The sequence below is a fragment of the Schistocerca nitens genome, chromosome 8, assembly GCF_023898315.1.
Source record: "Schistocerca nitens isolate TAMUIC-IGC-003100 chromosome 8, iqSchNite1.1, whole genome shotgun sequence".
NCBI classification, from domain to species: Eukaryota; Metazoa; Arthropoda; class Insecta; order Orthoptera; family Acrididae; genus Schistocerca; species Schistocerca nitens.
Window position 1 is genome coordinate 443,063 of NC_064621.1, and position 288,358 is coordinate 731,420.

The window sequence follows — 288,358 nt, forward strand, 5'->3', positions numbered from 1 at the left end:
AACCTGCAGAGGTGCATCGGAAGGTAAAACTGGTGACACAGGAAACGCTCAAAACATAGACAGTAGGAAGACTCAGCCTTCCTGTTCTTAAGTCGGCATTGTGTCTCTTATATTTAATTCCGATGCAGTTTCTGTGTTTCATCGTCAATGGGAAGGTCCAAGGGATACAGTAAACCTGCAGAGGTGCATCGGAATGTAAAATTGGTGACGCAGGAAAGGCTCAAAACATACACAGTAGGAAAACTTAATCTTCCTGTACCTAAGTCGGCATTGTGTCTCTTATATTTAATTCCGATGCAATTCCTGTGTTTCATCGTCAATGGGAAAATCCAAGGGATACAGTAAACCTGCAGAGGTGCATCGGAATGTAAAACTGGTGACAGTGGAAACGCTCAAAGCATAGACCGTAAGAAGACTCAGTTTTCTTGTACTTAACTCAACGTTGTGTCTCTTATATTTAATTCCGAAGTAATTTCTGTGCTTCATCGTCAATGGGAAGGTCCAATGGATACAGTAAACCTGCAGAGGTGCATCGGAATGTAAAACTGGTGACGCAGGAAACGCTCAAAACATAGACAGTAGGAAGACTCAATGTTCCTGTACATAAGTCGGCATTGTGTCTCTAATATATAATTCCGGTGCAATTTCTGTGTTTCATCGTCAATGGGAAGATCCAAGGGATACAGTAAAACTGCAGAGGTGCATCGGAATGTAAAACTGGTGACACAGGAAACGCCCAAAACATAGACAGTAGGAAGACTCAGCCTTCCTGTACTTAAGTCGGAATTGTGTCTCTTATATTTAAATCCGATGCAATTTCAGTGTTTCATCGTCAATGGGAAGGTCCTATGGATACAGTAAACCTGCAGAGGTGGATCGGAATGTAAAACTGGTGACACAGGAAACGCTCAAAGCATAGACAGTAGGAAGACTCAGTCTTCCTGTACTTAAGTCGGCATTGTGTCTCTTATATTTAATTCCGATGCATTTTCTGTGTTTCATCGTCAATGGGAAGGTCCAATGGATACAGTAAACCTGCAGAGGTACATCGGAATGTAAAACTGTTGACACATTAAACGCTCAAACATTGACAGTCGGAAGACTCAGTCTTCCTGTACTTAAGTCGGCATTGTGTCTCTTTTATTTAATTCCGATGCAATTTCTGTGTTTCATCGTCAATGGTAAAGTCCAAGGGATACAGCAAACCTGCAGAGGTGCATCGGAATGTAAAACTGGTGACACAGGAAACGCTCAAATCATAGACAGTAGGAAGACTCAGTCTTCCTGTACTAAAGTCGGCATTGTGTCTGTTATATTTAAGTCCGATGTAATTTCTGTGCTTCATTGTCAATGGGAAGGTGCAAGGGATACAGTAAACCTGCAGAGGTGCATCGGAATGTAAAACTGGTGACACAGGAAACGCTCAAAACATAGACAGTAGGAACACTCAGTCTTTCTGTACTTAAGTCGGCATTGTGTCTCTTATATTTAATTCGGATGCAATTTCTGTGTTTTAATTGTCAAAGGGAAGGTCCAAGGGATACACTAACACTGCAGAGGTGCATCGGAATGTAAAACTGGTGACACAGGAAACGCTCAAAGCATAGACAGTAGGAAGACTCAGCCTTCCTGTTCTAAAGTCGGCATTGTGTCTCTTATATTTAATTCCGATGCAATTTCTGTGTTTCATCGTCAATGGGAACGTCAAAGGGATACAGTAACCCTGCAAAGGTGCATCGGAATGTAAAACTGGTGACACAGGAAACGCTCAAAACATAGACAGTAGGAATACTGATTCTACCTGTACTTAAGTCGGCATTGTGTCTCTTATATTTAATTCCTTTGCATTTTTTGCGTTTCATCGTCAATGGGAAGGTCCAATAGATAAAGTAAACCTCCAGAGGTGCATCGGAATGTAAAACTGGTGACGCAGGAAACGCTCAAAACATAGACAGTAGGAAGACTCAATGTTCCTGTGCTTAAGTCAGCATTGTGTCTCATATATTCAATTCCGATGCAATTTCTGTGTTTCATTGTCAATGGGTAGGTGCAAGGGATACAGTAAACCTGCAGAGGTGCATCGGAATGTAAAACTGGGGACACAGGAAACGCTCAAAACGTAGACAGTAGGAAGACTCAGTCTTTCTGTACTTATGTCGGCATTGTGTCTCTTATATTTAATTCCGATGCAATGTCTGTGTTTCATCGTCAATGGGAAGGTCCAAGAGATACAGTAACCCTGCAGAGGTGCATCGGAATGTGAAACTGGTGACACATGAAGCGCTCATAACATAGACCCTAAGAAGACTCAGTTCTCATGTACTTAAGTCGGCATTGTGTATTTTATATTTAATTCCCATGCAATTTCTGTGTTTCTTCGTCTCTGTGAAGGTCCAAGGGTTACAGTAAACCTGCAGAGGTGCATCAGAATGCAAAACTGGTGACACAGGACACGCTCAAATCATAGACAGTAGGAAGACTCAGTCTTCCTGTACCTAAGTCGGAATTGTGTCTCTTATATTTAATTCCGATGCAATTTCTGTGCTTCATCGTCAATGGTAAAGTCCAAGGGATACAGTAAACCTGCAGAGGTGCATCGGAATGTAAAACTGGTGACACAGGAAACGCTCAAAACATAGACAGTAGGAAGACTCAGTCTTTCTGTACTTAAGTCGGCATTGTGTCTCTTATATTTAATTCCGATGCAATTTCTGTGTTTTAATCGTCAATGGGAAGGTCCAAGGGATACACTAACACTGCAGAGGTGCATCGGAATGTAAAACTGGTGACACAGGAAACGCTCAAAACATAGACGGTAGGAAGACTCAGCCTTCCTGTTCTAAAGTCGGCATTGTGTCTCTTATATTTAATTCCGATGCAATTTCTGTGTTTCATCGTCAATGGGAACGTCCAAGGGATACAGTAACCCTGCAAAGGTTCATCGGAATGTAAAACTGGTGACACAGGAAGCATTCAAAACATAGACCCTAAGAAGACTCAGTTTTCTTGTACTTAAGTCGGCGTTGTGTCTCTTATATTTAATTCCGATGCAATTTCTGTGTTTCTTCGTCAATGGGAAGATCCAATGGATACAGTAACACTGCAGAGGTGGATCGGAATGTAAAACTGGTGACACAGGAAACGCTCAAAACATAGACAGTAGGAATACTCATTCTACCTGTACTTAAGTCGGCATTGTGTCTCTTATATTTAATTCCTATGCATTTTTTGCGTTTCATCGTCAATGGGAAGGTCCAATGGATAAAGTAAACCTCCAGAGGTGCATCGCAATGTAAAACTGGTGACACTGGAAACGCTCAAAACATAGACCGCAAGAAGACTCAGTTTTCTTGTACCTAAGTCAACGTAGTGTCTCTTATATTTAATTCCGATGTAATTTCTGTGTTTCATCGTCAATGGGAAGGTCCAATGGATACAGTAAACCTGCAGAGGTGCATCGGAATGTAAAACTGGTGACGCAGGAAACGCTCAAAACATAGACAGTAGGAAGACTCAATGTTCCTGTGCTTAAGTCAGCATTGTGTCTCATATATTCAATTCCGATGCAATTTCTGTGTTTCATCGTCAATGGGAAGATCCAAGGGATACAGTAAACCTGCAGAGGTGCATCGGAAGGTAAAACTGGTGACACAGGAAACGCTCAAAACATAGACAGTAGGAAGACTCAGCCTTCCTCTTCTTAAGTCGGCATTGGGTCTCTTATATTTAATTCCGATGCAATTTCTGGGTTTCATCGTCAATGGGAAGGTCCAATGGATACAGTAAACCTGCAGAGGTGCATCGGAATGTAAAATTGGTGACGCAGGAAACGCTCCAAACATACACAGTAGGAAGACTCAATCTTATGTACTTAAGTCTGCATTTTGTCCCTTATATTTCATTCCGATGCAATTTCTGTGTTTCATCGTCAATGGGAAAATCCAAGGGATACAGTAAACCTGCAGAGGTGCATCGGAATGTAAAACTGGTGACACAGGAAACGCTCAAAACATAGACAGTAGGAAGACTCAGTCTTTTTGTACTTAAGTCGGCATTGTGTCTCTTATATTTAATTCCGATGCAATTTCTGTGTTTCATCGTCAATGGGAAGGTCCAAGGGATACAGTAAACCTGCAGAGGTGCATCGGAATGTAAAACTGGTGACACAGGAAACGCTCAAAACGTAGACAGTAGGAAGACTCAGTCTTTCTGTACTTAACTCGGCATTGTGTCTCTTATATTTAATTCCGATGCAATGTCTGTGTTTCATCGTCAATGGGAAGGTCCAATGGATACAGTAAACCTGCAGAGGTACATCGGAATGTAAAACTGTTGACACAGGAAACGCTCAAACATTGACAGTCGGAAGACTCAGTCTTCCTGTACTTAAGTCGGCATTGTGTCTCTTTTATTTAATTCCGATGCAATTTCTGTGTTTCATCGTCAATGGTAAAGTCCAAGGGATACAGCAAACCTGCAGAGGTGCATCGGAATGTAAAACTGGTGACACAGGAAACGCTCAAATCATAGACAGTAGGAAGACTCAGTCTTCCTGTACTAAAGTCGGCATTGTGTCTGTTATATTTAAGTCCGATGTAATTTCTGTGCTTCATTGTCAATGGGAAGGTGCAAGGGATACAGTAAACCTGCAGAGGTGCATCGGAATGTAAAACTGGTGACACAGGAAACGCTCAAAACATAGACAGTAGGAACACTCAGTCTTTCTGTACTTAAGTCGGCATTGTGTCTCTTATATTTAATTCGGATGCAATTTCTGTGTTTTAATTGTCAATGGGAAGGTCCAAGGGATACACTAACACTGCAGAGGTGCATCGGAATGTAAAACTGGTGACACAGGAAACGCTCAAAGCATAGACAGTAGGAAGACTCAGCCTTCCTGTTCTAAAGTCGGCATTGTGTCTCTTATATTTAATTCCGATGCAATTTCTGTGTTTCATCGTCAATGGGAACGTCAAAGGGATACAGTAACCCTGCAAAGGTGCATCGGAATGTAAAACTGGTGACACAGGAAACGCTCAAAACATAGACAGTAGGAATACTGATTCTACCTGTACTTAAGTCGGCATTGTGTCTCTTATATTTAATTCCTTTGCATTTTTTGCGTTTCATCTTCAATGGGAAGGTCCAATAGATAAAGTAAACCTCCAGAGGTGCATCGGAATGTAAAACTGGTGACGCAGGAAACGCTCAAACATAGACAGTAGGAAGACTCAATGTTCCTGTGCTTAAGTCAGCATTGTGTCTCATATATTCAATTCCGATGCAATTTCTGTGTTTCATCGTCAATGGGAAAATCCAAGGGATACAGTAAACCTGCAGAGGTGCATCGGAATGTAAAACTGGTGACACATGAAGCGCTCATAACATAGACCCTAAGGAGACTCAGTTCTCATGTACTTAAGTCGGCATTGTGTATTTTATATTTAATTCCCATGCAATTTCTGTGTTTCTTCGTCTCTGTGAAGGTCCAAGGGTTACAGTAAACCTGCAGAGGTGCATCAGAATGCAAAACTGGTGACACAGGACACGCTCAAATCATAGACAGTAGGAAGACTCAGTCTTCCTGTACCTAAGTCGGAATTGTGTCTCTTATATTTAATTCCGATGCAATTTCTGTGCTTCATCGTCAATGGTAAAGTCCAAGGGATACAGTAAACCTGCAGAGGTGCATCGGAATGTAAAACTGGTGACACAGGAAACGCTCAAAACATAGACAGTAGGAAGACTCAGTCTTTCTGTACTTAAGTCGGCATTGTGTCTCTTATATTTAATTCCGATGCAATTTCTGTGTTTTAATCGTCAATGGGAAGGTCCAAGGGATACACTAACACTGCAGAGGTGCATCGGAATGTAAAACTGGTGACACAGGAAACGCTCAAAACATAGACGGTAGGAAGACTCAGCCTTCCTGTTCTAAAGTCGGCATTGTGTCTCTTATATTTAATTCCGATGCAATATCTGTGTTTCATCGTCAATGGGAACGTCCAAGGGATACAGTAACCCTGCAAAGGTTCATCGGAATGTAAAACTGGTGACACAGGAAGCATTCAAAACATAGACCCTAAGAAGACTCAGTTTTCTTGTACTTAAGTCGGCGTTGTGTCTCTTATATTTAATTCCGATGCAATTTCTGTGTTTCTTCGTCAATGGGAAGATCCAATGGATACAGTAACACTGCAGAGGTGGATCGGAATGTAAAACTGGTGACACAGGAAACGCTCAAAACATAGACAGTAGGAATACTCATTCTACCTGTACTTAAGTCGGCATTGTGTCTCTTATATTTAATTCCTATGCATTTTTTGCGTTTCATCGTCAATGGGAAGGTCCAATGGATAAAGTAAACCTCCAGAGGTGCATCGGAATGTAAAACTGGTGACACTGGAAACGCTCAAAACATAGACCGCAAGAAGACTCAGTTTTCTTGTACCTAAGTCAACGTAGTGTCTCTTATATTTAATTCCGATGTAATTTCTGTGTTTCATCGTCAATGGGAAGGTCCAATGGATACAGTAAACCTGCAGAGGTGCATCGGAATGTAAAACTGGTGACGCAGGAAACGCTCAAAACATAGACAGTAGGAAGACTCAATGTTCCTGTGCTTAAGTCAGCATTGTGTCTCATATATTCAATTCCGATGCAATTTCTGTGTTTCATCGTCAATGGGAAGATCCAAGGGATACAGTAAACCTGCAGAGGTGCATCGGAAGGTAAAACTGGTGACACAGGAAACGCTCAAAACATAGACAGTAGGAAGACTCAGCCTTCCTCTTCTTAAGTCGGCATTGGGTCTCTTATATTTAATTCCGATGCAATTTCTGGGTTTCATCGTCAATGGGAAGGTCCAATGGATACAGTAAACCTGCAGAGGTGCATCGGAATGTAAAATTGGTGACGCAGGAAACGCTCCAAACATACACAGTAGGAAGACTCAATCTTATGTACTTAAGTCTGCATTTTGTCCCTTATATTTCATTCCGATGCAATTTCTGTGTTTCATCGTCAATGGGAAAATCCAAGGGATACAGTAAACCTGCAGAGGTGCATCGGAATGTAAAACTGGTGACACAGGAAACGCTCAAAACATAGGCAGTAGGAAGACTCAGTCTTTTTGTACTTAAGTCGGCATTGTGTCTCTTATATTTAATTCCGATGCAATTTCTGTGTTTCATCGTCAATGGGAAGGTCCAAGGGATACAGTAAACCTGCAGAGGTGCATCGGAATGTAAAACTGGTGACACAGGAAACGCTCAAAACGTAGACAGTAGGAAGACTCAGTCTTTCTGTACTTAACTCGGCATTGTGTCTCTTATATTTAATTCCGATGCAATGTCTGTGTTTCATCGTCAATGGGAAGGTCCAATGGATACAGTAAACCTGCAGAGGTGCATCGGAATGTGAAACTGGTGACGCAGGAAACGCTCAAAGCATAGACAGTAGGAAGACTCAATGTTCCTGTACATAAGTCGGCATTGTGTCTCTAATATATAATTCCGGTGCAATTTCTGTGTTTCATCGTCAATGGGAAGATCCAAGGGATACAGTAAAACTGCAGAGGTGCATCGGAATGTAAAACTGGTGACACAGGAAACGCCCAAAACATAGACAGTAGGAAGACTCAGCCTTCCTGTACTTAAGTCGGAATTGTGTCTCTTATATTTAAATCCGATGCAATTTCAGTGTTTCATCGTCAATGGGAAGGTCCTATGGATACAGTAAACCTGCAGAGGTGGATCGGAATGTAAAACTGGTGACACAGGAAACGCTCAAAGCATAGACAGTAGGAAGACTCAGTCTTCCTGTACTTAAGTCGGCATTGTGTCTCTTATATTTAATTCCGATGCATTTTCTGTGTTTCATCGTCAATGGGAAGGTCCAATGGATACAGTAAACCTGCAGAGGTACATCGGAATGTAAAACTGTTGACACAGGAAACGCTCAAACATTGACAGTCGGAAGACTCAGTCTTCCTGTACTTAAGTCGGCATTGTTTCTCTTTTATTTAATTCCGATGCAATTTCTGTGTTTCATCGTCAATGGTAAAGTCCAAGGGATACAGCAAACCTGCAGAGGTGCATCGGAATGTAAAACTGGTGACACAGGAAACGCTCAAATCATAGACAGTAGGAAGACTCAGTCTTCCTGTACTAAAGTCGGCATTGTGTCTGTTATATTTAAGTCCGATGTAATTTCTGTGCTTCATTGTCAATGGGAAGGTGCAAGGGATACAGTAAACCTGCAGAGGTGCATCGGAATGTAAAACTGGTGACACAGGAAACGCTCAAAACATAGACAGTAGGAACACTCAGTCTTTCTGTACTTAAGTCGGCATTGTGTCTCTTATATTTAATTCGGATGCAATTTCTGTGTTTTAATTGTCAATGGGAAGGTCCAAGGGATACACTAACACTGCAGAGGTGCATCGGAATGTAAAACTGGTGACACAGGAAACGCTCAAAGCATAGACAGTAGGAAGACTCAGCCTTCCTGTTCTAAAGTCGGCATTGTGTCTCTTATATTTAATTCCGATGCAATTTCTGTGTTTCATCGTCAATGGGAACGTCAAAGGGATACAGTAACCCTGCAAAGGTGCATCGGAATGTAAAACTGGTGACACAGGAAACGCTCAAAACATAGACAGTAGGAATACTGATTCTACATGTACTTAAGGCGGCATTGTGTCTCTTATATTTAATTCCTTTGCATTTTTTGCGTTTCATCTTCAATGGGAAGGTCCAATAGATAAAGTAAACCTCCAGAGGTGCATCGGAATGTAAAACTGGTGACGCAGGAAACGCTCAAACATAGACAGTAGGAAGACTCAATGTTCCTGTGCTTAAGTCAGCATTGTGTCTCATATATTCAATTCCGATGCAATTTCTGTGTTTCATCGTCAATGGGAAGATCCAAGGGATACAGTAAACCTGCAGAGGTGCATCGGAAGGTAAAACTGGTGACACAGGAAACGCTCAAATCATAGACAGTAGGAAGACTCAGCCTTCCTGTCCTTAAGTCGGCATTGGGTCTCTTATATTTAATTCTGATGCAATTTCTGTGTTTCATCGTCAATGGGAAGGTCCAATGGATACAGTAAACCTGCAGAGGTGCATCGGAATGTAAAATTGGTGACGCAGGAAACGCTCAAAACATACACAGTAGGAAGACTCAATCTTCCTGTACTTAAGTCGGCATTTTGTCCCTTATATTTCATTCCGATGCAATTTCTGTGTTTCATCGACAATGGGAAGGTCCAAGGGATACAGTAAAGCTGCAGAGGAGCATCGGAATGTAAAACTGGTGACACAGGAAACGCTCAAAACATAGACAGTAGGGAGACTCAGTCTTCCTGTACTTAAGTCGGCCTTGTGTCTGTTATATTTAAGTCCGATGTAATTTCTGTATTTCATTGTCAATGGGTAGGTGCAAGGGATACAGTAAACCTGCAGAGGTGCATCGGAATGTAAAACTGGTGACATAGGAAACGCTCAAAACGTAGACAGTAGGAAGACTCAGTCTTTCTGTACTTATGTCGGCATTGTGTCTCTTATATTTAATTCCGATGCAATGTCTGTGTTTCATCGTCAATGGGAAGGTCCAAGAGATACAGTAACCCTGCAGAGGTGCATCGGAATGTGAATCTGGTGACACATGAAGCAATCATAACATAGACCCTAAGAAGACTCAGTTCTCATGTACTTAAGTCGGCATTGTGTATTTTATATTTAATTCCCATGCAATTTCTGTGTTTCTTCGTCTCTGTGAAGGTCCAAGGGTTACAGTAAACCTGCAGAGGTGCATCAGAATGCAAAACTGGTGACACAGGACACGCTCAAATCATAGACAGTAGGATGACTCAGTCTTCCTGTACCTAAGTCGGAATTGTGTCTCTTATATTTAATTCCGATGCAATTTCTGTGCTTCATCGTCAATGGTAAAGTCCAAGGGATACAGTAAACCTGCAGAGGTGCATCGGAATGTAAAACTGGTGACACAGGAAACGCTCGAAACATAGACAGTAGGAAGACTCAGTCTTTCTGTACTTAAGTCGGCATTGTGTCTCTTATATTTAATTCCGATGCAATTTCTGTGTTTTAATCGTCAATGGGAAGGTCCAAGGGATACACTAACACTGCAGAGGTGCATCGGAATGTAAAACTGGTGACACAGGAAACGCTCAAAACATAGACGGTAGGAAGACTCAGCCTTCCTGTTCTAAAGTCGGCATTGTGTCTCTTATATTTAATTCCGATTCAATTTCTGTGTTTCATCGTCAATGGGAACGTCCAAGGGATACAGTAACCCTGCAAAGGTTCATCGGAATGTAAAACTGGTGACACAGGAAGCATTCAAAACATAGACCCTAAGAAGACTCAGTTTTCTTGTACTTAAGTCGGCGTTGTGTCTCTTATATTTAATTCCGATGCAATTTCTGTGTTTCTTCGTCAATGGGAAGATCCAATGGATACAGTAACACTGCAGAGGTGGATCGGAATGTAAAACTGGTGACACAGGAAACGCTCAAAACATAGACAGTAGGAATACTCATTCTACCTGTACTTAAGTCGGCATTGTGTCTCTTATATTTAATTCCTATGCATTTTTTGCGTTTCATCGTCAATGGGAAGGTCCAATGGATAAAGTAAACCTCCAGAGGTGCATCGGAATGTAAAACTGGTGACACTGGAAACGCTCAAAATATAGACCGCAAGAAGACTCAGTTTTCTTGTACCTAAGTCAACGTAGTGTCTCTTATATTTAATTCCGATGTAATTTCTGTGTTTCATCGTCAATGGGAGGGTCCAATGGATACAGTAAACCTGCAGAGGTGCATCGGAATGTAAAACTGGTGACGCAGGAAACCCTCAAAACATAGACAGTAGGAAGACTCAATGTTCCTGTGCTTAAGTCAGCATTGTGTCTCATATATTCAATTCCGATGCAATTTCTGTGTTTCATCGTCAATGGGAAGGTCCAAAGGATACAGTAAACCTGCAGAGGTGCATCGGAATGTAAAACTGGTGACACAGGAAACGCTCGAAACATAGTCAGTAGGAAGACTCAATGTTCCTGTACTTAAGTCGGCATTGTGTCTCTTATATTTAATTCCGATGCAATTTCTGTGTTTCATCGTCAATGGGAAGATCCAAGGGATACAGTAAACCTGCAGAGGTGTGTCGGAATGTAAAACTGCTGACACAGGAAACGCTCAAAACATAGACAGTAGGAAGACTCATCCTTCGTGTACTTAAGTCGGCATTGTGTCTCTTATATTTAATTCCAATGCTATTTCTGTGTTTCATCGTCAATGGGAAGGTCCAATGGATACAGTAAACCTGCAGAGGTGGATCGGAATGTAAAACTGGTGACACAGGAAACGCTCAAAACATAGACAGTAGGAAGACTCAGTCTTCCTGTACTTAAGTCGGCATTGTGTCTCTAATATTTAATTCCGATGCATTTTCTGTGTTTCATCGTCAATGGGAAGGTCCAATGGATACAGAAAACCTGCAGAGGTGCATCGGAATGTAAAACTGTTGACACAGGAAACGCTCAAACATTGACAGTAGGAAGACTCAGTCTTCTTGTTCTTAAGTCGGCATTGTGTCTCTTATATTTAATTCCGATGCAATATCTGTGTTTCATCGTCAATGGTAAAGTCCAAGGGATACAGTAAACCTGCAGAGGTGCATCGGAATGTAAAACTGGTGACACAGGAAACGCTCAAAACATAGACAGTAGGAAGACTCAGTATTCCTGTACTTAAGTCGGCATTGTGTCTGTTATATTTAATTCCGATGTAATTTCTGAGTTTCATTGTCAATGGGAAGGTGCAAGGGATACAGTAGACCTGCAGAGGTGCATCGGAATGTAAAACTGATGACACAGGAAACGCTCAAAACATAGACAGTAGGAAGACTCAGTCTTTCTGTACTTAAGTCGGCATTGTGTCTCTTATATTTAATTCCGATGCAATTTCTGTGTTTCATCGTCAATGGTAAAGTCCAAGGGATACAGTAAACCTGCAGAGGTGCATCGGAATGTAAAACTGGTGACACAGGAAACGCTCAAAAGATAGACAGTAGGAAGACTCTGTCTTCCTGTACTTAAGTCGGCATTGTGTCTCTTATATTTAATTCCGATGCAATTTCTGTGTTTCATCGTCCATGGGAAGGTCCAATTGATACAGTAAACCTGCAGAGGTGCATCGGAATGTAAAACTGGTGACGCAGGAAACGCTCAAAACATAGATAGTAGGAAGACTCAATGTTCCTGTACTTAAGTCGGCATTGTATCTCTTATATTTAATTCCGATGCAATTTCTGTGTTTCATCGTCAATGGGAAGATCCAAGGGATACAGTAAAACCTGCAGAGGTGCATCGGAATGTAAAACTGGTGACACAGGAAACGCTCAAAACATAGACAGTAGGAAGACTCAGCCTTCCTGTTCTTAAGTCGGCATTGTGTCTCTTATATTTAATTCCAATGCAATTTCTGTGTTTCATCGTCAATGGGAAGGTCCAATGGATACAGTAAACCTGCAGAGGTGCATCGGAATGTAAAATTGGTGACGCAGGAAACTCTCAAAAGCATACATATAGGAAGACTCAATCTTCCTGTACCTAAGTCGGCATTGTGTCTCTTATATTTAATTCCGATGCAATTTCTGTGTTTCATCGTCAATGGGAAAATCCAAGTGTTACACTAAACCTGCAGAGGTGCATCGGAATGTAAAACTGGTGACACTGGAAACGCTCAAAGCATAGACCGTAAGAAGACTCAGTTTTCTTGTACTTAACTCAACGTTGTGTCTCTTATATTTAATTCCGAAGTAATTTCTGTGATTCATCGTCAATGGGAAGGTCCAATGGATACAGTAAACCTGCAGAGGTGCATCGGAATGTGAAACTTATGACGCAGGAAACGCTCAAAGCATAGACAGTAGGATGACTCAATGTTCCTGTACATAAGTCGGCATTGTGTCTATTATATTTAATTCCGGTGCAATTTCTGTGTTTCATCGTCAATGGGAAGATCCAAGAGATACAGTAAACCTGCAGAGGTGGATCGGAATGTAAAACTGGTGACACAGGAAACGATCAAAACATAGACAGTAGGAAGACTCAGTCTTCCTGTACTTAAGTCGGCATTGTGTCTCTTATATTTAATTCCGATGCATTTTCTGTGTTTCATCGTCAATGGGAAGGTCCAATGGATACAGTAAACCTGCAGAGGTGCATCGGAATGTAAAACTGTTGACACAGGAAACGATCAAACATTGACAGTCGGAAGACTCAGTCTTCCTGTACTTAAGTCGGCATTGTGTCTCTTATATTTAATTCCGATGCAATTTCTGTGTTTCATCGTCAATGGGATCGTCCAAGGGATACAGTAAACCTGCAGAGGTGCATCGGAATGTAAAACTGGTGACACAGGAAACGCTCAAAACATAGACAGTAGGAAGACTCAGTCTTTTTGTACTTAAGTCGGCATTGTGTCTCTTATATTTAATTCCGATGCAATTTCTGTGTTTCATCGTCAATGGGAAGGTCCAAGGGATACAGTAAACCTGCAGAGGTGCATCGGAATGTAAAACTGGTGACACAGGAAACGCTCAAAACGTAGACAGTAGGAAGACTCAGTCTTTCTGTACTTAAGTCGGCATTGTGTCTCTTATATTCAATTCCGATGCAATGTCTGTGTTTCATCGTCAATGGGAACGTCCAAGGGATACAGTAACCCTGCAAAGGTTCATCGGAATGTAAAACTGGTGACACAGGAAGCATTCAAAACATAGACCCTAAGAAGACTCAGTTTTCTTGTACTTAAGTCGGCGTTGTGTCTCTTATATTTAATTCCGATGCAATTTCTGTGTTTCATCGTCAATGGGAAGATCCAAGGGATACACTAAACCTGCAGAGGTGCATCGGAAGGTAAAATTGGTGACACAGGAAACGCTCAAAACATAGACAGTAGGAAGACTCAGCCTTCCTGTACCTAAGTCGGAATTGTGTCTCTTATATTTAATTGCGATGCAATTTAAGTGTTTCATCGTCCATGGGAAGGTCCAATGGATACAGTAAACCTGCAGAGGTGCATCGGAATGTAAAACTGGTGACACTGGAAACGCTGAAAACATAGACCGTGAGAAGTCTCAGTTTTCTTGTACTTAACTCAACGTTGTGTCTCTTCTATTTAATTCCGATGTAATTTCTGTCTTTCATCGTCAATGGGAAGGTCGAATGGATACAGTAAACCAGCAGAGGTGCATCGGAATGTAAAACTGGTGACACTAAAAACGCTGAAAACATAGACCGTAAGAAGACTCAGTTTTCTTGTACTTAACTCAACGTTGTGTCTCTTATATTTAATTCCGATGTAATTTCTGTGTTTCATCGTCAATGGGAAGGTCCAAAGGATACAGTAAACCTGCAGAGGTGCATCGGAATGTAAAACTGGTGACACAGGAAACGCTCGAAACATAGTCAGTAGGAAGACTCAATGTTCCTGTACTTAAGTCGGCATTGTGTCTCTTATATTTAATTCCGATGCAATTTCTGTGTTTCATCGTCAATGGGAAGATCCAAGGGATACAGTAAACCTGCAGAGGTGTATCGGAATGTAAAACTGCTGACACAGGAAACGCTCAAAACATAGACAGTAGGAAGACTCATCCTTCGTGTACTTAAGTCGGCATTGTGTCTCTTATATTTAATTCCAATGCTATTTCTGTGTTTCATCGTCAATGGGAAGGTCCAATGGATACAGTAAACCTGCAGAGGTGGATCGGAAGGTAAAACTGGTGACACAGGAAACGCTCAAAACATAGACAGTAGGAAGACTCAGTCTTCCTGTACTTGAGTCGGCATTGTGTCTCTAATATTTAATTCCGATGCATTTTCTGTGTTTCATCGTCAATGGGAAGGTCCAATGGATACAGAAAACCTGCAGAGGTGCATCGGAATGTAAAACTGTTGACACAGGAAACGCTCAAACATTGACAGTAGGAAGACTCAGTCTTCCTGTTCTTAAGTCGGCATTGTGTCTCTTATATTTAATTCCGATGCAATATCTGTGTTTCATCGTCAATGGTAAAGTCCAAGGGATACAGTAAACCTGCAGAGGTGCATCGGAATGTAAAACTGGTGACACAGGAAACGCTCAAAACATAGACAGTAGGAAGACTCAGTATTCCTGTACTTAAGTCGGCATTGTGTCTGTTATATTTAATTCCGATGTAATTTCTGAGTTTCATTGTCAATGGGAAGGTGCAAGGGATACAGTAGACCTGCAGAGGTGCATCGGAATGTAAAACTGATGACACAGGAAACGCTCAAAACATAGACAGTAGGAAGACTCAGTCTTTCTGTACTTAAGTCGGCATTGTGTCTCTTATATTTAATTCCGATGCAATTTCTGTGTTTCATCGTCAATGGTAAAGTCCAAGGGATACAGTAAACCTGCAGAGGTGCATCGGAATGTAAAACTGGTGACACAGGAAACGCTCAAAACATAGACAGTAGGAAGACTCAGTCTTCCTGTACTTAAGTCGGCATTGTGTCTCTTATATTTAATTCCGATGCAATTTCTGTGTTTCATCGTCCATGGGAAGGTCCAATTGATAGAGTAAACCTGCAGAGGTGCATCGGAATGTAAAACTGGTGACGCAGGAAACGCTCAAAACATAGATAGTAGGAAGACTCAATGTTCCTGTACTTAAGTCGGCATTGTATCTCTTATATTTAATTCCGATGCAATTTCTGTGTTTCATCGTCAATGGGAAGATCCAAGGGATACAGTAAACCTGCAGAGGTGCATCGGAATGTAAAACTGGTGACACAGGAAACGCTCAAAACATAGACAGTAGGAAGACTCAGCCTTCCTGTTCTTAAGTCGGCATTGTGTCTCTTATATTTAATTCCAATGCAATTTCTGTGTTTCATCGTCAATGGGAAGGTCCAATGGATACAGTAAACCTGCAGAGGTGCATCGGAATGTAAAATTGGTGACGCAGGAAACTCTCAAAAGCATACACATAGGAAGACTCAATCTTCCTGTACCTAAGTCGGCATTGTGTCTCTTATATTTAATTCCGATGCAATTTCTGTGTTTCATCGTCAATGGGAAAATCCAAGGGTTACACTAAACCTGCAGAGGTGCATCGGAATGTAAAACTGGTGACACTGGAAACGCTCAAAGCATAGACCGTAAGAAGACTCAGTTTTCTTGTACTTAACTCAACGTTGTGTCTCTTATATTTAATTCCGAAGTAATTTCTGTGTTTCATCGTCAATGGGAAGGTCCAATGGATACAGTAAACCTGCAGAGGTGCATCGGAATGTGAAACTTATGACGCAGGAAACGATCAAAGCATAGACAGTAGGATGACTCAATGTTCCTGTACATAAGTCGGCATTGTGTCTATTATATTTAATTCCGGTGCAATTTCTGTGTTTCATCGTCAATGGGAAGATCCAAGAGATACAGTAAACCTGCAGAGGTGCATCGGAATGTAAAACTGGTGACACAGGAAACGCTCAAAACATAGACAGTAGGAAGACTCAGCTTTCCTGTACTTAAGTCGGAATTGTGTCCCTTATATTTAAATCCGATGCAATTTCTGTGTTTTATCGTCAATGGGAAGGTCCAATGGATACAGTAAACCTGCAGAGGTGGATCGGAATGTAAAACTGGTGACACAGGAAACGATCAAAACATAGACAGTAGGAAGACTCAGTCTTCCTGTACTTAAGTCGGCATTGTGTCTCTTATATTTAATTCCGATGCATTTTCTGTGTTTCATCGTCAATGGGAAGGTCCAATGGATACAGTAAACCTGCAGAGGTTCATCGGAATGTAAAACTGTTGACACAGGAAACGATCAAACATTGACAGTCGGAAGACTCAGTCTTCCTGTACTTAAGTCGGCATTGTGTCTCTTATATTTAATTCCGATGCAATATCTGTGTTTCATCGTCAATGGGATCGTCCAAGGGATACAGTAAACCTGCAGAGGTGCATCGGAATATAAAACTGGTGACACAGGAAACGCTCAAAACATAGACAGTGGGAAGACTCAGTCTTCCTGTACTAAAGTCGGCATTGTGTCTGTTATATTTAAGTCCGATGTAATTTCTGTGCTTGATTGTCAATGGGAAGGTGCAAGGGATACAGTAAACCTGCAGAGGTGCATCGGAATGTAAAACTGGTGACACAGGAAACGCTCAAAACATAGACAGTAGGAAGACTCAGTCTTTCTGTACTTAAGTCGGCATTGTGTCTCTTATATTTAATTCCGATGCAATATCTGTGTTTCATCGTCAATGGGATCGTCCAAGGGATACAGTAAACCTGCAGAGGTGCATCGGAATATAAAACTGGTGACACAGGAAACGCTCAAAACATAGACAGTGGGAAGACTCAGTCTTCCTGTACTAAAGTCGGCATTGTGTCTGTTATATTTACGTCCGATGTAATTTCTGTGCTTGATTGTCAATGGGAAGGTGCAAGGGATACAGTAAACCTGCAGAGGTGCATCGGAATGTAAAACTGTTGACACAGGAAACGATCAAACATTGACAGTCGGAAGACTCAGTCTTCCTGTACTTAAGTCGGCATTGTGTCTCTTATATTTAATTCCGATGTAATTTCTGTGTTTCTTCGTCAATGGGGAGATCCAATGGATACAGTAAACCAGCAGAGGTGGATCGGAATGTAAAACTGGTGACACAGGAAACGCTCAAATCATAGACAGTAGGAATACTCATTCTACCTGTACTTAAGTCGGCATTGTGTCTCTTATATTTAATTCCTATGCATTTTCTGCGTTTCATCGTCAATGGGAAGGTCCAATGGATAAAGTAAACCTCCAGAGGTGCATCGGAATGTAAAACCGGTGACACTGGAAACGCTCAAAACATAGACCGTAAGAAGACTCAGTCTTCCTGCACTTAAGTCGGCATTTTGTCCCTTATTTTTCATTCCGATGCAATTTCTGTGTTTCATCGTCAATGGGAAAATCCAAGGGATACAGTAAACCTGCAGAGGTGCATCGGAATGAAAAACTGGTGACACAGGAAACGCTCAAAACATAGACAGTAGGAAGACTCAGTCTTTCTGTACTTAAGTCGGCATTGTGTCTCTTATATTTAATTCCGATGCAATTTCTGTGTTTCATCGTCAATGGGAAGGTCCAATGGATACAGTAAACCTGCAGAGGTGCATCGGAATGTAAAACTGGAGACACTGGAAACGCTCAAAACATAGACCGTAAGAAGACTAAGTTTTCTTGTACCTAAGTCAACGTTGTGTCTCTTATATTTAACTCCGATGTAATTTCTGTGTTTCATCGTCAATGGGAAGGTCCAATGGATACAGTAAACCTGCAGAGGTGCATCGGAATGTAATACTGGTGACGCAGGAAACGCTCAATACATAGACAGTAGAAAGACTCCATGTTCCTGTACTTAAGTCGGCATTGTGTCTCTTATATTTAATTCCGATGCAATTTCTGTGTTTCATCGTCAATGGGAAGGTCCAATGGATACAGAAAACCTGCAGAGGTGCATCGGAATGTAAAACTGTTGACACAGGAAACGTTCAAACATTGACAGTATTAAGACTCAGTCTTCCTGTTCTTAAGTCGGCATTGTGTCCCTTATATTTAATTCCGATGCAATTTCTGTGTTTCATCGTCAATGGTAAAGTCCAAGGGATACAGTAAACCTGCAGAGGTGCATCGGAATGTAAAACTGGTGACACAGGAAACGCTCAAAACATAGACAGTAGGAAGACTCAGTCTTCCTGTACCTAAGTCGGAATTGTGTCTCTTATATTTAATTCCGATGCAATTTCTGTGTTTCATCGTCCATGGGAAGGTCCAATGGATACAGTAAACCTGCAGAGGTGCATCGGAATGTAAAACTGGTGACAGTGGAAACGCTGAAAACATAGACCGTAAGAAGTCTCAGTTTTCTTGTACTTAACTCAACGTTGTGTCTCTTATATTTAATTCCGATGTAATTTCTGTGTTTCATCGTCAATGGGAAGGTCGAATGGATACAGTAAACCAGCAGAGGTGCATCGGAATGTAAAACTGGTGACACTGGGAACGCTGAAAACATAGACCGTAAGAAGACTCAGTTTTCTTGTACTTAACTCAACGTTGTGTCTCTTATATTTAATTCCGATGTAATTTCTGTGTTTCATCGTCAATGGGAAGGTCCAAAGGATACAGTAAACCTCCAGAGGTGCATCGGAATGTAAAACTAGTGACACAGGAAACGCTCGAAACATAGTCAGTAGGAAGACTCAATGTTCCTGTACTTAAGTCGGCATTGTGTCTCTTATATTTAATTCCGATGCAATTTCTGTGTTTCATCGTCAATGGGAAGATCCAATGGATACAGTAAACCTGCAGAGGTGTATCGGAATGTAAAACTGCTGACACAGGAAACGCTCAAAACATAGACAGTAGGAAGACTCATCCTTCCTGTACTTAAGTCGGCATTGTGTCTCTTATATTTAATTCCAATGCTATTTCGGTGTTTCATCGTCAATGAGAAGGTCCAATGGATACAGTAAACCTGCAGAGGTGGATCGGAATGTAAAACTGGTGACACAGAAAACGCTCAAAACATAGACAGTAGAAAGACTCAGCCTTCCTGTTCTTAACTCGGCATTGTGTCTCTTAAATTTAATTCCGATGCAATTTCTGTGTTTCATCGTCAATGGGAAGGTCCAATGGATTCAGTAACCCTGCAGAGGCGCATCGGAATGTAAAATTGGTGACGCAGGAAACGCTCACAACATACACAGTAGGAAGACTCAATCTTCCTGTACCTAAGTCGGCATTGTGTCTCTTATATTTAATTCCGATGCAATTTCTGTGTTTCATCGTCAATGGGAAAATCCAAGGGATACAGTAAACCTGCAGAGGTGCATCGGAATGTAAAACTGGTGACACTGGAAACGCTCAAAGCATAGACCGTAAGAAGACTCAGTTTTCTTGTACTTAACTTAACGTTGTGTCTCTTATATTTAATTCCGAAGTAATTTCTGTGTTTCATCGTCAATGGGAAGGTCCAATGGATACAGTAAACCTGCAGAGGTGCATCGTAATGTAAAACTGGTGACACAGGAAACGCTCAAAACATAGACAGTAGGAAGACTCAGCTTTCCTGTACTTAAGTCGGAATTGTGTCTCTTATATTTAAATCCGATGCAATTTCTGTGTTTCATCGTCAATGGGAAGGTCCAATGGATACAGCAAACCTGCAGAGGTGGATCGGAATGTAAAACTGGTGACACAGGAAACGCTCAAAACATAGACAGTAGGAAGACTCAGTCTTCCTCTACTTAAGTCGGCATTGTGTCTCTTATATTTAATTCCGATGCATTTTCTGTGTTTCATCGTCAATGGTAAAGTCCAAGGGATACGGTAAACCTGCAGAGGTGCATCGGAATGTAAAACTGGTGACACAGGAAACGCTCAAATCATAGACAGTAGGAAGACTCAGTCTTCCTGTACTAAAGTCGGCATTGTGTCTGTTATATTTAAGTACGATGTAATTTCTGTGCTTGATTGTCAATGGGAAGGTGCAAGGGATACAGTAAACCTGCAGAGGTGCATCGGAATGTAAAACTGGTGACACAGGAAACGCTCAAAACATAGACAGTAGGAAGACTCAGTCTTTCTGTACTTAAGTCGGCATTGTGTCTCTTATATTTAATTCCGATGCAATTTCTGTGCTTTAATCGTCAATGGGAAGGTCCAAGGGATACAGTAACACTGCAGAGGTGCATCGGAATGTAAAACTGGTGACACAGGAAGCGCTCATAACACAGACCCTAAGAAGCCTCGGTTTTCTTGTACTTAAGTCAGCGTTGTGTCTCTTATATTTAATTCTGATGCAATTTCTGTGTTTCTTCGTCAATGGGAAGACCGAATGGATACAGTAACACTGCAGAGGTGGATCGGAATGTAAAACTGGTGACACAGGAAACGCTCCAATCATAGACAGTAGGAATACTCATTCTACCTGTACTTAAGTCGGCATTGTGTCTCTTATATTTAATTCCTATGCATTTTCTGCGTTTCATCGTCAATGGGAAGGTCCAATGGATAAAGTAAACCTCCAGAGGTGCATCGGAATGTAAAACTGGTGACACTGGAAACGCTCAAAACATAGACCGTAAGAAGACTCAGTCTTCCTGCACTTAAGTCGGCATTTTGTCCCTTATTTTTCATTCCGATGCAATTTCTGTGTTTCATCGTCAATGGGAAAATCCAAGGGATACAGTAAACCTGCAGAGGTGCATCGGAATGAAAAACTGGTGACACAGGAAACGCTCAAAACATAGACAGTAGGAAGACTCAGTCTTTCTGTACTTAAGTCGGCATTGTGTCTCTTATATTTAATTCCGATGCAATTTCTGTGTTTCATCGTCAATGGGAAGGTCCAATGGATACAGTAAACCTGCAGTGGTGCATCGGAATGTAAAACTGGAGACACTGGAAACGCTCAAAACATAGACCGTAAGAAGACTAAGTTTTCTTGTACTTAAGTCAACGTTGTGTCTCTTATATTTAACTCTGATGTAATTTCTGTGTTTCATCGTCAATGGGAAGGTCCAATGGATACAGTAAACCTGCAGAGGTGCATCGGAATGTAAAACTGGTGACGCAGGAAACGCTCAATACATAGACAGTAGAAAGACTCCATGTTCCTGTACTTAAGTCGGCATTGTGTCTCTTATATTTAATTCCGATGCAATTTCTGTGTTTCATCGTCAATGGGAAGGTCCAATGGATACAGAAAACCTGCAGAGGTGCATCGGAATGTAAAACTGTTGACACAGGAAACGTTCAAACATTGACAGTATTAAGACTCAGTCTTCCTGTTCTTAAGTCGGCATTGTGTCCCTTATATTTAATTCCGATGCAATTTCTGTGTTTCATCGTCAATGGTAAAGTCCAAGGGATACAGTAAACCTGCAGAGGTGCATCGGAATGTAAAACTGGTGACACAGGAAACGCTCAAAACATAGACAGTAGGAAGACTCAGTCTTCCTGTACCTAAGTCGGAATTGTGTCTCTTATATTTAATTCCGATGCAATTTCTGTGTTTCATCGTCCATGGGAAGGTCCAATGGATACAGTAAACCTGCAGAGGTGCATCGGAATGTAAAACTGGTGACAGTGGAAACGCTGAAAACATAGACCGTAAGAAGTCTCAGTTTTCTTGTACTTAACTCAACGTTGTGTCTCTTATATTTAATTCCGATGTAATTTCTGTGTTTCATCGTCAATGGGAAGGTCGAATGGATACAGTAAACCAGCAGAGGTGCATCGGAATGTAAAACTGGTGACACTGGGAACGCTGAAAACATAGACCGTAAGAAGACTCAGTTTTCTTGTACTTAACTCAACGTTGTGTCTCTTATATTTAATTCCGATGTAATTTCTGTGTTTCATCGTCAATGGGAAGGTCCAAAGGATACAGTAAACCTACAGAGGTGCATCGGAATGTAAAACTAGTGACACAGGAAACGCTCGAAACATAGTCAGTAGGAAGACTCAATGTTCCTGTACTTAAGTCGGCATTGTGTCTCTTATATTTAATTCCGATGCAATTTCTGTGTTTCATCGTCAATGGGAAGATCCAATGGATACAGTAAACCTGCAGAGGTGTATCGGAATGTAAAACTGCTGACACAGGAAACGCTCAAAACATAGACAGTAGGAAGACTCATCCTTCCTGTACTTAAGTCGGCATTGTGTCTCTTATATTTAATTCCAATGCTATTTCGGTGTTTCATCGTCAATGAGAAGGTCCAATGGATACAGTAAACCTGCAGAGGTGGATCGGATGTAAAACTGGTGACACAGAAAACGCTCAATACATAGACAGTAGGAAGACTCAGCCTTCCTGTTCTTAACTCGGCATTGTGTCTCTTAAATTTAATTCCGATGCAATTTCTGTGTTTCATCGTCAATGGGAAGGTCCAATGGATACAGTAACCCTGCAGAGGCGCATCGGAATGTAAAATTGGTGACGCAGGAAACGCTCACAACATACACAGTAGGAAGACTCAATCTTCCTGTACCTAAGTCGGCATTGTGTCTCTTATATTTAATTCCGATGCAATTTCTGTGTTTCATCGTCAATGGGAAAATCCAAGGGATACAGTAAACCTGCAGAGGTGCATCGGAATGTAAAACTGGTGACACTGGAAACGCTCAAAGCATAGACCGTAAGAAGACTCAGTTTTCTTGTACTTAACTTAACGTTGTGTCTCTTATATTTAATTCCGAAGTAATTTCTGTGTTTCATCGTCAATGGGAAGGTCCAATGGATACAGTAAACCAGCAGAGGTGCATCGTAATGTAAAACTGGTGACACAGGAAACGCTCAAAACATAGACAGTAGGAAGACTCAGCTTTCCTGTACTTAAGTCGGAATTGTGTCTCTTATATTTAAATCCGATGCAATTTCTGTGTTTCATCGTCAATGGGAAGGTCCAATGGATACAGCAAACCTGCAGAGGTGGATCGGAATGTAAAACTGGTGACACAGGAAACGCTCAAAACATAGACAGTAGGAAGACTCAGTCTTCCTCTACTTAAGTCGGCATTGTGTCTCTTATATTTAATTCCGATGCATCTTCTGTGTTTCATCGTCAATGGTAAAGTCCAAGGGATACGGTAAACCTGCAGAGGTGCATCGGAATGTAAAACTGGTGACACAGGAAACGCTCAAATCATAGACAGTAGGAAGACTCAGTCTTCCTGTACTAAAGTCGGCATTGTGTCTGTTATATTTAAGTACGATGTAATTTCTGTGCTTGATTGTCAATGGGAAGGTGCAAGGGATACAGTAAACCTGCAGAGGTGCATCGGAATGTAAAACTGGTGACACAGGAAACGCTCAAAACATAGACAGTAGGAAGACTCAGTCTTTCTGTACTTAAGTCGGCATTGTGTCTCTTATATTTAATTCCGATGCAATTTCTGTGCTTTAATCGTCAATGGGAAGGTCCAAGGGATACAGTAACACTGCAGAGGTGCATCGGAATGTAAAACTGGTGACACAGGAAGCGCTCATAACATAGACCCTAAGAAGCCTCGGTTTTCTTGTACTTAAGTCAGCGTTGTGTCTCTTATATTTAATTCTGATGCAATTTCTGTGTTTCTTCGTCAATGGGAAGACCCAATGGATACAGTAACACTGCAGAGGTGGATCGGAATGTAAAACTGGTGACACAGGAAACGCTCCAATCATAGACAGTAGGAATACTCATTCTACCTGTACTTATGTCGGCATTGTGTCTCTTATATTTAATTCCTATGCATTTTCTGCGTTTCATCGTCAATGGGAAGGTCCAATGGATACAGTAAACCTGCAGAGGTGCATCGGAATGTAAAATTGGTGACGCAGGAAACGCTCAAAACATACACAGTAGGAAGACTCAGTCTTCCTGTGCTTAAGTCGGCATTGTGTCTGTTATATTTAATTCCGATGTAATTTCTGTGTTTCATTGTCAATGGGAAGGTGCAAGGGATGCAGTAAACCTGCAGAGGTGCATCGGAATGTAAAACTGGTGACACAGGAAACGCTCAAAACATAGACAGTAGGAAGACTCAGCCTTCCTGTACTTAAGTCGGCATTGTGTCTCTTATATTTATTTCCGATGCAATTTCTATGTTTCATCGTCAATGGGAAGGTCCAATGGATACAGTAAACCTGCAGTGGTGCATCGGAATCTAAAACTGGTGACGCAGGAAGCGCTCAAAGCATAGACAGTAGGAAGACTCAAAGTTCCTGTACTTAAGTCAGCATTGTGTCTCTTATATTTAATTCCGATGAAATTTCTGTGTTTCATCGCCAATGGGAAGATCCAAGGGATACAGTAAACCTGCAGAGGTGCATCGGAAGGTAAAACTGGTGACACAGGAAACGCTCAAAACATAGACAGTAGGAAGACTCAGCCTTCCTGTACTTAAGTCGGCATTGTGTCTCTTATATTTATTTCCGATGCAATTTCTATGTTTCATCGTCAATGGGAAGGTCCAATGGATACAGTAAACCTGCAGAGGTGCATCGGAATGTAAAATTGGTGACGCAGGAAACGCTCAAAACATACACAGTAGGAAGACTCAATCTTCCTGTACTTAAGTCGGCATTGTGTCCCTTATATTTCATTCCGATGCAATTTCTGTGTTTCATCGTCAATCGGAAAATCCAAGGGACACAGTAAACCTGCAGAGGTGCATCGGAATGTGAAACTGGTGACACAGGAAGCGCTCATAACATAGACAGTAGGAAGACTCTGTCTTTCTGTACTTAAGTCGGCATTGTGTCTTTTATATTTAATTCCCATGCAATTTCTGTGTTTCATCGCCACTGTGAAGGTCCAATGGTTACAGTAAACCTGCAGAGGTGCATCAGAATGCAAAACTGGTGACACAGGACACGCTCAAATCATAGACAGTAGGAAGACTCAGTCTTCCTGTACCTAAGTCGGAATTGTGTCTCTTATATTTAATTCCGATGCAATTGCTGTGTTCCATCGTCAATGGGAAGGTCCAATGGATACAGTAAACCTGCAGAGGTGCATCGGAATGTAAAATTGGTGACGCAGGAAACGCTCAAAACATACACAGTAGGAAGACTCAGTCTTCCTGTGCTTAAGTCGGCATTGTGTCTGTTATATTTAATTCCGATGTAATTTCTGTGTTTCATTGTCAATGGGAAGGTGCAAGGGATGCAGTAAACCTGCAGAGGTGCATCGGAATGTAAAACTGGTGACACAGGAAACGCTCAAAACATAGACAGTAGGAAGACTCTGTCTTTCTGTACTTAAGTCGGCATTGTGTCTCTTATATTTAATTCCGATGCAATTTCTGTGTTTCATTGTCAATGGGAACGTCCAAGGGATACAGTATCCCTACAGAGGTGCATCGGAATGTAAAACTGGTGACACAGGACACGCTCAAAACATAGACAGTAGGAAGACTTAGTCTTCCTGTACCTAAGTCGGCATTGTGTCTCTTATATTTAATTCCGATGCAATTTCTGTGTTTCACCGTCACTTTGAGGTCCAAGGGATACAGTAAACCTGCAGAGGTGCGTCGGAATGTAAAACTGGTTACGCAGGAAACGCTCAAAACATAGATAGTAGGAAGACTCAATGTTCCTGTACTTAAGTCGGCATTGTGTCTCTTATATTTAATTCCGATGCAATTTCTGTGTTTCATCGTCAATGGGAAGGTCCGATGGATACAGTAAACCTGCAGAGGTGCATCGGAATGTATAATTGGTGACGCAGGAAACGCTCAAAACATACACAGTAGGAAGACTCAATCTTCCTGTACCTAAGTCGGCATTGTGTCTCTTATATTTAATTCCGATGCAATTTTTGTGTTTCATCGTAAATGGGAAAATCCAAGGGATACAGTAAACCTGCAGAGGTGCATCGGAATGTAAAACTGGTGACACTGGAAACGCTCAAATCATAGACCGTAAGAAGACTCAGTTTTCTTGTACTTAACTCAACGTTGTGTCTCTTATATTTAATTCCGAAGTTATTTCTGTGTTTCATCGTCAATGGGAAGGTCCAATGGATACAGTAAACCTGCAGAGGTGCATCGGAATGTAAAACTGGTGACGCAGGAAACGCTCAAAACATAGACAGTAGGAAGACTCTATGTTCCTGTACATAAGTCGGCATTGTGTCTCTTACATTTAATTCCGGTGCAATTTCTGTGTTTCATCGTCAATGGGAAGATCCAAGGGATACAGTAAACCTGCAGAGGTGAATCGGAATGTAAAACTGGTGACACAGGAAACGCTCAAAACATAGTCAGTAGGAAAGCTCAGCCTTCCTGTACTTAAGTCGGAATTGTGTCTCTTAATCTTAAATCCGATGCAATTTCTGTGTTTCATCGTCAATGGGAAGGTCCAATGGATACAGTAAACCTGCAGAGGTGGATCGGAATGTAAAACTGCTGACACAGGAAACGCTCTAAACATAGGCGGTAGCAAGACTCAGTCTTCCTGTACTTATGTCGGCATTGTGTCTCTTATATTTAATTCCGATGCATTTTCTGTGTTTCATCGTCAATGTAAAGGTCCAATGGATGCAGTAAACCTGCAGAGGTGCATCGGAATGTAAAACTGGTGACACAGGAAACGCTCAAAACATAGACAGTAGGAAGACTCTGTCTTTCTGTACTTAAGTCGGCATTGTGTCTCTTATATTTAATTCAGATGCAATTTCTGTGTTTAATCGTCAATGGTAAAGTCCAAGGGATACAGTAAACCTGCAGAGGTGCATCGGAATGTAAAACTGGTGACACAGGAAACGCTCAAATCATAGGATGTAGGAAGACTCAGTCTTCCTGTACTAAAGTCGGCATTGTGTCTGTTATATTTAAGTCCGATGTAATTTCTGTGCTTCATTGTCAATGGGAAGGTGCAAGGGATACAGTAAGCCTGCAGAGGTGCATCGGAATGTAAAACTGGTGACACAGGAAACGCTCAAAACATAGACAGTAGGAAGACTCAGTCTTTCTGTACTTAAGTCGACATTGTGTCTTTTATATTTAATTCCGATGCAATTTCTGTGTTTGAATCGTCAATGGGAAGGTCCAAGGGATACAGTAACACTGCAGAGGTGCATCGGAATGTAAAACTGGTGACACAGTAAGCGCTCATAACACAGACCCTAAGAAGCCTCTATTTTCTTGTACTTAAGTCAACGTTGTGTCTCTTATATTTAATTCCGATGTAATTTCTGTGTTTCATCGTCATATGTAAGGTCCAATGAATACAGTAAACATGCAGAGGTGCATCGGAATGTAAAACTGGTGACGCAGGAAACGTTCAAAACATAGACAGTAGGAATACTCATTCTACCTGTTCTTAAGTCGGCATTGTGTCTCTTATATTTAATTCCTATGCATTTTCTGCGTTTCATCGTCAATGGGAAGGTCCAATGGATAAAGTAAACCTCCAAAGGTGCATCGGAATGTAAAACTGGTGACACTGGAGACGCTCAAAACATAGACCGTAAGAAGACTCAGTTTTCTTGTACCTAAGTCAACGTTGTGTCTCTTATATTTAAGTCCGATGTAATTTCTGTGCTTCATTGTCAATGGGAAGGTGCAAGGGATACAGTAAGCCTGCAGGGGTGCATCGGAATGTAAAACTGGTGACACAGGAAACGCTCAAAACATAGACAGTAGGAAGACTCAGTCTTTCTGTACTTAAGTCGCCATTGTGTCTCTTATATTTAATTCCGATGCAATTTCTGTGTTTCATCGTCAATGGGAAGGTCCAATGGATACATTAAATTTGCAGAGGTGCATCGGAATGTAAAACTGGTGACGCAGGAAACGCCCAAAACATAGACAGTAGGAAGACTTAATGTTCCTGTACTTAAGTCGGCATTGTGTCTCTTATATTTAATTCCGATGCAATTTCTGTGTTTCATCGTCAATGGGAAGGTCCAAGGGATACAGTAACCCTGCAGAGGTGCATCGGAATGTAAAACTGGTGACACAGGAATCACTCATAACATAGACCCTAAGAAGACTCAGTTTTCTTGTACTTAGGTCGGCATTGTGTCTTTTATATTTAATTCCGGTGCAATTTCTGTGTTTCATCGTCACTGTGAAGGTCCAAGGGTTACAGTAAACCTGCAGAGGCGCATTGGAATGTAAAACTGGTGACACAGGACACGCTCAAAACATAGACAGTAGGAAGACTGATCCTTCCTGTACTTAAGTCGGCATTGTGTCTCTTATATTTTATTCCGATGCTATATCTGTAATTCATAGTCAATGGGAAGGTCCAATGGATACAGTAAACCTGCAGAGGAGGATCGTAATGTAAAACTGGTGACACAGGAAACGCTCAAAACATAGACAGTAGGAAGACTCAGTCTTCCTGTACTTAAGTCGGCATTGTGTCTCTTATATTTATTTCCGATGCATTTTCTGTGTTTCATCGTCAATGGGAAGGTCCAATGGATACAGTAAACCTGCAGAGGTGCATCGGAATGTAAAACTGTTGACACAGGAAACGCTCAAACATTGACAGTAGGAAGACTCAGTCTTCCTGTTCTTAAGTCGGCATTGTGCCTCTTATATTTAATTCCGATGCAATTTCTGTGTTTCAATGTCAATGGGAATGTCCAAGGGATACAGTAACCCTACAGAGGTGCATCGGAATGTAAAACTGGTGACACAGGACACGCTCAAAACATAGACAGTAGGAAGACTCAGTCTTCCTGTACCTAAGTCGGCATTGTGTCTCTTATATTTAATTTCGATGCAATTTATGTGTTTCATCGACCATGGGAAGGTCCTATGGGTAAAGTAAACCTCCAGAGGTGCATCGGAATATAAAACTGGTGACACTGGAAACGCTCAAAACATAGACCGTAAGAAGACTCAGTTTTCTTGTACTTAAGTCAACGTTGTGTCTCTTATATTTAATTCCGATGTTATTTCTGTGTTTCATCGTCAATGGGAAGGTCCAAGGGATACAGTAACCCTACAGAGGTGCATCGAAATGTAAAACTGTTGACACAGGAAACGCTCAAACATTGACAGTAGGAAGACTCAGTCTTTCTGTACTTAAGTCGGCATTGTGTCTCTTGTATTTAATTCCAATGCAATTTCTGTGTTTCATCGTCAATGGTAAAGTCCAAGGGATACAGTAAACCTGCAGAGGTGCATCGGAATGTAAAACTGGTGACACAGGAAACGCTCAAAACATAGACAGTAGGAAGACTCAGTTTCCTGTACTTAAGTCGGCATTGTGTCTGTTATATTTAAGTCCGATGTAATTTCTGTATTTCATTGTCAATGGGAGGGTGCAAGGGATACAGTAAACATGCAGACTTGCATCGGAATGTAAAACTGGTCACACAGGAAACGCTCAAAACGTAGACAGTAGGAAGACTCAGTCTCTCTGTACTTAAGTCGGCATTGTGTCTCTTATATTTAATTAAAATGCAATTTCTGTGTTTCATCGTCAATGGGAAGGTCCAAGGGATACAGTAACCCTGCAGAGTTGCATCGGAATGTAAAACTGGTGACACAGGACACGCTCAAAACTTAGACAGTAGGAAGACTCAGTCTTCCTGTACTTAAGTCGGTATTATGTCTCTTACATTTAATTCCGATCCAATTTCTGCGTTTCATCGTCAATGGGAAGGTCCAAGAGATACAGTAACCCTGCAGAGGTGCATCGGAATGTAAAACTGGTGACACAGGAAGCGCTCATAACATAGACCCTAAGAAGACTCAGTTCTCTTGTACTTAAGTCGGCATTGTGTCTTTTATATTTAATTCCCATGCAATTTCTGTGTTTCATCGTCACTGTGAAGGTCCAAGGGTTACAGTAAGCCTGCAGAGGTGCATCAGAATGTAAAACTGGTGACACAGGAAGCGCTCATAACATAGACCTTAAGAAGACTCAGTCTTCCTGTACCTAAGTCGGAATTGTGTCTCTTATATTTAATTCCGATGCAATCTCTGTGTTTCATCGTCCATGGGAAGGTCCAATGGATACAGTAAACCTGCAGAGGTGCATCGGAATGTAAAACTGGTGACACTGGAAACGCTGAAAACATAGACCGTAAGAAGACTCAGTTTTCTTGTAGTTAACTGAACGTTGTGTCTCTTATATTTAATTCCGTTGTAATTTCTGTGTTTCGTCGTCAATGGGAAGGTCCAATGGATACAGTAAACCTGCAGAGATGCATCGGAATGTAAAACTGGTGACGCAGGAAACGCTCAAAACATAGTCAGTAGGATGTCTCAATGTTCCTGTACTTAAGTCGGCATTGTGTCTCTTATATTTAATTCCGATGCTATTTCTGTGTTTCATCGTCAATGGGAAGATCCAAGGGATACAGTAAACCTGCAGAGGTGCATTGGAATGTAATACTTGTGACACAGGAAACGCTCAAATTATAGACAGTAGCCTGACTCATCTTTCCTGTACTTAAGTCGGCATTGTGTCTCTTATATTTAATTCCGATGTAATTTCTGTGCTTCATCGACAATGGGAAGACCCAAGGGATACAGTAACCCTACAGAGGTGCATCGGAATGTAAAACTGGTGACACAGGAAACGCTCAAACATTGACAGTAGGAAGACTCAGTCTTTCTGTACTTAAGTCGGCATTGTGTCTCTTATATTTAATTCCGATGTAATTTCTGTATTTCATTGTCAATGGGAAGGTGCAAGGGACACAGTAAACCTGCAGAGGTGCATCGGAATGTTAAACTGGTGACACAGGAAACGCTCAAAACGTAGACAGTAGGAAGACTCAGTCTTTCTGTTTTTAAGTCGGCATTGTGTCACTTATATTTAATTCCGATGCAATTTCTGTGTTTCTTCGTCAATGAGAAGGTCCAAGGGATACAGTAACCCTGCAGAGGTGCATCGGAATGTAAAACTGGTGACACAGGACACGCTCAAAACTTAGACAGTAGGAAGACTCAGTCTTCCTGTACCTAAGTCGGCATTGTGTCTCTTATATTTAATTCCGATGCAATTTCTGTGTTTCAACGTCCATGGGAAGGTCCAATGGATACAGTAAACCTGCAGAGGTGCATCGGAATGTAAAACTGGTGACACAGGAAACGCTCAATACATAGACAGTAGAAAGACTCCATGTTCCTGTACTTAAGTCGGCATTGTGTCTCTTATATTTAATTCCGATGCAATTTCTGTGTTTCATCGTCAATGGGAAGGTCCAATGGATACAGAAAACCTGCAGAGGTGCATCGGAATGTAAAACTGTTGACACAGGAAACGTTCAAACATTGACAGTATTAAGACTCAGTCTTCCTGTTCTTAAGTCGGCATTGTGTCCCTTATATTTAATTCCGAAGCAATTTCTGTGTTTCATCGTCAATGGTAAAGTTCAAGGGATACAGTAACCTGCAGAGGTGCATCGGAATGTAAAACTGGTGACACAGGAAACGCTCAAATTATAGACAGTAGGAAGACTCAGTCTTCCTGTACTTAAGTCGGCATTGTGTCTGTTATGTTTAATTCCGATGTAATTTCTGTGTTTCATTGTCAATGGGAAGGTGCAAGGGATACAGTAAACCTGCAGAGGTGCATCGGAATGTAAAACTGGTGACGCAGGAAACGCTCAAACATAGAGAGTAGGAAGACTCAATGTTCCTGTACATAAATCGGCTTTGTGTCACTTATATTTAATTCCGATGTAATTTCTGTGTTTCATCAACAATGGGAAGATCCAAGGGATACAGTAAACCTGCAGAGGTGCATCGGAATGTAAAACTGGTGACACAGGAAACGCTCAAAACATAGACAGTAGGAAGACTCAGCCTTCCTGTTCTTAAGTCGGCATTGTGTCTCTTATATTTAATTCCGATGCAATTTCTGTGTTTCATCGTCAATGGGAAGGTCCAATGGATACAGTAAACCTGCAGAGGTGCATCGGAATGTAAAATTGGTGACGCAGGAAACGCTCAAAACATACACAGTAGGAAGACTCAATCTTCCTCTACCTAAGTCGGCATTGTGTCTCTTATATTTAATTCCGATGCAATTTCTGTGTTTCATCGTCAATGGGAAAATCCAAGGGATACAGTAAACCTGCAGAGGTGCATCGGAATGTAAAACTGGTGACACTGGAAACGCTCAAAGCATAGACAGTAGGATGATTCAGATTTCCTGTACTTAAGTCGGCATTGTGTCTGTTATATTTAATTCCGAAGCAATTTCTGTGTTTCATCGTCAATGGGAAGATCCAAGGGATACAGTAAACCTGCAGAGGTGCATCGGAATGTAAAACTGGTGACACAGTAAACGCTCAAATCATAGACAGTAGGAAGACTCAATGTTCCTGTACCTAAGTCGGCATTGTGTCTCTTATATTTAATTCCGATGCTATTTCTGTGTTTCATCGTCAATGGGAAAATCCAAGGGATACAGTAAACCTGCAGAGGTGCATCGGAATGTAAAACTGGTGACACTGGAAACGATGAAAACATAGACCGTAAGAAGACTCAGTTTTCTTGTACTTAACACAACGTTGTGTCTCTTATATTTAATTCCGATGTAATTTCTGTGTTTCATCGTCAATGGGAAGGTCCAATGGATACAGTAAACCTGCAGAGATGCATCGGAATGTAAAACTGGTGACGCAGGAAACGCTCAAAACATAGTCAGCAGGAAGTCTCAATGTTCCTGTACTTAAGTCGGCATTGTGTCTCTTATATTTAATTCCGATGCTATTTCTGTGTTTCATCGTCAATGGGAAGATCCAAGGGATATAGTAAACCTGCAGAGGTGCATCGGAATGTAAAACTGGTGACACAGGAAACGCTCAAATCATAGACAGTAGGAAGACTCATCCTTCCTGTACTTAAGTCGGCATTGTGTCTCCTACATTTAATTCCGATGCTATTTCTGTGTTTCATCGTCAATGGGAAGGTCCAATGGATACAGTAAACCTGCAGAGGTGGATCGGAATGTAAAACTTGTGACGCAGGAAACGCTCAAATCGTAGACAGTAGGAAGACTCAGTGTTCCTGTACTTAAGTCGGCATTGTGTCTCTTATATTTAATTCCGATGCAATTTCTGTGTTTCATCGTCAGTGGGAAGACCCAAGGGATACAGTAAACCTGCAGAGGTGCATCGGAATGTAAAACTGGTGACACAGGACACGCTCAAATCTTAGACAGTAGGAAGATTCAGTCTTTCTGTTTTTAAGTCGGCATTGTGTCTCTTATATTTAATTCCGATGCAATTTCTGTGTTTCTTCGTCAATGGGAAGGTCCAAGGGATACAGTAACCCTGCAGAGGTGCATCGGAATGTAAAACTGGTGACACAGGACACGCTCAAAACTTAGACAGTAGGAAGACTCAGTCTTCCTGTACCTAAGTCGGCATTGTGTCTCTTATATTTAATTCCGATGCAATTTATGTGTTTCATCGTCCATGGGAAGGTCCAATGGATACAGTAAACCTGCAGAGGTGCATCGGAATGTAAAACTGGAGACACTGGAATCGCTCAAAACATAGACCGTAAGAAGACTAAGTTTTCTTGTACTAAAGTCAACGTTGTGTCTCTTATATTTAACTCCGATGTAATTTCTGTGTTTCATCGTCAATCGGAAGGTCCAATGGATACAGTAAACCTGCAGAGGTGCATCGGAATGTAAAACTGGTGACGCAGGAAACGCTCAATACATAGACAGTAGAAAGACTCCATGTTCCTGTACTTAAGTCGGCATTGTGTCTCTTATATTTAATTCCGATGCTATTTCTGTGTTTCATCGTCAATGGGAAGGTCCAATGGATACAGTAAACCTGCAGAGGTGGATCGGAATGTAAAACTGGTGACACAGGAAACGCTCAAATCATAGACAGTAGGAAGACTCAGTCTTCCTGTACTTAAGTCGGCATTGTGTCTCTTATATTCAATTCCGATGCATTTTCTGTGTTTCATCGTCAATGGGAAGGTCCAATGGATACAGAAAAACTGGAGAGGTGCATCGGAATGTAAAACTGTTGACACAGGAAACGTTCAAACATTGACAGTAGGAAGACTCAGTCTTCCTGTTCTTAAGTCGGCATTGTGTCCCTTATATTTAATTCCGATGCAATTTCTGTGTTTCATCGTCAATGGGAAAATCCAAGGGATACAGTAAACCTGCAGAGGTGCATCGGAATGTAAAACTGCCGACACTGGAAACGCTCAATGCATAGACTGTAAGAAGACTCAGTTTTCTTGTACTTAACTCAACGTTGTGTCTCTTGTATTTAATTCCGGTGCAATTTCTGTGTTTCATCGTCAATGGGAAAATCCAAGGGATACAGTAAACCTGCAGAGGTGCATCGGAATGTAAAACTGGTGACACAGGACACGCTCAAATCTTAGACAGTAGGAAGATTCAGTCTTTCTGTTTTTAAGTCGGCATTGTGTCTCTTATATTTAATTCCGATGCAATTTCTGTGTTTCATCGTCAATGGGAAGGTCCAAGGGATACAGTAACCCTGCAGAGGTGCATCGGAATGTAAAACTGGTGACACAGGAAGCGCTCATAACATAGACCCTAAGAAGACTCAGTTTTCTTGTACTTAGGTCGGCATTGTGTCTTTTATATTTAATTCCGGTGCAATTGCTGTGTATCATCGTCACTGTGAAGGTCCAAGGGTTACAGTAAACCTGCAGAGGTGCATCGGAATGTTAAACTGGTGACACAGGAAACGCTCAAAACATAGACAGTAGGAAGACTCAGCCTTCCTGTTCTTAAGTCGGCATTGTGTCTCTTATATTTAATTCCGATGCAATTTCTGTGTTTCATCGTCAATGGGAAGGTCCAATGGATACAGTAAACCTGCAGAGGTGCATCGGAATGTAAAATTGGAGACGCAGGAAACGCTCAAAGCATACACAGTAGGAAGACTCAATCTTCCTGTACCTAAGTCGGCATTGTGTCTCTTATATTTAATTCCGATGCAATTTCTGTGTTTCATCGCCAATGGGAAAATCCAAGGGATACACTAAACCTGCAGAGGTGCATCGGAATATAAAACTGGTGACACTGGAAACGCTCAAAGCATAGACAGTAGGATGATTCAGTTTTCCTGTACGTAAGTCGGCATTGTGTCTGTTATATTTAATTCCGAAGCAATTTCTGTGTTTCATCGTCAATGGGAAGATCCAAGGGATACAGTAAACCTGCAGAGGTGCATCGGAATGTAAAACTGGTGAGACTGGAAACGCTCAAAGCATAGACCGTAAGAAGACTCAGTTTTCTTGTACTTAACTCAACGTTGTGTCTCTTATATTTAATTCCGAAGTAATTTCTGTGTTTCATCGTCAATGGGAAGGTCCAAGGGATACAGTTAACCGGCAGAGGTGCATCGGAATGTAAAACTGGTGACACTGGAAACGCTGAAAACATAGACCGTAAGAAGACTCAGTTTTCTTGTACTTAACTCAACGTTGTGTCTCTTATATTTAATACCGATGTAATTTCTGTGTTTCATCGTCAATGGGAAGGTCCAATGGATTCAGTAAACCTGCAGAGGTGCATCGGAATGTAAAACTGGTGACACTGGAAACGCTGAAAACATAGACCGTAAGAAGACTCAGTTTTCTTGTACTTAACACAACGTTGTGTCTCTTATATTTAATTCCGATGTAATTTCTGTGTTTCATCGTCAAGGGGAAGGTCCAATGGATACAGTAAACCTGCAGAGATGCATCGGAATGTAAAACTGGTGACGCAGGAAACGCTCAAAACATAGTCAGCAGGAAGTCTCAATGTTCCTGTACTTAAGTCGGCATTGTGTCTCTTATATTTAATTCCGATGCTATTTCTGTATTTCATTGTCAATGGGAAGGTGCAAGGGATACAGTAAACCTGCAGAGGTGCTTCGGAATGTTAAACTGGTGACACAGGAAACGCTCAAAACGTAGACAGTAGGAAGACTCAGTCTTTCTGTTTTTAAGTCGGCATTGTGTCACTTATATTTAATTCCGATGCAATTTCTGTGTTTCTTCGTCAATGGGAAGGTCCAAGGGATACAGTAACCCTGCAGAGGTGCATCGGAATGTAAAACTGGTGACACAGGACACGCTCAAAACTTAGACAGTAGGAAGACTCAGTCTTCCTGTACCTAAGTCGGCATTGTGTCTCTTATATTTAATTCCGATGCAATTTCTGTGTTTCATCGTCCATGGGAAGGTCCAATGGATACAGTAAACCTGCAGAGGTGCATCGGAATGTAAAACTGGTGACGCAGGAAAAGCTCAATACATAGACAGTAGAAAGACTCCATGTTCCTGTACTTAAGTCGGCATTGTGTCCCTTATATTTAATTCCGATGCAATTTCTATGTTTCATCGTCAATGGGAAGGTCCAATGGATACAGAAAGCCTGCAGAGGTGCATCGGAATGTAAAACTGTTGACACAGGAAACGTTCAAACATTGACAGTATTAAGACTCAGTCTTCCTGTTCTTAAGTCGGCATTGTGTCCCTTATATTTAATTCCGAAGCAATTTCTGTGTTTCATCGTCAATGGTAAAGTCCAAGGGATACAGTAACCTGCAGAGGTGCATCGGAATGTAAAACTGGTGACACAGGAAACGCTCAAATTATAGACAGTAGGAAGACTCAGTCTTATTGTACTTAAGTCGGCATTGTGTCTGTTATGTTTAATTCCGATGTAATTTCTGTGTTTCATTGTCAATGGGAAGGTGCAAGGGATACAGTAAACCTGCAGAGGTGCATCGGAATGTAAAACTGGTGACGCAGGAAACGCTCAAACATAGAGAGTAGGAAGACTCAATGTTCCTGTACATAAATCGGCTTTGTGTCACTTATATTTAATTCCGATGTAATTTCTGTGTTTCATCAACAATGGGAAGATCCAAGGGATACAGTAAACCTGCAGAGGTGCATCGGAATGTAAAACTGGTGACACAGGAAACGCTCAAAACATAGACAGTAGGAAGACTCAGCCTTCCTGTTCTTAAGTCGGCATTGTGTCTCCTATATTTAATTCCGATGCAATTTCTGTGTTTCATCGTCAATGGGAAGGTCCAATGGATACAGTAAACCTGCAGAGGTGCATCGGAATGTAAAATTGGTGACGCAGGAAACGCTCAAAACATACACAGTAGGAAGACTCAATCTTCCTCTACCTAAGTCGGCATTGTGTCTCTTATATTTAATTCCGATTGAATTTCTGTGTTTCATCGTCAATGGGAAAATCCAAGGGATACAGTAAACCTGCAGAGGTGCATCGGAATGTAAAACTGGTGACACTGGAAACGCTCAAAGCATAGACAGTAGGATGATTCAGATTTCCTGTACTTAAGTCGGCATTGTGTCTGTTATATTTAATTCCGAAGCAATTTCTGTGTTTCATCGTCAATGGGAAGATCCAAGGGATACAGTAAACCTGCAGAGGTGCATCGGAATGTAAAACTGGTGACACAGGAAACGCTCAAAACATAGACAGTAGGAAGACTCAATGTTCCTGTACCTAAGTCGGCATTGTGTCTCTTATATTTAATTCCGATGCTATTTCTGTGTTTCATCGTCAATGGGAAAATCCAAGGGATACAGTAAACCTGCAGAGGTGCATCGGAATGTAAAACTGGTGACACTGGAAACGCTCAAAGCATAGACCGTAAGAAGACTCAGTTTTCTTGTACTCAACTCAACGTTGTGTCTCTTATATTTAATACCGATGTAATTTCTGTGTTTCATCGTCAATGGGAAGGTCCAATGGATACAGTAAAACTGCAGAGGTGCATCGGAATGTAAAACTGGTGACACTGGAAACGCTGAAAACATAGACCGTAAGAAGACTCAGTTTTCTTGTACTTAACACAACGTTGTGTCTCTTATATTTAATTCCGATGTAATTTCTGTGTTTCATCGTCAATGGGAAGGTCCAATGGATACAGTAAACCTGCTGAGATGCATCGGAATGTAAAACTGGTGACACAGGACACGCTCAAATCATAGACAGTAGGAAGACTCATCCTTCCTGTACTTAAGTCGGCATTGTGTCTCTTACATTTAATTCCGATGCTATTTCTGTGTTTCATCGTCAATGGGAAGGTCCAATGGATACAGTAAACCTGCAGAGGTGGATCGGATGGTAAAACTGGTGACGCAGGAAACGCTCAAATCGTAGACAGTAGGAAGACTCAGTGTTCCTGTACTTAAGTCGGCATTGTGTCTCTTATATTTAATTCCGATGCAATTTCTGTGTTTCATCGTCAGTGGGAAGACCCAAGGGATACAGTAAACCTGCAGAGGTGCATCGGAATGTAAAACTGGTGACGCAGGAAACGCTCAATACATAGACAGTAGAAAGACTCCATGTTCCTGTACTTAAGTCGGCATTGTGTCTCTTATATTTAATTCCGATGCTATTTCTGTGTTTCATCGTCAATGGGAAGGTCCAATGGATACAGTAAACCTGCAGAGGTGGATCGGAATGTAAAACTGGTGACACAGGAAACGCTCAAATCATAGACAGTAGGAAGACTCAGTCTTCCTGTACTTAAGTCGGCATTGTGTCTCCTATATTTAATTCCGATGCATTTTCTGTGTTTCATCGTCAATGGGAAGGTCCAATGGATACAGAAAAACTGCAGAGGTGCATCGGAATGTAAAACTGTTGACACAGGAAACGTTCAAACATTGACAGTAGGAAGACTCAGTCTTCCTGTCCTTAAGTCGGCATTGTGTCCCTTATATTTAATTCCGATGCAATTTCTGTGTTTCATCGTCAATGGGAAAATCCAAGGGATACAGTAAACCTGCAGAGGTGCATCGGAATGTAAAACTGGTGACACTGGAAACGCTCAATGCATAGACTGTAAGAAGACTCAGTTTTCTTGTACTTAACTCAACGTTGTGTCTCTTGTATTTAATTCCGGTGCAATATCTGTGTTTCATCGTCAATGGGAAAATCCAAGGGATACAGTAAACCTGCAGAGGTGCATCGGAATGTAAAACTGGTGACACAGGAAACGCTCAAAACATAGACAGTAGGAAGACTCAGTCTTTCTGTACTTAAGTCGGCATTGTGTCTCTTATATTTAATTCCGATGCAATTTCTGTGTTTCATCGTCAATGGGAAGGTCCAAGGGATACAGTAACCCTGCACAGGTGCATCGGAATGTAAAACTGGTGACACAGGAAGCGCTCATAACATAGACTCTAAGAAGACTCAGTTTTCTTGTACTTAGGTCGGCATTGTGTCTTTTATATTTAATTCCGGTGCAATTGCTGTGTTTCATCGTCACTGTGAAGGTCCAAGGGTTACAGTAAACCTGCAGAGACGCATTGGAATGTAAAACTGGTGACACAGGACACGCTCAAAACATAGACAGTAGGAAGACTGATTCTTCCTGTACTTAAGTCGGCATTGTGTCTCTTATATTTAATTCCGATGCAATTTCTGTGTTTCATCGTCAATGGTAAAGTCCAAGGGATACAGTAAACCTACAGAGGTGCATCGGAATGTAAAACTGGTGACACAGGAAACGCTCAAAACTTAGACAGTAGGAAGACTCAGTCTTCCTGTACCTAAGTCGGCATTGTGTCTCTTATATTTAATTCCGATGCAATTTCTGTGTTTCTTCGTCAATGGGAAGGTCCAAGGGATACAGTAACCCTGCAGAGGTGCATCGGAATGTAAAACTGGTGACACAGGACACGCTCAAAACTTAGACAGTAGGAAGACTCAGTCTTCCTGTACCTAAGTCGGCATTGTGTCTCTTATATTTAATTCCGATGCAATTTCTGTGTTTCATCGTCCATGGGAAGGTCCAATGGATACAGTAAACCTGCAGAGGTGCATCGGAATGTAAAACTGGTGACGCAGGAAAAGCTCAATACATAGACAGTAGAAAGACTCCATGTTCCTGTACTTAAGTCGGCATTGTGTCCCTTATATTTAATTCCGATGCAATTTCTATGTTTCATCGTCAATGGGAAGGTCCAATGGATACAGAAAGCCTGCAGAGGTGCATCGGAATGTAAAACTGTTGACACAGGAAACGTTCAAACATTGACAGTATTAAGACTCAGTCTTCCTGTTCTTAAGTCGGCATTGTGTCCCTTATATTTAATTCCGAAGCAATTTCTGTGTTTCATCGTCAATGGTAAAGTCCAAGGGATACAGTAACCTGCAGAGGTGCATCGGAATGTAAAACTGGTGACACAGGAAACGCTCAAATTATAGACAGTAGGAAGACTCAGTCTTATTGTACTTAAGTCGGCATTGTGTCTGTTATGTTTAATTCCGATGTAATTTCTGTGTTTCATTGTCAATGGGAAGGTGCAAGGGATACAGTAAACCTGCAGAGGTGCATCGGAATGTAAAACTGGTGACGCAGGAAACGCTCAAACATAGAGAGTAGGAAGACTCAATGTTCCTGTACATAAATCGGCTTTGTGTCACTTATATTTAATTCCGATGTAATTTCTGTGTTTCATCAACAATGGGAAGATCCAAGGGATACAGTAAACCTGCAGAGGTGCATCGGAATGTAAAACTGGTGACACAGGAAACGCTCAAAACATAGACAGTAGGAAGACTCAGCCTTCCTGTTCTTAAGTCGGCATTGTGTCTCCTATATTTAATTCCGATGCAATTTCTGTGTTTCATCGTCAATGGGAAGGTCCAATGGATACAGTAAACCTGCAGAGGTGCATCGGAATGTAAAATTGGTGACGCAGGAAACGCTCAAAACATACACAGTAGGAAGACTCAATCTTCCTCTACCTAAGTCGGCATTGTGTCTCTTATATTTAATTCCGATTGAATTTCTGTGTTTCATCGTCAATGGGAAAATCCAAGGGATTCAGTAAACCTGCAGAGGTGCATCGGAATGTAAAACTGGTGACACTGGAAACGCTCAAAGCATAGACAGTAGGATGATTCAGATTTCCTGTACTTAAGTCGGCATTGTGTCTGTTATATTTAATTCCGAAGCAATTTCTGTGTTTCATCGTCAATGGGAAGATCCAAGGGATACAGTAAACCTGCAGAGGTGCATCGGAATGTAAAACTGGTGACACAGGAAACGCTCAAAACATAGACAGTAGGAAGACTCAATGTTCCTGTACCTAAGTCGGCATTGTGTCTCTTATATTTAATTCCGATGCTATTTCTGTGTTTCATCGTCAATGGGAAAATCCAAGGGATACAGTAAACCTGCAGAGGTGCATCGGAATGTAAAACTGGTGACACTGGAAACGCTCAAAGCATAGACCGTAAGAAGACTCAGTTTTCTTGTACTTAACTCAACGTTGTGTCTCTTATATTTAATACCGATGTAATTTCTGTGTTTCATCGTCAATGGGAAGGTCCAATGGATACAGTAAAACTGCAGAGGTGCATCGGAATGTAAAACTGGTGACACTGGAAACGCTGAAAACATAGACCGTAAGAAGACTCAGTTTTCTTGTACTTAACACAACGTTGTGTCTCTTATATTTAATTCCGATGTAATTTCTGTGTTTCATCGTCAATGGGAAGGTCCAATGGATACAGTAAACCTGCTGAGATGCATCGGAATGTAAAACTGGTGACACAGGAAACGCTCAAATCATAGACAGTAGGAAGACTCATCCTTCCTGTACTTAAGTCGGCATTGTGTCTCTTACATTTAATTCCGATGCTATTTCTGTGTTTCATCGTCAATGGGAAGGTCCAATGGATACAGTAAACCTGCAGAGGTGGATCGGATGGTAAAACTGGTGACGCAGGAAACGCTCAAATCGTAGACAGTAGGAAGACTCAGTGTTCCTGTACTTAAGTCGGCATTGTGTCTCTTATATTTAATTCCGATGCAATTTCTGTGTTTCATCGTCAGTGGGAAGACCCAAGGGATACAGTAAACCTGCAGAGGTGCATCGGAATGTAAAACTGGTGACGCAGGAAACGCTCAATACATAGACAGTAGAAAGACTCCATGTTCCTGTACTTAAGTCGGCATTGTGTCTCTTATATTTAATTCCGATGCTATTTCTGTGTTTCATCGTCAATGGGAAGGTCCAATGGATACAGTAAACCTGCAGAGGTGGATCGGAATGTAAAACTGGTGACACAGGAAACGCTCAAATCATAGACAGTAGGAAGACTCAGTCTTCCTGTTCTTAAGTCGGCATTGTGTCTCCTATATTTAATTCCGATGCATTTTCTGTGTTTCATCGTCAATGGGAAGGTCCAATGGATACAGAAAAACTGCAGAGGTGCATCGGAATGTAAAACTGTTGACACAGGAAACGTTCAAACATTGACAGTAGGAAGACTCAGTCTTCCTGTCCTTAAGTCGGCATTGTGTCCCTTATATTTAATTCCGATGCAATTTCTGTGTTTCATCGTCAATGGGAAAATCCAAGGGATACAGTAAACCTGCAGAGGTGCATCGGAATGTAAAACTGGTGACACTGGAAACGCTCAATGCATAGACTGTAAGAAGACTCAGTTTTCTTGTACTTAACTCAACGTTGTGTCTCTTGTATTTAATTCCGGTGCAATATCTGTGTTTCATCGTCAATGGGAATATCCAAGGGATACAGTAAACCTGCAGAGGTGCATCGGAATGTAAAACTGGTGACACAGGAAACGCTCAAAACATAGACAGTAGGAAGACTCAGTCTTTCTGTACTTAAGTCGGCATTGTGTCTCTTATATTTAATTCCGATGCAATTTCTGTGTTTCATCGTCAATGGGAAGGTCCAAGGGATACAGTAACCCTGCACAGGTGCATCGGAATGTAAAACTGGTGACACAGGAAGCGCTCATAACATAGACTCTAAGAAGACTCAGTTTTCTTGTACTTAGGTCGGCATTGTGTCTTTTATATTTAATTCCGGTGCAATTGCTGTGTTTCATCGTCACTGTGAAGGTCCAAGGGTTACAGTAAACCTGCAGAGACGCATTGGAATGTAAAACTGGTGACACAGGACACGCTCAAAACATAGACAGTAGGAAGACTGATTCTTCCTGTACTTAAGTCGGCATTGTGTCTCTTATATTTAATTCCGATGCAATTTCTGTGTTTCATCGTCAATGGTAAAGTCCAAGGGATACAGTAAACCTACAGAGGTGCATCGGAATGTACAACTGGTGACACAGGAAACGCTCAAAACATAGACAGTAGGAAGACTCAGTCTTTCTGTACTTAAGTCGGCATTGTGTTTCTTATATTTAATTCCGATGCAATTTCTGTGTTTCATCGTCAATGGGAAGATCCAAGGGATACAGTAAACCTGCAGAGGTGCATCGGAATGTTAAACTGGTGACACAGGAAACGCTCAAAACATAGACAGTAGGAAGACTCAGCCTTCCTGTTCTTAAGTCGGCATTGTGTCTCTTATATTTAATTCCGATGCAATTTCTGTGTTTCATCGTCAATGGGAAGGTCCAATGGATACAGTAAACCTGCAGAGGTGCATCGGAATGTAAAATTGGAGACGCAGGAAACGCTCAAAGCATACACAGTAGGAAGACTCAATCTTCCTGTACCTAAGTCGGCATTGTGTCTCTTATATTTAATTCCGATGCAATTTCTGTGTTTCATCGTCAATGGGAAAATCCAAGGGATACAGTAAACCTGCAGAGGTGCATCGGAATGTAAAACTGGTGACACTGGAAACGCTCAAAGCATAGACAGTAGGATGATTCAGTTTTCCTGTACGTAAGTCGGCATTGTGTCTGTTATATTTAATTCCGCTGCAATTTCTGTGTTTCATCGTCAATGGGAAGATCCAAGGGATACAGTAAACCTGCAGAGGTGCATCGGAATGTAAAACTGGTGACACTGGAAACGCTCAAAGCATAGACCGTAAGAAGACTCAGTTTTCTTGTACTTAACTCAACGTTGTGTCTCTTATATTTAATTCCGAAGTAATTTCTGTGTTTCATCGTCAATGGGAAGGTCCAAGGGATACAGTAAACCGGCAGAGGTGCATCGGAATGTAAAACTGGTGGCACTGGAAACGCTGAAAACATAGACCGTAAGAAGACTCAGTTTTCTTGTACTTAACTCAACGTTGTGTCTCTTATATTTAATACCGATGTAATTTCTGTGTTTCATCGTCAATGGGAAGGTCCAATGGATTCAGTAAACCTGCAGAGGTGCATCGGAATGTAAAACTGGTGACACTGGAAACGCTGAAAACATAGACCGTAAGAAGACTCAGTTTTCTTGTACTTAACACAACGTTGTGTCTCTTATATTTAATTCCGATGTAATTTCTGTGTTTCATCGTCAATGGGAAGGTCCAATGGATACAGTAAACCTGCAGAGATGCATCGGAATGTAAAACTGGTGACGCAGGAAACGCTCAAAACATAGTCAGCAGGAAGTCTCAATGTTCCTGTACTTAAGTCGGCATTGTGTCTCTTATATTTAATTCCGATGCTATTTCTGTGTTTCATCGTCAATGGGAAGATCCAAGGGATATAGTAAACCTGCAGAGGTGCATCGGAATGTAAAACTGGTGACACAGGAAACGCTCAAATCATAGACAGTACGAAGACTCATCCTTCCTGTACTTAAGTCGGCATTGTGTCTCTTACATTTAATTCCGATGCTATTTCTGTGTTTCATCGTCAATGGGAAGGTCCAATGGATACAGTAAACCTGCAGAGGTGGATCGGAATGTAAAACTGGTGACGCAGGAAACGATCAAATCGTAGACAGTAGGAAGACTCAGTGTTCCTGTACTTAAGTCGTCATTGTGTCTCTTATATTTAATTCCGATGCAATTTCTGTGTTTCATCGTAAATGGGAACGTCCAAGGGATACAGTAACCCTACAGAGGTGCATCGGAATGTAAAACTGGTGACACAGGACACGCTCAAAACTTAGACAGTAGGAAGACTCAGTCTTTCTGTTTTTAAGTCGGCATTGTGTCTCTTATATTTAATTCCGATGCAATTTCTGTGTTTCTTCGCCAATGGGAAGGTCCAAGGGATACAGTAACCCTGCAGAGGTGCATCGGAATGTAAAACTGGTGACACAGGACACGCTCAAAACTTAGACAGTAGGAAGACTCAGTCTTCCTGTACCTAAGTCGGCATTGTGTCTCTTATATTTAATTCCGATGCAATTTATGTGTTTCATCGTCCATGGGAAGGTCCAATGGATACAGTAAACCTGCAGAGGTGGATCGGAATGTAAAAGTGCTGACACAGGAAACGCTCAAATCATAGACAGTTGAAGACTCAGTCTTCCTGTACTTAAGTCGGCATTGTGTCTCTTATATTCAATTCCGATGCATTTTCTGTGTTTCATCGTCAATGGTAAAGTCCAAGGGATACAGCAAACCTGCAGAGGTGCATCGGAATGTAAAACTGGTGACACAGGAAACGCTCAAATCATAGACAGTAGGAAGACTCAGTCTTCCTGTACTTAAGTCAGCATTGTGTCTGTTATATTTAATTCCGATGCAATTTCTGTGTTTCATCGTCAATGGGAAAATCCAAGGGATACAGTAAACCTGCAGAGGTGCATCGGAATGTAAAACTGGTGACACTGGAAACGCTCAATGCATAGACTGTAAGAAGACTCAGTTTTCTTGTACTTAACTCATCGTTGTGTCTCTTGTATTTAATTCCGGTGCAATTTCTGTGTTTCATCGTCAATGGGAAAATCCAAGGGATACAGTAAACCTGCAGAGGTGCATCGGAATGTAAAACTGGTGACACTGGAAACGCTCAATGCATAGACTGTAAGAAGACTCAGTTTTCTTGTACTTAACTCAACGTTGTGTCTCTTGTATTTAATTCCGGTGCAATTTCTGTGTTTCATCGTCAATGGGAAAATCCATGGGATACAGTAAACCTGCAGAGGTGCATCGGAATGTAAAACTGTTGACACAGGAAACGCTCAAAACATAGACAGTAGGAAGACTCAGTCTTTCTGTACTTAAGTCGGCATTGTGTCTCTTATATTTAATTCCGATGCAATTTCTGTGTTTCATCGTCAATGGGAAGGTCCAAGGGATACAGTAACCCTGCAGAGGTGCATCGGAATGTAAAACTGGTGACACAGGAAGCGCTCATAACATAGACCCTAAGAAGACTCAGTTTTCTTGTACTTAGGTCGGCATTGTGTCTTTTATATTTAATTCCGGTGCAATTGCTGTGTTTCATCGTCACTGTGAAGGTCCAAGGGTTACAGTAAACCTGCAGAGGCGCATTGGAATGTAATACTGGTGACACAGGACACGCTCAAAACATAGACAGTAGGAAGACTGATTCTTCCTGTACTTAAGTCGGCATTGTGTCTCTTATATTTAATTCCGATGCAATTTCTGTGTTTCATCGTCAATGGTAAAGTCCAAGGGATACAGTAAACCTACAGAGGTGCATCGGAATGTAAAACTGGTGACACAGGAAACGCTCAAAACATAGACAGTAGGAAGACTCAGTCTTTCTGTACTTAAGTCGGCATTGTGTTTCTTATATTTAATTCCGATGCAATTTCTGTGTTTCATCGTCAATGGGAAGATCCAAGGGATACAGTAAACCTGCAGAGGTGCATCGGAATGTAAAACTGGTGACACAGGAAACGCTCAAAACATAGACAGTAGGAAGACTCAGCCTTCCTGTTCTTAAGTCGGGATTGTGTCTCTTATATTTAATTCCGATGCAATTTCTGTGTTTCATCGTCAATGGGAAGGTCCAATGGATCCAGTAAACCTGCAGAGGTGCATCGGAATGTAAAATTGGAGACTCAGGAAACGATCAAAACATACACAGTAGGAAGACTCAATCTTCCTGTACCTAAGTCGGCATTGTGTCTCTTATATTTAATTCCGATGCAATTTCTGTGTTTCATCGTCAATGGGAAAATCCAAGGGATACAGTAAACCTGCAGAGGTGCATCGGAATGTAAAACTGGTGACACTGGAAACGCTCAAAGCATAGACAGTAGGATGATTCAGTTTTCCTGTACGTAAGTCGGCATTGTGTCTGTTATATTTTATTCCGAAGCAATTTCTGTGTTTCATCGTCAATGGGAAGATCCAAGGGATACAGTAAACCTGCAGAGGTGCATCGGAATGTAAAACTGGTGACACAGGAGACGTTCAAAACATAGACAGTAGGAAGACTCATCCTTCCTGTACTTAAGACGGCATTGTGTCTCTTATATTTAATTCCGATGCTATTTCTGTGTTTCATCGTCAATGGGAAGGTCCAATGGAAACAGTAAACGTGCAGATGTGGATCGGAATGTAAAACTGGTGACACAGGAAACGCTCAAATCATAGACAGTAGGAAGACTCAGTCTTCCTGTACTGAAGTCGGCATTGTGTCTCTTATATTCAATTCCGATGCATTTTCTGTGTTTCATCGTCAATGGGAAGGTCCAATGGATACAGAAAACCTGCAGAGGTGCATCGGAATGTAAAACTGTTGACACAGGAAACGTTCAAACATTGACAGTAGGAAGACAAACTTCCTGTTCTTAAGTCGGCTTTGTGTCACTTATATTTAATTCCGAAGCAATTTCTGTGTTTCATCGTCAATGGGAAAATCCAAGGGATACAGTAAACCTGCAGAGGTGCATCGGAATGTAAAACTGGTGACACTGGAAACGCTCAAAGCATAGACAGTAGGAAGACTCAGTTTTCTTGTACTTAACTCAACGTTGTGTCTCTTATATTTAATTCCGATGTAATTTCTGTGTTTCATCGTTAATGGGAAGGTCCAATGGATACAGTGAACCTGCAGAGGTGCATCGGAATGTAAAACTGGTGACACAGGAAGCGCTCATAACATAGACCCTAAGAAGACTCAGTTTTCTTGTACTTAGGTCGGCATTGTGTCTTTTATATTTAATTCCGGTGCAATTTCTGTATTTCATCGTCACTGTGAAGGTCCAAGGGTTACAGTAAACCTGCAGAGGCGCATTGGAATGTAAAACTGGTGACACAGGAAACGCTCAATACATAGACAGTAGGAATACTCAGTCTTTCTGTACTTAAGTCGGCATTGTGTCTCTTATATTTAATTCCGATGCAATTTCTGTGTTTCATCGTAAATGGGAACGTCCAAGGGATACAGTAACCCTACAGAGGTGCATCGGAATGTAAAACTGGTGACACAGGACACGTTCAAAACATAGACAGTAGGAAGACTCAGTCTTCCTGTACCTAAGTCGGCATTGAGTCTCTTATATTTAATTCCGATGCAATTTCTGTGTTTCATCGTCCATGGGAAGGTCCAATGGGTAAAGTAAACCTCCAGAGGTGCATCGGAGTGTAAAACTGGTGACACTGGAAACGCTCAAAACATAGACCGTAAGAAGACTCAGTTTTCTTGTACTTAAGTCAACGTTGTGTCTCTTATATTTGATTCCGATGTAATTTCTGTGTTTCATCGTTAATGGGAAGGTCCAATGGATACAGTGAACCTGCAGAGGTGCATCGGAATGTAAAACTGGTGAAACAGGACACGCTCAAAACTTAGACAGTAGGAAGACTCAGTCTTCCTGTACCTAAGTCGGCATTGTGTCTATTATATTTAATTCCGATGCAATTTATGTGTTTCATCGTCCATGGGAAGGTCCAATGGATACAGTAAACCTGCAGAGGTGCATCGGAATGTAAAACTGGAGACACTGGAATCGCTCAAAACATAGACCGTAAGAAGACTAAGTTTTCTTGTACTTAAGTCAACGTTGTGTCTCTTATATTTAACTCCGATGTAATTTCTGTGTTTCATCGTCAATCGGAAGGTCCAATGGATACAGTAAACCTGCAGAGGTGCATCGGAATGTAAAACTGGTGACGCAGGAAACGCTCAATACATAGACAGTAGAAAGACTCCATGTTCCTGTACTTAAGTCGGCATTGTGTCTCTTATATTTAATTCCGATGCTATTTCTGTGTTTCATCGTCAATGGGAAGGTCCAATGGATACAGTAAACCTGCAGAGGTGGATCGGAATGTAAAACTGGTGACACAGGAAACGCTCAAATCATAGACAGTAGGAAGACTCAGACTTCCTGTACTTAAGTCGGCATTGTGTCTCTTATATTCAATTCCGATGCATTTTCTGTGTTTCATCGTCAATGGGAAGGTCCAATGGATACAGAAAAACTGCAGAGGTGCATCGGAATGTAAAACTGTTGACACAGGAAACGTTCAAACATTGACAGTAGGAAGACTCAGTCTTCCTGTTCTTAAGTCGGCATTGTGTCCCTTATATTTAATTCCGATGCAATTTCTGTGTTTCATCGTCAATGGGAAAATACAAGGGATACAGTAAACCTGCAGAGGTGCATCGGAATGTAAAACTGGTGACACTGGAAACGCTCAATGCATAGACTGTAAGAAGACTCAGTTTTCTTGTACTTAACTCAACGTTGTGTCTCTTGTATTTAATTCCGGTGCAATTTCTGTGTTTCATCGTCAATGGGAAAATCCAAGGGATACAGTAAACCTGCAGAGGTGCATCGGAATGTAAAACTGGTGACACAGGAAACGCTGAAAACATAGACAGTAGGAAGACTCAGTCTTTCTGTAGTTAAGTCGGCATTGTGTCTCTTATATTTAATTCCGATGCAATTTCTGTGTTTCATCGTCAATGGGAAGGTCCAAGGGATACAGTAACCCTGCAGAGGTGCATCGGAATGTAAAACTGGTGACACAGGAAGCGCTCATAACATAGACCCTAAGAAGACTCAGTTTTCTTGTACTTAGGTCGGCATTGTGTCTTTTATATTTAATTCCGGTGCAATTGCTGTGTTTCATCGTCACTGTGAAGGTCCAAGGGTTACAGTAAACCTGCAGAGACGCATTGGAATGTAAAACTGGTGACACAGGACACGCTCAAAACATAGACAGTAGGAAGACTGATTTTTCCTGTACTTAAGTCGGCATTGTGTCTCTTATATTTAATTCCGATGCAATTTCTGTGTTTCATCGTCAATGGTAAAGTCCAAGGGATACAGTAAACCTACAGAGGTGCATCGGAATGTAAAACTGGTGACACAGGAAACGCTCAAAACATAGACAGTAGGAAGACTCAGTCTTTCTGTACTTAAGTCGGCATTGTGTTTCTTATATTTAATTCCGATGCAATTTCTGTGTTTCATCGTCAATGGGAAGATCCAAGGGATACAGTAAACCTGCAGAGGTGCATCGGAATGTTAAACTGGTGACACAGGAAACGCTCAAAACATAGACAGTAGGAAGACTCAGCCTTCCTGTTCTTAAGTCGGCATTGTGTCTCTTATATTTAATTCCGATGCAATTTCTGTGTTTCATCGTCAATGGGAAGGTCCAATGGATACAGTAAACCTGCAGAGGTGCATCGGAATGTAAAATTGGAGACGCAGGAAACGCTCAAAGCATACACAGTAGGAAGACTCAATCTTCCTGTACCTAAGTCGGCATTGTGTCTCTTATATTTAATTCCGATGCAATTTCTGTGTTTCATCGTCAATGGGAAAATCCAAGGGATACAGTAAACCTGCAGAGGTGCATCGGAATGTAAAACTGGTGACACTGGAAACGCTCAAAGCATAGACAGTAGGATGATTCAGTTTTCCTGTACGTATGTCGGCATTGTGTCTGTTATATTTAATTCCGAAGCAATTTCTGTGTTTCATCGTCAATGGGAAGATCCAAGGGATACAGTAAACCTGCAGAGGTGCATCGGAATGTAAAACTGGTGACACTGGAAACGCTCAAAGCATAGACCGTAAGAAGACTCAGTTTTCTTGTACTTAACTCAACGTTGTGTCTCTTATATTTAATTCCGAAGTAATTTCTGTGTTTCATCGTCAATGGGAAGGTCCAAGGGATACAGTAAACCGGCAGAGGTGCATCGGAATGTAAAACTGGTGACACTGGAACGCTGTAAACATAGACCGTAAGAAGACTCAGTTTTCTTGTACTTAACTCAACGTTGTGTCTCTTATATTTAATACCGATGTAATTTCTGTGTTTCATCGTCAATGGGAAGGTCCAATGGATACAGTAAACCTGCAGAGGTGCATCGGAATGTAAAACTGGTGACACTGGAAACGCTGAAAACATAGACCGTAAGAAGACTCAGTTTTCTTGTACTTAACACAACGTTGTGTCTCTTATATTTAATTCCGATGTAATTTCTGTGTTTCATCGTCAATGGGAAGGTCCAATGGATACAGTAAACCTGCAGAGATGCATCGGAATGTAAAACTGGTGACGCAGGAAACGCTCAAAACATAGTCAGCAGGAAGTCTCAATGTTCCTGTACTTAAGTCGGCATTGTGTCTCTTATATTTAATTCCGATGCTATTTCTGTGTTTCATCGTCAATGGGAAGATCCAAGGGATATAGTAAACCTGCAGAGGTGCATCGGAATGTAAAACTGGTGACACAGGAAACGCTCAAATCATAGACAGTAGGAAGACTCATCCTTCCTGTACTTAAGTCGGCATTGTGTCTCTTACATTTAATTCCGATGCTATTTCTGTGTTTCATCGTCAATGGGAAGGTCCAATGGATACAGTAAACCTGCAGAGGTAGATCGGAATGTAAAACTGGTGACGCAGGAAACGCTCAAATCGTAGACAGTAGGAAGACTCAGTGTTCCTGTACTTAAGTCGTCATTGTGTCTCTGATATTTAATGCCGATGCAATTTCTGTGTTTCATCGTAAATGGGAACGTCCAAGGGATACAGTAACCCTACAGAGGTGCATCGGAATGTAAAACTGGTGACACAGGACACGCTCAAACTTAGACAGTAGGAAGACTCAGTCTTTCTGTTTTTAAGTCGGCATTGTGTCTCTTATATTCAATTCCGATGCATTTTCTGTGTTTCATCGTCAATGGGAAGGTCCAATGGATACAGAAAACCTGCAGAGGTGCATCGGAATGTAAAACTGTTGACACAGGAAACGTTCAAACATTGACAGTAGGAAGACTCAGTCTTCCTGTTCTTAAGTCGGCATTGTGTCCCTTATATTTAATTCCGATGCAATTTCTGTGTTTCATCGTCAATGGGAAAATCCAAGGGATACAGTAAACCTGCAGAGGTGCATCGGAATGTAAAACTGGTGACATTGGAAACGCTCAATGCAGAGACTGTAAGAAGACTCAGTTTTCTTGTACTTAACTCAACGTTGTGTCTCTTGTATTTAATTCCGGTGCAATTTCTGTGTTTCATCGTCAATGGGAAAATCCAAGGGATACAGTAAACCTGCAGAGGTGCATCGGAATGTAAAACTGGTGACACAGGAAACGCTCAAAACATAGACAGTAGGAAGACTCAGTCTTTCTGTACTTAAGTCGGCATTGTGTCTCTTATATTTAATTCCGATGCAATTTCTGTGTTTCATCGTCAATGGGAAGATCCAAGGGATACAGTAACCCTGCAGAGGTGCATCGGAATGTAAAGCTGGTGACACAGGAAGCGCTCATAACATAGACCCTAAGAAGACTCAGTTTTCTTGTACTTAGGTCGGCATTGTGTCTTTTATATTTAATTCCGGTGCAATTGCTGTGTTTCATCGTCACTGTGAAGGTCCAAGGGTTACAGTAAACCTGCAGAGGCGCATTGGAATGTAAAACTGGTGACACAGGACACGCTCAAAACATAGACAGTAGGAAGACTGATTCTTCCTGTACTTAAGTCGGCATTGTGTCTCTTATATTTAATTCCGATGCAATTTCTGTGTTTCATCGTCAATGGTAAAGTCCAAGGGATACAGTAAACCTACAGAGGTGCATCGGAATGTAAAACTGGTGACACAGGAAACGCTCAAAACATAGACAGTAGGAAGACTCAGTCTTTCTGTACTTAAGTCGGCATTGTGTTTCTTATATTTAATTCCGATGCAATTTCTGTGTTTCATCGTCAATGGGAAGATCCAAGGGATACAGTAAACCTGCAGAGGTGCATCGGAATGTAAAACTGGTGACACAGGAAACGCTCAAAACATAGACAGTAGGAAGACTCAGCCTTCCTGTTCTTAAGTCGGGATTGTGTCTCTTATATTTAATTCCGATGCAATTTCTGTGTTTCATCGTCAATGGGAAGGTCCAATGGATCCAGTAAACCTGCAGAGGTGCATCGGAATGTAAAATTGGAGACGCAGGAAACGATCAAAACATACACAGTAGGAAGACTCAATCTTCCTGTACCTAAGTCGGCATTGTGTCTCTTATATTTAATTCCGATGCAATTTCTGTGTTTCATCGTCAATGGGAAAATCCAAGGGATACAGTAAACCTGCAGAGGTGCATCGGAATGTAAAACTGGTGACACTGGAAACGCTCAAAGCATAGACAGTAGGATGATTCAGTTTTCCTGTACGTAAGTCGGCATTGTGTCTGTTATATTTTATTCCGAAGCAATTTCTGTGTTTCATCGTCAATGGGAAGATCCAAGGGATACAGTAAACCTGCAGAGGTGCATCGGAATGTAAAACTGGTGACACAGGAGACGTTCAAAACATAGACAGTAGGAAGACTCATCCTTCCTGTACTTAAGACGGCATTGTGTCTCTTATACTTAATTCCAATGCTATTTCTGTGTTTCATCGTCAATGGGAAGGTCCAATGGATACAGTAAACGTGCAGATGTGGATCGGAATGTAAAACTGGTGACACAGGAAACGCTCAAATCATAGACAGTATGAAGACTCAGTCTTCCTGTACTGATGTCGGCATTGTGTCTCTTATAATCAATTCCGATGCATTTTCTGTGTTTCATCGTCAATGGGAAGGTCCAATGGATACAGAAAACCTGCAGAGGTGCATCGGAATGTAAAACTGGTGACACTGGAAACGCTCAAAGCATAGACCGTAAGAAGACTCAGTTTTCTTGTACTTAACTCAACGTTGTGTCTCTTATATTTAATTCCGAAGTAATTTCTGTGTTTCATCGTCAATGGGAAGGTCCAAGGGATACAGTAAACCGGCAGAGGTGCATCGGAATGTAAAACTGGTGACACTGGAACGCTGTAAACATAGACCGTAAGAAGACTCAGTTTTCTTGTACTTAACTCAACGTTGTGTCTCTTATATTTAATACCGATGTAATTTCTGTGTTTCATCGTCAATGGGAAGGTCCAATGGATACAGTAAACCTGCAGAGGTGCATCGGAATGTAAAACTGGTGACACTGGAAACGCTGAAAACATAGACCGTAAGAAGACTCAGTTTTCTTGTACTTAACACAACGTTGTGTCTCTTATATTTAATTCCGATGTAATTTCTGTGTTTCATCGTCAATGGGAAGGTCCAATGGATACAGTAAACCTGCAGAGATGCATCGGAATGTAAAACTGGTGACGCAGGAAACGCTCAAAACATAGTCAGCAGGAAGTCTCAATGTTCCTGTACTTAAGTCGGCATTGTGTCTCTTATATTTAATTCCGATGCTATTTCTGTGTTTCATCGTCAATGGGAAGATCCAAGGGATATAGTAAACCTGCAGAGGTGCATCGGAATGTAAAACTGGTGACACAGGAAACGCTCAAATCATAGACAGTAGGAAGACTCATCCTTCCTGTACTTAAGTCGGCATTGTGTCTCTTACATTTAATTCCGATGCTATTTCTGTGTTTCATCGTCAATGGGAAGGTCCAATGGATACAGTAAACCTGCAGAGGTAGATCGGAATGTAAAACTGGTGACGCAGGAAACGCTCAAATCGTAGACAGTAGGAAGACTCAGTGTTCCTGTACTTAAGTCGTCATTGTGTCTCTTATATTTAATGCCGATGCAATTTCTGTGTTTCATCGTAAATGGGAACGTCCAAGGGATACAGTAACCCTACAGAGGTGCATCGGAATGTAAAACTGGTGACACAGGACACGCTCAAACTTAGACAGTAGGAAGACTCAGTCTTTCTGTTTTTAAGTCGGCATTGTGTCTCTTATATTCAATTCCGATGCATTTTCTGTGTTTCATCGTCAATGGGAAGGTCCAATGGATACAGAAAACCTGCAGAGGTGCATCGGAATGTAAAACTGTTGACACAGGAAACGTTCAAACATTGACAGTAGGAAGACTCAGTCTTCCTGTTCTTAAGTCGGCATTGTGTCCCTTATATTTAATTCCGATGCAATTTCTGTGTTTCATCGTCAATGGGAAAATCCAAGGGATACAGTAAACCTGCAGAGGTGCATCGGAATGTAAAACTGGTGACATTGGAAACGCTCAATGCAGAGACTGTAAGAAGACTCAGTTTTCTTGTACTTAACTCAACGTTGTGTCTCTTGTATTTAATTCCGGTGCAATTTCTGTGTTTCATCGTCAATGGGAAAATCCAAGGGATACAGTAAACCTGCAGAGGTGCATCGGAATGTAAAACTGGTGACACAGGAAACGCTCAAAACATAGACAGTAGGAAGACTCAGTCTTTCTGTACTTAAGTCGGCATTGTGTCTCTTATATTTAATTCCGATGCAATTTCTGTGTTTCATCGTCAATGGGAAGATCCAAGGGATACAGTAACCCTGCAGAGGTGCATCGGAATGTAAAACTGGTGACACAGGAAGCGCTCATAACATAGACCCTAAGAAGACTCAGTTTTCTTGTACTTAGGTCGGCATTGTGTCTTTTATATTTAATTCCGGTGCAATTGCTGTGTTTCATCGTCACTGTGAAGGTCCAAGGGTTACAGTAAACCTGCAGAGGCGCATTGGAATGTAAAACTGGTGACACAGGACACGCTCAAAACATAGACAGTAGGAAGACTGATTCTTCCTGTACTTAAGTCGGCATTGTGTCTCTTATATTTAATTCCGATGCAATTTCTGTGTTTCATCGTCAATGGTAAAGTCCAAGGGATACAGTAAACCTACAGAGGTGCATCGGAATGTAAAACTGGTGACACAGGAAACGCTCAAAACATAGACAGTAGGAAGACTCAGTCTTTCTGTACTTAAGTCGGCATTGTGTTTCTTATATTTAATTCCGATGCAATTTCTGTGTTTCATCGTCAATGGGAAGATCCAAGGGATACAGTAAACCTGCAGAGGTGCATCGGAATGTAAAACTGGTGACACAGGAAACGCTCAAAACATAGACAGTAGGAAGACTCAGCCTTCCTGTTCTTAAGTCGGGATTGTGTCTCTTATATTTAATTCCGATGCAATTTCTGTGTTTCATCGTCAATGGGAAGGTCCAATGGATCCAGTAAACCTGCAGAGGTGCATCGGAATGTAAAATTGGAGACGCAGGAAACGATCAAAACATACACAGTAGGAAGACTCAATCTTCCTGTACCTAAGTCGGCATTGTGTCTCTTATATTTAATTCCGATGCAATTTCTGTGTTTCATCGTCAATGGGAAAATCCAAGGGATACAGTAAACCTGCAGAGGTGCATCGGAATGTAAAACTGGTGACACTGGAAACGCTCAAAGCATAGACAGTAGGATGATTCAGTTTTCCTGTACGTAAGTCGGCATTGTGTCTGTTATATTTTATTCCGAAGCAATTTCTGTGTTTCATCGTCAATGGGAAGATCCAAGGGATACAGTAAACCTGCAGAGGTGCATCGGAATGTAAAACTGGTGACACAGGAGACGTTCAAAACATAGACAGTAGGAAGACTCATCCTTCCTGTACTTAAGACGGCATTGTGTCTCTTATACTTAATTCCGATGCTATTTCTGTGTTTCATCGTCAATGGGAAGGTCCAATGGATACAGTAAACGTGCAGATGTGGATCGGAATGTAAAACTGGTGACACAGGAAACGCTCAAATCATAGACAGTAGGAAGACTCAGTCTTCCTGTACTGATGTCGGCATTGTGTCTCTTATAATCAATTCCGATGCATTTTCTGTGTTTCATCGTCAATGGGAAGGTCCAATGGATACAGAAAACCTGCAGAGGTGCATCGGAATGTAAAACTGTTGACACAGGAAACGTTCAAACATTGACAGTAGGAAGACAGACTTCCTGTTCTTAAGTCGGCTTTGTGTCACTTATATTTAATTCCGATGCAATTTCTGTGTTTCATCGTCAATGGGAAAATCCAAAGGATACAGTAAACCTGCAGAGGTGCATCGGAATGTAAAACTGGTGACACTGGAAACGCTCAAAGCATAGACAGTAGGAAGACTCAGTTTTCTTGTACTTAACTCAACGTTGCGTCTCTTATATTTAATTCCGATGTAATTTCTGTGTTTCATCGTTAATGGGAAGGTCCAATGGATACAGTGAACCTGCAGAGGTGCATCGGAATGTAAAACTGGTGACACAGGAAGCGCTCATAACATAGACCCTAAGAAGACTCAGTTTTCTTGTACTTAGGTCGGCATTGTGTCTTTTATATTTAATTCCGGTGCAATTTCTGTATTTCATCGTCACTGTGAAGGTCCAAGGGTTACAGTAAACCTGCAGAGGCGCATTGGAATGTAAAACTGGTGACACAGGAAACGCTCAATACATAGACAGTAGGAATACTCAGTCTTTCTGTACTTAAGTCGGCATTGTGTCTCTTATATTTAATTCCGATGCAATTTCTGTGTTTCATCGTAAATGGGAACGTCCAAGGGATACAGTAACCCTACAGAGGTGCATCGGAATGTAAAACTGGTGACACAGGACACGCTCAAAACATAGACAGTAGGAAGACTCAGTCTTCCTGTACCTAAGTCGGCATTGTGTCTCTTATATTTAATTCCGATGCAATTTCTGTGTTTCATCGTCCATGGGAAGGTCCAATGGGTAAAGTAAACCTCCAGAGGTGCATCGGAGTGTAAAACTGGTGACACTGGAAACGCTCAAAACATAGACCGTAAGAAGACTCAGTTTTCTTGTACTTAAGTCAACGTTGTGTCTCTTATATTTGATTCCGATGTAATTTCTGTGTTTCATCGTTAATGGGAAGGTCCAATGGATACAGTGAACCTGCAGAGGTGCATCGGAATGTAAAACTGGTGACGCAGGAAACGCTCAAAATATAGTCAGTAGGAAGTCCCCATGATCCAGTACTTAAGTCGGCATTGTGTCCCTTATATTTAATTCCGATGCAATTTCTGTGTTTCATTGTCAATGGGTAGATCCAAGGGATACAGTAAACCTGCAGAGGTGCATCGGAATGTGAAACTGGTGACACAGGAAACGCTCAAAATATAGACAGTAGGAAGACTCAGCCTTCCTGTTCTTAAGTCTGCATTGTGTCTCTTATATTCAATTCCGATGCAATTTCTGTGTTTCATCGTCAATGGGAAGGTCCAATGGATACAGTAAACCTGCAGAGGTGCATCGGAATGTAAAACTGGTGACACAGGAAACGCTCAAAACATAGACAGTAGGAAGACTCAGTCTTCCTGTACTTAAGTCGGCATTGTGTCTGTTATATTTAATTCCGATGTAATTTCTGTGTTTCATTGTCAATGGGATGGTGCAAGGTATACAGTAAACCTGCAGAGGTGCATCGGAATGTAAAACTGGTGACACGGGAAACGCTCAAAACATAGACAGTAGGAAGACTCATCTTTCTGCACTTAAGTCGGCATTGTGTCTCTTATATTTAATTCCGATGCAATTTCTGTGTTTCATCGTCAATGGGAACGTCCAAGGGATAACGTAACCCTACAGAGGTGCATCGGAATGTAAAACTGGTGACACAGGACACGCTCAAATCATAGACAGTAGGAAGACTCAGTTTTCCTGTACCTATTCGGCATTGTGTCTCTTATATTTAATTCCGATGCAATTTCTGTGTTTCATCGTCCATGGGAAGCTCCAATGGATACAGTAAACCTGCAGAGGTGCATCGGAATGTAAAACTGGTGACACTGGAAACGCTGAAAACATAGACCGTAAGAAGACTCAGTTTTGTTGTACTTCACACAACGTTGTGTTTCTTATATTTAATTCCGATGTAACTTCTGTGTTTCATCGTCAATGGGAAGGTCCAATGGATACAGTAAACCTGCAGAGGTGCATCGGAATGTAAGACTGGTGACACTGGAAACGCTGAAAACATAGACCATAAGAAGACTCAGTTTTCTTGTACTTAACTCAACGTTGTGTCTCTTATATTTAATTCCGATGTAATTTCTGTGTTTCATCGTCAATGGGAAGGTCCAATGGATATAGTAAACCTGCAGAGGTGCATCGGAATGTAAAACTGGTGACGCAGGAAACGCTCAAAACATAGTCAGTAGGAAGACTCAATGTTCCTGTACTTAAGTCGGCATTGTGTCTCTTATATTTTATTCCGATGCAATTTCTGTGTTTCATCGTCAATGGGAAGATCCAAGGGATACAGAAAATCTGCAGAGGTGCATCGGAATGTAAAACTTGTGACACAGGAAACGCTCAAAACATAGACAGTAGGAAGACTCATCTTTCTGTACTTAAGTCGGCATTGTGTCTCTTATATGTAATTCCGATGCAATTTCTGTGTTTCATCGTCAATGGGAACGTCCAAGGGATAACGTAACCCTACAGAGGTGCATCGGAATGTAAAACTGGTGACACAGGACACTCTCAAATCATAGACAGTAGGAAGACTCAGTTCTCCTGTACCTAAGTCGGCATTGTGTCTCTTATATTTAATTCCGATGTAATTTCTGTGTTTCATCGTCAATGGGAAGGTCCAATGGATACAGTAAACCTGCAGAGGTGCATCGGAATGTAAAACTGGTGACGCAGGAAACGCTCAAATCATAGACAGTAGGAAGACTCAGCCTTCCTGTCCTTAAGTCGGCATTGTGTCTCTTATATTTAATTCCGATGCAATTTCTGTGTTTCATCGCCAATGGGAAGGCCAATGGATACAGTAAATCTGCAGAGGTGCATCGGAATGTAAAATTGGTGACGCAGGAAACGCTCAAAACATACTCAGTAGGAAGAGTCAATCTTCCTGTACCTAAGTCGGCATTGTGTCTCTTATATTTAATTCCGATGCAATTTCTGTGTTTCATCGTCAATGGGAAAATCCAAGGGATACAGTAAACCTGCAGAGGTGCATCGGAATGTAAAACTGGTGACACAGGTAACGCTCAAAGCATAGACAGTAGGAAGACTCAGCCTTCCTGTCCTTAAGCCGGCATTGTGTCTCTTATATTTAATTCCGATGCAATTTCTGTGTTTCATCGTCAATGGGAAGGCCAATGGATACAGTAAATCTGCAGAGGTGCATCGGAATGTAAAATTGGTGACGCAAGAAACGCTCAAAACATACACAGTAGAAAGACTCAATCTTCCTGTACCTAAGTCGGCATTGTGTCTCTTATATTTAATTCCGATGCAATTTCTGTGTTTCATCGTCAATGGGAAAATCCAAGGGATACAGTAACCCTGCAGAGGTGCATCGGAATGTAAAACTGGTGACACAGGACACGCTCAAAACTTAGACAGTAGGAAGACTCAGTCTTCCTGTACCTAAGTCGGCATTGTGTCTCTTATATTTAATTCCGATGCAATCTCTGTGTTTCATCGTCAATGGGAAGGTCCAAGAGATACAGTAACCCTGCAGAGGTGCATCGGAATGTAAAACTGGTGACACAGGAAACGCTCAAAACATAGACAGTAGGAAGACTCATCCTTCCTGTACTTAAGTCGGCATTGTGTCTCTTATATTTAATTCCGAGGCTATTTCTGTGTTTCATCGTCAATGGGAAGGTCCAATGGATACAGCAAACTTGCAGAGGTGGATCGGAATGTAAAACTGGTGACACAGGAAACGCTCAAATAATAGACAGTAGGAGGACTCAATGTTCCTGTACTTAAGTCGGCATTGTGTCTCTTATATTTAATTCCGATGCACTTTCTGTGTTTCATCGTCAATGGAAAGATCCAAGGGATACAGTAACCCTACAGAGGTGCATCGGAATGTAAAACTGTTGACACAGGAAACGCTCAAACATTGACAGTAGGAAGACTCAGTCTTTCTGTACTTAAGACGGCATTGTGTCTCTTCTATTTATTTCCGATGCAATTTCTGTGTTTCATCGTCAATGGTAAAGTGCAAGGGATACAGAAAACCTGCAGAGGTGCATCGGAATGTAAAACTGGTGACACAGGAAACGCTCAAAACATAGACAGTAGGAAGACTCCATGTTCCTGTACTTAAGTCGGCATTGTGTCTCTTATATTTAATTCCGATGCAATTTCTGTGTTTCATTGTCAATGGGTAGATCCAAGGGATACAGTAAACCTGCAGAGGTGCATCGGAATGTGAAACTGGTGACACAGGAAACGCTCAAAACATAGAAAGTAGGGAGACTCAGCCTTCCTGTTCTTAAGTCGGCATTGTGTCTCTTATATTTAACTCCGATGCAATTTCTGTGTTTCATCGTCAATGGGAAAGTCCAAGAGATACAGTAACCCTGCAGAGGTGCATCGGAATGTAAAACTGGTGACACAGGAAGCGCTCATAACATAGACCCTAAGAAGACTCAGTTCTCTTGTACTTAAGTCGGCATTGTGTCTTTTATATTTAATTCCCATGCAATTTCTGTGTTTCATCGTCAATGGGAAGAGCCAAGGAATACAGTAAACCTGCAGAGGTGCATCGGAATGTAAAACTGTTGACACAGGAAACGCTCAAACATTGACAGTAGGAAGACTCAGTCTTTCTGTACTTAAGACGGCATTGTGTCTCTTCTATTTATTTCCGATGCAATTTCTGTGTTTCATCGTCAATGGTAAAGTGCAAGGGATACAGTAAACCTGCAGAGGTGCATCGGAATGTAAAACTGGTGACACAGGAAACGCTCAAAACATAGACAGTAGGAAGACTCAGTCTTCCTGTACTTAAGTCGGCATTGTGTCTGTTATATTTAATTCCGATGCAATTTCTGTGTTTCATCGTCAATGGGAAGATCCAATGGATACAGTAAACCTGCAGAGGTGCATCGGAATGTAAAACTGGTGACGCAGGAAACGCTCAAAACATACACAGTAGGAAGACTCAGTCTTCCTGTACCTAAGTCAGCATGGTGTCTCTTATATTTAATTCCGATGCAATTTCTGTGTTTCATCGTCATTGGGAAAATTCGAGGGATACAGCAAACCTGCAGAGGTGCATCGGAATGTAAAACTGACGACACAGGAAACGCTCAAAACATAGACAGTAGGAAGACTCAGCCTTCCTGTTCTTAAGTCGGCATTGTGTCTCTTATATTTAATTCCGATGCAATCTCTGTGTTTCATCGTCAATGGGAAGGTCCAATGGATACAGTAAACCTGCAGAGGTGCATCGGAATGAAAAATTGGTTACGCAGGAAACGCTCAAAACATACACAGTAGGAAGACTCAATCTTCCTGTACCTAAGTCGGCATTGTGTCTCTTATATTTAATTCCGATGCAATTTCTGTGTTTCATCGTCAATGGGAAAATCCAAGGGATACAGTAAACCTGCAGAGGTGCATCGGAATGAAAACTGGTGACACTGGAAACGCTCAAAGCATAGACAGTAGGAAGATTCAGTCTTCCTGTACTTATGTCGGCATTGTGTGTCTTATATTTAATTCCGATGCAATTTCTGTGTTTCATCGTCAATGGGAAGATCCAATGGATACAGAAAACCTGCAGAGGTGCATCGGAATGTAAAACTGTTGACACAGGAAACGTTCAACATTGACAGTAGGAAGACTCTGTCATCCTGTTCTTAAGTCGGCATTGTGTCCCTTATATTTAATTCCGATGCTATTTCTGTGTTTCATCGTCAATGGGAAAATCCATGGGATACAGTAAACCTGCAGTGGTGCATCGGAATGTAAAACTGGTGACACTGGAAACGCTCAAAGCATAGACCGTAAGAAGACTCAGTTTTCTTGTACTTAACTCAACGTTGTGTCTCTTATATTTAATTCCGAAGTAATTTCTGTGTTTCATCGTCAATGGGAAGGTCCAATGGATACAGGAAACCTGCAGAGGTGCATCGGAATGTAAAACTGTTGACACATGAAACGCTCAAACATTGACAGTCGGAAGACAGTCTTCCTGTACTTAATTCGGCATTGTGTCTCTTATATTTAATTCCGATGCAATTTCTGTGTTTCATCGTCAATGGTAAAGTCCAAGGGATACAGTAAACCTGCAGAGGTGCATCGGAATGTCAAACTGGTGACACAGGAAACGCCCAAATCATAGACAGTAGGAAGACTCACTCTTCCTGTACTAAAGTCGGCATTGTGTCTGTTATATTTAAGTCCGATGTAATTTCTTTGCTTCATTGTCAATGGGAATGTGCAAGGGATACAGTAAACCTGCAGAGGTGCATCGGAATGTAAAACTGGTGACACAGAAACGCTCAAAACATAGACAGTAGGAATACTCATTCTACCTGTACTTAAGTCGGCATTGTGTCTCTTATATTTAATTCCTATGCATTTTCTGTGTTTCATCGTCAATGGGAAGGTCCAATGGATAAAGCAAACCTCCAGAGGTGCATCGGAATGTAAAACTGGTGACACTGCAAACGCTCAAAACATAGACCGTAAGAAGACTCAGTTTTCTTGTACCTAAGTCAACCTTGTGTCTCTTATATTTAATTCTTATGTAATTTCAGTGTTTCATCGTCAATGGGAAGATCCAATGGATACAGTAAACCTGCAGAGGTGCATCGGAATGTAAAACTGGTGACGCAGGAAACGCTCAAAACATAGACAGTAGGAAGACTCAATGTTCCTGTACTTAAGTCAGCATTGTGTCTCTTATATTTAATTCCGTTGCAATGTCTGTGTTTCATCGTCAATGGGATGATCCAAGGGATACAGTAAACCTGCAGAGGTGCATCGGAAGGTCAAACTGGTGACACAGGAAACGCTCAAAACATTGACAGTAGGAAGACTCAGCCTTCCTGTTCTTAAGTCGGCATTGTGTCTCTTATATTTAATTCCGATGCAATTTCTGTGTTTCATCGTCAATGGGAAGGTCCAATGGATACAGTAAACCTGCAGAGGTGCATCGGAATGTAAAATTGGTGACGCAGGAAACGCTCAAAACATACACAGTAGGAAGACTCAATCTTCCTGTACTTAAGTCGGCATTTTGTCTCTTATATTTAATTCCGATGCAATTTCTGTGTTTCATCGTCAATGGGAAAATCCAAGGGATACAGTAAACCTGCAGAGGTGCATCGGAATGTAAAACTGGTGACACAGGAAACGCTCAAAACATAGACAGTAGGAAGACTCAGTCTTTCTGTACTTAAGTCGGCATTGTGTCACTTATATTTAATTCCGATGCAATTTCTGTGTTTCATCGTCAATGGGAAGGTCCAACGGATACAGTAACCCTGCAGAGGTGCATCGGAATGTAAAACTGGTGACACAGGAAGCGCTCATAACACAGACCCTAAGAAGACTCAGTTTTCTTGTACTTAGGTCGGCATTGTGTCTTTTATATTTAATTCCGGTGCAATTTCTGTGTTTCATCGTCACTGTGAAGGTCCAAGGGTTACAGTAAACCTGCAGAGGCGCATTGGAATGTAAAACTGGTGACACAGGACACGCTCAAAACATAGACAGTAGGAAGACTGATCCTTCCTGTACTTAAGTCGGCATTGTGTCTCTTATATTTAATTCCGATGCTATTTCTGTGTTTCATCGTCAATGGGAAGGTCCAATGGATACAGTAAACCTGCAGAGGTGGATCGGAATGTAAAACTGGTGTCACAGGAAACGCTCAAAACATAGACAGTAGGAAGACTTAGTCTTCCTGTACTTAAGTCGGCATTGTGTCTCTTATATTTAATTCCGATGCATTTTCTGTGTTTCATCGTCAATGGGAAGGTCCAATGGATACAGTAAACCTGCAGAAGTGCATCGGAATGTAAAACTGTTGACACAGGCAACGCTCAAACATTGACAGTAGGAAGACTCAGTCTTCCTGTTCTTAAGTCGGCATTGTGTCTCTTATATTTAATTCCGATGCAATTTCTGTGTTTCATCGTCAATGGTAAAGTCCAAGGGAAACAGTAAACCTACAGAGGTGCATCGGTAGGTAAAACTGGTGACACAGGAAACGCTCAAAACATAGACAGTAGGAAGACTCAGTCTTCCTGTACTTAAGTCGGCATTGTGTCTGTTATATTTAATTCCGATGTAATTTCTGTGTTTCATTGTCAATGGGAAGGTGCAAGGGATACAGTAAACCTGCAGAGGTGCATCGGAATGTAAAACTGGTGACACAGGAAACGCTCAAAACATAGACAGAAGGAAGACTCAGTCTTTCTGTACTTAAGTCGGCATTGTGTCTCTTATATTTAATTCCGATGCAATTTCTGTGTTACATCCTAAATGGGAACGTCCAAGGGATACAGTAACCCTACAGAGGTGCATCGGAATGTAAAACTGGTGACACAGGACACGCTCAAAACATAGCAAGTAGGAAGACTCAGTCTTCCTGTACCTAAGTCGGCATTGTGTCTCTTATATTTAATTCCGATGCAATTTCTGTGTTTCATCGTCCATGGGAAGGTCCAATGGGTAAAGTAAACCTCCAGAGGTGCATCGGAGTGTAAAACTGGTGACACTGGAAACGCTCAGAACATAGACCGTAAGAAGACTCAGTTTTCTTGTACTTAAGTCAACGTTGTGTCTCTTATATTTAATTCCGATGTAATTTCTGTGTTTCATGGTCAATGGGAAGGTCCAATGGATACAGTAAACCTACAGAGGTGCATCGGAATGTAAAACTGGTGACACAGGAAACGCTCAAAACATAGACAGTAGGAAGACTCAGTCTTTCTGTACTTAAGTCGGCATTGTGTCTCTTATATTTAATTCCGATGCAATTTCTGTGTTTCATCGTCAATGGGAAGGTCCAAGGGATACAGTAACCTTGCAGAGGTGCATCGGAATGTAAAACTGGTGACACAGGACACGCTCAAACATTGACAGTCGGAAGACTCAGTCTTCCTGTACTTAATTCGGCATTGTGTCCCTTATATTTAATTCCGATGCAATTCTGTGTTTCATCGTCAATGGTAAAGTCCAAGGGATACAGCAACCCTGCAGTGGTGCATCGGAATGTCAAACTGGTGACACAGGAAACGCTCAAATCATAGACAGTAGGAAGACTCAGTCTTCCTGTACTAAAGTCGGCATTGTGTCTGTTATATTTAAGTCCGATGTAATTTCTTTGCTTGATTGTCAATGGGAAGGTGCAAGGGATACAGTAAACCTGCAGAGGTGCATCGGAATGTAAAACTGGTGACACAGAAACGCTCAAAACATAGACAGTAGGAATACTCATTCTACCTGTACTTAAGTCGGCATTGTGTCTCTTATATTTAATTCCTATGCATTTTCTGTGTTTCATCGTCAATGGGAAGGTCCAATGGATAAAGTAAACCTCCAGAGGTGCAACGGAATGTAAAACTGGTGACACAGGTAACGCTCAAAACATAGACCGTAAGAAGACTCAGTTTTCTTGTACCTAAGTCAACGTTGTGTCTCTTATATTTAATTCTTATGTAATTTCTGTGTTTCATCGTCAATGGGAAGGTCCAATGGATACAGTAAACCTGCAGAGGTGCATCGAAATGTAAAATTGGTGACGGAGGAAACGCTCAAAACATACACAGTAGGAAGACTCAATCTTCCTGTACTTAAGTCGGCATTGTGTCTCTTATATTTAATTCCGATGCAATTTCTGTGTTTCATCGTCAATGGGAAAACCCAAGGGATACAGTAAACCTGCAGAGGTGCATCGGAATGTAAAACTGGTGACACAGGAACCGCTCAAAACATAGACAGTAGGAAGACTCAGTCTTTCTGTACTTAAGTCGGCATTGTGTCTCTTATATTTAATTCCGATGCAATTTCTGTGTTTCATCGTCAATGGGAAGGTCCAAGGGATACAGTAACCCTGCGGAGGTGCATCGGAATGTAAAACTGGTGACACAGGAAGCGCTCATAAGATAGACCCTAAGAAGACTCAGTTTTCTTGTACTTAGGTCGGCATTGTGTCTTTTATATTTAATTCCGGTGCAATTTCTGTGTTTCATCGTCACTGTGAAGGTCCAAGGGTTACAGTAAACCTGCAGAGGCGCATTGGAATGTAAAACTGGTGACACAGGACACGCTCAAAACATAGACAGTAGGAAGACTGATCCTTCCTGTTCTTAAGTCGGCATTGTGTCTCTTATATTTAATTCCGATGCTATTTCTGTGTTTCATCGTCAATGGGAAGGTCCAATGGATACAGTAAACCTGCAGAGGTGGATCGGAATGTAAAACTGGTGACACAGGAAACGCTCAAAACATAGACAGTAGGAAGACTTAGTCTTCCTGTACTTAAGTCGGCATTGTGTCTCTTATATTTAATTCCGATGCATTTTCTGTGTTTGATCGTCAATGGGAAGGTCCAATGGATACAGTAAACCTGCAGAGGTGCATCGGAATGTAAAACTGGTGACACAGGAAACGCTCAAAACATAGACAGTAGGAAGACTCAGTCAATCTGTACTTAAGTCGGCATTGTGTCTCTTATATTTAATTCCGATGCAATTTCTGCGTTACATCGTAAATGGGAACGTCCAAGGGATACAGTAACCCTACAGAGGTGCATCGGAATGTAAAACTGGTGACACAGGACACGCTCAAAACATAGACAGTAGGAAGACTCAGTCTTCCTGTACCTAAGTCGGCATTGTGTCTCTTATATTCAATTCCGATGCAATTTCTGTGTTTCATCGTCCATGGGAAGGTCCAATGGGTAAAGTAAACATCCAGAGGTGCATCGGAGTGTAAAACTGGTGACACTGGAAACGCTGAAAACATAGACTGTAAGAAGACTCAGTTTTCTTGTACTTAAGTCAACGTTGTGTCTCTTATATTTAATTCCGATGTAATTTCTTTGTTTCATCGTCAATGGGAAGGTCCAATGGATACAGTAAACCTGCAGAGGTTCATCGGAATGTAAAACTGGTGACACAGGAAACGCTCAAAACATAGACAGCAGGAAGACTCAGTCTTTCTGTACTTAAGTCGGCATTGTGTCTCTTATATTTAATTCCGATGCAATTTCTGTGTTTCATCGTCAATGGGAAGGTCCAAGGGATACAGTAACCCTGCAGAGGTGCATCGGAATATAAAACTGGTGACACAGGACACGCTAAAAACTTAGACAGTAGGAAGACTCAGTCTTCCTGTACCTAAGTCGGAATTGTGTCTCTTATATATAATTCCAGTGCAATTTCTGTGTTTCATCGTCAATGGGATGATCCAAGGGATACAGTAAACCTGCAGAGGCCCATCGGAATGTAAAACTGGTGACCCAAGGAACGCTCAAAACATAGACAGTAGCAAGACTCAGTCTTCCTGTACCTAAGTCGGAATTGTGTCTCTTATATTTAATTCCGATGCAATTTCTGTGTTTCATCGTCCATGGGAAGGTCCAATGGATACAGTAAACCTGCAGAGGTGCATCGGAATGTAAAACTGGTGACGCAGGAAACGCTCAAAACATAGTCAGTAGGAAGTCTCCATGTTCCTGTACTTAAGTTGGCAATGCTTCTCTTATATTTAATTCCGATGCAATTTCTGTGTTTCATTGTCAATGGGTAGATCGAAGGGATACAGGAAACCTGCAGAGGTGCATCGGAATGTGAAACTGGTGACACAGGAAACGCTCAAAACATAGACAGTAGGAAGACTCAGCCTTCCTGTTCTTAAGTCGGCATTGTGTCTCTTATATTTAATTCCGATACAATTTCTGTGTTTCATCGTCACTGTGAAGGACCAAGGGTTACAGTAAACCTGCAGAGGTGCATCAGAATGTAAAACTGGTGACACAGGACACGCTCAAATCATAGACAGTAGGAAGACTCAGTCTTCCTGTACTTAAGTCGGCATTGTGTCTGTTATATTTAAGTCCGATGTAATTTCTTTGCTTCATTGTCAATGGGAAGGTGCAAGGGATACAGTAAACCTGCAGAGGTGCATCGGAATGTAAAACTGGTGACACAGAAACGCTCAAAACATAGACAGTAGGAAGACTCAGCCTTCGTGTTCTTAAGTCGGCATTGTGTCTCTTATATTTAATTCCGATAAAATTTCTGTGTTTCATCGTCAATGGGAAGGTCCAATGGATACAGTTAAGCTGCAGAGGTGCATCGGAATGTAAAATTGGTTACGCAGGAAACGCTCAAAACATACACAGTAGGAAGACTCAATCTTCCTGTACCTAAGTCGGCATTGTGTCTCTTATATTTTATTCCGATGCAATTTCTGTGTTTCATCGTCAATGGGAAAATCCAAGGGATACAGTAAACCTGCAGAGGTGCATCGGAATGAAAACTGGTGACACTGGAAACGCTCAAAGCATAGACAGTAGGAAGATTCAGTCTTCCTGTACTTATGTCGGCATTGTGTCTCTTATATTTAATTCCGATGCAATTTCTGTGTTTCATCGTCAATGGGAAGATCCAATGGATACAGAAAACCTGCAGAGGTGCATCGGAATGTAAAACTGTTGACACAGGAAACGTTCAACATTGACAGTAGGAAGACTCTGTCATCCTGTTCTTAAGTCGGCATTGTGTCCCTTATATTTAATTCCGATGCTATTTCTGTGTTTCATCGTCAATGGGAAAATCCATGGGATACAGTAAACCTGCAGAGGTGCATCGGAATGTAAAACTGGTGACACTGGAAACGCTCAAAGCATAGACCGTAAGAAGACTCAGTTTTCTTGTACTTAACTCAACGTTGTGTCTCTTATATTTAATTCCGAAGTAATTTCTGTGTTTCATCGTCAATGGGAAGGTCCAATGGATACAGTAAACCTGCAGAGGTGCATCGGAATGTAAAACTGTTGACACATGAAACGCTCAAAGATTGACAGTCGGAAGACAGTCTTCCTGTACTTAATTCGGCATTGTGTCTCTTATATTTAATTCCGATGCAATTTCTGTGTTTCATCGTCAATGGTAAAGTCCAAGGGATACAGTAAACCTGCAGAGGTGCATCGGAATGTCAAACTGGTGACACAGGAAACGCTCAAATCATAGACAGTTGGAAGACTCACTCTTCCTGTACTAAAGTCGGCATTGTGTCTGTTATATTTAAGTCCGATGTAATTTCTTTGCTTCATTGTCAATGGGAATGTGCAAGGGATACAATAAACCTGCAGAGGTGCATCGGAATGTAAAACTGGTGACACAGAAACGCTCAAAACATAGACAGTAGGAATACTCATTCTACCTGTACTTAAGTCGGCATTGTGTCTCTTATATTTAATTCCTATGCATTTTCTGTGTTTCATCGTCAATGGGAAGGTCCAATGGATAAAGCAAACCTCCAGAGGTGCATCGGAATGTAAAACTGGTGACACTGCAAACGCTCAAAACATAGACCGTAAGAAGACTCAGTTTTCTTGTACCTAAGTCAACGTTGTGTCTCTTATATTTAATTCTTATGTAATTTCAGTGTTTCATCGTCAATGGGAAGGTCCAATGGATACAGTAAACCTGCAGAGGTGCATCGGAATGTAAAACTGGTGACGCAGGAAACGCTCAAAACATAGACAGTAGGAAGACTCAATGTTCCTGTATTTAAGTCAGCATTGTGTCTCTTATATTTAATTCCGTTGCAATTTCTGTGTTTCATCGTCAATGGGACGATCCAAGGGATACAGTAAACCTGCAGAGGTGCATCGGAAGGTCAAACTGGTGACACAGGAAACGCTCAAAACATAGACAGTAGGAAGACTCAGCCTTCCTGTTCTTAAGTCGGCATTGTGTCTCTTATATTTAATTCCGATGCAATTTCTGTGTTTCACCGTCAATGGGAAGGTCCAATGGATACAGTAAACCTGCAGAGGTGCATCGGAATGTAAAATTGGTGACGCAGGAAACGCTCAAAACATACACAGTAGGAAGACTCAATCTTCCTGTACTTAAGTCGGCATTGTGTCTCTTATATTTAATTCCGATGCAATTTCTGTGTTTCATCGTCAATGGGAAAATCCAAGGGATACAGTAAACCTGCAGAGGTGCATCGGAATGTAAAACTGGTGACACAGGAAACGCTTAAAACATAGACAGTAGGAAGACTCAGTCTTTCTGTACTTAAGTCGGCATTGTGTCACTTATATTTAATTCCGATCCAATTTCTGTGTTTCATCGTCAATGGGAAGGTCCAACGGATACAGTAACCCTGCAGAGGTGCATCGGAATATAAAACTGGTGACACAGGACACGCTCAAAACTTAGACAGTAGGAAGACTCAGTCTTCCTGTACCTAAGTCGGAATTGTGTCACTTATATTTAATTCCAGTGCAATTTCTGTGTTTCATCGTCAATGGGATGATCCAAGGGATACAGTAAACCTGCAGAGGCCCATCGGAATGTAAAACTGGTGACCCAAGGAACGCTCAAAACATAGACAGTAGCAAGACTCAGTCTTCCTGTACCTAAGTCGGAATTGTGTCTCTTATATTTAATTCCGATGCAATTTCTGTGTTTCATCGTCCATGGGAAGGTCCAATGGATACAGTAAACCTGCAGAGGTGCATCGGAATGTAAAACTGGTGACGCAGGAAACGCTCAAAACATAGTCAGTAGAAAGTCTCCATGTTCCTGTACTTAAGTTGGCAATGCTTCTCTTATATTTAATTCCGATGCAATTTCTGTGTTTCATTGTCAATGGGTAGATCGAAGGGATACAGGAAACCTGCAGAGGTGCATCGGAATGTGAAACTGGTGACACAGGAAACGCTCAAAACATAGACAGTAGGAAGACTCAGCCTTCCTGTTCTTAAGTCGGCATTGTGTCTCTTATATTTAATTCCGATGCAATTTCTGTGTTTCATCGTCACTGTGAAGGACCAAGGGTTACAGTAAACCTGCAGAGGTGCATCAGAATGTAAAACTGGTGACACAGGACACGCTCAAATCATAGACAGTAGGAAGACTCAGTCTTCCTGTACTAAAGTCGGCATTGTGTCTGTTATATTTAAGTCCGATGTAATTTCTTTGCTTCATTGTCAATGGGAAGGTGCAAGGGATACAGTAAACCTGCAGAGGTGCATCGGAATGTAAAACTGGTGACACAGAAACGCTCAAAACATAGACAGTAGGAAGACTCAGCCTTCCTGTTCTTAAGTCGGCATTGTGTCTCTTATATTTAATTCCGATGCAATTTCTGTGTTTCATCGTCAATGGGAAGGTCCAATGGATACAGTAAACCTGCAGAGGTGCATCGGAATGTAAAATTGTTTACGCAGGAAAAGCTCAATACATAGACAGTAGAAAGACTCCATGTTCCTGTACTTAAGTCGGCATTGTGTCCCTTATATTTAATTCCGATGCAATTTCTATGTTTCATCGTCAATGGGAAGATCCAATGGATACAGAAAACCTGCAGAGGTGCATCGGAATGTAAAACTGTTGACACAGGAAACGTTCAACATTGACAGTAGGAAGACTCTGTCATCCTGTTCTTAAGTCGGCATTGTGTCCCTTATATTTAATTCCGATGCTATTTCTGTGTTTCATCGTCAATGGGAAAATCCATGGGATACAGTAAACCTGCAGAGGTGCATCGGAATGTAAATCTGGTGACACTGGAAACGCTCAAAGCATAGACCGTAAGAAGACTCAGTTTTCTTGTACTTAACTCAACGTTGTGTCTCTTATATTTAATTCCGAAGTAATTTCTGTGTTTCATCGTCAATGGGAAGGTCCAATGGATACAGTAAACCTGCAGAGGTGCATCGGAATGTAAAACTGTTGACACATGAAACGCTCAAACATTGACAGTCGGAAGACAGTCTTCCTGTACTTAATTCGGCATTGTGTCTCTTATATTTAATTCCGATGCAATTTCTGTGTTTCATCGTCAATGGTAAAGTCCAAGGGATACAGTAAACCTGCAGAGGTGCATCGGAATGTCAAACTGGTGACACAGGAAACGCTCAAATCATAGACAGTAGGAAGACTCACTCTTCCTGTACTAAAGTCGGCATTATGTCAGTTATATTTAAGTCCGATGTAATTTCTTTGCTTCACTGTCAATGGGAATGTGCAAGGGATACAATAAACCTGCAGAGGTGCATCGGAATGTAAAACTGGTGACACAGAAACGCTCAAAACATAGACAGTAGGAATACTCATTCTACCTGTACTTAAGTCGGCATTGTGTCTCTTATATTTAATTCCTATGCATTTTCTGTGTTTCATCGTCAATGGGAAGGTCCAATGGATAAAGCAAACCTCCAGAGGTGCATCGGAATGTAAAACTGGTGACACTGCAAACGCTCAAAACATAGACCGTAAGAAGACTCAGTTTTCTTGTACCTAAGTCAACGTTGTGTCTCTTATATTTAATTCTTATGTAATTTCAGTGTTTCATCGTCAATGGGAAGGTCCAATGGATACAGTAAACCTGCAGAGGTGCATCGGAATGTAAAACTGGTGACGCAGGAAACGCTCAAAACATAGACAGTAGGAAGACTCAATGATCCTGTACTTAAGTCAGCATTGTGTCTCTTATATTTAATTCCGTTGCAATTTGTTGTGTTTCATCGTCAATGGGACGATCCAAGGGATACAGTAAACCTGCAGAGGTGCATCGGAAGGTCAAACTGGTGACACAGGAAACGCTCAAAACATAGACAGTAGGAAGACACAGCCTTCCTGTTCTTAAGTCGGCATTGTGTCTCTTATATTTAATTCCGATGCAATTTCTGTGTTTCATCGTCAATGGGAAGGTCCAATGGATACAGTAACCCGCAGAGGTGCATCGGAATGTAAAATTGGTGACGCAGGAAACGCTCAAAGCATACACAGTAGGAAGACTCAATCTTCCTGTACTTAAGTCGGCATTGTGTCTCTTATATTTAATTCCGATGCAATTTCTGTGTTTCATCGTCAATGGGAAAATCCAAGGGATACAGTATACCTGCAGAGATGCATCGGAATGTAAAACTGGTGACACAGGAAACGCTCAAAACATAGACAGTAGGAAGACTCAGTCTTTCTGTACTTAAGTCGGCATTGTGTCACTTATATTTAATTCCGATGCAATTTCTGTGTTTCATCGTCAATGGGAAGTTCCAACGGATACAGTAACCCTGCAGAGGTGCATCGGAATGTAAAACTGGTGACACAGGAAGCGCTCATAACACAGACCCTAAGAAGACTCAGTTTTCTTGTACTTAGGTCGGCATTGTGTCTTTTATATTTAATTCCGGTGCAATTTCTGTGTTTCATCGTCACTGTGAAGGTCCAAGGGTTACAGTAAACTTGCAGAGGCGCATTGGAATGTAAAACTGGTGACACAGGACACGCTCAAAACATAGACAGTAGGAAGACTGATCCTTCCTGTACTTAAGTCGGCATTGTGTCTCTTATATTTAATTCCGATGCTATTTCTGTGTTTCATCGTCAATGGGAAGGTCCAATGGATACAGTAAACCTGCAGAGGTGCATCGGAATGTAAAACTGTTGACACAGGCAACGCTCAAACATTGACAGTAGGAAGACTCAGTCTTCCTGTTCTTAAGTCGGCATTGTGTCTCTTATATTTAATTCCGATGCAATTTCTGTGTTTCATCGTCAATGGTAAAGTCCAAGGGATACAGTAAACCTACAGAGGTGCATCGGTAGGTAAAACTGGTGACACAGGAAACGCTCAAAACATACACAGTAGGAAGACTCAGTCTTCCTGTACTTAAGTCGGCATTGTGTCTGTTATATTTAATTCCGATGTAATTTCTGTGTTTCATTGTCAATGGGAAGGTGCAAGGGATACAGTAAACCTGCAGAGGTGCATCGGAATGTAAAACTGGTGACACAGGAAACGCTCAAATATAGACAGAAGGAAGACTCAGTCTTTCTGTACTTAAGTCGGCATTGTGTCTCTTATATTTAATTCCGATGCAATTTCTGTGTTACATCGTAATTGGGAACGTCCAAGGGATACAGTAACCCTACAGAGGTGCATCGGAATGTAAAACTGGTGACACAGGACACGCTCAAAACATAGCAAGTAGGAAGACTCAGTCTTCCTGTACCTAAGACGGCATTGTGTCTCTTATATTTAATTCCGATGCAATTTCTGTGTTTCATCGTCCATGGGAAGGTCCAATGGGTAAAGTAAACCTCCAGAGGTGCATCGGAGTGTAAAACTGGTGACACTGGAATCGCTCAAAACATAGACCGTAAGAAGACTCAGTTTTCTTGTACTTAAGTCAACGTTGTGTCTCTTATATTTAATTCCGATGTAATTTCTGTGTTTCATGGTCAATGGGAAGGTCCAATGGATACAGTAAACCTGCAGAGGTGCATCGGAATGTAAAACTGGTGACACAGGAAACCTTCAAAACATAGACAGTAGGAAGACTCAGTCTTTCTGTACTTAAGTCGGCATTGTGTCTCTTATATTTAATTCCGATGCAATTTCTGTGTTTCATCGTCAATGGGAAGGTCCAAGGGATACAGTAACCTTGCAGAGGTGCATCGGAATGTAAAACTGGTGACACAGGACACGCTCAAACATTGACAGTCGGAAGACTCAGTCTTCCTGTACTTAATTCGGCATTGTGTCTCTTATATTTAATTCCGATGCAATTCTGTGTTTCATCGTCAATGGTAAAGTCCAAGGGATACAGCAACCCTGCAGAGGTGCATCGGAATGTCAAACTGGTGACACAGGAAACGCTCAAATCATAGACAGTAGGAAGACTCAGTCTTCCTGTACTAAAGTCGGCATTGTGTCTGTTATATTTAAGTCCGGTGTAATTTCTTTGCTTCATTGTCAATGGGAAGGTGCAAGGGATACAGTAAACCTGCAGAGGTGCATCGGAATGTAAAACTGGTGACACAGAAACGCTCAAAACATAGACAGTAGGAATACTCATTCTACCTGTACTTAAGTCGGCATTGTGTCTCTTATATTTAATTCCTATGCATTTTCTGTGTTTCATCGTCAATGGGAAGGTCCAATGGATAAAGTAAACCTCCAGAGGTGCATCGGAATGTAAAACTGGTGACACAGGAAACGCTCAAAACATAGACCGTAAGAAGACTCAGTTTTCTTGTACCTAAGTCAACGTTGTGTCTCTTATATTTAATTCTTATGTAATTTCTGTGTTTCATCGTCAATGGGAAGGTCCAATGGATACAGTAAACTTGCAGAGGTGCATCGGAATGTAAAACTGGTGACACAGGAAACGCTCAAATCATAGACAGTAGGAAGACTCAATGTTCCTGTACTTAAGTCAGCATTGTGTCTCTTATATTTATTTCCGATGCAATTTCTGTGTTTCATCGTCAATGGGAAGATCCAAGGGATACAGTAAACCTGCAGAGGTGCATTGGAAGGTCAAACTGGTGACACAGGAAACGCTCAAAACATAGACAGTAGGAAGACACAGCCTTCCTGCTCTTAAGTCGGCATTGTGTCTCTTATATTTAATTCCGATGCAATTTCTGTGTTTCATCGTCAATGGGAAGGTCCAATGGATACAGTAAACGTGCAGAGGTGCATCGAAATGTAAAATTGGTGACGGAGGAAACGCTCAAAACATACACAGTAGGAAGACTCAATCTTCCTGTACTTAAGTCGGCATTGTGTCTCTTATATTTAATTCCGATGCAATTTCTGTGTTTCATCGTCAATGGGAAAACCCAAGGGATACAGTAAACCTGCAGAGGTGCATCGGAATGTAAAACTGGTGACACAGGAACCGCTCAAAACATAGACAGTAGGAAGATTCAGTCTTTCTGTACTTAAGTCGGCATTGTGTCTCTTATATTTAATTCCGATGCAATTTCTGTGTTTCATCGTCAATGGGAAGGTCCAAGGGATTCAGTAACCCTGCGGAGGTGCATCGGAATGTAAAACTGGTGACACAGGAAGCGCTCATAAGATAGACCCTAAGAAGACTCAGTTTTCTTGTACTTAGGTCGGCATTGTGTCTTTTATATTTAATTCCGGTGCAAATTCTGTGTTTCATCGTCACTGTGAAGGTCCAAGGGTTACAGTAAACCTGCAGAGGCGCATTGGAATGTAAAACTGGTGATACAGGACACGCTCAAAACATAGACAGTAGGAAGACTGATCCTTCCTGTTCTTAAGTCGGCATTGTGTCCCTTATATTTAATTCCGATGCTATTTCTGTGTATCATCGTCAATGGAAAAATCCATGGGATACAGTAAACCTGCAGAGGTGCATCGGAATGTAAAACTGGTGACACTGGAAACGCTCAAAGCATAGACCGTAAGAAGACTCAGTTTTCTTGTACTTAACTCAACGTTGTGTCTCTTATATTTAATTCCGAAGTAATTTCTGTGTTTCATCGTCAATGGGAAGGTCCAATGGATACAGTAAACCTGCAGAGGTGCATCGGAATGTAAAACTGTTGACACATGAAACGCTCAAACATTGACATTCGGAAGACAGTCTTCCTGTACTTAATTCGGCATTGTGTCTCTTATATTTAATTCCGATGCAATTTCTGTGTTTCATCGTCAATGGTAAAGTCCAAGGGATACAGTAAACCTGCAGAGGTGCATCGGAATGTCAAACTGGTGACACAGGAAACGCTCAAATCATAGACAGTAGGAAGACTCACTCTTCCTGTACTAAAGTCGGCATTGTGTCTGTTATATTTAAGTCCGATGTAATTTCTTTGCTTCATTGTCAATGGGAATGTGCAAGGGATACAGTAAACCTGCAGAGGTGCATCGGAATGTAAAACTGGTGACACAGGAAGCGCTCATAACACAGACCCTAAGAAGACTCAGTTTTCTTGTACTTAGGTCGGCATTGTGTCTTTTATATTTACTTCCGGTGCAATTTCTGTGTTTCATCGTCACTGTGAAGGTCCAAGGTTACAGTAAACCTGCGGAGGCGCATTGGAATGTAAAACTGGTGACACAGGAAACGCTCAAAACATAGACAGTAGGAAGACTCAGCCTTCCTGCTCTTAAGTCGGCATTGTGTCTCTTATATTTAATTCCGATGCAATTTCTGTGTTTCATCGTCAATGGGAAGGTCCAATGGATACAGTGAACCTGCAGAGGTGCATCGAAATGTAAAATTGGTGACGGAGGAAACGCTCAAAACATACACAGTAGGAAGACTCAATCTTCCTGTACTTAAGTCGGCATTGTGTCTCTTATATTTAATTCCGATGCAATTTCTGTGTTTCATCGTCAATGGGAAAACCCAAGGGATACAGTAAACCTGCAGAGGTGCATCGGAATGTAAAACTGGTGACACAGGAACCGCTCAAAACATAGACAGTAGGAAGATTCAGTCTTTCTGTACTTAAGTCGGCATTGTGTCTCTCATATTTAATTCCGATGCAATTTCTGTGTTTCATCGTCAATGGGAAGGTCCAAGGGATTCAGTAACCCTGCGGAGGTGCATCGGAATGTAAAACTGGTGACACAGGAAGCGCTCATAAGATAGACCCTAAGAAGACTCAGTTTTCTTGTACTTAGGTCGGCATTGTGTCTTTTATATGTAATTCCGGTGCAATTTCTGTGTTTCATCGTCACTGTGAAGGTCCAAGGGTTACAGTAAACCTGCAGAGGCGCATTGGAATGTAAAACTGGTGACACAGGACACACTCCAAACATAGACAGTGGGAAGACTGATCCTTCCTGTTCTTAAGTCGGCATTGTGTCCCTTATATTTAATTCCGATGCTATTTCTGTGTTTCATCGTCAATGGAAAAATCCATGGGATACAGTAAACCTGCAGAGGTGCATCGGAATGTAAAACTGGTGACACTGGAAACGCTCAAAGCATAGACCGTAAGAAGACTCAGTTTTCTTGTACTTAACTCAACGTTGTGTCTCTTATATTTAATTCCGAAGTAATTTCTGTGTTTCATCGTCAATGGGAAGGTCCAATGGATACAGTAAACCTGCAGAGGTGCATCGGAATGTAAAACTGTTGACACATGAAACGCTCAAACATTGACAGTCGGAAGACAGTCTTCCTGTACTTAATTCGGCATTGTGTCTCTTATATTTAATTCCGATGCAATTTCTGTGTTTCATCGTCAATGGTAAAGTCCAAGGGATACAGTAAACCTGCAGAGGTGCATCGGAATGTCAAACTGGTGACACAGGAAACGCTCAAATCATAGACAGTAGGAAGACTCACTCTTCCTGTACTAAAGTCGGCATTGTGTCTGTTATATTTAAGTCCGATGTAATTTCTTTGCTTCATTGTCAATGGGAATGTGCAAAGGATACAGTAAACCTGCAGAGGTGCATCGGAATGTAAAACTGGTGACACAGAAACGCTCAAAACATAGACAGTAGGAATACTCATTCTACCTGTACTTAAGTCGGCATTGTGTCTCTTATATTTAATTCCTATGCATTTTCTGTGTTTCATCGTCAATGGGAAGGTCCAATGGATAAAGCAAACCTCCAGAGGTGCATCGGAATGTAAAACTGGTGACACTGCAAACGCTCAAAACATAGACCGTAAGAAGACTCAGTTTTCTTGTACCTAAGTCAACGTTGTGTCTCTTATATTTAATTCTTATGTAATTTCAGTGTTTCATCGTCAATGGGAAGGTCCAATGGATACAGTAAACCTGCAGAGGTGCATCGGAAGGTCAAACTGGTGACACAGGAAACGCTCAAAACATAGACAGTAGGAAGACTCAGCCTTCCTGTTCTTAAGTCGGCATTGTGTCTCTTATATTTAATTCCGATGCAATTTCTGTGTTTCATCGTCAATGGGAAGGTCCAATGGATACAGTAAACCTGCAGAGGTGCATCGGAATGTAAAATTGGTGACGCAGGAAACGCTCGAAACATACACAGTAGGAAGACTCAGTCTTCCTGTACTTAAGTCGGCATTGTGTCTCTTATATTTAATTCCGATGTAATTTCTGTGTTTCATCGTCAATGGGAAAATCCAAGGGATACAGTAAACCTGCAGAGGTGCATCGGAATGTAAAACTGGTGACACAGGAAACGCTCAAAACATAGACAGTAGGAAGACTCAGTCTTCCTGTACTTAAGTCGGCATTGTGTCTGTTATATTTAATTCCGATGTAATTTCTGTGTTTCATTGTCAATGGGAAGGTGCAAGGGATACAGTAAACCTGCAGAGGTGCATCGGAATGTAAAACTGGTGACACAGGAAACGCTCAAAACATAGACAGAAGGAAGACTCAGTCTTTCTGTACTTAAGTCGGCATTGTGTCTCTTATATTTAATTCCGATGCAATTTCTGTGTTACATCGTAAATGGGAACGTCCAAGGGATACAGTAACCCTACAGAGGTGCATCGGAATGTAAAACTGGTGACACAGGACACGCTCAAAACATAGCAAGTAGGAAGACTCAGTCTTCCTGTACCTAAGTCGGCATTGTGTCTCTTATATTTAATTCCGATGCAATTTCTGTGTTTCATCGTCCATGGGAAGGTCCAATGGGTAACGTAAACCTCCAGAGGTGCATCGGAGTGTAAAACTGGTGACACTGGAAACGCTCAAAACATAGACCGTAAGAAGACTCAGTTTTCTTGCACTTAAGTCAACGTTGTGTCTCTTATATTTAATTCCGATGTAATTTCTGTGTTTCATGGTCAATGGGAAGGTCCAATGGATACAGTAAACCTGCAGAGGTGCATCGGAATGTAAAACTGGTGACACAGGAAACGCTCAAAACATAGACAGTAGGAAGACTCAGTCTTTCTGTACTTAAGTCGGCATTGTGTCTCTTATATTTAATTCCGATGCAATTTCTGTGTTTCATCGTCAATGGGAAGGTCCAAGGGATACAGTAACCTTGCAGAGGTGCATCGGAATGTAAAACTGGTGACACAGGACACGCTCAAACATTGACAGTCGCAAGACTCAGTCTTCCTGTACTTAATTCGGCATTGTGTCTCTTATATTTAATTCCGATGCAATTCTGTGTTTCATCGTCAATGGTAAAGTCCAAGGGATACAGCAACCCTGCAGAGGTGCATCGGAATGTCAAACTGGTGACACAGGAAACGCTCAAATCATAGACAGTAGGAAGACTCAGTCTTCCTGTACTAAAGTCGGCATTGTGTTTGTTATATTTAAGTCCGATGTAATTTCTTTGCTTCATTGTCAATGGGAAGGTGCAAGGGATACAGTAAACCTGCAGAGGTGCATCGGAATGTAACACTGGTGACACAGAAACGCTCAAAACATAGACAGTAGGAATACTCATTCTACCTGTACTTAAGTCGGCATTGTGCCTCTTATATTTAATTCCTATGCATTTTCTGTGTTTCATCGTCAATGGGAAGGTCCAGTGGATAAAGTAAACCCCCAGAGGTGCATCGGAATGTAAAACTGGTGACACAGGAAACGCTCAAAACATAGACCGTAAGAAGACTCAGTTTTCTTGTACCTAAGTCAACGTTGTGTCTCTTATATTTAATTCTTATGTAATTTCAGTGTTTCATCGTCAATGGGAAGGTCCAATGGATACAGTAAACCTGCAGAGGTGCATCGGAATGTAAAACTGGTGACACAGGACACGCTCAAAACATAGCAAGTAGGAAGACTCAGTCTTCCTGTACCTAAGTCGGCATTGTGTCTCTTATATTTAATTCCGATGCAATTTCTGTGTTTCATCGTCCATGGGAAGGTCCAATGGGTAAAGTAAACCTGCAGAGGTGCATCGGAGTGTAAAACTGGTGACACTGGAAACGCTCAAAACATAGACCGTAAGAAGACTCAGTTTTCTTGTACTTAAGTCAACGTTGTGTCTCTTATATTTAATTCCGATGTAATTTCTGTGTTTCATGGTCAATGGGAAGGTCCAATGGATACAGTAAACCTGCAGAGGTGCATCGGAATGTAAAACTGGTGACACAGGAAACGCTCAAAACATAGACAGTAGGAAGACTCAGTCTTTCTGTACTTAAGTCGGCATTGTGTCTCTTATATTTAATTCCGATGCAATTTCTGTGTTTCATCGTCAATGGGAAGGTCCAAGGGATACAGTAACCTTGCAGAGGTGCATCGGAATGTAAAACTGGTGACACAGGACACGCTCAAACATTGACAGTCGCAAGACTCAGTCTTCCTGTACTTAATTCGGCATTGTGTCTCTTATATTTAATTCCGATGCAATTCTGTGTTTCATCGTCAATGGTAAAGTCCAAGGGATACAGCAACCCTGCAGAGGTGCATCGGAATGTCAAACTGGTGACACAGGAAACGCTCAAATCATAGACAGTAGGAAGACTCAGTCTTCCTGTACTAAAGTCGGCATTGTGTTTGTTATATTTAAGTCCGATGTAATTTCTTTGCTTCATTGTCAATGGGAAGGTGCAAGGGATACAGTAAACCTGCAGAGGTGCATCGGAATGTAACACTGGTGACACAGAAACGCTCAAAACATAGACAGTAGGAATACTAATTCTACCTGTACTTAAGTCGGCATTGTGCCTCTTATATTTAATTCCTATGCATTTTCTGTGTTTCATCGTCAATGGGAAGGTCCAATGGATAAAGTAAACCCCCAGAGGTGCATCGGAATGTAAAACTGGTGACACAGGAAACGCTCAAAACATAGACCGTAAGAAGACTCAGTTTTCTTGTACCTAAGTCAACGTTGTGTCTCTTATATTTAATTCTTATGTAATTTCTGTGTTTCATCGTCAATGGGAAGGTCCAATGGATACAGTAAACCTGCAGAGGTGCATCGGAATGTAAAACTGGTGACACAGGAAACGCTCAAATCATCGACAGTAGGAAGACTCAATGTTCCTGTACTTAAGTCAGCATTGTGTCTCTTATATTTATTTCCGATGCAATTTCTGTGTTTCATCGTCAATGGGAAGATCCAAGGGATACAGTAAACCTGCAGAGGTGCATCGGAAGGTCAAACTGGTGACACAGGAAACGCTCAAAACATAGACAGTAGGAAGACTCAGCCTTCCTGTTCTTAAGTCGGCATTGTGTCTCTTATATTTAATTCCGATGCTATTTCTGTGTTTAATCGTCAATGGGAAGGTCCAATGGATACAGTAAACCTGCAGAGGTGGATCGGAATGTAAAACTGGTGACACAGAAACGCTCAAAACATAGACAGTAGGAATACTCATTCTACCTGTACTTAAGTCGGCATTGTGTCTCATATATTTAATTCCTATGCATTTTCTGTGTTTCATCGTCAATGGGAAGGTCCAATGGATAAAGCAAACCTCCAGAGGTGCATCGGAATGTAAAACTGGTGACACTGCAAACGCTCAAAACATAGACCGTAAGAAGACTCAGTTTTCTTGTACCTAAGTCAACGTTGTGTCTCTTATATTTAATTCTTATGTAATTTCAGTGTTTCATCGTCAATGGGAAGGTCCAATGGATACAGTAAACCTGCAGAGGTGCATCGGAATGTAAAACTGGTGACGCAGGAAACGCTCAAAACATAGACAGTAGGAAGACTCAATGTTCCTGTACTTAAGTCAGCATTGTGTCTCTTATATTTAATTCCGTTGCAATTTCTGTGTTTCATCGTCAATGGGACGATCCAAGGGATACTGTAAACCTGCAGAGGTGCATCGGAAGGTCAAACTGGTGACACAGGAAACGCTCAAAACATAGACAGTAGGAAGACTCAGCCTTCCTGTTCTTAAGTCGGCATTGTGTCTCTTATATTTAATTCCGATGCAATTTCTGTGTTTCATCGTCAATGGGAAGGTCCAATGGATACAGTAAACCTGCAGAGGTGCATCGGAATGTAAAATTGGTGACGCAGGAAACGCTCAAAACATACACAGTAGGAAGACTCAATCTTCCTGTACTTAAGTCGGCATTGTGTCTCTTATATTTAATTCCGATGCAATTTCTGTGTTTCATCGTCAATGGGAAAATCCAAGGGATACAGTAAACCTGCAGAGGTGCATCGGAATGTAAAACTGGTGACACAGGAAACGCTCAAAACATAGACAGTAGGAAGACTCAGTCTTTCTGTACTTAAGTCGGCATTGTGTCACTTATATTTAATTCCGATGCAATTTCTGTGTTTCATCGTCAATGGGAAGGTCCAACGGATACAGTAACCCTGCAGAGGTGCATCGGAATGTAAAACTGGTGACACAGGAAGCGCTCATAACACAGACCCTAAGAAGACTCAGTTTTCTTGTACTTACGTCGGCATTGTGTCTTTTATATTTACTTCCGGTGCAATTTCTGTGTTTCATCGTCACTGTGAAGGTCCAAGGGTTACAGTAAACCTGCAGAGGCGCATTGGAATGTAAAACTGGTGACACAGGACACGCTCAAAACATAGACAGTAGGAAGACTGATCCTTCCTGTACTTAAGTCGGCATTGTGTCTCTTATATTTAATTCCGATGCTATTTCTGTGTTTCATCGTCAATGGGAAGGTCCAATGGATACAGTAAACCTGCAGAGGTGGATCGGAATGTAAAACTGGTGTCACAGGAAACGCTCAAAACATAGACAGTAGGAAGACTCAGTCTTCCTGTACTTAAGTCGGCATTGTGTCTCTTGTATTTAATTCCGATGCATTTTCTGTGTTTCATCGTCAATGGGAAGGTCCAATGGATACAGTAAACCTGCAGAGGTGCATCGGAATGTAAAACTGTTGACACAGGCAACGCTCAAACATTGACAGTAGGAAGACTCCGTCTTCTTGTTCTTAAGTCGGCATTGTGTCTCTTATATTTAATTCCGATGCAATTTCTGTGTTTCATCGTCAATGGTAAAGTCCAAGGGATACAGTAAACCTACAGAGGTGCATCGGTAGGTAAAACTGGTGACACAGGAAACGCTCAAAACATAGACAGTAGGAAGACTCAGTCTTCCTGTACCTAAGTCGGCATTGTGTCTCTTATATTTAATTCCGATGCAATTTCTGTGTTTCATCGTCAATGGGAAGGTCCAATGGATAAAGCAAACCTCCAGAGGTGCATCGGAATGTAAAACTGGTGACACTGCAAACGCTCAAAACATAGACCGTAAGAAGACTCAGTTTTCTTGTACCTAAGTCAACGTTGTGTCTCTTATATTTAATTCTTATGTAATTTCAGTGTTTCATCGTCAATGGGAAGGTCCAATGGATACAGTAAACCTGCAGAGGTGCATCGGAAGGTCAAACTGGTGACACAGGAAACGCTCAAAACATAGACAGTAGGAAGACTCAGCCTTCCTGTTCTTAAGTCGGCATTGTGTCTCTTATATTTAATTCCGATGCAATTTCTGTGTTTCATCGTCAATGGGAAGGTCCAATGGATACAGTAAACCTGCAGAGGTGCATCGGAATGTAAAATTGGTGACGCAGGAAACGCTCAAAACATACACAGTAGGAAGACTCAGTCTTCCTGTACTTAAGTCGGCATTGTGTCTCTTATATTTAATTCCGATGTAATTTCTGTGTTTCATCGTCAATGGGAAAATCCAAGGGATACAGTAAACCTGCAGAGGTGCATCGGAATGTAAAACTGGTGACACAGGAAACGCTCAAAACATAGACAGTAGGAAGACACAGTCTTCCTGTACTTAAGTCGGCATTGTGTCTGTTATATTTAATTCCGATGTAATTTCTGTGTTTCATTGTCAATGGGAAGGTGCAAGGGATACAGTAAACCTGCAGAGGTGCATCGGAATGTAAAACTGGTGACACAGGAAACGCTCAAAACATAGACAGAAGGAAGACTCAGTCTTTCTGTACTTAAGTCGGCATTGTGTCTCTTATATTTAATTCCGATGCAATTTCTGTGTTACATCGTAAATGGGAACGTCCAAGGGATACAGTAACCCTACAGAGGTGCATCGGAATGTAAAACTGGTGACACAGGACACGCTCAAAACATAGCAAGTAGGAAGACTCAGTCTTCCTGTACCTAAGTCGGCATTGTGTCTCTTATATTTAATTCCGATGCAATTTCTGTGTTTCATCGTCCATGGGAAGGTCCAATGGGTAACGTAAACCTCCAGAGGTGCATCGGAGTGTAAAACTGGTGACACTGGAAACGCTCAAAACATAGACCGTAAGAAGACTCAGTTTTCTTGTACTTAAGTCAACGTTGTGTCTCTTATATTTAATTCCGATGTAATTTCTGTGTTTCATGGTCAATGGGAAGGTCCAATGGATACAGTAAACCTGCAGAGGTGCATCGGAATGTAAAACTGGTGACACAGGAAACGCTCAAAACATAGACAGTAGGAAGACTCAGTCTTTCTGTACTTAAGTCGGCATTGTGTCTCTTATATTTAATTCCGATGCAATTTCTGTGTTTCATCGTCAATGGGAAGGTCCAAGGGATACAGTAACCTTGCAGAGGTGCATCGGAATGTAAAACTGGTGACACAGGACACGCTCAAACATTGACAGTCGCAAGACTCAGTCTTCCTGTACTTAATTCGGCATTGTGTCTCTTATATTTAATTCCGATGCAATTCTGTGTTTCATCGTCAATGGTAAAGTCCAAGGGATACAGCAACCCTGCAGAGGTGCATCGGAATGTCAAACTGGTGACACAGGAAACGCTCAAATCATAGACAGTAGGAAGACTCAGTCTTCCTGTACTAAAGTCGGCATTGTGTTTGTTATATTTAAGTCCGATGTAATTTCTTTGCTTCATTGTCAATGGGAAGGTGCAAGGGATACAGTAAACCTGCAGAGGTGCATCGGAATGTAACACTGGTGACACAGAAACGCTCAAAACATAGACAGTAGGAATACTCATTCTACCTGTACTTAAGTCGGCATTGTGCCTCTTATATTTAATTCCTATGCATTTTCTGTGTTTCATCGTCAATGGGAAGGTCCAGTGGATAAAGTAAACCCCCAGAGGTGCATCGGAATGTAAAACTGGTGACACAGGAAACGCTCAAAACATAGACCGTAAGAAGACTCAGTTTTCTTGTACCTAAGTCAACGTTGTGTCTCTTATATTTAATTCTTATGTAATTTCAGTGTTTCATCGTCAATGGGAAGGTCCAATGGATACAGTAAACCTGCAGAGGTGCATCGGAATGTAAAACTGGTGACACAGGACACGCTCAAAACATAGCAAGTAGGAAGACTCAGTCTTCCTGTACCTAAGTCGGCATTGTGTCTCTTATATTTAATTCCGATGCAATTTCTGTGTTTCATCGTCCATGGGAAGGTCCAATGGGTAAAGTAAACCTGCAGAGGTGCATCGGAGTGTAAAACTGGTGACACTGGAAACGCTCAAAACATAGACCGTAAGAAGACTCAGTTTTCTTGTACTTAAGTCAACGTTGTGTCTCTTATATTTAATTCCGATGTAATTTCTGTGTTTCATGGTCAATGGGAAGGTCCAATGGATACAGTAAACCTGCAGAGGTGCATCGGAATGTAAAACTGGTGACACAAAAAACGCTCAAAACATAGACAGTAGGAAGACTCAGTCTTTCTGTACTTAAGTCGGCATTGTGTCTCTTATATTTAATTCCGATGCAATTTCTGTGTTTCATCGTCAATGGGAAGGTCCAAGGGATACAGTAACCTTGCAGAGGTGCATCGGAATGTAAAACTGGTGACACAGGACACGCTCAAACATTGACAGTCGCAAGACTCAGTCTTCCTGTACTTAATTCGGCATTGTGTCTCTTATATTTAATTCCGATGCAATTCTGTGTTTCATCGTCAATGGTAAAGTCCAAGGGATACAGCAACCCTGCAGAGGTGCATCGGAATGTCAAACTGGTGACACAGGAAACGCTCAAATCATAGACAGTAGGAAGACTCAGTCTTCCTGTACTAAAGTCGGCATTGTGTTTGTTATATTTAAGTCCGATGTAATTTCTTTGCTTCATTGTCAATGGGAAGGTGCAAGGGATACAGTAAACCTGCAGAGGTGCATCGGAATGTAACACTGGTGACACAGAAACGCTCAAAACATAGACAGTAGGAATACTCATTCTACCTGTACTTAAGTCGGCATTGTGCCTCTTATATTTAATTCCTATGCATTTTCTGTGTTTCATCGTCAATGGGAAGGTCCAATGGATAAAGTAAACCCCCAGAGGTGCATCGGAATGTAAAACTGGTGACACAGGAAACGCTCAAAACATAGACCGTAAGAAGACTCAGTTTTCTTGTACCTAAGTCAACGTTGTGTCTCTTATATTTAATTCTTATGTAATTTCTGTGTTTCATCGTCAATGGGAAGGTCCAATGGATAAAGTAAACCTGCAGAGGTGCATCGGAATGTAAAACTGGTGACACAGGAAACGCTCAAATCATCGACAGTAGGAAGACTCAATGTTCCTGTACTTAAGTCAGCATTGTGTCTCTTATATTTATTTCCGATGCAATTTCTGTGTTTCATCGTCAATGGGAAGATCCAAGGGATACAGTAAACCTGCAGAGGTGCATCGGAAGGTCAAACTGGTGACACAGGAAACGCTCAAAACATAGACAGTAGGAAGACTCAGCCTTCCTGTTCTTAAGTCGGCATTGTGTCTCTTATATTTAATTCCGATGCTATTTCTGTGTTTAATCGTCAATGGGAAGGTCCAATGGATACAGTAAACCTGCAGAGGTGGATCGGAATGTAAAACTGGTGACACAGAAACGCTCAAAACATAGACAGTAGGAATACTCATTCTACCTGTACTTAAGTCGGCATTGTGTCTCATATATTTAATTCCTATGCATTTTCTGTGTTTCATCGTCAATGGGAAGGTCCAATGGATAAAGCAAACCTCCAGAGGTGCATCGGAATGTAAAACTGGTGACACTGCAAACGCTCAAAACATAGACCGTAAGAAGACTCAGTTTTCTTGTACCTAAGTCAACGTTGTGTCTCTTATATTTAATTCTTATGTAATTTCAGTGTTTCATCGTCAATGGGAAGGTCCAATGGATACAGTAAACCTGCAGAGGTGCATCGGAATCTAAAACTGGTGACGCAGGAAACGCTCAAAACATAGACAGTAGGAAGACTCAATGTTCCTGTACTTAAGTCAGCATTGTGTCTCTTATATTTAATTCCGTTGCAATTTCTGTGTTTCATCGTCAATGGGACGATCCAAGGGATACAGTAAACCTGCAGAGGTGCATCGGAAGGTCAAACTGGTGACACAGGAAACGCTCAAAACATAGACAGTAGGAAGACTCAGCCTTCCTGTTCTTAAGTCGGCATTGTGTCTCTTATATTTAATTCCGATGCAATTTCTGTGTTTCATCGTCAATGGGAAGGTCCAATGGATACAGTAAACCTGCAGAGGTGCATCGGAATGTAAAATTGGTGACGCAGGAAACGCTCAAAACATACACAGTAGGAAGACTCAATCTTCCTGTACTTAAGTCGGCATTGTGTCTCTTATATTTAATTCCGATGCAATTTCTGTGTTTCATCGTCAATGGGAAAATCCAAGGGATACAGTAAACCTGCAGAGGTGCATCGGAATGTAAAACTGGTGACACAGGAAACGCTCAAAACATAGACAGTAGGAAGACTCAGTCTTTCTGTACTTAAGTCGGCATTGTGTCACTTATATTTAATTCCGATGCAATTTCTGTGTTTCATCGTCAATGGGAAGGTCCAACGGATACAGTAACCCTGCAGAGGTGCATCGGAATGTAAAACTGGTGACACAGGAAGCGCTCATAACACAGACCCTAAGAAGACTCAGTTTTCTTGTACTTACGTCGGCATTGTGTCTTTTATATTTACTTCCGGTGCAATTTCTGTGTTTCATCGTCACTGTGAAGGTCCAAGGGTTACAGTAAACCTGCAGAGGCGCATTGGAATGTAAAACTGGTGACACAGGACACGCTCAAAACATAGACAGTAGGAAGACTGATCCTTCCTGTACTTAAGTCGGCATTGTGTCTCTTATATTTAATTCCGATGCTATTTCTGTGTTTCATCGTCAATGGGAAGGTCCAATGGATACAGTAAACCTGCAGAGGTGGATCGGAATGTAAAACTGGTGTCACAGGAAACGCTCAAAACATAGACAGTAGGAAGACTCAGTCTTCCTGTACTTAAGTCGGCATTGTGTCTCTTGTATTTAATTCCGATGCATTTTCTGTGTTTCATCGTCAATGGGAAGGTCCAATGGATACAGTAAACCTGCAGAGGTGCATCGGAATGTAAAACTGTTGACACAGGCAACGCTCAAACATTGACAGTAGGAAGACTCCGTCTTCTTGTTCTTAAGTCGGCATTGTGTCTCTTATATTTAATTCCGATGCAATTTCTGTGTTTCATCGTCAATGGTAAAGTCCAAGGGATACAGTAAACCTACAGAGGTGCATCGGTAGGTAAAACTGGTGACACAGGAAACGCTCAAAACATAGACAGTAGGAAGACTCAGTCTTCCTGTACCTAAGTCGGCATTGTGTCTCTTATATTTAATTCCGATGCAATTTCTGTGTTTCATCGTCCATGGGAAGGTCCAATGGGTAAAGTAAACCTCCAGAGGTGCATCGGAGTGTAAAACTGGTGACACTGGAAACGCTCAAAACATAGACCGTAAGAAGACTCAGTTTTCTTGTACTTAAGTCAACGTTGTGTCTCTTATATTTAATTCCGATGTAATTTCTGTGTTTCATGGTCAATGGGAAGGTCCAATGGATACAGTAAACCTGCAGAGGTGCATCGGAATGTAAAACTGGTGACACAGGAAACGCTCAAAACATAGACAGTAGGAAGACTCAGTCTTTCTGTACTTAAGTCGGCATTGTGTCTCTTATATTTAATTCCGATGCAATTTCTGTGTTTCATCGTCAATGGGAAGGTCCAAGGGATACAGTAACCTTGCAGAGGTGCATCGGAATGTAAAACTGGTGACACAGGACACGCTCAAACATTGACAGTCGCAAGACCCAGTCTTCCTGTACTTAATTCGGCATTGTGTCTCTTATATTTAATTCCGATGCAATTCTGTGTTTCATCGTCAATGGTAAAGTCCAAGGGATACAGCAACCCTGCAGAGGTGCATCGGAATGTCAAACTGGTGACACAGGAAACGCTCAAATCATAGACAGTAGGAAGACTCAGTCTTCCTGTACTAAAGTCGGCATTGTGTTAGTTATATTTCAGTCCGATGTAAATCCTTTGCTTCATTGTCAATGGGAAGGTGCAAGGGATACAGTAAACCGGCAGAGGTGCATCGGAATGTAAAACTGGTGACACAGAAACGCTCAAAACATAGACAGTAGGAATACTCATTCTACCTGTACTTAAGTCGGCATTGTGCCTCTTATATTTAATTCCTATGCATTTTCTGTGTTTCATCGTCAATGGGAAGGTCCAATGGATAAAGTAAACCCCAAGAGGTGCATCGGAATGTAAAACTGGTGACACAGGAAACGCTCAAAACATAGACCGTAAGAAGACTCAGTTTTCTTGTACCTAAGTCAACGTTGTGTCTCTTATATTTAATTCTTATGTAATTTCTGTGTTTCATCGTCAATGGGAAGGTCCAATGGATACAGTAAACCTGCAGAGGTGCATCGGAATGTAAAACTGGTGACACAGGAAACGCTCAAATCATAGACAGTAGGAAGACTCAATGTTCCTGTACTTAAGTCAGCATTGTGTCTCTTATATTTATTTCCGATGCAATTTCTGTGTTTCATCGTCAATGGGAAGATCCAAGGGATACAGTAAACCTGCAGAGGTGCATCGGAAGGTCAAACTGGTGACACAGGAAACGCTCAAAACATAGACAGTAGGAAGACTCAGCCTTCCTGTTCTTAAGTCGGCATTGTGTCTCTTATATTTAATTCCGATGCAATTTCTGTGTTTCATCGTCAATGGGAAGGTCCAATGGATACAGTAAACCTGCAGAGGTGCATCGAAATGTAAAATTGGTGACGGAGGAAACGCTCAAAACATACACAGTAGGAAGACTCAATCTTCCTGTACTTAAGTCGGCATTGTGTCTCTTATATTTAATTCCGATGCAATTTCTGTGTTTCATCGTCAATGGGAAAACCCAAGGGATACAGTAAACCTGCAGAGGTGCATCGGAATGTAAAACTGGTGACACAGGAACCGGTCAAAACATAGACTGTAGGAAGACTCAGTCTTTCTGTACTTAAGTCGGCATTGTGTCTCTTATATTTAATTCCGATGCAATTTCTGTGTTTCATCGTCAATGGGAAGGTCCAAGGGATTCAGTAACCCTGCGGAGGTGCATCGGAATGTAAAACTGGTGACACAGGAAGCGCTCATAAGATAGACCCTAAGAAGACTCAGTTTTCTTGTACTTAGGTCGGCATTGTGTCTTTTATATTTAATTCCGGTGCAATTTCTGTGTTTCATCGTCACTGTGAAGGTCCAATGGGTAAAGGGAAGGTCCAATGGATAAAGCAAACCTCCAGAGGTGCATCGGAATGTAAAACTGGTGACACTGCAAACGCTCAAAACATAGACCGTAAGAAGACTCAGTTTTCTTGTACCTAAGTCAACGTTGTGTCTCTTATATTTAATTCTTATGTAATTTCAGTGTTTCATCGTCAATGGGAAGGTCCAATGGATACAGTAAACCTGCAGAGGTGCATCGGAATGTAAAACTGGTGACACAGGACACGCTCAAAACATAGCAAGTAGGAAGACTCAGTCTTCCTGTACCTAAGTCGGCATTGTGTCTCTTATATTTAATTCCGATGCAATTTCTGTGTTTCATCGTCCATGGGAAGGTCCAATGGGTAAAGTAAACCCCCAGAGGTGCATCGGAGTGTAAAACTGGTGACACCGGAAACGCTCAAAACATAGACCGTAAGAAGACTCAGTTTTCTTGTACTTAAGTCAACGTTGTGTCTGTTATATTTAATTCCGATGTAATTTCTGTGTTTCATGGTCAATGGGAAGGTCCAATGGATACAGTAAACCTGCAGAGGTGCATCGGAATGTAAAACTGGTGACACAGGAAACGCTCAAAACATAGACAGTAGGAAGACTCAGTCTTTCTGTACTTAAGTCGGCATTGTGTCTCTTATATTTAATTCCGATGCAATTTCTGTGTTTCATCGTCAATGGGAAGGTCCAAGGGATACAGTAACCTTGCAGAGGTGCATCGGAATGTAAAACTGGTGACACAGGACACGCTCAAACATTGACAGTCGCAAGACTCAGTCTTCCTGTACTTAATTCGGCATTGTGTCTCTTATATTTAATTCCGATGCAATTCTGTGTTTCATCGTCAATGGTAAAGTCCAAGGGATACAGCAACCCTGCAGAGGTGCATCGGAATGTCAAACTGGTGACACAGGAAACGCTCAAATCATAGACAGTAGGAAGACTCAGTCTTCCTGTACTAAAGTCGGCATTGTGTTTGTTATATTTAAGTCCGATGTAATTTCTTTGCTTCATTGTCAATGGGAAGGTGCAAGGGATACAGTAAACCTGCAGAGGTGCATCGGAATGTAAAACTGGTGACACAGAAACGCTCAAAACATAGACAGTAGGAATACTCATTCTACCTGTACTTAAGTCGGCATTGTGCCTCTTATATTTAATTCCTATGCATTATCTGTGTTTCATCGTCAATGGGAAGGTCCAATGGATAAAGTAAACCCCCAGAGGTGCATCGGAATGTAAAACTGGTGACACAGGAAACGCTCAAAACATAGACCGTAAGAAGACTCAGTTTTCTTGTACCTAAGTCAACGTTGTGTCTCTTATATTTAATTCTTATGTAATTTCTGTGTTTCATCGTCAATGGGAAGGTCCAATGGATACAGTAAACCTGCAGAGGTGCATCGGAATGTAAAACTGGTGACACAGGAAACGCTCAAATCATAGACAGTAGGAAGACTCAATGTTCCTGTACTTAAGTCAGCATTGTGTCTCTTATATTTATTTCCGATGCAATTTCTGTGTTTCATCGTCAATGGGAAGATCCAAGGGATACAGTAAACCTGCAGAGGTGCATCGGAAGGTCAAACTGGTGACACAGGAAACGCTCAAAACATAGACAGTAGGAAGACTCAGCCTTCCTGTTCTTAAGTCGGCATTGTGTCTCTTATATTTAATTCCGATGCAATTTCTGTGTTTCATCGTCAATGGGAAGGTCCAATGGATACAGTAAACCTGCAGAGGTGCATCGAAATGTAAAATTGGTGACGGAGGAAACGCTCAAAACATACACAGTAGGAAGACTCAATCTTCCTGTACTTAAGTCGGCATTGTGTCTCTTATATTTAATTCCGATGCAATTTCTGTGTTTCATCGTCAATGGGAAAACCCAAGGGATACAGTAAACCTGCAGAGGTGCATCGGAATGTAAAACTGGTGACACAGGAACCGCTCAAAACTTAGACAGTAGGAAGACTCAGTCTTTCTTTACTTAAGTCGGCATTGTGTCTCTTATATTTAATTCCGATGCAATTTCTGTGTTTCATCGTCAATGGGAAGGTCCAAGGGATTCAGTAACCCTGCGGAGGTGCATCGGAATGTAAAACTGGTGACACAGGATGCGCTCATATGATAGACCCTAAGAAGACTCAGTTTTCTTGTACTTAGGTCGGCATTGTGTCTTTTATATTTAATTCCGGTGCAATTTCTGTGTTTCAACGTCACTGTGAAGGTCCAATGGGTAAAGGGAAGGTCCAATGGATAAAGCAAACCTCCAGAGATGCATCGGAATGTAAAACTGGTGACACTGCAAACGCTCAAAACATAGACAGTAGGAAGACTCAGTCATTCTGTACTTAAGTCGGCATTGTGTCTCTTATATTTAATTCCGATGCAATTTCTGTGTTTCATCGTCAATGGGAAGGTCCAATGGATACAGTAAACCTGCAGAGGTGCATCGGAATGTAAAACTGGTGACACAGGACACGCTCAAAACATAGCAAGTAGGAAGACTCAGTCTTCCTGTACCTAAGTCGGCATTGTGTCTCTTATATTTAATTCCGATGCAATTTCTGTGTTTCATCGTCCATGGGAAGGTCCAATGAGTAAAGTAAACCTCCAGAGGTGCATCGGAGTGTAAAACTGGTGACACTGGAAACGCTCAAAACATAGACCGTAAGAAGACTCAGTTTTCTTGTACTTAAGTCAACGTTGTGTCTCTTATATTTAATTCCGATGTAATTTCTGTGTTTCATGGTCAATGGGAAGGTCCAATGGATACAGTAAACCTGCAGAGGTGCATCGGAATGTAAAACTGGTGACACAGGAAACGCTCAAAACATAGACAGTAGGAAGACTCAGTCTTTCTGTACTTAAGTCGGCATTGTGTCTCTTATATTTAATTCCGATGCAATTTCTGTGTTTCATCGTCAATGGGAAGGTCCAAGGGATACAGTAACCTTGCAGAGGTGCATCGGAATGTAAAACTGGTGACACAGGACACGCTCAAACATTGACAGTCGCAAGACTCAGTCTTCCTGTACTTAATTCGGCATTGTGTCTCTTATATTTAATTCCGATGCAATTCTGTGTTTCATCGTCAATGGTAAAGTCCAAGGGATACAGCAACCCTGCAGAGGTGCATCGGAATGTCAAACTGGTGACACAGGAAACGCTCAAATCATAGACAGTAGGAAGACTCAGTCTTCCTGTACTAAAGTCGGCATTGTGTTTATTATATTTAAGTCCGATGTAATTTCTTTGCTTCATTGTCAATGGGAAGGTGCAAGGGATACAGTAAACCTGCAGAGGTGCATCGGAATGTAACACTGGTGACACAGAAACGCTCAAAACATAGACAGTAGGAATACTCATTCTACCTGTACTTAAGTCGGCATTGTGCCTCTTATATTTAATTCCTATGCATTTTCTGTGTTTCATCGTCAATGGGAAGGTCCAATGGATAAAGTAAACCCCCAGAGGTGCATCGGAATGTAAAACTGGTGACACAGGAAACGCTCAAAACATAGACCGTAAGAAGACTCAGTTTTCTTGTACCTAAGTCAACGTTGTGTCTCTTATATTTAATTCTTATGTAATTTCTGTGTTTCATCGTCAATGGGAAGGTCCAATGGATACAGTAAACCTGCAGAGGTGCATCGGAATGTAAAACTGGTGACACAGGAAACGCTCAAATCATAGACAGTAGGAAGACTCAATGTTCCTGTACTTAAGTCAGCATTGTGTCTCTTATATTTATTTCCGATGCAATTTCTGTGTTTCATCGTCAATGGGAAGATCCAAGGGATACAGTAAACCTGCAGAGGTGCATCGGAAGGTCAAACTGGTGACACAGGAAACGCTCAAAACATAGACAGTAGGAAGACTCAGCCTTCCTGTTCTTAAGTCGGCATTGTGTCTCTTATATTTAATTCCGATGCAATTTCTGTGTTTCATCGTCAATGGGAAGGTCCAATGGATACAGTAAACCTGCAGAGGTGCATCGAAATGTAAAATTGGTGACGGAGGAAACGCTCAAAACATACACAGTAGGAAGACTCAATCTTCCTGTACTTAAGTCGGCATTGTGTCTCTTATATTTAATTCCGATGCAATTTCTGTGTTTCATCGTCAATGGGAAAACCCAAGGGATACAGTAAACCTGCAGAGGTGCATCGGAATGTAAAACTGGTGACACAGGAACCGCTCAAAACATAGACAGTAGGAAGACTCAGTCTTTCTTTACTTAAGTCGGCATTGTGTCTCTTATATTTAATTCCGATGCAATTTCTGTGTTTCATCGTCAATGGGAAGGTCCAATAGATACAGTAAACCTACAGAGGTGGATCGGAATGTAAAACTGGTGACACAGGAAACGCTCAAAACATAGACAGTAGGAAGACTTAGTCTTCCTGTACTTAAGTCGGCATTGTGTCTCTTATATTTAATTCCGATGCATTTTCTGTGTTTCATCGTCAATGGGAAGGTCCAATGGATACAGTAAACCTGCAGAGGTGCATCGGAATGTAAAACTGGTGACACAGGAAACGCTCAAAACATAGACAGTAGGAAGACTCAGTCTTTCTGTACTTAAGTCGGCATTGTGTCTCTTATATTTAATTCCGATGCAATTTCTGTGTTACATCGTAAATGGGAACGTCCAAGGGATACAGTAACCCTACAGAGGTGCATCGGAATGTAAAACTGGTGACACAGGACACGCTCAAAACATAGACAGTAGGAAGACTCAGTCTTCCTGTACCTAAGTCGGCATTGTGTCTCTTATATTCAATTCCGATGCAATTTCTGTGTTTCATCGTCCATGGGAAGGTCCAATGGGTAAAGTAAACCTCCAGAGGTGCATCGGAGTGTAAAACTGGTGACACTGGAAACGCTGAAAACATAGACTGTAAGAAGACTCAGTTTTCTTGTACTTAAGTCAACGTTGTGTCTCTTGTATTTAATTCCGATGTAATTTCTTTGTTTCATCGTCAATGGGAAGGTCCAATGGATACAGTAAACCTGCAGAGGTGCATCGGAATGTAAAACTGGTGACACAGGAAACGCTCAAAACATAGACAGCAGGAAGACTCAGTCTTTCTGTACTTAAGTCGGCATTGTGTCTCTTATATTTAATTCCGATGCAATTTCTGTGTTTCATCGTCAATGGGAAGGTCCAAGGGATACAGTAACCCTGCAGAGGTGCATCGGAATATAAAACTGGTGACACAGGACACGCTCAAAACTTAGACAGTAGGAAGACTCAGTCTTCCTGTACCTAAGTCGGAATTGTGTCTCTTATATTTAATTCCAGTGCAATTTCTGTGTTTCATCGTCAATGGGATGATCCAAGGGATACAGTAAACCTGCAGAGGCCCATCGGAATGTAAAACTGGTGACCCAAGGAACGCTCAAAACATAGACAGTAGCAAGACTCAGTCTTCCTGTACCTAAGTCGGAATTGTGTCTCTTATATTTAATTCCGATGCAATTTCTGTGTTTCATCGTCCATGGGAAGGTCCAATGGATACAGTAAACCTGCAGAGGTGCATCGGGATGTAAAACTGGTGACGCAGGAAACGCTCAAAACATAGTCAGTAGGAGGTCTCCATGTTCCTGTACTTAAGTTGGCAATGCTTCTCTTATATTTAATTCCGATGCAATTTCTGTGTTTCATTGTCAATGGGTAGATCGAAGGGATACAGGAAACCTGCAGAGGTGCATCGGAATGTGAAACTGGTGACACAGGAAACGCTCAAAACATAGACAGTAGGAAGACTCAGCCTTCCTGTTCTTAAGTCGGCATTGTGTCTCTTATATTTAATTCCGATGCAATTTCTGTGTTTCATCGTCACTGTGAAGGACCAAGGGTTACAGTAAACCTGCAGAGGTGCATCAGAATGTAAAACTGGTGACACAGGACACGCTCAAATCATAGACAGTAGGAAGACTCAGTCTTCCTTACTAAAGTCGGCATTGTGTCTGTTATATTTAAGTCCGATGTAATTTCTTTGCTTCATTGTCAATGGGAAGGTGCAAGGGATACAGTAACCTGCAGAGGTGCATCGGAATGTAAAACTGGTGACACAGAAACGCTCAAAACATAGACAGTAGGAATACTCATTCTACCTGCACTTAAGTCGGCATTGTGTCTCTTATATTTAATTCCTATGCATTTTCTGTGTTTCATCGTCAATGGGAAGGTCCAATGGATAAAGTAAACCTCCAGAGGTGCATCGGAATGTAAAACTGGTGACACAGGAAACGCTCAAAACATAGACCGTAAGAAGACTCAGTTTTCTTGTACCTAAGTCAACGTTGTGTCTCTTATATTTAATTCTTATGTAATTTCTGTGTTTCATCGTCAATGGGAAGGTCCAATGGATACAGTAAACCTGCAGAGGTGCATCGGAATGTAAAACTGGTGACACAGGAAACGCTCAAATCATAGACAGTAGGAAGACTCAATGTTGCTGTACTTAAGTCAGCATTGTGTCTCTTATATTTATTTCCGATGCAATTTCTGTGTTTCATCGTCAATGGGAAGATCCAAGGGATACAGTAAACCTGCAGAGGTGCATCGGAAGGTCAAACTGGTGACACAGGAAACGCTCAAAACATAGACAGTAGGAAGACTCAGCCTTCCTGCTCTTAAGTCGGCATTGTGTCTCTTATATTTAATTCCGATGCAATTTCTGTGTTTCATCGTCAATGGGAAGGTCCAATGGATACAGTAAACCTGCAGAGGAGCATCGAAATGTAAAATTGGTGACGGAGGAAACGCTCAAAACATACACAGTAGGAAGACTCAATCTTCCTGTACTTAAGTCGGCATTGTGTCTCTTATATTTAATTCCGATGCAATTTCTGTGTTTCATCGTCAATGGGAAAACCCAAGGGATACAGTAAACCTGCAGAGGTGCATCGGAATGTAAAACTGGTGACACAGGAACCGCTCAAAACATAGACTGTAGGAAGACTCAGTCTTTCTGTACTTAAGTCGGCATTGTGTCTCTTATATTTAATTCCGATGCAATTTCTGTGTTTCATCGTCAATGGGAAGGTCCAAGGGATACAGTAACCCTGCGGAGGTGCATCGGAATGTAAAACTGGTGACACAGGAAGCGCTCATAAGATAGACCCTAAGAAGACTCAGTTTTCTTGTACTTAGGTCGGCATTGTGTCTTTTATATTTAATTCCGGTGCAATTTCTGTGTTTCATCGTCACTGTGAAGGTCCAAGGGTTACAGTAAACCTGCAGAGGCGCATTGGAATGTAAAACTGGTGACACAGGACACACTCAAAACATAGACAGTAGGAAGACTGATCCTTCCTGTTCTTAAGTCGGCATTGTGTCTCTTATATTTAATTCCGATGCTATTTCTGTGTTTCATCGTCAATGGGAAGGTCCAATGGATACAGTAAACCTGCAGAGGTGCATCGGAATGTAAAACTGGTGACACAGGAAACGCTCAAAACATAGACAGTAGGAAGACTCAGTCTTTCTGTACTTAAGTCGGCATTGTGTCTCTTATATTTAATTCCGATGCAATTTCTGTGTTACATCGTAAATGGAAACGTCCAAGGGATACAGTAACCCTACAGAGGTGCATCGGAATGTAAAACTGGTGACACAGGACACGCTCAAAACATAGACAGTAGGAAGACTCAGTCTTCCTGTACCTAAGTCGGCATTGTGTCTCTTATATTCAATTCCGATGCAATTTCTGTGTTTCATCGTCCATGGGAAGGTCCAATGGATTCAGTAAACCTCCAGAGGTGCATCGGAGTGTAAAACTGGTGACACTGGAAACGCTGAAAACATAGACTGTAAGAAGACTCAGTTTTCTTGTACTTAAGTCAACGTTGTGTCTCTTATATTTAATTCCGATGTAATTTCTTTGTTTCATCGTCAATGGGAAGGTCCAATGGATACAGTAAACCTGCAGAGGTGCATCGGAATGTAAAACTGGTGACACAGGAAACGCTCAAAACATAGACAGTAGGAAGACTCAGTCTTCCTGTACCTAAGTCGGAATTGTGTCTCTTATATTTAATTCCAGTGCAATTTCTGTGTTTCATCGTCAATGGGATGATCCAAGGGATACAGTAAACCTGCAGAGGCCCATCGGAATGTAAAACTGGTGACCCAAGGAACGCTCAAAACATAGACAGTAGCAAGACTCAGTCTTCCTGTACCTAAGTCGGAATTGTGTCTCTTATATTTAATTCCGACGCAATTTCTGTGTTTCATCGTCAATGGAAAAATCCAAGGGATACAGTAAACCTGCAGAGGTGCATCGGAATGAAAACTGGTGACACTGGAAACGCTCAAAGCATAGACAGTAGGAAGATTCAGTCTTCCTGTACTTATGTCGGCATTGTGTGTCTTATATTTAATTCCGATGCAATTTCTGTGTTTCATCGTCAATGGGATGATCCAAGGGATACAGTAAACCTGCAGAGGCCCATCGGAATGTAAAACTGGTGACCCAAGGAACGCTGAAAACATAGACAGTAGCAAGACTCAGTCTTCCTCTTCTTAAGTCGGCATTGTGCCCCTTATATTTAATTCCGATGCTATTTCTGTGTTTCATCGTCAATGGGAAAATCCATGGGATACAGTAAACCTGCAGAGGTGCATCGGAATGTAAAACTGGTGACACTGGAAACGCTCAAAGCATAGACCGTAAGAAGACTCCGTTTTCTTGTACTTAACTCAAAGTTGTGTCTCTTATATTTAATTCCGAATTAATTTCTGTGTTTCATCGTCAATTGGAAGGTCCAATGGATACAGTAAACCTGCAGAGGTGCATCGGAATGTAAAACTGTTGACACATGAAACGCTCAAACATTGACAGTCGGAAGACAGTCTTGCTGTACTTAATTCGGCATTGTGTCTCTTATATTTAATTCCGATGTAATTTCTTTGTTTCATCGTCAATAGGAAGGTCCAATGGATACAGTAAACCTGCAGAGGTGCATCGGAATGTAAAACTGGTGACGCAGGAAACGCTCAAATCATAGACAGTAGGACGACTCAATGTCCCTGTACTTAAGTCAGAATTGTGTCTCTTATATTTAATTCCGTTGCAATTTCTGTGTTTCATCGTCAATGGGACGATCCAAGGGATACAGTAAACCTGCAGAGGTGCATCGGAAGGTCAAACTGGTGACACAGGGAACGCTCAAAACATAGACAGTAGGAAGACTCAGTCTTTCTGTACTTAAGTCGGCATTCTGTCACTTATATTTAATTCCGATGCAATTTCTGTGTTTTATCGTCAATGGGAAGGTCCAACGGATACAGTAACCCTGCAGAGGTGCATCGGAATGTAAAACTGGTGACACAGGAAGCGCTCATAACACAGACCCTAAGAAGACTCAGTTTTCTTGTACTTAGGTCGGCATTGTGTCTTTTATATTTAATTCCGGTGCAATTTCTGTGTTTCATCGTCACTGTGAAGGTCCAAGGGTTACAGTAAACCTGCAGAGGCGCATTGGAATGTAAAACTGGTGACACAGGACACGCTCAAAACATAGACAGTAGGAAGACTGATCCTTCCTGTACTTAAGTCGGCATTGTGTCTCTTATATTTAATTCCGATGCCATTTCTGTGTGTCATCGTCAATGGGAAGGTCCAATGGATACAGTAAACCTGCAGAGGTGGATCGGAATGTAAAACTGGTGTCACAGGAAACGCTCAAAACATAGACAGTAGGAAGACTCAGTCTTCCTGTACTTAAGTCGGCATTGTGTCTGTTATATTTAATTCCGATGTAATTTCTGTGTTTCATTGTCAATGGGAAGGTGCAAGGGATACAGTAAACCTGCAGAGGTGCATCGGAATGTAAAACTGGTGACACAGGAAACGCTCAAAACATAGACAGAAGGAAGACTCAGTCTTTCTGTACTTAAGTCGGCATTGTGTCTCTTATATTTAATTCCGATGCAATTTCTGTGTTTCATCGTCAATGGTAAAGTCCAAGGGATACAGTAAACCTACAGAGGTGCATCGGTAGGTAAAACTGGTGACACAGGAAACGCTCAAAACATAGACAGTAGGAAGACTCAGTCTTCCTGTACTTAAGTCGGCATTGTGTCGGTTATATTTAATTCCGATGTAATTTCTGTGTTTCATTGTCAATGGGAAGGTGCAAGGGATACAGTAAACCTGCAGAGGTGCATCGGAATGTAAAACTGGTGACACAGGAAACGCTCAAAACATAGACAGAAGGAAGACTCAGTCTTTCTGTACTTAAGTCGGCATTGTGTCTCTTATATTTAATTCCGATGCAATTTCTGTGTTACATCGTAAATGGGAACGTCCAAGGGATACAGTAACCCTACAGAGGTGCATCGGAATGTAAAACTGGTGACACAGGACACGCTCAAAACATAGCAAGTAGGAAGACTCAGTCTTCCTGTACCTAAGTCGGCAATGTGTCTCTTATATTTAATTCCGATGCAATTTCTGTGCTTCATCGTCCATGGGAAGGTCCAATGCGTAAAGAAACCTCCAGAGGTGCATCGGAGTGTAAAACTGGTGACACTGGAAACGCTCAAAACATAGACCGTAAGAAGACTCAGTTTTCTTGTACTTAAGTCAACGTTGTGTCTCTTATATTTAATTCCGATGTAATTTCTGTGTTTCATGGTCAATGGGAAGGTCCAATGGATACAGTAAACCTGCAGAGGTGCATCGGAATGTAAAACTGGTGACACAGGAAACGCTCAAAACATAGACAGTAGGAAGACTCAGTCTTTATGTACTTAAGTCGGCATTGTGTCTCTTATATTTAATTCCGATGCAATTTCTGTGTTTCATCGTCAATGGGAAGGTCCAAGGGATACAGTAACCTTGCAGAGGTGCATCGGAATGTAAAACTGGTGACACAGGACACGCTCAAACATCGACAGTCGGAAGACTCAGTCTTCCTGTACTTAATTCGGCATTGTGTCTCTTATATTTAATTCCGATGCAATTCTGTGTTTCATCGTCAATGGTAAAGTCCAAGGGATACAGTAACCCTGCAGAGGTGCATCGGAAGGTCAAACTTGTGACACAGGAAACGCTCAAAACATAGACAGTAGGAAGACTCAGCCTTCCTGTTCTTAAGTCGGCATTGTGTCTCTTATATTTAATTCCTATGCATTTTCTGTGTTTCATCGTCAATGGGAAGGTCCAATGGATAAAGTAAACCTCCAGAGGTGCATCGGAATGTAAAACTGGTGACACAGGAAACGCTCAAAACATAGACCGTAAGAAGACTCAGTTTTCTTGTATCTAAGTCAACGTTGTGTCTTTTATATTTAATTCTTATGTAATTTCTGTGTTTCATCGTCAATGGGAGGGTCCAATGGATATAGTAAACCTGCAGAGGTGCATCGGAATGTAAAACTAGTGACACAGGAAACGCTCAAATCATAGACAGTAGGAAGACTAAATGTTCCTGTACTTAAGTCAGCATTGTGTCTCTTATATTTATTTCCGATGCAATTTCTGTGTTTCATCGTCAATGGGAAGATCCAAGGGATACAGTAAACCTGCAGAGGTGCATCGGAAGGTCAAACTTGTGACACAGGAAACGCTCAAAACATAGACAGTAGGAAGACTCAGCCTTCCTGTTCTTAAGTCGGCATTGTGTCTCTTATATTTAATTCCGATGCAATTTCTGTGTTTCATCGTCAATGGGAAGGTCCAATGGATACAGTAAACCTGCAGAGGTGCATCGAAATGTAAAATTGGTGACGGAGGAAACGCTCAAAACATACACAGTAGGAAGACTCAATCTTCCTGTACTTAAGTCGGCATTGTGTCTCTTATATTTAATTCCGATGCAATTTCTGTGTTTCATCGTCAATGGGAAATCCCAAGGGATACAGTAAACCTGCAGAGGTGCATCGGAATGTAAAACTGGTGACACAGGAACCGCTCAAAACATAGACAGTAGGAAGACTCAGTCTTTCTGTACTTAAGTCGGCATTGTGTCTCTTATATTTAATTCCGATGCAAATTCTGTGTTTCATCGTCAATGGGAAGGTCCAAGGGATACAGTAACCCTGCGGAGGTGCATCGGAATGTAAAACTGGTGACACAGGAAGCGCTCATAAGATAGACCCTAAGAAGACTCAGTTTTCCTGTACTTAGGTCGGCATTGTGTCTTTTATATTTAATTCCGGTGCAATTTCTGTGTTTCATCGTCACTGTGAACGTCCAAGGGTTACAGTAAACCTGCAGAGGCGCATTGGAATGTAAAACTGGTGACACAGGACACGCTCAAAACATAGACAGTAGGAAGACTGATCCTTCCTGTTCTTAAGTCGGCATTGTGTCTCTTATATTTAATTCCGATGCTATTTCTGTGTTTCATCGTCAATGGGAAGGTCCAATGGATACAGTAAACCTGCAGAGGTGGATCGGAATGTAAAACTGGTGACACAGGAAACGCTCAAAACAAAGACAGTAGGAAGACTTAGTCTTCCTGTACTTAAGTCGGCATTGTGTCTCTTATATTTAATTCCGATGCATTTTCTGTGTTTCATCGTCAATGGGAAGGTCCAATGGATACAGTAAACCTGCAGAGGTGCATCGGAATGTAAAACTGGTGACACAGGAAACGCTCAAAACATAGACAGTAGGAAGACTCAGTCTTTCTGTACTTAAGTCGGCATTGTGTCTCTTATATTTAATTCCGATGCAATCTCTGTGTTACATCGTAAATGGGAACGTCCAAGGGATACAGTAACCCTACAGAGGTGCATCGGAATGTAAAACTGGTGACACAGGACACGCTCAAAACATAGACAGTAGGAAGACTCAGTCTTCCTGTACCTAAGTCGGCATTGTGTCTCTTATATTCAATTCCGATGCAATTTCTGTGTTTCATCGTCCATGGGAAGGTCCAATGGGTAAAGTAAACCTCCAGAGGTGCATCGAGTGTAAAACTAGTGACACTGGAAACGCTGAAAACATAGACTGTAAGAAGACTCAGTTTTCTTGTACTTAAGTCAACGTTGTGTCTCTTATATTTAATTCCGATGTAATTTCTTTGTTTCATCGTCAATGGGAAGGTCCAATGGATACAGTAAACCTGCAGAGGTGCATCGGAATGTAAAACTGGTGACACAGGAAACGCTCAAAACATAGACAGCAGGAAGACTCAGTCTTTCTGTACTTAAGTCGGCATTGTGTATCTTATATTTAATTCCGATGCAATTTCTGTGTTTCATCGTCAATGGGAAGGTCCAAGGGATACAGTAACCCTGCAGAGGTGCATCGGAATATAAAACTGGTGACACAGGACACGCCCAAAACTTAGACAGTAGGAAGACTCAGTCTTCCTGTACCTAAGTCGGAATTGTGTCTCTTATATTTAATTCCAGTGCAATTTCTGTGTTTCATCGTCAATGGGATGATCCAGGGGATACAGTAAACCTGCAGAGGCCCATCGGAATGTAAAACTGGTGACCCGAGGAACGCTCAAAACATAGACAGTAGCAAGAATCAGTCTTCCTGTACCTAAGTCGGAATTGTGTCTCTTATATTTAATTCCGATGCAATTTCTGTGTTTCATCGTCCATGGGAAGGTCCAATGGATACAGTAAACCTGCAGAGGTGCATCGGAATGTAAAACTGGTGACGCAGGAAACGCTCAAAACATAGTCAGTAGGAAGTCTCCATGTTCCTGTACTTAAGTTGGCAATGCTTCTCTTATATTTAATTCCGATGCAATTTCTGTGTTTCATTGTCAATGGGTAGATCGAAGGGATACAGGAAACCTGCAGAGGTGCATCGGAATGTGAAACTGGTGACACAGGAAACGCTCAAAACATAGACAGTAGGAAGACTCAGCCTTCCTGTTCTTAAGTCGGCATTGTGTCTCTTATATTTAATTTCGATGCAATTTCTGTGTTTCATCGTCACTGTGAAGGACCAAGAGTTACAGTAAACCTGCAGAGGTGCATCAGAATGTAAAACTGGTGACACAGGACACGCTCAAATCATAGACAGTAGGAAGACTCAGTCTTCCTGTACTAAAGTCGGCATTGTGTCTGTTATATTTAAGTCCGATGTAATTTCTTTGCTTCATTGTCAATGGGAAGTTGCAAGGGATACAGTAAACCTGCAGAGGTGCATCGGAATGTAAAACTGGTGACACAGAAACGCTCAAAACATAGACAGTAGGAATACTCATTCTACCTGTACTTAAGTCGGCATTGTGTCTCTTATATTTAATTCCTATGCATTTTCTGTGTTTCATCGTCAATGGGAAGGTCCAATGGTTAAAGTAAACTTCCAGAGGTGCATCGGAATGTAAAACTGGTGACACAGGAAACGCTCAAAACATAGACCGTAAGAAGACTCAGTTTTCTTGTACCTAAGTCAACGTTGTGTCTCTTATATTTAATTCTTATGTAATTTCTGTGTTTCATCGTCAATGTGAAGGTCCAATGGATACAGTAAACCTGCAGAGGTGCATCGGAATGTAAAACTGGTGACACAGGAAACGCTCAAATCATAGACAGTTGGAAGACTCAATGTTCCTGTACTTAAGTCAGTATTGTGTCTCTTATATTTATTTCCGATGCAATTTCTGTGTTTCATCGCCAATGGGAAGATCCAAGGGATACAGTAAACCTGCAGAGGTGCATCGGAAGGTCAAACTGGTGACACAGGAAACGCTCAAAACATAGACAGTAGGAAGACTCAGCCTTCCTGTTCTTAAGTCGGCATTGTGTCTCTTATATTTAATTCCGATGCAATTTCTGTGTTTCATCGTCAATGGAAAAACCCAAGGGATACAGTAAACCTGCAGAGGTGCATCGGAATGTAAAACTGGTGACACAGGAACCGCTCAAAACATAGACAGTAGGAAGACTCAGTCTTTCTGTACTTAAGTCGGCATTGTGTTTCTTATATTTAATTCCGATGCAATTTCTGTGTTTCATCGCCCATGGGAAGGTCCAATGGGTAAAGTAAACCTCCAGAGGTGCATCGGAGTGTAAAACTGGTGACACTGGAAACGCTGAAAACATAGACTGTAAGAAGACTCAGTTTTCTTGTACTTAAGTAACGTTGTGTCTCTTATATTTAATTCCGATGTAATTTCTTTGTTTCATCGTCAATGGGAAGGTCCAATGGATACAGTAAACCTGCAGAGGTGCATCGGAATGTAAAACTGGTGACATAGGAAACGCTCAAAACATAGACAGCAGGAAGACTCAGTCTTTCTGTACTTAAGTCGGCATTGTGTCTCTTATATTTAATTCCGATGCAATTTCTGTGTTTCATCGTCAATGGGAAGGTCCAAGGGATACAGTAACCCTGCAGAGGTGCATCGGAATATAAAACTGGTGACACAGGACACGCTCAAAACTTAGACAGTAGGAAGACTCAGTCTTCCTGTACCTAAGTCGGAATTGTGTCTCTTATATTTAATTCCAGTGCAATTTCTGTGTTTCATCGTCAATGGGATGATCCAAGGGATACAGTAAACCTGCAGAGGCCCATCGGAATGTAAAACTGGTGACCCAAGGAACGCTCAAAACATAGACAGTAGCAAGACTCAGTCTTCCTGTACCTAAGTCGGAATTGTGTCTCTTATATTTAATTCCGATGCAATTTCTGTGTTTCATCGTCCATGGGAAGGTCCAATGGATACAGAAAACCTGCAAAGGTGCATCGGAATGTAAAACTGGTGACGCAGGAAACGCTCAAAACATATTCAGTAGGAAGTCTCCATGTTCCTGTACTCAAGTTGGCAATGCTTCTCTTATATTTAATTCCGATGCAATTTCTGTGTTTCATTGTCAATGGGTAGATCGAAGGGATACAGGAAACCTGCAGAGGTGCATCGGAATGTGAAACTGGTGACACAGGAAACGCTCAAAACATAGACAGTAGGAAGACTCAGCCTTCCTGTTCTTAAGTCGGCATTGTGTCTCTTATATTTAATTCCGATGCAATTTCTGTGTTTCATCGTCACTGTGAAGGACCAAGGGCTACAGTAAACCTGCAGAGGTGCATCAGAATGTAAAACTGGTGACACAGGACACGCTCAAATCATAGACAGTAGGAAGACTCAGTCTTCCTGTACCTAAGTCGGAATTGTGTCTCTTATATTTAATTCCGATGCAATTTCTGTGTTTCATCGTCCATGGGAAGGTCCAATGGATACAGTAAACCTGCAGATGTGCATCGGAATGTAAAACTGGTGACACTGGAAACGCTGAAAACATAGACCGTAAGAAGACTCAGTTTTCTTGTACTTAACTCAACGTTGTGTTTCTTATATTTAATTCCGATGTAATTTCTGTGTTTCATCGTCAATGGGAAGGTCCAATGGATACAGTAAACCTGCAGAGGTGCATCGGAATGTAAAACTGGTGACACTGGAAACGCTGAAAACATAGACTGTAAGAAGACTCAGTTTTCTTGTACTTAACTCAACGTTGTGTCTCTTATATTTAATTCCGATGTAATTTCTGTGTTTCATCGTCAATGGGAACGTCCAAGGGATAACGTAACCCTACAGAGGTGCATCGGAATGTAAAACTGGTGACACAGGACACGCTCAAATCATAGACAGTAGGAAGACTCAGTCTTCCTGTACCTAAGTCGGCATTGTGTCTCTTATATTTAATTCCGAAATAATTTCTGTGTTTCATCGTCAATGGGAAGGTCCAATGGATACAGTAAAGCTGCAGAGGTGCATCGGAGTGTAAAACTGGTGACACTGGAAACGCTGAAAACATAGACTGTAAGAAGACTCAGTTTTCTTGTACTTAACTCAACGTTGTGTCTCTTATATTTAATTTCGATGTAATTTCTGTATTTCATTGTCAATGGGAAGATCCAAGGGATACAGAAACACTGCAGAGGTGCATCGGAATGTAAAACTGTTGACACAGGAAACGTTCAAACATTGACAGTAGGAAGACTCTGTCTTCCTGTTCTTAAGTCGGCATTGTGTCCCTTATATTTAATTCCGATGCAATTTCTGTGTTTCATCGTCAATGGTAAAGTCCAAGGGATACAGTAAACCTGCAGAGGTGCATCGGAATGTAAAACTGGTGACACAGGAAACGCTCAAATCATAGACAGTAGGAAGACTCAGTCTTCCTGTACTTAAGTCAGCGTTGTGTCTGTTATATTTAATTCCGATGTAATTTCTGTGTTTCATTGTCAATGGGAAGGTGCAAGGGATACAGTAAACCTGCAGAGGTGCATCGGAATATAAAACTGGTGACACAGGAAACGCTCAAAACATAGACAGTAGGAAGACTCATCTTTCTGTACTTAAGTTGGCATTGTGTCTCTTATATTTAATTCCGATGCAATTTCTGTGTTTCTTCGTCAATGGGAACGTCCAAGGGATAACGTAACCCTACAGAGGTGCATCGGAATGTAAAACTGGTGACACAGGACACGCTCAAATCATAGACAGTAGGAAGACTCAGTCTTCCTGTACCTAAGTCGGCATTGTGTCTCTTATATTTAATTCCGAAATAATTTCTGTGTTTCATCGTCAATGGGAAGGTCCAATGGATACAGTAAAGCTGCAGAGGTGCATCGGAGTGTAAAACTGGTGACGCAGGAAACGCTCAAATCATAGACAGTAGGAAGACTCATCTTTCTGTACTTAAGTTGGCATTGTGTCTCTTATATTTAATTCCGATGCAATTTCTGTGTTTCATCGTCAATGGTAAAGTCCAAGGGATACAGTAAACCTGCAGAGGTGCATCGGAATGTAAAACTGGTGACACAGGAAACGCTCAAATCATAGACAGTAGGAAGACTCAGTCTTCCTGTACTTAAGTCAGCGTTGTGTCTCTTATATTTAATTCCAGTGCAATTTCTGTGTTTCATCGTCAATGGGATGATCCAAGGGATACAGTAAACCTGCAGAGGTGCATCGGAATGTAAAACTGGTGACCCAAGGAACGCTCAAAACATAGACAGTAGCAAGACTCAGCCTTCCTGTACTTAAGTCGGCATTGTGTCTCTTATATTTAAATCCGATGCAATTTCTGTGTTTCGTCGTCAATGGGAAGGTCCAATGGATACAGTAAACCTGCAGAGGTGGATCGGAATGTAAAACTGGTGACACAGGAAACGCTCAAAACATAGACAGTAGGAAGACTCAGTCTTCCTGTACCTAAGTCGGAATTGTGTCTCTTATATTTAATTCCGATGCATTTTCTGTGTTTCATCGTCAATGGGAAGATCCAAGGGATACAGTAAACCTGCAGAGGTGTATCGGAATGTAAAACTGCTGACACAGGAAACGCTCAAAACATAGACAGTAGGAAGACTCATCCTTCCTGTACTTAAGTCGGCATTGTGTCTCTTATATTTAATTCCAATGCTATTTCTGTGTTTCATCGTCAATCGTAAAGTCCAAGGGATACAGTAAACCTGCAGAGGTGCATCGGAATGTAAAACTGGTGACACAGGGAACGCTCAAAACATAGACAGTAGGAAGACTCACTCTTCCTGTACTTAAGTCGGCATTGTGTCTGTTATATTTAATTCCGATGTAATTCCTGTGTTTCACTGTCAATGGGAAGGTGCAAGTGATACAGTAAACCTGCAGAGGTGCATCGGTATGTAAAACTGGTGACACAGGAAACGCTCAAAAAATAGACAGTAGGAAGACTCATCTTTGTGTACTTAAGTCGGCATTGTGTCTATTATATTTAATTCCGATGCAATTTCTGAGTTTCATCGTCAATGGGAAAGTCCAACGAATAACGTATCCCTACAGAGGTGAATCGGAATGTAAAACTTGTGACACAGGACACGCTCAATTCATAGACAGTAGGAAGACTCAGTCTTCCTGTACCTAAGTCGGCATTGTGTCTCTTATATTTAATTGCGATGCAATTTCTGTGTTTCATCGTCCATGGGCAGGTCCAATGGATAAAGTAAACCTACAGAGGTGCATTGGAATGTAAAACTGGTGACACTGGAAACGCTCTAAATATAGACCGTAAGAAGACTCAGTTTTCTTGTACTTAAGTCAACGTTGTGTCTCTTTTATTTAATTCCGATGTAATTTCTGTGTTTCATCGTCAATGGGAAGGTCCAATGGATACAGTAAACCTGCAGAGGTGCATCGGAATGTAAAACTGGTGACGCAGGAAACGCTCAAAACATAGACAGTAGGAAGACTCAATGTTCCTGTACCAAGTCGGCATTGTGTCTCTTATATTTAATTCCGATGCAATTTCTGTGTTTCATCGTCAATGGGAAGATCCAAGGGATACAGTAAACCTGCAGAGGTGCATCAGAATGTGAAACTGGTGACACAGGAAACGCTCAAAACATAGACAGTAGGAAGACTCAGCCTTCCTGTCCTTTAGTCGGCATTGTGTCTCTTACATTTAATTCCGATGCAATTTCTGTGTTTCATCGTCAATGGGAAGGTCCAATGGATACAGTAAACCTGCAGAGGTGCACCGGAATGTAAAATTGGTGACGCAGGAAACGCTCAAAACATACACAGTAGGAAGACTCAATCTTCCTGTACCTAAGTCGGCATTGTGTTTCTTATATTTAACTCCGATGCAATTTCTGTGTTTCATCGTCAATGGGAAAATCCAAGGGATACAGTAAACCTGCAGAGGTTCATCAGAATGTAAAACTGGTGACACAGGAAACGCTCGAAACATAGACAGTAGGAAGACTCAGTCTTTGTGTACTTAAGTCGGCATTGTGTCTCTTATATTTAATTCCGATGCAATTTCTGTGTTTCATCGTCAATGGGAAGGTCCAAGGGATACAGTAACCCTGCAGAGGTGCATCGGAATGTAAAACTGGTGACAGAGGAAGCGCTCATAACATAGACCCTAAGAACACTCAGTTTTCTTGTACTTAAGTCGGCATTGTATCTTTTATATTTAATTCCGATGCAATTTCTGTGTTTCATCATCACTGTGAAGGTACAAGTGTTACAGTAAACCTGCAGAGGCGCATCGGAATGTAAAACTGGTGACACAGGACACGCTCAAAAGATAGACAGTAGGAAGACTCAGTCTTCCTGTACTTAAGTCGGCATTGTTTATCTTATATTTAATTCCGATGCATTTTCTGTGTTTCATCGTCAATGGGAAGGTCCAATGGATACAGTAAACCTGCAGAGGTGCATCGGAATGTAAAACTGGTGACACAGGACACGCTCAAAACATAGACAGTAGGAAGACTCAGTCTTCCTGTACTTAAGTCGGCATTGTGTCTCTTATATTTAAATCCGATGCAATTTCTGTGTTTCGTCGTCAATGGGAAGGTCCAATGGATACAGTAAACCTGCAGAGGTGCATCGGAATGTAAAACTGGTGACACAGGAAACGCTCAAAACATAGACAGTAGGAAGACTCAGTCTTTCTGTACTTACGTCGGCATCGTGTCTCTTATATTGAATTCCGATGCAATTTCTGTGTTTCATCGTCAATGGGAAGGTCCAAGGGATGCAGTAACCCTTCAGAGGTGCATGGGAATGTAAAACTGGTGACACAGGACACGCTCAAAACTTAGACAGTAGGAAGACTCAGCCTTCCTGTACCTAAGTCGGAATTGTGTCTCTTATATTTAATTCCGATGCAATTTCTGTGTTTCATCGTCCATGGGAAGGTCCAATGGATACAGTAAACCTGCAGAGGTGGATCGGAATGTAAAACTGGTGACGCAGGAAACGCTCAAAACATAGTCAGTAGGAAGTCTCCATGTTCCTGTACTTAAGTTGGCAATGTGTCTCTTCTATTTAATTCCGATGCAATTTCTGTGTTTCATTGTCAATGGGTAGATCGAAGGGATACAGGAAACCTGCAGAGGTGCATCGGAATGTGAAACTGGTGACACAGGAAACGCTCAAAACATAGACAGTAGGAAGACTCAGCCTTCCTGTTCTTAAGTCGGCGTTGTGTCTCTTATATTTAATTCCGATGCAATTTCTGTGTTTCATCGTCAATGGGAAGGTCCAAGAGATACAGTAACCCTGCAGAGGTGCATCGGAATGTAAAACTGGTGACACAGTAAGCGCTCATAACATAGACCCTAAAAAGACTCAGTTCTCTTGTACTTAAGTCGGCATTGTGTCTTTTCTATTTAATTCCCATGCAATTTCTGTGTTTCATCGTCACTGTGAAGGACCAAGGGTTACAGTAAACCTGCAGAGGTGCATCGGAATGTAAAACTGGTGACACTGGAAACGCTGAAAACATAGACCGTAAGAAGACTAATTTTTCTTGTACTTAACTCAACGTTGTGTTTCTTATATTTAATTCCGATGTAATTTCTGTGTTTCATCGTCAATGGGAAGGTCCAATGGATACAGTAAACCTGCAGAGGTGCATCGGAATGTAAAACTGGTGACACTGGAAACGCTGAAAACATAGACCGTAAGAAGACTCAGTTTTCTTGTACTTAACTCAACGTTGTGTCTCTTATATTTAATTCCGATGTAATTTCTGTGTTTCATCGTCAATGGGAAGGTCCAATGGATACAGTAAACCTGCAGAGGTGCATCGGAATGTAAAACTGGTGACGCAGGAAACGCTCAAAACATAGACAGTAGGAAGACTCAGTCTTCCTGTACTTAAGTCGGCATTGTGTCTGTTATATTTAAGTCCGATGTAATTTCTGTATTTCATTGTCAATGGGAAGATCCAAGGGATACAGAAACCCTGCAGAGGTGCATCGGAATGTAAAACTGTTGACACAGGAAACGTTCAAACATTGACAGTAGGAAGACTCAGTCTTCCTGTACTTAATTCGGCATTGTGTCTCTTATATTTAATTCCGATGCAATTCTGTGTTTCATCGTCAATGGTAAAGTCCAAGGGATACAGTAACCCTGCAGAGGTGCATCGGAATGTCAAACTGGTGACACAGGAAACGATCAAATAATAGACAGTAGGAAGACTCAGTCTTCCTGTACTAAAGTCGGCATTGTGTCTGTTATATTTAAGTCCGATGTAATTTCTTTGCTTCATTGTCAATGGGAAGGTGCAAGGGATACAGTAAACCTGCAGAGGTGCATCGGAATGTAAAACTGGTGACACAGAAACGCTCAAAACATAGACAGTAGGAATACTCATTCTACCTGTACTTAAGTCGGCATTGTGTCTCTTATATTTAATTCCTATGCATTTTCTGTGTTTCGTCGTCAATGGGAAGGTCCAATGGATAAAGTAAACCTCCAGAGGTGCATCGGAATGTAAAACTGGTGACACAGGAAACGCTCAAAACATAGACCGTAAGAAGACTCAGTTTTCTTGTACCTAAGTCAACGTTGTGTCTCTTATATTTAATACTTATGTAATTTCTGTGTTTCATCGTCAATGGGAAGGTAAGATGGATACAGTAAACCTGCAGAGGTGCATCGGATTGTAAAACTGGTGACACAGGAAACGCTCAAATCATAGACAGTAGGAAGACTCAATGTTCCTGTACTTAAGTCAGCATTGTGTCTCTTATATTTATTTCCGATGCAATTTCTGTGTTTCATCGTCAATGGGAAGATCCAAGGGATACAGTAAACCTGCAGAGGTGCATCGGAAGGTCAAACTGGTGACACAGGAAACGCTCAAAACATAGACAGTAGGAAGACTCAGCCTTCCTGTTCTTAAGTCAGCATTGTGTCTCTTATATTTAATTCCGATGCAATTTCTGTGTTTCATCGTCAATGGGAAGGTCCAATGGATACAGTAAACCTGCAGAGGTGCATCGAAATGTAAAATTGGTGACAGAGGAAACGCTCAAAACATACACAGTAGGAAGACTCAATCTTCCTGTACTTAAGTCGGCATTGTGTCTCTTATATTTAATTCCGATGCAATTTCTGTGTCTCATCGTCAATGGGAATACCCAAGGGGTACAGTAAACCTGCAGAGGTGCATCGGAATGTAAAACTGGTGACACAGAAACGCTCAAAACATAGACAGTAGGAATACTCATTCTACCTGTACTTAAGTCGGCATTGTGTCTCTTATATTTAATTCCTATGCATTTTCTGTGTTTCGTCGTCAATGGGAAGGTCCAATGGATAAAGTAAACCTCCAGAGGTGCATCGGAATGTAAAACTGGTGACACAGGAAACGCTCAAAACATAGACCGTAAGAAGACTCAGTTTTCTTGTACCTAAGTCAACGTTGTGTCTCTTATATTTAATACTTATGTAATTTCTGTGTTTCATCGTCAATGGGAAGGTCCAATGGATACAGTAAACCTGCAGAGGTGCATCGGAATGTAAAACTGGTGACACAGGAAACGCTCAAATCATAGACAGTAGGAAGACTCAATGTTCCTGTACTTAAGTCAGCATTGTGTCTCTTATATTTATTTCCGATGCAATTTCTGTGTTTCATCGTCAATGGGAAGATCCAAGGGATACAGTAAACCTGCAGAGGTGCATCGGAAGGTCAAACTGGTGACACAGGAACCGCTCAAAACATAGACTGTAGGAAGACTCAGTCTTTCTGTACTTAAGTCGGCATTGTGTCTCTTATATTTAATTCCGATGCAATTTCTGTGTTTCATCGTCAATGGGAAGGTCCAAGGGATACAGTAACCCTGCGGAGGTGCATCGGAATGTAAAACTGGTGACACAGGAAGCGCTCATAAGATAGACTCTAAGAAGACTCAGTTTTCTTGTACTTAGGTCGGCATTGCGTCTTTTATATTTAATTCCGGTGCAATTTCTGTGTTTCATCGTCACTGTGAAGGTCCAAGGGTTACAGTAAACCTGCAGAGGCGCATTGGAATGTAAAACTGGTGACACAGGACACGCTCAAAGCATAGACAGTAGGAAGACTGATCCTTCCTGTTCTTAAGTCGGCATTGTGTCTCTTATATTTAATTCCGATGCTATTTCTGTGTTTCATCGTCAATGGGAAGGTCCAATGGATACAGTAAACCTGCAGAGGTGCATCGGAATGTAAAACTGGTGACACAGGAAACGCTCAAAACATAGACAGCAGGAAGACTCAGTCTTTCTGTACTTAAGTCGGCATTGTGTCTCTTATATTTAATTCCGATGCAATTTCTGTGTTTCATCGTCAATGGGAAGGTCCAAGGGATACAGTAACCCTGCAGAGGTGCATCGGAATACAAAACTGGTGACACAGGACACGCTCAAAACTTAGACAGTAGGAAGACTCAGTCTTCCTGTACCTAAGTCGGAATTGTGTCTCTTATATTTAATTCCAGTGCAATTTCTGTGTTTCATCGTCAATGGGATGATCCAAGGGATACAGTAAACCTGCAGAGGCCCATCGGAATGTAAAACTGGTGACCCAAGGAACGCTCAAAACATAGACAGTAGCAAGACTCAGTCTTCCTGTACCTAAGTCGGAATTGTGTCTCTTATATTTAATTCCGATGCAACTTCTGTGTTTCATCGTCCATGGGAAGGTCCAATGGATACAGTAAACCTGCAGAGGTGCATCGGAATGTAAAACTGGTGACGCAGGAAACGCTCAAAACATAGTCAGTAGGAAGTCTCCATGTTCCTGTACTTAAGTTGGCAATGCTTCTCTTATATTTAATTCCGATGCAATTTCTGTGTTTCATTGTCAATGGGTAGATCGAAGGGATACAGGAAACCTGCAGAGGTGCATCGGAATGTGAAACTGGTGACACAGGAAACGCTCAAAACATAGACAGTAGGAAGACTCAGCCTTCCTGTTCTTAAGTCGGCATTGTGTCTCTTATATTTAATTCCGATGCAATTTCTGTGTTTCATCGTCACTGTGAAGGACCAAGGGTTACAGTAAACTTGCAGAGGTGCTTCAGAATGTAAAACTGGTGACACAGGACACGCTCAAATCATAGACAGTAGGAAGACTCAGTCTTCCTGTACCTAAGTCGGAATTGTGTCTCTTATATTTAATTCAGATGCAATTTCTGTGTTTCAACTTCCATGGGGAGGTCCAATGGATACAGTAAACCTGCAGAGGTGCATCGGAAAGTAAAACTGGTGACACTGGAAACGCTGAAAACATAGACCGTAAGAAGACTCAGTTTTCTTGTACTTAACTCAACGTTGTGTTTCTTATATTTAATTCCGATGTAATTTCTGTGTTTCATCGTCAATGGGAAGGTCCAATGGATACAGTAAACCTGCAGAGGTGCATCGGAATGTAAAACTGGTGACACTGGAAACGCTGAAAATATAGACTGTAAGAAGACTCAGTTTTCTTGTACTTAACTCAACGTTGTGTCTCTTATATTTAATTCCGATGTAATATCTGTGTTTCATCGTCAATGGGAAGGTCCAATGGATACAGTAAACCTGCAGAGGTGCATCGGAATGTGAAACTGGTGACGCAGGAAACGCTCAAAACATAGACAGTAGGAAGACTCAGTCTTCCTGTACTTAAGTCGGCATTGTGTCTGTTATATTTAAGTCCAATGTAATTTCTATATTTCATTGTCAATGGGAAAATCCAAGGGATACAGAAACCCTGCAGCGGTGCATCGGAATGTAAAACTGTTGACACAGGAAACGTTCAAACATTGACAGTAGGAAGACTCAGTCTTCCTGTTCTTAAGTCGGCATTGTGTCCCTTATATTTAATTCCGATGCAATTTCTGTGTTTCATCGTCAATGGTAAAGTCCAAGGGATACAGCAAACCTGCAGAGGTGCATCGGAATGTAAAACTGGTGACACAGGAAACGCTCAAATCATAGACAGTAGGAAGACTCAGTCTTCCTGTACTTAAGTCAGCATTGTGTCTGTTATATTTAATTCCGATGTAATTTCTGTGTTTCATTGTCAATGGGAAGGTGCAAGGGATACAGTAAACCTGCAGAGGTGGATCGGAATATAAAACTGGTGACACAGGAAACGCTCAAAACATAGACAGTAGGAAGACTCATCTTTCTGTACTTAAGTTGGCATTGTGTCTCTTATATTTAATTCCGATGCAATGTCTGTGTTTCATCGTCAATGGGAACGTCCAAGGGATAACGTAACCCTACAGAGGTGCATCGGAATGTAAAACTGGTGACACAGGACACGCTCAAATCATAGACAGTAGGAAGACTCAGTCTTCCTGTACCTAAGTCGGCATTGTGTCTCTTATATTTGATTCCGAAATAATTTCTGTGTTTCATCGTCAATGGGAAGGTCCAATGGATACAGTAAACCTGCAGAGGTGCATCGGAGTGTAAAACTGGTAACGCAGGAAACGCTCAAAACATAGACAGTAGGAAGACTCAATGTTCCTGTACTTATGTCGGCATTGTGTCTCTTATATTTAATTCCAGTGCAATTTCTGTGTTTCATCGTCAATGGGATGATCCAAGGGATACAGTAACACTGCAGAGGTGCATCGGAATGTAAAACTGGTGACCCAAGGAACGCTCAAAACATAGACAGTAGCAAGACTCAGCCTTCCTGTACTTAAGTCGGCATTGTGTCTCTTACATTTAAATCCGATGCAATTTCTGTGTTTCCTCGTCAATGGGAAGGTCCAATGGATACAGTAAACCTGCAGAGGTGGATCGGAATGTAAAACTGGTGACACAGGAAACGCTCAAAACATAGACAGTAGGAAGACTCAGTCTTCCTGTACCTAAGTCGGAATTGTGTCTCTTATATTTAATTCCGATGCATTTTCTGTGTTTCATCGTCAATGGGAAGGTCCAATGGATACAGTAAACCTGCAGAGGTGCATCGGAATGTAAAACTGGTGACGCAGGAAACGCTCAAAACATAGACAGTAGGAAGACTCAGTCTTCCTGTACTTAAGTCGGCATTGTTTATCTTATATTTAATTCCGATGCATTTTCTGTGTTTCATCGTCAATGGGAAGGTCCAATGGATACAGTAAACCTGCAGAGGTGCATCGGAATGTAAAACTGGTGGCGCAGGAAACGCTCAAAACATAGACAGTAGGAATACTCATTCTACCTGTACTTAAGTCGGCATTGTGACTCTTATATTTAATTCCTATGCTTTTTCTGTGTTTCATAGTCGATGGGTAGGACCAATGGATAAATTAAACCTCCAGAGGTGCATCGGAATGTAAAATTGTTGACACTGGAAACGTTCAAACATTGACAGTAGGAAAACCCAGTCTTCCTGTTCTTAAGTCGGCATTGTGTACCTTATATTTAATTCCGATGCAATTTCTGTGTTTCATCGTCAATGGGAAGGTCCAATGGATACAGTAAACCTGCAGATGTGCATCGGAATGTAAAATTGGTGACGCAGGAAACGCTCAAAACATACACAATAGGAAGACTCAATCTTCCTGTACCTAGGTCGGCATTGTGTCTCTTATATTTAATTCCGATGCAATTTCTGTGTTTCATCGTCAATGGGAAAATCCAAGGGATACAGTAAACCTGCAGAGGTGCATCGGAATGTAAAAGTGGTGACACAGGACACGCTCAAAACATAGACAGTAGGAAGACTCAGTCTTTCTGTACTTAAGTCGGCATTGTGTCTCTTATATTTAATTCCGATGCAATTTCTGTGTTACATCGTAAATGGGAACGTCGAAGGGATACAGTAACCCTACAGAGGTGCATCGGAATGTAAAACTGGTGACACAGGACACGCTCGAAACATAGACAGTAGGAAGACTCAGTCTTCCTGTACTTAAGTCGGCATTGTGTCTCTTATATTTAAATCCGATGCAATTTCTGTGTTTCGTCGTCAATGGGAAGGTCCAATGGATACAGTAAACCTACAGAGGTGCATCGGAATGTAAAACTGGTGACACAGGAAACGCTCAAAACATAGACAGTAGGAAGACTCAGTCTTTCTGTACTTACGTCGGCATTGTGTCTCTTATATTTAATTCCGATGCAATTTCTGTGTTTCATCGTCAATGGGAGGGTCCAAGGGATACAGTAACCCTGCAGAGGTGCATGGGAATGTAAAACTGGTGACACAGGACACGCTCAAAACTTAGACAGTAGGAAGACTCAGTCTTCCTGTACCTAAGTCGGAATTGTGTCTCTTATATTTAATTCCGATGCAATTTCTGTGTTTCATCGTCCATGGGAAGGTCCAATGGATACAGTAAACCTGCAGAGGTGCATCGGAATGTAAAACTGGTGACGCAGGAAACGCTCAAAACATAGTCAGTAGGAAGTCTCCATGTTCCTGTACTTAAGTCGGCATTGTGTCTCTTATATTTAATTCCGATGCAATTTCTGTGTTTCATTGTCAATGGGTAGATCGAAGGGATACAGGAAACCTGCAGAGGTGCATCGGAATGTGAAACTGGTGACACAGGAAACGCTCAAAACATAGACAGTAGGAAGACTCAGCCTTCCTGTTCTTAAGTCGGCATTGTGTCTCTTATATTTAATTCCGATGCAATTTCTGTGTTTCATCGTCAATGGGAAGGTCCAAGAGATACAGTAACCCTGCAGAGGTGCATCGGAATGTAAAACTGGTGACACAGGAAACGCTCAAAACATAGACCGTAAGAAGACTCAGTTTTCTTGTACCTAAGTCAACGTTATGTCTCTTATATTTAATACTTATGTAATTTCTGTGTTTCATCGTCAATGGGAAGGACAGGTGGATACAGTAAACCTGCAGAGGTGCATCGGAATGTAAAACTGGTGACACAGGAAACGCACAAAACATAGACAGTAGGAAGACTCAATGTTCCTGTACTTAAGTCAGCATTGTGTCTCTTATATTTATTTCCGATGCAATTTCTGTGTTTCATCGTCCATGGGAAGGTCGAATGGATACAGTAAACCTGCAGAGGTGCATCGGAATGTAAAACTGGTGACACTGGAAACGCTGAAAACATAGACCGTAAGAAGACTCAGTTTTCTGCTACTTAACTCAACGTTGTGTCTCTTATATTTAATTCCGAAATAATTTCTGTGTTTCATCGTCAATGGGAAGGTCCAATGGATACAGTAAACCTGCAGAGGTGCATCGGAATGTAAAACTGGTGACGCAGGAAACGCTCAAAGCATAGACAGTAGGAAGACTCAGTCTTCCTGTACTTAAGTCGGCATTGTGTCTCTTATATTTAATTCCGATGCATTTTCTGTGTTTCATCGTCAATGGGAAGGTCCAATGGATACAGTAAACCTGCAGAGGTGCATCGGAATGTAAAACTGGTGGCGCAGGAAACGCTCAAAACATAGACAGTAGGAATACTCATTCTACCTGTACTTATGTAGGCATTGTGACTCTTATATTTAATTCCTATGCATTTTCTGTGTTTCATAGTCGATGGGTAGGACCAATTGGTAAAGTAAACCTCCAGAGGTGCATCGGAATGTAAAATTGTTGACACTGGAAACGTTCAAACATTGACAGTAGGAAAACCCAGTCTTCCTGTTCTTAAGTCGGCATTGTGTCCCTTATATTTAATTCCGATGCAATTTCTGTGTTTCATCGTCAATGGGAAGGTCCAATGGATACAGTAAACCTGCAGAGGTGCATCGGAATGTAAAATTGGTGACGCAGGAAACGCTCAAAACATACACAGTAGGAAGACTCAATCTTCCTGTACCTAGGTCGGCATTGTGTCTCTTATATTTAATTCCGATGCAATTTCTGTGTTTCATCGTCAATGGGAAAATCCAAGGGATACAGTAAACCTGCAGAGGTGCATCGGAATGTAAAAGTGGTGACACAGGACACGCTCAAAACATAGACAGTAGGAAGACTCAGTCTTTCTGTACTTAAGTCGGCATTGTGTCTCTTATATTTAATTCCGATGCAATTTCTGTGTTACATCGTAAATGGGAACGTCGAAGGGATACAGTAACCCTACAGAGGTGCATCGGAATGTAAAACTGGTGACACAGGACACGCTCAAAACATAGACAGTAGGAAGACTCAGTCTTCCTGTACTTAAGTCGGCATTGTGTCTCTTATATTTAAATCCGATGCAATTTCTGTGTTTCGTCGTCAATGGGAAGGTCCAATGGATACAGTAAACCTGCAGAGGTGCATCGGAATGTAAAAGTGGTGACACAGGAAACGCTCAAAACATAGACAGTAGGAAGACTCAGTCTTTCTGTACTTACGTCGGCATTGTGTCTCTTATATTTAATTCCGATGCAATTTCTGTGTTTCATCGTCAATGGGAAGGTCCAAGGGATACAGTAACCCTGCAGAGGTGCATGGGAATGTAAAACTGGTGACACAGGACACGCTCAAAACTTAGACAGTAGGAAGACTCAGTCTTCCTGTACCTAAGTCGGAATTGTGTCTCTTATATTTAATTCCGATGCAATTTCTGTGTTTCATCGTCAATGGGAAGGTCCAAGGGATACAGTAACCCTGCAGAGGTGCATCGGAATGTGAAACTGGTGACGCAGGAAACGCTCAAAACATAGACAGTAGGAAGACTCAGCCTTCCTGTTCTTAAGTCGGCATTGTGTCTCTTATATTTAATTCCGATGCAATTTCTGTGTTTCATCGTCAATGGGAAGGTCCAATGGATACAGTAAACCTGCAGATGTGCATCGGAATGTAAAACTGGTGACACAGGAAACGCTCAAAACATAGACAGTAGGAAGACTCAGTCTTTCTGTACTTACGTCGGCATTGTGTCTCTTATATTTAATTCCGATGCAATTTCTGTGTTTCATCGTCAATGGGAAGGTCCAAGGGATACAGTAACCCTGCAGAGGTGCATGGGAATGTAAAACTGGTGACACAGGACACGCTCAAAACTTAGACAGTAGGAAGACCCAGTCTTCCTGTACCTAAGTCGGAATTGTGTCTCTTATATTTAATTCCGATGCAATTTCTGTGTTTCATCGTCCATGGGAAGGTCCAATGGATACAGTAAACCTGCAGAGGTGCATCGGAATGTAAAACTGGTGACGCAGGAAACGCTCAAAACATAGTCAGTAGGAAGTCTCCATGTTCCTGTACTTAAGTCGGCATTGTGTCTCTTATATTTAATTCCGATGCAATTTCTGTGTTTCATTGTCAATGGGTAGATCGAAGGGATACAGGAAACCTGCAGAGGTGCATCGGAATGTGAAACTGGTGACACAGGAAACGCTCAAAACATAGACAGTAGGAAGACTCAGCCTTCCTGTCCTTAAGTCGGCATTGTGTCTCTTATATTTAATTCCGATGCAATTTCTGTGTTTCATCGTCAATGGGAAGGTCCAAGAGATTCAGTAACCCTGCAGAGGTGCATCGGAATGTAAAACTGGTGACACAGGAATTGCTCAAAGCATAGACCGTAAGAAGACTCAGTTTTCTTGTACCTAAGTCAACGTTGTGTCTCTTATATTTAATACTTATGTAATTTCTGTGTTTCATCGTCAATGGGAAGGTCAGATGGATACAGTAAACCTGCAGAGGTGCATCGGAATGTAAAACTGGTGACACAGGAAACGCACAAATCATAGACAGTAGGAAGACTCTATGTTCCTGTACTTAAGTCAGCATTGTGTCTCTTATATTAATTTCCGATGCAATTTCTGTGTTTCATCGTCAATGGGAAGATCCAAGGGATACAGTAAACCTGCAGAGGTGCATCGGAAGGTCAAACTGGTGACACAGGAAACGCTCAAAACATAGACAGTAGGAAGACTCAGCCTTCCTGTTCTTAAGTCAGCATTGTGTCTCTTATATTTAATTCCGATGCAATTTCTGTGTTTCATCGTCAATGGCAAGGTCCAATGGATACAGTAAACCTACAGAGGTGCATCGGAATGTAAAACTGGTGACACAGGACACGCTCAAAACATAGACAGTAGGAAGACTCAGTCTTCCTGTACCTAAGTCGGTGTTGTGTCTGTTATATTTAATTCCTATGCAATTTCTGTGTTTCATCGTCCATGGGAAGGTCCAATGGATACAGTAAACCTGCAGAGGTGCATCGGAATGTAAAACTGGTGACACTGGAAACGCTGAAAACATAGACCGTAAGAAGACTCAGTTTTCTTCTACTTAACTCAACGTTGTGTCCCTTATATTTAATTCCGAAATAATTTCTGTGTTTCATCGTCAATGGGAAGGTCCAATGGATACAGTAAACCTGCAGAGGTGCATCAGAATGTAAAACTGGTGACGCAGGAAACGCTCAAAACATAGACAGTAGGAAGACTCAGTCTTCCTGTACTTAAGTCGGCATTGTTTATCTTATATTTAATTCCGATGCATTTTCTGTGTTTCATCGTCAATGGGAAGGTCCAATGGATACAGTAAACTTGCAGAGGTGCATCGGAATGTAAAACTGGTGGCGCAGGAAACGCTCAAAACATAGACAGTAGGAATACTCATTCTACCTGTACTTAAGTCGGCATTGTGACTCTTATATTTAATTCCTATGCATTTTCTGTGTTTCATAGTCGATGGGTAGGACCAATTGGTAAAGTAAACCTCCAGAGGTGCATCGGAATGTAAAATTGTTGACACTGGAAACGTTCAAACATTGACAGTAGGAAAACCCAGTCTTCCTGTTCTTAAGTCGGCATTGTGTCCCTTATATTTAATTCCGATGCAATTTCTGTGTTTCATCGTCAATGGGAAGGTCCAATGGATACAGTAAACCTGCAGAGGTGCATCGGAATGTAAAATTGGTGACGCAGGAAACGCTCAAAACATACACAGTAGGAAGACTCAATCTTCCTGTACCTAGGTCGGCATTGTGTCTCTTATATTTAATTCCGATGCAATTTCTGTGTTTCATCGTCAATGGGAAAATCCAAGGGATACAGTAAACCTGCAGAGGTGCATCGGAATGTAAAAGTGGTGACACAGGACACGCTCAAAACATAGACAGTAGGAAGACTCAGTCTTTCTGTACTTAAGTCGGCATTGTGTCTCTTATATTTAATTCCGATGCAATTTCTGTGTTACATCGTAAATGGGAACGTCGAAGGGATACAGTAACCCTACAGAGGTGCATCGGAATGTAAAACTGGTGACACAGGACACGCTCAAAACATAGACAGTAGGAAGACTCAGTCTTCCTGTACTTAAGTCGGCATTGTGTCTCTTATATTTAAATGCGATGCAATTTCTGTGTTTCGTCGTCAATGGGAAGGTCCAATGGATACAGTAAACCTGCAGAGGTGCATCGGAATGTAAAACTGGTGACACAGGAAACGCTCAAAACATAGACAGTAGGAAGACTCAGTCTTTCTGTACTTACGTCGGCATTGTGTCTCTTATATTTAATTCCGATGCAATTTCTGTGTTTCATCGTCAATGGGAAGGTCCAATGGATACAGTAACCCTGCAGAGGTGCATGGGAATGTAAAACTGGTGACACAGGACACGCTCAAAACTTAGACAGTAGGAAGACTCAGTCTTCCTGTACCTAAGTCGGAATTGTGTCTCTTATATTTAATTCCGATGCAATTTCTGTGTTTCATCGTCCATGGGAAGGTCCAATGGATACAGTAAACCTGCAGAGGTGCATCGGAATGTAAAACTGGTGACGCAGGAAACGCTCAAAACATAGTCAGTAGGAAGTCTCCATGTTCCTGTACTTAAGTCGGCATTGTGTCTCTTATATTTAATTCCGATGCAATTTCTGTGTTTCATTGTCAATGGGTAGATCGAAGGGATACAGGAAACCTGCAGAGGTGCATCGGAATGTGAAACTGGTGACACAGGAAACGCTCAAAACATAGACAGTAGGAAGACTCAGCCTTCCTGTTCTTAAGTCGGCATTGTGTCTCTTATATTTAATTCCGATGCAATTTCTGTGTTTCATCGTCAATGGGAAGGTCCAAGAGATACAGTAACCCTGCAGAGGTGCATCGGAATGTAAAACTGGTGACACAGGAAACGCTAAAAACATAGACCGTAAGAAGACTCAGTTTTCTTGTACCTAAGTCAACGTTGTGTCTCTTATATTTAATACTTATGTAATTTCTGTGTTTCATCGTCAATGGGAAGGTCAGATGGATACAGTAAACCTGCAGAGGTGCATCGGAATGTAAAACTGGTGACACAGGAAACGCAAAAATCATAGACAGTAGGAAGACTCAATGTTCCTGTACTTAAGTCAGCATTGTGTCTCTTATATTTATTTCCGATGCAATTTCTGTGTTTCATCGTCAATGGGAAGATCCAAGGGATACAGTAAACCTGCAGAGGTGCATCGGAAGGTCAAACTGGTGACACAGGAAACGCTCAAAACATAGACAGTAGGAAGACTCAGCCTTCCTGTTCTTAAGTCAGCATTGTGTCTCTTATATTTAATTCCGATGCAATTTCTGTGTTTCATCGTCAATGGGAAGGTCCAATGGATACAGTAAACCTGGAGAGGTGCATCGAAATGTAAAATTGGTGACGGAGGAAACGCTCAAAACATACACAGTAGGAAGACTCAATCTTCCTGTACTTAAGTCGGCATTGTGTCTCTTATATTTAATTCCGATGCAATTTCTGTGTTTCATCGTCAATGGGAAAACCCAAGGGATACAGTAAACCTGCAGAGGTGCATCGGAATGTAAAACTGGTGACACAGGAACCGCTCAAAACATAGACAGCAGGAAGACTCAGTCTTTCTGTACTTAAGTCGGCATTGTGTCTCTTATATTTAATTCCGATGCAATTTCTGTGTTTCATCGTCAATGGGAAGGTCCAAGGGATACAGTAACCCTGCGGAGGTGCATCGGAATGTAAAACTGGTGACACAGGAAGCGCTCATAAGATAGACCCTAAGAAGACTCAGTTTTCTTGTACTTAGGTCGGTATTGTGTCTTTTATATTTAATTCCGGTGCAATTTCTGTGTTTCATCGTCACTGTGAAGGTCCAAGGGTTACAGTAAACCTGCAGAGGCGCATTGGAATGTAAAACTGGTGACACAGGACACGCTCAAAACATAGGCAGTAGGAAGACTGATCCTTCCTGTTCTTAAGTCGGCATTGTGTCTCTTATATTTAATTCCGATGCTATTTCTGATTTTCATCGTCAATGGGAAGGTCCAATGGATACAGTAAACCTGCAGAGGTGCATCGGAATGTAAAACTGGTGACACAGGAAACGCTCAAAACGTAGACAGTAGGAAGACTCAGTCTTTCTGTACTTAAGTCGGCATTGTGTCTCTTATATTTAATTCTGATGCAATTTCTGTGTTACATCGTAAATGGGAACGTCCAAGGGATACAGTAACCCTACAGAGGTGCATCGGAATGTAAAACTGGTGACACAGGACACGCTCAAAACATAGACAGTAGGAAGACTCAGTCTTCCTGTACCTAAGTCGGCATTGTGTCTCTTATATTCAATTCCGATGCAATTTCTGTGTTTCATCGTCCATGGGAAGGTCCAATTGATACAGTAAACCTGCAGAGGTGCATCGGAATGTAAAACTGGTGACACAGGAAACGCTCAAAACATAGACAGCAGGAAGACTCAGTCTTTCTGTACTTAAGTCGGCATTGTGTCTCTTATATTTAATTCCGATGCAATTTCTGTGTTTCATCGTCAATGGGAAGGTCCAAGGGATACAGTAACCCTGCAGAGGTGCATCGGAATACAAAACTGGTGACACAGGACACGCTCAAAACTTAGACAGTAGGAAGACTCAGTCTTCCTGTACCTAAGTCGGAATTGTGTCTCTTATATTTAATTCCGATGCAATTTCTGTGTTTCATCTTCCATGGGAAGGTCCAATGGATACAGTAAACCTGCAGAGGTGCATCGGAATGTAAAACTGGTGACACTGGAAACGCTGAAAACATAGACCGTAAGAAGACTCAGTTTTCTTGTACTTAACTCAACGTTGTGTTTCTTATATTTAATTCCGATGTAATTTCTGTGTTTCATCGTCAATGGGAAGGTTCAATGGATACAGTAAACCTGCAGAGGTGCATCGGAATGTAAAACTGGTGACACTGGAAACGCTGAAAATATAGACTGTAAGAAGACTCAGTTTTCTTGTACTTAACTCAACGTTGTGTCTCTTATATTTAATTCCGATGTAATTTCTGTGTTTCATCGTCAATGGGAAGGTGCAATGGATACAGTAAACCTGCAGAGGTGCATCGGAATGTGAAACTGGTAACGCAGGAAACGCTCAAAACATAGACAGTAGGAAGACTCAGTCTTCCTGTACTTAAGTCGGCATTGTGTCTGTTATATTTAAGTCCGATGTAATTTCTGTATTTCATTGTCAATGGGAAGATCCAAGGGATACAGAAACCCTGCAGAGGTGCATCGGAATGTAAAACTGTTGACACAGGAAACGTTCAAACATTGACAGTAGGAAGACTCAGTCTTCCTGTTCTTAAGTCGGCATTGTGCCCCTTATATTTAATTCCGATGCAATTTCTGTGTTTCATCGTCAATGGTAAAGTCCAAGGGATACAGCAAACCTGCAGAGGTGCATCGGAATGTAAAACTGGTGACACAGGAAACGCTCAAATCATAGACAGTAGGAAGACTCAGTCTTCCTGTACTTAAGTCAGCATTGTGTCTGTTATATTTAATTCCGATGTAATTTCTGTGTTTCATTGTCAATGGGAAGGTGCAAGGGATACAGTAAACCTGCAGAGGTGCATCGGAATATAAAACTGATGACACAGGAAACGCTCAAAACATAGACAGTAGGAAGACTCATCTTTCTGTACTTAAGTTGGCATTGTGTCTCTTATATTTAATTCCGATGCAATTTCTGTGTTTCATCGTCAATGGGAACGTCCAAGGGATAACGTAACCCTACAGAGGTGCATCGGAATGTAAAACTGGTGACACAGGACACGCTCAAATCATAGACAGTAGGAAGACTCAGTCTTCCTGTACCTAAGTCGGCATTGTGTCTGTTATATTTAATTCCGAAATAATTTCTGTGTTTCATCGTCAATGGGAAGGTCCAATGGATACAGTAAACCTGCAGAGGTGGATCGGAATTTAAAACTGGTGACACAGGAAACGTTCAAACATTGACAGTAGGAAGACTCAGTCTTCCTGTTCTTAAGTCGGCATTGTGTCCCTTATATTTAATTCCGATGCAATTTCTGTGTTTCATCGTCAATGGTAAAGTCCAAGGGATACAGTAAACCTGCAGAGGTGCAGCGGAATGTAAAACTGGTGACACAGGGAACGCTCAAAACATAGACAGTAGGAAGACTCACTCTTCCTGTACTTAAGTCGGCATTGTGTCTGTTATATTTAATTCCGATGTAATTCCTGTGTTTCATTGCCAATGGGAAGGTGCAAGTGATACAGTAAACCTGCAGAGGTGCATCGGTATGTAAAACTGGTGACACAGGAAACGCTCAAAAAATAGACAGTAGGAAGACTCATCTTTCTGTACTTAAGTCGGCATTGTGTCTATTATATTTAATTCCGATGCAATTTCTGAGTTTCATCGTCAATGGGAACGTCCAAGGGATAACGTAACCCTACAGAGGTGAATCGGAATGTAAAACCGGTGACACAGGACACGTTCAATTCATAGACAGTAGGAAGACTCAGTCTTCCTGTACCTAAGTCGGCATTGTGTCTCTTATATTTGATTCCGATGCAATTTCTGTGTTTCATCGTCAATGGGAATGTCCAATGGATAAAGTAAACCTACAGAGGTGCATCGGAATGTAAAACTGGTGACACTGGAAACGCTCAAAACATAGACCGTAAGAAGACTCAGTTTTCTTGTACTTAAGTCAACGTTGTGTCTCTTTTATTTAATTCCGATGTAATTTCTGTGTTTCATCGTCAATGGGAAGGTCCAATGGATACAGTAAACCTGCAGAGGTGCATCGGAATGTAAAACTGGTGACGCAGGAAACGCTCAAAACATAGACAGTAAGAAGACACAATGTTCCTGTACTAAGTCGGCATTGTGTCTCTTATATTTAATTCCGATGCAATTTCTGTGCTTCATCGTCAACGGGAAGATCCAAGGGATACAGTAAACCTGCAGAGGTGCATCAGAATGTGAAACTGGTGACACAGGAAACGCTCAAAACATAGACAGTAGTAAGACTCAGCCTTCCTGTCCTTTAGTCGGCATTGTGTCCCTTACATTTAATTCCGATGCAATTTCTGTGTTTCATCGTCAATGGGAAGGTCCAATGGATACAGTAAACCTGCAGAGGTGCATCGGAATGTAAAATTGGTGACGCAGGAAACGCTCAAAACATACACAGTAGGAAGACTCAATCTTCCTGTACCTAAGTCGGCATTGTGTCTCTTATATTTAATTCCGATGCAATTTGTGTGTTTCATCGTCAATGGGAAAATCCAAGGGATACAGTAAACCTGCAGAGGTTCATCGGAATGTAAAACTGGTGACACAGGAAACGCTCGAAACATAGACAGTAGGAAGACTCAGTCTTTCTGTACTTAAGTCGGCATTGTGTCTCTTATATTTAATTCCGATGCAATTTCTGTGTTTCATCGTCAATGGGACGGTCCAAGGGATACAGTAACCCTGCAGAGGTGCATCGGAATGTAAAACTGGTGACAGAGGAAGCGCTCATAACATAGACCCTAAGAAGACTCAGTTTTCTTGTACTTAAGTCGGCATTGTCTCATTTATATTTAATTCCGATGCAATTTCTGTGTTTCGTCGTCACTGTGAAGGTACAAGTGTTACAGTAAACCTGCAGAGGCGCATCGGAATGTAAAACTGGTGACACAGGACACGCTCAAAACATAGACAGTAGGAAGACTCAGTCTTCCTGTACCTAAGTCGGTGTTGTGTCTGTTATATTTAATTCCTATGCAATTTCTGTGTTTCATCGTCCATGGGAAGGTCCAATGGATACAGTAAACCTTCAGAGGTGCATCGGAATGTAAAACTGGTGACACTGGAAACGCTGAAAACATAGACCGTAAGAAGACTCAGTTTTCTTCTACTTAACTCAACGTTGTGTCTCTTATATTTAATTCCGAAATAATTTCTGTGTTTCATCGTCAATGGGAAGGTCCAATGGATACAGTAAACCTGCAGAGGTGCATCGGAATGTAAAACTGGTGACGCAGGAAACGCTCAAAACATAGACAGTAGGAAGACTCAGTCTTCCTGTACTTAAGTCGGCATTGTTTATCTTATATTTAATTCCGATGCATTTTCTGTGTTCCATCGTCAATGGGAAGGTCCAATGGATACAGTAAACCTGCAGAGGTGCATCGGAATGTAAAACTGGTGGCGCAGGAAACGCTCAAAACATAGACAGTAGGAATACTCATTCTACCTGTACTTAAGTCGGCATTGTGACTCTTATATTTAATTCCTATGCATTTTCTGTGTTTCATAGTCGATGGGTAGGACCAATGGATAAATTAAACCTCCAGAGGTGCATCGGAATGTAAAATTGTTGACACTGGAAACGTTCAAACATTGACAGTAGGAAAACCCAGTCTTCCTGTTCTTAATTCTTCATTGTGTACCTTATATTTAATTCCGATGCAATTTCTGTGTTTCGTCGTCAATGGGAAGGTCCAATGGATACAGTAAACCTGCAGAGGTGCATCGGAATGTAAAATTGGTGACGCAGGAAACGCTCAAAACATACACAGTAGGAAGACTCAATCTTCCTGTACCAAGGTCGGCATTGTGTCTCTTATATTTAATTCCGATGCAATTTCTGTGTTTCATCGTCAATGGGAAAATCCAAGGGATACAGTAAACCTGCAGAGGTGCATCGGAATGTAAAAGTGGTGACACAGGACACGCTCAAAACATAGACAGTAGGAAGACTCAGTCTTTCTGTACTTAAGTCGGCATTGTGTCTCTTATATTTAATTCCGATGCAATTTCTGTGTTACATCGTAAATGGGAACGTCGAAGGGATACAGTAACCCTACAGAGGTGCATCGGAATGTAAAACTGGTGACACAGGACACGCTCGAAACATAGACAGTAGGAAGACTCAGTCTTCCTGTACTTAAGTCGGCATTGTGTCTCTTATATTTAAATCCGATGCAATTTCTGTGTTTCGTCGTCAATGGGAAGGTCCAATGGATACAGTAAACCTACAGAGGTGCATCGGAATGTAAAACTGGTGACACAGGAAACGCTCAAAACATAGACAGTAGGAAGACTCAGTCTTTCTGTACTTACGTCGGCATTGTGTCTCTTATATTTAATTCCGATGCAATTTCTGTGTTTCATCGTCAATGGGAGGGTCCAAGGGATACAGTAACCCTGCAGAGGTGCATGGGAATGTAAAACTGGTGACACAGGACACGCTCAAAACTTAGACAGTAGGAAGACTCAGTCTTCCTGTACCTAAGTCGGAATTGTGTCTCTTATATTTAATTCCGATGCAATTTCTGTGTTTCATCGTCCATGGGAAGGTCCAATGGATACAGTAAACCTGCAGAGGTGCATCGGAATGTAAAACTGGTGACGCAGGAAACGCTCAAAACATAGTCAGTAGGAAGTCTCCATGTTCCTGTATATAAGTCGGCATTGTGTCTCTTATATTTAATTCCGATGCAATTTCTGTGTTTCATTGTCAATGGGTAGATCGAAGGGATACAGGAAACCTGCAGAGGTGCATCGGAATGTGAAACTGGTGACACAGGAAACGCTCAAAACATAGACAGTAGGAAGACTCAGCCTTCCTGTTCTTAAGTCGGCATTGTGTCTCTTATATTTAATTCCGATGCAATTTCTGTGTTTCATCGTCAATGGGAAGGTTCAAGAGATACAGTAACCCTGCAGAGGTGCATCGGAATGTAAAACTGGTGACACAGGAAACGCTCAAAACATAGACAGTAGGAAGACTCAGTCTTTCTGTACTTACGTCGGCATTGTGTCTCTTATATTTAATTCCGAAGCAATTTCTGTGTTTCATCGTCAATGGGAAAGTCCAAGGGATACAGTAACCCTGCAGAGGTGCATCGGAATGTGAAACTGGTGACACAGGAAACGCTCAAAACATAGACAGTAGGAAGACTCAGCCTTCCTGTTCTTAAGTCGGCATTGTGTCTCTTATATTTAATTCCGATGCAATTTCTGTGTTTCATCGTCAATGGGAAGGTCCAATGGATACAGTAAACCTGCAGAGGTGCATCGGAATGTAAAACTGGTGACACAGGAAACGCTCAAAACATAGACAGTAGGAAGACTCAGTCTTTCTGTACTTACGTCGGCATTGTGTCTCTTATATTTAATTCCGATGCAATTTCTGTGTTTCATCGTCAATGGGAAGGTCCAAGGGATACAGTAACCCTGCAGAGGTGCATGGGAATGTAAAACTGGTGACACAGGACACGCTCAAAACTTAGACAGTAGGAAGACGCAGTCTTCCTGTACCTAAGTCGGAATTGTGTCTCTTATATTTAATTCCGATGCAATTTCTGTGTTTCATCGTCCATGGGAAGGTCAAATGGATACAGTAAACCTGCAGAGGTGCATCGGAATGTAAAACTGGTGACGCAGGAAACGCTCAAAACATAGTCAGTAGGAAGTCTCCATGTTCCTGTACTTAAGTCGGCATTGTGTCTCTTATATTTAATTCCGATGCAATTTCTGTGTTTCATTGTCAATGGGTAGATCGAAGGGATACAGGAAACCTGCAGAGGTGCATCGGAATGTGAAACTGGTGACACAGGAAACGCTCAAAACATAGACAGTAGGAAGACTCAGCCTTCCTGTTCTTAAGTCGGCATTGTGTCTCTTATATTTAATTCCGATGCAATTTCTGTGTTTCATCGTCAATGGGAAGGTCCAAGAGATTCAGTAACCCTGCAGAGGTGCATCGGAATGTAAAACTGGTGACACAGGAAACGCTCAAAACATAGACCGTAAGAAGACTCAGTTTTCTTGTACCTAAGTCAACGTTGTGTCTCTTATATTTTATACTTATGTAATTTCTGTGTTTCATCGTCAATGGGAAGGTCAGATGGATACAGTAAACCTGCAGAGGTGCATCGGAATGTAAAACTGGTGACACAGGAAACGCACAAACCATAGACAGTAGGAAGACTCAATGTTCCTGTACTTAAGTCAGCATTGTGTCTCCTATATTAATTTCCGATGCAATTTCTGTGTTTCATCGTCAATGGGAAGATCCAAGGGATACAGTAAACCTGCAGAGGTGCATCGGAAGGTCAAACTGGTGACACAGGAAACGCTCAAAACATAGACAGTAGGAAGACTCAGCCTTCCTGTTCTTAAGTCAGCATTGTGTCTCTTATATTTAATTCCGATGCAATTTCTGTGTTTCATCGTCAATGGGAAGGTCCAATGGATACAGTAAACCTACAGAGGTGCATCGGAATGTAAAACTGGTGACACAGGACACGCTCAAAACATAGACAGTAGGAAGACTCAGTCTTCCTGTACCTAAGTCGGTGTTGTGTCTGTTATATTTAATTCCTATGCAATTTCTGTGTTTCATCGTCCATGGGAAGGTCCAATGGATACAGTAAACCTGCAGAGGTGCATCGGAATGTAAAACTGGTGACACTGGAAACGCTGAAAACATAGACCGTAAGAAGACTCAGTTTTCTTCTACTTAACTCAACGTTGTGTCCCTTATATTTAATTCCGAAATAATTTCTGTGTTTCATCGTCAATGGGAAGGTCCAATGGATACAGTAAACCTGCAGAGGTGCATCAGAATGTAAAACTGGTGACGCAGGAAACGCTCAAAACATAGACAGTAGGAAGACTCAGTCTTCCTGTACTTAAGTCGGCATTGTTTATCTTATATTTAATTCCGATGCATTTTCTGTGTTTCATCGTCAATGGGAAGGTCCAATGGATACAGTAAACTTGCAGAGGTGCATCGGAATGTAAAACTGGTGGCGCAGGAAACGCTCAAAACATAGACAGTAGGAATACTCATTCTACCTGTACTTAAGTCGGCATTGTGACTCTTATATTTAATTCCTATGCATTTTCTGTGTTTCATAGTCGATGGGTAGGACCAATTGGTAAAGTAAACCTCCAGAGGTGCATCGGAATGTAAAATTGTTGACACTGGAAACGTTCAAACATTGACAGTAGGAAAACCCAGTCTTCCTGTTCTTAAGTCGGCATTGTGTCCCTTATATTTAATTCCGATGCAATTTCTGTGTTTCATCGTCAATGGGAAGGTCCAATGGATACAGTAAACCTGCAGAGGTGCATCGGAATGTAAAATTGGTGACGCAGGAAACGCTCAAAACATACACAGTAGGAAGACTCAATCTTCCTGTACCTAGGTCGGCATTGTGTCTCTTATATTTAATTCCGATGCAATTTCTGTGTTTCATCGTCAATGGGAAAATCCAAGGGATACAGTAAACCTGCAGAGGTGCATCGGAATGTAAAAGTGGTGACACAGGACACGCTCAAAACATAGACAGTAGGAAGACTCAGTCTTTCTGTACTTAAGTCGGCATTGTGTCTCTTATATTTAATTCCGATGCAATTTCTGTGTTACATCGTAAATGGGAACGTCGAAGGGATACAGTAACCCTACAGAGGTGCATCGGAATGTAAAACTGGTGACACAGGACACGCTCAAAACATAGACAGTAGGAAGACTCAGTCTTCCTGTACTTAAGTCGGCATTGTGTCTCTTATATTTAAATCCGATGCAATTTCTGTGTTTCGTCGTCAATGGGAAGGTCCAATGGATACAGTAAACCTGCAGAGGTGCATCGGAATGTAAAACTGGTGACACAGGAAACGCTCAAAACATAGACAGTAGGAAGACTCAGTCTTTTGTACTTACGTCGGCATTGTGTCTCTTATATTTAATTCCGATGCAATTTCTGTGTTTCATCGTCAATGGGAAGGTCCAATGGATACAGTAAACCTGCAGAGGTGCATCGGAATGTAAAACTGGTGACACAGGACACGCTCAAAACTTAGACAGTAGGAAGACTCAGTCTTCCTGTACCTAAGTCGGAATTGTGTCTCTTATATTTAATTCCGATGCAATTTCTGTGTTTCGTCGTCAATGGGAAGGTCCAATGGATACAGTAAACCTACAGAGGTGCATCGGAATGTAAAACTGGTGACACAGGAAACGCTCAAAACATAGACAGTAGGAAGACTCAGTCTTTCTGTACTTACGTCGGCATTGTGTCTCTTATATTTAATTCCGATGCAATTTCTGTGTTTCATCGTCAATGGGAGGGTCCAAGGGATACAGTAACCCTGCAGAGGTGCATGGGAATGTAAAACTGGTGACACAGGACACGCTCAAAACTTAGACAGTAGGAAGACTCAGTCTTCCTGTACCTAAGTCGGAATTGTGTCTCTTATATTTAATTCCGATGCAATTTCTGTGTTTCATCGTCCATGGGAAGGTCCAATGGATACAGTAAACCTGCAGAGGTGCATCGGAATGTAAAACTGGTGACGCAGGAAACGCTCAAAACATAGTCAGTAGGAAGTCTCCATGTTCCTGTATATAAGTCGGCATTGTGTCTCTTATATTTAATTCCGATGCAATTTCTGTGTTTCATTGTCAATGGGTAGATCGAAGGGATACAGGAAACCTGCAGAGGTGCATCGGAATGTGAAACTGGTGACACAGGAAACGCTCAAAACATAGACAGTAGGAAGACTCAGCCTTCCTGTTCTTAAGTCGGCATTGTGTCTCTTATATTTAATTCCGATGCAATTTCTGTGTTTCATCGTCAATGGGAAGGTTCAAGAGATACAGTAACCCTGCAGAGGTGCATCGGAATGTAAAACTGGTGACACAGGAAACGCTCAAAACATAGACAGTAGGAAGACTCAGTCTTTCTGTACTTACGTCGGCATTGTGTCTCTTATATTTAATTCCGAAGCAATTTCTGTGTTTCATCGTCAATGGGAAAGTCCAAGGGATACAGTAACCCTGCAGAGGTGCATCGGAATGTGAAACTGGTGACACAGGAAACGCTCAAAACATAGACAGTAGGAAGACTCAGCCTTCCTGTTCTTAAGTCGGCATTGTGTCTCTTATATTTAATTCCGATGCAATTTCTGTGTTTCATCGTCAATGGGAAGGTCCAATGGATACAGTAAACCTGCAGAGGTGCATCGGAATGTAAAACTGGTGACACAGGAAACGCTCAAAACATAGACAGTAGGAAGACTCAGTCTTTCTGTACTTACGTCGGCATTGTGTCTCTTATATTTAATTCCGATGCAATTTCTGTGTTTCATCGTCAATGGGAAGGTCCAAGGGATACAGTAACCCTGCAGAGGTGCATGGGAATGTAAAACTGGTGACACAGGACACGCTCAAAACTTAGACAGTAGGAAGACGCAGTCTTCCTGTACCTAAGTCGGAATTGTGTCTCTTATATTTAATTCCGATGCAATTTCTGTGTTTCATCGTCCATGGGAAGGTCAAATGGATACAGTAAACCTGCAGAGGTGCATCGGAATGTAAAACTGGTGACGCAGGAAACGCTCAAAACATAGTCAGTAGGAAGTCTCCATGTTCCTGTACTTAAGTCGGCATTGTGTCTCTTATATTTAATTCCGATGCAATTTCTGTGTTTCATTGTCAATGGGTAGATCGAAGGGATACAGGAAACCTGCAGAGGTGCATCGGAATGTGAAACTGGTGACACAGGAAACGCTCAAAACATAGACAGTAGGAAGACTCAGCCTTCCTGTTCTTAAGTCGGCATTGTGTCTCTTATATTTAATTCCGATGCAATTTCTGTGTTTCATCGTCAATGGGAAGGTCCAAGAGATTCAGTAACCCTGCAGAGGTGCATCGGAATGTAAAACTGGTGACACAGGAAACGCTCAAAACATAGACCGTAAGAAGACTCAGTTTTCTTGTACCTAAGTCAACGTTGTGTCTCTTATATTTTATACTTATGTAATTTCTGTGTTTCATCGTCAATGGGAAGGTCAGATGGATACAGTAAACCTGCAGAGGTGCATCGGAATGTAAAACTGGTGACACAGGAAACGCACAAACCATAGACAGTAGGAAGACTCAATGTTCCTGTACTTAAGTCAGCATTGTGTCTCCTATATTAATTTCCGATGCAATTTCTGTGTTTCATCGTCAATGGGAAGATCCAAGGGATACAGTAAACCTGCAGAGGTGCATCGGAAGGTCAAACTGGTGACACAGGAAACGCTCAAAACATAGACAGTAGGAAGACTCAGCCTTCCTGTTCTTAAGTCAGCATTGTGTCTCTTATATTTAATTCCGATGCAATTTCTGTGTTTCATCGTCAATGGGAAGGTCCAATGGATACAGTAAACCTACAGAGGTGCATCGGAATGTAAAACTGGTGACACAGGACACGCTCAAAACATAGACAGTAGGAAGACTCAGTCTTCCTGTACCTAAGTCGGTGTTGTGTCTGTTATATTTAATTCCTATGCAATTTCTGTGTTTCATCGTCCATGGGAAGGTCCAATGGATACAGTAAACCTGCAGAGGTGCATCGGAATGTAAAACTGGTGACACTGGAAACGCTGAAAACATAGACCGTAAGAAGACTCAGTTTTCTTCTACTTAACTCAACGTTGTGTCCCTTATATTTAATTCCGAAATAATTTCTGTGTTTCATCGTCAATGGGAAGGTCCAATGGATACAGTAAACCTGCAGAGGTGCATCAGAATGTAAAACTGGTGACGCAGGAAACGCTCAAAACATAGACAGTAGGAAGACTCAGTCTTCCTGTACTTAAGTCGGCATTGTTTATCTTATATTTAATTCCGATGCATTTTCTGTGTTTCATCGTCAATGGGAAGGTCCAATGGATACAGTAAACTTGCAGAGGTGCATCGGAATGTAAAACTGGTGGCGCAGGAAACGCTCAAAACATAGACAGTAGGAATACTCATTCTACCTGTACTTAAGTCGGCATTGTGACTCTTATATTTAATTCCTATGCATTTTCTGTGTTTCATAGTCGATGGGTAGGACCAATTGGTAAAGTAAACCTCCAGAGGTGCATCGGAATGTAAAATTGTTGACACTGGAAACGTTCAAACATTGACAGTAGGAAAACCCAGTCTTCCTGTTCTTAAGTCGGCATTGTGTCCCTTATATTTAATTCCGATGCAATTTCTGTGTTTCATCGTCAATGGGAAGGTCCAATGGATACAGTAAACCTGCAGAGGTGCATCGGAATGTAAAATTGGTGACGCAGGAAACGCTCAAAACATACACAGTAGGAAGACTCAATCTTCCTGTACCTAGGTCGGCATTGTGTCTCTTATATTTAATTCCGATGCAATTTCTGTGTTTCATCGTCAATGGGAAAATCCAAGGGATACAGTAAACCTGCAGAGGTGCATCGGAATGTAAAAGTGGTGACACAGGACACGCTCAAAACATAGACAGTAGGAAGACTCAGTCTTTCTGTACTTAAGTCGGCATTGTGTCTCTTATATTTAATTCCGATGCAATTTCTGTGTTACATCGTAAATGGGAACGTCGAAGGGATACAGTAACCCTACAGAGGTGCATCGGAATGTAAAACTGGTGACACAGGACACGCTCAAAACATAGACAGTAGGAAGACTCAGTCTTCCTGTACTTAAGTCGGCATTGTGTCTCTTATATTTAAATCCGATGCAATTTCTGTGTTTCGTCGTCAATGGGAAGGTCCAATGGATACAGTAAACCTGCAGAGGTGCATCGGAATGTAAAACTGGTGACACAGGAAACGCTCAAAACATAGACAGTAGGAAGACTCAGTCTTTTGTACTTACGTCGGCATTGTGTCTCTTATATTTAATTCCGATGCAATTTCTGTGTTTCATCGTCAATGGGAAGGTCCAATGGATACAGTAAACCTGCAGAGGTGCATCGGAATGTAAAACTGGTGACACAGGACACGCTCAAAACTTAGACAGTAGGAAGACTCAGTCTTCCTGTACCTAAGTCGGAATTGTGTCTCTTATATTTAATTCCGATGCAATTTCTGTGTTTCATCGTCCATGGGAAGGTCCAATGGATACAGTAAACCTGCAGAGGTGCATCGGAATGTAAAACTGGTGACGCAGGAAACGCTCAAAACATAGTCAGTAGGAAGTCTCCATGTTCCTGTACTTAAGTCGGCATTGTGTCTCTTATATTTAATTCCGATGCAATTTCTGTGTTTCATTGTCAATGGGTAGATCGAAGGGATACAGGAAACCTGCAGAGGTGCATCGGAATGTGAAACTGGTGACACAGGAAACGCTCAAAACATAGACAGTAGGAAGACTCAGCCTTCCTGTTCTTAAGTCGGCATTGTGTCTCTTATATTTAATTCCGATGCAATTTCTGTGTTTCATCGTCAATGGGAAGGTCCAAGAGATACAGTAACCCTGCAGAGGTGCATCGGAATGTAAAACTGGTGACACAGGAAACGCTAAAAACATAGACCGTAAGAAGACTCAGTTTTCTTGTACCTAAGTCAACGTTGTGTCTCTTATATTTAATACTTATGTAATTTCTGTGTTTCATCGTCAAAGGGAAGGTCAGATGGATACAGTAAACCTGCAGAGGTGCATCGGAATGTAAAACTGGTGACACAGGAAACGCAAAAATCATAGACAGTAGGAAGACTCAATGTTCCTGTACTTAAGTCAGCATTGTGTCTCTTATATTTATTTCCGATGCAATTTCTGTGTTTCATCGTCAATGGGAAGATCCAAGGGATACAGTAAACCTGCAGAGGTGCATCGGAAGGCCAAACTGGTGACACAGGAAACGCTCAAAACATAGACAGTAGGAAGACTCAGCCTTCCTGTTCTTAAGTCAGCATTGTGTCTCTTATATTTAATTCCGATGCAATTTCTGTGTTTCATCGTCAATGGGAAGGTCCAATGGATACAGTAAACCTGGAGAGGTGCATCGAAATGTAAAATTGGTGACGGAGGAAACGCTCAAAACATACACAGTAGGAAGACTCAATCTTCCTGTACTTAAGTCGGCATTGTGTCTCTTATATTTAATTCCGATGCAATTTCTGTGTTTCATCGTCAATGGGAAAACCCAAGGGATACAGTAAACCTGCAGAGGTGCATCGGAATGTAAAACTGGTGACACAGGAACCGCTCAAAACATAGACAGCAGGAAGACTCAGTCTTTCTGTACTTAAGTCGGCATTGTGTCTCTTATACTTAATTCCGATGCAATTTCTGTGTTTCATCGTCAATGGGAAGGTCCAAGGGATACAGTAACCCTGCGGAGGTGCATCGGAATGTAAAACTGGTGACACAGGAAGCGCTCATAAGATAGACCCTAAGAAGACTCAGTTTTCTTGTACTTAGGTCGGTATTGTGTCTTTTATATTTAATTCCGGTGCAATTTCTGTGTTTCATCGTCACTGTGAAGGTCCAAGGGTTACAGTAAACCTGCAGAGGCGCATTGGAATGTAAAACTGGTGACACAGGACACGCTCAAAACATAGGCAGTAGGAAGACTGATCCTTCCTGTTCTTAAGTCGGCATTGTGTCTCTTATATTTAATTCCGATGCTATTTCTGATTTTCATCGTCAATGGGAAGGTCCAATGGATACAGTAAACCTGCAGAGGTGCATCGGAATGTAAAACTGGTGACACAGGAAACGCTCAAAACGTAGACAGTAGGAAGACTCAGTCTTTCTGTACTTAAGTCGGCATTGTGTCTCTTATATTTAATTCTGATGCAATTTCTGTGTTACATCGTAAATGGGAACGTCCAAGGGATACAGTAACCCTACAGAGGTGCATCGGAATGTAAAACTGGTGACACAGGACACGCTCAAAACATAGACAGTAGGAAGACTCAGTCTTCCTGTACCTAAGTCGGCATTGTGTCTCTTATATTCAATTCCGATGCAATTTCTGTGTTTCATCGTCCATGGGAAGGTCCAATGGATACAGTAAACCTGCAGAGGTGCATCGGAATGTAAAACTGGTGACACAGGAAACGCTCAAAACATAGACAGCAGGAAGACTCAGTCTTTCTGTACTTAAGTCGGCATTGTGTCTCTTATATTTAATTCCGATGCAATTTCTGTGTTTCATCGTCAATGGGAAGGTCCAAGGGATACAGTAACCCTGCAGAGGTGCATCGGAATACAAAACTGGTGACACAGGACACGCTCAAAACTTAGACAGTAGGAAGACTCAGTCTTCCTGTACCTAAGTCGGAATTGTGTCTCTTATATTTAATTCCGATGCAATTTCTGTGTTTCATCTTCCATGGGAAGGTCCAATGGATACAGTAAACCTGCAGAGGTGCATCGGAATGTAAAACTGGTGACACTGGAAACGCTGAAAACATAGACCGTAAGAAGACTCAGTTTTCTTGTACTTAACTCAACGTTGTGTTTCTTATATTTAATTCCGATGTAATTTCTGTGTTTCATCGTCAATGGGAAGGTTCAATGGATACAGTAAACCTGCAGAGGTGCATCGGAATGTAAAACTGGTGACACTGGAAACGCTGAAAATATAGACTGTAAGAAGACTCAGTTTTCTTGTACTTAACTCAACGTTGTGTCTCTTATATTTAATTCCGATGTAATTTCTGTGTTTCATCGTCAATGGGAAGGTGCAATGGATACAGTAAACCTGCAGAGGTGCATCGGAATGTGAAACTGGTAACGCAGGAAACGCTCAAAACATAGACAGTAGGAAGACTCAGTCTTCCTGTACATAAGTCGGCATTGTGTCTGTTATATTTAAGTCCGATGTAATTTCTGTATTTCATTGTCAATGGGAAGATCCAAGGGATACAGAAACCCTGCAGAGGTGCATCGGAATGTAAAACTGTTGACACAGGAAACGTTCAAACATTGACAGTAGGAAGACTCAGTCTTCCTGTTCTTAAGTCGGCATTGTGCCCCTTATATTAAATTCCGATGCAATTTCTGTGTTTCATCGTCAATGGTAAAGTCCAAGGGATACAGCAAACCTGCAGAGGTGCATCGGAATGTAAAACTGGTGACACAGGAAACGCTCAAATCATAGACAGTAGGAAGACTCAGTCTTCCTGTACTTAAGTCAGCATTGTGTCTGTTATATTTAATTCCGATGTAATTTCTGTGTTTCATTGTCAATGGGAAGGTGCAAGGGATACAGTAAACCTGCAGAGGTGCATCGGAATATAAAACTGATGACACAGGAAACGCTCAAAACATAGACAGTAGGAAGACTCATCTTTCTGTACTTAAGTTGGCATTGTGTCTCTTATATTTAATTCCGATGCAATTTCTGTGTTTCATCGTCAATGGGAACGTCCAAGGGATAACGTAACCCTACAGAGGTGCATCGGAATGTAAAACTGGTGACACAGGACACGCTCAAATCATAGACAGTAGGAAGACTCAGTCTTCCTGTACCTAAGTCGGCATTGTGTCTCTGATATTTAATTCCGAAATAATTTCTGTGTTTCATCGTCAATGGGAAGGTCCAATGGATACAGTAAACCTGCAGAGGTGGATCGGAATTTAAAACTGGTGACACAGGAAACGTTCAAACATTGACAGTAGGAAGACTCTGTCTTCCTGTTCTTAAGTCGGCATTGTGTCCCTTATATTTAATTCCGATGCAATTTCTGTGTTTCATCGTCAATGGTAAAGTCCAAGGGATACAGTAAACCTGCAGAGGTGCAGCGGAATGTAAAACTGGTGACACAGGGAACGCTCAAAACATAGACAGTAGGAAGACTCACTCTTCCTGTACTTAAGTCGGCATTGTGTCTGTTATATCTAATTCCGATGTAATTCCTGTGTTTCATTGTCAATGGGAAGGTGCAAGTGATACAGTAAACCTGCAGAGGTGCATCGGTATGTAAAACTGGTGACACAGGAAACGCTAAAAAATAGACAGTAGGAAGACTCATCTTTCTGTACTTAAGTCGGCATTGTGTCTATTATATTTAATTCCGATGCAATTTCTGAGTTTCATCGTCAATGGGAACGTCCAAGGGATAACGTAACCCTACAGAGGTGAATCGGAATGTATAACTGGTGACACAGGACACGTTCAATTCATAGACAGTAGGAAGACTCAGTCTTCCTGTACCTAAGTCGGCATTGTGTCTCTTATATTTGATTCCGATGCAATTTCTGTGTTTCATCGTCAATGGGAATGTCCAATGGATAAAGTAAACCTACAGAGGTGCATCGGAATGTAAAACTGGTGACACTGGAAACGCTCAAAACATAGACCGTAAGAAGACTCAGTTTTCTTGTACTTAAGTCAACGTTGTGTCTCTTTTATTTAATTCCGATGTAATTTCTGTGTTTCATCGTCAATGGGAAGGTCCAATGGATACAGTAAACCTGCAGAGGTGCATCGGAATGTAAAACTGGTGACGCAGGAAACGCTCAAAACATAGACAGTAAGAAGACTCAATGTTCCTGTACTAAGTCGGCATTGTGTCTCTTATATTTAATTCCGATGCAATTTCTGTGCTTCATCGTCAACGGGAAGATCCAAGGGATACAGTAAACCTGCAGAGGTGCATCAGAATGTGAAACTGGTGACACAGGAAACGCTCAAAACATAGACGGTAGTAAGACTCAGCCTTCCTGTCCTTTAGTCGGCATTGTGTCCCTTACATTTAATTCCGATGCAATTTCTGTGTTTCATCGTCAATGGGAAGGTCCAATGGATACAGTAAACCTGCAGAGGTGCATCGGAATGTAAAATTGGTGACGCAGGAAACGCTCAAAACATACACAGTAGGAAGACTCAATCTTCCTGTACCTAAGTCGGCATTGTGTCTCTTATATTTAATTCCGATGCAATTTGTGTGTTTCATCGTCAATGGGAAAATCCAAGGGATACAGTAAACCTGCAGAGGTTCATCAGAATGTAAAACTGGTGACACAGGAAACGCTCGAAACATAGACAGTAGGAAGACTCAGTCTTTCTGTACTTAAGTCGGCATTGTGTCTCTTATATTTAATTCCGATGCAATTTCTGTGTTTCATCGTCAATGGGAAGGTCCAAGGGATACAGTAACCCTGCAGAGGTGCATCGGAATGTAAAACTGGTGACAGAGGAAGCGCTCATAACATAGACCCTAAGAAGACTCAGTTTTCTTGTACTTAAGTCGGCATTGTCTCTTTTATATTTAATTCCGATGCAATTTCTGTGTTTCGTCGTCACTGTGAAGGTACAAGTGTTACAGTAAACCTGCAGAGGCGCATCGGAATGTAAAACTGGTGACACAGGACACGCTCAAAACATAGACAGTAGGAAGACTCAGTCTTCCTGTACCTAAGTCGGTGTTGTGTCTGTTATATTTAATTCCTATGCAATTTCTGTGTTTCATCGTCCATGGGAAGGTCCAATGGATACAGTAAACCTTCAGAGGTGCATCGGAATGTAAAACTGGTGACACTGGAAACGCTGAAAACATAGACCGTAAGAAGACTCAGTTTTCTTCTACTTAACTCAACGTTGTGTCTCTTATATTTAATTCCGAAATAATTTCTGTGTTTCATCGTCAATGGGAAGGTCCAATGGATACAGTAAACCTGCAGAGGTGCATCGGAATGTAAAACTGGTGACGCAGGAAACGCTCAAAACATAGACAGTAGGAAGACTCAGTCTTCCTGTACTTAAGTCGGCATTGTTTATCTTATATTTAATTCCGATGCATTTTCTGTGTTTCATCGTCAATGGGAAGGTCCAATGGATACAGTAACCCTGCAGAGGTGCATGGGAATGTAAAACTGGTGACACAGGACACGCTCAAAACTTAGACAGTAGGAAGACTCAGTCTTCCTGTACCTAAGTCGGAATTGTGTCTCTTATATTTAATTCCGATGCAATTTGTGTGTTTCATCGTCCATGGGAAGGTCCAATGGATACAGTAAACCTGCAGAGGTGCATAGGAATGTAAAACTGGTGACGCAGGAAACGCTCAAAACATAGTCAGTAGGAAGTCTCCATGTTCCTGTACTTAAGTCGGCATTGTGTCTCTTATATTTAATTCCGATGCAATTTCTGTGTTTCATTGTCAATGGGTAGATCGAAGGGATACAGGAAACCTGCAGAGGTGCATCGGAATGTGAAACTGGTGACACAGGAAACGCTCAAAACATAGACAGTAGGAAGACTCAGCCTTCCTGTTCTTAAGTCGGCATTGTGTCTCTTATATTTAATTCCGATGCAATTTCTGTGTTTCATCGTCAATGGGAAGGTCCAAGCGATACAGTAACCCTGCAGAGGTGCATCGGAATGTAAAACTGGTGACACAGTAAGCGCTCATAACATAGACCCTAAAAAGACTCAGTTCTCTTGTACTTAAGTCGGCATTGTGTCTTTTATATTTAATTCCCATGCAATTTCTGTGTTTCATCGTCACTGTGAAGGACCAAGGGTTACAGTAAACCTGCAGAGGTGCATCAGAATGTGAAACTGGTGACACAGGAAACGCTCAAAACATAGACGGTAGTAAGACTCAGCCTTCCTGTCCTTTAGTCGGCATTGTGTCCCTTACATTTAATTCCGATGCAATTTCTGTGTTTCATCGTCAATGGGAAGGTCCAATGGATACAGTAAACCTGCAGAGGTGCATCGGAATGTAAAATTGGTGACGCAGGAAACGCTCAAAACATACACAGTAGGAAGACTCAATCTTCCTGTACCTAAGTCGGCATTGTGTCTCTTATATTTAATTCCGATGCAATTTGTGTGTTTCATCGTCAATGGGAAAATCCAAGGGATACAGTAAACCTGCAGAGGTTCATCAGAATGTAAAACTGGTGACACAGGAAACGCTCGAAACATAGACAGTAGGAAGACTCAGTCTTTCTGTACTTAAGTCGGCATTGTGTCTCTTATATTTAATTCCGATGCAATTTCTGTGTTTCATCGTCAATGGGAAGGTCCAAGGGATACAGTAACCCTGCAGAGGTGCATCGGAATGTAAAACTGGTGACAGAGGAAGCGCTCATAACATAGACCCTAAGAAGACTCAGTTTTCTTGTACTTAAGTCGGCATTGTCTCTTTTATATTTAATTCCGATGCAATTTCTGTGTTTCGTCGTCACTGTGAAGGTACAAGTGTTACAGTAAACCTGCAGAGGCGCATCGGAATGTAAAACTGGTGACACAGGACACGCTCAAAACATAGACAGTAGGAAGACTCAGTCTTCCTGTACCTAAGTCGGTGTTGTGTCTGTTATATTTAATTCCTATGCAATTTCTGTGTTTCATCGTCCATGGGAAGGTCCAATGGATACAGTAAACCTTCAGAGGTGCATCGGAATGTAAAACTGGTGACACTGGAAACGCTGAAAACATAGACCGTAAGAAGACTCAGTTTTCTTCTACTTAACTCAACGTTGTGTCTCTTATATTTAATTCCGAAATAATTTCTGTGTTTCATCGTCAATGGGAAGGTCCAATGGATACAGTAAACCTGCAGAGGTGCATCGGAATGTAAAACTGGTGACGCAGGAAACGCTCAAAACATAGACAGTAGGAAGACTCAGTCTTCCTGTACTTAAGTCGGCATTGTTTATCTTATATTTAATTCCGATGCATTTTCTGTGTTTCATCGTCAATGGGAAGGTCCAATGGATACAGTAACCCTGCAGAGGTGCATGGGAATGTAAAACTGGTGACACAGGACACGCTCAAAACTTAGACAGTAGGAAGACTCAGTCTTCCTGTACCTAAGTCGGAATTGTGTCTCTTATATTTAATTCCGATGCAATTTGTGTGTTTCATCGTCCATGGGAAGGTCCAATGGATACAGTAAACCTGCAGAGGTGCATAGGAATGTAAAACTGGTGACGCAGGAAACGCTCAAAACATAGTCAGTAGGAAGTCTCCATGTTCCTGTACTTAAGTCGGCATTGTGTCTCTTATATTTAATTCCGATGCAATTTCTGTGTTTCATTGTCAATGGGTAGATCGAAGGGATACAGGAAACCTGCAGAGGTGCATCGGAATGTGAAACTGGTGACACAGGAAACGCTCAAAACATAGACAGTAGGAAGACTCAGCCTTCCTGTTCTTAAGTCGGCATTGTGTCTCTTATATTTAATTCCGATGCAATTTCTGTGTTTCATCGTCAATGGGAAGGTCCAAGCGATACAGTAACCCTGCAGAGGTGCATCGGAATGTAAAACTGGTGACACAGTAAGCGCTCATAACATAGACCCTAAAAAGACTCAGTTCTCTTGTACTTAAGTCGGCATTGTGTCTTTTATATTTAATTCCCATGCAATTTCTGTGTTTCATCGTCACTGTGAAGGACCAAGGGTTACAGTAAACCTGCAGAGGTGCATCGGAATGTAAAACTGGTGACACTGGAAACGCTGAAAACATAGACCGTAAGAAGACTCAGTTTTCTTGTACTTAACTCAACGTTGTGTTTCTTATATTTAATTCCGATGTAATTTCTGTGTTTCATCGTCAATGGGAAGGTCCAATGGATACAGTAAACCTGCAGAGGTGCATCGGAATGTAAAACTGGTGACACTGGAAACGCTGAAAACATAGACCGTAAGAAGACTCAGTTTTCTTGTACTTAACTCAACGTTGTGTCTCTTATATTTAATTCCGATGTAATTTCTGTGTTTCATCGTCAATGGGAAGGTCCAATGGATACAGTAAACCTGCAGAGGTGCATCGGAATGAAAAACTGGTGACGCAGGAAACGCTCAAAACATAGACAGTAGGAAGACTCAGTCTTCCTGTACTTAAGTCGGCATTGTGTCTGTTATATTTAAGTCCGATGAAATTTCTGTATTTCATTGTCAATGGGAAGATCCAAGGGATACAGAAACCCTGCAGAGGTGCATCGGAATGTAAAACTGTTGACACAGGAAACGTTCAAACATTGACAGTAGGAAGACTGAGTCTTCCTGTTCTTAAGTCGGCATTGTGTCCCTTATATTTAATTCCGATGCAATTTCTGTGTTTCATCGTCAATGGTAAAGTCCAAGGGATACAGTAAACCTGCAGAGGTGCATCGGAATGTAAAACTGGTGACACAGGAAACGCTCAAATCATAGACAGTAGGAAGACTCAGTCTTCCTGTACTTAAGTCAGCATTGTGTCTGTTATATCAAATTCCGATGTAATTTCTGTGTTTCATGGTCGATGGGAAGGTGCAAGGGATACAGTAAACCTGCAGAGGTGCATCGGAATGTAAAACTGGTGACACAGGAAACGCTCAAAGCATAGATAGTAGGAAGACTCATCTTTCTGTACTTAAGTTGGCTTTGTGTCTCTTATATTTAATTGCGATGCAATTTCTGTGTTTCATCGTCAATGGGAACGTCCAAGGGATAACGTAACCCTACAGAGGTGCATCGGAATGTAAAACTGGTGACACAGGACACGCTCAAATCATAGACAGAAGGAAGACTCAGTCTTCCTGTACCTAAGTCTGCATTGTGTCTCTTATATTTAATTCCGAAATAATTTCTGTGTTTCATCGTCAATGGGAAGGTCCAATGGATACAGTAAACCTGCAGAGGTGCATCGGAGTGTAAAACTGGTGACGCAGGAAACGCTCAAAGCATAGACAGTAGGAAGACTCAATGTTCCTGTACTTATGTCGGCATTGTGTCTCTTATATTTAATTCCAGTGCAATTTCTGTGTTTCATCGTCAATGGGATGATCCAAGGGATACAGTAAACCTGCAGAGGTGCATCGGAATGTAAAACTGGTGACCCAAGGAACGCTCAAAACATAGACAGTAGCAAGACTCAGCCTTCCTCTACTTAAGTCGGCATTGTGTCTCTTATATTTAAATCCGATGCAATTTCTGTGTTTCGTCGTCAATGGGAAGGTCAAATGGATACAGTAAACCTGCAGAGGTGGATCGGAATGTAAAACAGGTGACACAGGAAACGCTCAAAACATAGACAGTAGGAAGACTCAGTCTTCCTGTACTTGTTGTGTCTCTTATATTTAATTCCGATGCAATTTCTGTGTTTCATCGTCACTGTGAAGGTACAAGTGTTACAGTAAACCTGCAGAGGCGCATCGGAATGTAAAACTGGTGACACAGGACACGCTCAAAACATAGACAGTAGGAAGACTCAGTCTTCCTGTACCTAAGTCGGAGTTGTGTCTGTTATATTTAATTCCTATGCAATTTCTGTGTTTCATCGTCCATGGGAAGGTCCAATGGATATAGTAAACCTGCAGAGGTGCATCGGAATGTAAAACTGGTGACACTGGAAACGCTGAAAACATAGACCGTAAGAAGACTCAGTTTTCTTCTACTTAACTCAACGTTGTGTCTCTTATATTTAATTCCGAAATAATTTCTGTGTTTCATCGTCAATGGGAAGGTCCAATGGATACAGTAAACCTGCAGAGGTGCATCGGAATGTAAAACTGTTGACACAGGAAACGCTCAAACATTGACAGTCGGAAGACTCCGTCTTCCTGTACTTAAGTCGGCATTGTGTCTCTTATATTTAATTCCGATGCAATTTCTGTGTTTCATCGTCAATGGTAAAGTCCAAGGGAAACAGTAAACCTGCAGAGGTGCATCGGTATGTAAAACTGGTGACACAGGACACGCTCAAAACATAGACAGTAGGAAGACTGATCCTTCCTGTACTTAAGTCGGCATTGTGTCTCTTATATTTAATTCCGATGCATTTTCTGTGTTTCATCGTCAATGGGAAGGTCCAATGGATACAGTAAACCTGCAGAGGTGCATCGGAATGTAAAACTGGTGACAGAGGAAACGCTCAAAACATAGACAGCAGGAAGACTCAGTCTTTCTGTACTTAAGTCGGCATTGTGTCTCTTATATTTAATTCCAGTGCAATTTCTGTGTTTCATCGTCAATGGGATGATCCAAGGGATACAGTAAACCTGCAGAGGTGCATCGGAATGTAAAACTGGGGACCCAAGGAACGCTCAAAACATAGACAGTAGCAAGACTCAGCCTTCCTGTACTTAAGTCGGCATTGTGTCTCTTATATTTAAATCCGATGCAATTTCTGTGTTTCGTCGTCAATCGGTAGGTCCAATGGATACAGTAAACCTGCAAAGGTGCATCGGAATGTAAAACTGGTGACACAGGAAACGCTCAAAACATAGACAGTAGGAAGACTCAGTCTTTCTGTACTTAAGTCGGCATTGTGTCTCTTATATTTAATTCCGATGCAATTTCTGTGTTTCATCGTCAATGGGAAGGTCCAATGGATACAGTAAACCTGCAGAGGTGCATCGGAATGTAAAACTGGTGACACTGGAAACGCTGAAAACATAGACCGTAAGAAGACTCAGTTTTCTTGTACTTAACTCAACGTTGTGTCTCTTATATTTAATTCCGATGTAATTTCTGTGTTACATCGTCAATGGGAAGGTCCAATGGATACAGTAAACCATCAGAGGTGCATCGGAATGTAAAACTGGTGACGCAGGAAACGCTCAAAACATAGACAGTAGGAAGACTCAGTCTTCCTGTACTTAAGTCGGCATTGTGTCTGTTATATTTAAGTCCGATGTAATTTCTGTATTTCATTGTCAATGGGAAGATCCAAGGGATACAGAAACCCTGCAGAGGTGAATCGGAATGTAAAACTGGTGACACAGGAAACGCTCAAAACATAGACAGTAGGAAGACTCAGTCTTCCTGTACTTAAGTCAGCATTGTGTCTGTTATATTTAATTCCGATGTAATTTCTGTGTTTCATTGTCAATGGGAAGGTGCAAGGGATACAGTAAACCTGCAGAGGTGCATCGGAATGTAAAACTGGTGACACAGGACACGCTCAAAACATAGACAGTAGGAAGACTCAGTCTTCCTGTACCTAAGTCGGCATTGTGTCTCTTAAATTCAATTCCGATGCAATTTCTGTGTTTCATCGTCCATGGGAAGGTCCAATGGGTAAAGTAAACCTCCAGAGGTGCATCGGAGTGTAAAACTGGTGACACTGGAAACGCTCAAAACATAGACTGTAAGAAGACTCAGTTTTCTTGTACTTAAGTCAACGTTGTGTCTCTTATATTTAATTCCGATGTAATTTCTTTGTTTCATCGTCAATGGGAAGGTCCAATGGATACAGTAAACCTGCAGAGGTGCATCGGAATGTAAAACTGGTGACACAGGAAACGCTCAAAACATAGACAGCAGGAAGACTCAGTCTTTCTGTACTTAAGTCGGCATTGTGTCTCTTATATTTAATTCCGATGCAATTTCTTTGTTTCATCGTCAATGGGAAGGTCCAATGGATACAGTAACCCTGCAGAGTTGCATCGAAATGTAAAACTGGTGACACAGGACACGCTCAAAACTTAGAGAGTAGGAAGACTCAGTCTTCCTGTACCTAAGTCGGAATTGTGTCTCTTATATTTAATTCCAGTGCAATTTCTGTGTTTCATCGTCAGTGGGATGATCCAAGGGATACAGTAAACCTGCAGAGGTGCATCGGAATGTAAAACTGGGGACCCAAGGAACGCTCAAAACATAGACAGTAGCAAGACTCAGCCTTCCTGTACTTAAGTCGGCATTGTGTCTCTTATATTTAAATCCGATGCAATTTCTGTGTTTCGTCGTCAATGGGTAGGTCCAATGGATACAGTAAACCTGCAAAGGTGCATCGGAATGTAAAACTGGTGACACAGGAAACGCTTAAAACATAGACAGTAGGAAGACTCAGTCTTTCTGTACTTAAGTCGGCATTGTGCCTCTTATATTTAATTCCGATGCAATTTCTGTGTTTCATCGTCAATGGGAAGGTCCAAGGGGTACAGTAACCCTGCAGAGGTGCATGGGAATGTAAAACTGGTGACACAGGACACGCTCAAACATAGACAGTAGGAAGACTCAGTCTTCCTGTACCTAAGTCGGAATTGTGTCTCTTATATTTAATTCCGATGCAATTTCTGTGTTTCATCGTCCATGGGAAGGTCCAATGGATACAGTAAACCTGCAGAGGTGCATCGGAATGTAAAACTGGTGACGCAGGAAACGCTCAAAGCATTGTCAGTAGGAAGTCTCCATGTTCCTGTACTTAAGTCGGCATTGTGTCTCTTATGTTTAATTCCGATGCAATTTCTATGTTTCATTGTCAATGGGTAGATCGAAAGGGATACAGGAAACCTGCAGAGGTGCATCGGAATGTGAAACTGGTGACACAGGAAACGCTCAAAACATAGACAGTAGGAAGACCCAGCCTTCCTGTTCTTAAGTCGGCATTGTGTCTCTTATATTTAATTCCGATGCAATTTCTGTGTTTCATCGTCAATGGGAAGGTCCAAGAGATACAGTAACCCTGCAGAGGTGCATCGGAATGTAAAACTGGTGACACAGTAAGCGCTCATAACATAGACCCTACAAAGACTCAGTTCTCTTGTACTTAAGTCGGCATTGTGTCTTTTATATTTAATTCCCATGCAATTTCTGTGTTTCATCGTCACTGTGAAGGACCAAGGGTTACAGTAAACCTGCAGAGGTGCATCAGAATGTAAAACTGGTGACACAGCACACGCTCAAATCATAGACTGTAGGAAGACTCAGTCTTCCTGTACCTAAGTCGGAATTGGGTCTCTTATATTTAATTCCGATGCAATTTCTGTGTTTCATCGTCCATGGGAAGGTCCAATGGATACAGTAAACCTGCAGAGGTGCATCGGAATGTAAAACTGGTGACACTGGAAACGCTGAAAACATAGACCGTAAGAAGACTCAGTTTTCTTGTACTTTACTCAACGTTGTGTTTCTTATATTTAATTCCGATGTAATTTCTGTGTTTCATCGTCAATGGGAAGGTCCAATGGATACAGTAAACCTGCAGAGGTGCATCGGAATGTAAAACTGGTGACACTGGAAACGCTGAAAACATAGACCGTAGGAAGACTCAGTTTTCTTGTACTTAACTCAACGTTGTGTCTCTTATATTTAATTCCGATGTAATTTCTGTGTTACATCGTCAATGGGAAGGTCCAATGGATACAGTAAACCTGCAGAGGTGCATCGGAATGTAAAACTGGTGACGCAGGAAACGCTCAAAACATAGACAGTAGGAAGACTCAGTCTTCCTGTACTTAAGTCGGCATTGTGTCTGTTATATTTAAGTCCGATGTAATTTCTGTATTTCATTGTCAATGGGAAGATCCAAGGGATACAGAAACCCTGCAGAGGTGAATCGGAATGTAAAACTGGTGACACAGGAAACGCTCAAAACATAGACAGTAGGAAGACTCAGTCTTCCTGTACTTAAGTCAGCATTGTGTCTGTTATATTTAATTCCGATGTAATTTCTGTGTTTCAATGTCAATGGGAAGGTGCAAGGGATACAGTAAACCTGCAGAGGTGAATCGGAATGTAAAACTGGTGACACAGGAAACGCTCAAAACATAGACAGTACGAAGACTCATCCTTCAGTACTTAAGTCGGCATTGTGTCTCTTATATTTCATTCCGATGCAATTTCTGTGTTTCATCGTCAATGGGAACGTCCAAGGGATAACGTAACCCTACAGAGGTGCATCGGAATGTAAAACTGGTGACACAGGACACGCTCAAATCATAGACAGTAGTAAGACTCAGTCTTCCTGTACCTAAGTCGGCATTGTGTCTCTTATATTTAATTCCGAAATAATTTCTGTGTTTCATCGTCAATGGGAAGGTCCAATGGATAAAGTAAACCTGCAGAGGTGCATCGGAGTGTAAAACTGGTGACGCAGGAAACGCTCAAAACATAGACAGTAGGAAGACTCAATGTTCCTGTACTTATGTCGGCATTGTGTCTCTAATATTTAATTCCAGTGCAATTTTTGGGTTTCATCGTCAATGGGATGATCCAAGGGATACAGTAAACCTGCAGAGGTGCATCGGAATGTAAAACTGGTGACCCAAGGAACGCTCAAATCATAGACAGTAGCAAGACTCAGCCTTCCTGTACTTAAGTCGGCATTGTGTCTCTTATATTTAAATCCGATGCAATTTCTGTGTTTCGTCGTCAATGGGAAGGTCCAATGGATACAGTGAACCTGCAGAGGTGCATCGGAATGTAAAACTGGTGACACAGGAAACGCTCAAAACATAGACAGTAGGAAGACTCAGTCTTCCTGTACTTAAGTCGGCATTGTGTCTCTTATATTTAATTCCGATGCATTTTCTGTGTTTCATCGTCAATGGGAAGGTCCAATGGATACAGTAAACCTGCAGAGGTGCATCGGAATGTAAATCTGTTGACACAGGAAACGTTCAAACATTGACAGTAGGAAGACTCAGTCTTCCTGTTCTTAAGTCGGCATTGTTTCCCTTATATTTAATTCCGATGCAATTTCTGTGTTTCATCGTCAATGGTAAAGTCCAAAGGATACAGTAAACCTGCCGAGGTGCATCGGAATTTAAAACTGGTGACACAGGAAACGCTCAAAACATAGACAGTAGGAAGACTCACTCTTCCTGTACTTAAGTCGGCATTGTGTCTGTTATATTTAATTCCGATGTAATTCCTGTGTTTCATTGTCAATGGGAAGGTGCAAGTGATACAGTAAACCTGCAGAGGTGCATCGGAATGTAAAACTGGTGACGCAGGAAACGCTCAAAACATAGACAGCAGGAAGACTCAGTCTTTCTGTACTTAAGTCGGCATTGTGTCTCTTATATTTAATTCCGATGCAATTTCTTTGTTTCATCGTCAATGGGAAGGTCCAATGGATACAGTAACCCTGCAGAGTTGCATCGAAATGTAAAACTGGTGACACAGGACACGCTCAAAACTTAGAGAGTAGGAAGACTCAGTCTTCCTGTACCTAAGTCGGAATTGTGTCTCTTATATTTAATTCCAGTGCAATTTCTGTGTTTCATCGTCAGTGGGATGATCCAAGGGATACAGTAAACCTGCAGAGGTGCATCGGAATGTAAAACTGGTGACCCAAGGAACGCTCAAAACATAGACAGTAGCAAGACTCAGCCTTCCTCTACTTAAGTCGGCATTGTGTCTCTTATATTTAAATCCGATGCAATTTCTGTGTTTCGTCGTCAATGGGAAGGTCAAATGGATACAGTAAACCTGCAGAGGTGGATCGGAATGTAAAACAGGTGACACAGGAAACGCTCAAAACATAGACAGTAGGAAGACTCAGTCTTCCTGTACTTGTTGTGTCTCTTATATTTAATTCCGATGCAATTTCTGTGTTTCATCGTCACTGTGAAGGTACAAGTGTTACAGTAAACCTGCAGAGGCGCATCGGAATGTAAAACTGGTGACACAGGACACGCTCAAAACATAGACAGTAGGAAGACTCAGTCTTCCTGTACCTAAGTCGGAGTTGTGTCTGTTATATTTAATTCCTATGCAATTTCTGTGTTTCATCGTCCATGGGAAGGTCCAATGGATATAGTAAACCTGCAGAGGTGCATCGGAATGTAAAACTGGTGACACTGGAAACGCTGAAAACATAGACCGTAAGAAGACTCAGTTTTCTTCTACTTAACTCAACGTTGTGTCTCTTATATTTAATTCCGAAATAATTTCTGTGTTTCATCGTCAATGGGAAGGTCCAATGGATACAGTAAACCTGCAGAGGTGCATCGGAATGTAAAACTGTTGACACAGGAAACGCTCAAACATTGACAGTCGGAAGACTCCGTCTTCCTGTACTTAAGTCGGCATTGTGTCTCTTATATTTAATTCCGATGCAATTTCTGTGTTTCATCGTCAATGGTAAAGTCCAAGGGAAACAGTAAACCTGCAGAGGTGCATCGGTATGTAAAACTGGTGACACAGGACACGCTCAAAACATAGACAGTAGGAAGACTGATCCTTCCTGTACTTAAGTCGGCATTGTGTCTCTTATATTTAATTCCGATGCATTTTCTGTGTTTCATCGTCAATGGGAAGGTCCAATGGATACAGTAAACCTGCAGAGGTGCATCGGAATGTAAAACTGGTGACAGAGGAAACGCTCAAAACATAGACAGCAGGAAGACTCAGTCTTTCTGTACTTAAGTCGGCATTGTGTCTCTTATATTTAATTCCAGTGCAATTTCTGTGTTTCATCGTCAATGGGATGATCCAAGGGATACAGTAAACCTGCAGAGGTGCATCGGAATGTAAAACTGGGGACCCAAGGAACGCTCAAAACATAGACAGTAGCAAGACTCAGCCTTCCTGTACTTAAGTCGGCATTGTGTCTCTTATATTTAAATCCGATGCAATTTCTGTGTTTCGTCGTCAATCGGTAGGTCCAATGGATACAGTAAACCTGCAAAGGTGCATCGGAATGTAAAACTGGTGACACAGGAAACGCTCAAAACATAGACAGTAGGAAGACTCAGTCTTTCTGTACTTAAGTCGGCATTGTGTCTCTTATATTTAATTCCGATGCAATTTCTGTGTTTCATCGTCAATGGGAAGGTCCAATGGATACAGTAAACCTGCAGAGGTGCATCGGAATGTAAAACTGGTGACACTGGAAACGCTGAAAACATAGACCGTAAGAAGACTCAGTTTTCTTGTACTTAACTCAACGTTGTGTCTCTTATATTTAATTCCGATGTAATTTCTGTGTTACATCGTCAATGGGAAGGTCCAATGGATACAGTAAACCATCAGAGGTGCATCGGAATGTAAAACTGGTGACGCAGGAAACGCTCAAAACATAGACAGTAGGAAGACTCAGTCTTCCTGTACTTAAGTCGGCATTGTGTCTGTTATATTTAAGTCCGATGTAATTTCTGTATTTCATTGTCAATGGGAAGATCCAAGGGATACAGAAACCCTGCAGAGGTGAATCGGAATGTAAAACTGGTGACACAGGAAACGCTCAAAACATAGACAGTAGGAAGACTCAGTCTTCCTGTACTTAAGTCAGCATTGTGTCTGTTATATTTAATTCCGATGTAATTTCTGTGTTTCATTGTCAATGGGAAGGTGCAAGGGATACAGTAAACCTGCAGAGGTGCATCGGAATGTAAAACTGGTGACACAGGACACGCTCAAAACATAGACAGTAGGAAGACTCAGTCTTCCTGTACCTAAGTCGGCATTGTGTCTCTTAAATTCAATTCCGATGCAATTTCTGTGTTTCATCGTCCATGGGAAGGTCCAATGGGTAAAGTAAACCTCCAGAGGTGCATCGGAGTGTAAAACTGGTGACACTGGAAACGCTCAAAACATAGACTGTAAGAAGACTCAGTTTTCTTGTACTTAAGTCAACGTTGTGTCTCTTATATTTAATTCCGATGTAATTTCTTTGTTTCATCGTCAATGGGAAGGTCCAATGGATACAGTAAACCTGCAGAGGTGCATCGGAATGTAAAACTGGTGACACAGGAAACGCTCAAAACATAGACAGCAGGAAGACTCAGTCTTTCTGTACTTAAGTCGGCATTGTGTCTCTTATATTTAATTCCGATGCAATTTCTTTGTTTCATCGTCAATGGGAAGGTCCAATGGATACAGTAACCCTGCAGAGTTGCATCGAAATGTAAAACTGGTGACACAGGACACGCTCAAAACTTAGAGAGTAGGAAGACTCAGTCTTCCTGTACCTAAGTCGGAATTGTGTCTCTTATATTTAATTCCAGTGCAATTTCTGTGTTTCATCGTCAGTGGGATGATCCAAGGGATACAGTAAACCTGCAGAGGTGCATCGGAATGTAAAACTGGGGACCCAAGGAACGCTCAAAACATAGACAGTAGCAAGACTCAGCCTTCCTGTACTTAAGTCGGCATTGTGTCTCTTATATTTAAATCCGATGCAATTTCTGTGTTTCGTCGTCAATGGGTAGGTCCAATGGATACAGTAAACCTGCAAAGGTGCATCGGAATGTAAAACTGGTGACACAGGAAACGCTTAAAACATAGACAGTAGGAAGACTCAGTCTTTCTGTACTTAAGTCGGCATTGTGCCTCTTATATTTAATTCCGATGCAATTTCTGTGTTTCATCGTCAATGGGAAGGTCCAAGGGGTACAGTAACCCTGCAGAGGTGCATGGGAATGTAAAACTGGTGACACAGGACACGCTCAAACATAGACAGTAGGAAGACTCAGTCTTCCTGTACCTAAGTCGGAATTGTGTCTCTTATATTTAATTCCGATGCAATTTCTGTGTTTCATCGTCCATGGGAAGGTCCAATGGATACAGTAAACCTGCAGAGGTGCATCGGAATGTAAAACTGGTGACGCAGGAAACGCTCAAAGCATTGTCAGTAGGAAGTCTCCATGTTCCTGTACTTAAGTCGGCATTGTGTCTCTTATGTTTAATTCCGATGCAATTTCTATGTTTCATTGTCAATGGGTAGATCGAAAGGGATACAGGAAACCTGCAGAGGTGCATCGGAATGTGAAACTGGTGACACAGGAAACGCTCAAAACATAGACAGTAGGAAGACCCAGCCTTCCTGTTCTTAAGTCGGCATTGTGTCTCTTATATTTAATTCCGATGCAATTTCTGTGTTTCATCGTCAATGGGAAGGTCCAAGAGATACAGTAACCCTGCAGAGGTGCATCGGAATGTAAAACTGGTGACACAGTAAGCGCTCATAACATAGACCCTAAAAAGACTCAGTTCTCTTGTACTTAAGTCGGCATTGTGTCTTTTATATTTAATTCCCATGCAATTTCTGTGTTTCATCGTCACTGTGAAGGACCAAGGGTTACAGTAAACCTGCAGAGGTGCATCAGAATGTAAAACTGGTGACACAGCACACGCTCAAATCATAGACTGTAGGAAGACTCAGTCTTCCTGTACCTAAGTCGGAATTGGGTCTCTTATATTTAATTCCGATGCAATTTCTGTGTTTCATCGTCCATGGGAAGGTCCAATGGATACAGTAAACCTGCAGAGGTGCATCGGAATGTAAAACTGGTGACACTGGAAACGCTGAAAACATAGACCGTAAGAAGACTCAGTTTTCTTGTACTTTACTCAACGTTGTGTTTCTTATATTTAATTCCGATGTAATTTCTGTGTTTCATCGTCAATGGGAAGGTCCAATGGATACAGTAAACCTGCAGAGGTGCATCGGAATGTAAAACTGGTGACACTGGAAACGCTGAAAACATAGACCGTAGGAAGACTCAGTTTTCTTGTACTTAACTCAACGTTGTGTCTCTTATATTTAATTCCGATGTAATTTCTGTGTTACATCGTCAATGGGAAGGTCCAATGGATACAGTAAACCTGCAGAGGTGCATCGGAATGTAAAACTGGTGACGCAGGAAACGCTCAAAACATAGACAGTAGGAAGACTCAGTCTTCCTGTACTTAAGTCGGCATTGTGTCTGTTATATTTAAGTCCGATGTAATTTCTGTATTTCATTGTCAATGGGAAGATCCAAGGGATACAGAAACCCTGCAGAGGTGAATCGGAATGTAAAACTGGTGACACAGGAAACGCTCAAAACATAGACAGTAGGAAGACTCAGTCTTCCTGTACTTAAGTCAGCATTGTGTCTGTTATATTTAATTCCGATGTAATTTCTGTGTTTCAATGTCAATGGGAAGGTGCAAGGGATACAGTAAACCTGCAGAGGTGAATCGGAATGTAAAACTGGTGACACAGGAAACGCTCAAAACATAGACAGTACGAAGACTCATCCTTCAGTACTTAAGTCGGCATTGTGTCTCTTATATTTCATTCCGATGCAATTTCTGTGTTTCATCGTCAATGGGAACGTCCAAGGGATAACGTAACCCTACAGAGGTGCATCGGAATGTAAAACTGGTGACACAGGACACGCTCAAATCATAGACAGTAGTAAGACTCAGTCTTCCTGTACCTAAGTCGGCATTGTGTCTCTTATATTTAATTCCGAAATAATTTCTGTGTTTCATCGTCAATGGGAAGGTCCAATGGATAAAGTAAACCTGCAGAGGTGCATCGGAGTGTAAAACTGGTGACGCAGGAAACGCTCAAAACATAGACAGTAGGAAGACTCAATGTTCCTGTACTTATGTCGGCATTGTGTCTCTAATATTTAATTCCAGTGCAATTTTTGGGTTTCATCGTCAATGGGATGATCCAAGGGATACAGTAAACCTGCAGAGGTGCATCGGAATGTAAAACTGGTGACCCAAGGAACGCTCAAATCATAGACAGTAGCAAGACTCAGCCTTCCTGTACTTAAGTCGGCATTGTGTCTCTTATATTTAAATCCGATGCAATTTCTGTGTTTCGTCGTCAATGGGAAGGTCCAATGGATACAGTGAACCTGCAGAGGTGCATCGGAATGTAAAACTGGTGACACAGGAAACGCTCAAAACATAGACAGTAGGAAGACTCAGTCTTCCTGTACTTAAGTCGGCATTGTGTCTCTTATATTTAATTCCGATGCATTTTCTGTGTTTCATCGTCAATGGGAAGGTCCAATGGATACAGTAAACCTGCAGAGGTGCATCGGAATGTAAATCTGTTGACACAGGAAACGTTCAAACATTGACAGTAGGAAGACTCAGTCTTCCTGTTCTTAAGTCGGCATTGTTTCCCTTATATTTAATTCCGATGCAATTTCTGTGTTTCATCGTCAATGGTAAAGTCCAAAGGATACAGTAAACCTGCCGAGGTGCATCGGAATTTAAAACTGGTGACACAGGAAACGCTCAAAACATAGACAGTAGGAAGACTCACTCTTCCTGTACTTAAGTCGGCATTGTGTCTGTTATATTTAATTCCGATGTAATTCCTGTGTTTCATTGTCAATGGGAAGGTGCAAGTGATACAGTAAACCTGCAGAGGTGCATCGGAATGTAAAACTGGTGACGCAGGAAACGCTCAAAACATAGACAGTAGGAAGACTCAGTCTTCCTGTACTTAAGTCGGCATTGTGTCTGTTATATTTAAGTCCGATGTAATTTCTGTATTTCATTGTCAATGGGAAGATCCAAGGGATACAGAAACCCTCCAGAGGTGCATCGGAGTGTAAAACTGGTGACACAGGAAACGCTCAAAACATAGACAGTAGGAAGACTCAGTCTTCCTGTACTTAAGTCAGCATTGTGTCTGTTATATTTAATTCCGATGTAATTTCTGTGTTTCATTGTCAATGGGAAGGTGCAAGGGATACAGTAAACCTGCAGAGGTGCATCGGAATGTAAAACTGGTGACACAGGAAACGCTCAAAACATAGACAGTAGGAAGACTCATCTTTCTGTACTTAAGTCGGCATTGTGTCTCTTATATTTCATTCCGATGCAATTTCTGTGTTTCATCGTCAATGGGAACGTCCAAGGGATAACGTAACCCTACAGAGGTGCATCGGAATGTAAAACTGGTGACACAGGACACGCTCAAATCATAGACAGTAGTAAGACTCAGTCTTCCTGTACCTAAGTCGGCATTGTGTCTCTTATATTTAATTCCGAAATAATTTCTGTGTTTCATCGTCAATGGGAAGGTCCAATGGATACAGTAAACCTGCAGAGGTGCATCGGAGTGTAAAACTGGTGACGCAGGAAACGCTCAAAACATAGACAGTAGGAAGACTCAATGTTCCTGTACTTATGTCGGCATTGTGTCTCTAATATTTAATTCCAGTGCAATTTCTGTGTTTCATCGTCAATGGGATGATCCAAGAGATACAGTAAACCTGCAGAGGTGCATCGGAATGTAAAACTGGTGACCCAAGGAACGCTCAAATCATAGACAGTAGCAAGACTCAGCCTTCCTGTACTTAAGTCGGCATTGTGTCTCTTATATTTAAATCCGATGCAATTTCTGTGTTTCGTCGTCAATGGGAAGGTCCAATGGATACAGTGAACCTGCAGAGGTGCATCGGAATGTAAAACTGGTGACACAGGAAACGCTCAAAACATAGACAGTAGGAAGACTCAGTCTTCCTGTACTTAAGTCGGCATTGTGTCTCTTATATTTAATTCCGATGCATTTTCTGTGTTTGATCGTCAATGGGAAGGTCCAATGGATACAGTAAACCTGCAGAGGTGCATCGGAATGTAAAACTGTTGACACAGGAAACGTTCAAACATTGACAGTAGGAAGACTCAGTCTTCCTGTTCTTAAGTCGGCATTGTTTCCCTTATATTTAATTCCGATGCAATTTCTGTGTTTCATCGTCAATGGTAAAGTCCAAGGGATACAGTAAACCTGCCGAGGTGCATCGGAATTTAAAACTGGTGACACAGGAAACGCTCAAAACATAGACAGTAGGAAGACTCACTCTTCCTGTACTTAAGTCGGCATTGTGTCTGTTATATTTAATTCCGATGTAATTCCTGTGTTTCAATGTCAATGGGAAGGTGCAAGTGATACAGTAAACCTGCAGAGGTGCATCGGAATGTAAAACTGGTGACGCAGGAAACGCTCAAAACATAGACAGTAGGAAGACTCAGTCTTCCTGTACTTAAGTCGGCATTGTGTCTGTTATATTTAAGTCCGATGTAATTTCAGTATTTCATTGTCAATGGGAAGATCCAAGGGATACAGAAACCCTGCAGAGGTGCATCGGAATGTAAAACTGGTGACACAGGAAACGCTCAAATCATAGACAGTAGGAAGACTCAGTCTTCCTGTACTTAAGTCAGCATTGTGTCTGTTATATTTAATTCCGATGTAATTTCTGTGTTTCATTGTCAATGGGAAGGTGCAAGGGATAACGTAACCCTACAGAGGTGCATCAGAATGTAAAACTGGTGACACAGGACACGCTCAAATCATAGACAGTAGTAAGACTCACTCTTCCTGTACCTAAGTCGGCATTGTGTCTCTTATATTTAATTCCGAAATAATTTCTGTGTTTCATCGTCAATGGGAAGGTCCAATGGATACAGTAAACCTGCAGAGGTGCATCGGAGTGTAAAACTGGTGACGCAGGAAACGCTCAAAACATAGACAGTAGGAAGACTCAATGTTCCTGTACTTATGTCGGCATTGTGTCTCTTATATTTAATTCCAGTGCAATTTCTGTGTTTCATCGTCAATGGGATGATCCAACGGATACAGTAAACCTGCAGAGGTGCATCGGAATGTAAAACTGGTGACCCAAGGAACGCTCAAAACATAGACAGTAGCAAGACTCAGCCTTCCTGTACTTAAGTCGGCATTGTGTCTCTTATATTTAAATCCGATGCAATTTCTGTGTTTCGTCGTCAATGGGAAGGTCCAATGGATACAGTGAACCTGCAGAGGTGCATCGGAATGTAAAACTGGTGACACAGGAAACGCTCAAAACACAGACAGTAGGAAGACTCAGTCTTCCTGTACTTAAGTCGGCATTGTGTCTCTTATATTTAATTCCGATGCATTTTCTGTGTTTCATCGTCAATGGGAAGGTCCAATGGATACAGTAAACCTGCAGAGGTGCGTCGGAATGTAAAACTGTTGACACAGGAAACGTTCAAACATTGACAGTAGGAAGACTCAGTCTTCCTGTTCTTAAGTCGGCATTGTTTCCCTTATATTTAATTCCAATGCAATTTCTGTGTTTCATCGTCAATGGTAAAGTCCAAGGGATACAGTAAACCTGCAGTGGTGCATCGGAATGTAAAACTGGTGACACAGGAAACGCTCAAAACATAGACAGTAGGAAGACTCACTCTTCCTGTACTTAAGTCGGCATTGTGTCTGTTATATTTAATTCCGATGTAATTCCTGTGTTTCATTGTCAATGGGAAGGTGCAAGTGATACAGTAAACCTGCAGAGGTGCATCGGAATGTAAAACTGGTGACACAGGAAACGCTCAAAAAATAGACAGTAGGAAGACTCATCTTTCTGTACTTAAGTCGGCATTGTGTCTCTTATATTTAATTCCGATGCAATTTCTGAGTTTCATCGTCAATGGGAACGTCCAAGGGATAACGTAACCCTACAGAGGTGAATCGGAATGTAAAACTGGTGACACAGGACACGCTCAAATCATAGACAGTAGGAAGACTCAGTCTTTCTGTACCTATGTCGGCATTGTGTCTCTTATATTTAATTCCGATGCAATTTCTGTGTTTCATCGTCCATGGGAAGGTCCAATGGATAAAGTAAACCTACAGAGGTGCATCGGAATGTAAAACTGGTGACACTGGAAACGCTCAAAACATAGACCGTAAGAAGACTCAGTTTTCTTGTACTTAAGTCAACGTTGTGTCTCTTTTATTTAATTCCGATGTAATTTCTGTGTTTCATCCTCAATGGGAAGGTCCAATGGATACAGTAAACCTGCAGAGGTGCATCGGAATGTAAAACTGGTGACGCAGGAAACGCTCAAAACATAGAGAGTAGGAAGACTCAATGTTCCTGTACTAAGTCGGCATTGTGTCTCTTATATTTAATTCCGATGCAATTTCTGTGTTTCATCGTCAATGGGAAGATCCAAGGGACACAGTACACCTGCAGAGGTGCATCAGAATGTAAAACTGGTGACACAGGAAACGCTCAAAACATAGACAGTAGGAAGACTCAGCCTTCCTGTCCTTAAGTCGGCATTGTGTCTCTTACATTTAATTCCGATGCAATTTCTGTGTTTCATCGTCAATGGGAAGGTCCAATGGATACAGTAAACCTGCAGAGGTGCATCGGAATGTAAAATTGGTGACGCAGGAAACGCTCAAAACATACACAGTAGGAAGACTAAATCTTCCTGTACCTAAGTCGGCATTGTGTCTCTTATATTTAATTCCGATGCAATTTCTGTGTTTCATCGTCAATGGGAAAATCCAAGGGATACAGTAAACCTGCAGAGGTTCATCGGAATGTAAAACTGGTGACACAGGAAACGCTCAAAACATAGACAGTAGGAAGACTCAGTCTTTCTGTACTTAAGTCGGCATTGTGTCTCTTATATTTAATTCCGATGCTATTTCTGTGTTTCATCGTCAATGGGAAGGTCCAAGGGATACAGTAAACCTGCAGAGGTGCATCGGAATGTAAAACTGGTGACACAGGAAGCGCTCAGAACATAGACCCTAAGAAGACTCAGTTTTCTTGTACTTAAGACGGCATTGTCTCTTTTATAATTAATTCCGATGCAATTTCTGTGTTTCATCGTCACTGTGAAGGTACAAGTGTTACAGTAAACCTGCAGAGGCGCATCGGAATGTAAAACTGGTGACACAGGACACGCTCAAAACATAGACAGTAGGAAGACTCAGTCTTCCTGTACCTAAGTCGGAGTTGTGTCTGTTATATTTATTTCCTGTGCAATTTCTGTGTTTCATCGTCCATGGGAAGGTCCAATGGATACAGTAAACCTGCAGAGGTGCATCGGAATGTAAAACTGGTGACACTGGAAACGCTCAAATCATAGACCGTAAGAAGACTCAGTTTTCTTGTACTTAACTCAACGTTGTGTCTCTTATCTTTAATTCGGAAATAATTTCTGTGTTTCATCGATAATGGGAAGGTCCAATGGATACAGTAAACTTGCAGAAGTGCATCGGAATGTAAAACTGGTGACGCAGGAAACGCTCAAAACATAGACAGTAGGAAGACTCAGTCTTTCTGTACTTAAGTCGGCATTGTGTCTCTTATATTTAATTCCGATACAATTTCTGTGTTTCATCGTCAATGGGAAGGTCCAAGGAATACAGTAAACCTGCAGAGGCGCATTGGAATGTAAAACTGGTGACACAGGACACGCTCAAAACATAGACAGTAGGAAGACTGATCCTTCCTGTACTTCAGTCGGCATTGTGTCTCTTATATTTAATTCCGATGCTATTTCTGTGTTTCATCGTCAATGGGAAGGTCCAATGGATACAGTAAACCTGCAGAGGTGGATCGGAATGTAAAACTGGTGACACAGGAAACGCTCAAAACATAGACAGTAGGAAGACTTAGTCTTCCTGTACTTAAGTCGGCATTGTGTCTCTTATATTTAATTCCGATGCATTTTCTGTGTTTCATCGTCAATGGGAAGGTCCAATGGATACAGTAAAAATGCAGAGGTGCATCGGAATGTAAAACTGGTGACACAGTAAACGCTCAAAACATAGACAGTAGGAAGACTCAGTCTTTCTGTACTTAAGTCGGCATTTTGTCTCTTATATTTAATTCCGATGCAATTTCTGTGTTACATCGTAAATGGGAACGTCCAAGGGATACAGTAACCCTACAGAGGTGCATCGGAATGTAAAACTGGTGACACAGGACACGCTCAAAACATAGACAGTAGGAAGACTCAGTCTTCCTGTACCTAAGTCGGCATTGTGTCTCTTATATTCAATTCCGATGCAATTTCTGTGTTTCATCGTCTATGGGAAGGTCCAATGGGTAAAGTAAACCTCCAGAGGTGCATCGTAGTATAAAACTGGTGACACTGGAAACGCTCAAAACATAGACTGTAAGAAGACTCAGTTTTCTTGTACTTCTGCATTGTTGTGTCTCTTATATTTAATTCCGATGTAATTTCTTTGTTTCATCGTCAATGGGAAGGTACAATGGATACAGTAACCCTGCAGAGGTGCATCGGAATGTAAAACTGGTGACACAGGACACGCTCAAAACTTAGACAGTAGGAAGACTCAGTCTTCCTGCACCTAACTCGGAATTGTGTCTCTTATATTTAATTCCAGTGCAATTTCTGTATTTCATCGTCAATGGGATGATCCAAGGGATACAGTAAACCTGCAGAGGTGCATCGGAATGTAAAACTGGTGACCCAAGGAACGCTAAAAACATAGACAGTAGCAAGACTCAGCCTTCCTGTACTTAAGTCGGCATTGTGTCTCTTATATTTAAATCCGATGCAATTTCTGTGTTTCGTCGTCAATGGGAAGGTCCAATGGATACAGTAAACCTGCAGAGGTGCATCGGAATGTAAAACTGGTGACACAGGAAACGCTCAAAACATAGACAGTAGGAAGACTCAGTCTTTCTGTACTTAAGTCGGCATTGTGTCTCTTATATTTAATTCCGATGCAATTTCTGTGTTTCATCGTCAATGGGAAGGTCCAAGGGATACAGTAACCCTGCAGAGGTCATCGGAATGTAAAACTGGTGACACAGGACACGCTCAAAACTTACACAGTAGGAAGACTCAGTCTTCCTGTACCTAAGTCGGAATTGTGTCTCTTATATTTAATTCCGATGCAATTTCTGTGTTTCATCGTCCATGGGAAGGTCCAATGCATACAGTAAACCTGCATAGGTGCATCGGAATGTAAAACTGGTGACGCAGGAAACGCTCAAAACATAGTCAGTAGGAAGTCTCCATGTTCCTGTACTTAAGTCGGCATTGTGTCTCTTATATTTAATTGCGATGCAATTTCTGTGTTTCATTGTCAATGGGTAGATCGAAGGGATACAGGAAACCTGCAGAGGTGCATCGGAATGTGAAACTGGTGACACAGGAAACGCTCAAAACATAGACAGTAGGAAGACTCAGCCCTCCTGTTCTTAAGTCGGCATTGTGTCTCTTATATTTAATTCCGATGCAATTTCTGTGTTTCATCGTCAATGGGAAGGTCCAAGAGATACAGTAACCCTGCAGAGGTGCATCGGAATGTAAATCTGAAGACACAGTAAGCGCTCATAACATCGACCCTAAAAAGACTCAGTTCTCTTGTACTTAAGTCGGCATTGTGTCTTTTATATTTAATTCCCATGCAATTTCTGTGTTTCATCGTCACTGTGAAGGACCAAGGGTTACAGTAAACCTGCAGAGGTGCATCAGAATGTAAAACTGGTGACACAGGACACGCTCAAATCATAGACAGTAGGAAGACTCAGTCTTCCTGTACCTAAGTGGGAATTGTGTCTCTTACATTTAATTCCGATGCAATTTCCGTGTTTCATCGTCCATGGGAAGGTCCAATGGATACAGTAAACCTGCAGAGGTGCATCGGAATGTAAAACTGGTGACACTGGAAACGCTGAAAACATAGACCGTAAGAAGACTCAGTTTTCTTGTACTTAACTCAACGTTGTGTCTCTTATATTTAATTCCGATGTAATTTCTGTGTTTCATCGTCAATGGTAAGGTCCAATGGATACAGTGAACCTGCAGAGGTGCATCGGAATGTAAAACTGGTGACACAGGAAACGCTCAAAACATAGACAGTAGGAAGACTCAGTCTTCCTGTTCTTAAGTCGGCATTGTTTCCCTTATATTTAATTCCAATGCAATTTCTGTGTTTCATCGTCAATGGTAAAGTCCAAGGGATACAGTAAACCTGCAGAGGTGCATCGGAATGTTAAACTGGTGACACAGGAAACGCTCAAAACATAGACAGTAGGAAGACTCACTCTTCCTGTACTTAAGTCGGCATTGTGTCTGTTATATTTAATTCCGATGTAATTCCTGTGTTTCATTGTCAATGGGAAGGTGCAAGTGATACAATAAACCTGCAGAGGTGCATCGGAATGTAAAACTGGTGACACAGTAAACGCTCAAAAAATAGACAGTAGGAAGACTCATCTTTCTGTACTTAAGTCGGCATTGTGTCTCTTATATTTAATTCCGATGCAATTTCTGAGTTTCATCGTCAATGGGAACGTCCAAGGGATAACGTAACCCTACAGAGGTGAATCGGAATGTAAAACTGGTGACACAGGACACGCTCAAATCATAGACAGTAGGAAGACTCAGTCTTTCTGTACCTAAGTCGGCATTGTGTCTCTTATATTTAATTCCGATGCAATTTCTGTGTTTCATCGTCCATGGGAAGGTCCAATGGATAAAGTAAACCTACAGAGGTGCATCGGAATGTAAAACTGGTGACACTGGAAACGCTCAAAACATAGACCGTAAGAAGACTCAGTTTTCTTGTACTTAAGTCAACGTTGTGTCTCTTTTATTTAATTCCGATGTAATTTCTGTGTTTCATCGTCAATGGGAAGGTCCAATGGATACAGTAAACCTGCAGAGGTGCATCGGAATGTAAAACTGGTGACGCAGGAAACGCTCAAAACATAGACAGTAGGAAGACTCAATGTTCCTGTACTAAGTCGGCATTGTGTCTCTTATATTTAATTCCGATGCAATTTCTGTGTTTCATCGTCAATGGGAAGATCCAAGGGATACAGTAATCCTGCAGAGGTGCATCAGAATGTAAAACTGGTGACACAGAAAACGCTCAAAACATAGACAGTAGGAAGACTCAGCCTTCCTGTCCTTAAGTCGGCATTGTGTCTCTTACATTTAATTCCGATGCAATTTCTGTGTTTCATCGTCAATGGGAAGGTCCAATGGATACAGTAAACCTGCAGAGGTGCATCGGAATGTAAAATTGGTGACGCAGGAAACGCTCAAAACATACACAGTAGGAAGACTCAATCTTCCTGTACCTAAGTCGGCATTGTGTCTCTTAGATTTAATTCCGATGCAATTTCTGTGTTTCATCGTCAATGGGAAAATCCAAGGGATACAGTAAACCTGCAGAGGTTCATCGGAATGTAAAACTGGTGACACAGGAAACGCTCAAAACATAGACAGTAGGAAGACTCAGTCTTTCTGTACTTAAGTCGGCATTGTGTCTCTTATATTTAATTCCGATGCTATTTCTGTGTTTCATCGTCAATGGGAAGGTCCAAGGCATACAGTAAACCTGCAGAGGTGCATCGGAATGTAAAACTGGTGACACAGGAAGCGCTCAGAACATAGACCCTAAGAAGACTCAGTTTTCTTGTACTTAAGACGGCATTGTCTCTTTTATAATTAATTCCGATGCAATTTCTGTGTTTCATCGTCACTGTGAAGGTACAAGTGTTACAGTAAACCTGCAGAGGCGCATCGGAATGTAAAACTGGTGACACAGGACACGCTCAAAACATAGACAGTAGGAAGACTCAGTCTTCCTGTACCTAAGTCGGAGTTGTGTCTGTTATATTTATTTCCTGTGCAATTTCTGTGTTTCATCGTCCATGGGAAGGTCCAATGGATACAGTAAACCTGCAGAGATGCATCGGAATGTAAAACTGGTGACACAGGAAACGCTCAAATCATAGACCGTAAGAAGACTCAGTTTTCTTGTACTTAACTCAACGTTGTGTCTCTTATATTTAATTCCGAAATAATTTCTGTGTTTCATCGCCTATGGGAAGGTCCAATGGATACAGTAAACTTGCAGAGGTGCATCGGAATGTAAAACTGGTGACGCAGGAAACGCTCAAAACATAGACAGTAGGAAGACTCAGTCTTTCTGTACTTAAGTCGGCATTGTGTCTCTTATATTTAATTCCGATACAATTTCTGTGTTTCATCGTCAATGGGAAGGTCCAAGGGATACAGTAAACCTGCAGAGGCGCATTGGAATGTAAAACTGGTGACACAGGACACGCTCAAAACATAGACAGTAGGAAGACTGATCCTTCCTGTACTTCAGTCGGCATTGTGTCTCTTATATTTAATTCCGATGCTATTTCTGTGTTTCATCGTCAATGGGAAGGTCCAATGGATACAGTAAACCTGCAGAGGTGGATCGGAATGTAAAACTGGTGACACAGGAAACGCTCAAAACATAGACAGTAGGAAGACTTAGTCTTCCTGTACTTAAGTCGGCATTGTGTCTCTTATATTTAATTCCGATGCATTTTCTGTGTTTCATCGTTAATGGGAAGGTCCAATGGATACAGTACAAATGCAGAGGTGCATCGGAATGTAAAACTGGTGACACAGGAAACGCTCAAAACATAGACAGAAGGAAGACTCAGTCTTTCTGTACTTAAGTCGGCATTGTGTCTCTTATATTTAATTCCGATGCAATTTCTGTGTTTCATCGTCAATGGGAAGGTCCAAGGGATACAGTAACCCTGCAGAGGTGCATCGGAATGTAAAACTGGTGACACAGGACACGCTCAAAACTTAGACAGTAGGAAGACTCAGTCTTCCTGCACCTAAGTCGGAATTGTGTCTCTTATATTTAATTCCAGTGCAATTTCTGTATTTCATCGTCAATGGGATGATCCAAGGGATACAGTAAACCTGCAGAGGTGCATCGGAATGTAAAACTGGTGACCCAAGGAACGCTCAAAACATAGACAGTAGCAAGACTCAGCCTTCCTGTACTTAAGTCGGCATTGTGTCTCTTATATTTAAATCCGATGCAATTTCTGTGTTTCGTCGTCAATGGGAAGGTCCAATGGATACAGTAAACCTGCAGAGGTGCATCGGAATGTAAAACTGGTGACACAGGAAACGCTCAAAACATAGACAGTAGGAAGACTCAGTCTTTCTGTACTTAAGTCGGCATTGTGTCTCTTATATTTAATTCCGATGCAATTTCTGTGTTTCATCGTCAATGGGAAGGTCCAAGGGATACAGTAACCCTGCAGAGGTGCATCGGAATGTAAAACTGGTGACACAGGACACGCTCAAAACTTACACAGTAGGAAGACTCAGTCTTCCTGTACCTAAGTCGGAATTGTGTCTCTTATATTTAATTCCGATGCAATTTCTGTGTTTCATCGTCCATGGGAAGGTCCAAGAGATACAGTAACCCTGCAGAGGTGCATCGGAATGTAAATCTGAAGACACAGTAAGCGCTCATAACATAGACCCTAAAAAGACTCAGTTCTCTTGTACTTAAGTCGGCATTGTGTCTTTTATATTTCATTCCCATGCAATTTCTGTGTTTCATCGTCACTGTGAAGGACCAAGGGTTACAGTAAACCTGCAGAGGTGCATCAGAATGTAAAACTGGAGACACAGGACACGCTCAAATCATAGACAGTAGGAAGACTCAGTCTTCCTGTACCTAAGTGGGAATTGTGTCTCTTACATTTGATTCCGATGCAATTTCTGTGTTTCATCGTCCATGGGAAGGTCCAATGGATACAGTAAACCTGCAGAGGTGCATCGGAATGTAAAACTGGTGACACTGGAAACGCTGAAAAATAGACCGTAAGAAGACTCAGTTTTCTTGTACTTAACTCAACGTTGTGTCTCTTATATTTAATTCCGATGTAATTTCTGTGTTTCATCGTCAATGGTAAGGTCCAATGGATACAGTAAACCTGCAGAGGTGGATCGGAATGTAAAACTGGTGACACAGGAAACGCTCAAAACATAGACAGTAGGAAGACTCAGTCGTCCTGTACTTAAGTCGGCATTGTGTCTCTTATATTTAATTCCGATGCATTTTCTGTGTTTCATCGTCAATGGGAAGGTCCAATGGATACAGTAAACCTGCAGAGGTGCATCGGAATGTAAAACTGTTGACACAGGAAACGTTCAAACATTGACAGTAGGAAGACTCAGTCTTCCTATTGTTAAGTCGGCATTGTGTCCCTTATATTTAATTCTGATGCAATTTCTGTGTTTCATCGTCAATGGTAAAGTCCAAGGGATACAGTTAACCTGCAGAGGTGCATCGGAATGTAAAACTGGTGACACAGGAAACGCTCAAAACATAGACAGTAGGAAGACTCAGTCTTCCTGTACTTAAGTCGGCATTGTGTCTGTTATACTTAATTCCGATGTAATTCCTGTGTTTCATTGTCAATGGGAAGGTGCAAGTGATACAGTAAACCTGCAGAGGTGCATCGGAATGTAAAACTGGTGACACAGGAAACGCTCAAAACATAGACAGTAGGAAGACTCACTCTTCCTGTACTTAAGTCGCCATTGTGTCTGTTATATTTCATTCCGATGTAATTCCTGTGTTTCATTGTCAATGGGAAGGTGCAAGTGATACAGTAAACCTGCAGAGGTGCATCGGAACGTAAAACTGGTGACACAGGAAACGCTCAAAAAATAGACAGTAGGAAGACTCATCTTTCTGTACTTAAGTCGGCATTGTGTCTCTTATATTAAATTCCGATGCAGTTTCTGAGTTTCATCATCAATGGGAACGTCCAAGGGATAACGTAACCCTACAGAGGTGAATCGGAATGTAAAACTGGTGACACAGGACACGCTCAAATCATAGACACTAGGAAGACTCAGTCTTCCTGTACCTAAGTCGGCATTGAGTCTCTTATATTTAATTCCGATGCAATTTCTGTGTTTCATCGTCCATGGGAAGGTCCAATGGATAAAGTAAACCTACAGAGGTGCATCGGAATGTAAAACTGGTGACACTGGAAACGCTCAAAACATAGACCGTAAGAAGACTCAGTTTTCTTGTACTTATGTCAACGTTGTGTCTCTTTTATTTAATTCCGATGTAATTTCTGTGTTTCATAGTCAATGGGAAGGTCCAATGGATACAGTAAACCTGCAGAGGTGCATCGGAATGTAAAATTGGTGACGCAGGAAACGCTCAAAACATACACAGTTGGAAGACTCAATCTTCCTGTACCTAAGTCGGCGTTGTGTCTCTTATATTTAATTCCGATGCAATTTCTGTGTTTCATCGTCAATGGGAAGTTCCAAGGGATACAGTAACCCTGCAGAGGTGCATCGGAATGTAAAACTGGTGACACAGGAAACGCTCATAACATAGACCCTAAGAAGACTCAGTTTTTTTGTACTTAAGTCGGCATTGTCTCTTTTATATTTAATTCCGATGCAATTTCTGTGTTTCATCGTCACTGTGAAGGTACAAGTGTTACAGTAAACCTGCAGAGGCGCATCGGAATGTAAAACTGGTGACACAGGACACGCTCAAAACATAGACAGTAGGAAGACTCAGTCTTCCTGTACTCAAGTCGCAGTTGTGTCTGTTATATTAATTCCTATGCAATTTCTGTGTTTCATCGTCCATGGGAAGGTCCAAGGGATACAGTAAACCTGCAGAGGTGCATCGGAATGTAAAACTGGTGACACTGGAAACGCTCAAAACATAGACCGTAAGAAGACTCAGTTTTCTTGTACATAACTCAACGTTGTGTCTCTTATATTTAATTCCGAAATAATTTCTGTGTTTCATCGTCAATGGGAAGGTCCAATGGATACAGTAAACCTGCAGAGGTGCATCGGAATGTAAAACTGGTGACGCAGCAAACGCTCAAAACATAGACAGTAGGAAGACTCAATGTTCCTGTACTTATGTCGGCATTGTGTCTCTTATATTTAATTCCGGTGCAATTTCGGTGTTTCATCGTCAATGGGATGATCCAAGGGATACAGTAAACCTGCAGAGGTGCATCGGAATGTAAAACTGGTGACCCAAGAAACGCTCAAAACATAGTAGCAAGACTCAGCCTTCCTGTACTTAAGTCGGCATTGTGTCTCTTATATTTAAATCCGATGCAATTTCTGTGTTTCGTCGTCAATGGGAAGGTCCAATGGATACAGTAACCCTGCAGAGGTGGATCGGAATGTAAAACTGGTGACACAGGAAACGCTCAAAACATAGACAGTAGGAAGACTCAGTCTTCCTGTACTTATGTCGGCATTGTGTGTCTTATATTTAATTCCGATGCATTTTTCTGTGTTTCATCGTCAATGGGAAGGTCCAATGGATACAGTAAACCTGCAGAGGTGCATCGGAATGTAAAACTGTTGACACAGGAAACGCTCAAACATTGACAGTCGGAAGACTCCGTCTTCCTGTACTTAAGTCGGCATTGTGTCTCTTATATTTAATTCCGATGCAATTTCTGTGTTTCATCGTCAATGGTAAAGTCCAAGGGAAACAGTAAACCTGCAGAGGTGCATCGGAATGTAAAACTGGTGACACAGGAAACGCTCAAAGCATAGACAGTAGGAAGACTCAGTCTTTCTGTACTTAAGTCAGCATTGTGTCTCTTATATTTAATTCCGATGCAATTTCTGTGTTTTAATCGTCAATGGGAAGGTCCAAGGGATATAGTATCACCGCAGAGGTGCATCGGAATGTAAAACTGGTGACACAGGAAGCGCTCATAACATAGACCCTAAGAAGGCTCTGTTTTCTTGTACTTATGTCGGCATTGTGTTTTTTATATTTAATTCCGATGCAATTTCTGTGTTTCATCGTCACTGTGAAGGTGCATGGGATACAGTAAACCTGCAAAGGTGCATCGGAATGTAAAACTGGTGACACAGGACACGCTCAAAACATAGACAGTAGGAAGACTCAGTCTTCCTGTACCTAAGTCGGCATTGTGTCTCTTATATTTAATTCCGATGCAATTTCTGTCTTTCATCGTCCATGGGAAGGTCCAATGGATACAGTAAACCTGCAGAGGTGCATCGGAATGTTAAACTGGTGACACTAAAAACACACAAAACATAGACCGTAAGAAGACTAAGTTTTCTTGTACTTAAGTCAACGTTCTGTCTCTTATACTTAATTCCGATGTAATTTCTGTGTTTCATCGTCAATGGGAAGGTCAAATGGATTCAGTATACATGCAGAGGTGCATCGGAATGTAAAACTGGTGACGCAGGAAACGCTGAAAACGTAGACAGTAGGAAGACTCAGTCTTCCTGTACGTAAGTCGTCATTGTGTCTCTTATATTTAATTCCGATGCAATTTCTGAGCTTCATCGTCAATGGGAAGGTCCAAGGTACACAGTAAACCTGCAGAGGTGCATCGGAATGTAAAACTGGTGACACGGGAAACGCTCAAAACATAGACAGTAGGAAGACTCAGTCTTCCTGTACTTAAGTCGGCATTGTGTCTGTTATATTTAAGTCCGATGTAATTTCTGTATTTCATTGTCAATGGGAAGATCCAAGGGATACAGAAACCCTGCAGAGGTGCATCGGAATGTAAAACTGTTGACACAGGAAACGTTCAAACATTGACAGTAGGAAGACTCAGTCTTCCTGTTCTTAAGTCGGCATTGTGTCCCTTATATTTAATTCCGATGCAATTTCTGTGTTTCATCGGCAATGGTAAAGTCCAAGGGATACAGTAAACCTGCAGAGGTGCAACGGAATGTAAAACTGGTGACACAGGAAACGCTCAAAACATAGACAGTAGGAAGACTCAGTCTTCCTGTACTTAAGTCAGCATTGTGTCTGTTATATTTAATTCCGATGTAATTTCTGTGTTTCATTCTCAATGGGAAGGTGCAAGGGATACAGTAAACCTGCAGAGGTGCATCGGAATGTAAAACTGGTGACACAGGAAACGCTCAAAACATAGACAGTAGGAAGACTCATCTTACTGTACTTAAGTCGGCATTGTGTCTCTTATATTTAATTCCGATGCAATTTCTGTGTTTCATCGTCAATGGGAACGTCCAAGGGATAACATAACCCTACGGAGGTGCATCGGAATGTAAAACTGGTGACACAGGACACGCTCAAATCATAGACAGTAGGAAGACTCAGTCTTCCTGTACCTAAGTCGGCATTGTGTCTCTTATATTTAATTCCGAAATAATTTCTGTGTTTCATCGTCAATGGGAAGGTCCAATGGATACAGTAAACCTGCAGAGGTGCATCGGAGTGTAAAACTGGTGACGCAGGAAACGCTCAAAACATAGACAGTAGGAAGACTCAATGTTCCTGTACTTATGTCGGCATTGTGTCTCTTATATTTAATTCCAGTGCAATTTCTGTGTTTCATCGTCAATGGGATGATCCAAGGGATACAGTAAACCTGCAGAGGTGCATCGGAATGTAAAACTGGTGACCCAAGGAACGCTCAAAACATAGACAGTAGCAAGACTCAGCCTTCCTGTACTTAAGTCGGCATTGTGTCTCTTATATTTAAATCCGATGCAATTTCTGTGTTTCGTCGTCAATGGGAAGGTCCAATGGATACAGTAAACCTGCAGAGGTGGATCGGAATGTAAAACTGGTGACACAGGAAACGCTCAAAACATAGACAGTAGGAAGACTCAGTCTTCCTGTACTTAAGTCGGCATTGTGTCTCTTATATTTAATTCCGATGCATGTTCTGTGATTCATCGTCAATGGGAAGGTCCAATGGATACAGTAAACCTGCAGAGGTGCATCGGAATGTAAAATTGGTGACGCAGGAAACGCTCAAAACATACACAGTAGGAAGACTCAATCTTCCTGTACCTAAGTCGGCGTTGTGTCTCTTGTATTTAATTCCGATGCAATTTCTGTGTTTCATCGTCAATGGGAAGATCCAAGGGATACAGTAAACCTGCAGAGGTGCATCACAATGTAAAACTGGTGACACAGGAAACGCTCAAAACATAGACAGTAGGAAGACTCAGCCTTCCTGTCCTTAAGTCGGCATTGTGTCTCTTACATTTAATTCCGATGCAATTTCTGTGTTTCATCGTCAATGGGAAGGTCCAATGGATACAGTAAACCTGCAGAGGTGCATCGAAATGTAAAATTGGTGACGGAGGAAACGCTCAAAACATACACAGTAGGAAGACTCAATCTTCCTGTACCTAAGTCGGCGTTGTGTCTCTTATATTTAATTCCGATGCAATTTCTGTGTTTCATCGTCAATGGGAAAATCCAAGGGATACAGTAAACCTGCAGAGGTTCATCGGAATGTAAAACTGGTGACACAGGAAACGCTCAAAACATAGACCCTAAGAAGACTTAGTTTTCTTGTACTTAAGTCGGCATTGTCTCTTTTATATTTAATTCCGATGCAATTTCTGTGTTTCATCGTCACTGTGAAGGTACAAGTGTTACAGTAAACCTGCAGAGGCGCATCGGAATGTAAAACTGGTGACACAGGACACGCTCAAAACATAGACAGTAGGGAGACTCAGTCTTCCTGTACCTAAGTCGCAGTTGTGTCTGTTATATTAATTCCTATGCAATTTCTGTGTTTCATCGTCCATGGGAAGGTCCAATGGATACAGTAAACCTGCAGAGGTGCATCGGAATGTAAAACTGGTGACACTGGAAACGGTCAAAACATAGACCGTTAGAAGACTCAGTTTTCTAGTACATAACTCAACGTTGTGTCCCTTATATTTAATTCCGAAATAATTTCTGTGTTTCATCGTCAATGGGAAGGTTTAATGGATACAGTAAACCTGCAGAGGTGCATCGGAATGTAAAACTGGTGACGCAGGAAACGCTCAAAGCATAGACAGTAGGAAGACTCAATGTTCCTGTACTTATGTCGGCATTGTGTCTCTTATATTTAATTCCGGTGCAATTTCTGTGTTTCATCGTCAATGGGATGATCCGAGGGATACAGTAAACCTGTAGAGGTGCATCGGAATGTAAAACTGGTGACCCAAGAAACGCTCAAAACATAGTAGCAAGACTCAGCCTTCCTGTACTTAAGTCGGCATTGTGTCTCTTATATTTAAATCCGATGCAATTTCTGTGTTTCGTCGTCAATGGGAAGGTCCAATGGATACAGTAAACCTGCAGAGGTGCATCGGAATGTAAAACTGTTGACACAGGAAACGCTCAAACATTGACAGTCGGAAGACTCCGTCTTCCTGTACTTAAGTCGGCATTGTGTCTCTTATATTTAATTCCGATGCAATTTCTGTGTTTCATCGTCAATGGTAAAGTACAAGGGAAACAGTAAACCTGCAGAGGTGCATCGGAATGTAAAACTGGTGACACAGGAAACGCTCAAAACATAGACAGTAGGAAGACTCAGTCTTCCTGTACTAAAGTCGGCATTGTGTCTGTTATATTTAAGTCCAATGTAATTTCTGTGCTTCATTGTCAATGTGAATGTGCAAGGGATACACTAAACCTGCAGAGGTGCATCGGAATGTAAAACTGGTGACACATGAAACGCTCAAAAATAGACAGTAGGAAAACTCAGTCTTTCTGTAATTAAGTCAGCATTGTGTCTCTTATATTTAATTCCGATGCAATTTCTGTGTTTTAATCGTCAATGGGAAGGTCCAAGGGATATAGTAACACTGCAGAGGTGCATCGGAATGTAAAACTGGTGACACAGGAAGCGCTCATAACATAGACCCTAAGAAGGCTCTGTTTTCTTGTACTTATGTCGGCATTGTGTTTTTTATATTTAATTCCGATGCAATTTCTGTGTTTCATCGTCACTGTGAAGGTGCAAGGGATACAGTAAACCTGCAAAGGTGCATCGGAATGTAAAACTGGTGACACAGGACACGCTCAAAACATAGACAGTAGGAAGACTCAGTCTTCCTGTACCTAAGTCGGCATTGTGTCTCTTATATTTAATTCCGATGCAATTTCTGTCTTTCATCGTCCATGGGAAGGTCCAATGGATACAGTAAACCTGCAGAGGTGCATCGGAATGTTAAACTGGTGACAATAAAAACACACAAAATATAGACCGTAAGAAGACTAAGTTTTCTTGTACTTAAGTCAACGTTGTGTCTCTTATATTTAATTCCGATGTAATTTCTGTGTTTCATCGTCAATGGGAAGGTCAAATGGATACAGTATACATGCAGAGGTGCATCGGAATGTAAAACTGGTGACGCAGGAAACGCTGAAAACGTAGACAGTAGGAAGACTCAGCCTTCCTGTTCCAAAGTCGTCATTGTGTCTCTTATATTTAATTCCGATGCAATTTCTGAGCTTCATCGTCAATGGGAAGGTCCAAGGTACACAGTAAACCTGCAGAGGTGCATCGGAATGTAAAACTGGTGACACGGGAAACGCTCAAAACATAGACAGTAGGGAGACTCAGTCTTTCTGTACTTAAGTCGGCATTGTGTCTCTTATATTTAATTCCGATGCAATTTCTGTTTCATCGTCAATGGGAAGGTCCTAGGGATACAGCAACCCTGCAGAGGTGCATCGGAATGTAAAACTGGTGACACAGGAAGCGATCATAACATAGACCCTAAGAAGACTCAGTTTTCTTGTACTTAAGTCGGCATTGTGTCTTTTATATTTAATTCCGATGCAATTTCTGTGTTTCATCGTGACTGGGAAGGTACAAGGGTTACAGTAAACCTGCAGAGGCGCATCGGAATGTAAAACTGGTGACACAGGACACGCTCAAAACATAGACAGTAGGAAGATTCAGTCTTCCTGTACCTAAGTCGGAGTTGTGTCTCTTATATTTAATTCCGATGCAATTTCTGTGTTTCATCGTCAATGGGAAGGTCCAATGGATACAGTAAACCTGCAGAGGTGCATCGGAATGTAAAACTGGTGACGCAGGAAACGCTCAAAACATAGACAGTAGCAAGACTCAGCCTTCCTGTACTTAGGTCGGCATTGTGTCTCTTATATTTAAATCCGATGCAATTTCTGTGTTTCGTTGTCAATGGGAAGGTCCAATGGATACAGTAAACCTGCAGAGGTGGATCGGAATGTAAAACTGGTGACACTGGAAACGTTCAAAACATAGACAGTAGGAAGACTCAGTCTTCCTGTACTTAAGTCGGCATTGTGTCTCTTATATTTAATTCCGATGCATTTTCTGTGTTTCATCGTCAATGGGAAGGTCCAATGGATACAGTAAACCTGCAGAGGTGCATCGGAATGTAAAACTGTTGACACAGGAAACGCTCAAACATTGACAGTCGGAAGACTCCGTCTTCCTGTACTTAAGTCGGCATTGTGTCTCTTATATTTAATTCCGATGCAATTTCTGTGTTTCATCGTCAATGGTAAAGTCCAAGGGATGCAGTAAACCTGCAGAGGTGCATCGGAATGTAAAACTGGTGACACAGGACACGCTCAAAACATAGACAGTAGGAAGACTCAGTCTTTCTGTACTAAAGTCGGCATGGTGTCTGTTATATTTAAGTCCGATGTAATTTCTGTGCTTCATTGTCAATGGGAAGGTGCAAGGGATACAGTAAAATTGCAGAGGTGCATCGGAATGTAAAACTGGTGACACAGGAAACGCTCAAACATAGACAGTAGGAAGACTCAGTCTTTCTGTACTTAAGAAGGCATTGTGTCTCTTATATTTAATTCCCATGCAATTTCTGTGTTTTAATCGTCAATGGGAAGGTCCAAGGGATACAGTAACACTGCAGAGGTGCATCGGAATTTAAAACTGGTGACACAGGAAGCGCTCATAACATAGACCCTAAGAAGACACTGTTTTCTTGTACTGAAGTCGGCATTGTGTCTTTTATATTTAATTCCGATGCAATTTCTGTAATTCATCGTCACTGTGAAGGTGCAAGGGATACAGTTAACCTGCAGAGGTGCATCGGAATGTAAAACTGGTGACACAGGACACGCTCAAAACATAGACAGTAGGAAGACTCAGTCTTCCTGTACCTAAGTCGGCATTGTGTCTCTTATATTTAATTCCGATGCAATTTCTGTGTTTCATCGTCCATGGGAAGGTCCAATGCATACAGTAAACCTGCAGAGGTGCATCGGAATGTTAAACTGGTGACACTGGAAACACACAAAACATAGATCGTAAGAAGACTAAGTTTTCTTGTACTTAAGTCAACGTTGTGTCTCTTATATTTAATTCCGATGTAATTTCTGTGTTTCATCGTCAATGGGAAGGTCAAATGGATACAGTAAACATGCAGAGGTGCATCGGAATGTAAAACTGGTGACGCAGGAAACGCTGAAAACATAGACAGTAGGAAGACTCAGCCTTCCTGTTCTAAAGTCGTCATTGTGTCTCTTGTATTTAATTCCGATGTAATTTCTGAGCTTCATCGTCAATGGGAAGGTCCAAGGTACACAGTAAACCTGCAGAGGTGCATCGGAATGTAAAACTGGTGACACGGGAAACGCTCAAAGCATAGACAGTAGGAAGACTCAGTCTTTCTGTACTTAAGTAGGCATTGGGTCTCTTATATTTAATTCCGATGCAATTTCTGTGTTTCACCGTCAATGGGAAGGTCCTAGGGATACAGCAACCCTGCAGAGGTGCATCGGAATGTAAAACTGGTGACGCAGGAAACGCTCAAAACATAGGCAGTAGGAAGACTCAGTCTTCCTGTACCTAAGTCGGAGTTGTGTCTCTTATATTTAATTCCGATGCAATTTCTGTGTTTCATCGTCAATGGGAAGGTCCAATGGATACAGTAAACCTGCAGAGGTGCATCGGAATGTAAAACTGGTGACGCAGGAAACGCTCAAAACATACAGTAGCAAGACTCAGCCTTCCTGTACTTAAGTCGGCATTGTGTCTCTTATATTTAAATCCGATGCAATTTCTTTGTTTCGTCGTCAATGGGAAGGTCCAATGGATACAGTTAACCTGCAGAGGTGGATCGGAATGTAAAACTGGTGACACTGGAAACGCTCAAAACATAGACAGTAGGAAGACTCAGTCTTCCTGTACTTAAGTCGGCATTGTGTCTCTCATATTTAATTCCGATGCATTTTCTGTGTTTCATCGTCAATGGGAAGGTCCAATGGATACAGTAAACCTGCAGAGGTGCATCGGAATGTAAAACTGTTGACACAGGAAACGCTCAAACATTGACAGTCGGAAGACTCCGTCTTCCTGTACTTAAGTCGGCATTGTGTCTCTTATATTTAATTCCGATGCAATTTCTGTGTTTCATCGTCAATGGTAAAGTCCAAGGGATACAGTAAACCTGCAGAGGTGCATCGGAATGTAAAACTGGTGACACAGGACACGCTCAAAACATAGACAGTAGGAAGACTCAGTCTTCCTGTACTAAAGTCGGCATGGTGTCTGTTATATTTAAGTCCGATGTAATTTCTGTGCTTCATTGTCAATGGGAAGGTGCAAGGGATACAGTAAAATTGCAGAGGTGCATCGGAATGTAAAACTGGTGACACAGGAAACGCTCAAAACATAGACAGTAGGAAGACTCAGCCTTCCTGTACTTAAGTCGGCATTGTGTCTCTTATATTTAAATCCGATGCAATTTCTGTGTTTCGTCGTCAATGGGAAGGTCCAATGGATACAGTAAACCTGCAGAGGTGGATCGCAATGTAAAACTGGTGACACTGGAAACGCTCAAAACATAGACAGTAGGAAGACTCAGTCGTCCTGTACTTAAGTCGGCATTGTGTCTCTTATATTTAATTCCGATGCATTTTCTGTGTTTCATCGTCAATGGGAAGGTCCAATGGATACAGTAAACCTGCAGAGGTGCATCGGAATGTAAAACTGTTGACACAGGAAACGCTCAAACATTGACAGTCGGAAGACTCCGTCTTCCTGTACTTAAGTCGGCATTGTGTCTCTTATATTTAATTCCGATGCAATTTCTGTGTTTCATCGTCAATGGTAAAGTCCAAGGGATACAGTAAACCTGCAGAGGTGCATCGGAATGTAAAACTGGTGACACAGGACACGCTCAAAACATAGACAGTAGGAAGACTCAGTCTTCCTGTACTAAAGTCGGCATGGTGTCTGTTATATTTAAGTCCGATGTAATTTCTGTGCTTCATTGTCAATGGGAAGGTGCAAGGGATACAGTAAAATTGCAGAGGTGCATCGGAATGTAAAACTGATGACACAGGAAACGCTCAAAACATAGACAGTAGGAAGACTCAGTCTTTCTGTACTTAAGTCGGCATTGTGTCTCTTATATTTAATTCCCATGCAATATCTGTGTTTTAATCGTCAATGGGAAGGCCCAAGGGATACAGTAACACTGCAGAGGTGCATCGGAATTTAAAACTGGTGACACAGGAAGCGCTCATAACATAGACCCTAAGAAGACACTGTTTTCTTGTACTGAAGTCGGCATTGTGTCTTTTATATTTAATTCCGATGCAATTTCTGTAATTCATCGTCACTGTGAAGGTGCAAGGGATACAGTAAACCTGCAGAGGTGCATCGGAATGTAAAACTGGTGACACAGGACACGCTCAAAACATAGACAGTAGGAAGACTCAGTCTTCCTGTACCTAAGTCGGCATTGTGTCTCTTATATTTAATTCCGATGAAATTTCTGTGTTTCATCGTCCATGGGAAGGTCCAATGGATACAGTAAACCTGCAGAGGTGCATCGGAATGTTAAACTGGTGACACTGGAAACACACAAAACATAGACCGTAAGAAGACTAAGTTTTCTTGTACTTAAGTCAACGTTGTGTCTCTTATATTTAATTCAGATGTAATTTTGTGTTTCATCGTCAATGGGAAGGTCAAATGGATACAGTAAACATGCAGAGGTGCATCGGAATGTAAAACTGGTGACGCAGGAAACGCTCAAAACATAGACAGTAGCAAGACTCAGCCTTCCTGTACTTAGGTCGGCATTGTGTCTCTTATATTTAAATCCGATGCAATTTCTGGGTTTCGTTGTCAATGGGAAGGTCCAATGGATACAGTAAACCTGCAGAGGTGGATCGGAATGTAAAACTGGTGACACTGGAAACGCTCAAAACATAGACAGTAGGAAGACTCAGTCTTCCTGTACTTAAGTCGGCATTGTGTCTCTTATATTTAATTCCGATGCATTTTCTGTGTTTCATCGTCAATGGGAAGGTCCAATGGATACAGTAAACCTGCAGAGGTGCATCGGAATGTAAAACTGTTGACACAGGAAACGCTCAAACATTGACAGTCGGAAGACTCCGTCTTCCTGTACTTAAGTCTGCATTGTGTCTCTTATATTTAATTCCGATGCAATTTCTGTGTTTCATCGTCAATGGTAAAGTCCAAGGGATACAGTAAACCTGCAGAGGTGCATCGGAATGTAAAACTGGTGACACAGGACACGCTCAAAACATAGACAGTAGGAAGACTCAGTCTTTCTGTACTAAAGTCGGCATGGTGTCTGTTATATTTAAGTCCGATGTAATTTCTGTGCTTCATTGTCAATGGGAAGGTGCAAGGGATACAGTAAAATTGCAGAGGTGCATCGGAATGTAAAACTGGTGACACAGGAAACGCTCAAACATAGACAGTAGGAAGACTCAGTCTTTCTGTACTTAAGAGGGCATTGTGTCTCTTATATTTAATTCCCATGCAATTTCTGTGTTTTAATCGTCAATGGGAAGGTCCAAGGGATACAGTAACACTGCAGAGGTGCATCGGAATTTAAAACTGGTGACACAGGAAGCCCTCATAACATAGACCCTAAGAAGACACTGTTTTCTTGTACTGAAGTCGGCATTGTGTCTTTTATATTTAATTCCGATGCAATTTCTGTAATTCATCGTCACTGTGAAGGTGCAAGGGATACAGTAAACCTGCAGAGGTGCATCGGAATGTAAAACTGGTGACACAGGACACGCTCAAAACATAGACAGTAGGAAGACTCAGTCTTCCTGTACCTAAGTCGGCATTGTGTCTCTTATATTTAATTCCGATGAAATTTCTGTGTTTCATCGTCCATGGGAAGGTCCAATGGATACAGTAAACCTGCAGAGGTGCATCGGAATGTAAAACTGGTGACACTGGAAACGCTGAAAAATAGACCGTAAGAAGACTCAGTTTTCTTGTACTTAACTCAACGTTGTGTCTCTTATATTTAATTCCGATGTAATTTCTGTGTTTCATCGTCAATGGTAAGGTCCAATGGATACAGTAAACCTGCAGAGGTGGATCGGAATGTAAAACTGGTGACACAGGAAACGCTCAAAACATAGACAGTAGGAAGACTCAGTCGTCCTGTACTTAAGTCGGCATTGTGTCTCTTATATTTAATTCCGATGCATTTTCTGTGTTTCATCGTCAATGGGAAGGTCCAATGGATACAGTAAACCTGCAGAGGTGCATCGGAATGTAAAACTGTTGACACAGGAAACGTTCAAACATTGACAGTAGGAAGACTCAGTCTTCCTATTGTTAAGTCGGCATTGTGTCCCTTATATTTAATTCTGATGCAATTTCTGTGTTTCATCGTCAATGGTAAAGTCCAAGGGATACAGTTAACCTGCAGAGGTGCATCGGAATGTAAAACTGGTGACACAGGAAACGCTCAAAACATAGACAGTAGGAAGACTCAGTCTTCCTGTACTTAAGTCGGCATTGTGTCTGTTATACTTAATTCCGATGTAATTCCTGTGTTTCATTGTCAATGGGAAGGTGCAAGTGATACAGTAAACCTCAGAGGTGCATCGGAATGTAAAACTGGTGACACAGGAAACGCTCAAAACATAGACAGTAGGAAGACTCACTCTTCCTGTACTTAAGTCGCCATTGTGTCTGTTATATTTCATTCCGATGTAATTCCTGTGTTTCATTGTCAATGGGAAGGTGCAAGTGATACAGTAAACCTGCAGAGGTGCATCGGAATGTAAAACTGGTGACACAGGAAACGCTCAAAGCATAGACAGTCGGAAGACTCCGTCTTCCTGTACTTAAGTTGGCATTGTGTCTCTTATATTTAATTCCGATGCAATTTCTGTGTTTCATCGTCCATGGGAAGGTCCAATGGATACAGTAAACTTGCAGAGGTGCATCGGAATGTAAAACTGGTGACACTGGAAACGCTGAAAACATAGACCGTAAGAAGACTCAGTTTTCTTGTACTTAACTCAACGTTGTGTCTCTTACATTTAATTCCGATGTAATTTCTGTGTTTCATCGTCAATGGGAACGTCCAAGGGATAACGTAACCCTACAGAGGTGCATCGGAATGTAAAACTGGTGACACAGGACACGCTCAAATCATAGACAGTAGGAAGACTCAGTCTTCCTGTACTTAAGTCGGCATTGTGTCTGTTATATTTAAGTCCGATGTAATTTCTGTATTTCATTGTCAATGGGAAGATCCAAGGGATACAGAAACCCTGCAGAGGTGCATCGGAATGTAAAACTGTTGACACAGGAAACTTTCAAACATTGACAGTAGGAAGACTCAGTCTTCCTGTTCTTAAGTCGGCATTGTGTCCCTTATATTTAATTCCGATGCAATTTCTGTGTTTCATCGGCAATGGTAAAGTCCAAGGGATACAGTAAACCTGCAGAGGTGCAACGGAATGTAAAACTGGTGACACAGGAAACGCTCAAAACATAGACAGTAGGAAGACTCAGTCTTCCTGTACTTAAGTCAGCATTGTGTCTGTTATATTTAATTCCGATGTAATTTCTGTGTTTCATTCTCAATGGGAAGGTGCAAGGGATACAGTAAACCTGCAGAGGTGCATCGGAATGTAAAACTGGTGACACAGGAAACGCTCAAAACATAGACAGTAGGAAGACTCATCTTACTGTACTTAAGTCGGCATTGTGTCTCTTATATTTAATTCCGATGCAATTTCTGTGTTTCATCGTCAATGGGAACGTCCAAGGGATAACATAACCCTACGGAGGTGCATCGGAATGTAAAACTGGTGACACAGGACACGCTCAAATCATAGACAGTAGGAAGACTCAGTCTTCCTGTACCTAAGTCGGCATTGTGTCTCTTATATTTAATTCCGAAATAATTTCTGTGTTTCATCGTCAATGGGAAGGTCCAATGGATACAGTAAACCTGCAGAGGTGCATCGGAGTGTAAAACTGGTGACGCAGGAAACGCTCAAAACATAGACAGTAGGAAGACTCAATGTTCCTGTACTTATGTCGGCATTGTGTCTCTTATATTTAATTCCAGTGCAATTTCTGTGTTTCATCGTCAATGGGATGATCCAAGGGATACAGTAAACCTGCAGAGGTGCATCGGAATGTAAAACTGGTGACCCAAGGAACGCTCAAAACATAGACAGTAGCAAGACTCAGCCTTCCTGTACTTAAGTCGGCATTGTGTCTCTTATATTTAAATCCGATGCAATTTCTGTGTTTCGTCGTCAATGGGAAGGTCCAATGGATACAGTAAACCTGCAGAGGTGGATCGGAATGTAAAACTGGTGACACAGGAAACGCTCAAAACATAGACAGTAGGAAGACTCAGTCTTCCTGTACTTAAGTCGGCATTGTGTCTCTTATATTTAATTCCGATGCATGTTCTGTGATTCATCGTCAATGGGAAGGTCCAATGGATACAGTAAACCTGCAGAGGTGCATCGGAATGTAAAATTGGTGACGCAGGAAACGCTCAAAACATACACAGTAGGAAGACTCAATCTTCCTGTACCTAAGTCGGCGTTGTGTCTCTTGTATTTAATTCCGATGCAATTTCTGTGTTTCATCGTCAATGGGAAGATCCAAGGGATACAGTAAACCTGCAGAGGTGCATCACAATGTAAAACTGGTGACACAGGAAACGCTCAAAACATAGACAGTAGGAAGACTCAGCCTTCCTGTCCTTAAGTCGGCATTGTGTCTCTTACATTTAATTCCGATGCAATTTCTGTGTTTCATCGTTAATGGGAAGGTCCAATGGATACAGTAAACCTGCAGAGGTGCATCGGAATGTAAAATTGGTGACGCAGGAAACGCTCAAAACATACACAGTAGGAAGACTCAATCTTCCTGTACCTAAGTCGGCGTTGTGTCTCTTATATTTAATTCCGATGCAATTTCTGTGTTTCATCGTCAATGGGAAAATCCAAGGGATACAGTAAACCTGCAGAGGTTCATCGGAATGTAAAACTGGTGACACAGGAAACGCTCAAAACATAGACAGTAGGAAGACTCAGTCTTTCTGTACTTAAGTCGGCATTGTGTCTCTTATATTTAATTCCGATGCAATATCTGTGTTTCATCGTCAATGGGAAGTTCCAAGGGATACAGTAACCCTGCAGAGGTGCATCGGAATATAAAACTGGTGACACAGGAAGCGCTCATAACATAGACCCTAAGAAGACTTAGTTTTCTTGTACTTAAGTCGGCATTGTCTCTTTTATATTTAATTCCGATGCAATTTCTGTGTTTCATCGTCACTGTGAAGGTACAAGTGTTACAGTAAACCTGCAGAGGCGCATCGGAATGTAAAACTGGTGACACAGGACACGCTCAAAACATAGACAGTAGGGAGACTCAGTCTTCCTGTACCTAAGTCGCAGTTGTGTCTGTTATATTAATTCCTATGCAATTTCTGTGTTTCATCGTCCATGGGAAGGTCCAATGGATACAGTAAACCTGCAGAGGTGCATCGGAATGTAAAACTGGTGACACTGGAAACGGTCAAAACATAGACCGTTAGAAGACTCAGTTTTCTAGTACATAACTCAACGTTGTGTCTCTTATATTTAATTCCGAAATAATTTCTGTGTTTCATCGTCAATGGGAAGGTTTAATGGATACAGTAAACCTGCAGAGGTGCATCGGAATGTAAAACTGATGACGCAGGAAACGCTCAAAGCATAGACAGTAGGAAGACTCAATGTTCCTGTACTTATGTCGGCATTGTGTCTCTTATATTTAATTCCGGTGCAATTTCTGTGTTTCATCGTCAATGGGATGATCCGAGGGATACAGTAAACCTGTAGAGGTGCATCGGAATGTAAAACTGGTGACCCAAGAAACGCTCAAAACATAGTAGCAAGACTCAGCCTTCCTGTACTTAAGTCGGCATTGTGTCTCTTATATTTGAATCCGATGCAATTTCTGTGTTTCGTCGTCAATGGGAAGGTCCAATGGATACAGTAAACCTGCAGAGGTGCATCGGAATGTAAAACTGTTGACACAGGAAACGCTCAAACATTGACAGTCGGAAGACTCCGTCTTCCTGTACTTAAGTCGGCATTGTGTCTCTTATATTTAATTCCGATGCAATTTCTGTGTTTCATCGTCAATGGTAAAGTACAAGGGAAACAGTAAACCTGCAGAGGTGCATCGGAATGTAAAACTGGTGACACAGGAAACGCTCAAAACATAGACAGTAGGAAGACTCAGTCTTCCTGTACTAAAGTCGGCATTGTGTCTGTTATATTTAAGTCCAATGTAATTTCTGTGCTTCATTGTCAATGTGAATGTGCAAGGGATACACTAAACCTGCAGAGGTGCATCGGAATGTAAAACTGGTGACACATGAAACGCTCAAAAATAGACAGTAGGAAGACTCAGTCTTTCTGTAATTAAGTCAGCATTGTGTCTCTTATATTTAATTCCGATGCAATTTCTGTGTTTTAATCGTCAATGGGAAGGTCCAAGGGATATAGTAACACTGCAGAGGTGCATCGGAATGTAAAACTGGTGACACAGGAAGCGCTCATAACATAGACCCTAAGAAGGCTCTGTTTTCTTGTACTTATGTCGGCATTGTGTTTTTTATATTTAATTCCGATGCAATTTCTGTGTTTCATCGTCACTGTGAAGGTGCAAGGGATACAGTAAACCTGCAAAGGTGCATCGGAATGTAAAACTGGTGACACAGGACACGCTCAAAACATAGACAGTAGGAAGACTCAGTCTTCCTGTACCTAAGTCGGCATTGTGTCTCTTATATTTAATTCCGATGCAATTTCTGTCTTTCATCGTCCATGGGAAGGCCCAATGGATACAGTAAACCTGCAGAGGTGCATCGGAATGTTAAACTGGTGACAATAAAAACACACAAAATATAGACCGTAAGAAGACTAAGTTTTCTTGTACTTAAGTCAACGTTGTGTCTCTTATATTTAATTCCGATGTAATTTCTGTGTTTCATCGTCAATGGGAAGGTCAAATGGATACAGTATACATGCAGAGGTGCATCGGAATGTAAAACTGGTGACGCAGGAAACGCTGAAAACGTAGACAGTAGGAAGACTCAGCCTTCCTGTTCCAAAGTCGTCATTGTGTCTCTTATATTTAATTCCGATGCAATTTCTGAGCTTCATCGTCAATGGGAAGGTCCAAGGTACACAGTAAACCTGCAGAGGTGCATCGGAATGTAAAACTGGTGACACGGGAAACGCTCAAAACATAGACAGTAGGGAGACTCAGTCTTTCTGTACTTAAGTCGGCATTGTGTCTCTTATTTTTAATTCCGATGCAATTTCTGTTTCATCGTCAATGGGAAGGTCCTAGGGATACAGCAACCCTGCAGAGGTGCATCGGAATGTAAAACTGGTGACACAGGAAGCGATCATAACATAGACCCTAAGAAGACTCAGTTTTCTTGTACTTAAGTCGGCATTGTGTCTTTTATATTTAATTCCGATGCAATTTCTGTGTTTCATCGTGACTGGGAAGGTACAAGGGTTACAGTAAACCTGCAGAGGCGCATCGGAATGTAAAACTGGTGACACAGGACACGCTCAAAACATAGACAGTAGGAAGATTCAGTCTTCCTGTACCTAAGTCGGAGTTGTGTCTCTTATATTTAATTCCGATGCAATTTCTGTGTTTCATCGTCAATGGGAAGGTCCAATGGATACAGTAAACCTGCAGAGGTGCATCGGAATGTAAAACTGGTGACGCAGGAAACGCTCAAAACATAGACAGTAGCAAGACTCAGCCTTCCTGTACTTAGGTCGGCATTGTGTCTCTTATATTTAAATCCGATGCAATTTCTGTGTTTCGTTGTCAATGGGAAGGTCCAATGGATACAGTAAACCTGCAGAGGTGGATCGGAATGTAAAACTGGTGACACTGGAAACGTTCAAAACATAGACAGTAGGAAGACTCAGTCTTCCTGTACTTAAGTCGGCATTGTGTCTCTTATATTTAATTCCGATGCATTTTCTGTGTTTCATCGTCAATGGGAAGGTCCAATGGATACAGTAAACCTGCAGAGGTGCATCGGAATGTAAAACTGTTGACACAGGAAACGCTCAAACATTGACAGTCGGAAGACTCCGTCTTCCTGTACTTAAGTCGGCATTGTGTCTCTTATATTTAATTCCGATGCAATTTCTGTGTTTCATCGTCAATGGTAAAGTCCAAGGGATACAGTAAACCTGCAGAGGTGCATCGGAATGTAAAACTGGTGACACAGGACACGCTCAAAACATAGACAGTAGGAAGACTCAGTCTTTCTGTACTAAAGTCGGCATGGTGTCTGTTATATTTAAGTCCGATGTAATTTCTGTGCTTCATTGTCAATGGGAAGGTGCAAGGGATACAGTAAAATTGCAGAGGTGCATCGGAATGTAAAACTGGTGACACAGGAAACGCTCAAACATAGACAGTAGGAAGACTCAGTCTTTCTGTACTTAAGAAGGCATTGTGTCTCTTATATTTAATTCCCATGCAATTTCTGTGTTTTAATCGTCAATGGGAAGGTCCAAGGGATACAGTAACACTGCAGAGGTGCATCGGAATTTAAAACTGGTGACACAGGAAGCGCTCATAACATAGACCCTAAGAAGACACTGTTTTCTTGTACTGAAGTCGGCATTGTGTCTTTTATATTTAATTCCGATGCAATTTCTGTAATTCATCGTCACTGTGAAGGTGCAAGGGATACAGTAAACCTGCAGAGGTGCATCGGAATGTAAAACTGGTGACACAGGACACGCTCAAAACATAGACAGTAGGAAGATTCAGTCTTCCTGTACCTAAGTCGGAGTTGTGTCTCTTATATTTAATTCCGATGCAATTTCTGTGTTTCATCGTCAATGGGAAGGTCCAATGGATACAGTAAACCTGCAGAGGTGCATCGGAATGTAAAACTGGTGACGCAGGAAACGCTCAAAACATACAGTAGCAAGACTCAGCCTTCCTGTACTTAAGTCGGCATTGTGTCTCTTATATTTAAATCCGATGCAATTTCTGTGTTTCGTCGTCAATGGGAAGGTCCAATGGATACAGTTAACCTGCAGAGGTGGATCGGAATGTAAAACTGGTGACACTGGAAACGCTCAAAACATAGACAGTAGGAAGACTCAGTCTTCCTGTACTTAAGTCGGCATTGTGTCACTCATATTTAATTCCGATGCATTTTCTGTGTTTCATCGTCAATGGGAAGGTCCAATGGATACAGTAAACCTGCAGAGGTGCATCGGAATGTAAAACTGTTGACACAGGAAACGCTCAAACATTGACAGTCGGAAGACTCCGTCTTCCTGTACTTAAGTCGGCATTGTGTCTCTTATATTTAATTCCGATGCAATTTCTGTGTTTCATCGTCAATGGTAAAGTCCAAGGGATACAGTAAACCTGCAGAGGTGCATCGGAATGTAAAACTGGTGACACAGGACACGCTCAAAACATAGACAGTAGGAAGACTCAGTCTTCCTGTACTAAAGTCGGCATGGTGTCTGTTATATTTAAGTCCGATGTAATTTCTGTGCTTCATTGTCAATGGGAAGGTGCAAGGGATACAGTAAAATTGCAGAGGTGCATCGGAATGTAAAACTGATGACACAGGAAACGCTCAAAACATAGACAGTAGGAAGACTCAGTCTTTCTGTACTTAAGTCGGCATTGTGTCTCTTATATTTAATTCCCATGCAATATCTGTGTTTTAATCGTCAATGGGAAGGTCCAAGGGATACAGTAACACTGCAGAGGTGCATCGGAATTTAAAACTGGTGACACAGGAAGCGCTCATAACATAGACCCTAAGAAGACACTGTTTTCTTGTACTGAAGTCGGCATTGTGTCTTTTATATTTAATTCCGATGCAATTTCTGTAATTCATCGTCACTGTGAAGGTGCAAGGGATACAGTAAACCTGCAGAGGTGCATCGGAATGTAAAACTGGTGACACAGGACACGCTCAAAACATAGACAGTAGGAAGACTCAGTCTTCCTGTACCTAAGTCGGCATTGTGTCTCTTATATTTAATTCCGATGCAATTTCTGTGTTTCATCGTCCATGGGAAGGTCCAATGGATACAGTAAACCTGCAGAGGTGCATCGGAATGTTAAACTGGTGACACTGGAAACACACAAAACATAGACCGTAAGAAGACTAAGTTTTCTTGTACTTAAGTCAACGTTGTGTCTCTTATATTTAATTCAGATGTAATTTTGTGTTTCATCGTCAATGGGAAGGTCAAATGGATACAGTAAACATGCAGAGGTGCATCGGAATGTAAAACTGGTGACGCAGGAAACGCTCAAAACATAGACAGTAGCAAGACTCAGCCTTCCTGTACTTAGGTCGGCATTGTGTCTCTTATATTTAAATCCGATGCAATTTCTGTGTTTCGTTGTCAATGGGAAGGTCCAATGGATACAGTAAACCTGCAGAGGTGGATCGGAATGTAAAACTGGTGACACTGGAAACGCTCAAAACATAGACAGTAGGAATACTCAGTCTTCCTGTACTTAAGTCGGCATTGTGTCTCTTATATTTAATTCCGATGCTTTTTCTGTGTTTCATCGTCAATGGGAAGGTCCAATGGATACAGTAAACCTGCAGAGGTGCATCGGAATGTAAAACTGTTGACACAGGAAACGCTCAAACATTGACAGTCGGAAGACTCCGTCTTCCTGTACTTAAGTCGGCATTGTGTCTCTTATATTTAATTCCGATGCAATTTCTGTGTTTCATCGTCAATGGTAAAGTCCAAGGGATACAGTAAACCTGCAGAGGTGCATCGGAATGTAAAACTGGTGACACAGGACACGCTCAAAACATAGACAGTAGGAAGACTCAGTCTTTCTGTACTAAAGTCGGCATGGTGTCTGTTATATTTAAGTCCGATGTAATTTCTGTGCTTCATTGTCAATGGGAAGGTGCAAGGGATACAGTAAAATTGCAGAGGTGCATCGGAATGTAAAACTGGTGACACAGGAAACGCTCAAACATAGACAGTAGGAAGACTCAGTCTTTCTGTACTTAAGAAGGCATTGTGTCTCTTATATTTAATTCCCATGCAATTTCTGTGTTTTAATCGTCAATGGGAAGGTCCAAGGGATACAGTAACACTGCAGAGGTGCATCGGAATTTAAAACTGGTGACACAGGAAGCGCTCATAACATAGACCCTAAGAAGACACTGTTTTCTTGTACTGAAGTCGGCATTGTGTCTTTTATATTTAATTCCGATGCAATTTCTGTAATTCATCGTCACTGTGAAGGTGCAAGGGATACAGTAAACCTGCAGAGGTGCATCGGAATGTAAAACTGGTGACACAGGACACGCTCAAAACATAGACAGTAGGAAGACTCAGTCTTCCTGTACCTAAGTCGGCATTGTGTCTCTTATATTTAATTCCGATGCAATTTCTGTGTTTCATCGTCCATGGGAAGGTCCAATGGATACAGTAAACCTGCAGAGGTGCATCGGAATGTTAAACTGGTGACACTGGAAACACACAAAACATAGATCGTAAGAAGACTAAGTTTTCTTGTACTTAAGTCAACGTTGTGTCTCTTATATTTAATTCCGATGTAATTTCTGTGTTTCATCGTCAATGGGAAGGTCAAATGGATACAGTAAACATGCAGAGGTGCATCGGAATGTAAAACTGGTGACGCAGGAAACGCTGAAAACATAGACAGTAGGAAGACTCAGCCTTCCTGTTCTAAAGTCGTCATTGTGTCTCTTATATTTAATTCCGATGTAATTTCTGAGCTTCATCGTCAATGGGAAGGTCCAAGGTACACAGTAAACCTGCAGAGGTGCATCGGAATGTAAAACTGGTGACACGGGAAACGCTCAAAGCATAGACAGTAGGAAGACTCAGTCTTTCTGTACTTAAGTAGGCATTGGGTCTCTTATATTTAATTCCGATGCAATTTCTGTGTTTCACCGTCAATGGGAAGGTCCTAGGGATACAGCAACCCTGCAGAGGTGCATCGGAATGTAAAACTGGTGACGCAGGAAACGCTCAAAACATAGGCAGTAGGAAGACTCAGTCTTCCTGTACCTAAGTCGGAGTTGTGTCTCTTATATTTAATTCCGATGCAATTTCTGTGTTTCATCGTCAATGGGAAGGTCCAGTGGATACAGTAAACCTGCAGAGGTGCATCGGAATGTAAAACTGGTGACGCAGGAAACGCTCAAAACATACAGTAGCAAGACTCAGCCTTCCTGTACTTAAGTCGGCATTGTGTCTCTTATATTTAAATCCGATGCAATTTCTGTGTTTCGTCGTCAATGGGAAGGTCCAATGGATACAGTTAACCTGCAGAGGTGGATCGGAATGTAAAACTGGTGACACTGGAAACGCTCAAAACATAGACAGTAGGAAGACTCAGTCTTCCTGTACTTAAGTCGGCATTGTGTCTCTCATATTTAATTCCGATGCATTTTCTGTGTTTCATCGTCAATGGGAAGGTCCAATGGATACAGTAAACCTGCAGAGGTGCATCGGAATGTAAAACTGTTGACACAGGAAACGCTCAAACATTGACAGTCGGAAGACTCCGTCTTCCTGTACTTAAGTCGGCATTGTGTCTCTTATATTTAATTCCGATGCAATTTCTGTGTTTCATCGTCAATGGTAAAGTCCAAGGGATACAGTAAACCTGCAGAGGTGCATCGGAATGTAAAACTGGTGACACAGGACACGCTCAAAACATAGACAGTAGGAAGACTCAGTCTTCCTGTACTAAAGTCGGCATGGTGTCTGTTATATTTAAGTCCGATGTAATTTCTGTGCTTCATTGTCAATGGGAAGGTGCAAGGGATACAGTAAAATTGCAGAGGTGCATCGGAATGTAAAACTGGTGACACAGGAAACGCTCAAAACATAGACAGTAGGAAGACTCAGCCTTCCTGTACTTAAGTCGGCATTGTGTCTCTTATATTTAAATCCGATGCAATTTCTGTGTTTCGTCGTCAATGGGAAGGTCCAATGGATACAGTAAACCTGCAGAGGTGGATCGCAATGTAAAACTGGTGACACTGGAAACGCTCAAAACATAGACAGTAGGAAGACTCAGTCTTCCTGTACTTAAGTCGGCATTGTGTCTCTTATATTTAATTCCGATGCATTTTCTGTGTTTCATCGTCAATGGGAAGGTCCAATGGATACAGTAAACCTGCAGAGGTGCATCGGAATGTAAAACTGTTGACACAGGAAACGCTCAAACATTGACAGTCGGAAGACTCCGTCTTCCTGTACTTAAGTCGGCATTGTGTCTCTTATATTTAATTCCGATGCAATTTCTGTGTTTCATCGTCAATGGTAAAGTCCAAGGGATACAGTAAACCTGCAGAGGTGCATCGGAATGTAAAACTGGTGACACAGGACACGCTCAAAACATAGACAGTAGGAAGACTCAGTCTTCCTGTACTAAAGTCGGCATGGTGTCTGTTATATTTAAGTCCGATGTAATTTCTGTGCTTCATTGTCAATGGGAAGGTGCAAGGGATACAGTAAAATTGCAGAGGTGCATCGGAATGTAAAACTGATGACACAGGAAACGCTCAAAACATAGACAGTAGGAAGACTCAGTCTTTCTGTACTTAAGTCGGCATTGTGTCTCTTATATTTAATTCCCATGCAATATCTGTGTTTTAATCGTCAATGGGAAGGTCCAAGGGATACAGTAACACTGCAGAGGTGCATCGGAATTTAAAACTGGTGACACAGGAAGCGCTCATAACATAGACCCTAAGAAGACACTGTTTTCTTGTACTGAAGTCGGCATTGTGTCTTTTATATTTAATTCCGATGCAATTTCTGTAATTCATCGTCACTGTGAAGGTGCAAGGGATACAGTAAACCTGCAGAGGTGCATCGGAATGTAAAACTGGTGACACAGGACACGCTCAAAACATAGACAGTAGGAAGACTCAGTCTTCCTGTACCTAAGTCGGCATTGTGTCTCTTATATTTAATTCCGATGCAATTTCTGTGTTTCATCGTCCATGGGAAGGTCCAATGGATACAGTAAACCTGCAGAGGTGCATCGGAATGTAAAACTGGTGACACAGGAAACGCTCAAAACATAGACAGTAGCAAGACTCAGCCTTCCTGTACTTAAGTCGGCATTGTGTCTCTTATATTTAAATCCGATGCAATTTCTGTGTTTCGTCGACAATGGGAAGGTCCAATGGATACAGTAAACCTGCAGAGGTGGATCGGAATGTAAAACTGGTGACGCAGGAAACGCTGAAAACATAGACAGTAGGAAGACTCAGCCTTCCTGTACTAAAGTCGTCATTGTGTCTCTTATATTTAATTCCGATGCAATTTCTGAGCTTCATCGTCAATGGGAAAGTCCAAGGTACACAGTAAACCTGCAGAGGTGCATCGGAATGTAAAACTGGTGACACGGGAAACGCTCAAAACATAGACAGTAGGAAGACTCAGTCTTTCTGTACTTAAGTAGGCATTGGGTCTCTTATATTTAATTCCGATGCAATTTCTGTGTTTCATCGTCAGTGGGAAGGTCCTAGGGATACAGCAACCCTGCAGAGGTGCATCGGAATGTAAAACTGGTGACGCAGGAAACGCTCAAAACATAGACAGTAGGAAGACTCAATGTTCCTGTACTTATGTCGGCATTGTGTCTCTTATATTTAATTCCGGTGCAATTTCTGTGTTTCATCGTCTATGGGATGATCCAAGGGATACAGTAAACCTGCAGAGGTGCATCGGAATGTAAAACTGGTGACACAGGAAACGCTCAAAACATAGACAGTAGCAAGACTCAGCCTTCCTGTACTTAAGTCGGCATTGTGTCTCTTATATTTAAATCCGATGCAATTTCTGTGTTTCGTCGACAATGGGAAGGTCCAATGGATACAGTAAACCTGCAGAGGTGGATCGGAATGTAAAACTGGTGACACTGGAAACGCTCAAAACATAGACAGTAGGAAGACTCAGTCTTCCTGTACTTAAGTCGGCATTGTGTCTCTTATATTTAATTCCGATGCATTTTCTGTGTTTCATCGTCAATGGGAAGGTCCAAGGGATACAGTAAACCTGCAGAGGTGCATCGGAATGTAAAACTGGTGACACAGGACACGCTCAAAACATAGACAGTAGGAAGACTCAGTCTTCCTGTACTAAAGTCGGCATGGTGTCTGTTATATTTAAGTCCGATGTAATTTCTGTGCTTCATTGTCAATGGGAAGGTGCAAGGGATACAGTAAAATTGCAGAGGTGCATCGGAATGTAAAACTGATGACACAGGAAACGCTCAAAACATAGACAGTAGGAAGACTCAGTCTTTCTGTACTTAAGTCGGCATTGTGTCTCTTATATTTAATTCCCATGCAATATCTGTGTTTTAATCGTCAATGGGAAGGTCCAAGGGATACAGTAACACTGCAGAGGTGCATCGGAATTTAAAACTGGTGACACAGGAAGCGCTCATAACATAGACCCTAAGAAGACACTGTTTTCTTGTACTGAAGTCGGCATTGTGTCTTTTATATTTAATTCCGATGCAATTTCTGTAATTCATCGTCACTGTGAAGGTGCAAGGGATACAGTAAACCTGCAGAGGTGCATCGGAATGTAAAACTGGTGACACAGGACACGCTCAAAACATAGACAGTAGGAAGACTCAGTCTTCCTGTACCTAAGTCGGCATTGTGTCTCTTATATTTAATTCCGATGCAATTTCTGTGTTTCATCGTCCATGGGAAGGTCCAATGGATACAGTAAACCTGCAGAGGTGCATCGGAATGTTAAACTGGTGACACTGGAAACACACAAAACATAGACCGTAAGAAGACTAAGTTTTCTTGTACTTAAGTCAACGTTGTGTCTCTTATATTTAATTCAGATGTAATTTTGTGTTTCATCGTCAATGGGAAGGTCAAATGGATACATTAAACATGCAGAGGTGCATCGGAATGTAAAACTGGTGACGCAGGAAACGCTGAAAACATAGACAGTAGGAAGACTCAGCCTTCCTGTTCTAAAGTCGTCATTGTGTCTCTTATATTTAATTCCGATGCAATTTCTGAGCTTCATCGTCAATGGGAAAGTCCAAGGTACACAGTAAACCTGCAGAGGTGCATCGGAATGTAAAACTGGTGACACGGGAAACGCTCAAAACATAGACAGTAGGAAGACTCAGTCTTTCTGTACTTAAGTAGGCATTGGGTCTCTTATATTTAATTCCGATGCAATTTCTGTGTTTCATCGTCAGTGGGAAGGTCCTAGGGATACAGCAACCCTGCAGAGGTGCATCGGAATGTAAAACTGGTGACGCAGGAAACGCTCAAAACATAGACAGTAGGAAGACTCAATGTTCCTGTACTTATGTCGGCATTGTGTCTCTTATATTTAATTCCGGTGCAATTTCTGTGTTTCATCGTCTATGGGATGATCCAAGGGATACAGTAAACCTGCAGAGGTGCATCGGAATGTAAAACTGGTGACACAGGAAACGCTCAAAACATAGACAGTAGCAAGACTCAGCCTTCCTGTACTTAAGTCGGCATTGTGTCTCTTATATTTAAATCCGATGCAATTTCTGTGTTTCGTCGACAATGGGAAGGTCCAATGGATACAGTAAACCTGCAGAGGTGGATCGGAATGTAAAACTGGTGACACTGGAAACGCTCAAAACATAGACAGTAGGAAGACTCAGTCTTCCTGTACTTAAGTCGGCATTGTGTCATTTATATTTAATTCCGATGCATTTTCTGTGTTTCATCGTCAATGGGAAGGTCCAATGGATACAGTAAACCTGCAGAGGTGCATCGGAATGTAAAACTGTTGACACAGGAAACGCTCAAACATTGACAGTTGGAAGACTCCGTCTTCCTGTACTTAAGTCGGCATTGTGTCTCTTATATTTAATTCCGATGCAATTTCTTTGTTTCATCGTCAATGGTAAAGTCCAAGGGATACAGTAAACCTGCAGAGGTGCATCGGAATGTAAAACTGGTGACACAGGACACGCTCAAAAATTAGACAGTAGGAAGACTCAGTCTTCCTGTACTAAAGTCGGCATTGTGTCTGTTATATTTAAGTCCGATGTAATTTCTGTGCTTCATTGTCAATGGGAAGGTGCAAAGGATACAGTAAAATTGCAGAGGTGCATCGGAATGTAAAACTGGTGACACAGGAAACGCTCAAAACATAGACAGTAGGAAGACTCAGTCTTCTGTACTTAAGTCGGCATTGTGTCTCTTATATTTAATTCCCATGCAATTTCTGTGTTTTAATCGTCAATGGGAAGGTCCAAGGGATACAGTAACACTGCAGAGGTGCATCGGAATGTAAAACTGGTGACACAGGAAGCGCTCATAACATAGACCCTAAGAAGACACTGTTTTCTTGTACTTAAGTCGGAATTGTGTCTTTTATATTTACTTCCGATGCAATTTCTGTAATTCATCGTCACTGTGAAGGTGCAAGGGATACAGTAAACCTGCAAAGGTGCATCGGAATGTAAAACTGGTGACACAGGACACGCTCAAAACATAGACAGTAGGAAGACTCAGTCTTCCTGTACCTAAGTCGGCATGGTATCTCTTATATTTAATTCCGATGCAATTTCTGTGTTTCATCGTCCATGGGAAGGTCCAGTGGATACAGTAAACCTGCAGAGGTGCATCGGAATGTAAAACTGGTGACGCAGGAAACGCTCAAAGCATAGACAGTAGGAAGACTCAATGTTCCTGTACTTATGTCGGCATTGTGTCTCTTATATTTAATTCCGGTGCAATTTCTGTGTTTCATCGTCAATGGGATGATCCGAGGGATACAGTAAACCTGTAGAGGTGCATCGGAATGTAAAACTGGTGACCCAAGAAACGCTCAAAACATAGTAGCAAGACTCAGCCTTCCTGTACTTAAGTCGGCATTGTGTCTCTTATATTTAAATCCGATGCAATTTCTGTGTTTCGTCGTCAATGGGAAGGTCCAATGGATACAGTAAACCTGCAGAGGTGCATCGGAATGTAAAACTGTTGACACAGGAAACGCTCAAACATTGACAGTCGGAAGACTCCGTCTTCCTGTACTTAAGTCGGCATTGTGTCTCTTATATTTAATTCCGAAGCAATTTCTGTGTTTCATCGTCAATGGGAAGGTCCTAGGGATACAGCAACCCTGCAGAGGTGCATCGGAATGTAAAACTGGTGACACAGGAAGCGATCATAACATAGACCCTAAGAAGACTCAGTTTTCTTGTACTTAAGTCGGCATTGTGTCTTTTATATTTAATTCCGATGCAATTTCTGTGTTTCATCGTGACTGGGAAGGTACAAGGGTTACAGTAAACCTGCAGAGGCGCATCGGAATGTAAAACTGGTGACACAGGACACGCTCAAAACATAGACAGTAGGAAGATTCAGTCTTCCTGTACCTAAGTCGGAGTTGTGTCTCTTATATTTAATTCCGATGCAATTTCTGTGTTTCATCGTCAATGGGAAGGTCCAATGGATACAGTAAACCTGCAGAGGTGCATCGGAATGTAAAACTGGTGACGCAGGAAACGCTCAAAACATAGACAGTAGCAAGACTCAGCCTTCCTGTACTTAGGTCGGCATTGTGTCTCTTATATTTAAATCCGATGCAATTTCTGTGTTTCGTTGTCAATGGGAAGGTCCAATGGATACAGTAAACCTGCAGAGGTGGATCGGAATGTAAAACTGGTGACACTGGAAACGCTCAAAACATAGACAGTAGGAAGACTCAGTCTTCCTGTACTTAAGTCGGCATTGTGTCTCTTATATTTAATTCCGATGCATTTTCTGTGTTTCATCGTCAATGGGAAGGTCCAATGGATACAGTAAACCTGCAGAGGTGCATCGGAATGTAAAACTGTTGACACAGGAAACGCTCAAACATTGACAGTCGGAAGACTCCGTCTTCCTGTACTTAAGTCGGCATTGTGTCTCTTATATTTAATTCCGATGCAATTTCTGTGTTTCATCGTCAATGGTATAGTCCAAGGGATACAGTAAACCTGCAGAGGTGCATCGGAATGTAAAACTGGTGACACAGGACACGCTCAAAACATAGACAGTAGGAAGACTCAGTGTTTCTGTACTAAAGTCGGCATGGTGTCTGTTATATTTAAGTCCGATGTAATTTCTGTGCTTCATTGTCAATGGGAAGGTGCAAGGGATACAGTAAAATTGCAGAGGTGCATCGGAATGTAAAACTGGTGACACAGGAAACGCTCAAACATAGACAGTAGGAAGACTCAGTCTTTCTGTACTTAAGAAGGCATTGTGTCTCTTATATTTAATTCCCATGCAATTTCTGTGTTTTAATCGTCAATGGGAAGGTCCAAGGGATACAGTAACACTGCAGAGGTGCATCGGAATTTAAAACTGGTGACACAGGAAGCGCTCATAACATAGACCCTAAGAAGACACTGTTTTCTTGTACTGAAGTCGGCATTGTGTCTTTTATATTTAATTCCGATGCAATTTCTGTAATTCATCGTCACTGTGAAGGTGTAAGGGATACAGTAAACCTGCAGAGGTGCATCGGAATGTAAAACTGGTGACACAGGACACGCTCAAAACATAGACAGTAGGAAGACTCAGTCTTCCTGTACCTAAGTCGGCATTGTGTCTCTTATATTTAATTCCGATGCAATTTCTGTGTTTCATCGTCCATGGGAAGGTCCAATGGATACAGTAAACCTGCAGAGGTGCATCGGAATGTTAAACTGGTGACACTGGAAACACACAAAACATAGACCGTAAGAAGACTAAGTTTTCTTGTACTTAAGTCAACGTTGTGTCTCTTATATTTAATTCCGATGTAATTTCTGTGTTTCATCGTCAATGGGAAGGTCAAATGGATACAGTAAACATGCAGAGGTGCATCGGAATGTAAAACTGGTGACGCAGGAAACGCTGAAAACATAGACAGTAGGAAGACTCAGCCTTCCTGTTCTAAAGTCGTCATTGTGTCTCTTATATTTAATTCCGATGTAATTTCTGAGCTTCATCGTCAATGGGAAGGTCCAAGGTACACAGTAAACCTGCAGAGGTGCATCGGAATGTAAAACTGGTGACACGGGAAACGCTCAAAACATAGACAGTAGGAAGACTCAGTCTTTCTGTACTTAAGTAGGCATTGGGTCTCTTATATTTAATTCCGATGCAATTTCTGTGTTTCATCGTCAATGGGAAGGTCCTAGGGATACAGCAACCCTGCAGAGGTGCATCGGAATGTAAAACTGGTGACGCAGGAAACGCTCAAAACATAGGCAGTAGGAAGACTCAGTCTTCCTGTACCTAAGTCGGAGTTGTGTCTCTTATATTTAATTCCGATGCAATTTCTGTGTTTCATCGTCAATGGGAAGGTCCAATGGATACAGTAAACCTGCAGAGGTGCATCGGAATGTAAAACTGGTGACGCAGGAAACGCTCAAAACATACAGTAGCAAGAATCAGCCTTCCTGTACTTAAGTCGGCATTGTGTCTCTTATATTTAAATCCGATGCAATTTCTGTGTTTCGTCGTCAATGGGAAGGTCCAATGGATACAGTTAACCTGCAGAGGTGGATCGGAATGTAAAACTGGTGACACTGGAAACGCTCAAAACATAGACAGTAGGAAGACTCAGTCTTCCTGTACTTAAGTCGGCATTGTGTCTCTCATATTTAATTCCGATGCATTTTCTGTGTTTCATCGTCAATGGGAAGGTCCAATGGATACAGTAAACCTGCAGAGGTGCATCGGAATGTAAAACTGTTGACACAGGAAACGCTCAAACATTGACAGTCGGAAGACTCCGTCTTCCTGTACTTAAGTCGGCATTGTGTCTCTTATATTTAATTCCGATGCAATTTCTGTGTTTCATCGTCAATGGTAAAGTCCAAGGGATACAGTAAACCTGCAGAGGTGCATCGGAATGTAAAACTGGTGACACAGGACACGCTCAAAACATAGACAGTAGGAAGACTCAGTCTTCCTGTACTAAAGTCGGCATGGTGTCTGTTATATTTAAGTCCGATGTAATTTCTGTGCTTCATTGTCAATGGGAAGGTGCAAGGGATACAGTAAAATTGCAGAGGTGCATCGGAATGTAAAACTGGTGACACAGGAAACGCTCAAAACATAGACAGTAGGAAGACTCAGCCTTCCTGTACTTAAGTCGGCATTGTGTCTCTTATATTTAAATCCGATGCAATTTCTGTGTTTCGTCGTCAATGGGAAGGTCCAATGGATACAGTAAACCTGCAGAGGTGGATCGCAATGTAAAACTGGTGACACTGGAAACGCTCAAAACATAGACAGTAGGAAGACTCAGTCTTCCTGTACTTAAGTCGGCATTGTGTCTCTTATATTTAATTCCGATGCATTTTCTGTGTTTCATCGTCAATGGGAAGGTCCAATGGATACAGTAAACCTGCAGAGGTGCATCGGAATGTAAAACTGTTGACACAGGAAACGCTCAAACATTGACAGTCGGAAGACTCCGTCTTCCTGTACTTAAGTCGGCATTGTGTCTCTTATATTTAATTCCGATGCAATTTCTGTGTTTCATCGTCAATGGTAAAGTCCAAGGGATACAGTAAACCTGCAGAGGTGCATCGGAATGTAAAACTGGTGACACAGGACACGCTCAAAACATAGACAGTAGGAAGACTCAGTCTTCCTGTACTAAAGTCGGCATGGTGTCTGTTATATTTAAGTCCGATGTAATTTCTGTGCTTCATTGTCAATGGGAAGGTGCAAGGGATACAGTAAAATTGCAGAGGTGCATCGGAATGTAAAACTGATGACACAGGAAACGCTCAAAACATAGACAGTAGGAAGACTCAGTCTTTCTGTACTTAAGTCGGCATTGTGTCTCTTATATTTAATTCCCATGCAATATCTGTGTTTTAATCGTCAATGGGAAGGTCCAAGGGATACAGTAACACTGCAGAGGTGCATCGGAATTTAAAACTGGTGACACAGGAAGCGCTCATAACATAGACCCTAAGAAGACACTGTTTTCTTGTACTGAAGTCGGCATTGTGTCTTTTATATTTAATTCCGATGCAATTTCTGTAATTCATCGTCACTGTGAAGGTGCAAGGGATACAGTAAACCTGCAGAGGTGCATCGGAATGTAAAACTGGTGACACAGGACACGCTCAAAACATAGACAGTAGGAAGACTCAGTCTTCCTGTACCTAAGTTGGCATTGTGTCTCTTATATTTAATTCCGATGTAATTTCTGTGTTTCATCGTCAATGGGAAGGTCAAATGGATACAGTAAACATGCAGAGGTGCATCGGAATGTAAAACTGGTGACGCAGGAAACGCTGAAAACATAGACAGTAGGAAGACTCAGCCTTCCTGTTCTAAAGTCGTCATTGTGTCTCTTATATTTAATTCCGATGTAATTTCTGAGCTTCATCGTCAATGGGAAGGTCCAAGGTACACAGTAAACCTGCAGAGGTGCATCGGAATGTAAAACTGGTGACACGGGAAACGCTCAAAACATAGACAGTAGGAAGACTCAGTCTTTCTGTACTTAAGTAGGCATTGGGTCTCTTATATTTAATTCCGATGCAATTTCTGTGTTTCATCGTCAATGGGAAGGTCCTAGGGATACAGCAACCCTGCAGAGGTGCATCGGAATGTAAAACTGGTGACGCAGGAAACGCTCAAAACATAGGCAGTAGGAAGACTCAGTCTTCCTGTACCTAAGTCAGAGTTGTGTCTCTTATATTTAATTCCGATGCAATTTCTGTGTTTCATCGTCAATGGGAAGGTCCAATGGATACAGTAAACCTGCAGAGGTGCATCGGAATGTAAAACTGGTGACGCAGGAAACGCTCAAAACATACAGTAGCAAGAATCAGCCTTCCTGTACTTAAGTCGGCATTGTGTCTCTTATATTTAAATCCGATGCAATTTCTGTGTTTCGTCGTCAATGGGAAGGTCCAATGGATACAGTTAACCTGCAGAGGTGGATCGGAATGTAAAACTGGTGACACTGGAAACGCTCAAAACATAGACAGTAGGAAGACTCAGTCTTCCTGTACTTAAGTCGGCATTGTGTCTCTCATATTTAATTCCGATGCATTTTCTGTGTTTCATCGTCAATGGGAAGGTCCAATGGATACAGTAAACCTGCAGAGGTGCATCGGAATGTAAAACTGTTGACACAGGAAACGCTCAAACATTGACAGTCGGAAGACTCCGTCTTCCTGTACTTAAGTCGGCATTGTGTCTCTTATATTTAATTCCGATGCAATTTCTGTGTTTCATCGTCAATGGTAAAGTCCAAGGGATACAGTAAACCTGCAGAGGTGCATCGGAATGTAAAAGTGGTGACACAGGACACGCTCAAAACATAGACAGTAGGAAGACTCAGTCTTCCTGTACTAAAGTCGGCATGGTGTCTGTTATATTTAAGTCAGATGTAATTTCTGTGCTTCATTGTCAATGGGAAGGTGCAAGGGATACAGTAAAATTGCAGAGGTGCATCGGAATGTAAAACTGGTGACACAGGAAACGCTCAAAACATAGACATTAGGAAGACTCAGCCTTCCTGTACTTAAGTCGGCATTGTGTCTCTTATATTTAAATCCGATGCATTTTCTGTGTTTCGTCGTCAATGGGAAGGTCCAATGGATACAGTAAACCTGCAGAGGTGGATCGCAATGTAAAACTGGTGACACTGGAAACGCTCAAAACATAGACAGTAGGAAGACTCAGTCTTCCTGTACTTAAGTCGGCATTGTGTCTCTTATATTTAATTCCGATGCATTTTCTGTGTTTCATCGTCAATGGGAAGGTCCAATGGATACAGTAAACATGCAGAGGTGCATCGGAATGTAAAACTGTTGACACAGGAAACGCTCAAACATTGACAGTCGGAAGACTCCGTCTTCCTGTACTTAAGTCGGCATTGTGTCTCTTATATTTAATTCCGATGCAATTTCTGTGTTTCATCGTCAATGGTAAAGTCCAAGGGATACAGTAAACCTGCAGAGGTGCATCGGAATGTAAAACTGGTGACACAGGACACGCTCAAAACATAGACAGTAGGAAGACTCAGTCTTCCTGTACTAAAGTCGGCATGGTGTCTGTTATATTTAAGTCCGATGTAATTTCTGTGCTTCATTGTCAATGGGAAGGTGCAAGGGATACAGTAAAATTGCAGAGGTGCATCGGAATGTAAAACTGATGACACAGGAAACGCTCAAAACATAGACAGTAGGAAGACTCAGTCTTTCTGTACTTAAGTCGGCATTGTGTCTCTTATATTTAATTCCCATGCAATATCTGTGTTTTAATCGTCAATGGGAAGGTCCAAGGGATACAGTAACACTGCAGAGGTGCATCGGAATTTAAAACTGGTGACACAGGAAGCGCTCGTAACATAGACCCTAAGAAGACACTGTTTTCTTGTACTGAAGTCGGCATTGTGTCTTTTATATTTAATTCCGATGCAATTTCTGTAATTCATCGTCACTGTGAAGGTGCAAGGGATACAGTAAACCTGCAGAGGTGCATCGGAATGTAAAACTGGTGACACAGGACACGCTCAAAACATAGACAGTAGGAAGACTCAGTCTTCCTGTACCTAAGTTGGCATTGTGTCTCTTATATTTAATTCCGATGCAATTTCTGTGTTTCATCGTCCATGGGAAGGTCCAATGGATACAGTAAACCTGCAGAGGTGCATCGGAATGTTAAACTGGTGACACTGGAAACACACAAAACATAGACCGTAAGAAGACTAAAATTTCTTGTACTTAAGTCAACGTTGTGTCTCTTATATTTAATTCAGATGTAATTTTGTGTTTCATCGTCAATGGGAAGGTCAAATGGATACAGTAAACATGCAGAGGTGCATCGGAATGTAAAACTGGTGACGCAGGAAACGCTGAAAACATAGACAGTAGGAAGACTCAGCCTTCCTGTTCTAAAATCGTCATTGTGTCTCTTATATTTAATTCCGATGCAATTTCTGAGCTTCATCGTCAATGGGAAGGTCCAAGGTACACAGTAAACCTGAAGAGGTGCATCGGAATGTAAAACTGGTGACACGGGAAACGCTCAAAACATAGACAGTAGGAAGACTCAGTCTTTCTGTACTTAAGTAGGCATTGGGTCTCTTATATTTAATTCCGATGCAATTTCTGTGTTTCATCGTCAGTGGGAAGGTCCTAGGGATACAGCAACCCTGCAGAGGTGCATCGGAATGTAAAACTGGTGACGCAGGAAACGCTCAAAACATAGACAGTAGGAAGACTCAATGTTCCTGTACTTATGTCGGCATTGTGTCTCTTATATTTAATTCCGGTGCAATTTCTGTGTTTCATCGTCTATGGGATGATCCAAGGGATACAGTAAACCTGCAGAGGTGCATCGGAATGTAAAACTGGTGACACAGGAAACGCTCAAAACATAGACAGTAACAAGACTCAGCCTTCCTGTACTTAAGTCGGCATTGTGTCTCTTATATTTAAATCCGATGCAATTTCTGTGTTTCGTCGACAATGGGAAGGTCCAATGTATACAGTAAACCTGCAGAGGTGGATCGGAATGTAAAACTGGTGACACTGGAAACGCTCAAAACATAGACAGTAGGAAGACTCAGTCTTCCTGTACTTAAGTCGGCATTGTGTCTCTTATATTTAATTCCGATGCATTTTCTGTGTTTCATCGTCAATGGGAAGGTCCAATGGATACAGTAAACCTGCAGAGGTGCATCGGAATGTAAAACTGTTGACACAGGAAACGCTCAAACATTGACAGTCGGAAGACTCCGTCTTCCTGTACTTAAGTCGGCATTGTGTCTCTTATATTTAATTCTGATGCTATTTCTTTGTTTCATCGTCAATGGTAAAGTCCAAGGGATACAGTAAACCTGCAGAGGTGCATCGGAATGTAAAACTGGTGACACAGGACACGCTCAAAAATTAGACAGTAGGAAGACTCAGTCTTCCTGTACTAAAGTCGGCATTGTGTCTGTTATATTTAAGTCCGATGTAATTTCTGTGCTTCATTGTCAATGGGAAGGTGCAAAGGATACAGTAAAATTGCAGAGGTGCATCGGAATGTAAAACTGGTGACACAGGAAACGCTCAAAACATAGACAGTAGGAAGACTCAGTCTTCTGTACTTAAGTCGGCATTGTGTCTCTTATATTTAATTCCCATGCAATTTCTGTGTTTTAATCGTCAATGGGAAGGTCCAAGGGATACAGTAACACTGCAGAGGTGCATCGGAATGTAAAACTGGTGACACAGGAAGCGCTCATAACATAGACCCTAAGAAGACACTGTTTTCTTGTACTTAAGTCGGCATTGTGTCTTTTATATTTACTTCCGATGCAATTTCTGTAATTCATCGTCACTGTGAAGGTGCAAGGGATACAGTAAACCTGCAAAGGTGCATCGGAATGTAAAACTGGTGACACAGGACACGCTCAAAACATAGACAGTAGGAAGACTCAGTCTTCCTGTACCTAAGTCGGCATGGTATCTCTTATATTTAATTCCGATGCAATTTCTGTGTTTCATCGTCCATGGGAAGGTCCAGTGGATACAGTAAACCTGCAGAGGTGCATCGGAATGTAAAACTGGTGACACTGGAAACGCTTAAAACATAGACCGTAAGAAGACTCAGTTTTCTTGTACTTAAGTCAACGTTGTGTCTCTTATATTTAATTCCGGTGTAATTTCTGTGTTTCATCGTCAATGGGAGGGTCCAATGGATACAGTAAACATGCAGAGGTGCATCGGAATGTAAAACTGGTGACGCAGGAAACGCTCAAAACATAGACAGTAGGAAGACTCAGCCTTCCTGTTCTAAAGTCGGCATTGTGTCTCTTATATTTAATTTCGATGAAATTTCTGTTTTTCATCGTGAATGGGAACGTCCAAGGGATACAGTAAACCTGCAGAGGTGCATCGAAATGTAAAACTGGTGACACACGAAACGCTCAAAACATAGACAGTAGGAAGACCCAGCCTTCCTGTGCTAATGTCAGCATTGTGTCTCTTATATTTAATTCCGATGCAATGTCTGTGTTTCATCGTCAATGGGAACGTCAAAGGGATACAGTAACCCTGCAGAGGTGCATCGGAATGTAAAACTGGTGACACAGGAAGCGTTCAAAACATAGACCCTAAGAAGACTCAGTTTTCTTGTACTTATCTCGGCGTTGTGTCTCTTATATTTAATTCCGATGCAATTTCTGTGTTTCTTCGTCAATGGGAAGATCCAATGGATACAGTAAACCTGCAGAGGTGGATCGGAATGTAAAACTGGTGACACAGGAAACGCTCACAACATAGACAGTAGGAATACTCATTCTACCTGTACTTAAGTCGGCATTGTGTCTCTTATATTTAATTCCGATGCAATTTCTGTGTTTCATCGTCAATGGGAAAATCCAAGGGATACAGTAAACCTGCAGAGGTGCATCGGAATGTAAAACTGGCGACACAGGAAACGCTCAAAACACAGACAGTAGGAAGACTCAGTCTTTCTGTACTTAAGTCGGCATTGTGACTCTTATATTTAATTCCGATGCAATTTCTGTGTTTCATCGTCTATGGAAAAGTCCAACGGATACAGTAACCCTGCAGAGGTGCATCGGAATGTAAAACTGGTGACACAGGAAGCGCTCATAACATAGACCCTAAGAAGACTCAGTTTTCTTGTACTTACGTCGGCATTGTGTCTTTAATATTTAATTCCGATGCAATTTCTGTGTTTCATCGTCACTGTGAAGGTCCAAGGGTTACAGTAAACCTGCAGAGGTGCATCGGAATGTAAAACTGGTGACACAGAAACGCTCAAAACATAGACAGTAGGAAGACTCAGTCTTCCTGTACCTAAGTCGGAATTGTGTCTCTTATATTTAATTCCTATGCAATTTCTGTCTTTCTTCGTTTATGGGAAGGTCATATGGATACAGTAAACCTGCAGAGGTGCATCGGAATGTAAAACTGGTGACGCAGGAAACGCTCAAAACATAGACAGTAGGAAGACTCAATGATCCTGTACTTAAGTCGGCATTGTGTCTCTTATATTTAATTCCGGAGCAATTTCTGTGTTTCATCGTCAATGGGAAGATCCAAGGGATACATAAACCTGCAGAGGTGCATCGGAATGTAAAACTGGTGACACAGGAAACGCTCAAAACATAGACAGTAGGAAGACTCAGCCTTCCTGTACTTAAGTCGGCATTGTGTCTCTTATATTTAAATCCGATGCAATTTCTGTGTTTCGTCGTCAATGGGAAGGTCCAATGGATACAGTAAACCTGCAGAGGTGGATCGGAATGTAAAACTGTTGACACAGGAAACGCTCAAACATTGACAGTAGGAAGACTCAGTCTTCCTGTTCTTAAGTCTGCATTGTGTCTCTTATATTTAATTCCGATGCAATTTCTGTGTTTCATCGTCAATGGTATAGTCCAAGGGATACAGTAAACTTGCAGAGGTGCATCGGAATGTAAAACTGGTGACACAGGAAACGCTCGAAACATAGACAGTAGGAAGACGCAGTCTTCCTGTACTTAAGTCGGCATTGTGTCTGTTATATTAAATTCCGATGCAATTTCTGTGTTTCATTGTCAATGGGAAGTTGCAAGGGATACAGTAAACCTGCCGAGGTGCATCGGAATGTAAAACTGGTGACACAGGAAACGCTCAAAACATAGACAGTAGGAAGACTCAGTCTTTCTGTACTTAAGTCGGCATTGTGTCTCTTATATTTAATTCCGATGCAATTTCTGTGTTTCATTGTCAATGGGAAGGTGCAAGGGATACAGTAAACCTGCAGAGGTGCATCGGAATGTAAAACTGGTGACACAGGAAACGCTCAAAGCATAGACAGTAGGAAGACTCAGTCTTTCTGTACTTAAGTCGGCATTGTGTCTCTTATATTTAATTCCGATGCAATTTCTGTGTTTCATCGTCAATGGGAACGTCCAAGGGATACAGTAACCCTACAGAGGTGCATCGGAATGTAAAACTGGTGACACAGGACACGCTCAAAACATAGACAGTAGGAAGACTCAGTCTTCCTGTACCTAAGTCGGTATTGTGTCTCATATATTTAATTCCGATGCAATTTCTGTGTTTCATCGTCCATGGGAAGGTCCAAAGGATAAAGTAAACCTCCAGAGGCGCATCGGAATGTAAAACTGGTGACACAGGAAACGCTCAAAACATAGACAGTAGGAAGACTCAGTCTTTCTGTACTTATGTCGGCATTGTGACGCTTATATTTACTTCCGATGCAATTTCTGTGTTTCATCGTCAATGGAAAGTTCCAAGGGATACAGTAACGCTGCAGAGGTGCATCAGAATGTAAAACTGGTGACACAGGAAGCGCCCATAACATATTCCCTAAGAAGACTTAGTTTTCTTGTACTTAGGTCGGCATTGTGTCTTTTATATTTAATTCCGATGCAATTTCTGTGTTTCATCGTCACTGTGAAGGTCCAAGGGTTACAGTAAACCTGCAGAGGTGCATCGGAATGTAAAACTGGTGACACAGGACACGCTCAAACCTAGACAGTAGGAAGACTCATCTTTCTGTACTTAAGTCGGCATTGTGTCTCTTATATTTAATTCCGAAATAATTTCTGTGTTTCATCGTCAATGGGAAGGTCCAATGGATACAGTAAACCTGCAGAGGTGCATCGAAATGTAAAACTGTTGACACAGGAAACGCTCAAACATTGACAGTCGGAAGACTCCGTCTTCCTGTACTTAAGTCGGCATTGTGTCTCTTATATTTAATCCCGATGCAATTTCTGTGTTTCATCGTCAATGGTAAAGTCCAAGGGAAACAGTAAACCTGCAGAGGTGCATCGGAATGTAAAACTGGTGACACAGGAAACGCTCAAAACATAGACAGTAGGAAGACTCAGTCTTTCTGTACTTAAGTCGGCATTGTGTCTCTTATATTTAATTCCGATGCAATTTCTGTGTTTCATCGTCAATGGGAAGTTCCAAGGGATACAGTAACCCTGCAGAGGTGCATCGGAATGTAAAACTGGTGACACAGGAAGCGCTCATAACATAGACCCTAAGAAGACTCAGTTTTCTTGTACTTAAGTCGGCATTGTCCCTTTTATATTTAATTCCGATGCAATTTCTGTGTTTCATCGTCACTGTGAAGGTACAAGTGTTACAGTAAACCTGCAGAGGCGCATCGGAATGTAAAACTGGTGACACAGGACACGCTCAAAACATAGACAGTAGGAATACTCAGTCTTCCTGTACCTAAGTCGCAGTTGTAACTGTTATATTAATTCCTATGCAATTTCTGTGTTTCATCGTCCATGGGAAGGGCCAATGGATACAGTAAACCTGCAGAGGTGCATCGGAATGTAAAACTGGTGACACTGGAAACGCTCAAAACATAGACCGTAAGAAGACTCAGTTTTCTTGTACATAACTCAACGTTGTGTCTCTTATATTTAATTCCGAAATAATTTCTGTGTTTCATCGTCAATGGGAAGGTCCAATGGATACAGTAAACCTGCAGAGGTGCATCGGAATGTAAAACTGGTGACACAGGACACGCTCAAAACATAGACAGTAGGAAGACTCAGTCTTCCTGTACCTAAGTCGGCATGGTATCTCTTATATTTAATTCCGATGCAATTTCTGTGTTTCATCGTCCATGGGAAGGTCCAGTGGATACAGTAAACCTGCAGAGGTGCATCGGAATGTAAAACTGGTGACACTGGAAACGCTTAAAACATAGACCGTAAGAAGACTCAGTTTTCTTGTACTTAAGTCAACGTTGTGTCTCTTATATTTAATTCCGGTGTAATTTCTGTGTTTCATCGTCAATGGGAGGGTCCAATGGATACAGTAAACATGCAGAGGTGCATCGGAATGTAAAACTGGTGACGCAGGAAACGCTTAAAACATAGACAGTAGGAAGACTCAGCCTTCCTGTTCTAAAGTCGGCATTGTGTCTCTTATATTTAATTTCGATGCAATTTCTGTGTTTCATCGTGAATGGGAACGTCCAAGGGATACAGTAAACCTGCAGAGGTGCATCGAAATGTAAAACTGGTGACACACGAAACGCTCAAAACATAGACAGTAGGAAGACCCAGCCTTCCTGTGCTAAAGTCAGCATTGTGTCTCTTATATTTAATTCCGATGCAATGTCTGTGTTTCTTCGTCAATGGGAAGATCCAATGGATACAGTAAACCTGCAGAGGTGGATCGGAATGTAAAACTGGTGACACAGGAAACGCTCACAACATAGACAGTAGGAATACTCATTCTACCTGTACTTAAGTCGGCATTGTGTCTCTTATATTTAATTCCGATGCAATTTCTGTGTTTCATCGTCAATGGGAAAATCCAAGGGTTACAGTAAACCTGCAGAGGTGCATCGGAATGTAAAACTGGCGACACAGGAAACGCTCAAAACATAGACAGTAGGAAGACTCAGTCTTTCTGTACTTAAGTCGGCATTGTGACTCTTATATTTAATTCCGATGCAATTTCTGTGTTTCATCGTCTATGGAAAAGTCCAACGGATACAGTAACCCTGCAGAGGTGCATCGGAATGTAAAACTGGTGACACAGGAAGCGCTCATAACATAGACCCTAAGAAGACTCAGTTTTCTTGTACTTACGTCGGCATTGTGTCTTTAATATTTAATTCCGATGCAATTTCTGTGTTTCATCTTCACTGTGAAGGTCCAAGGGTTACAGTAAACCTGCAGAGGTGCATCGGAATGTAAAACTGGTGACACAGGAAACGCTCAAAACATAGACAGTAGGAAGACTCAGTCTTCCTGTACCTAAGTCGGAATTGTGTCTCTTATATTTAATTCCTATGCAATTTCTGTCTTTCTTCGTTTATGGGAAGGTCATATGGATACAGTAAACCTGCAGAGGTGCATCGGAATGTAAAACTGATGACGCAGGAAACGCTCAAAACATAGACAGTAGGAAGACTCAATGATCCTGTACTTAAGTCGGCATTGTGTCTCTTATATTTAATTCCGGTGCAATTTCTGTGTTTCATCGTCAATGGGAAGATCCAAGGGATACATAAACCTGCAGAGGTGCATCGGAATGTAAAACTGGTGACACAGGAAACGCTCAAAACATAGACAGTAGGAAGACTCAGCCTTCCTGTACTTAAGTCGGCATTGTGTCTCTTATATTTAAATCCGATGCAATTTCTGTGTTTCGTCGTCAATGGGAAGGTCCAATGGATACAGTAAACCTGCAGAGGTGGATCGGAATGTAAAACTGTTGACACAGGAAACGCTCAAACATTGACAGTAGGAAGACTCAGTCTTCCTGTTCTTAAGTCTGCATTGTGTCTCTTATATTTAATTCCGATGCAATTTCTGTGTTTCATCGTCAATGGTATAGTCCAAGGGATACAGTAAACTTGCAGAGGTGAATCGGAATGTAAAACTGGTGACACAGGAAGCGCCCATAACATATTCCCTAAGAAGAATTAGTTTTCTTGTACTTAGGTCGGCATTGTGTCTTTTATATTTAATTCCGATGCAATTTCTGTGTTTCATCGTCACTGTGAAGGTCCAAGGGTTACAGTAAACTTGCAGAGGTGCATCGGAATGTAAAACTGGTGACACAGGACACGCTCAAACCTAGACAGTAGGAAGACTCATCTTTCTGTACTTAAGTCGGCATTGTGTCTCTTATATTTAATTCCGAAATAATTTCTGTGTTTCATCGTCAATGGGAAGGTCCAATGGATACAGTAAACCTGCAGAGGTGCATCGGAATGTAAAACTGTTGACACAGGAAACGCTCAAACATTGACAGTCGGAAGACTCCGTCTTCCTGTACTTAAGTCGGCATTGTGTCTCTTATATTTAATTCCGATGCAATTTCTGTGTTTCATCGTCAATGGTAAAGTCCAAGGGAAACAGTAAACCTGCAGAGGTGCATCGGAATGTAAAACTGGTGACACAGGAAACGCTCAAAACATAGACAGTAGGAAGACTCAGTCTTTCTGTACTTAAGTCGGCATTGTGTCTCTTATATTTAATTCCGATGCAATTTCTGTGTTTCATCGTCAATGGGAAGTTCCAAGGGATACAGTAAACCTGCAGAGGTGAATCGGAATGTAAAACTGGTGACACAGGAAGCGCCCATAACATATTCCCTAAGAAGAATTAGTTTTCTTGTACTTAGGTCGGCATTGTGTCTTTTATATTTAATTCCGATGCAATTTCTGTGTTTCATCGTCACTGTGAAGGTCCAAGGGTTACAGTAAACTTGCAGAGGTGCATCGGAATGTAAAACTGGTGACACAGGACACGCTCAAACCTAGACAGTAGGAAGACTCATCTTTCTGTACTTAAGTCGGCATTGTGTCTCTTATATTTAATTCCGAAATAATTTCTGTGTTTCATCGTCAATGGGAAGGTGCAAGGGATACAGTAAACCTGCAAAGGTGCATCGGAATGTAAAACTGGTGACACAGGACACGCTCAAAACATAGACAGTAGGAAGACTCAGTCTTCCTGTACCTAAGTCGGCATGGTATCTCTTATATTTAATTCCGATGCAATTTCTGTGTTTCATCGTCCATGGGAAGGTCCAGTGGATACAGTAAACCTGCAGAGGTGCATCGGAATGTAAAACTGGTGACACTGGAAACGCTTAAAACATAGACCGTAAGAAGACTCAGTTTTCTTGTACTTAAGTCAACGTTGTGTCTCTTATATTTAATTCCGGTGTAATTTCTGTGTTTCATCGTCAATGGGAGGGTCCAATGGATACAGTAAACATGCAGAGGTGCATCGGAATGTAAAACTGGTGACGCAGGAAACGCTTAAAACATAGACAGTAGGAAGACTCAGCCTTCCTGTTCTAAAGTCGGCATTGTGTCTCTTATATTTAATTTCGATGCAATTTCTGTGTTTCATCGTGAATGGGAACGTCCAAGGGATACAGTAAACCTGCAGAGGTGCATCGAAATGTAAAACTGGTGACACACGAAACGCTCAAAACATAGACAGTAGGAAGACCCAGCCTTCCTGTGCTAAAGTCAGCATTGTGTCTCTTATATTTAATTCCGATGCAATGTCTGTGTTTCTTCGTCAATGGGAAGATCCAATGGATACAGTAAACCTGCAGAGGTGGATCGGAATGTAAAACTGGTGACACAGGAAACGCTCACAACATAGACAGTAGGAATACTCATTCTACCTGTACTTAAGTCGGCATTGTGTCTCTTATATTTAATTCCGATGCAATTTCTGTGTTTCATCGTCAATGGGAAAATCCAAGGGTTACAGTAAACCTGCAGAGGTGCATCGGAATGTAAAACTGGCGACACAGGAAACGCTCAAAACATAGACAGTAGGAAGACTCAGTCTTTCTGTACTTAAGTCGGCATTGTGACTCTTATATTTAATTCCGATGCAATTTCTGTGTTTCATCGTCTATGGAAAAGTCCAACGGATACAGTAACCCTGCAGAGGTGCATCGGAATGTAAAACTGGTGACACAGGAAGCGCTCATAACATAGACCCTAAGAAGACTCAGTTTTCTTGTACTTACGTCGGCATTGTGTCTTTAATATTTAATTCCGATGCAATTTCTGTGTTTCATCTTCACTGTGAAGGTCCAAGGGTTACAGTAAACCTGCAGAGGTGCATCGGAATGTAAAACTGGTGACACAGGAAACGCTCAAAACATAGACAGTAGGAAGACTCAGTCTTCCTGTACCTAAGTCGGAATTGTGTCTCTTATATTTAATTCCTATGCAATTTCTGTCTTTCTTCGTTTATGGGAAGGTCATATGGATACAGTAAACCTGCAGAGGTGCATCGGAATGTAAAACTGATGACGCAGGAAACGCTCAAAACATAGACAGTAGGAAGACTCAATGATCCTGTACTTAAGTCGGCATTGTGTCTCTTATATTTAATTCCGGTGCAATTTCTGTGTTTCATCGTCAATGGGAAGATCCAAGGGATACATAAACCTGCAGAGGTGCATCGGAATGTAAAACTGGTGACACAGGAAACGCTCAAAACATAGACAGTAGGAAGACTCAGCCTTCCTGTACTTAAGTCGGCATTGTGTCTCTTATATTTAAATCCGATGCAATTTCTGTGTTTCGTCGTCAATGGGAAGGTCCAATGGATACAGTAAACCTGCAGAGGTGGATCGGAATGTAAAACTGTTGACACAGGAAACGCTCAAACATTGACAGTAGGAAGACTCAGTCTTCCTGTTCTTAAGTCTGCATTGTGTCTCTTATATTTAATTCCGATGCAATTTCTGTGTTTCATCGTCAATGGTATAGTCCAAGGGATACAGTAAACTTGCAGAGGTGAATCGGAATGTAAAACTGGTGACACAGGAAGCGCCCATAACATATTCCCTAAGAAGACTCAGTTTTCTTGTACTTAAGTCGGCATTGTCCCTTTTATATTTAATTCCGATGCAATTTCTGTGTTTCATCGTCACTGTGAAGGTACAAGTGTTACAGCAAACCTGCAGAGGCGCATCGGAATGTAAAACTGGTGACACAGGACACGCTCAAAACATAGACAGTAGGAATACTCAGTCTTCCTGTACCTAAGTCGCAGTTGTGTCTGTTATATTAATTCCTATGCAATATCTGTGTTTCATCGTCCATGGGAAGGGCCAATGGATACAGTAAACCTGCAGAGGTGCATCGGAATGTAAAACTGGTGACACTGGAAACGCTCAAAACATAGACCGTAAGAAGACTCAGTTTTCTTGTACATAACTCAACGTTGTGTCTCTTATATTTAATTCCGAAATAATTTCTGTGTTTCATCGTCAATGGGAAGGTCCAATGGATACAGTAAACCTGCAGAGGTGCATCGGAATGTAAAACTGGTGACGCAGGAAACGCTCAAAGCATAGACAGTAGGAAGACTCAATGTTCCTGTACTTATGTCGGCATTGTGTCTCTTATATTTAATTCCGGTGCAATTTCTGTGTTTCATCGTCAATGGGATGATCCAAGGGATACAGTAAACCTGCAGAGGTGCATCGGAATGTAAAACTGGTGACGCAAGAAACGCTCAAATCATAGTAGCAAGACTCAGCCTTCCTGTACTTAAGTCGGCATTGTGTCTCTTATATTTAAATCCGATGCAATTTCTGTGTTTCGTCGTCAATGGGAAGGTCCAATGGATACAGTAACCCTGCAGAGGTGGATCGGAATGTAAAACTGGTGACACAGGAAACGCTCAAAACATAGACAGTAGGAAGACTCAGTCTTCCTGTACTTAAGTCGGCATTGTGTCTCTTATATTTAATTACGATGCATTTTCTGTGTTTCATCGTCAATGGGAAGGTCCAATGGATACAGTAAACCTGCAGAGGTGCATCGGAATGTAAAACTGTTGACACAGGAAACGCTCAAACATTGACAGTCGGAAGACTCCGTCTTCCTGTACTTAAGTCGGCATTGTGTCTCTTATATTTAATTCCGATGCAATTTCTGTGTTTCATCGTCAATGGTAAAGTCCAAGGGAAACAGTAAACCTGCAGAGGTGCATCGGAATGTAAAACTGGTGACACAGGAAACGCTCAAAACATAGACAGTAGGAAGACTCAGTCTTCCTGTACTAAAGTCGGCATTGTGTCTGTTATATTTAAGTCCAATGTAATTTCTGTGCTTCATTGTCAATGTGAATGTGCAAGGGATACAGTAAACCTGCAGAGGTGCATCGGAATGTAAAACTGGTGACACAGGAAACGCTCAAAACATAGACAGTAGGAAGTCTCAGTCTTTCTGTACTTAAGTCAGCATTGTGTCTCTTATATTTAATTCCGATGCAATTTCTGTGTTTTAATCGTCAATGGGAAGGTCCAAGGGATATAGTAACACTGCAGAGGTGCATCGGAATGTAAAACTGGTGACACAGGAAGCGCTCATAACATAGACCCTAAGAAGGCTCTGTTTTCTTGTACTTATGTCGGCATTGTGTTTTTTATATTTAATTCCGATGCAATTTCTGTGCTTCATCGTCACTGTGAAGGTGCAAGGGATACAGTAAACCTGCAAAGGTGCATCGGAATGTAAAACTGGTGACACAGGACACGCTCAAAACATAGACAGTAGGAAGACTCAGTCTTCCTGTACCTAAGTCGGCATTGTGTCTCTTATATTTAATTCCGATGCAATTTCTGTCTTTCATCGTCCATGGGAAGGTCCAATGGATACAGTAAACCTGCAGAGGTGCATCGGAATGTTAAACTGGTGACACTAAAAACACACAAAACATAGATCGTAAGAAGACTAAGTTTTCTTGTACTTAAGTCAACGTTGTGTCTCTTATATTTAATTCCGATGCAATTTCTGAGCTTCATCGTCAATGGGAAGGTCCAAGGTACACAGTAAACCTGCAGAGGTGCATCGGAATGTAAAACTGGTGACACGGGAAACGCTCAAAACATAGACAGTAGGAAGACTCAGTCTTTCTGTACTTAAGTCGGCATTGTGTCTCTTATATTTAATTCCGATGCAATTTCTGCGTTTCATCGTCAATGGGAAGGTCCTAGGGATACAGCAACCCTGCAGAGGTGCATCGGAATGTAAAACTGGTGACACAGGAAGCGATCATAACATAGACCCTAAGAAGACTCAGTTTTCTTGTACTTAAGTCGGCATTGTGTCTTTTATATTTAATTCCGATGCAATTTCTGTGTTTCATCGTGACTGAGAAGGTACAAGGGTTACAGTAAACCTGCAGAGGCGCATCGGAATGTAAAACTGGTGACACAGGACACGCTCAAAACATAGACAGTAGGAAGACTCAGTCTTCCTGTACTTAAGTCGGCATTGTGTCTCTTATATTTAATTACGATGCATTTTCTGTGTTTCATCGTCAATGGGAAGGTCCAATGGATACAGTAAACCTGCAGAGGTGCATCGGAATGTAAAACTGTTGACACAGGAAACGCTCAAACATTGACAGTCGGAAGACTCCGTCTTCCTGTACTTAAGTCGGCATTGTGTCTCTTATATTTAATTCCGATGCAATTTCTGTGTTTCATCGTCAATGGTAAAGTCCAAGGGAAACAGTAAACCTGCAGAGGTGCATCGGAATGTAAAACTGGTGACACAGGAAACGCTCAAAACATAGACAGAAGGAAGACTCAGTCTTCCTGTACTAAAGTCGGCATTGTGTCTGTTATATTTAAGTCCAATGTAATTTCTGTGCTTCATTGTCAATGTGAATGTGCAAGGGATACAGTAAACCTGCAGAGGTGCATCGGAATGTAAAACTGGTGACACAGGAAACGCTCAAAACATAGACAGTAGGAAGTCTCAGTCTTTCTGTACTTAAGTCAGCATTGTGTCTCTTATATTTAATTCCGATGCAATTTCTGTGTTTTAATCGTCAATGGGAAGGTCCAAGGGATATAGTAACACTGCAGAGGTGCATCGGAATGTAAAACTGGTGACACAGGAAGCGCTCATAACATAGACCCTAAGAAGGCTCTGTTTTCTTGTACTTATGTCGGCATTGTGTTTTTTATATTTAATTCCGATGCAATTTCTGTGCTTCATCGTCACTGTGAAGGTGCAAGGGATACAGTAAACCTGCAAAGGTGCATCGGAATGTAAAACTGGTGACACAGGACACGCTCAAAACATAGACAGTAGGAAGACTCAGTCTTCCTGTACCTAAGTCGGCATTGTGTCTCTTATATTTAATTCCGATGCAATTTCTGTCTTTCATCGTCCATGGGAAGGTCCAATGGATACAGTAAACCTGCAGAGGTGCATCGGAATGTTAAACTGGTGACACTAAAAACACACAAAACATAGATCGTAAGAAGACTAAGTTTTCTTGTACTTAAGTCAACGTTGTGTCTCTTATATTTAATTCCGATGCAATTTCTGAGCTTCATCGTCAATGGGAAGGTCCAAGGTACACAGTAAACCTGCAGAGGTGCATCGGAATGTAAAACTGGTGACACGGGAAACGCTCAAAACATAGACAGTAGGAAGACTCAGTCTTTCTGTACTTAAGTCGGCATTGTGTCTCTTATATTTAATTCCGATGCAATTTCTGCGTTTCATCGTCAATGGGAAGGTCCTAGGGATACAGCAACCCTGCAGAGGTGCATCGGAATGTAAAACTGGTGACACAGGAAGCGATCATAACATAGACCCTAAGAAGACTCAGTTTTCTTGTACTTAAGTCGGCATTGTGTCTTTTATATTTAATTCCGATGCAATTTCTGTGTTTCATCGTGACTGAGAAGGTACAAGGGTTACAGTAAACCTGCAGAGGCGCATCGGAATGTAAAACTGGTGACACAGGACACGCTCAAAACATAGACAGTAGGAAGACTCAGTCTTCCTGTACCTAAGTCGGAGTTGTGTCTCTTATATTTAATTCCGATGCAATTTCTGTGTTTCATCGTCAATGGGAAGGTCCAATGGATACAGTAACACTGCAGAGGTGCATCGGAATGTAAAACTGGTGACACAGGAAGCGCTCATAACATAGACCCTAAGAAGACACTGTTTTCTTGTACTTAAGTCGGCATTGTGTCTCTTATATTTAATTACGATGCATTTTCTGTGTTTCATCGTTAATGGGAAGGTCCAATGGATACAGTAAACCTGCAGAGGTGCATCGGAATGTAAAACTGTAGACACAGGAAACGCTCAAACATTGACAGTCGGAAGACTCCGTCTTCCTGTACTTAAGTCGGCATTGTGTCTCTTATATTTAATTCCGATGCAATTTCTGTGTTTCATCGTCAATGGTAAAATCCAAGGGATACAGTAAACCTGCAGAGGTGCATCGGAATGTAAAACTGGTGACACAGGACACGCTCAAAAATTAGACAGTAGGAAGACTCAGTCTTCCTGTACTAAAGTCGGCATTGTGTCTGTTATATTTAAGTCCGATGTAATTTCTGTGCTTCATTGTCAATGGGAAGGTGCAAGGGATACAGTAAAATTGCAGAGGTGCATCGGAATGTAAAACTGGTGACACAGGAAACGCTCAAAACATAAACAGAAGGAAGACTCAGTCTTTCTGTACTTAAGTCGGCATTGTGTCTCTTATATTTAATTCCCACGCAATTTCTGTGTTTTAATCGTCAATGGGAAGGTCCAAGGGATACAGTAACACTGCAGAGGTGCATCGGAATGTAAAACTGGTGACACAGGAAGCGCTCATAACATAGACCCTAAGAAGACACTGTTTTCTTGTACTTAAGTCGGCATTGTGTCTTTTATATTTACTTCCGATGCAATTTCTGTAATTCATCGTCACTGTGAAGGTGCAAGGGATACAGTAAACCTGCAGAGGTGCATCGGAATGTAAAACTGGTGACACAGGACACGCTCAAAACATAGACAGTAGGAAGACTCACTCTTCCTGTACCTAAGTCGGCATGGTGTCTCTTATATTTAATTCCGATGCAATTTCTGTGTTTCATCGTCCATGGGAAGGTCCAGTGGATACAGTAAACCTGCAGAGGTGCATCGGAATGTAAAACTGGTGACACTGGAAACGCTTAAAACATAGACCGTAAGAAGACTCAGTTTTCTTGTACTTAAGTCAACGTTGTGTCTCTTATATTTAATTCCGATGTAATTTCTGTGTTTCATCGTCAATGGGAGGGTCCAATGGATACAGTAAACATGCAGAGGTGCATCGGAATGTAAAACTGGTGACGCAGGAAACGCTCAAAACATAGACAGTAGGAAGACTCAGCCTTCCTGTTCTAAAGTCGGCATTGTGTCTCTTATATTTAATTTCGATGCAATTTCTGTGTTTCATCGTGAATGGGAACGTCCAAGGGATACAGTAAACCTGCAGAGGTGCATCGAAATGTAAAACTGGTGACACACGAATCGCTCAAAACATAGACAGTAGGAAGACCCAGCCTTCCTGTGCTAAAGTCAGCATTGTGTCTCTTATATTTAATTCCGATGCAATGTCTGTGTTTCATCGTCAATGGGAACGTCCAAGGGATACAGTAACCCTGCAGAGGTGCATCGGAATAAAAAACTGGTGACACAGCAAGCGTTCAAAACATAGACCCTAAGAAGACTCAGTTTTCTTGTACTTAACTCGGCGTTGTGTCTCTTATATTTAATTCCGATGCAATTTCTGTGTTTCTTCGTCAATGGGAAGTTCCAATGGATACAGTAAACCTGCAGAGGTGGATCGGAATGTAAAACTGGTGACACAGGAAACGCTCACAACATAGACAGTAGGAATACTCATTCTACCTGTACTTAAGTCGGCATTGTGTCTCTTATATTTAATTCCTATGCATTTTCTGTGTTTCATCGTCAATGGGAAGGTCCAATGGATAAAGTAAACCTCCAGAGGTGCATCGGAATAAAACTGGTGACACTGGAAACGCTCAAAACATAGACCGTAAGAAGACTCTGTTTTCTTGTACCTAAGTCAACGTTGTGTCTCTTATATTTAATTCCGATGTAATTTCTGTGTTTCATCGTCAATGGGAAGGTCCAATGGATACAGTAAATCTGCAGAGGTGGATCGGAATGTAAAATTGGTGACGCAGGAAACGCTCTAAACATACACCGTAGGAAGACTCAATCTTCCTGTGCTTAAGTCGGCATTGTGTCTCTTATATTTAATTCCGATGCAATTTCTGTGTTTCATCGTCAATGGGAAAATCCAAGGGATACAGTAAACCTGCAGAGGTGCATCGGAATGTAAAACTGGTGACACAGGAAACGCTCAAAACATAGACAGTAGGAAGACTCAGTCTTTCTGTACTTAAGTCGGCATTGTGACTCTTATATTTAATTCCGATGCAATTTCTGTGTTTCATCGTCTATGGAAAAGTCCAAGGGATACAGTAACCCTGCAGAGGTGCATCGGAATGTAAAACTGGTGACACAGGAAGCGCTCATAACATAGACCCTAAGAAGACTCAGTTTTCTTGTACTTAGGTCGGCATTGTGTCTTTTATATTTAATTCCGATGCAATTTCTGTGTTTCATCGTCACTGTGAAGGTCCAAGGGTTACAGTAAACCTGCAGAGGTGCATCGGAATGTAAAACTGGTGACACAGGAAACGCTCAAAACATAGACAGTAGGAAGACTCAGTCTTCCTTACCTAAGTGGGAATTGTGTCTCTTATATTTAATTCCTATGCAATTTTTGTCTTTCTTCGTTTATGGGAAGGTCATATGGATACAGTAAACCTGCAGAGGTGCATCGGAATGTAAAACTGGTGACGCAGGAAACGCTCAAAACATAGACAGTAGGAAGACTCAATGTTCCTGTACTTAAGTCGGCATTGTGTCTCTTATATTTAATTCCGGAGCAATTTCTGTGTTTCATCGTCAATGGGAAGATCCAAGGGATACATAAACCTGCAGAGGTGCATCGGAATGTAAAACTGGTGACACAGGAAACGCTCAAAACATAGACAGTAGGAAGACTCAGCCTTCCTGTACTTAAGTCGGCATTGTGTCTCTTATATTTAAATCCGATGCAATTTCTGTGTTTCGTCGTCAATGGGAAGGTCCAATGGATACAGTAAACCTGCAGAGGTGGATCGGAATGTAAAACTGTTGACACAGGAAACGCTCAAAACATAGACAGTAGGAAGACTCAGTCTTCCTGTACTTAAGTCGGCATTGTGTCTGTTATATTAAATTCCGATGCAATTTCTGTGTTTCATTGTCAATGGGAAGGTGCAAGGGATACAGTAAACCTGCCGAGGTGCATCGGAATGTAAAACTGGTGACACAGGAAACGCTCAAAACATAGACAGTAGGAAGACTCAGTCTTTCTGTACTTAAGTCGGCATTGTGTCTCTTATATTTAATTCCGATGCAATATCTGTGTTTCATCGTCAATGGTAAAGTCCAAGGGATACAGTAAACTTGCAGAGGTGCATCGGAATGAAAAACTGGTGACACAGGAAACGCTCAAAACATAGACAGTAGGAAGACTCATCCTTCCTGTACTTAAGTCGGCATTGTGTCTGTTATATTAAATTCCGATGTAATTTCTGTGTTTCATTGTCAATGGGAAGGTGCAAGGGATACAGTAAACCTGCAGAGGTGCATCGGAATGTAAAACCGGTGACACAGGAAACGCTCAAAGCATAGACAGTAGGAAGACTCAGTCTTTGTGTACTTAAGTCGGCATTGTGTCTCTTATATTTAATTCCGATGCAATTTCTGTGTTTCATCGTCAATGGGAACGTCTAAGGGATACAGTAACCCTACAGAGGTGCATCGGAATGTAAAACTGGTGACACAGGACACGCTCAAAACATAGACAGTAGGAAGACTCAGTCTTCCTGTACCTAAGTCGGCATTGTGTCTCATATATTTAATTCCGATGCAATTTCTGTGTTTCATCGTCCATGGGAAGGTCCAATGGATAAAGTAAACCTCCAGAGGTGCATCGGAATGTAAAACCGGTGACACAGGAAACGCTCAAAGCATAGACAGTAGGAAGACTCAGTCTTTCTGTACTTAAGTCGGCATTGTGACGCTTATATTTAATTCCGATGCAATTTCTGTGTTTCATCGTCAATGGAAAGTTCCAAGGGATACAGTAACCCTGCAGAGGTGCATCAGAATGTAAAACTTTTGACACAGGAAGCGCCCATAACATATACCCTAAGAAGACTTAATTTTCTTGTACTTAGGTCGGCATTGTGTCTTTTATATTTAATTCGGATGCAATTTCTGTGTTTCATCGTCACTGTGAAGGTCCAAGGGTTACAGTAAACCTGCAGAGGTGCATCGGAATGTAAAACTGGTGACACAGGACACGCTCAAACGTAGACAGTAGGAAGACTCAGTCTTCCTGTACCTAAGTCGGAATTGTGTCTCTTATATTTAATTCAGATGCAATTTCTGTGTTTCATCGTCAACGGGAAGATCCAAGGGATACAGTAAACCTGCAGAGATGCATCGGAATGTAAAACTGGTAACACAGGAAACGCTCAAAACATAGACAGTAGGAAGACTCAGCGTTCCTGTACTTAAGTCGGCATTGTGTCTCTTATATTTAAATCCGATGCAATTTCTGTGTTTCGTCGTCAATGGAAAGGTCCAATGGATGCAGTAAACCTGCAGAGGTGCATCGGAATGTAAAACTGGTGACGCAGGAAACGCTCAAAACATAGACAGTAGGTAGACTCAATGTTCCTGTACTTAAGTCGGCATTGTGTCTCTTATATTTAATTCCGATGCAATTTCTGTGTTTCATTGTCAATGGGAAGATCCAAGGGATACAGTAAACCTGCAGAGGTGAATCGGAATGTAAAACTGGTGACACAAGTAACGCTCAAAACATAGACAGTTGGAAGACTCAGCCTTCCTGTACTTAAGTCGGCATTGTGTCTCTTATATTTAAATCCGATGTAATTTCTGTGTTTCGTCGTCAATGGGAAGGTCCAATGGATACAGTAAACCTGCAGAGGTGGATCGGAATGTAAAACTGTTGACACAGGAAACGCTCAAACATTGACAGTAGGAAGACTCAGTCTTCCTGTTCTTAAGTCTGCATAGTGTCTCTTATATTTAATTCCGATGCAATTTCTGTGTTTCATCGTCAATGGTAAAGTCCAAGGGATACAGTAAACTTGCAGAGGTGCATAGGAATGTAAAACTGGTGACACAGAAACGCTCAAAACATAGACAGTAGGAAGACTCAGTCTTCCTGTACTTAAGTCGGCATTGTGTCTGTTATATTAAATTCCGATGTAATTTCTGTGTTTCATTGTCAATGGGAAGGTGCAAGGGATACAGTGAACCTGCCGAGGTGCATTGGAATGTAAAACTGGTGACACAGGAAACGCTCAAAACATAGACAGTAGGAAGACTCAGTCTTTCTGTACTTAAGTCGGCATTGTGTCTCTTATATTTAATTCCGATGCAATTTCTGTGTCTCATCGTCAATGGGAACGTCCAAGGGATACAGTAACCCTACAGAGGTGCATCGGAATGTAAAACTGGTGACACAGGACACGCTCAAAACATAGACAGTAGGAAGACTCAGTCTTCCTGTACCTAAGTCGGCATTGTGTCTCATATGTTTAATTCCGATGCAATTTCTGTGTTTCATCGTCAATGGGAAGGTCCAATGGATACAGTAAACCTGCAGAGGTGCATCGGAATGTAAAATTGGTGACGCAGGAAACGCTCAAAACATACACAGTAGGAAGACTCAATCTTCCTGTACCTAAGTCGGCATTGTGTCTCTTATATATAATTCCGATGCAATTTCTGTGTTTCATCGTCCATGGGAAAATCCAAGGGATACAGTAAACCTGCAGTTGTGCATCGGAATGTAAAACTGGTGACACAGGAAACGCTCAAAACATAGACAGTAGGAAGACTCAGTCTTTCTGTACTTAAGTCGGCATTGTGTCTCCTATATTTAATTCCGATGCAATTTCTGTGTTTCATCGTCAATGGGAAGGTCCAAGGGATACAGTAACCCTGCAGAGGTTAATCGAAATGAAAACTGGTGACACAGGAAGCGCTCATAACATAGACCCTAAGAAGACTCAGTTTTCTTGTACTTAAGTCGGCATTGTGTCCTTTATATTTAATTCCGATGTAATTTCTGTGTTTCATCGTCACTGTGAAGGTACAAGGGATACAGTAAACCTGCAGAGGCGCATCGGAATGTAAAACTGGTGACACAGGACACGCCCCAAACATAGACATTAGGAAGACTCAGTCTTCCTGTACCTAAGTCGGAGTTGTGTCTCTTATATTTAATTCCGATGCAATTTCTGTGTTTCATCGTCCATGGGAAGGTCCAATGGATACAGTAAACCTGCAGAGGTGGATCGGAATGTAAAACTGGTGACACTGGAAACGCTCAAAACATAGACCGTAAGAAGACTCAGTTTTCTTGTACTTAACTCAACGTTGTGTCTCTTATATTTAATTCCGAAGTAATTTCTGTGTTTCATCGTCAATGGGAAGGTCCAATGGATACAGTAAACCTGAAGAGGTGCATCGGAATGTAAAACTGGTGACCCAAGGAACGCTCAAAACATAGACAGTAGCAAGACTCAGCCTTCCTGTACTTATGTCGGCATTGTGTCTCTTATATTTAAATCCGATGCAATTTCTGTGTTTCGTCGTCAATGGGAAGGTCCAATGGATACAGTAAACCTGAAGAGGTGGATCGGAATGTAAATCTGGTGACACAGGAAACGCTCAAAACATAGACAGTAGGAAGACTCAGTCTTCCTGTACTTAAGTCGGCATTGTGTCTCTTATATTAATTTCCGATGCATTTTCTGTGTTTCATCGTCAATGGGAAGGTCGAATGGATACAGTAAACCTGCAGAGGTGCATCGGAATATAAAACTGTTGACACAGGAAACGCTCAAACATTGACAGTCGGAAGACTCCGTCTTCCTGTACTTAAGTGGGCATTGTGTCTCTTATATTTAATTCCGATGCAATTTCTGTGTTTCATCGTCAATGGTAAAGTCCAAGGGATACAGTAAACCTGCAGAGGTGCATCGGAATGTAAAACTGGTGACACAGGAAACGCTCAAAACATAGACAGTAGGAAGACTCAGTCTTCCTGTTCTAAAGTCAGCATTGAGTCTCTTATATTTAATTCCGATGCAATTTCTGTGTTTCATCGTCAATGGGAACGTCCAAGGGATACAGTAACCCTGCAGAGGTGCATCGGAGTGTAAAACTGGTGACACAGGAACCGTTCAAAACATAGACCGTAAGAGGACTCAGTTTTCTTGTACTTAACTCGGCGTTGTGCCTCTTATATTTAATTCCGATGCAATTTCTGTGTTTCTTCGTCAATGGGAAGATCCAATGGATTCATTAAACCTGCAGAGGTGGATCGGAATGTAAAACTGGTGACACAGGAAACGCTCAAAACATAGACAGTAGGAATACTCATTCTACCTGTACTTAAGTCGGCATTGTGTCTCTTATATTTAATTCCTATGCATTTTCTGTGTTTCAACGTCAATGGGAAGGTCCAATGGATAAAGGAAACCTCCAGAGGTGCATCGGAATGTAAAACTGGTTACACAGGAAACGCTCAAAACATAGACCGTAAGAAGACTCAGTTTTCTTCTACTTAAGTCGGCATTGTGTCTCTTATATTTATTTCCGATGCAATTTCTGAGCTCCATCGTCAATGGAAAGGTCCAAGGTACACAGTAAACCTGCAGAGGTGCATCGGAATGTTAAACTGGTGACACGGGAATTGCTCAAAACATAGACAGTAGGAAGACTCAGTCTTTCTGTACTTAAGTCGGCATTGTGTCTCTTATATTTAATTCCGATGCAATTTCTGTGTTTCATCGTCAATGGGAAGGTCCAAGGGATACAGCAACACTGCAGAGGTGCATCGGAATGTAAAACTGGTGACACAGGAAGCGGTCATAACATAGACCCTAAGAAGACTCAGTTTTCTTGTACTTAAGTCGGCATTGTGCCTTTTATATTTAATTCCGATGCAATTTCTGTGTTTCATCGTCACTGTGAAGGTACAAGGGTTACAGTAAACCTGCAGAGGCGCTTCGGAATGTATAACTGGTGACACAGGACATGCTCAAAACATAGACAGTAGGAAGACTCAGTCTTCCTGTACCTAAGTCGGCATTGTGTCTCTTATATTTAATTGCGTTGCAATTTCTGTGTTTCATCGTCCATGGGAAGGTCCAGTGGATACAGTAAACCTGCAGAGGTGCATCGGAATGTAAAACTGGTGACGCAGGAAAAGCTCAAAGCATAGACAGTAGGAAGACTCAATGTTCCTGTACTTAAGTCTGCATTGTGTCTCTTATATTTAATTCCGGTGCAATTTCTGTGTTTCATCGTCAATGGGAAGATCCAAGGGATACAGTAAACCTGCAGAGGTGAATCGGAATGTAAAACTGGTGACACAGGAAACGCGCAAAACATAGACAGTAGGAAGACTCAGCATTCCTGTACTTAAGTCGGCATTGTGTCTCTTATATTTAAGTCCGATGCAATTTCTGTGTTTCGTCGTCAATGGGAAGGTCCAATGGATACAGTAAACCTGCAGAGGTGGATCGGAATGTATAACTGGTGACACAGGAAACGTTCAAAGCATAGACAGTAGGAAGACTCAGTCTTCCTGTACTTAAGTCGGCATTGTGTCTCTTATATTTAATTCCGATGCATTTTCTGTGTTTCATCGTCAATGGGAAGGTCCAATGGATACAGAAAACCTGCAGAGGTGCATCGGAATGTAAAATGTTGACACAGGAAACGCTCAAACATTGACAGTAGGAAGACTCATCCTTCCTGTACTTAAGTCGGCATTGTGTCTGTTACATTAAATTCCGATGTAATTTCTGTGTTTCATTGTCAATGGGAAGGTGCAAGGGATACAGTAAACCTGCAGAGGTGCATCGGAATGTAAAACTGGTGACACAGGAAACGCTCAAAGCATAGACAGTAGGAAGACTCAGTCTTTTTGTACTTAAGTCGGCATTGTGTCCCTTATATTTAATTCCGATGCAATTTCTGTGTTTCATCGTCAATGGGAACGTCCAAGGGATACAGTAACCCTACAGAGGTGCATCGGAATGTAAAACTGGTGACACAGGACACGCTCAAAACATAGACAGTAGGAAGACTCAGTCTTCCTGTACCTAAGTCGGCATTGTGTCTCATATATTTAATTCCGATGCAATTTCTGTGTTTCATCGTCCATGGGAAGGTCTAATGGATAAAGTAAACCTCCAGAGGTGCATCGGAATGTAAAACTGGTGACACAGGAAACGCTCAAAACATAGACAGTAGGAAGACTTAGTCTTTCTGTACTTAAGTCGGCATTGTGACGCTTATATTTAATTCCGATGCAATTTCTGTGTTTCATCGTCAATGGGAAAATCCAAGGGATACAGTAAACCTGCAGAGGTGCATCGGAATGTAAAACTGGTGACACATGAAACGCTCAAAACATAGACAGTAGGAACACTCAGTCTTTCTGTACTTAAGTTGGCATTGTGACTCTTATATTTAATTCCGATGCAATTTCTGTGTTTCATCGTCAATGGAAAAGTCCAAGGGATACAGTAACCCTGCAGAGGTGCATCGGAATGTAAAACTGGTGACACAGGAAGCGCTCATAACATAGACCCTAAGAAAACTCAATGTTCCTGTACTTAAGTCGGCATTGTGTCTCTTATATTTAATTCCGATGCAATTTCTGTGTTTCATCGTCAATGGGAAGATCCGTGGGATACAGTAAACCTGCAGAGGTGCATCGGCATGTAAAACTGGTGACACAGGAAACGCGCAAAACATAGACAGTAGGAAGACTCAGCATTCCTGTACTTAAGTCGGCATTGTGTCTCTTATATTTAAATCCGATGCAATTTCTGTGTTTCGTCGTCAATGGGAAGGTCCAATGGATACAGTAAACCTGCAGAGGTGGATCGGAATGTAAAACTGGTGACACAGGAAACGTTCAAAACATAGACAGTAGGAAGACTCAGTCTTCCTGTACTTAAGTCGGCATTGTGTTTCTTATATTTAATTCCGATGCATTTTCTGTGTTTCATCGTCAATGGGAAGGTCCAATGGATACAGAAAACCTGCAGAGGTGCATCGGAATGTAAAACTGTTGACACAGGAAACGCTCAAACATTGACAGTAGGAAGACTCAGTCTTCCTGTTCTTAAGTCTGCATTGTGACTCTTGTATTTAAATCCGATGCAATTTCTGTGTTTCATCGTCAATGGTAAAGTCCAAGGGATACAGTAAACTTGCAGAGGTGCATCGGAACGTAAAACTGGTGACACAGGAAACGCTCAAAACATAGACAGTAGGAAGACTCATCCTTCCTGTACTTAAGTCGGCATTGTGTCTGTTATATTAAATTCCGATGTAATTTCTGTGTTTCATTGTCAATGGGAAGGTGCAAGGGATACAGTAAACCTGCAGAGGTGCATCGGAAAGTAAAACTGGTGACACAGGAAACGCTCAAAGCATAGACAGTAGGAAGACTCAGTCTTTCTGTACTTAAGTCGGCATTGTGTCTCTTATATTTAATTCCGATGCAATTTCTGTGTTTCATCGTCAATGGGAACGTCCAAGGGATACAGTAACCCTACAGAGGTGCATCGGAATGTAAAACTGGTGACACAGGACACGCTCAAAACATAGACAGTAGGAAGACTCAAACTTCCTGTACCTAAGTCGGCATTGTGTCTCATATATTTAATTCCGATGCAATTTCTGTGTTTCATCGTCCATGGGAAGGTCCAATGGATAAAGTAAACCTCCAGAGGTGCATCGGAATGTAAAACTGGTGACACAGGAAACGCTCAAAACATAGACAGTAGGAAGACTCAGTCTTTCTGTACATAAGTCAACATTGTGACGCTTATATTTAATTCCGATGCAATTTCTGTGTTTCATCGTCAATGGAAAGTTCCAAGGGATACAGCAACCCTGCAGAGGTGCATCGGAATGTAGAACTGGTGACACAGGAAGCGCTCATAACATATACCCTAAGAAGACTCAGTTTTCTTGTACTTAGGTCGGCATTGTGTCTTTTATATTTAATTCCGATGCAATTTCTGTGTTTCATCGTCACTGTGAAGGTTCAAGGGTTACAGTAAACCTGCAGAGGTGCATCGGAATGTAAAACTGGTGACACAGGACACGCTCAAACATAGACAGTCGGAAGACTCAGTCTTCCTGTACCTAAGTCGGAATTGTGTCTCTTATATTTAATTCCGATGCAATTTCTGTGTTTCATCGTCAATGGGACGATCCGAGGGATACAGTAAACCTGCAGAGGTGCATCGGAATGTAAAACTGGTCACGCAGGAAACGCTCAAATCATCGACAGTAGGAAGACTCAAGGTTCCTGTACTTAAGTCGGCATTGTGTCTCTTATATTTAAATCCGATGCAATTTCTGTGTTTCGTCGTCAATGGGAAGATTCCAATGGATGCAGGAAACCTGCAGAGGTGCATCGGAATGTAAAACTGGTGACGCAGGAAACGCTCAAATCATAGACAGTAGGAAGACTCAATGTTCCTGTACTTAAGTCGGCATTGTGTTTCTTATATTTAATTCCGATGCAATTTCTGTGTTTCATCGTCAATGGTAAAGTCCAAGGGATACAGTAAACTTGCAGAGGTGCATCGGAATGTAAAACTGGTGACACAGGAAACGCTCAAAACATAGACAGTAGGAAGACTCAGTCTCTCTGTACTTAAGTCGGCATTGTGTCTCTTATATTTAATTCCGATGCAATTTCTGTGTTTCATCGTCAATGGGAACGTGCAAGGGATACAGTAACCCTACAGAGATGCATCGGAATGTAAAACTGGTGACACAGGACACGCTCAAAACATAGACAGTAGGAAGACTTAGTCTTCCTGTACCTAAGTCGGCATTGTGTCTCATATATTTAATTCCGATGCAATTTCTGTGTTTCATCGTCCATGGGAAGGTCCAATGGATAAAGTAAACCTCCAAACGTGCATCGGAATGTAAAACTGGTGACACTGGAAACGCTCAAAGCATAGACCGTAAGAAGACTCAGTTTTCTTGTACTTAACTCAACGTTGTGTCTCTTATATTTAATTCCGAAGTAATTTCTGTGTTTCATCGTCAATGGGAAGGTCCAATGGATACAGTAAACCTGAAGAGGTGCATCGGAATATAAAACTGGTGACGCAGGAAACGCTCAAAACATAGACAGTAGGAAGACTCAATGTTCCTGTACTTAAGTCGGCATTGTGTCTCTTTTATTTAATTCCGGTGCAATTTCTGTGTTTCATCGTCAATGGGAAGATCCAAGGGATACAGTAAACCTGCAGAGGTGAATCGGAATGTAAAACTGGTGACACAGGAAACGCTCAAAACATAGACAGTAGGAAGACTCAGCCTTCCTGTACTTAAGTCGGCATTGTGTCTCTTATATTTAAATCCGATGCAATTTCTGTGTTTCGTCGTCATTGGGAAGGTCCAATGGATACAGTAAACCTGCAGAGGTGGATTGGAATGTAAAACTGGTGACACAGGAAACGTTCAAAACATAGACAGTAGGAAGACTCAGGCTTCCTGTACTTAAATCGGCGTTGTGTGTCTAATATTTAATTCTGATGCATTTTCTGTGTTTCATCGTCAATGGAAAGGTCCAAGGGATACAGTAACCCTGCAGAGGTGCATCGGAATGTAAAACTGGTGACACAGGAAGCGCTCATAACATAGACAGTAGGAAAACTCAGTCTTCCTGTACCTAAGTCGGAATTGTGTCTCTTATATTAATTTCAGATGCAATTTCTGTGTTTCATCGTCCATCGGAAGGTCCAATGGATACAGTAACCTTGCAGAGGTGCATCGGAATGTAAAACTGGTGACGCAGGAAACGCTCAAAACATAGACAGTAGGAAGACTCAATGTTCCTGTACTTAAGTCGGCATTGTGTCTCTTATATTTAATTCCGGTGCAATTTCTGAGTTTCATCGTCAATGGGAAGATCCAAGGGATACAGTAAACCTGCAGAGGTGCATCGGAATGTAAAACTGGTTACACAAGAAACGCTCAAAACATAGACAGTAGGAAGTCGGCATTGTGTCTCTTATATTTAAATCCGATGCAATTTCTGTGTTTCGTCGTCAATGGGAAGGTCCAATGGATGCAGTAAACCTGCAGAGGTGCATCGGAATGTAAAACTGGTGACGCAGGAAACGCTCAAAACATAGACAGTAGGAAGACTCAATGTTCCTGTACTTAAGTCGGCATTGTGTCTCTTATATTTAATTCCGGTGCAATTTCTGTGTTTCATCGTCAATGGGAAGATCCAAGGGATACAGTAAACCTGAAGAGGTGAATCGGAATGTAAAACTGGTGACACGGGTAACGCACAAATCATAGACAGTAGGAAGACTCAGCCTTCCTGTACTTAAGTCGGCATTGTGTCTCTAATATTTAAAAACGATGCAATTTCTGTGTTTCGTCGTCAATGGGAAGGTCCAATGGATACAGTAAACCTGCAGAGGTGGATCGGAATGTAAAACTGTTGACACAGGAAACGCTCAAACATTGACAGTAGGAAGACTCACTCTTTCTGTACTTAAGTCGGCATTGTGACGCTTATATTTAATTCCGATGCAATTTCTGTGTTTCATCGTCAATGGAAAGGTCCAAGGGATACAGTAACCCTGCAGAGGTGCATCGGAATGTAAAACTGGTGACACAGGAAGCGCTCATAACATAGACCCTAAGAAGACTCAGTTTTCTTGTACATAGGTCGGCATTGTGTCTTTTATATTTAATTCCAATGCAATTTCTGTGTTTCATCGTCACTGTGAAGGTCCAAGGGTTACAGTAAACCTGCAGAGGTGCATCGGAATGTAAAACTGGTGACACAGGACACGCTCAAAACATAGACAGTAGGAAGACTCAGCCTTCCTGTACTTAAGTCGGCATTGTGTCTCTAATATTTAAAAACGATGCAATTTCTGTGTTTCGTCGTCAATGGGAAGGTCCAATGGATACAGTAAACCTGCAGAGGTGGATCGGAATGTAAAACTGTTGACACAGGAAACGCTCAAACATTGACAGTAGGAAGACTCAGTCTTTCTGTTCTTGAGTCTGCATTGTGTCTCTTATATTTAATTCCGATGCAATTTCTGTGTTTCATCGTCAATGGTAAAGTCCAAGGGATACAGTAAACTTGCAGAGGTGCATCGGAATGTAAAACTGGTGACACAGGAAACGCTCAAAACATAGACAGTAGGAAGACTCAGTCTTCCTGTACTTAAGTCGGCATTGTGTCTGTTATATTAAATTCCGATGTACTTTCTGTGTTTCATTGTCAATGGGAACGTGCAAGGGATACAGTAAACCTGCAGAGGTGCATCGGAATGTAAAACTGGTGACACAGGAAACGCTCAAAACATAGACAGTAGGAAGACTCAGTCTTTCTGTACTTAAGTCGGCATTGTGTCTCTTATATTTAATTCCGATGCAATTTCTGTGTTTCATCGTCAATGGGAACGTCCAAGGGATACACTAACCCTACAGAGGTGCATCGGAATGTAAAACTGGTGACACAGGACACGCCCAAACATAGACAGTAGGAAAACTCAGTCTTCCTGTACCTAAGTCGGCATTGTGTCTCATATATTTAATTCCGATGCAATTTCTTTGTTTCATCGTCCATTGGAACGTCCAATGGATAAAGTAAACCTCCAGAGGTGCATCGGAATGTAAAACTGGTGACACTGGAAACGCTCAAAACATAGACCGCAAGAACACTCAGTTTTCTTGTACTTAATTCAACGTTGTGTCTTTTATATTTAATTCTGATGTAATTTCTGTGTTTCATCGTCAATGGGAAGGTCCAATGGATACAGTAAACCTGCAGTGGTGCATCGGAATGTAAAACTGGTGACGCAGGAAACGCTCAAAACATAGACAGTAGGAAGACTCAAAGTTACTGTACTTAAGTCAGCACTGTGTCTCTTATATTTAATTCCGATGCAATTTCTGTGTTTCATCGTCAAATGGGAAGATCCAAGGGATACAGTAAACCTGCAGAGGTGAATCGGAATGTAAAACTGGTGACTCAGGAAACGCTCAAAACATAGACAGTAGGAGGCCTCAGCTTTCCTCTTCTTAAGTCGGCATTGTGTCTCTTATATTTAATTCCGATGCAATTTCTGTGTTTCATCGTCAATGGGAAGGTCCAATGGAATACAGTAAACCTGCAGAGGTGCATCGGAATGTAAAATTGGTGACGCAGGAAACGCTCAAAATATACACAGTAGTAAGACTCAATCTTCCTGTACCTAAGTCGCATTGTGTCTCTTATATTTAATTCCGATGCAATTTCTGTGTTCCATCGTCCATGGGAATATCCATGGGATACAGTAAACCTGCAGAGGTGCTTCGGAATGTAAAACTGGTGACACAGGACACGCTCAAAACATAGACAGTAGGAAGACTAAGTCTTTCTGTACTTAAGTCGGCATTGTGTCTCCTATATTTAATTCCGATGCAATTTCTGTGTTTCATCGTCAATGGGAAGGTCCAAGGGATACAGTAACCCTGCAGAGGTGCATCGGAATGTAAAACTGGTGACACAGGAAGCGCTCATTACATAGACCCTAAGAAGACTCAGTTTTCTTGTACTTAAGTCGGCATTGTGTCCTTTATATTTAATTCCGATGCAATTTCTGTGTTTCATCGTCACTGTGAAGGTACAAAGGGTTACAGTAAACCTGCAGAGGCGCATCGGAATGTAAAACTGGTAACACAGGACACGCTCAAAACAAAGACAGTAGGAAGAGTCAGTCTTCCTGTACCTAAGTCGGAGTTGTGTCTCTTATATTTAATTCCGATGCAATTTCTGTGTTTCATCGTCCATGGGAAGGTCCAATGGATACAGTAAACCTGCAGAGGTGCATCGGAATGTAAAACTGGTGACACTGGAAACGCTCAAAACATAGACCGCAAGAAGACTCAGTTTTCTTGTACTTAAGTCAACGTTGTGTCTTTTATATTTAATTCCGATATAATTTCTGTGTTTCATCGTCAATGGGAAGGTCCAATGGATACAGTAAACCTGCAGAGGTGCATCGGAATGTAAAACTGGTGACGCAGGAAACGCTAAAAACATAGACAGTAGGAAGACTCAATGTTCCTGTACTTAAGTCGGCATTGTGTCCCTTACATTTAATTCCGGTGCAATTACTGTGTTTCATCGTCAATGGGAAGATCCAAGGGATACAGTAAACCTGCAGAGGTGCATCGGAATGTAAAACCGGTGACACAGGAAACGCTCAAAACATAGACAGTAGGAAGACTCAGCCTTCCTGTACTTAAGTCGGCATTGTGTCTCTTATATTTAAATCCGATGCAATTTCTGTGTTTCGTCGTCAATGGGAAGGCCCAATGGATACAGTAAACCTGCAGAGGTGGATCAGAATGTAAAACTGGTGACACAGGAAACGCTCAAAACATAGACAGTAGGAAGACTCAGTCTTCCTGTACTTAAGTCGGCATTGTGTGTCTTATATTTAATTCCGATGCAATTTCTGTGTTTCATCTTCAATGGTAAAGTCCAAGGGATACAGTAACCCTGCAGAGGTGCATCGGAATGTAAAACTGGTGACACAGGACACGCTCAAAACATAGACAGTAGGAAGACTCAGTCTTCCTGTACCTAAGTCGGCATTGTGTCTCTTATATTTAATTCCGATTCAATTTCAGTGTTTCATCGTCCATGGGATGGTCCAATGGATACAGTAAACCTGCAGAGGTGCATCGGAATGTAAAACTGGTGACACTGGAAGCGCTCAAAAAATAGACCGTAAGAACGCTCAGTTTTCTTGTACTTAAGTCAACGTTGTGTCTCTTATATTTAATTCCGATGTAATTTCTGTGTTTCATCGTCAATGGGAAGGTCCAATGGATACAGTAAACATGCAGAGGTGCATCGGAATGTGAAACTGGTGACGCAGGAAACGCTCAAAACATAGACAGTAGGAAGACTCAGCCTTCCTGTTCTAAAGTCGGCATTGTGTCTCTTATATTTAATTCCGATGAAATTTCTGTGTTTCATCGTCAATGGGAACGTCCAAGGGATACAGCAAACCTGCAGAGGTGCATCGGAATGTAAAACTGGTGACACAGGAAACGCTCAAATCATAGACAGTAGGAAGTCTCAGCCTTCCTGTTCTAAAGTCGGCATTGTGTCTCTTATATTTAATTCCGATGCAATTTCTGTGTTTCATCGTCAATGGGAACGTCCAAGGGATACAGTAACCCTGCAGAGGTGCATCGGAATGTAAAACTGGTGACACAGGAAACGCTCAAATCATAGACAGTAGGAAGACTCAGTCTTCCTGTACTGAAGTCGGCATTGTGTCTGTTATATTAAATTCCGATGAAATTTCTGTGTTTCATTGTCAATGGGAATGTGCAAGGGATACAGTAAACCTGCAGAGGTGCATCGGAATGTAAAACTGGTGACACAGGAAACGCTCAAATCATAGACAGTAGGAAGACTCAGTCTTCCTGTACTGAAGTCGGCATTGTGTCTGTTATATTAAATTCCGATGAAATTTCTGTGTTTCATTGTCAATGGGAATGTGCAAGGGATACACTAACCCTACAGAGGTGCATCGGAATGTAAAACTGGTGACACAGGACACGCCCAAACATAGACAGTAGGAAAACTCAGTCTTCCTGTACTAAAGTCGGCATTGTGTCTGTTATATTTAAGTCCGATGTAATTTCTGTGGTTCATTGTCAATGGGAAGGTGCAAGGGATACAGTAAACCTGCAGAGGTGCATGGGAATGTAAAACTGGTAACACAGGAAACGCTCAAAACATAGACAGTAGGAAGACTCTATCTACCTGTACTTAAGTCGGCATTGTGTCTCTTATATTTAATTCTGATGCAATTTCTGTGTTTCATCGTCACTGGGAAGATCCAAGGGATACAGTAAACCAGCAGAGGTGCATCGGAACGTAAAACTGGTGACACAGGAAACGCTCAAAACATAGACAGTAGGAAGACTCAGCCTTCCTGTTCTTAAGTCGGCATTGTGTCTCTTATATTTAATTCCGATGCAATGTCTGTGTTTCATCGTCAATGGGAAGGTCCAATGGATACAGTAAACCTGCAGAGGTGCATCGGAATGTAAAATTGGTGTCGCAGGTAATGCTCAAATCATACACAGTAGGAAGACTCAATCTTCCTGTACTTAAGTCGGCATTGTGTCTCTTATATTTAATTCCGATGCAATTTCTGTGTTTCATCGTCAATGGGTAAATCCAAGGGATACAGTAAACCTGCAGAGGTGCATCGGAATGTAAAACTGGTGACACAGGAAACGCTCAAAACATAGACAGTAGGAAGACTCAGTCTTTCTGTACATAAGTCGGCATTGTGTCTCTTATATTTAATTCCGACGCAAATTCTGTGTTTCATCGTCAATGGTAAAGTCCAAGGGATAGAGTAAACCTGCAGAGGTGCATCGGAATGTAAAACTGGTGACGCAGGAAACGCTCAAAACATAGACAGTAGGAAGACTCAATGTTCCTGTACTTAAGTCGTCATTGTGTCTCTTATATTTAATTGCGGTGCAATTTCTGTGTTTCATCGTCAATGGGAAGATCCAAGGGATACAGTAAACCCGCAGAGGTGCATCGGAATGTAAAACTGGTGACACAGGAAACGCTCAAAACATAGACAGTAGGAAGACTCAATGTTCCTGTACTTAAGTCGGCATTGTGTCTCTTATATTTAAATCCGATGCAATTTCTGTGTTTCGACGTCAATGGGGAGGTCCAATGGATACAGTAAACCTGCAGAGGTGGATCGGAATGTAAAACTGGTGACACAGGAAACGCTCAAAACATAGATAGTAGGAAGACTCAGTCTTCCTGTACGTAAGTCGGCATTGTGTCTCTTATATTTAATTCCGATGCATTTTCTGTGTTTCATCGTCAATGGGAAGCTCCATTGGATACAGTGAACCTGCAGAGGTGCATCGGAATGTAAAACTGTTGACACAGGAAACGCTCAAACATTGACAGTCGGAAGACTCAGTCTTCCTGTACTTAAGTCGGCATTGTGTCTCTTATATTTAATTCCGATGCAATTTCTGTGTTTCATCGTCAATGGTAAAGTCCAAGGGATACAGTAAACCTGCAGAGGTGCATCGGAATGCAATACTGGTGACACAGGAAGCGCTCATAACATGGACCCTAAGAAGACTCAGTTTTCTTGTACTTAGGTCGGCATTGTGTCTTTTATATTAAATTCCGATGCAATTTCTGTGTTTCATCGTCACTGTGAAGGTCCAAGGGTTACAGTAAACCTGCAGAGGCGCATCGGAATGTAAAACTGGTGACACAAGACACGCTCAAATCATAGACAGTAGGAAGACTCAGCCTTCCTGTTCTAAAGTCGGCATTGTGTCTCTTATATTTAATTCCGATGCAATATCTGTGTTTCATCGTCACTGTGAAGGTACAGGGGTTACAGTAAACCTGCAGAGGCGCATCGGAATATAAAACTGGTGACACAGGACACGCTCAAAACATAGACAGTAGGAAGACTCAGTCTTCCTGTACCTAAGTCGGAGTTGTGTCTCTTAGATTTAATTCCGATTCAATTTCAGTGTTTCATCGTCCATGGGATGGTCCAATGGATACAGTAAACCTGCAGAGGTGCATCGGAATGTAAAACTGGTGACACTGGAAGCGCTCAAAAAATAGACCGTAAGAACGCTCAGTTTTCTTGTACTTAAGTCAACGTTGTGTCTCTTATATTTAATTCCGATGTAATTTCTGTGTTTCATCGTCAATGGGAAGGTCCAATGGATACAGTAAACATGCAGAGGTGCATCGGAATGTGAAACTGGTGACGCAGGAAACGCTCAAAACATAGACAGTAGGAAGACTCAGCCTTCCTGTTCTAAAGTCGGCATTGTGTCTCTTATATTTAATTCCGATGAAATTTCTGTGTTTCATCGTCAATGGGAACGTCCAAGGGATACAGCAAACCTGCAGAGGTGCATCGGAATGTAAAACTGGTGACACAGGAAACGCTCAAATCATAGACAGTAGGAAGTCTCAGCCTTCCTGTTCTAAAGTCGGCATTGTGTCTCTTATATTTAATTCCGATGCAATTTCTGTGTTTCATCGTCAATGGGAACGTCCAAGGGATACAGTAACCCTGCAGAGGTGCATCGGAATGTAAAACTGGTGATACAGGAAACGCTCAAATCATAGACAGTAGGAAGACTCAGTCTTCCTGTACTGAAGTCGGCATTGTGTCTGTTATATTAAATTCCGATGAAATTTCTGTGTTTCATTGTCAATGGGAATGTGCAAGGGATACAGTAAACCTGCAGAGGTGCATCGGAATGTAAAACTGGTGACACAGGAAACGCTCAAATCATGGACAGTAGGAAGACTCAGTCTTCCTGTACTGAAGTCGGCATTGTGTCTGTTATATTAAATTCCGATGAAATTTCTGTGTTTCATTGTCAATGGGAATGTGCAAGGGATACACTAACCCTACAGAGGTGCATCGGAATGTAAAACTGGTGACACAGGACACGCCCAAACATAGACAGTAGGAAAACTCAGTCTTCCTGTACTAAAGTCGGCATTGTGTCTGTTATATTTAAGTCCGATGTAATTTCTGTGGTTCATTGTCAATGGGAAGGTGCAAGGGATACAGTAAACCTGCAGAGGTGCATGGGAATGTAAAACTGGTAACACAGGAAACGCTCAAAACATAGACAGTAGGAATACTCTATCTACCTGTACTTAAGTCGGCATTGTGTCTCTTATATTTAATTCTGATGCAATTTCTGTGTTTCATCGTCACTGGGAAGATCCAAGGGATACAGTAAACCAGCAGAGGTGCATCGGAACGTAAAACTGGTGACACAGGAAACGCTCAAAACATAGACAGTAGGAAGACTCAGCCTTCCTGTTCTTTAGTCGGCATTGTGTCTCTTATATTTAATTCCGATGCAATGTCTGTGTTTCATCGTCAATGGGAAGGTCCAATGGATACAGTAAACCTGCAGAGGTGCATCGGAATGTAAAATTGGTGTCGCAGGTAATGCTCAAATCATACACAGTAGGAAGACTCAATCTTCCTGTACTTAAGTCGGCATTGTGTCTCTTATATTTAATTCCGATGCAATTTCTGTGTTTCATCGTCAATGGGTAAATCCAAGGGATACAGTAAACCTGCAGAGGTGCATCGGAATGTAAAACTGGTGACACAGGAAACGCTCAAAACATAGACAGTAGGAAGACTCAATGTTCCTGTACTTAAGTCGTCATTGTGTCTCTTATATTTAATTGCGGTGCAATTTCTGTGTTTCATCGTCAATGGGAAGATCCAAGGGATACAGTAAACCTCCAGAGGTGCATCGGAATGTAAAACTGGTGACACAGGAAACGCTCAAAACATAGACAGTAGGAAGACTCAATGTTCCTGTACTTAAGTCGGCATTGTGTGTCTTATATTTAATTCCGATGCAATTTCTGTGTTTCATCTTCAATGGTAAAGTCCAAGGGATACAGTAACCCTGCAGAGGTGCATCGGAATGTAAAACTGGTGACACAGGACACGCTCAAAACATAGACAGTAGGAAGACTCAGTCTTCCTGTACCTAAGTCGGCATTGTGTCTCTTATATTTAATTCCGATTCAATTTCAGTGTTTCATCGTCCATGGGATGGTCCAATGGATACAGTAAACCTGCAGAGGTGCATCGGAATGTAAAACTGGTGACACTGGAAGCGCTCAAAAAATAGACCGTAAGAACGCTCAGTTTTCTTGTACTTAAGTCAACGTTGTGTCTCTTATATTTAATTCCGATGTAATTTCTGTGTTTCATCGTCAATGGGAAGGTCCAATGGATACAGTAAACATGCAGAGGTGCATCGGAATGTGAAACTGGTGACGCAGGAAACGCTCAAAGCATAGACAGTAGGAAGACTCAGCCTTCCTGTTCTAAAGTCGGCATTGTGTCTCTTATATTTAATTCCGATGAAATTTCTGTGTTTCATCGTCAATGGGAACGTCCAAGGGATACAGCAAACCTGCAGAGGTGCATCGGAATGTAAAACTGGTGACACAGGAAACGCTCAAATCATAGACAGTAGGAAGTCTCAGCCTTCCTGTTCTAAAGTCGGCATTGTGTCTCTTATATTTAATTCCGATGCAATTTCTGTGTTTCATCGTCAATGGGAACGTCCAAGGGATACAGTAACCCTGCAGAGGTGCATCGGAATGTAAAACTGGTGACACAGGAAACGCTCAAATCATAGACAGTAGGAAGACTCAGTCTTCCTGTACTGAAGTCGGCATTGTGTCTGTTATATTAAATTCCGATGAAATTTCTGTGTTTCATTGTCAATGGGAATGTGCAAGGGATACAGTAAACCTGCAGAGGTGCATCGGAATGTAAAACTGGTGACACAGGAAACGCTCAAATCATAGACAGTAGGAAGACTCAGTCTTCCTGTACTGAAGTCGGCATTGTGTCTGTTATATTAAATTCCGATGAAATTTCTGTGTTTCATTGTCAATGGGAATGTGCAAGGGATACACTAACCCTACAGAGGTGCATCGGAATGTAAAACTGGTGACACAGGACACGCCCAAACATAGACAGTAGGAAAACTCAGTCTTCCTGTACTAAAGTCGGCATTGTGTCTGTTATATTTAAGTCCGATGTAATTTCTGTGGTTCATTGTCAATGGGAAGGTGCAAGGGATACAGTAAACCTGCAGAGGTGCATGGGAATGTAAAACTGGTAACACAGGAAACGCTCAAAACATAGACAGTAGGAATACTCTATCTACCTGTACTTAAGTCGGCATTGTGTCTCTTATATTTAATTCTGATGCAATTTCTGTGTTTCATCGTCACTGGGAAGATCCAAGGGATACAGTAAACCAGCAGAGGTGCATCGGAACGTAAAACTGGTGACACAGGAAACGCTCAAAACATAGACAGTAGGAAGACTCAGCCTTCCTGTTCTTAAGTCGGCATTGTGTCTCTTATATTTAATTCCGATGCAATGTCTGTGTTTCATCGTCAATGGGAAGGTCCAATGGATACAGTAAACCTGCAGAGGTGCATCGGAATGTAAAATTGGTGTCGCAGGTAATGCTCAAATCATACACAGTAGGAAGACTCAATCTTCCTGTACTTAAGTCGGCATTGTGTCTCTTATATTTAATTCCGATGCAATTTCTGTGTTTCATCGTCAATGGGTAAATCCAAGGGATACAGTAAACCTACAGAGGTGCATCGGAATGTAAAACTGGTGACACAGGAAACGCTCAAAACATAGACAGTAGGAAGACTCAGTCTTTCTGTACTTAAGTCGGCATTGTGTCTCTTATATTTAATTCCGACGCAAATTCTGTGTTTCATCGTCAATGGTAAAGTCCAAGGGATAGAGTAAACCTGCAGAGGTGCATCGGAATGTAAAACTGGTGACGCAGGAAACGCTCAAAACATAGACAGTAGGAAGACTCAATGTTCCTGTACTTAAGTCGTCATTGTGTCTCTTATATTTAATTGCGGTGCAATTTCTGTGTTTCATCGTCAATGGGAAGATCCAAGGGATACAGTAAACCTGCAGAGGTGCATCGGAATGTAAAACTGGTGACACAGGTAACGCTCAAAACATAGACAGTAGGAAGACTCAATGTTCCTGTACTTAAGTCGGCATTGTGTCTCTTATATTTAAATCCGATGCAATTTCTGTGTTTCGACGTCAATGGGGAGGTCCAATGGATACAGTAAACCTGCAGAGGTGGATCGGAATGTAAAACTGGTGACACAGGAAACGCTCAAAACATAGATAGTAGGAAGACTCAGTCTTCCTGTACGTAAGTCGGCATTGTGTCTCTTATATTTAATTCCGATGCATTTTCTGTGTTTCATCGTCAATGGGAAGCTCCAATGGATACAGTGAACCTGCAGAGGTGCATCGGAATGTAAAACTGTTGACACAGGAAACGCTCAAACATTGACAGTCGGAAGACTCAGTCTTCCTGTACTTAAGTCGGCATTGTGTCTCTTATATTTAATTCCGATGCAATTTCTGTGTTTCATCGTCAATGGTAAAGTCCAAGGGATACAGTAAACCTGCAGAGGTGCATCGGAATGCAATACTGGTGACACAGGAAGCGCTCATAACATGGACCCTAAGAAGACTCAGTTTTCTTGTACTTAGGTCGGCATTGTGTCTTTTATATTAAATTCCGATGCAATTTCTGTGTTTCATCGTCACTGTGAAGGTCCAAGGGTTACAGTAAACCTGCAGAGGCGCATCGGAATGTAAAACTGGTGACACAAGACACGCTCAAATCATAGACAGTAGGAAGACTCAGCCTTCCTGTTCTAAAGTCGGCATTGTGTCTCTTATATTTAATTCCGATGCAATATCTGTGTTTCATCGTCACTGTGAAGGTACAGGGGTTACAGTAAACCTGCAGAGGCGCATCGGAATATAAAACTGGTGACACAGGACACGCTCAAAACATAGACAGTAGGAAGACTCAGTCTTCCTGTACCTAAGTCGGAGTTGTGTCTCTTAGATTTAATTCCGATGCAATTTCTGTGTTTCATCGTCCATGGGAAGGTCCAATGGATACAGTAAACCTGCAGAGGTGCATCGGAATGTAAAATTGGTGACACTGGAAACGCTCAAAACATAGACAGTAGGAAGACTCAATGTTCCTGTACTTAAGTCGGCATTGTGTCTCTTATATTTTATTCCGATGCAATTTCTGTGTTTCATCGTCACTGGGAAGATCCAAGGGATACAGTAAACCAGCAGAGGTGCATCGGAACGTAAAACTGGTGACACAGGAAACGCTCAAAAGATAGACAGTAGGAAGACTCAGCCTTCCTGTTCTTAAGTCGGCATTGTGTCTCTTATATTTAATTCCGATGCAATGTCTGTGTTTCATCGTCAATGGGAAGGTCCAGTGGATACAGTAAACCTGCAGAGGTGCATCGGACTGTAAAACTGGTGACACAGGAAACGCTCAAAACATAGACAGTAGGAAGACTCAGTCTTCCTGTACCTAAGTCGGCATTGTGTCTCTTATATTTAAATCCGATGCAATTTCGGTGTTTCGTCGTCAATGGGAAGGTCCAATGGATACAGTAAACCTGCAGAGGTGCATCGGAATGTAAAACTGGTGACACTGGAAGCGCTCAAAAAATAGACCGTAAGAACGCTCAGTTTTCTTGTACTTAAGTCAACGTTGTGTCTCTTATATTTAATTCCGATGTAATTTCTGTGTTTCATCGTCAATGGGAAGGTCCAATGGATACAGTAAACATGCAGAGGTGCATCGGAATGTGAAACTGGTGACGCAGGAAACGCTCAAAACATAGACAGTAGGAAGACTCAGCCTTCCTGTTCTAAAGTCGGCATTGTGTCTCTTATATTTAATTCCGATGAAATTTCTGTGTTACATCGTCAATGGGAACGTCCAAGGGATACAGCAAACCTGCAGAGGTGCATCGGAATGTAAAACTGGTGACACAGGAAACGCTCAAATCATAGACAGTAGGAAGTCTCAGCCTTCCTGTTCTAAAGTCGGCATTGTGTCTCTTATATTTAATTCCGATGCAATTTCTGTGTTTCATCGTCAATGGGAAAGTCCAAGGGATACAGTAACCCTGCAGAGGTGCATCGGAATGTAAAACTGGTGACACAGGAAACGCTCAAATCATACACAGTAGGAAGACTCAGTCTTCCTGTACTGAAGTCGGCATTGTGTCTGTTATATTAAATTCCGATGAAATTTCTGTGTTTCATTGTCAATGGGAATGTGCAAGGGATACAGTAAACCTGCAGAGGTGCATCGGATTGTAAAACTGGTGACACAGGATACGCTCAAAACATAGACAGTAGGAAGACTCAGTCTTTCTGTACTTAAGTCGGCATTGTGTCTCTTATATTTAATTCCGATGCAATTTCTGTGTTTCATCGTCAATGGGAACGTCCAAGGGATACAGTAACCCTACAGAGGTGCATCGGAATAAAAACTGGTGACACAGGACACGCTCAAAACATAGACAGTAGGAAGACTCAGTCTTCCTGTACCTAAGTCGGCATTGTGTCTCATATATTTAATTCCGATGCAATTTCTTTGTTTCATCGTCCATGGGAAGGTCCAATGGATAAACTAAACCTCCAGAGGTGCATCGGAATGTAGAACTGGTGACACTGGAAACGCTCAAAACATAGACCACAAGAAGACTCAGTTTTCTGGTACTTAACTCAACGTTGTGTCTTTTATATTTAATTCCGATGTAATTTCTGTGTTTCATCGTCAATGGGAAGGTCCAATGGATACAGTAAACCTGCAGAGGTGCATCGGAATGTAAAATTGGTGACGCAGGAGACGCTCAAAACATACACAGTAGGAAGACTCAATCTTCCTGTACCTAAGTCGGCATTGTGTCTCTTATATTTAATTCCGATGCAATTTCTGTTTTCCATCGTCCATGGGAATATCCAAGGGATACAGTAAACCTGCAGAAGTGCATCGGAATGTAAAACTGGTGACACAGGAAACGCTTAAATCATAGACAGTAGGAAGACTCAGTCTTTCTGTACGTAGGTCGGCATTGTGTCTCCTATATTTAATTCCGATGCAATTTCTGTGTTTAATCGTCAATGGGAAGCTCCAAGTGATACAGTAACCCTGCAGAGGTGCATCGGAATGTAAAACTGGTGACACAGGAAGCGCTCATAACATAGACCCTAAGAAGACTCAGTTTTCTTGTACTTAAGTCGGCATTGTGTCCCTTATATTTAATTCCGATGCAATTTCTGTGTTTCATCGTCACTCTGAAGGTACAAGGGTTACAGTAAACCTGCAGAGGCGCATCGGAATGTAAAACAGGTGACACAGGAAACGCTCAAATCATAGACAGTAGGAAGACTCAGTCTTCCTGTACCTAAGTCGCAGTTGTGTCTCTTATATTTAATTCCGATGCAATTTCTGTGTTTCATCGTCCATGGGAAGGTCCAATGGATACAGTAAACCTGCAGAGGTGCATCGGAATGTAAAACTGGTGACACTGGAACCGCTTAAAACATAGACCGCAAGAAGACTCAGTTTTCTTGTACTTAAGTCAACGTTGTGTCTTTTATATTTAATTCCGATCCAATTTCTGTGTTTCATCGTCCATGGGAAGGTCCAATGGATACAGTAAACCTGCAGAGGTGCATCGGAATGTAAAACTGGTGACGCAGGAAACGCTCAAAACATAGACAGTAGGAAGACTCAACGTTCCTGTACATAAGTGGGCATTGTGTCCCTTATATTTAATTGCGGTGCAATTTCTGTGTTTCATCGTCAATGGGAAGATCCAAGGGATACAGTAAACCTGCAGAGGTGCATCGGAATGTAAAACTGGTGACACAGGAAACGCTCAAAACATAGACAGTAGGAAGACTCAATGTTCCTGTACTTAAGTCGGCATTGTGTCTCTTATATTTAAATCCGATGCAATTTCTGTGTTTCGTCGTCAGTGGGAAGGTCCAACGGATACGGTAAACCTGCAGAGGTGCATCGGAATGTAAAACTGGTGACACTGGAACCGCTCAAAACATAGACCGCAAGAAGACTCAGTTTTCTTGTACTTAAGTCAACGTTGTGTCTTTTATATTTAATTCCGATCCAATTTCTGTGTTTCATCGTCCATGGGAAGGTCCAATGCACACAGTAAACCTGCAGAGGTGCATCGGAATGTAAAACTGGTGACACTGGAACCGCTCAAAACATAGACCGCAAGAAGACTCAGTTTTCTTGTACTTAAGTCAATGTTGTGTCTTTTATATTTAATTCCGATCTAATTTATGTGTTTCATCGTCAATGGGAAGGTCCAATGGATACAGTAAACCTGCAGAGGTGCATCGGAATGTAAAACTGGTAACACAGGAAACGCTCAAAACATAGACAGTAGGAATACTCTATCTACCTGTACTTAAGTCGGCATTGTGTCTCTTATATTTAATTCTGATGCAATTTCTGTGTTTCATCGTCACTGGGAAGATCCAAGGGATACAGTAAACCAGCAGAGGTGCATCGGAACGTAAAACTGGTGACACAGGAAACGCTCAAAACATAGACAGTAGGAAGACTCAGCCTTCCTGTTCTTAAGTCGTTATTGTGTCTCTTATATTTAATTCCGATGCAATGTCTGTGTTTCATCGTCAATGGGAAGGTCCAATGGATACAGTAAACCTGCAGAGGTGCATCGGAATGTAAAATTGGTGTCGCAGGTAATGCTCAAATCATACACAGTAGGAAGACTCAATCTTCCTGTACTTAAGTCGGCATTGTGTCTCTTATATTTAATTCCGATGCAATTTCTGTGTTTCATCGTCAATGGGTAAATCCAAGGGATACAGTAAACCTGCAGAGGTGCATCGGAATGTAAAACTGGTGACACAGGAAACGCTCAAAACATAGACAGTAGGAAGACTCAGTCTTTCTGTACTTAAGTCGGCATTGTGTCTCTTATATTTAATTCCGACGCAAATTCTGTGTTTCATCGTCAATGGTAAAGTCCAAGGGATAGAGTAAACCTGCAGAGGTGCATCGGAATGTAAAACTGGTGACGCAGGAAACGCTCAAAACATAGACAGTAGGAAGACTCAATGTTCCTGTACTTAAGTCGTCATTGTGTCTCTTATATTTAATTGCGGTGCAATTTCTGTGTTTCATCGTCAATGGGAAGATCCAAGGGATACAGTAAACCTGCAGAGGTGCATCGGAATGTAAAACTGGTGACACAGGAAACGCTCAAAACATAGACAGTAGGAAGACTCAATGTTCCTGTACTTAAGTCGGCATTGTGTCTCTTATATTTAAATCCGATGCAATTTCTGTGTTTCGACGTCAATGGGGAGGTCCAATGGATACAGTAAACCTGCAGAGGTGGATCGGAATGTAAAACTGGTGACACAGGAAACGCTCAAAACATAGATAGTAGGAAGACTCAGTCTTCCTGTACGTAAGTCGGCATTGTGTCTCTTATATTTAATTGCGGTGCAATTTCTGTGTTTCATCGTCAATGGGAAGATCCAAGGGATACAGTAAACCTGCAGAGGTGCATCGGAATGTAAAACTGGTGACACAGGAAACGCTCAAAACATAGACAGTAGGAAGACTCAATGTTCCTGTACTTAAGTCGGCATTGTGTCTCTTATATTTAAATCCGATGCAATTTCTGTGTTTCGACGTCAATGGGGAGGTCCAATGGATACAGTGAACCTGCAGAGGTGCATCGGAATGTAAAACTGTTGACACAGGAAACGCTCAAACATTGACAGTCGGAAGACTCAGTCTTCCTGTACTTAAGTCGGCATTGTGTCTCTTATATTTAATTCCGATGCAATTTCTGTGTTTCATCGTCAATGGTAAAGTCCAAGGGATACAGTAAACCTGCAGAGGTGCATCGGAATGCAATACTGGTGACACAGGAAGCGCTCATAACATGGACCCTAAGAAGACTCAGTTTTCTTGTACTTAGGTCGGCATTGTGTCTTTTATATTAAATTCCGATGCAATTTCTGTGTTTCATCGTCACTGTGAAGGTCCAAGGGTTACAGTAAACCTGCAGAGGCGCATCGGAATGTAATACTGGTGACACAAGACACGCTCAAATCATAGACAGTAGGAAGACTCAGTCTTCCTGTACCAAAGTCGGAATTGTGTCTCTTATATTTAATTCCGATGCAATTTCTGTGTTTCATCGTCCATGGGAAGGTCCAATGGATACAGTAAACCTGCAGATGTGCATCGGAATGTAAAACTGGTGACGCAGGAAACGCTCAAATCATAGACAGTAGGAAGACTCAATGTTCCTGTACTTAAGTCGGCATTGTGTCTCTTATATTTAATTCTGGTGCCATTTCTGTGTTTCATCGTCAATGGGAAGATCCAAGGGATACAGTAAACCTGCAGAGGTGCATCGGAATGTAAAACTGGTGACACAGGAAACGCTCAAAACATAGACAGTAGGAAGACTCAGCCTTCCTGTACTTAAGTCGGCATTGTGTCTCTTATATTTAATTCCGATGCAATATCTGTGTTTCATCGTCACTGTGAAGGTACAGGGGTTACAGTAAACCTGCAGAGGCGCATCGGAATATAAAACTGGTGACACAGGACACGCTCAAAACATAGACAGTAGGAAGACTCAGTCTTCCTGTACCTAAGTCGGAGTTGTGTCTCTTAGATTTAATTCCGATGCAATTTCTGTGTTTCATCGTCCATGGGAAGGTCCAATGGATACAGTAAACCTGCAGAGGTGCATCGGAATGTAAAATTGGTGACACTGGAAACGCTCAAAACATAGACAGTAGGAAGACTCAATGTTCCTGTACTTAAGTCGGCATTGTGTCTCTTATATTTTATTCCGATGCAATTTCTGTGTTTCATCGTCACTGGGAAGATCCAAGTGATACAGTAAACCAGCAGAGGTGCATCGGAACGTAAAACTGGTGACACAGGAAACGCTCAAAAGATAGACAGTAGGAAGACTCAGCCTTCCTGTTCTTAAGTCGGCATTGTGTCTCTTATATTTAATTCCGATGCAATGTCTGTGTTTCATCGTCAATGGGAAGGTCCAGTGGATACAGTAAACCTGCAGACGTGCATCGGACTGTAAAACTGGTGACACAGGAAACGCTCAAAACATAGACAGTAGGAAGACTCAGTCTTCCTGTACCTAAGTCGGCATTGTGTCTCTTATATTTAAATCCGATGCAATTTCTGTGTTTCGTCGTCAATGGGAAGGTCCAATGGATACAGTAAACCTGCAGAGGTGCATCGGAATGTAAAACTGGTGACACTGGAAGCGCTCAAAAAATAGACCGTAAGAACGCTCAGTTTTCTTGTACTTAAGTCAACGTTGTGTCCCTTATATTTAATTCCGATGTAATTTCTGTGTTTCATCGTCAATGGGAAGGTCCAATGGATACAGTAAACATGCAGAGGTGCATCGGAATGTGAAACTGGTGACGCAGGAAACGCTCAAAACATAGACAGTAGGAAGACTCAGCCTTCCTGTTCTAAAGTCGGCATTGTGTCTCTTATATTTAATTCCGATGAAATTTCTGTGTTTCATCGTCAATGGGAACGTCCAAGGGATACAGCAAACCTGCAGAGGTGCATCGGAATGTAAAACTGGTGACACAGGAAACGCTCAAATCATAGACAGTAGGAAGTCTCAGCCTTCCTGTTCTAAAGTCGGCATTGTGTCTCTTATATTTAATTCCGATGCAATTTCTGTGTTTCATCGTCAATGGGAACGTCCAAGGTATACAGTAACCCTGCAGAGGTGCATCGGAATGTAAAACTGGTGACACAGGAAACGCTCAAATCATACACAGTAGGAAGACTCAGTCTTCCTGTACTGAAGTCGGCATTGTGTCTGTTATATTAAATTCCGATGAAATTTCTGTGTTTCATTGTCAATGGGAATGTGCAAGGGATACAGTAAACCTGCAGAGGTGCATCGGAATGTAAAACTGGTGACACAGGAAACGCTCAAAACATAGACAGTAGGAAGACTCGGTCTTTCTGTACTTAAGTCGGCATTGTGTCTCTTATATTTAATTCCGATGCAATTTCTGTGTTTCATCGTCAATGGGAACGTCCAAGGGATACAGTAACCCTACAGAGGTGCATCGGAATGTAAAACTGGTGACACAGGACACGCTCAAAACATAGACAGTAGGAAGACTCAGTCTTCCTGTACCTAAGTCGGCATTGTGTCTCATATATTTAATTCCGATGCAATTTCTTTGTTTCATCGTCCATGGGAAGGTCCAATGGATAAACTAAACCTCCAGAGGTGCATCGGAATGTAGAACTGGTGACACTGGAAACGCTCAAAACATAGACAGTAGGAAGACTCAATGTTCCTGTACTTAAGTCGGCATTGTGTCTCTTATATTTAAATCCGATGCAATTTCTGTGTTTCGACGTCAATGGGGAGGTCCAATGGATACAGTAAACCTGCAGAGGTGCATCGGAATGTAAAACTGGTGACACAGGAAACGCTCAAAACATAGACAGTAGGAAGACTCAATGTTCCTGTACTTAAGTCGGCATTGTGTCTCTTATATTTAAATCCGATGCAATTTCTGTGTTTCGACGTCAATGGGGAGGTCCAATGGATACAGTGAACCTGCAGAGGTGCATCGGAATGTAAAACTGTTGACACAGGAAACGCTCAAACATTGACAGTCGGAAGACTCAGTCTTCCTGTACTTAAGTCGGCATTGTGTCTCTTATATTTAATTCCGATGCAATTTCTGTGTTTCATCGTCAATGGTAAAGTCCAAGGGATACAGTAAACCTGCAGAGGTGCATCGGAATGCAATACTGGTGACACAGGAAGCGCTCATAACATGGACCCTAAGAAGACTCAGTTTTCTTGTACTTAGGTCGGCATTGTGTCTTTTATATTAAATTCCGATGCAATTTCTATGTTTCATCGTCACTGTGAAGGTCCAAGGGTTACAGTAAACCTGCAGAGGCGCATCGGAATGTAATACTGGTGACACAAGACACGCTCAAATCATAGACAGTAGGAAGACTCAGTCTTCCTGTACCAAAGTCGGAATTGTGTCTCTTATATTTAATTCCGATGCAATTTCTGTGTTTCATCGTCCATGGGAAGGTCCAATGGATACAGTAAACCTGCAGAGGTGCATCGGAATGTAAAACTGGTGACACTGGAACCGCTTAAAACATAGACCGCAAGAAGACTCAGTTTTCTTGTACTTAAGTCAACGTTGTGTCTTTTATATTTAATTCCGATCCAATTTCTGTGTTTCATCGTCCATGGGAAGGTCCAATGGATACAGTAAACCTGCAGAGGTGCATCGGAATGTAAAACTGGTGACGCAGGAAACGCTCAAAACATAGACAGTAGGAAGACTCAACGTTCCTGTACATAAGTGGGCATTGTGTCCCTTATATTTAATTGCGGTGCAATTACGTGTTTCATCGTCAATGGGAAGATCCAAGGGATACAGTAAACCTGCAGAGGTGCATCGGAATGTAAAACTGGTGACACAGGAAACGCTCAAAACATAGACAGTAGGAAGACTCAATGTTCCTGTACTTAAGTCGGCATTGTGTCTCTTATATTTAAATCCGATGCAATTTCTGTGTTTCGTCGTCAGTGGGAAGGTCCAATGGATACGGTAAACCTGCAGAGGTGCATCGGAATGTAAAACTGGTGACACTGGAACCGCTCAAAACATAGACCGCAAGAAGACTCAGTTTTCTTGTACTTAAGTCAACGTTGTGTCTTTTATATTTAATTCCGATCCAATTTCTGTGTTTCATCGTCCATGGGAAGGTCCAATGCACACAGTAAACCTGCAGAGGTGCATCGGAATGTAAAACTGGTGACACTGGAACCGCTCAAAACATAGACCGCAAGAAGACTCAGTTTTCTTGTACTTAAGTCAATGTTGTGTCTTTTATATTTAATTCCGATCTAATTTATGTGTTTCATCGTCAATGGGAAGGTCCAATGGATACAGTAAACCTGCAGAGGTGCATCGGAATGTAAAACTGGTAACACAGGAAACGCTCAAAACATAGACAGTAGGAATACTCTATCTACCTGTACTTAAGTCGGCATTGTGTCTCTTATATTTAATTCTGATGCAATTTCTGTGTTTCATCGTCACTGGGAAGATCCAAGGGATACAGTAAACCAGCAGAGGTGCATCGGAACGTAAAACTGGTGACACAGGAAACGCTCAAAACATAGACAGTAGGAAGACTCAGCCTTCCTGTTCTTAAGTCGTTATTGTGTCTCTTATATTTAATTCCGATGCAATGTCTGTGTTTCATCGTCAATGGGAAGGTCCAATGGATACAGTAAACCTGCAGAGGTGCATCGGAATGTAAATTGGTGTCGCAGGTAATGCTCAAATCATACACAGTAGGAAGACTCAATCTTCCTGTACTTAAGTCGGCATTGTGTCTCTTATATTTAATTCCGATGCAATTTCTGTGTTTCATCGTCAATGGGTAAATCCAAGGGATACAGTAAACCTGCAGAGGTGCATCGGAATGTAAAACTGGTGACACAGGAAACGCTCAAAACATAGACAGTAGGAAGACTCAGTCTTTCTGTACTTAAGTCGGCATTGTGTCTCTTATATTTAATTCCGTCGCAAATTCTGTGTTTCATCGTCAATGGTAAAGTCCAAGGGATAGAGTAAACCTGCAGAGGTGCATCGGAATGTAAAACTGGTGACGCAGGAAACGCTCAAAACATAGACAGTAGGAAGACTCAATGTTCCTGTACTTAAGTCGTCATTGTGTCTCTTATATTTAATTGCGGTGCAATTTCTGTGTTTCATCGTCAATGGGAAGATCCAAGGGATACAGTAAACCTGCAGAGGTCCATCGGAATGTAAAACTGGTGACACAGGAAACGCTCAAAACATAGACAGTAGGAAGACTCAATGTTCCTGTACTTAAGTCGGCATTGTGTCTCTTATATTTAAATCCGATGCAATTTCTGTGTTTCGACGTCAATGGGGAGGTCCAATGGATACAGTAAACCTGCAGAGGTGGATCGGAATGTAAAACTGGTGACACAGGAAACGCTCAAAACATAGATAGTAGGAAGACTCAGTCTTCCTGTACGTAAGTCGGCATTGTGTCTCTTATATTTAATTGCGGTGCAATTTCTGTGTTTCATCGTCAATGGGAAGATCCAAGGGATACAGTAAACCTGCAGAGGTGCATCGGAATGTAAAACTGGTGACACAGGAAACGCTCAAAACATAGACAGTAGGAAGACTCAATGTTCCTGTACTTAAGTCGGCATTGTGTCTCTTATATTTAAATCCGATGCAATTTCTGTGTTTCGACGTCAATGGGGAGGTCCAATGGATACAGTGAACCTGCAGAGGTGCATCGGAATGTAAAACTGTTGACACAGGAAACGCTCAAACATTGACAGTCGGAAGACTCAGTCTTCCTGTACTTAAGTCGGCATTGTGTCTCTTATATTTAATTCCGATGCAATTTCTGTGTTTCATCGTCAATGGTAAAGTCCAAGGGATACAGTAAACCTGCAGAGGTGCATCGGAATGCAATACTGGTGACACAGGAAGCGCTCATAACATGGACCCTAAGAAGACTCAGTTTTCTTGTACTTAGGTCGGCATTGTGTCTTTTATATTAAATTCCGATGCAATTTCTGTGTTTCATCGTCACTGTGAAGGTCCAAGGGTTACAGTAAACCTGCAGAGGCGCATCGGAATGTAATACTGGTGACACAAGACACGCTCAAATCATAGACAGTAGGAAGACTCAGTCTTCCTGTACCAAAGTCGGAATTGTGTCTCTTATATTTAATTCCGATGCAATTTCTGTGTTTCATCGTCCATGGGAAGGTCCAATGGATACAGTAAACCTGCAGATGTGCATCGGAATGTAAAACTGGTGACGCAGGAAACGCTCAAATCATAGACAGTAGGAAGACTCAATGTTCCTGTACTTAAGTCGGCATTGTGTCTCTTATATTTAATTCTGGTGCCATTTCTGTGTTTCATCGTCAATGGGAAGATCCAAGGGATACAGTAAACCTGCAGAGGTGCATCGGAATGTAAAACTGGTGACACAGGAAACGCTCAAAACATAGACAGTAGGAAGACTCAGCCTTCCTGTACTTAAGTCGGCATTGTGTCTCTTATATTTAATTCCGATGCAATATCTGTGTTTCATCGTCACTGTGAAGGTACAGGGGTTACAGTAAACCTGCAGAGGCGCATCGGAATATAAAACTGGTGACACAGGACACGCTCAAAACATAGACAGTAGGAAGACTCAGTCTTCCTGTACCTAAGTCGGAGTTGTGTCTCTTAGATTTAATTCCGATGCAATTTCTGTGTTTCATCGTCCATGGGAAGGTCCAATGGATACAGTAAACCTGCAGAGGTGCATCGGAATGTAAAATTGGTGACACTGGAAACGCTCAAAACATAGACAGTAGGAAGACTCAATGTTCCTGTACTTAAGTCGGCATTGTGTCTCTTATATTTTATTCCGATGCAATTTCTGTGTTTCATCGTCACTGGGAAGATCCAAGTGATACAGTAAACCAGCAGAGGTGCATCGGAACGTAAAACTGGTGACACAGGAAACGCTCAAAAGATAGACAGTAGGAAGACTCAGCCTTCCTGTTCTTAAGTCGGCATTGTGTCTCTTATATTTAATTCCGATGCAATGTCTGTGTTTCATCGTCAATGGGAAGGTCCAGTGGATACAGTAAACCTGCAGACGTGCATCGGACTGTAAAACTGGTGACACAGGAAACGCTCAAAACATAGACAGTAGGAAGACTCAGTCTTCCTGTACCTAAGTCGGCATTGTGTCTCTTATATTTAAATCCGATGCAATTTCTGTGTTTCGTCGTCAATGGGAAGGTCCAATGGATACAGTAAACCTGCAGAGGTGCATCGGAATGTAAAACTGGTGACACTGGAAGCGCTCAAAAAATAGACCGTAAGAACGCTCAGTTTTCTTGTACTTAAGTCAACGTTGTGTCCCTTATATTTAATTCCGATGTAATTTCTGTGTTTCATCGTCAATGGGAAGGTCCAATGGATACAGTAAACATGCAGAGGTGCATCGGAATGTGAAACTGGTGACGCAGGAAACGCTCAAAACATAGACAGTAGGAAGACTCAGCCTTCCTGTTCTAAAGTCGGCATTGTGTCTCTTATATTTAATTCCGATGAAATTTCTGTGTTTCATCGTCAATGGGAACGTCCAAGGGATACAGCAAACCTGCAGAGGTGCATCGGAATGTAAAACTGGTGACACAGGAAACGCTCAAATCATAGACAGTAGGAAGTCTCAGCCTTCCTGTTCTAAAGTCGGCATTGTGTCTCTTATATTTAATTCCGATGCAATTTCTGTGTTTCATCGTCAATGGGAACGTCCAAGGGATACAGTAACCCTGCAGAGGTGCATCGGAATGTAAAACTGGTGACACAGGAAACGCTCAAATCATACACAGTAGGAAGACTCAGTCTTCCTGTACTGAAGTCGGCATTGTGTCTGTTATATTAAATTCCGATGAAATTTCTGTGTTTCATTGTCAATGGGAATGTGCAAGGGATACAGTAAACCTGCAGAGGTGCATCGGAATGTAAAACTGGTGACACAGGAAACGCTCAAAACATAGACAGTAGGAAGACTCGGTCTTTCTGTACTTAAGTCGGCATTGTGTCTCTTATATTTAATTCCGATGCAATTTCTGTGTTTCATCGTCAATGGGAACGTCCAAGGGATACAGTAACCCTACAGAGGTGCATCGGAATGTAAAACTGGTGACACAGGACACGCTCAAAACATAGACAGTAGGAAGACTCAGTCTTCCTGTACCTAAGTCGGCATTGTGTCTCATATATTTAATTCCGATGCAATTTCTTTGTTTCATCGTCCATGGGAAGGTCCAATGGATAAACTAAACCTCCAGAGGTGCATCGGAATGTAGAACTGGTGACACTGGAAACGCTCAAAACATAGACCACAAGAAGACTCAGTTTTCTGGTACTTAACTCAACGTTGTGTCTTTTATATTTAATTCCGATGTAATTTCTGTGTTTCATCGTCAATGGGAAGGTCCAATGGATACAGTAAACCTGCAGAGGTGCATCGGAATGTAAAATTGGTGACGCAGGAAACGCTCAAAACATAGACAGTAGGAAGACTCAATCTTCCTGTACCTAAGTCGGCATTGTGTCTCTTATATTTAATTCCGATGTAATTTCTGTTTTCCATCGTCCATGGGAATATCCAAGGGATACCGTAAACCTGCAGAAGTGCATCGGAATGTAAAACTGGTGACACAGGAAACGCTTAAATCATAGACAGTAGGAAGACTCAGTCTTTCTGTACGTAGGTCGGCATTGTGTCTCCTATATTTAATTCCGATGCAATTTCTGTGTTTCATCGTCAATGGGAAGCTCCAAGTGATACAGTAACCCTGCAGAGGTGCATCGGAATGTAAAACTGGTGACACAGGAAGCGCTCATAACATAGACCCTAAGAAGACTCAGTTTTCTTGTACTTAAGTCGGCATTGTGTCCCTTATATTTAATTCCGATGCAATTTCTGTGTTTCATCGTCACTCTGAAGGTACAAGGGTTACAGTAAACCTGCAGAGGCGCACCGGAATGTAAAACAGGTGACACAGGAAACGCTCAAATCTTAGACAGTAGGAAGACTCAGTCTTCCTGTACCTAAGTCGCAGTTGTGTCTCTTATATTTAATTCCGATGATATTTCTGTGTTTCATCGTCCATGGGAAGGTCCAATGGATACAGTAAACCTGCAGAGGTGCATCGGAATGAAAAACTGGTGACACTGGAACCGCTTAAAACATAGACCGCAAGAAGACTCAGTTTTCTTGTACTTAAGTCAACGTTGTGTCTTTTATATTTAATTCCGATCCAATTTCTGTGTTTCATCGTCCATGGGAAGGTCCAATGGACACAGTAAACCTGCAGAGGTGCATCGGAATGTAAAACTGGTGACACTGGAACCGCTCAAAACATAGACCGCAAGAAGACTCAGTTTTCTTGTACTTAAGTCAATGTTGTGTCTTTTATATTTAATTCCGATGTAATTTCTGTGTTTCATCGTCAATGGGAAGGTCCAATGGATACAGTAAACCTGCAGAGGTGCATCGGAATGTAAAACTGGTAACACAGGAAACGCTCAAAACATAGACTGTAGAAAGACTCAGCCTTCCTGTACTTCAGTCGGCATTGTGTCTCTTATATTTATATCCGATGCAATTTCTGTGTTTCGTCGTCAATGGGAAGGCCCAATGGATACAGTAAACCTGCAGAGGTGGATCGGAATGTAAAACTGGTGGCACAGGAAACGCTCAAAACATAGACAGTTGGAAGACTCAGTCTTCCTGTACTTAAGTCGGCATTGTGTGTCTTATATTTAATTCCGATGCAATTTCTGTGTTTCATTTGTCAATGGTAAAGTCCAAGGTATACAGTAAACCTGCAGAGGTGCATCGGAATGTAAAACTGGTGACACAGGAAAAGATTAAAATATAGACAGTAGGAAGACTCAGTCTTACTGTACTAAAGTCGGCATTGTGTCTGTTATATTTAAGTCCGATGTAATTTCTGTGGTTCATTGTCAATGGGAAGGTGCAAGGGATACAGTAAACCTGCAGAGGTGCATGGGAATGTAAAACTGGTAATACAGGAAACGCTCAAAACATAGACATTAGGAATACTCTATCTACCTGTACTTAAGTCGGCATTGTGTCTCTTATATTTAATTCTGATGCAATTTCTGTGTTTCATCGTCACTGGGAAGATCCAAGGGATACAGTAAACCAGCAGAGGTGCATCGGAACGTAAAACTGGTGACACAGGAAACGCTCAAAACATAGACAGTAGGAAGACTCAGCGTTCCTGTTCTTAAGTCGGCATTGTGTCTCTTATATTTAATTCCGATGCAATGTCTGTGTTTCATCGTCAATGGGTAAATCCAAGGGATACAGTAAACCTGCAGAGGTGCATCGGAATGTAAAACTGGTGACACAGGAAACGCTCAAAACATAGACAGTAGGAAGACTCAGTCTTTCTGTACTTAAGACGGCATTGTGTCTCTTATATTTAATTCCGACGCAAATTCTGTGTTTCATCGTCAATGGTAAAGTCCAAGGGATAGAGTAAACCTGCAGAGGTGCATCGGAATGTAAAACTGGTGACGCAGGAAACGCTCAAAGCATAGACAGTAGGAAGACTCAATGTTCCTGTACTTAAGTCGTCATTGTGTCTCTTATATTTAATTGCGGTGCAATTTCTGTGTTTCATCGTCAATGGGAAGATCCAAGGGATACAGTAAACCTGCAGAGGTGCATCGGAATGTAAAACTGGTGACACAGGAAACGCTCAAAACATAGACAGTAGGAAGACTCAATGTTCCTGTACTTAAGTCGGCATTGTGTCTCTTATATTTAAATCCGATGCAATTTCTGTGTTTCGACGTCAATGGGGAGGTCCAATGGATACAGTAAACCTGCAGAGGTGGATCGGAATGTAAAACTGGTGACACAGGAAACGCTCAAAACATAGATAGTAGGAAGACTCAGTCTTCCTGTACGTAAGTCGGCATTGTGTCTCTTATATTTAATTCCGATGCATTTTCTGTGTTTCATCGTCAATGGGAAGCTCCAATGGATACAGTAAACCTGCAGAGGTGCATCGGAATGTAAAACTGTTGACACAGGAAACGCTCAAACATTGACAGTCGGAAGACTCAGTCTTCCTGTACTTAAGTCGGCATTGTGTCTCTTATATTTAATTCCGAAGCAATTTCTGTGTTTCATCGTCAATGGTAAAGTCCAAGGGATACAGTAAACCTGCAGAGGTGCATCGGAATGCAATACTGGAGACACAGGAAGCGCTCATAACATGGACCCTAAGAAGAATCAGTTTTCTTGTACTTAGGTCGGCATTGTGTCTTTTATATTAAATTCCGATGCAATTTCTGTGTTTCATCGTCACTGTGAAGGTCCAAGGGTTACAGTAAACCTGCAGAGGCGCATCGGAATGTAAAACTGGTGACACAAGACACGCTCAAATCATAGACAGTAGGAAGACTCAGTCTTCCTGTACCAAAGTCGGAATTGTGTCTCTTATATTTAATTCCGATGCAATTTCTGTGTTTCATCGTCCATGGGAAGGTCCAATGGATACAGTAAACCTGCAGATGTGCATCGGAATGTAAAACTGGTGACGCAGGAAACGCTCAAATCATAGACAGTAGGAAGACTCAATGTTCCTGTACTTAAGTCGGCATTGTGTCTCTTATATTTAATTCTGGTGCCATTTCTGTGTTTCATCGTCAATGGGAAGATCCAAGGGATACAGTAAACCTGCAGAGGTGCATCGCAATGTAAAACTGGTGACACAGGAAACGCTCAAAACATAGACAGTAGGAAGACTCAGCCTTCCTGTACTTAAGTCGGCATTGTGTCTCTTATATTTAATTCCGATGCAATATCAGTGTTTCATCGTCACTGTGAAGGTACAGAGGTTACAGTAAACCTGCAGAGGCGCATCGGAATGTAAAACTGGTGACACAGGACACGCTCAAAACATAGACAGTAGGAAGACTCAGTCTTCCTGTACCTAAGTCGGAGTTGTGTCTCTTATATTTAATTCCGATGCAATTTCTGTGTTTCATCGTCCATGGGAAGGTCCAATGGATACAGTAAACCTGCAGAGGTGCATCGGAATGTAAAATTGGTGACACTGGAAACGCTCAAAACATAGACAGTAGGAAGACTCAATGTTGCTGTACTTAAGTCGCCATTGTGTCTCTTATATTTTTTTCCGATGCAATTTCTGTGTTTCATCGTCACTGGGATGATCCAAGGGATACAGTAAACCAGCAGAGGTGCATCGGAACGTAAAACTGGTGACACAGGAAACGCTCAAAACATAGACAGTAGGAAGACTCAGCCTTCCTGTTCTTAAGTCGGCATTGTGTCTCTTATATTTAATTCCGATGCAATGTCTGTGTTTCATCGTCAATGGGAAGGTCCAGTGGATACAGTAAACCTGCAGAGGTGCATCGGACTGTAAAACTGGTGACACAGGAAACGCTCAAAACATAGACAGTAGGAAGACTCAGTCTTTCTGTACTTAAGTCGGCATTGTGTCTCTTATATTTAATTCCGACGCAATTTCTGTGTTTCATCGTCAATGGTAAAGTCCAGGGGATACAGTAAACCTGCAGAGGTGCATCGGAATGTAAAACTGGTGACGCAGGAAACGCTCAAAACATAGACAGTAGGAAGGCTCAATGTTCCTGTACTTAAATCGTCATTGTGTCTCTTATATTTAATTGCGGTGCAATTTCTGTGTTTCATCGTCAATGGGTAAATCCAAGGGATACAGTAAACCTGCAGAGGTGCATCGGAATGTAAAACTGGTGACACAGGAAACGCTCAAACCATAGACAGTAGGAAGACTCAGTCTTTCTGTACTTAAGTCGGCATTGTGTCTCTTATATTTAATTCCGACGCAATATCTGTGTTTCATCGTCAATGGTAAAGTCCAAGGGATACAGTAAACCTGCAGAGGTGCATCGGAATGTAAAACTGGTGACGCAGGAAACGCTCAAAACATAGACAGTAGGAAGACTCAATGTTCCTGTACTTAAGTCGTCATTGTGTCTCTTATATTTAATTCCGATGCATTTTCTGTGTTTCATCGTCAATGGGAAGGTCCAATGGATCACTAAACCTGCAGAGGTGCATCGGAATGTAAAAGTGTTAACACAGGAAACGCTCAAACATTGACAGTCGGAAGACTCAGTCTTCCTGTACTTAAGTCGGCATTGTGTCTCTTATATTTAATTCCGATGCAATTTCTGTGTTTCATCGTCAATGGTAAAGTCCAAGGGATACAGTAAACCTGCAGAGGTGCATCGGAATGCAATACTGGTGACACAGGAAGCGCTCATAACATAGACCCTAAGAAGACTCAGTTTTCTTGTACTTAGGTCGGCATTGTGTCTTTTATATTAAATTCCGATGCAATTTCTGTGTTTCATCGTCACTGTGAAGGTCCAATGGATACAGTAAACCTGCAGAGGTGCATCGGACTGTAAAATTGGTGTCGAAGGAAACGCTCAAAACAAACACAGTAGGAAGACTCAATCTTCCTGTACTTAAGTCGGCATTGTGTCTCTTATATTTAATTCCGATGCAATTTCTGTGTTTCATCGTCACTGTGAAGGTACAGGGGTTACAGTAAACCTGCAGAGGCGCATCGGAATGTAAAACTGGTGACACAGGACACGCTCAAAACATAGACAGTAGGAAGACTCAGTCTTCCTGTACCTAAGTCGGAGTTGTGTCTCTTATATTTAATTCCGATGCAATTTCTGTGTTTCATCGCCATGGGAAGGTCCAATGGATACAGTAAACCTGCAGAGGTGCATTGGAATGTAAAATTGGTGACACTGGAAACGCTCAAAACATAGACAGTAGGAAGACTCAATGTTCCTGTACTTAATTCGGCATTGTGTCTCTTAATTTTAATTCCGATGCAATTTCTGTGTTTCATCGTCACTGGGAAGATCCAAGGGATACAGTAAACCAGCAGAGGTGCATCGCAACGTAAAACTGGTGACACAGGAAACGCTCAAAACATAGACAGTAGGAAGACTCAGCCTTCCTGTGCTTAAGTCGGCATTGTGTCTCTTATATTTATTTCCGATGCAATGTCTGTGTTTCATCGTCAATGGGAAGGTCCAATGGATACAGTAAACCTGCAGAGGTGCATCGGACTGTAAAATTGGTGTCGCAGCAAACGCTCAAAACATACACAGTAGGAAGACTCAATCTTCCTGTACTTAAGTCGGCATTGTGTCTCTTATATTTAATTCCGATGCAATTTCTGTGTTTCATCGTCAATGGGTAAATCCAAGGGATACAGTAAACCTGCAGAGGTGCATCGGAATGTAAAACTGGTGACACAGGAAACGCTCAAAACATAGACAGTAGGAACACTCAGTCTTTCTGTACTTATGTCGGCATTGTGTCTCTTATATTTAAATCCGATGCAATTTCTGTGTTTCGTCGTCAATGGGGAGGTCCAATGGATACAGTAAACCTGCAGAGGTGGATCGGAATGAAAAACTGGTGACACAGGAAACGCTCAAAACATAGATAGTAGGAAGACTCAGTCTTCCTGTACGTAAGTCGGCATTGTGTCTTTTATATTAAATTCCGATGCAATTTCTGTGTTTCATCGTCACTGTGAAGGTCCAAGGGTTACAGTAAACCTGCAGAGGCGCATCGGAATGTAAAACTGGTGACACAAGACACGCTGAAATCATAGACAGTAGAAAGACTCAGTCTTCCTGTACCTAAGTCGGAACTGTGTCTCTTATATTTAATTCCGATGCTATGTCTGTGTTTCATCGTCAATGGGAAGGTCCAATGGATACAGTAAACCTGAAGAGGTGCATCGGACTGTAAAATTGGTGTCGCAGCAAACGCTCAAAACATACACAGTAGGAAGACTCAATCTTCCTGTACTTAAGTCGGCATTGTGTCTCTTATATTTAATTCCGATGCAATTTCTGTGTTTCATCGTCAATGGGTAAATCCAAGGGATACAGTCAACCTGCAGAGGTGCATCGGAATGTAAAACTGGTGACACAGGAAACGCTCAAAACATAGACAGTAGGAAGACTCAATGTTCCTGTACTTAAGTCGGCATTGTGTCTCTTATATTTAATTGCGGTGCAATTTCTGTGTTTTATCGTCAATGGGAAGATCCAAGGGATACAGTAAACCTGCAGAGGTGCATCGGAATGTAAAACTGGTGACACAGGAAACGCTCAAAACATAGACAGTAGGAAGACTCAATGTTCCTGTACTTAAGTCGGCATTGTGTCTCTTATATTTAAATCCGATGCAATTTCTGTGTTTCGTCGTCAATGGGAAGGTCCAATGGATACAGTAAACCTGCAGAGGTGCATCGGAATGTAAAACTGGTGACGCAGGAAACGCTCAAAACATAGACAGTAGGAAGACTCAATGTTCCTGTACTTAAGACGGCATTGTGCCTCTTATATTTAATTCCGGTGCAATTTCTGTGTTTCATCGTCAATGGGAAGATCCAAGGGATACTGTAAACCTGCAGAGGTGAATCGGAATGTAAAACTGGTGACACAGGAAACGCTCAAAGCATAGACAGTAGGAAGACTCAGCCTTCCTGTACTTATGTCGGCATTGTGTCTCTTATATTTAAATCCGATGCAATTTCTGTGTTTCGTCGTCAATGGGGAGGTCCAATGGATACAGTAAACCTGCAGAGGTGGATCGGAATGTAAAACTGGTGACACAGGAAACGCTCAAAACATAGATAGTTGGAAGACTCAGTCTTCCTGTACGTAAGTCGGCATTGTGTCTTTTATATTAAATGGCGATGCAATTTCTGTGTTTCATCGTCACTGTGAAGGTCCAAGGGTTACAGTAAACCTGCAGAGCCCCATCGGAATGTAAAACTGGTGACACAAGACACGCTCAAATCATAGACAGTAGGAAGACTCAGTCTTCCTGTACCTAAGTCGGAATTGTGTCTCTTATATTTTAATTCCGATGCAATTTCTGTGTTTCATCGTCCATGGGAAGGTCCAATGGATACAGTAAACCTGCAGATGTGCATCGGAATGTAAAACTGGTGACGCAGGAAACGCTCAAATCATAGACAGTAGGAAGACTCAATGTTCCTGTACTTAAGTCGGCATTGTGTCTCTTATATTTAATTCCGGTGCCATTTCTGTGTTTCATCGTCAATGGGAAGATCCAAGGGATACAGTAAACCTGCAGAGGTGCATCGCAATGTAAAAGTGGTGACACAGGAAACGCTCAAAACATAGACAGTTGGAAGACTCAGCCTTCCTGTACTTAAGTCGGCATTGTGTCTCTTATATTTAATTCCGATGCAATTTCTGTGTTTCATCGTCACTGTGAAGGTACAGGGGTTACAGTAAACCTGCAGAGGCGCATCGGAATGTAAAACTGGTGACACAGGACACGCTCAAAACATAGACAGTTGGAAGACTCAGTCTTCCTGTACCTAAGTCGGAGTTGTGTCTCTTATATTTAATTCCGATGCAATGTCTGTGTTTCATCGTCAATGGGAAGGTCCAATGGATACAGTTAACCTGCAGAGGTGCATCGGACTGTAAAATTGGTGTCGCAGGAAACGCTCAAAACATACACAGTAGGAAGACTCAATCTTCCTGTACTTAAGTCGGCATTGTGTCTCTTATATTTAATTCCGATGCAATTTCTGTGTTTCATCGTCAATGGGTAAATCCAAGGGATACAGTAAACCTGCAGAGGTGCATCGGAATGTAAAACTGGTGCCACAGGAAACGCTCAAAACATAGACAGTAGGAAGACTCAGTCTTTCTGTACTTAAGTCGGCATTGTGTCTCTTATATTTAATTCCAACGCAATTTCTGTGTTTCATCGTCAATGGTTAAGTCCAAGGGATACAGTAAACCTGCAGAGGTGCATCGAAATGTAAAACTGGTGACGCAGGAAACGCTCAAAGCATAGACAGTAGGAAGACTCAATGTTCCTGTACTTAAGTCGTCATTGTGCCTCTTATATTTAATTGCGGTGCAATTTCTGTGTTTTATCGTCAATGGGAAGATCCAAGGGATACAGTAAACCTGCAGAGGTGAATCGGAATGTAAAACTGGTGACACAGGAAACGCTCAAAACATAGACAGTAGGAAGACTCAGCCTTCCTGTACTTATGTCGGCATTGTGTCTCTTATATTTAAATCCGATGCAATTTCTGTGTTTCGTGGTCAATGGGGAAGTCCAATGGATACAGTAAACCTGCAGAGGTGGATCGGAATGTAAAACTGGTGACACAGGAAACGACCAAAACATAGATAGTAGGAAGACTCAGTCTTCCTGTACGTAAGTCGGCATTGTGTCTTTTATATTAAATTCCGATGCAATTTCTGTGTTTCATCGTCACTGTGAAGGTCCAAGGGTTACAGTAAACCTGCAGAGGCGCATCGGAATGTAAAACTGGTGACACAAGACACGCTCAAATCATAGACAGTAGGAGGACTCAGTCTTCCTGTACCTAAGACGGAATTGTGTCTCTTATATTTAATTCCGATGCAATTTCTGTGTTTCATCGTCCATGGGAAGGTCCAATGGATACAGTAAATCTGCAGATGTGCATCGGAATGTAAAACTGGTGACGCAGGAAACGCTCAAATCATAGACAGTAGGAAGACTCAATGTTCCTGTACTTAAGTCGGCATTGTGTCTCTTATATTTAATTCCGGTGCCATTTCTGTGTTACATCGTCAATGGGAAGATCCAAGGGATACAGTAAACCTGCAGAGGTGCATCGGAATGTAAAACTGGTGACACAGGAAACGCTCAAAACATAGACAGTAGGAAGACTAAGCCTTCCTGTACTTATGTCGGCATTGTGTCTCTTATATTTAATTCCGATGCAATTTCTGTGTTTCATCGTCACTGTGAAGGTACAGGGGTTACAGTAAACCTGCAGAGGCGCATCGGAATGTAAAACTGGTGACACAGGACACGCTCAAAACATAGACAGTAGGAAGACTCAGTCTTCCTGTACCTAAGTCAGAGTTGTGTCGCTTATATTTAATTCCGATGCAATTTCTGTGTTTCATCGTCCATGGGAAGGTCCAATGGATACAGTAAACCTGCAGAGGTGCATCGGAATGTAAAATTAGTAACACTGGAAACGCTCCAATCATAGACAGTAGGAAGACTCAATGTTCCTGTACTTAAGTCGCTATTGTGTCTCTTATATTTAATTCCGATGCAATTTCTGTGTTTCATCGTCACTGGGAAGATCCAAGGGATACTGTAAACCAGCAGAGGTGCATCGGAACGTAAAACTGGTGACACAGGAAACGCTCAAAACATAGACAGTAGGAAGACTCAGCCTTCCTGTTCTTAAGTCGGCATTGTGTCTCTTATATTTAATTCCGATGCAATGTCTGTGTTTCATCGTCAATGGGAAGGTCCAAGGGATACAGTAAACCTGCAGAGGTGCATCGGAATGTAAAACTGGTGACACAGGAAACGCTCAAAACATAGACAGTAGGAAGACTCAGTCTTTCTGTACTTAAGTCGGCATTGTGTCTCTTATATTTAATTCCGACGCAATTTCTGTGTTTCATCGTCAATGGTAAAGTCCAAGGGATACAATAAACCTGCAGAGGTGCATCGGAATGTAAAACTGGTGACGCAGGAAACGCTCAAAACATAGACAGTAGGAAGACTCAATGTTCCTGTACTTAAGTCGTCATTGTGTCTCTTATATTTAATTGCGGTGCAATTTCTGTGTTTCATCGTCAATGGGAAGATCCAAGGGATACAGTAAACCTGCAGAGTTGCATCGGAATGTAAAACTGGTGACACAGGAAACGCTCAAAACATAGACAGTAGGAAGACTCAATGTTCCTGTACTTAAGTCGGCATTGTGTCACTTATATTTAAATCCGATGCAATTTCTGTGTTTCGTCGTCAATGGGAAGGTCCAATGGATACAGTAAACCTGCAGAGGTGGATCGGAATGTAAAACTGGTGACACAGGAAACGCTCAAAACATAGACAGTAGGAAGACTCAGTCTTTCTGTACTTAAGTCGGCATTGTGTCTCTTATATTTAATTCCGACGCAATTTCTGTGTTTCATCGTCAATGGTAAAGTCCAAGGGATACAATAAACCTGCAGAGGTGCATCGGAATGTAAAACTGGTGACGCAGGAAACGCTCAAAACATAGACAGTAGGAAGACTCAATGTTCCTGTACTTAAGTCGTCATTGTGTCTCTTATATTTAATTGCGGTGCAATTTCTGTGTTTCATCGTCAATGGGAAGATCCAAGGGATACAGTAAACCTGCAGAGTTGCATCGGAATGTAAAACTGGTGACACAGGAAACGCTCAAAACATAGACAGTAGGAAGACTCAATGTTCCTGTACTTAAGTCGGCATTGTGTCTCTTATATTTAAATCCGATGCAATTTCTGTGTTTCGTCGTCAATGGGAAGGTCCAATGGATACAGTAAACCTGCAGAGGTGGATCGGAATGTAAAACTGGTGACACAGGAAACGCTCAAAACATAGACAGTAGGAAGACTCAGTCTTTCTGTACTTAAGTCGGCATTGTGTCTCTTATATTTAATTCCGACGCAATTTCTGTGTTTCATCGTCAATGGTAAAGTCCAAGGGATACAATAAACCTGCAGAGGTGCATCGGAATGTAAAACTGGTGACGCAGGAAACGCTCAAAACATAGACAGTAGGAAGACTCAATGTTCCTGTACTTAAGTCGTCATTGTGTCTCTTATATTTAATTGCGGTGCAATTTCTGTGTTTCATCGTCAATGGGAAGATCCAAGGGATACAGTAAACCTGCAGAGTTGCATCGGAATGTAAAACTGGTGACACAGGAAACGCTCAAAACATAGACAGTAGGAAGACTCAATGTTCCTGTACTTAAGTCGGCATTGTGTCTCTTATATTTAAATCCGATGCAATTTCTGTGTTTCGTCGTCAATGGGAAGGTCCAATGGATACAGTAAACCTGCAGAGGTGGATCGGAATGTAAAACTGGTGACACAGGAAACGCTCAAAACATAGATAGTAGGAAGACTCAGTCTTCCTGTACGTAAGTCGGCATTGTGTCTCTTATATTTAATTCCGGTGCAATTTCTGTGTTTCATCGTCAATGGGAAGATCCAAGGGATACAGTAAACCTGCAGAGGTGAATCGGAATGTAAAACTGGTGACACAGGAAACGCTCAAAACATAGACATTAGGAAGACTCAGCCTTACTGTACTTATGTCGGAATTGTGTCTCTTATATTTAAATCCGATGCAATTTCTGTGTTTCGTCGTTAATGGGGAGGTCCAATGGATACAGTAAACCTGCAGAGGTGGATCGGAATGTAAAACTGGTGACACAGGAAACGCTCAAAACATAGATAGTATTAAGACTCAGTCTTCCTGTACGTAAGTCGGCATTGTGTCTTTTATATTTAATTCCGATGCAATTTCTGTGTTTTATCGTCACTGTGAAGGTCCAAGGGTTACAGTAAACCTGCAGAGGCGCATCGGAATGTAAAACTGGTGACACAGGAAACGCTCAAATCATAGACAGTAGGAAGACTCAGTCTTCCTGTACCTAAGACGGAATTGTGTCTCTTATATTTAATTCCGATGCAATTTCTGTGTTTCATCGTCCATGGGAAGGTCCAATGGATACAGTAAATCTGCAGATGTGCATCGGAATGTAAAACTGGTGACGCAGGAAACGCTCAAATCATAGACAGTAGGAAGACTCAATGTTCCTGTACATAAGTCTGCATTGTGTCTCTTACATTTGATTCCGGTGCCATTTCTGTGTTTCATCGTCAATGGGAAGATCCAAGGGATACAGTAAACCTGCAGAGGTGCATCGGAATGTAAAACTGGTGACACAGGAAACGCTCAAAACATAGACAGTAGGAAGACTAAGCCTTCCTGTACTTAAGTCGGCATTGTGTCTCTTATATTTAATTCCGATGCAATTTCTGTGTTTCATCGTCACTGTGAAAGTACAGGGGTTACAGTAAACCTGCAGAGGCGCATCGGAATGTAAAACTGGTGACACAGGACACGCTCAAAACATAGACAGTAGGAAGACTCAGTCTTCCTGTACCTAAGTCGGAGTTGTGTCTCTTATATTTAATTCCGATGCAATTTCTGTGTTTCATCGTCCATGGGAAGGTCCAATGGATACAGTAAACCTGCAGAGGTGCATCGGAATGTAAAATTGGTAACACTGGAAACGCTCAAATCATAGACAGTGGGAAGACTCAATGTTCCTGTACTTAAGTCGGCATTGTGTCTCTTATATTTAATTCCGATGCAATTTCTGTGTTTCATCGTCACTGGGAAGATCCAAGGGATACTGTAAACCAGCAGAGGTGCATCGGAACGTAAAACTGGTGACACAGGAAACGCTCAAAACATAGACAGTAGGAAGACTCAGCCTTCCTGTTCTTAAGTCGGCATTGTGTCTCTTATATTTAATTCTGATGCAATTTCTGTGTTTCGTCGTCCATGGGAAGGTCCAATGGATACAGTAATCCTGCAGATGTGCATCGGAATGTAAAACTGGTGACGCAGGAAACGCTCAAATCATAGACAGTAGGAAGACTCAATGTTCCTGTACTTAAGTCGGCATTGTGTCTCTTATATTTAATTCCGGTGCCATTTCTGTGTTTCATCGTCAATGGGAAGATCCAAGGGATACAGTAAACCTGCAGAGGTGCATCGGAATGTAAAACTGGTGACACAGGAAACGCTCAAAACATAGACAGTAGGAAGGCTCAGCCTTCCTGTACTTAAGTCGGCATTGTGTCTCTTATATTTAATTCCGATGCAATTTCTGTGTTTCATCGTCACTGTGAAGGTACAGGGGTTACAGTAAACCTGCAGAGGCGCATCGGAATGTAAAACTGGTGACACAGGACACGCTCAAATCATAGACAGTAGGAAGACTCAGTCTTCCTGTACCTAAGTCGGAGTTGTGTCTCTTATATTTAATTCCGATGCAATTTCTGTGTTTCATCGTCCATGGGAAGGTCCAATGGGAACAGTAAACCTGCAGAGGTGCATCGGAATGTAAAACTGGTGACACAGGAAACGCTCAAAACATAGACAGTAGGAAGGCTCAGCCTTCCTGTACTTAAGTCGGCATTGTGTCTCTTATATTTAATTCCGATGCAATTTCTGTGTTTCATCGTCACTGTGAAGGTACAGGGGTTACAGTAAACCTGCAGAGGCGCATCGGAATGTAAAACTGGTGACACAGGACACGCTCAAATCATAGACAGTAGGAAGACTCAGTCTTCCTGTACCTAAGTCGGAGTTGTGTCTCTTATATTTAATTCCGATGCAATTTCTGTGTTTCATCGTCCATGGGAAGGTCCAATGGGAACAGTAAACCTGCAGAGGTGCATCGGAAAGTAAAATTGGTAACACTGGAAACGCTCAAAACATAGACAGTAGGAAGACTCAATGTTCCTGTACTTAAGTCGGCATTGTGTCTCTTATATTTAATTCCGATGCAATTTCTGTGTTTCATAGTCACTGGGAAGATCCAAGGGATACAGTAAACCAGCAGAGGTGCATCGGAACTTAAAACTGGTGACACAGGAAACGATCAAAACATAGACAGTAGGAAGACTCAGCCTTCCTGTTCTTAAGTCGGCATTGTGTCTCTTATATTTAATTCCGATGCAATGTCTGTGTTTCATCGTCAATGGGAAGGTCCAATGGATACAGTAATCCTGCAGAGGTGCATCGGACTCTAAAATTGGTGTCGCAGGAAACGCTCAAAACATACACAGTAGGAAGACTCAATCCTCCTGTACTTAAGTCGGCGTTGTGTCTCTTATATTTAATTCCGATGCAATTTCTGTGTTTCATCGTCAATGGGTAAATCCAAGGGATACAGTAAACCTGCAGAGGTGCATCGGAATGTAAAATTGGTGACACAGGAAACGCTCAAAACATAGACAGTAGGAAGACTCAGTCTTTCTGTACTTAAGTCGGCATTGTGTCTCTTATATATAATTCCGACGCAATTTCTGTGTTTCATCGTCAATGGTAAAGTCCAAGGGATACAGTAAACCTGCAGAGGTGCATCGGAATGTAAAACTGGTGACGCAGGAAACGCTCAAAACATAGACAGTAGGAAGACTCAATGTTCCTGTACTTAAGTCGTCATTGTGTCTCTTATATTTAATTGCGGTGCAATTTCTGTGTTTCATCGTCAAGGGAAGATCCAAGGGATACAGTAAACCTGCAGAGTTGCATCGGAATGTAAAACTGGTGACACAGGAAACGCTCAAAACATAGACAGTAGGAAGACTCAATGTTCCTGTACTTAAGTCGTCATTGTGTCTCTTATATTTAATTGCGGTGCAATTTCTGTGTTTCATCGTCAATGGGAAGATCCAAGGGATACAGTAAACCTGCAGAGTTGCATCGGAATGTAAAACTGGTGACACAGGAAACGCTCAAAACATAGACAGTAGGAAGACTCAATGTTCCTGTACTTAAGTCGGCATTGTGTCTCTTATATTTAAATCCGATGCAATTTCTGTGTTTCGTCGTCAATGGGAAGGTCCAATGGATACAGTAAACCTGCAGAGGTGGATCGGAATGTAAAACTGGTGACACAGGAAACGCTCAAAACATAGATAGTAGGAAGACTCAGTCTTCCTGTACGTAAGTCGGCATTGTGTCTCTTATATTTAATTCCGGTGCAATTTCTGTGTTTCATCGTCAATGGGAAGATCCAAGGGATACAGTAAACCTGCAGAGTTGCATCGGAATGTAAAACTGGTGACACAGGAAACGCTCAAATCATAGACAGTAGGAAGACTCAATGTTCCTGTACTTAAGTCTGCATTGTGTCTCTTACATTTAATTCCGGTGCCATTTCTGTGTTTCATCGTCAATGGGAAGATCCAAGGGATACAGTAAACCTGCAGAGGTGCATCGGAATGTAAAACTGGTGACACAGGAAACGCTCAAAACATAGACAGTAGGAAGACTAAGCCTTCCTGTACTTAAGTCGGCATTGTGTCTCTTATATTTAATTCCGATGCAATTTCTGTGTTTCATCGTCACTGTGAAAGTACAGGGGTTACAGTAAACCTGCAGAGGCGCATCGGAATGTAAAACTGGTGACACAGGACACGCTCAAAACATAGACAGTAGGAAGACTCAGTCTTCCTGTACCTAAGTCGGAGTTGTGTCTCTTATATTTAATTCCGATGCAATTTCTGTGTTTCATCGTCCATGGGAAGGTCCAATGGATACAGTAAACCTGCAGAGGTGCATCGGAATGTAAAATTGGTAACACTGGAAACGCTCAAATCATAGACAGTAGGAAGACTCAATGTTCCTGTACTTAAGTCGGCATTGTGTCTCTTATATTTAATTCCGATGCAATTTCTGTGTTTCATCGTCACTGGGAAGATCCAAGGGATACTGTAAACCAGCAGAGGTGCATCGGAACGTAAAACTGGTGACACAGGAAACGCTCAAAACATAGACAGTAGGAAGACTCAGCCTTCCTGTTCTTAAGTCGGCATTGTGTCTCTTATATTTAATTCTGATGCAATTTCTGTGTTTCGTCGTCCATGGGAAGGTCCAATGGATACAGTAATCCTGCAGATGTGCATCGGAATGTAAAACTGGTGACGCAGGAAACGCTCAAATCATAGACAGTAGGAAGACTCAATGTTCCTGTACTTAAGTCTGCATTGTGTCTCTTACATTTAATTCCGGTGCCATTTCTGTGTTTCATCGTCAATGGGAAGATCCAAGGGATACAGAAAACCTGCAGAGGTGCATCGGAATGTAAAACTGGTGACACAGGAAACGCTCAAAACATAGACAGTAGGAAGACTAAGCCTTCCTGTACTTAAGTCGGCATTGTGTCTCTTATATTTAATTCCGATGCAATTTCTGTGTTTCATCGTCACTGTGAAAGTACAGGGGTTACAGTAAACCTGCAGAGGCGCATCGGAATGTAAAACTGGTGACACAGGACACGCTCAAAACATAGACAGTAGGAAGACTCAGTCTTCCTGTACCTAAGTCGGAGTTGTGTCTCTTATATTTAATTCCGATGCAATTTCTGTGTTTCATCGTCCATGGGAAGGTCCAATGGATACACTAAACCTGCAGAGGTGCATCGGAATGTGAAACTGTTGACACAGGAAACGCTCAAACATTGACAGTCGGAAGACTCAGTCTTCCTGTACTTAAGTCGGCATAGTGTCTCTTATATTGAATTCCGATGCAATTTCTGTGTTTCATCGTCAATGGTAAAGTCCAAGTCATACAGTAAACCTGCAGAGGTGCATCGGAACGCAATACTGGTGACACAGGAAGCGCTCATAACATAGACCCTAAGAAGACTCAGTTTTCTTGTACTTAGGTCGGCATTGTGTCTTTTATATTTAATTCCGATGCAATTTCTGTGTTTCATCGTCACTGTGAAGGTCCAAGGGTTACAGTAAACCTGCAGAGGCGCATCGGAATGTTAAACTTCTGACACAGGAAACGCTCAAATCATAGACAGTAGGAAGACTCAGTCTTCCTGTACCTAAGACGGAATTGTGTCTCTTATATTTAATTCCGATGAAATTTCTGTGTTTCATCGTCCATGGGAAGGTCCAATGGATACAGTAAACCTGCAGATGTGCATCGGAATGTAAAACTGGTGACGCAGGAAACGCTCAAATCATAGACAGTAGGAAGACTCAGTCTTACTGTACCTAAGTCGGAGTTGTGTCTCTTATATTTGATTCCGATGCAATTTCTGTGTTTCATCATCCATGGGAAGGTCCAATGGATACAGTAAACCTGCAGAGGTGCATCGGAATGTAAAATTGGTGACACTGTAAACGCTAAAATCATAGACCGTAAGAAGACTCAGTATTCTTGTACTTAACAAAACGTTGTTTCTCTTATATTTAATTCCGAAGTAATTTCTGTGTTTCATCGTCAATGGGAAGGTCCAATGGATACAGTAAACCTGCAGAGGTGCATCGGAATGTAAAACTGGTGAAGCAGGAAACGCTCAAATCATAGACAGTAGGAAGACTCAATGTTCCTGTACTTAAGTCGGCATTGTGTCTCTTATATTTAATTCCGGTGCAATTTCATAATTTCATCGTCAATGGGAAGATCCAAGGGATACAGTAAACCTGCGGAGATGCATCGGAATGTAAAAGTGGTGACACAGGAAACGCTCAAAACATAGACATTAGGAAGACTCAGCCTTCCTGTACTTAAGTCGACATTGTGTCTCTTATATTTAAATCCGATGCAATTTCTGTGTTTCGTCGTCAATGGGAAGGTCCAATGGATACAGTAAACCTGTAGAGGTGGATCGGAATGTAAAACTGGTGACCCAGGAAACGCTCAACACATAGACAGTAGGAAGACTCAGTCTTCCTGTACTTAAGTCGGCATTGTGCCTCTTATATTTAATTCCGATGCATTTTCTGTGTTTCATCGTCAATGGGATGGTCCAATGGATACAGTAAACCTGCAGAGGTGCATCGGAATGTAAAAATGTTGACACAGGAAAAGCTCAAACATTGACAGTCGGAAGACTCTGTCTTCCTGTACTTAAGTCGGCATTGTGTCTCTTATATTTAAATCCGATGCAATTTCTGTGTTTCATCGTCAATGCGAAGGTCAAATGGATACAGTAAATCTGCAGAAGTGCATCGGAATGTAAAACTGGTGACACTGGAAACGCTCAAAACATAGGCCGCAAGAAGACTCAGTTTTCTTGTACCTAAGTCAACGTTGTGTCTCTTATATTTAATTCCGAATGTAATGTCTGTGTTCCATCGTCAATGGGAAGGTCCAATGGATACAGTAAACCTGCAGAGGTGCATCGGAATGTAAAACTGGTGACGCAGGAAACGCTCAAAACATAGACAGTAGGAAGACTCAATGTTCCTGTACTTAAGTCGGCATTGTGTCTCTTATATTTAATTCCGATGCTATTTCTGTGTTTCATCGTCACTGTGAATGTGCAAGGGATACAGTAAACCTGCAGAGGTGCATCCGAATGTAAAACTGGTGACACAGGACACGCTCAAAACATAGACAGTAGGAAGACTCAGTCTTCCTGTACCTAAGTCGGCATTGTGTCTCTTATATTTAATTCCGATGCAATTTCTGAGTTTCATCGTCAATGCGAAGGTCAAATGGATACAGTAAATCTGCAGAGGTGCATCGGAATGTAAAACTGGTGGCACTGGAAACGCTCAAAACATAGGCCGCAAGAAGACTCAGTTTTCTTGTACCTAAGTCAACGTTGTGTCTCTTATATTTAATTCCGAATGTAATTTCTGTGTTCCATCGTCAATGGGAAGGCCCAATGGATACAGTAAACCTGCAGAGGTGCATCGGAATGTAAAACTGGTGACGCAGGAAACGCTCAAAACATAGACAGTAGGAAGACTCAATGTTCCTGTACTTAAGTCGGCATTGTGTCTCTTATATTTAATTCCGATGCAATTTCTGTGTTTCATCGTCACTGGGAAGATCCAAGGGATACAGTAAACTAGCAGAGGTGCATCGGAATGTAAAACTGGTGACACAGGAAACCCTCAAAACATAGACAGTAGGAGGACTCAGCCTTCCTGTTCTTAAGTCGGCATTGTGTCTCTTATATTTAATTCAGATGCAATGTCTGTGTTTCATCGTCAATGGGAAGGTCCAATGGATACAGTAAACCTGCAGAGGTGCATCGGACTGTAAAATTGGTGTCGAAGGAAACGCTCAAAACAAACACAGTAGGAAGACTCAATCCTCCTGTACTTAAGTCGGCATTGTGTCTCTTATATTTATATCCGATGCAATTTCTGTGTTTCATCGTCAATGGGAAAATCCAAGGGATACAGTAAACCTGCAGAGGTGCATCGGAATGTAAAACTGGTGACACAGGAAACGCTCAAAACATAGACAGTAGGAAGACTCAGTCTTTCTGTACTTAAGTCGGCATTGTGTCTCTTATATTTAATTCCGATGCAATTTCTGTGTTTCATCGTCAATGGTAAAGTCCAAGGGATACAGTAAACCTGCAGAGGTGCATCGGAATGTAAAACTGGTGACGCAGGAAACGCTCAAAACATAGACAGTAGGAAGACTCAATGTTCCTGTACTTAAGTCGTCATTGTGTATCTTATATTTAATTCCGGTGCAATTTCTTTGTTTCATCGTCAATGGGAAGATCCAACGGATACAGTAAACCTGCAGACGTGCATCGGAATGTGAAACTGGTGACACAGGAAACGCTCAAAGCATAGACAGTAGGAAGACTCAGCCTTCCTGTTCTTAAGTCGGCATTGTGTCTCTTATATTTAATTCAGATGCAATGTCTGTGTTTCATCGTCAATTGGAAGGTCCAATGGATACAGTAAACCTGCAGAGGTGCATCGGAATGTAAAACTGGTGACGCAGGAAACGCTCAAAACATAGACAGTAGGAAGACTCAATGTTCCTGTACTTAAGTCGTCATTGTGTATCTTATATTTAATTCCGGTGCAATTTCTTTGTTTCATCGTCAATGGGAAGATCCAACGGATACAGTAAACCTGCAGACGTGCATCGGAATGTGAAACTGGTGACACAGGAAACGCTCAAAACATAGACAGTAGGAAGACTCAGCCTTCCTGTACTTAAGTCGGCATAGTGTCTCTTATATTGAATTCCTATGCAATTTCTGTGTTTCATCGTCAATGGTAAAGTCCAAGGGATACAGTAAACCTGCAGAGGTGCATCGGAAAGCAATACTGGTGACACAGAAGCGCTCATAACATAGACCCTAAGAAGACTCAGTTTTCTTGTACTTAGGTCGGCATAGTGTCTTTTATATTTAATTCGGATGCAATTTCTGTGTTTCATCGTCACTGTGAAGGTCCAAGGGTTACTGTAAACCTGCAGAGGCGCATCGGAATGTAAAACTGGTGACACAGGACACGCTCAAATCATAGACAGTAGGAAGACTCAGTCTTCCTGTACCTAAGTCGGAATTGTGTCTCTTACATTTAATTCCGATGCAATTTCTGTGTTTCATCGCCCATGGGCAGGTCCAATGGATACAGTAAACCTGCAGATGTGCATCGGAATGTAAAACTGGTGACGCAGGAAACGCTCAAATCATAGACAGTAGGAAGACTCAGTCTTCCTGTACCTAAGTCGGAGTTGTGTCTCTTATATTTGATTCCGATGCAATTTCTGTGTTTCATCATCAATGGGAAGGTCCAATGGATACAGTAAACCTGCAGAGGTGCATCGGAATGTAAAATTGGTGACACTGTAAACGCTAAAATCATAGACCGTAAGAACACTCAGTTTCCTTGTACTTAACAAAACGTTGTTTCTCTTATATTTAATTCCGAAGTAATTTCTGTGTTTCATCGTCAATGGGAAGGTCTATTGGATACAGTAACCCTGCAGAGGTGCATCGGAATGTAAAACTGGTGAAGCAGCAAACGCTCAAATCATAGACAGTAGGAAGACTCAATCTTCCTGTACTTATGTCGGCATTGTGTCTCTTATATTTAATTCCGGTGCAATTTCATAATTTCATCGTCAATGGGAAGATCCAAGGGATACAGTAAACCTGCGGAGATGCATCGGAATGTAAAACTGGTGACACAGGAAACGCTCAAAACATAGACAGTAGGAAAACTCAATGTTCCTGTACTTAAGTCGTCATTGTGTCTCTTATATTTAATTCCGGTGCAATTTCTTTGTTTCATCGTCAATGGGAAGATCCAACGGATACAGTAAACCTGCAGACGTGCATCGGAATGTGAAACTGGTGACACAGGAAACGCTCAAAACATAGACAGTAGGAAGACTCAGCCTTCCTGTTCTTAAGTCGGCATTGTGTCTCTTATATTTAATTCAGATGCAATGTCTGTGTTTCATCGTCAATGGGAAGGTCCAATGGATACAGTAAACCTGCAGAGGTGCATCGGAATGTAAAACTGGTGACACTGGAAACGCTCAAAACATAGACCGCAAGAAGACTCAGTTTTCTTGTACCTAAGTCAACGTTGTGTCTCTTATATTTAATTCCGAATGTAATTTCTGTGTTCCATCGTCAATGGGAAGGTCCAATGGATACAGTAAACCTGCAGAGGTGCATCGGAATGTAAAACTGGTGACGCAGGAAACGCTCAAAACATAGACAGTAGGAAGACTCAATGTTCCTGTACTTAAGTCGGCATTGTGTCTCTTATATTTAATTCCGTTGCAATTTCTGTGTTTCATCGTCACTGGGAAGATCCAAGGGATACAGTAAACTAGCAGAGGTGCATCGGAATGTAAAACTGGTGACACAGGAAACCCTCAAAACATAGACAGTAGGAGGACTCAGCCTTCCTGTTCTTAAGTCGGCATTGTGTCTCATATATTTAATTCAGATGCAATGTCTGTGTTTCATCGTCAATGGGAAGGTCCAATGGATACAGTAAACCTGCAGAGGTGCATCGGACTGTAAAATTGGTGTCGAAGGAAACGCTCAAAACAAACACAGTAGGAAGACTCAATCTTCCTGTACTTAAGTCGGCATTGTGTCTCTTATATTTAATTCCGATGCAATTTCTGTGTTTCATCGTCAATGGGAGAATCCAAGGGATACAGTAAACCTGCAGAGGTGCATCGGAATGTAAAACTGGTGACACAGGAAACGCTCAAAACATAGACAGTAGGAAGACTCAGTCTTTCTGTACTTAAGACGGCATTGTGTCTCTTATATTTAATTCCGATGCAATTTCTGTGTTTCATCGTCAATTGTAAAGTCCAAGGGATACAGTAAACCTGCAGAGGTGCATCAGAATGTAAAACTGGTGACGCAGGAAACGCTCAAAACATAGACAGTAGGAAGACTCAATGTTCCTGTACTTAAGTCGTCATTGTGTCTCTTATATTTAATTCCGGTGCAATTTCTTTTTTCATCGTCAATGGGATGATCCAACGGATACAGTAAACCTGCAGACGTGCATCGGAATGTGAAACTGGTGACACAGGAAACGCTCAAAACATAGACAGTAGGAAGACTCAGCCTTCCTGTACTTAAGTCGGCATAGTGTCTCTTATATTGAATTCCTATGCAATTTCTGTGTTTCATCGTCAATGGTAAAGTCCAAGGGATACAGTAAACCTGCAGAGGTGCATCGGAAAGCAATACTGGTGAGACAGGAAGCGCTCATAACATAGACCCTAAGAAGACTCAGTTTTCTTGTACTTAGGTCGGCATTGTGTCTTTTATATTTAATTCCGATGCAATTTCTGTGTTTCATCGTCACTGTGAAGGTCCAAGGGTTACTGTAAACCTGCAGAGGCGCATCGGAATGTAAAACTGGTGACACAGGACACGCTCAAATCATAGACAGTAGGAAGACTCAGTCTTCCTGTACCTAAGTCGGAATTGTGTCTCTTATATTTAATTCCGATGCAATTTCTGTGTTTCATCGTCCATGGGAAGGTCCAATGGATACAGTAAACCTGCAGATGTGCATCGGAATGTAAAACTGGTGACGCAGGAAACGCTCAAATCATAGACAGTAGGAAGACTCAGTCTTCCTGTACCTAAGTCGGAGTTGTGTCTCTTATATTTGATTCCGATGCAATTTCTGTGTTTCATCATCCATGGGAAGGTCCAATGGATACAGTAAACCTGCAGAGGTGCATCGGAATGTAAAATTGGTGACACTGTAAACGCTAAAATCATAGACCGTAAGAACGCTCAGTTTTCTTGTACTTAACAAATCGTTGTTTCTCTTATATTTAATTCCGAAGTAATTTCTGTGTTTCATCGTCAATGGGAAGGTCCATTGGATACAGTAAACCTGCAGAGGTGCATCGGAATGTAAAACTGGTGAAGCAGCAAACGCTCAAATCATAGATAGTAGGAAGACTGAATGTTCCTGTACTTAAGTCGGCATTGTGTCTCTTATATTTAATTCCGGTGCAATTTCATAATTTCATCGTCAATGGGAAGATCCAAGTGATACAGTAAACCTGCGGAGATGCATCGGAATGTAAAACTGGTGACACAGGAAACGCTCAAAACATAGACAGTAGGAAGACTCAGTCTTTCTGTACTTAAGTCGGCATTGTGTCTGTTATATTTAATTCCGATGCAATTTCTGTGTTTCATCGTCAATGGTAAAGTCCAAGGGATACAGTAAACCTGCAGAGGTGCATCGGAATGTAAAACTGGTGACGCAGGAAACGCTCAAAACATAAACAGTAGGAAGACTCAATGTTCCTGTACTTAAGTCGTCATTGTGTCTCTTATATTTAATTCCGGTGCAATTTCTTTGTTTCATCGTCAATGGGAAGATCCAACGGATACAGTAAACCTGCAGACGTGCATCGGAATGTGAAACTGGTGACACAGGAAACGCTCAAAACATAGACAGTAGGAAGACTCAGCCTTCCTGTTCTTAAGTCGGCATTGTGTCTCTTATATTTAATTCAGATGCAATGTCTGTGTTTCATCGTCAATGGGAAGGTCCAATGGATACAGTAAACCTGCAGAGGTGCATCGGAATGTAAAACTGGTGACACTGGAAACGCTCAAAACATAGACCGCAAGAAGACTCAGTTTTCTTGTACCTAAGTCAACGTTGTGTCTCTTATATTTAGTTCCGAATGTAATTTCTGTGTTCCATCGTCAATGGGAAGGTCCAATGGATACAGTAAACCTGCAGAGGTGCATCGGAATGTAAAACTGGTGACCCAGGGAACGCTCAAAACATAGACAGTAGGGAGACTCAATGATCCTGTACTTAAGTCGGCATTGTGTCTCTTATATTTAATTCCGATGCAATTTCTGTGTTTCATCGTCACTGGGAAGATCCAAGGGATACAGTAAACTAGCAGAGGTGCATCGGAATGTAAAACTGGTGACACAGGAAACCCTCAAAACATAGGCAGTAGGAGGACTCAGCCTTCCTGTTCTTAAGTCGGCATTGTGTCTCTTATATTTAATTCCGATGCAATTTCTGTGTTTCATCGTCAATGGGAAAATCCAAGGGAAACAGTAAACCTGCAGAGGTGCATCGGAATGTAAAACTGGTGACACAGGAAACGCTCAAAACATAGACAGTAGGAAGACTCAGTCTTTCTGTACTGAAGTCGGCATTGTGTCTCTTATACTTAATTCCGATGCAATTTCTGTGTTTCATCGTCAATGGTAAAGTCCAAGGGATACAGTAAACCTGCAGATGTGCATCGGAATGTAAAACTGGTGACGCAGGAAACGCTCAAAACATAGACAGTAGGAAGACTCAATGTTCCTGTACTTAAGTCGTCATTGTGTCTCTTATATTTAATTCCGGTGCAATTTCTTTGTTTCATCGTCAATGGGAAGATCCAACGGATACAGTAAACCTGCAGACGTGCATCGGAATGTGAAACTGGTGACACAGGAAACGCTCAAAACATAGACAGTAGGAAGACTCAGCCTTCCTGTACTTAAGTCGGCATAGTGTCTCTTATATTGAATTCCTATGCAATTTCTGTGTTTCATCGTCAATGGTAAAGTCCAAGGGATACAGTAAACCTGCAGAGGTGCATCGGAAAGCAATACTGGTGACACAGGAAGCGCTCATAACATAGACCCTAAGAAGACTCAGTTTTCTTGTACTTAGGTCGGCATTGTGTCTTTTATATTTAATTCCGATGCAATTTCTGTGTTTCATCGTCACTGTGAAGGTCCAAGGGTTACTGTAAACCTGCAGAGGCGCATCGGAATGTAAAACTGGTGACACAGGACACGCTCAAATCATAGACAGTAGGAAGACTCAGTCTTCCTGTACCTAAGTCGGAATTGTGTCTCTTATATTTAATTCCGATGCAATTTCTGTGTTTCATCGTCCATGGGAAGGTCCAATGGATACAGTAAACCTGCAGATGTGCATCGGAATGTAAAACTGGTGACGCAGGAAACGCTCAAATCATAGACAGTAGGAAGACTCAGTCTTCCTGTACCTAAGTCGGAGTTGTGTCTCTTATATTTGATTCCGATGCAATTTCTGTGTTTCATCATCCATGGGAAGGTCCAATGGATACAGTAAACCTGCAGAGGTGCATCGGAATGTAAAATTGGTGACACTGTAAACGCTAAAATCATAGACCGTAAGAACGCTCAGTTTTCTTGTACTTAACAAAACGTTGTTTCTCTTATATTTAATTCCGAAGTAATTTCTGTGTTTCATCGTCAATGGGAAGGTCCATTGGATACAGTAAACCTGCAGAGGTGCATCGGAATGTAAAACTGGTGAAGCAGCAAACGCTCAAATCATAGATAGTAGGAAGACTGAATGTTCCTGTACTTAAGTCGGCATTGTGTCTCTTATATTTAATTCCGGTGCAATTTCATAATTTCATCGTCAATGGGAAGATCCAAGTGATACAGTAAACCTGCAGAGGTGCATCGGAATGTAAAACTGGTGACACAGGAAACGCTCAAAACATAGACAGTAGGAAGACTCAGTCTTTCTGTACTGAAGTCGGCATTGTGTCTCTTATACTTAATTCCGATGCAATTTCTGTGTTTCATCGTCAATGGTAAAGTCCAAGGGATACAGTAAACCTGCAGATGTGCATCGGAATGTAAAACTGGTGACGCAGGAAACGCTCAAAACATAGACAGTAGGAAGACTCAATGTTCCTGTACTTAAGTCGTCATTGTGTCTCTTATATTTAATTCCGGTGCAATTTCTTTGTTTCATCGTCAATGGGAAGTTCCAACGGATACAGTAAACCTGCAGACGTGCATCGGAATGTGAAACTGGTGACACAGGAAACGCTCAAAACATAGACAATAGGAAGACTCAGCCTTCCTGTACTTAAGTCGGCATAGTGTCTCTTATATTGAATTCCTATGCAATTTCTGTGTTTCATCGTCAATGGTAAAGTCCAAGGGATACAGTAAACCTGCAGAGGTG